Source organism: Scomber japonicus, chromosome 15, assembly GCF_027409825.1.
Source record: "Scomber japonicus isolate fScoJap1 chromosome 15, fScoJap1.pri, whole genome shotgun sequence".
Taxonomy (NCBI): domain Eukaryota; kingdom Metazoa; phylum Chordata; class Actinopteri; order Scombriformes; family Scombridae; genus Scomber; species Scomber japonicus.
In genome coordinates this window covers 18,901,415-19,189,772 of record NC_070592.1, presented here as the reverse complement: position 1 = coordinate 19,189,772, position 288,358 = coordinate 18,901,415, and the positions used below count along the sequence as shown (strand labels likewise).

Below are 288,358 nucleotides of genomic sequence, written 5' to 3'. Positions count from 1 at the left end.
TAGGCTATTTATCAGTGAATAAATGCGACAACTCCTCAAGACCCAAGTCAGGTTCCAGTGTCTTGGTTGAATTGAATTGAATTGACTTTATTGTCCACCTTAGTAAACATTTGTCTTTGGCTTCCTACAATACATTAAAAAATATAAACACAGCATATCATGAAGACATTAAAAACATACACCAACACTACACAACATTTCAAAAGAAAACAACTGACAATTGTGCAAAGGAACAGGCAGCAACCATTGTAATAAGTTAAAACCTGTTAAAAGGTGTCTTTAAAATAAATTTAAAAAAAGAAAATACATGAGTTTGTAGGCCATCTGATGATTAAATTGAAAGGGATTAGCCCTGAAGTTAGCAACAATGGGTTAGCCTAACCTGACCAGTCTCACTTAAAGTGGAGTGACCTTTAAGGTGGACCAGCTAGTCTCATTTTAGTGACAATCTCAGCTGCTTCTAACGGAAAAATGTCTGGCTGCTGAGTTTGTCCCAAGTTTTGCTCTCCACTGCATGCTCGCTGCATTTAGTTTTTGCAAACAGACATGATGTACATATTTATTTGCATAAAGAGCAGGAATGAGCGATCCAATCACAAGTGGTCACTTGAGATGCATGTGGAGACACATTCCAATGCCACGTGTGAACTGACGTACTTAAAGCTGTCCACTTATGATCAGATCACACAAGACGAATGTTAAGGCTAGGTGTGAACAAGACCTATGTCTGTCTTCACCCCTCTTCAGCTCAGTCTTCTGTTCCTTCTCTGTTCTTTAACTCTTAGTCCTTCACAGTTAATTGCTTTCTCAGTCTCCCCTGTCTTTTCCCTCATCTTCTCCAGCCAATGTTTGGTTAGAAAACACTTTCTGGGGGTTTTCTTTGCCTCAGTGTTACCCCTGATAGCTCTGTGTCACTTGTGGAGACACACAGTCAGAACACACATTATTTGGGATCACTGACACAAATAGTGGACCTTAGCTTGAAAAGATCGGTTTAAACAGTTAAAATTGGCTCTCTTTTTTCAGTGTTTAAAGTGGCTGGAAATTGGAGGTGCTATAGTCTAGTGCAGGACAGACAAGACAATCTTCATTACAATAAGCTTCCCTGCTTTTTTGTCTGTGTTCACCTCAGATTTTTCTTGCCGTTTTCAGCTGGGTGTCCTGATTATCACTCCAGATATGCTTGTCCTTTTTTCATAAATGCTGACATTTAGAGTGACGCAGTGGAATATTTTTGGCTCCAGTTCTCCGGATCTCACGTACACCATTCATGCATCTGTCTACATATGTACCTGCAGTCTATCGAGACATGACATAGATAAAGATCTTTTTATTGATGAGAATTTGTACTTTGTATCACAGAGAAGCCTTTGCATGTTGAGGAAAACACAAAAAGGTAATTCAAGGAATAATTCAACATTTTGGGAAATTATTTTTGAGATGACAAGACCGATACCATGCTTATAGGCTTCGTTAAATATATTGTTTAGCTTAGCACAAAGACTGGTAAAGGGGGAAACAGGTACCATGGATTTTTCCATAACAAAATCTTCAGACTAGCATCTCTAAAGCTATTTCTTGGCTAGGAGCAATTCCCAGGCAAGCAGCAGAAACTCCAGGAAGTTATTACTCCAACCAAGAAGTAGTCTAGCACATAACCCCTTTTTAAATAGCAAACTGCTGGTTTACAAGTGTTAATAAATGAACTTGAGAGGGGCTGGTAGGTGGATTTTGTTACCTTTGGATAGAGCCAGGTTAGCCATTTCCCGATGTTTCCAGTTTCTGTGCTAAGCTAAGCTAACCGGCTTCTGGCTGCATGAGACTACTTATTTAGCGTACAGACATGAAAGCAGTATTGATCTTCAAACACATTTTGAAGCCCAAAGGTATTGCAGAAAAAGTATTACTGAGACACTGAGCTGCTCTAAAGGTCCCCTGCTGTTCAACATCGAAGGCTCACTCTCAGGAGGCCCGAAAGCAAAACCTTGTGTGGTTGGCTGTAATTAATGTAGCTTACTTTTTCCCTCCAAGGGCAGCTCTGTGTGCCGTGAGACAGTGGTAATTCTAACTTATTACAATATCCCTAGACTACCAGACTGCTCATTGATTTCCTTTGCCATTCAACTCTTTTTCATCCTCATTTTAGCTCGAGCTTCAAGTCCCTCTATGAATCATGGGGTCGGCAGTAATGCCAGGTGTAATCACTCTCTATTAAGGTTTTTGTAATTGATTGGTGGCACACAGGGAAAGCAGTTGCGTTGACTTTTGAGGTTGTGGCCAATGATTTTCTCCTCTTTCTAACACATTCAGTTGTTTTTTTGTCAGTTGGTCTCTGTGTAAGGCAATTTTCTCTGGAAATTTGGATGTGACCCTGACGCTTTTCATAAAGCTGTGTGATGTTACTGTTTATTTCCATCAAAAAGTGGGAAAGTCACACACTTGTAACTCCAATGCATTTATTTCAACAAATGAAAAATGGCCTTATGCCGAATCGTTTATTTTCATTTGTTCAAATAATTACATCACAGTTAAGAGTGTGCTGCTTTTCCATTATTTGATGTCTGTCTGAAAGCAACTTACTAGAATAGGTGCATTTTTGATATATTTTTTAAATTTCAATGCAAAGTTGTATTTGGACAAACATACTCTTAATATCTGTGCAACCTTTAACCAACCCTTAGCCATGATGGCAATGATGTTGGTTCAAAGAACATCTGTTGCATGGTAAACACTTCCTTGTCTCATACAGTAGCAGCAGGAGCAGTCAAGAGTTCTGGGATGAGCCTTTTTGAGGGTCTAAGAGGGCTTCAGAGGCTTCAGAATGAGGCTTCAGGGGCTTGTTGTGCAAAGAGAGTGATTTGCAGCATGACCGCATATTCTTCAAAAGCTCTCTGCTCTCATTTACTGCTTTACTCCTTCTTCTTTCTCCTCTTTTCCTATTGTCTGTTCTCAGTTTGCCTCTTGTCACGGCATTAAAGGACCAGTGTGTAGGACTTAGTGGCATCTAGTGTTGCGGCTGCATATTGCAACCAACTGAATACCCCTCCCCCCTCCTCTTCCAAATGTATAAGAGAAGCCGTGGCAGCAAAACTCAAATCACAAAAAACGTGAAAATCCCTCTCTAGAGGCAGTGGTGGGTTTGCCCATTCTGGGCTACTGTAGAAACATGGTGGCACAAGATGGTGGCCTCTGTGGAAGAGGACCCACTTCCGATGTAGATTTAAAAGGCTTGTTCCAAGGTAATGGAAAACGGTTGTTATTTTATTGTACTTATAAATATTATATTCCATTTCTGCCAAGTACTAGCTGCCACTAATTTCTACATACTGCATCTTTAAAGGATTGTAAGAGTGCTTCTATTTTAGTTACTGTTGGCTAACGTGCATACTCGTGATAACAGCACACATCTCTCAAACTCGACATGTCCCTCTGTCTGTTTACAGCTTGAAGCACCCAGACACAGCCCACTGCCTGACCTAACAGAGTGTAATAGGATCACTCTGCCCAGAAGGGAATTAGTAGTTAATGCAACAAATCCTCTAAATTAAACAACCACATTGGCTGTTACACTCCAGAACAATGCATAGGAGTGTTTTCTAATATGTCACCTCTATCAACAGTAACTGGCAGGACATCATAATTTGTCTGGGCTTTCCAAAACTGTTTTTTAAAAAAAAGATGCATTATGATGTGACAACGCCGTGGTCTGATTTGGTTGAGGCACAAAAAACACTTGGTTAGGGTTAGTAAAAGATCATAGTTTGGTTAAAATGATCACTTGGAGTGGGTTAAAGTTACTTACTAAAGTTATTTCCTAAAGTTACTACTAAGGCAACCGTCGTCATCATGGAAACAGTAAACACCACAACAATCGAGTCGTAGATATGGTTTTTAGAAAATTGTCTTAACACGTGTTTGGAAACGGGAAGCGAACAGCAGTTTCCTGCAAAAAGTCCACTTTGCAAGTAAAGATCTATCCATCCACCCAACTCACCACCTCCTAATATGGAAATTTGTCACCTTAGAAAGAAGTCATTAGAAGCCACTTCTCTGGGTCATAATTACTATGGCCACTAGATGGCGTCTGTCACTCAAGAGTAACTATAAGTCGTCTATGGCGACTGAATTTACGACCTGTCCTCCCAAGGACAGGTTCAGTTAAAGCCTTTCGGCTGAAGTCCAGTGACAAAATACTTCTTTAATTGCTTTCCCATAGCCCTGCAGCAAGCAGTGCTTCCTGCCCAAATGCACATCGATTAAAGTGGGAGTAAACGATAGGACAAAAGTCGTATCCTAATTTGATCTGTATTGCATGTAGATATGTATGTTTGTTAAAAACAAACAAACAAACAAAATGAAAGCTATACAGTAAATGGCTACTGATCCATTTTAGCCTGTTCTGTGTCTCTATGTAAGGAATCAAAAATGATAACTTTAATAGGTAAGGATCTTAGTGATTTTGTCTTGCTTTTTCTTGAAAGCAATATTTAAACTTTTAGATTTAAGCAGGTGGTGGGGAAAAGAAAACCTAAAATGCAAAACTCTGCAGCTTTTATCATTATAAAGGCTGCTGTGGCTCATTTGCCTGCATGATGATGGATATGTCGACGCCGGTTGCCGTCTTTTCTCTCATTATTTCTGCCAGTGACTGACAGAAGCAAAATTCTTTCGAAAAACGTAATGTGGAACGGAGAGATGGAGGAATGGAGAGCAAAGGTTGAGAGAGGAGGCCTCTGGAGAAAGGGTCCTCCCTCACAGTGATAATTGAGAGCATACTGCGGAAGAATGTGCACATGATTTTTTTTCTGGGATTGAAAAGTGAGGTTATCTTTAAGATGTGAATTATGATCTGTAGATGGAATGGGGGAATGGAGAGTACTGCACAGTAAGTCACCTAGATGACAGCACAAGCCTGGGCTCAGCCCATCTGTCAATGTCTTTCTTTGCTCTGAACTGGATCTTCAGATCTTCAGAGGGATGTTGTTCTGTCTCCGTCTGTGTTTATAATTTTATTATGAGGTGACCAGAAAGTGACTCTTAAAAAAGGTTAATACAGTAATGTATCAGTAGTCAAACCTTATAAAACGTATCTCTTACTAACAGGAACATTAGAATTCACAAAATGCCTTATTGTTTAATGATATGTTTCAAATTAGGAATACAACATTTGTAGCATTGTCACATTAATAATTACTGGTAATTTCATTTATAATACTGTAATGGTAATCATACTGGCAGTCATTACTGGTATTCAGTCACATTCCATAAATGTACTTTGCTATATAACACACTTGGGACCATTTGTAGTGCATTCTTACCCTATAAAGTGTCTGATTACTGTAATCTCTAATAGATCTTTTATGGTATTTTGATAATGATACATTTATATATTTATATGAAACAACATAGTTTATAATAGTTTCAAGCATATAATAGAGGTTTTTTATGTTACGGCAAAAATATAGGATGGTCAATATAATTAACTATGTATTGGAAGAAGAAAGCAGTTAAATTTAAATTATAGTTAAAAGGAAAATTAATGACAATTGAAAATTAATATCATGAACTTAAAAATACCAAATAATATAAGTCAATTATTCATTATATTGTGGAAATATATTTTCCTAATAATAATACTTATTATCATTATGATTATTACATGATTACGCATGTTTTAAACTACTTTTGAATCACAGCAGGTGCTCATAGTTTGTGTCACAAGATGTTATTAAAATAAATATTATGCCTTAAAATGTTAAAAGTGTTACTTGTAAATGTGTTTTACCACTCATGTATGGCCAAAATGTGAGAAAAAGTGTTTTCATGTATTAAAAAACTCTAAGTCAGTCAATCAAATATGCCATTCCTCAATTGTAGGAGAAGTAGTTTAGCTTATGCCAAAGTATATTTTGTTTAAACAATATGTTGTATGACATTCAATAATATTCAGTGATAACCCTGTCAGTAAGCCTTGCCCCATTATGAGGAATATGGACACCACAAGTTTAATTTTTATCCGCCAAATGAAAATGAATTTGATATAAATTAAAATAACACAAATTGAAATAAAGAAATGCCATAGATACAACTGCATATAACTGTAAAAAGAATATAAAGATCCCCTCAGACATAAAAATAATTTTTGCTTTAATGATGATTTGTGTCTTATATGGCTTTTCTGCACAAAAAATAAACAAAATCAATTACCTTGTTAAAATCCTCAAAATCATCTACGCTCCTTCTCCATTGTATGTAAATCAGTATGAGCATGAGTATGTAAATATTTTTTTCTAAATTTTAACTGCTGGATGCAAATTGTCTTTTATTTCACTGAAAAGTCCGTTTTTGAGTGTATGTGCACTGAAGGCTTCAGGTTTCCACATCACACTTGTGTAAGTTGAATGCTGGCCCGCGATTGGCTTCAAACTAGGAGTGCGGTTCTTAGGTGCACATGTTAAACTCATATTTAAGGTGAGCACAGAGAAACTTTCCTCCTTCAGCAGATGAATGTGAAAACAGCCTTCAAGTGTCATACTCTGAACAGTGAAGCTGAAACATTCAACCGAAGCAACAAGAACTAATTACTGAATGGATTAATAGTCAATCACATTTTAAACAGTGAGATTTCAGGACATAAAACTGTGTGGTGGAAGCACTTCATGTGAGCACATCTTTATGCTGAAACTTAATTTTGACAGTGCTAATGGATCATTATGAGGCTCACTGTGATAGTAGTGGTGCTGGACATCAGGCACATCAGTGTACATCTATCCACTGATTAGTTAATAGTGGGGCAATTTGCAGTGTACTTTTCTGGCCAGACTCTAAATGGTTGCCGTGAGCATGGCACAGATAATGGTAATGGTATCAGACAGAGAGGAAATGGGAGACACAGAGACTCTCTTCACCTCAGTGAATATATGTGTGAGTTTGTGTGTGTCTGCATTTATCTGTGTGTGTTCATACAAGAGCATGTGGAGTGACGCCAGCACACATTTCCTCCCTTGCCAACCCACATGTGCAACAGAATACTTTCAGCAGCCGCTGATAAGGACGTGCGTCGTGATAAACCACTCTGAACTCATCGACCAAATGAACGCACAGGCAGATGAAGCATCCAGCGAAAGAAGGCGAGCTATTTAACAGATCTCCTGAGTCCTGTTTTATTCAAATGGTCTTGATAAGAAAATTCAAAGATGGACTGTGGAAACTGAGTCTGGAATATAGAGATTATCTAATTTGGAGTTATTTTTAGAGCAGGGATGTGAAGTTAGCCTATGAGCAGACGTTTTAGTTTAATTTCCTTTGCATGATACTGTTCATATGCTAACCTCCATTGTGTAATGAGTTTTGATTAAATACCTATGCTGCCATTTTCCAAATAGTGGTTATCTCTTTGAAGAAATTACTCTCTGACCTCACAGCTTTAAATCTTTGGTTGATACTTTGCAGAACAAGGAAAGCACACATTGGTTTTCTTTTTTTCATCACTATAGACATTTGAAAAATCAAAGCTTTTCATACACTGCAGGTAACATTGTCAAAATATCATATGTGTGTGTTTCTTAATGTTTGATTATTTAATGAATCAATTTTAAGTGTCTATGCCTTCAACAAAGACTTCAACAAATACTTCTGATAATAATGATGCTCTGATCAGACTTGCAGATCAGACCCAAGTGCAGACAAAGGCTGTGTCTGAAATCACTCCCTTATTCACTCATTTGCTGCTCCCTCTATAATAGACACTAAATAGTTCACTCAGTATTGAGCAGTAAATCAAGATTTCGGACACTAACTTCTTGTTGGCATCACCATCAGCTGAGTCGTGTGATGGTAGCTTTCATATCTTTAAAATGTGGCGCATTGCATTGTGGGATTGTTAGCAAAAAGTCACTTTTTTCATTCCACTGGGGAATATTTAAAGGTTGAATATGAAGAATATTTATTAAAAGCTATATATTTTTTTAAATAATACAGCCACGGGGCGTTTTGAGGGGTACAGAATGAAAGTACTGCCTTTCCATTAAAAAAAAAATTTAGTCTAAATTAATCATTTAAATTTTTTTTGATGGGTTCGACAATGACGTTCTGTCTGTGTACATTGTACCAGGGTTGTCTGTTGTTCCGGCGCAGCTACTGTAGGCTGGCACTGAGTGAAATGGAGTTGTAAACAAGCAGAGCCGTGTTGGACTTACTAAAACCAGCGTTTTTTGCTCTCAAGTACAACTTTTCATCACAAAACTTCGAAGGTAAGACAGCATATCTGTTAGTCGCTGTAAATAAGTGGTTGTTTACCTTTGTATTCTTTGGCTGCTGGTTCACTGAGTTTTAATAGTGGTACTGTTGAACTCGCCAGGGTCTTAGCTTTCATATGAGATGCTATTTGTTTGTGTACCATGAAGTATCAAAACGGTAGCAATGGAAATGTGGAGAGTGGGTTGACTTTCTGACGCTATTCGGATTTTGATATTTGATCATTAATATGCTTGGTGTTTGAGTTGTGTTTGGTGTGTGTAAAAATGACGTGCTTGTAGCGGAGTTTCTCCTATTTAATTTGATGTGCAGTATGACTGTATTGCTACATAATTAGGGGAGCCAGTTAGCTAAGTTATTCGCCGAGTTAGCAGATGAGTTAGCCGCCGAGCTAGCAGCTGAATTAGCAGCCGAGTTAGCCGCCGAGCTAGCAACCGAGTTAGCCGCGATCGGGGAACGTAGGACCCGGGAAACATAGGTACGCTCCCCAGGTTTAACTGCTACTCCCACTGGCGTTACAATGTAATGTACCTCGGTGGTTTCAAGTCAGTTACAGCGAGGGTATGTTCGCTTCCTGTTTTCAAAATAAAAGCACCAACTCTATCGTTATGGTTTTCTTAATAATAAAAGGCAATGGGTGTTTTATTTTGTGAAAATGACCGGAAGTGCGTTACTCGCTACGTCTAACTTGAGTGGCTCCGAATTCGCAGGAACAAAACTTTAAGCAGATGTTATTTGGACAAATTAGCGTCACATTGTGGATCTAAAGGGCTACTTTCTCGTCTAAAAGGGTTAGACATGTGGATAAAGTGGTATATTTACAGAGTTAGAGCTAAAATAAAATCCGGCACCGGACCTGGAAACCCGACTGCTGGAATTACTTTTTGGTTGTTGCGACTACGATCTCGAGACATTAGATGGCGTTGTTCTGCTCATTCTACATATTCTACCTTTAATGCTGTGTTTTTATAAGGCATATAATGAGCTGTGTTTTTCTTGATGGTTATGCTTATGGACATACTATGCAAGATATCTTTATTAAAAGCTATATTTTAAAAAAAAATAATACATGTTTTGAAGGGTAGCCTACAGACGTTAAAAAAAATAATACACGTTTTGAAGGGTACAGAATGAAAGTATTGCTTTTCCATAAAAAAAAAATTTAGTCTGAATTAATATTTTTAAAATTTTTTGACGGGTTCGACAATGACGTTCTGACACGTTCTGTGTACATTGTACCAGCCAATTAGCGGCCGGAATTGCGGGTTGCCAGGGTTGTCTGTTGTTCCAGCGTAGCTACTGTAGGCTGGCACTGGGTGAAATGGAGTTGTAAACAAACACGGCCGTGTTGGACTTACTAAAACCAGCGTTTTTTGCTCTCAAGTACAACTTTTCATCACAAAACTTCGCAGGTAAAACAGAATATCTGTTAGTCGCTGTAAATAAGTGGTTGTTTACCTTTGTATGCTGCTGGTTCACTGAGTTTTTAGCGCAATAATAGTGGTACTGTTGAACTCGCCAGGGTCTTAGCTTTCATATGAGATGCTATTTGTTTGTGTACCATGAAGTATCAAAACGGTAGCAATGGAAATATGGAGAGTGGGTTGACTTTCTGACGCTATTCGGATTTTGATATTTGATCATTAACCTCTTAACGCACGCTGTTCCGTTCACGGGACGGGACGGATGTTAGGAGGTAGCCACACGTTCTTCTGAATGTTTTAAACACCAACCCTTAAACATATATACTCATGCCGTACATTGTTGGAAAGCTTAGATTGTTCTGATTCATTCAAGACCACTCACGACTTATATGGTTGCTCACAGCCGTAATAGTATTAGCGATTAGCTTGGCTAGCCACTCAGCTAAGTGAGAAAAGCTATAATGCCTACATACCTTCAAAGTCTTCCCTTTATCCACAACGATCATCTTATGACACAGGACTTTATGTACAGCTCGCCAAGTATCCATTCTTGTGAAATATGAAATCCGTTTCCATAGAACCGGAATATTTTCCTCAATATGTCCATGTATTTAGTCCAACACGTAATGTAATAACACAAATAACAAACTATATTCGGTCCGTTTACGTCATTTCCTGACCTGCGCGTCCATCTCACAGTACACGTGACTAGATGTTTACGACCGTGAGCCTCTTCTGCTTCTGACGACACCACACACAAGCCAATCGGTGTTTAGGATTAGGCAGTACCTTTCTTATATACAGTCTATGGGCAGTACATGCAGAGACATTGCTGCTACTCCCACTGGCGTGTTACAATGTAATGTACCTCGGTGGTTTCAAGTCAGTTACAGCGAGGGTATGTTCGCTTCCTGTTTTCAAAATAAAAGCACCAACTCTATCGTTATGGTTTTCTTAATAATAAAAGGCAACGGGTGTTTTATTTTGTGAAAATGACCGGAAGTGCGTTACTCGCTACGGCTAACTTGAGTGGCTCCGAATTCGCAGGAACAAAACTTTAAGCAGATGTTATTTGGACAAATTAGCGTCACATTGTTGATCTAAAGGGCTACTTTCTCACCTAAAAAGGTTAGACATGTGGATAAAGTGGTATATTTACAGAGTTAGAGCTAAAATAAAATCCGGCACCGGACCTGGCAACCCGACTGCTGGAATTACTTTTTGGTTGTTGCGACTACGATCTCGAGACATTAGATGGCATTGTTCTGCTCATTCTACATATTCTACCTTGTAGCAAAATGTCAAACTTTTGCTTTGATACATGATATACGTGTCCAAAACATTTTGTGGGTTATAAAGCACGGTAGCATACCAATCCAATATCACAGCAGTTCTTGAAATAGTTAAGAAATTCAATATATACATGGACACGCACCACGTTTTTTAGGTTTAGGCACAAGTGCGCACACATAGTGTTGGTTGAACTTACTACTCCCTTAAAGTTAGGCAACTTTTGTCATCATGACAACAGTAAACACTATGACAACTGTAGTTATAGTTTTTTTTAAACACCTTTGATTAGAAATGTGACACTCACAGTTGGAAGTAGGAAGCGAACAGCAAAGTCAGCTAAGTCTACTTATTGCAGGTTAGAGACCCTAACCTGCAATAAGTAGACTTAGCTGACTTTGCTGCCACCTCTGAATATGAAAATTTGTCGCAAGGCTCTTTGAAAGTTGTGCTCAGTGTCAAAATATGGATAAATCATGTCTATATACACAAAACTACAGATTAAATGTTGTGACTATTTCATAAACTGCCGTGATACTAGGCTGGGCATACTAGGTAGAAACCCTCCATACACGATCATATCTTCCACTGAAAGTGATCTGTTAAGATGGGGAAGATAATTGTGGGAAGTTAAGAAGACCGCTACTTGCATATGAAATAGAGGAATTTAGTTATGGCTGCAGCTCTGAATCATAGTCAATAATCCATGCTCCACTAAAGCCAGCCTAATGTGGTTTTACCGTATGTGCCAGGGCATGACCAAAACCAGGGTACAAAGGAATGACTCCCCTATTTCACATTACATCTAGCGACAGCCAGCCGTGAGTTAAGATTGCAAATGGGATGTGAAAATATTGCTGTTGAAAGGGAGGCCTAATCCAGCAAAGGTAAAATCACTATCATAGAGCTAATGAACTTTACAACGGTCAAGTCATTCTGTGTGCTGTTATTGCATTATGTCGCTCAAAAAATAGGTCAGACAAAGGCCTGAAACAATATATTGACATTTAGATACACTAAACTGCACTCAACAGATGAAAATATGCTGTAGTGAAGAAAATGAAACAGATTTATTTTTGCAGCAAGGAAATGTGCGTCCTTGTGTGGGAGACTTGCATCCTTTCCATCCTCAATGATGTAATTAGATCCATTATTCAGGGACAATAAAAATTGGCTTGCGCATGTCTGTTAATGATTTGGGAACCTTATCAACACAGGCTTGGTTTCATTCTAGGCAATTCTGCTCAGGCAGTAGCATTCAAGCCTGTCATTATCTGCTACTTTCAATCAAGGTGATTTTTTTATCGTCTCTTTCATCATTGTTTTGGACTTTTTGAAGTATTTTTTCTCTCTACCTACCCGATGGCATTCTGACAAACACATTAAGTAGAAAATATGATATTGAAATGGTTGTAATTATAGGAGGCATTAATATCAAGTTGAACAGTTGGCTAAAGGCAGTGAAGTCATTAAAGTGTGTGTGTGTGTGTGTGTGTGTGTGTGTGTGTGTGTGTGTGCGCACGCAAATTTCGAGTGCTGCTCTGTCTGCACTGAACAGTTTGCAGAAGAATAGTCGATAGATCTGCTCTGATCTTCAATTTAATTATAATTCTTTTGCTAAAAATAACTCATGGTCTACTCGTGTGTGTGTGTGTGTGTGTATGTGTGTGTGTGTGTGCATTTGTGTGTGTGTGTGTGTGTGTGTGTGAACGTAATTAGGGATGTGTGAATGATTCCCTTCCTTACCTCCAGGGTTCCTAATGTTCCCAAACAGAACATCAAAGCAACCTGACGTTATTCAGCACTCAATGGTTTGCATCTGTTTGCTAGTGTTTCAGTGTACCATGCAGGATGTAATGTGCTTTCATAGACTAATTAATTATGTTAAACAGCAGTATATACTACGAGTAAAAACACTGCTAAATTATTAAATGATTTTCCACTGAATGAAAAATCTGTTTTCCATTACAATGGATCTTTTCTAGTTCGTGTATTTCTGAGTGCTTATTTCCTCCTCTTTGTGATCTATAACAAGATTTGACATTTCATAATGATACTTTCATAAGTGTGTTGTTTTTTCTGCATCAGTATTAGCAGGATGAAATTGGTCATTGACGTTGGTCACTCATTCAACCAGCACAGAAAGACAAGAAAAACAATTGAATTTGACAAAAACGTGTTTTACTAAGAAGCTCTAGCTGTCTGTGGTGGTGAAATCATTACCATATACATTTCTTATTTTTGTGGCAAGTGTTAATTTGCTATGCTGTAAAATAAGCTTCTCCTACAGCTTAAATGTGTTAATCCTTGAAATTTTGTTTTACAGTTAATCCACACAGTGTAAATCAAGCCAATTGAATGTATTTACATATGTAGAGCTCATTTAAAGACAACAAGTGCTCCCCAAAGGGCTTTACAGAGAAATGAATTTATATTTTATCTGGACGTAGAGTATGCCCTATGGAGTTAATACGACCCAGTAAAGTGTACGCAGTGCTTTAAAAACAAAATTTTACAAAACATTACTAGTTCCACTGGGAGTTGCTGCATTTTGAATGAACTGCAGGCAAGACAGGGATGAATGACTGAGTCCTACATGAAGAGAGACATGAAGAGATAAAAGCATGCAACTGTCTCCAAATCTCTTAAAGTGAAAAAAAGGTTTTATTTTTGTTATAGACCTCAAGTGGAAAAAGCTAATACTAATGGCAGAGTTTATTCATTTGTCAAATATTAAACTGGAATCAAAGGTGACACCTAGATTTTTTGCATATGTATGGACATTTGAAGACAGAGGCCCAAGAAACCTGCCAACATCTTGAGAAATATGCAAACCTGCCAACACAACAACATCTTTCTGCGTTTCTCACGCATTTTCACCTCCTCTCCTGCTGCGCTCCCCTTTTTGTTGCTTCTCCCAAGAAACTCCTGTAATTTGCATGGCCCTCAGCCTTTATTATGATTTATTGTCAAACACATGGATCCACAAGTTTTGTATGTTTATTCAGCAGTGGATGGGACACTGTGGCAAAGCAGTTGAAAATATTCCTTTTTTCTACATGTTTAATATGTTCTACTGTTTAACAAGCTTGTTGAACACGTGGTTTCATAAAGTATTTATTGGCTATTTGCTCTCGATGGTTTTGTTGAACCTACAGTAATGAGCATGGTTGTCAGTTGTCGGAGTAAAACGTTATCTTTCACTTCATCACTCCCCCTACCCATTGAAAAAACAGGTATTTTGAAACCCAAACGTTGGCAGGTATGAATATGTGACTCTTCTTGCCAAGAGTTAGATGAGAAGCTTGATAAGGTTGTGACTAAGTCCTGCCAAGAAATAGTCTGGCATATAACCCCCCAGAACCCCAACTTGTCCTTTTTACACCTTGGTTTTTGTACAGATTAAACAAACAAGTCAGGACTTCTTCGTTAATGACCGGCTGTGAAAATGCAGCTAGTTTTCTTTTAGCGGTCATGTTAACCGATTGGACTGCTCAAACCAGACGCACCACATCATGCATGGAGCACCATGGCCAGCTCGCAATCTGCAGCTGGCCTGCAGTGATAGTTTTGCCGTCTGTGTGATGCCAGCGAACACACAAACACCCTGATAATCATTATAAATGGTATATAGCTCTGGTAAAATGATGTGCCTAGTCTATTTTTTGACAGAAGCCAAAGCTGCATAGAACAGATCAAGCTGGGCAGGAAGTGAGACACAGGAACGGCATAGAGCATCCGCTAAATTTTCAATATGTAACACTCTGTGCCAATGAGGGACAGAAGTTCATCCATCTGTTCTGCACTCATCCAAAAATATTGATGATAGTGTTGGCTGTCTAGCCTCATGAATGTATACATTTGTCAGTTGGGTCTAAACAGAGCAAGAGACGAACACACACATACACTCACAGCAGACAGAGAGAGAGAGAGAGGTGAAGGTGAGGTGGTTAAAGGCTAGCCGAGGCTAATCAAATGTCAAATTGATGAGGTTATTACTTACCCGTGATAATAATTAGCGATTAGAAAAGAGCTGAGGAACAGAATCACACATTTCTAGTGTGTTCTGGTAAGAATTGATGGTTCGCAATGCTTTGCAAATCTTCCGTATTTGATCTGAACATACTGCATGTGGTAAACCCATGCTCTCATTCAAGCGAGATTGTACTTTGCTTAGAAAGTTAGCATGGCCACCAAGACATAGGGAATCAATCACAGAACATGCATGGCGGCCACGGAGGTGCAGCAACCATTCGAAGCAGCAATAGATTGTATGCTAAATAAATTGGAAGGCAAGTTCACTTTGAAAATAGAACAAGTAGTGGAGGCGTGTTGTTTGAGGTACCGGAAGTGGATGCATGAAGTTAATGCATTTAAGGACTCATTAGAAGCCAAAACACTACATATCAGTTTTTAAAACTCACAGACATAATATTCTACGATTCCACCACGATTGCGATTGGCCACTGCAGCATGATGTTGAGTTATGTTGCAAAAGTTTAGTCTGGTTCAACTTCTTGCTGCTGCTGCATTTGATTTGCTTAACCCTATGCAGTCCTAACTCCTGCAGCGTAAACATGCTGCTCCCATTTAAATGAATGGGAGGACTGCCGTTTTTCATGCATTAATGGATTTGATGTGAATGCAGCCTTATACGGGTGCTGGTAGGCAGATTTTGTTATCTTTGAATAGAACTAGGCCAGCTGTTTCCCCTTGTTTCTGGTGTTAATGCTAAATTGAATGAATGCTGGATATAGTATATTTCTATTTACTGTAGACATGAGATTATTGGTCTTCTCATTTAACTCTTTGCAAGAAAAAGCAAATATGTGTCAAACTATTCTTTTAAATGCTCTATAGATTTTTGCATTTGTTAATAATGTGCTATTTACTTACTTACTTAGTGTTGTGAAGCCACTTTTATTGATGCTATTTTAGTCCTCCATACTATGCAGCATAGTAAGTGATGACAGGTGCTTCCTGAGATATGATGAGATGAAAGCATGCAGTCACTCTGTATCTCTCTTGGGAGAAAAGACCATTTTCACTCTCGTTTTCAAACACATGCACACATACTGGCACGAGCAATGTGTTTATGTGAGTGTTAAGTAGGTTGTAACACTTTGTCACATAATCGCAGACGGTAATAAATTGAGCAGTGCATAATTATAGATACATGAATGTTGTGCCTTCACACACACACACATACACACACACACACACACACACACACACACACACACACACACACACACACACACACACACAGATATTTGATATATTTGAATGGCTATCTCCTCTGACGCCCATTATAAACATTTGTGCTTGGCAGGTACAAAGTCTCAAAAAGCTCATATTTACAGTACAGTGGCTGTTTTGTGTGGTTTGTTACTTATTCAAATAGTTGGAAATATAATTCCATATCTGCTAAAGATTTCCATATTATGGAAAAGAGGTTATATAGTGAACTATAGCAGTGCACAAGCATGTGTGTGTGTGTGTGTGTGTGTGTGTGTGTGTCTCTTTTGCTGTTTTATTTTGCATTGGATTATACAGGAATGATATGGCCTTTGTACTGGATTGAAATGCCTATGCTGTGTGTCCCTGATGTGGTTTAACTGTAACAGAGCTATTCCTGTCAACCTTTTTTTTTATTTCCTCCCACCTAGCCTGATTTATCACCGAGAATGTTTGTTCCATTCACCCAGTGTACATCCAGAGCTATTACTTGTTCCAATAGGTGCCTATCATTTTCCATCTGAATAAGCCTGTTCTTTCTTACTGCTTTTTGAACTGTCTTGTTTGAGTTCAAGATTGAGTAGAGGGATTAAGTTGGATCTCTGCCCTCGGGGCCTCTGATCTCATCCTCTGGGATCCATTTTCTGTTTGATTGCGATCCTTGATCCAGAGGAGCTTATCTTATATCTTTGATTTGTGGTACCTCCTCTCTGCTAATGTTTCTACAAGCTGGTCTATACAGCTACAGTACATACGCCTTCTAGCGCTTTACAATATCAGTTGCATTTTGATCCATTTTATCATTCAGTAATGCCTTCAGTGAGGTGTTTTAGAGTTAAAATATGACCTTTGATCAAATTTGAGTGAAGGACTTCTAGAGGGTTCAGCTTGCAAAGCCGAGCATGGTCTTACAATATAATGTGTGCATTATGAAGGTGAAACTATGGAAAAAACTAAATTCCTAAGAATATCCAGATGGATGTTGTTGTTTTTTTTTCTTGTATGGATGAGACTTTTTCAGAATTACAGCCAGTAGCCTTTTAGCTTAGCTTAGCATAAAGACTGAAAACAGGAGGAAACTGGTAACCTGACTTTCAAACTATTCCTTTAGTACTTAAGAGGATTACATTTGAGGGTGTTTTTATTTGGTGTTAATTTTGTCCACTCCGTACACTAAAGCCTAACCTGGCAGAGGTCACATGGCATTAATCTTCTGTCAACTGCTTTTGGGAAAATGAGACACACAAACGTCATTGGCCAGTTGACAGATGAGATGTACACTTAGTGGAAAGTCAAGAGGAAATGAGGAGGGCGGGAAGAGGAAAGGTTGCCAGATGAAAGGACTTTGATCCCCTGAAAATACCCTCCATTCAATGACAGATGTCTGTAAGCACCTGAAGCTGTCCACACTACATGTAAGAGGTTGAAAGTATTAAGTGACACTTAATTAGTTCAGGAAATAAACAGAAAACTCAGAGGAAAGATGTCAATGTCAGGGAGGGGGTTGCTCATGTGATAGAACAAAGCCTGTGTTCATTAACAGACTTCTTTGTTTACTGCTATCAGGAGGAGAAAATGGTATTATGGGGATTTTATAACAGGGTGGATGTATTCAATAAACCTGACATCATAGCTGAGTGGACTCTGTATGTATTGGAAATCATGTCATGTTTAGTGACAGTTTGAACAGGTATTGTAAATGAGGCTAATAAACTATGTAGCGTGAAATGTGTGGTAATGCGCTTAAAATGTGCAGTTTTATAGTGCTGCAGTCCCTGTTAGTATTGGCTGTATGTTCTAACCTCCTCAGATTCCCACATGGCAAGTATCAAAGTAATAAAACCTTGTTAATACAGTATTGCATTGTAATGAAACCAACATCCGTCCTCAAGGGTGCTTATTGTCTAATGGCGATGTGAATAATAATTAAAACTACAACACTTAAAGTCTTTTTTAAACTGTGCAGTGTTTCTGCAAGTTAAAGAGTTCCCCAATGCCCTTCAGCACAGCACAGTTCTGCTTGAGGTAGGGAGAGATCATATTGGCACGAAGCTACAGTAGGTCTTTAACCAAATGCCATCTCAGCAACCCTCGGGATGCTATGACATTAGCGTGAATTAATCACCTGTATGCAAATCAGCAGAACCTTTGAAAGCAGTAATCACACAAGTGTTCTCTTTTATTAAACCAGGCTTGTTGCATGATTGACACAGGTTAACAACCGACTGCTATATTCTGTGATGATGTTGTTCTGTTGATTGGCAGTTTTGCTGCTTCTCAACAAAGGCAGATGATTGTGTTGTTTTTTTTAAACCCTGAAATAATTGAGTGGAGGAACATATCATATGCTCAGTGGATGAATGTGACTAATCATATTTACTCAAGTACTGTACTTAAGAACACTTGAGATATTTGTCCTTCCATGTACGCTCAACCCATACTGGACTTTTGGGGCTGATGCTGATAGACATATCATGGGATAAAAAAGTTCTGATATCAGTGTATTGGGTTATAAACTTATATATACAAAATACATACATAAACACATGTATTTTGAAATGATCCTTCAAATGTGGTTATCAAACACTTGTGACAAAGATATGTAATGGATGCATGATATTTCACAGCTTAACAGTACACTTTATTGTATAAACTGACTTCAGTGCACTGAAACATTAAACTTTACTGAAAATTTTAAAATGATAAAAACACATAAAACAAAACATGTATGTATGTATTTAACTTGAATTCATAAAATGTTGCCTATATAACTTTAAATAATAAAGCGCATATTGGACAACATATACGCCGATACAGATATATCTGTGATAGGCCAATATCAGCCAATATCGGCGGACCGATATATTGGTCAGGCAATACTACTTCTTTTATAACTCTACAACTACATTTAACATTTGACAAGTTGCTGCCACCGTGGGTTCCCTCAGCAGAAATGACAGACAGAGTCAAAATATTTATCATCCAAAATTTGCACAGCTCCTGTGAACTGCTGCCACAATCTATAAACTCAAAGCTCTTCAGCTCTTTTCTGCTCCGACGCTCCTTCACTCTCCCCGTCCATCCCTCTCCCAGTCCAGCCATTACTGCAGAGAAACAGGAGAGCTTGATTAGACAACTCAGCCCAGCTGTGCCAATCAATTCAGCTGGCATTGCGCCTACTGAGCCAGCTCTGCCCAGCTTTTCTCTCCTACAGCTGCCTGCTCAAACCACGGCCACCTCCACGCCATTGTTAAAAATGAAATCGGCTGTTCCCACCCTTTTTGGCTTCTGATCACTTATTAAAAAAATGCTTCAGATTCAATGAGTTGTTAGCAGCTCCAACAAATTTCCTTTCTAAACTGCTCAGATGATTAAACTAGTTAAACTACAGTATTTAAGTCCCAAAGAGTTCAAATAACTCAGTATCTCACATAAGTAATATGTGAAATACCCCCAAAATGCGGTGTATGTATTGATGTATCAGTATTAACTGTATACTACTAATAAAATTGATACACTTTTACTTAACTTACTTAGTTTGAAAGGCAACACTTTTACATTACATTTTCACATTGTCATACTGGCAGTGTACATTTGAAATACTTACTTTCCCCACCACTAGATATCATTTATTTTTATGTGTACTTATACTGTATAATCGTGTTATTTCATAAGGCAAGGACGAAAGCTGGTCAGACAGGGTGGAGCAGGCAGTTGGTTGGTTCTGTTGTAAATTGGCGAGAGATTGATGGGGAATTCTCTGGATCTTTTGGCTTTAGAGCCCTGGTGGTCCCTCCGCAGACTAATACGAAGACCACCGTGACTGTAACCTTGAGAGACAGACAGAGAGAAAAGAGAGGTGGGAATATGGAGTGGTGGGACTGAAAAAAATGGACATAGGTGTGCCAGGATATATATATATGGGGCATGTAACTGAATGATTGGGGGAGTACACTTTTGGCAATCAAGTGTGGACCTGACTCCAGTTATTATCTTCTCATATCTAACTCCGTTTACAGGAGTTATATCGTGGGTTACTCATAGGGAAGAACCAGCAAATTACAACCAAACTCTGCAGTTTCCCTCAGCTCTACCAAACTGTACACTACCATTGTGTTAACTCTCACAGCAACAGCTGTTTTTAGGCAAAAAGCTCTAAAGACCCACTGTATGCTACTTGCCCAATAACAAATGGCAGAAAGATGAAGTTATGCTAGTCAACACTATGGAGCATGTGGCAGCTAAAAATCAAGATATTTCCTTCAGGAGTTGGTGAAGACCAACACAGAGCTAAAAGTTTAAAAGAGAGTGACGATTGGACACACAACTATAAATGTTGCCAAAAAATGAATTTATTGTAGGTTTAAGAAATATTTTTTAAATGGCTTATAATATTGTGCAATCATATTTCATGATTTCATGTTGCCAACCATTTTCTCATTTGAGGTGTCCAGAGCAAGCCAGACCTAGCTTCAAAGATGCTGCTCTTCTCCTGATCTCTGATCCACATTTTGAAACTCTGACATGTTCTGTATGTAAATAATTAGCTTCAGTTCATAAGTGCAGAACAGTGCAGAACCCTAGATATAGACCATATTTTACATTATATTTATTTATGTCAGGAAAAATACAGTATACATCATCAACTCTCCCAGATGGATTTCTAAAGCTTTGTAATGCCCCATTAAGGATAATTTAGGGATGTAACAAATGGAAAAACATGTTCACTTTGGGATGTTACCTCACACACACACACACACACATACACAAAGTTCTGCTCAAGATTCATGGGCACACCTAAGGCTGTTAACCACAGTTGAGTTATTAGCTGTTGGAGTTGAAGAGTGGCTCGGGAGGCTCCAACCTGTTCCATGCTGTCATACTTAAAGCGGAGAGAAGGAAATGGTAAGATGGCTCCCATCAGTCTGCCTGGCAAACACTGAATAACTCTAATTTACATTTGATGTATGTTTCTAATACTTGAAAGATGTCCATGCCAACCAGAAGAAAAATAAATTGGGGGTAGCATAGCTTAGAGCAGCATCATGGGCAGTGGATTTCTGGATGAAGCCTAGATTACTCGACGATATCCAACTACACCGCTATCCATGTTTCTCTCCTTAATCCCCTTTGCTATCCCTGTCTCTCCCCTGTCTACCCTTCAGTTTTCCTCTGGTTTCGGAGAGGAAGTGTGTGGGATGTCATGGCGTTAGAGATCAGGTCTAACTGTTTACTCAGAGCCAGGGAGACTCCTCTTATTACAAGAGGCTTGTTTTGAGCAGCTGGAACACTACAGCACACAATGCTCTCTTGCTTCATCGCCTCTAACCATATTCCTGCCACTTCGCCAGTGAATGACAGGCAGGATTTGAGAAAGGCGATTGAGCATAAATGCTGGAGGGCAATGTAGCTCCTTTAGAGTGAGTTACAGCATTAGATGTATCCTCAAGGGCAGACAACGGAGCTTTTAATAAATGGTTACCTCCATTGCAGTTTAAAATGAAAATCAATGTTAGGCACTTATTGGAGGAACATTTTTAAAAGGAAAAGATTGTAAATGCATAACATTTAACAAGGAAGATAGTGCCTGCAATTGAACACACTGACCTCCAGAAGATGAATCACATTATGCTGGAGGAGATAACAGACCAATCAATCCAGATTATGAAAGCTTTGTGAGTTCAGATGAATCTTAATTTGTTTACTCATCATGGTGATGAATTTCCCTGTCATAATTTGTTTGGTCACTGGTCAGCCATCCTCACATCCTTGGGCTGTTTGGGATATCAGATAATAAATCAGGCCTCAACAATCCTTGTCCTCACCAGGGCAATAACTTTAATGTCTGCTTGAGATCAATTCTCAAAATGAGTAAACAATCAGCAAAAGGAGTAAGTCTCCATCCAGAATAGGCAAATGTTGCAATTGTTTAATTTAAGAATATCTGAATAGATTTAATGGAATTCTATTTATTTTTTATTATATGTTATGCATTAGCCTGCTCTATGTGTAAAGTGCCTTGAGATGACTTGGCACTATACAAATAAAGATTGATTGATTGATTGACTGATTAGCTAAACACCAACACTGAGTAATGATATTTTTTTGTTTCACAGTTGAGTTGCTGACTAATTGATTGTTCAGTAAAGTAAAATGTGCATAATAAATTATCCAAATTGGTAAATTAGTTGAAAACAAATGTAGAACAAATTAATCATACGCCACACTCTTCATACTAAACTGCCAGCATGCACAAAAAAACAACTTTTTGGATCCTTAAAAGGGCCTTTAGGTGTGAATGGTTGACTGTCTCTAAACAATTATCTTGCCCTGTGGTTGTTTCAAACATTTATTTACTACTTGTATCTGTTTTGACTTCTCTGCTTACTTGCAAACTAGGCCTCAAGTCCTCTCATTAACCGCTCTAGGTGATATGATGTTACAACTTAACTCAGGGTGGTTTGAGGTGCATCCTGTACATTGGCATGTGATAACTGGTAATTTTTTGGTTATTGCTACACTAGCCTTTATTTTCCTCCAAACACAAAGATATTTTTTAATCATAATTTGACAAGCACCCCTCTTTTAGAGGGCCGTATTTATCCCCAGACATTAACAAGTTCAGATTTACAGCTGGGTAAAGTTTATTATTTCTCTTTATGTTTTCACCAGTACCAACATCTTTCCATCCTACTCTGGAAGCCTTTTAAACATCCAGATGGTTTGTTATTTTACAGTAAAATCCCCCAAGATCATTATAATTTATATAAACCATAAACAGTATGAAGCTAGTGCATTCCTGTCTTTGATGTTCTATTACGCTGCTTTTCTTCAAGTATTCTATCCATATTAGTCAATTTCTGTCTTGTCTGGTGGTGTTGTTACTTATACAGTGAGACATGGAATGGGACATAGACAGATTAGTTGAAAATATGATGTGTCACCATTACAGGAACCTGTTTAATCTTTAAAGGATGTGCTTGCTGGTGAATCTGTTGGATATGCCTTGAAAATGTAGCTGGACAAGGGAGAAAGAGGAGACTTGAGCAGGAAGGAGAGAAGAGCTTTTAAAAGGGGGGGGGGGGGGTCATGGACAAGTAAGGAGAGGGGGAACCGGAATGAAGACAGTAGAGAGCTGGATGAGGGAGAGATAGACAAACGAGTTGAGAGGGGAAATAGATTAAAGGAGCAGAAGATATATGGAAGTGAAAAAAGGCCAGAGAGGAAATGAGAATACAGAGAAAAGTGGGATTTGGGTGAGGTGGAGGTAAATGCATGGTGCAAGCTTGTTCTTTTTACCTTAATTGGAGAGACTAGCATTCAATATATTTTTAGATGGGTGATGAAGCCAAAAAATATGAACATGTCAAGCTGCAAAGCATTCACCGCTTTCACAATTTACCTGTTTCACCTCAACAGTAGCTTGACTCAAACACAGAAATATGCTTGCTGAAAAGAGACACAGAGCAGGGCGCTAAAATTGGACAGATCAGTCCACGTGAGCTCCGAATAGTAAGAATATTTATTTTACGGGATGACTTAGTCAGTGCTGGTCCACCAGTTTCAGACAGGAGGCTAGTATCTCTGCTGGACATGTTACTTGGCTCAGATTCAGATGAGCAGTGAGGAAGACAATGGATATGTTCAAGATGATGACACTAACAGTGAAAGGTGAGGAATGAGATACTGATATGCCTTGGAGAACTGTCTATCCCAAAGGATGAAAACTCACTCAAATGCTGGTAGGAAAATTAAATTTCCCACCTTGGCCATCTTGGGAATCACATCCCTGAAACATTAACCCCATCTGAACGCCTCTTCTCAGCTGCAGGGAACATTATGATTAAAGAAAGAGCAAGCCTGCACCCCTCCTCCTCCACTATAATGCTAATTGAACGCTTGTTGTCTCTTAAGTATTGAGAAAAGTTCAATATTGAGATTAATGCTGATCAACATTTTAAATGCTAATACATGCCCTAAAATCTTTTTTGCACTACTTGTGTTGGACTGATAGACATTTGTATTATTGATAGATTCCTTGTAAAATGTTTGAATGAAAGATTAATGGTAGAAATGACGGTTATTATATGCTGGTAAGTTAATCAATAATGAATCAATAGAAAATATGTTTTTAAATCATCAAAAAATAACCAATAGATGAATCAATGAAAAATAATTATTTGTTGCAGCCTTAAGCACATTACCTCCAAACTGCTTTTACTTTTCAGAAGCATCCCACAAATTTTGAGATTGATTACCAACTTTCCAGACAGCCACGGATTCGATTTATTAAAGTACTGTTTACTTGCAGATACTTGATCTGTCACAGATAAAATATGTTATAGTTGTATGGCAGTTGAGTACAGGAAATGTTTGCAAAACTCTCCTGGATAACACATCAGGTCACTCTGACCTCTCGAAACGTCTGCAGCAATTTAATAAGCAAGTCAAATAATAAAAATCTATCAAATAGTGTGTGTATTTAGTGTGCTTCTGTAGTTTTGTAGCTTATATTTGACTATTTTATGGTCTTGTTTCTTCAACAATTTTATTCTTGTGGAGCATTTTGTAAAGTGCTTTCTGCTCTGTGAAATGTTCAATAAACATAACTTACTTACAAATAAACATTTATTTACCCAATGTTGGATGCTTTAATATTTGAATGAATCATCAAGAAAGAGTTTTTAAAAACTGTACTTCACTGCTTGTGACTTTGCACAATGATTATCTATAATAAGTAATAAAAAAAACAGTAAAAAATAAATAGATAAATACAGATGACAAAAATATATAACAAAAAATAAGTTCAAAGTTTTGCAGTAAAGTAAATGCAACTTTAGGGATGGCTGTGACAATAAGCAGTACTATATTGCCCTGTTGGATGTATGTTGATTTACTAAATTAGGGAGTCTTGTTTTATTTCAGTTTACCATGATAAATATTGATACTGCAATTTAAAATGACATATACTGTGAGAGAATGTTATCCATATCACCCACTCCAATGAGATATTTGATAATTGATATTTGTTGACATATGTCTCCTGTATGTATAAATAGCTGCAAGTCTGTGTTTGGTGGAGCTGAGCCCTTTGGATGAATTCTCAGTGCAGTTACCTGTGATCCAGGAGACTGAGGATTGAGCCCCAGTGTAGGAACCCTCCTTTACTACAATACTTTATTGAAAAACACATAGTTTAACACTTTAATATCCTGCATTGTTTTTAATTGAATACAAATATAAATAATGTTGCTGCCTCAATAGATAGAAATAAACAAATACAATACAAATACTGGGCTCTCGACACATTCCTTGCTTGGAGATAAATGTAGCTTGTAGATCAGCAAAAATATTTAGCTGTTTAGACATGACTTATATGACAGCCTTCTGTAACGTCCGTGATCTGTCCATTCGTCAAACTAATCCGACCGAGCTTGCATTGTAATCCAGCTCATTTGTCAAGGCCCGAGAATGGAGCGCCAAATCACGTCCGTGTGGCTGCTCCTTTCAGACTGAGTGATGGGGTCTGAGATGGTGAAAGGTCAGGAAAGGCAAATCTAGCTGAAGGATCCTTAATCGTTGATGTGATGTCAGCTCAAATCTATGTTGTCAACGTGCCTGTGACCACTCATTCCAGGTAAAAATTACAAGAGATGGGTGGCCTCATTTGCTGCTGTCAGAGAAGAAGAGTGGGAGAGGAGAGAGAAAACATGAATATTGATAATAATAAAAATCAGGAAACTAAAGATTTTGGAAACAAAACACAAAAGTTTGACTAAGGCTGTTGGAACGAAAAAGAACAATTCCCCCAAAATTGCATCTTACATTTTATGCATGAAGTGTAAGGATTTATTTTGTTACTGATTTGAGTTTCAAAAGGATTTGTCATTGGGGTTGGCAGTCACAGAATGATAATAAAAGATAATAGAGATTGTGCAGGCAGATGACGGCTGGATTACATACAAAAAGATAAGATATAAGTTTGAAAGTCAGCCACACATTTATTATGTACTTTTTAAAAAGTTAAGAATAAACCAATGTCTGTTCAAGGGTAAAGAGAGCCTTTTTTTATAGTCACCACATAGGAATCAATTTGTGTCACAAGATTTTCAAAGTGGTGAAGAATTCAAAGTAGTAATTCATGTTACAGAAGCTGTTTCTTAGAAATTCCCCTTTTTTAACTGAATGACCTTTTACTTGGCTGACGGTAGCTTACCTTTAATGCTAAGCAACATTCCTGGAGAGGATCAAGTACTGTATTTATACAGGCACTCATCCTTTTTGGAGTGCTTTCTTTTGTCTTCTTTGTGGGGGTTCCTGTCTCTGTAATGAGCAACACATGCTTTGTGCCTTACTGTTCATATCACATTTGACTTAATGGCCCACAAAATGCTCTGGGGTCTATGTTTAGAGACGTATGTCAAGTTAATGGGTAAGGCAGGTAAAGACGTAAAGTTAGAAATAACTCCCAACTGCCCTCGCCGAAAGTCATATATGTAAAACGTGCGGTTGGAAAATTAATTATTGATGTACTGAGAGTGAGTTAAAATGTTGTAATGTTCCAGAGATGCTGTCTCAAATGATCCCAACCATTACTTAGAAATGGTGAGATATGTTCATTCATTCACTGTGAAACAGAGTAGTGATCACATAATGCATCCTGGCTCTTGACGGACAACTATGACTGGCAAGGAGAGGATCACATTAAAGGCGGAGACAGTTTTCGCTAGCCTTGTTAGCTTGTGTAGTCTTGTTCTGTCTTGTAATGTAACATGAGGTAATGCCATGAAGAACAACTGTCAGAAAAGAGAAAAACACACTGACGTATTTCTTTATTCTTTCACCCTTGCTTAGTTATGACAAATTGTCATTAGAATAATGCACAGCGTGAAAATCATAACACATCTGATACAGATGGGATGTTTGACTCTTTTTATTGACTCAAGTTTTTATTAGTCGCTCACTGAAAGGAGTCAGGTTTTTGAGTTGCATGTGTCATCCAGTGTCAGTCACCCAGGGTTGTCTACCACTGGTGAACGAACACTCATCTAGTGATTACAGCCTATTACTCAGTCCATGATTCCTACATATTAATAAAGCTCATTAAATAATTCTCTTGGAGAATGTTGGTTGGATTTGTTTAAAGATTAGATTTGAGTGGATGGTTCAATACTTGAATTGATACACTTATTTAATGCTGTAGTGTTCTAGTTCAGACATTAGTGTAAGCTTGCCTTGCTAATTAGCTAAATGGCTAGTTGGCTATTGCAACATTATATACACATACATATACACAAGTGAAGCAAGCTAGCAAATGGTGTGTTGGGCGGTGTGATGGAGGTTGATGCAGTGGGATACAGCGTCCTTAAGAAAATGAAACTTTGCATGTGCTTCTTGCTACTGTTGCCATTAATGTGTCACTACTGTTATTTGGCTTGTAAACTCTTTCAGATGGTCTTACACTTTTTTTCTACTCTCAAGCCTAATCAGACAAAGTCACATGCTTGTGCGCACCCAGAGGTGATAATTGACTGGTGTGAATCCTCTGCTCTGGCATGCTGATATTTTTATAGATTGTCTCTTCCTAGAGGCCATTTTGAAATCCATACTCCCCCTCTCCTGTCTTCTGTTATCCAGTTGTCTTTGATTGGTGTTTCTTTCTTGCCCCTTTTCCTTCCTTCCTTCCTTTTTCCCAAAGTAGATAAGGAACAATTTGTTGTTGTTACCTTGACTAAAATTTTCAGTTCTCTGGGTAGCTATGATGGGTAAATTATTTTCAGATGTTTTATAGATGTAAAAATGTATTGGTTCACTGAAACTCATCAAATAAAGTATGACTTGACACTGCCACCAATTTCCATAGTTCCATTCAACAAAGTACCACTATCTCTCTGAAGGCATTGTCACAACACATTTACATAAAGAGACTGCCAACATTTACAGTGACCAAACACTTTTTCAAAGTACATCTAGTTAAATAAATATATAGACAAATGATAATTAATGGAATTTTAACATTGAAATAAATGATAAACTATAAGCATGCAACTAAGTTTTCTCTCACACACCATTCACCACTTTTGCACTGAGTAACTCCATATTCCATATTTTGTTTGCATTATTGATTAATGTATGTAATTACTATGTACATTATAAATTGAATAATCAAATCATTCTGTATGCATGTTGACAGTATAGTGTATAATGTGTAAGGCTATTTCACAGTATATTTGGTATATTTCTCATGTGAATATCCGCTTATTAGACAGTTAGTATTACTAATTTTCAGTATGGATTCATCTACTGGTTATTCTCTCATTTAATCTTAAGTCTATAAAATATAATATATAAAATCATGAAAAGTCTTCAAATTAGTTGTTTTGTTGGACCATCTAACCAAAACCCAGACCCAGATAGATTCTCCCAGCTCAATCCAGGTAATAATAATCATTTTTTGCTTGAAAAATTACTTGTATAATAATTAATACTAATTAATTCATTTTCTGTAAATCAACTAATCCATTAATATACTAATCATTTACCTATGTTGTATGTGTGTAGGTCTGTCTCATTTACAGAGACAGGCATCTATGATTAGTTTGGGAAATCATGAATGATAAATTAGAAAATCTGGAGGAAATTTGGGGATCCTTGGTCAGAGATCAGCACTCCCAGTCTGGAACTCTTGGCAGAGGCCGCTCCAGGTTAATTTGTCATCTTAATGCTAAGTAGCCTACCATCAGTGTGCTTCTTAAAGCCAAAACAAATACTATCAATCCTGGTAACCTTTCACAATGACTTATAGGACTTGCATGAGCAAGTCCTATAAGTCTAGTCCAAGTCTGTCTGCTGAACAGCCTGCTCCCTGGGCTGTTGTGGGGTGTGGAGAACAACCAGTAGGTCGTCTTTGCAGTTCAAACACCAGAGTGATGGGCTTCCAACTGGGACTCTGTTAGCCAAAGCAAAGAAACCTGAAGTGAATTCTAATCTCACTTGTACTCAGTTACTAAACTGGCAAATGCTGCCGTTCTGTAGGAGTGGAGGCTCAGCACAAAGTGATGAACGACCACCAACTATTTTTGTCCGACGAGGTCTGTGTCTACACACTGTTTTTTCTACCTCCTATTGCTCAGAATATTATGTTACCCTCTTATGCTATTTTTTCGCATGTTGATGGATACACTTTCTCTCTAGCTCTAAGACACACACGCACACACATACATTCTGGTACTGCAAACAGAGTGCTATCATTCTACAGCAGCCAAGCGTGGACAGCTGTTTCTGGTCATTCTGAATGAATGACCAGAAACATGTATGGTTTTTTCATAGTATAACTGCATTTTTCACACAAACTGAATTGTGTCCTTCAAAATAACTTCTCCCCCATGACACAAATATTATCAACGTAATCTCAGCCACTTAATAAATTAATTTTTTACTTTTAAATCACTAGCTACTTGGCTGCATACTTTATTAAATGTGTCTAGGTTTTAATCATATATAAAAGCAGTTTTAAATGTTGTTAATGTTTAAAATAACTTGTCACAAATGTATAAAATAAGAGATTTGATATCAAAGCATTCAAAATTATCACCCTAGCTTTAAAAAAGTTGTATCCTAAGGCTTGAATCAAGAATGAGATGGGAGACAGACAGACAGACACGCACGTTTGAGATGTCACAAAGTGCAGTGCTTTTGCTCTAGTGTTTTGAATTTTAAATTAATGATTGCTGTAGTTGTTTGCTACTGGGGAGGATGTAATCCTGATTTCAAACAGCCATAAGATTTGTTCAGTCAGTCACTTTCACGGTAGACAACTTTTATCCTCTAACCTGTCCTTCTTCCCTCTCTCTAGAGATTTGCCTGTGAGAGGAAGATATGAAGTTTGCAGGCTCAATTTGGATCCTTTTGTTTCTCCTGGTGGTAAGCCCTCATTTCTTATTCAAGGAATGCTGTAGTAAAGTCGTTTAGGCATGCTGTACAATACGTGTGTGTTTCAAAGGGGACATATACTTTTTGTCATTTACTATTTCTTTATACTTATATTTTGTGCTTGTTTTCTGTGGTTTCTGTGTTGTACACTCACATATTTTAGATTCGGATTCGGGCTCGAACATGTGCAGATGTGTTAGTTTGCATTTCAAGTAAAGAATGAGAAAAAGTGAAATCCTACTACTACTGTTTGTTTATGTAGCCTCCTGAGCTGAGAGGATTCATCAGGAGGGTGACTGTGTTTCAGACATACTGAACTGAGGGAGCCAGGATAAGATAAATAATGAATTTTATGAATTGTAAATCATGCAAAGATATTCCAGTGAGATCCAGAATATAAATACGGGCCTGAAAAATATGCATGATATGTCCCCTTTACATAGAATTCGATTTTCATTAAAATAGACATGTAATATGTTGTGGTCTAATGATTTTCTTTTCTCAGCAAAAACTCATGATTAATTTTCATTCACCCTTTAAGTGATAATTATAGTTTATAATTGGCTTAGCTTGTTCATTACAAACTTGGATGATCCCAAAGAGTAATCCATGGCTGTGTGTACTGTATATGGATGTGCTTCTTTTTGGCTGCATATCCTAATTCCTTCAAGACAGATGATGTACAATCCAGGATGTCTTGCATTTTGCCTTTATTTAATCTTAGTGTGGCAATAGACACAAACTGTGATAAATCATTGTGCTTTGATGCTACAATATCCCACATATTTACTTTCAATGGCCTTCATAGCATGTTATGTTGCTTAGATGCCTGTTATGACCCAGTTCAAGTGGCTACAACAAAAAGAGAGGCACACCATGATTAAGAGTTAACAAAAGATACATTTAACAAACTAAACCAAATTCAGTAACTAAATATTCAAATTATGGAGTTTAGAAATTGGTGGTAAAGTAAAATAAAAGTTAAGGGAGCATACTAGACCAGCCCAGGACGGGTGCCTTAGGGATGAAGCGGAAAGCTGCAAACAGCAGGAAGCAGTCAGAGGAGGGAGAGAGGATGCCACAGCTGCGGCCCAGGCTTAAAAAACCTGGCAACCACGTGGGCCATCAGGTGTTGCCAATTGGCCTAACGAGCACCTGTTGAGGCAGAGCAGACAGGTAAATCACAAGGTCATCAGGATCTGAGGATTTAGCAGCCAGTGACGGGTCCCATCCAGCAGAGCTAAGTGAAACCGGCTCAGAGTGTGGACAGGTGTTGAGCATGGCACTGAACCAGCCAACAAAGTGCTCAGATTGCACAAAGACAACCGCATGTGACAGGAATCTCAGGATCTGAAAGTACAAAAGTCTGGAGCAAACACTTCAGAGCCCTGTGGACACACAATGGCACAGGTTGGAAAAAACCCTGGATCACTCTGACCTCTCTCAATCAGCTCCCATGAGGCTAGCCATAATGATCACAGGAGACTGCATCGCATTGGCCCACACAGCACTACAAGCCGGGCCATTGCCCAAAATCATACCCACATCATCAGTGGCAACACATGGCACACCCCAAAAGGAACAATGTCCTGTACCTACTCACAAACCAGCACATTATAATCGCATGACACAGGAATTAAGCCCAGTTCCATTACCTTCATCAGCATAAAATCCCCCATTTCTGTACTGGGCAAAAAAAGGCAAAAGTGATTCCACAATAAATGAGTGTCTAGCACCTGTATCACATAACATTGTGATCAGAACACACTTTTCACAACAAACCAATGACGCAAAAGCATTGGTGATGAATGGCTCCAAATAAAAAAAGGTTTTGGAAAGCAGGCCAGAACCAGTACTCATATCCTCATTCAGCGGTTTCTGTTCCAAAACTGTAAAGCATATGACAGCAAATGTCACAAAGACGAGGTGATGGTGAATGATGTTTAGCTTTCGGCTTCAACAGCAGACAGTTGTCTTTCCAATGACTCTCCATGGCAGTAATAACACACTCTGGCCCCTTCAGGCTGGCCCATAAATGTAGGTTTTTGCAAGGAACCGGACAGAAACTAGCACTGCTGTGGGACTTCTTCAATCAGCCCAAGAATGTATATCTGAAAAACTACGTTAATGCGTCACACAAAATGAGCTTATTCACTGGGCTTCTGCTCTTTTACATTAGTAGCAATGCATTTAGGGATAGCGTTTTTAAACTATTCTAACACCATCAGCTCACAGACTGTCAAGAGTAGTTAATTTAGCGGCTGAGCACTTATGGTGCAAATGGGAAAGTCCACATTTGTTTGCTTATTGCCCCTTTGCCCAGTTTCTGGTGATACACTTCAGGGACTAACTCATATGCTTTTAATTCAGCCTATTTCAACGGCTCATAATCCAAGCCATCCTCTCCTCGTACAGCTCGATTTGCCTCGTGGGCTCTCCCAGTGAGCGCCCACTGAGGCATATGCACTGTGTCTAAATCTGGTCGATGTTTTTGCATCTGTGACACACTCGAGTAAGTGAAAAAAGTATCCGAGTCACGCTCATTAAACTTCGGCACCGAACGCAAATTAGTCACATCATTAGTACCACACGGTGCAGAGCCAATGAAAGCAGAATCTTCCATACTAGACCCCTCCACCTCAGAGAAAACTTGTCCTCTCTGATGAACTGTAACTTGGTCTGCTTTAACTCCAATTCCATTTTCTCAGTGTTTTTCTGTTGCATCTCCAAGTCAGTCTTCTCTGGCTGCCGAAGTTTCTTCAACTTAAGCTTCTCCTGCCCGTCCATATGTCTCCGTAACTTCTCTTGCTCAAGCAGCAGCACTAACAGCTCCTTCTGTTCCTCAAATGTTAAAGCAGCACAGCTACTAGCTCAGACACCGGCACAGGCGCCGACTCCACTGTGGCTGGACAAAACTCACAAAACACACCTCATGCCAAAACCTAATTTTTAATCTCATCTTTAATTTTTTTTCACTGCAACAATGATGCCACAATTGTCTGCTATTTACACCACCTGCTCCTTACAGACATTTACAAAAAACACTGTAGGCACATCAACAAACTCTGAGAAGGAAGCCACAATTCCAATTCTGATATAGACACTTATGTGTTAACTGCCCGACACACTTGGGCAAATGACAATTTCCAAAAGAGAATTTCCGCTAAACAGAAATGTAACAACTCACCCTTAGTCTTCATGTGGCTTGTGACAGGTATTTACACACTGAAAACCAGTGGCCTGAAAGCAACTGAAACTGACATTTTTTCCACAATACACACAAAAAAAGTAACACAACCCAAAGGGGAAATGCTACTACAGCATAATGGGAAAAAACTCTGTATACCGTATATCAGGACAGAAACACCTTCAGCACTTGACAATCTGACACCAGCTCAGACACCTACACTTCCAAAGAACACATGGTGTATCTCCCAAAAATGAGAAACCAAAATCGTTAAACCAAAGCAAATCCAAAGACCAAATCAGCCCTGGCCACAAAACACATAGCCCAAAAGTCAAATCACTTTGTCAGCTGCGGAGTCGCACTGTGCAAACCCTAATTCATTATCACCTGGCTCAAGTGGCATCAGTAGTGTATATGATGCATGAGTGGAGGATGTGTGTGTTTGAGTGTTGGATGGCGCATGAAATGGAAGTAAATAACTAAGGCAGTATAGCTAAACCAAACTAGAACAGGTGCCTGAAGGGAAAAGCAGAAAGCTGCAAACTGCAGCAAGTAGTCAGAGGAGGAAGAGAGACTGCTGCAACTGCAGTCTGGACTCTAATAACCTTGCAACCCTGTGGGCCCTCAAGTGTCAACAGTTGCCTTTACAAGCACCTGTTGAGACACAGCAGACAGGTAAATCATCAGGGCAAACAAAGATGACACCAGGGGTCATCTCAATACCTTAAATATAGTATAAAGCATGTATATCTTTGTGTCTCCTGGATTTACTGTGAATGTCCGCCAAATGTCAAATCCTAATCTGAAAGACCTCTGGAAACTACTCTAATTTCAGTGAAGCTTAGAGAGTTGAGTCATAGTCACAACGTGTTCCAGCATTTTAGAAATTACATCAGTTAGCTTAATGAGAGTGCTGTAAGATAAGAAGATTTGAACACAGATTTGATCAGACAAATCATGTAGAGTAATACATTTGGCAGTGTGTTCTTTCATTTGAAAAATATACTGATTGGCCTGATGGACGTGTTAATTATTAAAGAAATCAAACTAGTGATGATTTAAGTGCCTTTGATAGATTTGCAGCTCTCGATCAACCTCAAATTACACCAACTGGCATAATAAGGACTCCATAATAAATGCTATTTTCAAAACCATATATATCAAATTTTGGAAAGCTCAGAGGCATTATTCGAGCTTTACACACTGAGGATACAGAATGTTCACTTTTGGATTTTTGAAAACTGTTATGCAGAAAAATACATGTCTTCTGTGAGTCATTGTTCCTTCTGAAAAAAACATTCGGCCCACTATACCTCAGTGTCAGTGTGAAATGAAAGTTTATCGTTCCAATTTCCTTTGCTGTTCAGCATCAAGTTTGACATTAAGGTCCTGGATAACATCCCTGCCAAATGTTGTATGCCTTATGTATCTATGCTGTTCTGCTTTATGTTGCTGTACTTTCCTTTTTGAGTGGTCTTGTCATGTTGATTTAGGAGAATTCATGAGTAGTAGGAAAGGAGAGGCATGAGGGGCTCTGAGGAGAACGGACGATTTTTTGATTTTTTTCTGAGTCAGCTCATCTGTTGATATTGGTGGTGGCCTGGTGGTCGTATGTATGACGTCATTTACTTCAATGTTTGGAGTGACATCATATGTACGGCTGCTAAACTGCTACACGGGACATCTACATTCTCACAGATTTTCGCAAAAGTCTTGCTTTTAACAAGCTTGTTGTATCAGAAAGGTAAGAATGATATGTCGGTCTAATGCAAATTCCTGTTTCCTCCAGAAAGAGATGGTGGTAGGAGGTTTGCATTTCAGATGTGATAAGGCATGGGGGGACAATCTCCTTGGCAAAGTATTAAAATCCCTTTTAATAATTCAGAAATTACAAGTGCATTTAACCTGGCACTGTGAGAAGCTTAATTTTCAGCAAAATTAGGCTCTTTATCCTTCAGTCAGCAGTGTTATCAAGATCAGCATTTCACATTGGAAATCAGATGCTCATTCGTTTGAAAGCTTGGAAACACATTTTAATGAGTTACATGAATGGCGAGTGACTTCAAAGGAGGGTGAAATCATCATCAGACATGCTTTGAAAATGCCTCAAAAACTTTGCAAGCTACCATGCTTCCATTTGATTAAAAAAAACTTACATAAGGATGTACATTTCTAAACATTACGTGACAAATTTAGCTAACATTATCATCAAAGATAATATTTAAGCTTTATCTTGCAGTCTGCAAAGTGGACGTAGATCAGAGCAGTAACCAAAAGGAAACACTCCTATCTATATTCCAACCTATAATCCACTATAAAGCATGTTTTCTTTCTTCTTCCATTCTCACACTACTTGTGTCGTGTTGTCTCTGCAGTGCAGGGTGGTGGCGGGTGCTGAGCCAATTCCAGACCCATCACTCAGGCCTGGACAGAGCCTAGTAGAGCAATGGGGCCAGGTGGTGAGCCAAGGTCAATACAAATGTCTTGAGATGTCCAACAAAGACCACCAACAAAACAGAACTGGTGAGAAGCTCAAATTTGATACCTGATGGCGATGATGTTGTAAAACAGGGGATTAGGATCACAACACTGTTATTGCTCTTGGTAAAAGGAATGGTAGTGTTGGTAGGGGTGGTTCAAGTGCAAGCGACCTCAAAAGGCTTATGGAGTTGTAGCTGTGGGGTTTTAATAAAAAATCAAAGGCTGTAGAGAAATTATGTTAGATACACTTAGATTACATTATTTACAGTTGAAAGCTCAGAAAATGCATCCTGGCAATTACCTGGAATAGTCATTACACTGTTTTTCCTTCCTCAAGGTACATTCTGCAGACATATGTGGGATGGCTTGCTGTGCTGGGAAGAGACACCACCGGGGACATCTGTAACACAAAACTGTCCAGATCACTTTGGCTTCGACCCCACTGGTAAGAGAGCTGTGAACTTCTCACACCAGTACACAACAGCAAGCTTGCTCAATTGAGAGAGGTGGGAACTGTTTTCTGCATGACTTTTCAATTACAGATCAGTAGACAACACAGAAAAAATCCAATCACTGTCTCATTCACAAGTTCTGTGGCTATCACTCTTACACCCTGATGCCAACGCTGTTTGCTTATACAAGCAGCTCCCTCCATCAACCCAAAAGCCTCCTTGTGTGCTATATTTTTGGAATTGTTTGGAACTAAGATTTAATGTTCATATATATTTATTGAGAGGGCGATTATTTCTTCCAGCATAGTCCTCCACACTGCTCAGATTCTTCGGATTCTTTCTTCTCCCTCAAAGAGCAGAGCCTTTTCCGCCAAATCTAACTATATAACCATTTGCTATAAATGGTCAGTTTCTTGATCTATGGTGTCTCTGACCAGAAATCAGACAGTGTAGACAGCACTGTGACATATGAGCTTTAATTTGTTTTTGCTTGTTGGCCTGTGGCTCTAGAGGTTCATACTCACAGTTCTTCTGCTTTTGTTATTGGTCAATGTTTTTTCTGACTGAAATATCTTAACAACTATTAAATAGGTATTTTTTAAAGACATTCATAGCCCCCTAAGGATAAATCCAAATGACTTTGATCTCCTGATTTTCCTTCCAGTGCCACCAACAGGTCAAAGTTTTCACTTATTCTGTGAAGTATCTTAATATCTACTTGATGGATTGGCACCACATTTTTTAGAGACATGTATTTTGGTGATCCCCTGAATTGTCCTTTCATGCCACCATTAGGTTTGCATTTTTGGTTTTGAGTGAATATCTCAACATGTATTGGATGGATTGCCCTGAAATGTTCATGTCCTTCCTGGGATATATTGTATAACTTTATTGACCCCTTAACTTTTCATCTTGCACCACCATTACAGTAGGTGACTGTATTCAATGCTGTGTTTTATGGCCAAGGACCTGTGAAAGTAGTGACTTCCCCATTAGCTTCAGCTTGGGTTCAGTGCTACTTAGTAAATGTTATCATGCTAACATGTCATAGTAAGATGCTTATTATTATTATTATTTATTTATTTTTATTGCTTATTATTGTTAGAAGTATGTCAGCAAGCTAACATAAGAATTTAGCTTATGGTGTCATGCCTATAAGTACACCTTTGCAAAGTCACTAATGTTGACTTTTTGTTAATCACAAAAAATATGCTACTGTGGAGAAAGACTTACATAAGAGCAACTGTAAAGGACGGCTGATATAAAATATTTACAAACTGGAAGCAGGTTAAATCATTAGCCTGTTGTGTTTTATCAATCAGACAGAATGAAAACAGACTTTTATTTATATAAAAATTGACAGTGGAAATTGATTATGTAAGTGCACTTAATATTTGGATGTGGTATAAACAGATACTACCGTATGTGTAGTTAACACACTGTGAGGAATGAAAAGCTTAATAGTGCCTAGTTGAAGAGATCCAGAATCGAGTCATCTTTGATTTAGGAGATGCAATATTATGGAGAAAGGGGAGGTGAAGGAGAGGACAGAAAGAAGAATTGAGTGTATATATATAGAGAAAAAGAGCAGCAAAGAAAACAGGGATTACAAAAAAGACAGGAAAGTTGAAATCTGAGAGATGGATAGGGAGAGAGGATATGAATGAGAGAACAGAGAAGGTGTTTTTATTAGAAGAGGCTCAGGATCTTCCCAATATGCCCGTGAAGTTAAGAGTCCCCTTATGGCTCCTTATTTGAAAGCCGATGCTGCTGATATGAGGCTTTGGGGGAGACGTACAGTTGGACGTGGTTGCTGAACAGTTGATGAGCTGTCGGAGAAGACTAGGCAGTCGTGCTATGTTGTCAGGAACAATGTGATCTCATTCTTAGCCCAGTCATGGATCGACAGTACATGTGGTTTTAAGTCTGACATTTGAGAATTTGCCAGAACATTGCTCAAAAGTAGGGATTTTCTTTTTGACATAACGTTTGATGATGTGTGCCAAGTTAAATTAATCTTCATTGTTCGGTTAATGCCAAGATTCAGGGTCCAATTTATGTGTTTGGATGATGCCAGTATACGACTGCTGAAAAACAAGGAGCCAAAGATGAGATTCCTTACTCAACATGAATCTCAGAGCAGTTTATGGTTTTTAGTCTGTCTGTTTGTTTAAGTAATTTGATGTGAATATGAAACTATCAGGATACTCTGTCATAAGTTATACTGATGTTGAGATGCCATTAAGTTACTTGGTTTTGTTTTGTGTCTTTTATTTGACAGAAAAAGTGACCAAATATTGTGACGAACGGGGTAATTGGGTCCAGACTGGGTCTACTTGTCAATCTTCAAAGGACATATTGGAGGTATTTATTGATTAGTTGTTTCCCTGAAACTGATAGAAGGAAATTTTGTAACTATTTCGTAACTTAGCAATTCTTTCTTTTTTTTTAACAGAGAGAACTCTCCCATTTTTTAAGGGATGCTGCAGAAGAGTCGACCACAGTGGCTGACTCAGAAATAACGACTCTTACTGAATATCTTATCCATCAGAGCAAAAATAAATGCTTAAAGAAAATGAACCAAGATCCACCTTATGATCAATCAGGTACTGATAGTGTATACTCAAACCTGTGATGTTTCATTTTTGACAAACTTATGAACAAGAGGCCTGTAAACATCTTTTGATGTGATAGGGCCATACTGCAGTCGTATCTGGGATGGCTGGCTGTGCTGGGACGATACTCCGGCAGAAACCAGTGCCACCCAAAACTGCCCCTCTTATTTTGCTGACTTTGACCCTACAGGTGAGCATTATTTCTAAGCTGATATTTTGTTACCCTCTCATTAAGAATGCATTAATGTATTTAAAGTTAAAATGTTTCTTCTTAGAAAAGGCAACTAAACACTGTGGAAAGGATGGAAAGTGGTTTCACCACCCGGAGAGCAACCAGATTTGGACTAACTACACACTCTGTTTCCCCACCGAAGAGTCCAAGGTAATTTATTGTTGATGTAAATTATCCTATGTGTATTTATTGTACAGATTATGCATACAAGTTCCTTGTAACTAAGCTTACTGATACGGTTGGTTCTGCAAGTTCCAGACAGATGGCTTCTTCACAAATATAAAATGTAGTTTCCACTACTTATACTCCATTACTCATACTCCATAATGGACTAGTTTAGTGTTCTGAAGCGGTCATCCATATGTGCGGTAGCGGTAATGTATTCTCAACAAAAGATGGTCAAGTAAAATTTTGTACTCAAAAGTGCACTTCACAGACACATAATGGGTGTTCATGAGGACAAATGCATATCTTTTGTAGCATTAAGTACAAAGTATTTTTGGGATTCAAATTTCCACCATATTATTCTGACTTGAATATACAGTTTGCTAAAGTAAGTTACATAAGGTAGCAGGTGGTGCAAATGGAAACAATCATCTACCCCTTGAGAGAACAGCAGTGCTCCTAACTTGACCTCTTTGGCTAGACTGACAATGTTGGTGGATGGGGAGCAGGGATGTCTTCGTTGAAGCACTAGCACCCAACCAGTTGGTCTGTCTACACAGTTTCCTCTTTTTACATCACAAGTACTCCACTGCTTCCCACAAGAGAATAATTTGCCTCAAGCAGTTGTTTGATTGGACATGTGATTGGAAACAACCATGGAATGGTCCTTGTTGAGCACCATTTCTAAGGAACTATTAATTTCCCCAAACATGGGAGTCTGAGTGAGAGCGCTGACTACAAAAAGATATTTGTTCATCAGTGTTGATCATGAGTTGAGCTACACTTTTGATTCATCTTCAGTTGATCTGTCCATAATTTTTTGATGCTGAAATATGTTGGGTTTTTTTTTCACAGAAAGCGAAACAAAAGCTTGAGAGTGAGTCTGAATGCCTCCAGAAAATAAACCGAGACCCACCTTTTGACAAATCAGGTATTGATACTCTCACCTGAAACTCACGGTGTGACACTCCCATCTGCCAACAAATAGTTTTATTGTGTATCCATGTGATTGTTGATTGGTTCTATGTTGCACAAAGGCCTGTAAATGATTTTTATCATGTTTTTGTGGCTTTGTTGGCGCTGCAGGGCAGTACTGCAGTCGTAACTGGGATGGCTGGTTGTGCTGGGACGATACTGCAGCAGGAACCTATGCCACCCAAAACTGCCCTGATTTTTTTTCTGACCTGGACCCCACAGGTGAGCAGTGAGCTTTTGCTCTGCTGATGTCTTGTTAACTTCTCATGATGAACTTATGTTTGATCCTCTGTTGTTTCAATAAGTTGAAGTAAAAAATGGACCAAAATAGTTTATTATTTACTAAAATCTCATTGGATTAAGGTGTGACATACTGTACTGTATCTTTAACACATAATTGTTCTTTTTAGAAAAGGCAACAAAGTATTGTGGAGAGGATGGACAATGGTTTCAGCATCCAGAAACCAACCAGACTTGGACTAATTATACACTCTGTGTTTTCAACACTAAGGATAAATTGAGGGTAATGTATCATAGATTTATTGTAAAGATCATGCATAAAGATTCTTGAAACTTTATGACAAAATAATACAAATGTAGCTTCCTTTTCTCAGACCACATATCAGTTATAGTTTCATAGCCTAATTAAATCACAAGGTTAGCTACACATAGGATCAAGGATGTCATTTTGACTTGGGGATGGAGGTGTATGTGTGTGTGCGTGAGTGCATTTTTAAAAATCTCTCGGGGATTGTTTCCTGTATAAATACTGACCTTGTCGGGACCAGTGGTCATAATGAAGCAAAACATCATTGCTGAGGTCAAGGTTAAGGTTAGGGGTAAGGTGTGAATTGAGGTTAGGGTTTGGGTTAGGCTGTCTAAAGTGAATGGAAGTCAATGGAATGTCCTAACAAGGATAGCTACACAAACCTGTTTGTCCCCCCCCACCCCCCCCCCCCCACCCCCGCCCCCCGAGTTGAACACTGATCAAAGATAACAGATACAAATACATTATTATCTATCATCAAGAATCTCGTCTCTGTGAAAGAAGCCTAATGTGATCTTAAATGGCTTTAGTGAAATAATAATCAAGTCTTTTGTTAGAATACCATCAGTGTAAGACTCAACACAGTAAGACTTTTAAGTGGATGCATATCTAAAAATGCAGGGAATAGGATTCAACTGGGTTTGTTTCTCTATATATTTTTTTTGGACTGAGGAATCCATTACTTCATTGTGTCATACTCCCTTCAGAAACCAAACCTACACCCTTGAGAACCCAAATATGTACTATCCGTTGTGCCTATTCCATAGCCTTTCATCTCATTGCACAATCCTGATTATTCACAACACTGTGTATGTATGTGTGTTTGTATGTGTGTGCACATATGTGATTTCACTCAAAAGAAGGCAGCCGCCCAGCTCTCAGGGGACACTGAGGCAGAACTTACCAATGAGGCCACAGTGAATCCTTTGACAAACCAAGAGGAGAAGAATATCGCGACAAAGAAAATCATCGACAACCAATTCAAATGCTTCGAGAAAATTAAACGAGATCCACCTTATAACAAGTCAGGTAGTGATAATATCTTCTGAGACTCATTGTGTGCTTCTGTAATTGGGCCTCTCCTCTGAAAAAGCTTAACTCTCTTTGTGGCTTTGTTGGCGTGACAGGTCCGTACTGCAGCCGTAACTTCGATGGGTGGCTGTGCTGGGATGATACTCCAGCAGGAACCTACACCTCCCAAAACTGCCCTGATTACTTTCCTGACTTCGATCCCACAGGTGAGTAGTGATATTCAACAGTGATGCCTGTGAGGATGAATTTCACTGAGGCAAACTGAAGCAAAACACCACAGTATGGTTTTTCAGACATTGTTGGAGAATGTGTATTTATTACTTAATTGTTACTTTCAGAAAAGGCTACCAAGTACTGTGGGGAGGATGGGCAGTGGTTTCGCCACCCAGATACCAATAGGACTTGGTCCAACTATACAGTCTGCAACGAAAATACTCCAGCAAAGTTAAAGGTAATATATTAAGATAAAGTAGCCTGCAATCATCGTTTTACTGCATGGTGACCACAGTGTGATGGGTCAGCATTATTTTTTCTTTTGTTGCCAGGAGTTCTTGGAGAGTGGGCAGATAGGAGCAAATGTAAAAACATGCTGAAACAGTCTTGACCCAACTATGCATAAATATTGTACTAAACCCAATAGGATTTCTTTTTTAAATATATTGTTAGTATGCATACAGTTAGATATTTTCTTGAACTGAATCAGATTAAAGTATAAAGACAAAGCTGGCATTTAATGCAGTGTATGAGTTGTTATATTACACACTAGTTTATAATAGTTTGAAACCATAGTTTGGTCAGAGATTACAAGATTTCGAAGTTAGCAAGACATCTAATTATTCCAAGCCCTCTATCACTCATGAGATACAGTTTAGTTACAACTACTACTAACAAACTATCTCATATTAAAAACCCAGTGAAACGGAAGTTAGAGTGTCTTCAGCTTCTGTACTGTGGGTTATTTCCCAGGAAAATTGAATATTTGAGCTGTACAGTTACAAGACTAGGGGTGGGGATCTCTCAGCATTTGATTAAAATCAGATTCAGAGCGCTACAAATCAAGGATGTGATGCATCGAGATGCATCACATCCTCATTTTTCTTTCTTACAGCACAGTTAATTTTTCATCAATTGATGCAAGAAGTCAGATAAATATGAACTATTTTTTTTATTTAGAAAAGTACTAAGAATTAATAAACATTCAACATACACATTAATGTCTTCACATTAAAATAAGTACACCAAAATAAGTCAACAGTATAGACCTAGTAGGGGTGAAGCTCACCTGTCTGTATGAGAGTAACAAACAGAGTGGAGTGCAGCTGTTGTTATTATATCTAGGGCTGAACAATTTGGGAAAATAATCTAATTGCGATTTTTCCCCCCGAATATTGCAATTGTGATTTAATATGTGATATTTTATTTTATCCTCTTTTTTTCCCAACAAAAGATAATGAATGATTGAAATATGACCAACACAATATTAGTGTAAATATTAGATACATTTAGTGTAAAATGCTGTTTCCCATAGGCTGAGCCTATTTGTTAGAATTAAATTAAAAGATGTATGACTTGAAATAAATGACAGTTTTATTTAACTGCTCATTACAGAAAAATGTGTGGCTTTGCCACTGTGCATTTAAGTAATTTAAATAAAGGCATGCACTTTGTAAACACTGTGTGCAAAATTTACAGTCTTAAAAATAATTATAATAATAAAAAATAATTTAAAATTATATGTATGTTACTGCTCCCAAGTCAGTAACATTTCACACAACTGAAACATAGAATTTGCCTCTACTACTTTGAAAATATTGTGCAAAATCAAAGTTAATAAAGTTATAAATAACACTGGAGCCTAGTCCATTCATTAAGCTGTGCAGCCAGCACCATATTTGATGCGTTGTCCGTCGTGATGCAGACGTGTTTCTCCTCGTGGAGATCCCAGCTGGCAAGCCCCTCTCTCAGGCCGGCTGCAATATTTTCCTGTGTGGTCATCTGGGAAGTAGGTAGTTTGTAAGCAGCAAGCTCTGAGGTTGAAATCTTCATCAATAAAATGGACTGTAAGACTCTGGTAAGGCTCAGCTGTGCGGCTTGTCCACATATCAATAGTGGTAGCAAAAAACTCCACTGTTTTAAGCTCCGCGGTGACTTTCTCTTTGCACTTTTTGTACAGTATGGCAGTCTGACTGAAGTATGTACGGGAGGGTATACTGTAGCCTACTGTTTATCAGTGCCATGAACCCAAGCTTGGTCACCGTGCTGAGAGGCATCATGTCTTTGGCTATGAACTCGGTTATTGGCCGAGTGATTTCCCCGTGCCGTTTTGAATTACGTTCATATGGAGTGACACTTTCAAACATTTCGGTCAGTGATCCGTGTCTTGAGGTATTTGGCTTGTCTAGCACACTGGTGCTCGGCATTTTGGCCATAAAACTGTCGTACATGGTTTTGTGGTATTTTTTTAAGTGTTGGAACAAGTTTGTAGTGTTACCTCGTGAAGTAGCAATGGTAGCACGGCATGCTCTGCACAACACCATCAAAAGTTGATGCAGCCGAGTTCTCCACTCTCTTACATTTGCGTCACGTGACCACCTTGTAATCACGCACGTTGCAGTTAGAAAATCGTGTTTTATCATATCGCGATATTATCACAAATGCAATTAATCGTTCAGATATGATTCATATCTCCAGCAGTGGAGAGCAGCCTCTTGGCTGCACTGTTCGCTCCGGGAAAAGACACAGACTGAGTTATTTTCTTCATCTCAGAGTTTACGTTGTTTCATGCTGCAGTGTGCTTTGTTCAGCTGCTCTCGTTAGCTGCACTGTTCTGCTTATGTTAGTGTTAGCTGGGTGACGGCGTGAAAGGTCACAGTAAACTTCACGATCGTCTCACAGAGGTAATTATTTTGTCATTCAATCAAAAAATGCTTCAGTCGCTTCTTTTTTTAAGACGAACTACAGATAGACTTGTGCGTGTGCGCGCTATAAGACTGTCTGTTTAAATAATCATTTTTTGACTTTTGTTAATCGATGCAGAGTCGTCCGCATCTCATAATCGAGAAATTTCCCCACCCCTATACAAGACTGATTTCAATTAAATTCTTTGCATTTGATTGGTTGCTGAAAAGTGGGTGGGGTTTAGGGTTTAGCATTACCCTGAGCTGCAGAGAAAAATGGAGCTACAGATGACTGTTGGCTCCATACACACCCAAACCTGCCGTTAGATCAGGAGGAGGATGAGGATGGGAGATTAATAAATTAGACCTCAGCCACATTGTTTTGGAGATGAGAAAGTTTTTTCCCACTGATAGCCAAACACACACATCTTTCTATATTTCTTTATTGTTCTGTTAGCTACTATGACTCACAAATGGTAGAGTGTGTTTTTATATGACCGGTGTGACTAGCTACTTGCCCAAAATCACATTTGATTGTGCCATTTTACAGAAAGAGATTTTGATATAAATAAATAGATATACATTTTTTGACATGTATTTGGCATATAACATGAGATTAATGAACACAGGGACACAAGATTACATTTTTCAAATTTTATTTTTCATTTCATTTCCTTTAACAACCTTCTTTTCACCAACAGCACTGATCTGGAATACTAAACCGGTAACAATGTTTCACACCTAAAAAGCTGACCTGGATACCAGAGAACTCATTCTAATATTTTTCCAGTTGGGACATCAGCAACACAGTCATGGGCTAAAAGAGATTTAATGGCATATGTGCTATTTGACATCTTTCATATTTTATTTTTGCTTCACAGTAATCAAACAATTAACTTTGTGTTTTTGTAGCTGTAATGCAGGTATAACAAATCATCAGTGGCCAAGGATTGCACATCTGAACTTTTGTGAATTGAACAGAATTTCTGATTTTGATCATGTTTTATAGAATAACCATTTTTTAATGGTCCATTTTGATGAAAGTAATTGATTAATTACATGAAAGTATGCAAACTTTTCATCAGTCCAGATTTAGCAGAAGATCAAATTTTTAAAGACATTCTTGCCCTTTGTGATTTTTTGCTAGCTCAATTTTTTTACCCCCCCCCCCCCCCCCCCCCCTTTCAATATTAAGCCAGCAAACAGTCAAATAAATCAGAAAACAACTCTAGTCTGTCTTTCCACCTGGAACAACTGCAAATACTTGTAAGTGTGAACACAAATTCTGCAAACAACTGCAAGAAATCCCAGCTTGCTACATCCAGTCATTGCACTAGGCAGTTGGAACAGCTGTCCTGGCAAGAGTGAGAGAAAGTCTGCTGATCGATCAGAACCAAGCCAGAGATTAGCCACCCCATCTGTTGCCACAGAAACCTGATCTCAGTGGCCCCAGCCTCCCAGCTTCAGGAAACCTCTGAGAACAAACAGCCTCAGCAGCAGCCAGAATGATCCCAAAGAAAAATAATGCTAAATAAACCTTCCCCGGTTTCCTGCAGCTGGGTTGATGACAACTTTAGTACAGTGTAGTTTCATCCGAAGATTCTACAACATTTCTGTGTTTTTTATTCTAAATGTTCATTACCCCACCTTACTGTTATCACCAGTTAAATATCAGTGTCATCCTTCATTCATTTATTCATCATTTGGTTGTTATAGTGTAAATCTATTTATTAATGTATTTAAATATGTATTTCATCCATATCATTTATCTTGCATGAAAAATATATGCACTCCTAAAAGCAAGATGTGGTTTGGTGTCTTTTCTGCAGACTAATGTATCTTTTTATTCTAGGTCTCATTTTCATACTAACATAACATTTTATCTACTAGATTGTGTTGGCATATGGCCAAAGAGGAACCACACAAGGATCTAACATTTCGATTGAAACAAAGGGGAAACATTAATGCAAATACAGAAATTGTTCATTATAAGGAACCATTGCTGAGCTACTTTGTGTTTCAACTTTGACCTGCTTTACTCACCAGTGTTATGTAAAAACATAGTGTCACAATTCAGTGGACAGTTATAATGGGCACTTAGTCAAATTTTCCATTTTTCTTCCAAATAAGTGGTTTTAAACTGGAGCTGGCCAATCACCAGTGATTCTAAAATTAAGCTGAAATGTAACACAACTAAACAAATAGTAGAAGACTCAGGCTGCAAACATTTCAAACTGTTTCTAATTCCCATGAGATATGCTTAAGAACAAAATGTAACCTTGATGTCACTTTATTAAGTGCTAAATGATATAAGCTGAATTTTGTGTGCAAAATGAATTTGGTACCATGAAAATGAATCATGAACTTTTGTCACAGTTTGCAATTTTGTGCCTTTTGGATCCTTGATTCTGATTTCCTGTACTGGATAATTCTGATTTTCCCAAGTAGTAATGCTACACGTTATCTCTATCCTGTCTGTGTTTTTTTTTTACAGTCAGCGTACATCCTGTTTTACATGGCAATTGTGGGTCATGCTTTATCTATAGCCTCCCTGCTCATCTCTCTGGCAATCTTCTTCTACTTCAGGTAACAGATTCAATGTGGTGTTCTTGTCCTGCACATAACATTTGAACCATATGAGAATTTAGCTGTAGGTACAGTTAGTGGTGTGATGATGAACATTATGCTGTTAGCAAATAGCAGAACGACTGTACTATGATGAAAATGGCTGTCATAACGCTGAGATGATTAATTGGTGGGAGCGTTGCCCTCACAGGCTCAATCATCTTCACTATCATCACTGGATCTGAAAGGCAGACACACAGATGGTGTTGGGCTTTGACTAAACCCTCCTCTGGCTATTTCATTACTCAGTCATCATGGGCAGTAATTTCGTGCCAATCTTATTTGCAGTCACCAAAATTTTCACTCTGACCACATCAGCAGCACTTGAGACAGTTTTAAACACTTGCCCCAGAGCCGTGCATTACATTTTTAATGTTGTGTAAATGAGTGTTGATGTTTCAGTAACATAATATATTAATATAATAAGAAGTGTAGATGTTGTGCTTAGTTATGCCGCTGCCTTGGCACAAGTCTTCAACATTTTCTCAAAGTTTTAAATAGAACTCTGCTGATATAAACACTGACATACTTATTTCTAACAATCAACCTGAAATAGTTCTGCTGCTTATTGATTGTTACTTATACAAGTTGGTTGACTAAATGATAAATGAACTGCATTCATACATACATATACACATATATATACATATATAGTATGTGTATACTTATGCATGTATAAAATGCTTTTCTAGTCTTGCAGGGATGGATTTCCGATAAATTTGGCTGCCAAAAGACCATATATGAGATCAGATCTCATATATTTTCAGATATGCAGATCCGATGAGAATTACAAAGGTATAATAATTATATACAATGTGCTACCCTACAATATTATCACAACAAACACACAGAGTGGACATGGGCAGCCCACGAGTCAATTTTCAAATATGGGTCTGCTGCACACGGAGGGTTCAGCTCCACCCCGCTGAGACAGAGAGGAGCAGCTAACGTTAGCCTTTGCTGCTGTTTGCTGTCATCGCGTTGCTCTCCTCCGCTCTCAGAGAGTCTGTTCATGGCAGGAATGCTGCTACTTTATTCCTCCTCACTGTTCTGTATAAAAGGTCCGGATACTGAATGGGGGGACAGAGTTGCTCCATCAGTAAGCGGCTACAGAGGTTGGCTACAGGACGCTGTTGTGTTAGCTGTGGTCGGGCGAGGTAGAGAGTGAATGAAGAGAGGGAGCACTGACAGTAAGAAAGCCGGTGAATCAGAACAATAACACGTTATTTTCTGATCGTTTCAAACCTCTGAATCTGAAACACCGGTGTTCCATCTTAAAGTACACAGTAGCGATATTATGCTGGTTTTGGTTGGTTCACTGTAAGAAAGCAAAGTCTTCTTTATGGCTATGATGATGATCTCTGTATTGAAGATGTTATTTCACCTCTGGTGGAGCTGAGCCCTCAATGTGTGCTGCTCACACAGACACAGTGAACCCTGTGAAAACTGGAGGTGACAACTATGCTCGTTTTGTCACTGTAAATGCAATAAAATCTACAGAGTAATTTAGTTTAATCCACCCAAAACACAAGTGGTTACTTGATTTTTGTTTAAAAATACCAACAATATAATTGAAATACAAGCTGTTTCTGTTTTTCCTGGTAAAATAGGGATGAGCAGAGACAAACAGAAACAAAAAATGACCCGTTTTCTCATATTCTCAGACTGGATGTCGTCATCAAGGCAAGAGCGCAATAAAGACCAATAAAAAATAAAAATCCTCTCCGTGTCACTGCAACGGTCTGACAGACCATTTGAGTTTTTATAATGCCCCTAACCCTAACCCCACTGAGGTTATACAGACCGTATGCCTTATTATTGCCTGTAAGCCTTTTCATTACATTTAGAAAAGAGCAGCAATGGTTAGTGGGTGAAATATAATCTTGTTCAGCAGGAGAACAATTTGCCGTTTCCTCAGCTGTTTCCACCTTGTTTTACCTTAAATCCTAGGAAGCGACCGCACAAGGGTTTCTATGAAAAGGTAGATGATGAACAGTTTATGACTTCGCCAGAAAAGAAATTTTAGTCAAAATATTATTTTTTTTGCTTCAATCCCTGGCCTCAGTCTTGTCGCCCACTCAAAGCACTTTACAATACATGCCAACATTCACACACCCATTCACACACATTCATATGCTTTGACATGCAGGCTGAGTGAGCCGTTGATCAAACTGACAGACGACCAGTCACAGTTGTCCCAAACTTAATTTTCACTGAATGCTTTACTAGTTTTGATATGTCCACCTAATTTCATGCCAACTTGGTTTTCATGGATATTTAGGAATTTAAACCGGAAAGCTGTGGTGCCCACTGAATATGTTGCTGTTGTGCTTTGCTCTTATTAGAAACGTGTGCAGAGGAGTGCATTGCTCATTCAGATTGTTCATCCCCATGTACAGCTTAATCCCAGTGAGATAATGCTTTTGAAATTCAATTAGATAAGTCTTCATAAAAAATAAAGTGGATGCATTGAAATCTATAAATGGCGAAGACTGAGAAAAAGCAGACTTTATCTTATGTTTATATCTGGGAGGATAGTGCTATTTTTAATGACATTTTAATGACATGGTAAGGTTGATAGTTTTACTCAGACCATGAAGATAAAGAACGCTGAGTAAGGAGCCTTGTGAGTAACCTTATGTTCTGTAACAATATTTGGAAGAGCTGCCTTTTTGGCCCTGTAGTTCTTGAACGATGCAGTTGTAAAACTTGATGTGTTGCATGAGCGGTGAAAGGTGTTGACCTCCTAAACGCAGCTGTTATCCAGAACCGATCTTGTAAAATACCCTCAATGTGCTGCAAACTTTTATACAACCTCATAAATCAAGCGGCCATGTTTAGGGCAGGTGCATTGTTGCAAATCCCATGACCCGCTGAAAGTCGAACTCCTAACTCAAGCACACAGAAATTCAGCCGGAGATTCACAATTCATAAAGATCAAAGTCCTAACAAATTAAGAACTCAATAAAAAAACGAAGTTATGGCTTGGAAAAAATTCCTTTTAACCATAACTTAACATATTTATAGCCGAATCACTTAAACTATCGAACGCCTAATATTGTATCATAAGATCCAGATGTGAGGCTTTACAATGGTATGTGATGGTGTACAGCTGCACTACTCCGTTATTTACAACGCTACATCATCACTGTCAGGATTCCCAGATAAAAATACTCCCGGTTGCTGTGGAAAAACAGGCAAGCAGTTGGTTGAAGTACATAGTTGATCTCAAGCCGTCAAGACCTATGACATAAGGATTCAGCCTGTGTTTTGACATCCCCTTTTAGATAAAACCCCTTGTATATAAGCGTTCAACTGCTCCTCCATTTCCTTTTATGTCTGAAGCTGAGGCTGTTTGTTTTTCCGTGAGAGGTAGCCATAGAGTCTGAATGAGACTCTGAAAATGTGCAGTTGTATATGTTGTTTGAAGGAAATGTAGTGCTCTTCCTGTTTTTACATGGGTCTCTTGGGTTTTTATGACTCATCAAAGATAAAAGTGGCCATGAGCAGTAAAAAAATATATAACTTCTTCAACTGTAGAGAATATTATATCTGGAGCAAGGTTTCATTCAGCCTTAAACACAAGCTGCAAAATGCAAAATAATTGAACCATTAATGATAATAAGGGTACTGGAAATGCCTTTGATTCTAATTGTTGTTTTCACTTTGACTGTCAAGCATTTCATAATGCTATTAATTCTGAGTGGCCAGCCAAGGTAACGAGGAAGCACCCTTGGGACCTATTATGCATTATTTAATAGGATTTCTAGCATGTGTAGTACAAAGCATTTAGAGGCAATACTCTCTACCTCTATTTCCTCTACATGATGACATCAAATTTTTTTGTTAAGGTTGTTACATGACTTGTTCACGTTACCCACTCGCATATTTCAGATTGGATTCAGGCTCAAACATGTACAGATGTATGTGAAAAGTTTAAATTTCCAGTAAAGAACAAGACAAAGTAGTGAAATTCTACTACTACTGTTGGTTAACATCGCCCCCAGAACTGCTGTTTCCAAGAGCCAACCATTCAGACCACCAGAATGGGCATAAAGAGTTAGTATGACAAAAATAAGGAGATTTTTTTAACTAAATATATACACCTGGAAATGTGCAAAAATATGTCCCCTTTAAATTTGTGGGGGTTTTTTGTCTGTGTGTATCTACAGAGCCACCCAGCGTACATCTTATTTTCTCCAGGTGTATGAACCTCATAAGTTCACTAACCCACTCAACATGTGTGGGAGGGGCCTCCTGTTTCCAAGTATGAGGTCTTGCAATCAAGGAAGTGAAAGCAACAGCATTCGAATAATGTTTGGGAAGGAGCATGTCCCCTGGTACTACTCCAAAAATAGCAATCAAATGAGATGGTGTAATTGTACCTCCAAAGACCTCTGAGAATGTATTAATTACAGATATGTCCAGTAGTCATTAAGGTTTGGGCATGTCCAAAAAGTATGAATGAGGGACCCTGTTGCTGATTTACATCTACTGCATAGGGGATCTGCCCCTGGATAGATCTTAGCTAGCTTTTCCTTGGCTAGATGCAGGCAGTGTGCGACCTTAAATTGCAGGAGCCCATGTCTAGCACACATTGAGGAAGACTGTACTCTTTGAAATATGAATTGCCAATCACAATCTGTTATGGCAGACACCAAATCATCTTCCCACTGGGACTTAATAATGGAGAACGTAAGGTTGATAACAGATTATATATCACTTATATACCACTCCTATATTGCGCACATTTATGCCAAGAATGCTGTCTAGAGTTGTTTCGTCTGGCAGGTTTGGGAATTCAGGGTCTCTGTTATACATTAAATGTCGTATTTGTAGATGGCGGAAGAAATGGGTCTGTGAGATATTGCATTTTACAGTAAGTTGAGTGAATGAGGCGAATTGACCGTAGAGGGTGGAAACATATGGTTAGAGTGAATTGGCGCATGAATTGACATTGATTGTAATCCAAACCTTTTCCTACTCTGTACCCAGATTCTGAGTGAATGATATACCAAAGGGTTACATTTGTAAATACACAATTCTAATGGAAGAGCTGAGGTAAGCAAAGCCGGTAATGAGGTTTTACTACAGTATGATGATTCAATCTGAAGCCATGCCGGTGTCTCTATAGACGAAGGACTGAGCCAATAAAGCATATTTCGTATGTTCGCCGCCCAATAGTATAGCTGAAAATTTGATAAGGCCAAACCTCCCGATTGTTTGTTTCTTTGTATATAATCCTTATGAACTCTAGGAGGTTTACCGTTCCAAATAAATGCAGAAATATGTTTGTCCAGAGTATTAAAATCTTTTTTTGGTATGCAGACTAAGATGCATTGAAATAAATATGGGTAAGGTAGTGATTTTAACTGCATTAGTGCATCCAATTAATAACAATGGATGACCTCTGAAAGTTTGTCTTAGTGCGTTCGAGGAGGGGAGTAAAACTTTGTATGTAAATATGTCACCTTGACACCCGAATAGGTTAGGTGGTCCTTTTTTTCTTTAAATTGATATGCTACTATCTCATAATAATGACTTAGTATCTCAAAATAATGAGAAACTAAGTCATTATTATGAGATACTAAGTCATTATTTTGAGATAGTTTCTCATTATGACTTACAGGATCTTAGTTTTTTTTCGTCACACTGGCAGAAATGGGCTTCCATAATAATCTGTATAATCAATCAAAAATTGAATTTACTGATGAAGAAAGTCAAAAAATGAAATTAAGACTCCCGTGGTGGAGCTACCTGTCGTTCAAGAGTCCTGCACTATTACTTAGACACCGCCAACCAGGCTGCCCGGGGGTAGAAGATGAGTGCGCTCCCTTAGAACTTGGCCGTGACCTCAGTTTGTTTTGGGTTCAGGTTAGGGTTAGTCTGCCGGGTTGTCTGCCGTGTAAAGATATTACCGGCACATTTACAGAGAACTTAACAAATAACTGCAGCAAATTATGGATTTTGTAAGATATTAAAAAGCTCTTGTAATCAGGGGGCACCACAGAACGAAGTCAATTGGAGACGATCAAATACCGTAATTCAATTTAATAGACTTGGATAAAGTCAAGTAATTACTGATCAGTCAAATATCTAAAGTTATGAATTCTTCGGCGTCAGGGATATTCACTCCAAATCAACACACACACGATCGACTATGATTATATGGGTTTTATTAACTAACAGTGATAAACATTCATTGTGAGTAATGGACAAAACAAAAGGAACAAATGAATATATGGTATATGTTCTAATGAATGAAAGATGATGACGAATCATCAGCTTTTCATGGTTCGGGATTTTGGCGGATCTCGTTGGACTCTGGGATTCTTGAACTCCGTCCAAGCTGCAGGAACCGGTCAGCTGGCCTGGGAGGCTGCTCTTTCCGGATGGTCTCTGGAGTCACTGTCTCTCACTCTGGGGTCCAGGTGATGAGCACCTGGGATAGTTTGGTGCTTTTGGTGGTGCAGAGCGTACTGATTTGACTTAATTCGTTGCTCAATAAAGCTTCAAAAGTCGGAGCTGGCTAAGCGTCTAACTCTCAAAGTCCATCAAACAGAACGAAACTTCGGCTATCAAAAATCAAAATACAAAGTATTAAATGTCTTTGGTTGACTTTAGCAAAAAGGCATCAAAAGAAGATAGTTGAGCTTTGGCTTGAAGATACAAAAACTTGCTGATTATATAAAAAAGTTTGACTGAGTTTTGAACTATTGACAAAAATTGACAAAAAGAGTTACTAAAGAATAAAAGTTTAGAAGAGTTCAAGAAATTAAGAGAAATTAAGAGAGAAGAAACAAAGACTAAAAGGTTAAGAGACTAGGATGTTAAGAGAGTTGAAATTGCATCTCCGGTGGTTTTTGTGCGAAGGGGTTTAGTCTCGTGTTCGGGGTTGGCCCTACCCCTAACCAATCAATTGCTCCTTCTCCTAAAATAAATTACTTTAAGAAGGGAATAATTAGTTAACGGATTAATCAATTCTTTAGTCAGTTGACGCAATCCATTCAACATCATTGTTCACATTTGAGTACTTCATCCTGTATAGCGTATCATTCATTTTAATACAAACACAAACAGAGAATATTCAATGGTATGTTTGAGTTATATTAGTATTACTTGTGGATCAGATAAAAAGAAACAACACGAGTCAACAATGAACCAACTTGTTGAAAGAATGTAAAAAGGCTGTTAAAGTTAACTAAAGTAATAACAGTATCAATGTTTATCTCATGTACTCATGTATTTCGTGTAGTATATAGTTATACATGTTATACTCTATTTAATTCATATTTGGTGAGTTAATGCATCTACTTCTTAACAGTAGGTATTTTGACATTGGTAATATTTAAAGGTCTGTTCCTTGAGACTTTATTCTTATAACATCATTATCAACCTGAGAATTGTTTTAAACACACTTTTAATCAGAAAGTCAGAAAAACACTTTTGTTGTGTGGAATGGCAGACAGAAAGAGGGGGTGTTAAGAAATTCAAAGTTATTGGGGACTTCTGCCATTCGTCAACAAAGCAGGGGTTGAGGTGAGAGTTCAGTCAAAAGTGAATATATGGTAAATTATTTAAAAAACAACTAGATTGTTATTCTGAGACAACAGTAAGTAGGGTCTTCTTTGATGTCTCGATGATTTCACAACCCCAGTATCAGTCTTTTATGGAGGGGGTGTGTGAAGTTTTAATCTTCTGACTTGGGTCTGCGGACGGGTTACCAGGTGTTAACTCAGTCCTGTGGTCAGAAAGTCCTTTGTTCTGCTGTGAACCAACAGATATGGGTCTTACTCTGAAAAACAGACCCCCATGTCCAGCTACATAACACTTTAATGTTAACCAGAACTGCCTTCATGAACGTGAACAAAATAAAAGGCATATATCATTTATAACCATTAATGCTAGCAGACTTCCCCCCGTAGTTAAGTCCGGTTAGACGAGCTGTTGTTTCATTCACAAAATACCCTAGTGTAGCCAACGTTACCCTGTGATGATAGTTTTATGACTGTAAAAGTAAATAGGATGAAGCGTGTAAACTCACCACATTGTTGGCTAACTTCAGTCCCTGTCGGGTTCAAACAAACGTCTTTTGGTGGTTTTGGTCAGCTTGTTACGCAGTAATCTTTTTTCATCCGGGTTTTTAACTGAAGCTGACTGGACCTTGGTCTCGATAAAGTCTTCACTCCCTGTGGTGTTTCGAATATCTGCGTCTTGCCCAGGGTGGGTAAAGAAGACCATATCGGACCCCCTCTACTTTTCATAGGAGTCCTTGTTGAATGCCGCTCTGCGTCTGGTTAGCTCAGCGCTGTAATCTGGGAAGATGAGGATCTACTTTCCTTGGAACTCCAACTGCCCCTTCTGCCTGACCAGACATTGGATCCACTCCTTCTCCTGGAAGTAATGAACTTGAAGGATGAATCGCCGTGGTTGAGCCATATCCAGGACTCGGGCTGTTCCAGACCATTTGGACCTCCAAGCACATCGTACAAGAGTCCGGCGATGAATTTCGTGGGATTTCCCTTCTCCAGGCCCTATTATGATACGTAGGTTGCATCGTCTTCCCCCTACTGAGTATACTCCATAGCATCTAAACGGGCGTCCAAATTGTTCAACCCTTCTTCATGTTCAAGTAACTTTACATTACATTACATTCATCTAGGGCTAATTTATATGGAGAGATGGCTCTTTTAATCTCTTTTCATAGACCGTCGTTTTCTTCTTGAATAACTTCTTTCACTATCTCTCTGAATGCCAGCATGCCCATGTCTACCATGTTCTTGCTAGCAGCCTCCAAATTGTTAGCTTGCACGGATTTAGAGGGTTTGGGAGCCATTTTTGTCCAAAAATCTGCGCCAAAAATTTTAATATTTTGCCAACTCTCAAAATTTCCAAACAAAAATAACTTTTTCGACATGTTTTAGCAAATTACAGCTTATTTTGTTATGAAAATTGGGACCTCATGGTTTACAAGTCTACTCCATGACGTGCCCCCTTGTGGCCTCTTCCTGAATTTATGTTTTTATGTGTCAGAAGAGATTTTTGTTGCAGGCTTGCTGATTGTATTTCATTAATGATGTTCTGTGCTTGTATGTCAGCGTGCCGTGACAATTGATCATCTTCCTTCACACAGGAGTCTGAGCTGCCAAAGAATCACCCTGCACAAGAACCTCTTCTGCTCCTACGTTCTCAATTCTGCCCTCACCATCTCCTACCTGGTAGGCGTGGTCAGTAAACCTGAAATGGTGAGAAGAAACCCGGTGAGTTCAACCGCTGTGGAATATTTAATGCCACTACAAATCTTACTCTTTGCATAGTCATATATCCAGAAAGGGGATGGGCACTCTTTCTTATGAGACAACATATTTGTTTTGGGAGACATTTTTTTTTTAGGAAGATTAGTCTTGAAATGAGATATAAATGCATTAAGTATTTATGCTAAATTAAAAGAAAATGACACAGGAAAAAATTCAAGGAACGTTTTAAAATTAATCTCATATGCAAGGCCAGGAAAGTTAAGGAAACTACATTTAAATTGGGTTGTATAGTATACACTAATTAGTAATTAATCTTGACTGTGCCATACATGGTCAACTGACATCTTCAGGTCTGTCTTCCACGTTCTCCTGTCAGAGTTTTGGAGACCCACCGAATGCCTTATATTAATTCTTTGAATCTTCGACGTCTGCTTTGGTAGAGATGATAAATCTGTCTTGTAGGAATGCCTTGCTATCAGGACTGAACATAAATCCATGTGTGACTTTTAAAAAAACACTTCTTTTTGGATTTTTTTTTTTTAAATAACCTGTTAACATATTATTGCTCCTTCTCAAAAGTAGTTTTTATTGAATTTTCCCAACACCAAAAATGATCACATTTCCTTTCCTTTTATGTAGATCTGAATTACATAAAATACATTCAGCCTCTTGAAGTTCAAGTTTATTTAAAAACTCACTAAAAGTTAACAAACCAAAAACCTTCATCCTTCCAATGTGCAAATGCGTGAAAATGAGCTAAATTTAAAAAAAAAAAAACTTCTTCAGATGATCAAAGTGCCATAAACAAACAAAAATGACAGATAGGATTGTAGAAGTTGGCGCACGGTGCATGCAATCCCATTAGCCCCAGCCTGCTTTCAGCTGGAGAAACTCTGGGCAAACAAAGTACTAGAAACATCCAGCAGACAGCAGAGGCTTCGGCTGGGTTTGATTCTGAGTCCTGCTGCTGCTGCTGCTCCTTTTCATGCAGTCACATTCCTCACATCTGTCTGGCTCATTCTGACTGCTGTCTTTATTCACATCCCATCTCCGAATGAATCCAAGAAGCAGCCAGGATCACATCATCAATGTGAGGAAATATATATATATGTTTGCATAATGGCTCCCTTTCAAATGCCTCCTCTTCGCCATTTGTCAAAACGTTTGTGTTGAATCTGTTACTTTCCGACATGGGACTGTCAACTTGTGCTAACTTGCTGCAACAAATTGGTCACCGTGGCCCTTGGTTTTCGAGAGGAAGCAGAAAAAGAAATCACACGCACCATTGGTTGGGATTCACGCGTGTCTACTGGGAAACATTCTGAAATTTAGTGCTGCCAAAGCGAGACTTACGAGCCTGTTTTCTGTGCTGGTGATTTAGGAACGGTGGATTGCGGTGGAGATTTGCTCTCACAGAGAAAACAAGCTCTTTTTATTCTCTCTGGTGTGGTGATACAGAGTCTGGCTTTTGCCTGCCAGCAGTGTGGGGGAGTGAATCCCCAAAGCCTATGTCAAACCAGGGAGGAGGCTGAAAACATGAGAAACATCTACATGATCTATAGCTGCCTGATTTGTAAACCAGAACATTGTCTGTAACTTTAGACAGACCTCAGTTAGCTAAGATGAAAAGAGTTCTGAATTGGTGAAAACTGTCTGTGTATTGATATGAGTCCATGTCTGTTATATTAGAGATTCCTTGAGTGGAAAGGGACAAAGTGAACGAGAGACATATGGCTAAAAAGTTAAAAATGAATGATTGTTGTGCATTTTGAGCTAAGAAGACCCCTGAGAGAAGCACTTCATAGCATTGCCAGCATTTTTTGAATTATACTGTGGTCATACGGATGCTCCTTAACTCTGTGAACCAGAAACCACAATGAAAATATTTCAAAATCTCAGACAGTACAAAGGCTTCATCCTTTTATGTTTGCAATACTGTAATAATGTGTTTCAAGATGAATTCATTTTTCAGAAAAAGGAGTTAGTTGGTGGAGCTTTAAAGAGATCATGAGACTACCTGTTTAAATAAAGTGTTGAATAAATAAACTTAAAGAAGTATTCTCTCTGCAATCAAGACAAATCACATAAGATCACAACAGATCACGCAAATTAAACCTCCCAGAAGTATTTTTTAAAATACTAGTAAGTAACTAAAAAAAGGAATGGAAACTTAAGCTTATATTTCTGTTCATTCTAGTAGTAAGATACATAGCTCTGAAAACCAACAGTCAAAATTAGTTAATGCTAACTGATTCTGAGACCTTGTTATTCACTTTGAACTCAACTAGGGATGTTAAATATTTCAGGATCTTAGAAAGCAAGGCCTTATAAATGAAAACACAGGTATGCTGATGCCTCCTACGTATGAATGATGACCATCTGACCTTTTCCTATAACTCTCAGAGGTGAGTGCGATAGCTATCAAGAGTAATAAATCGAACAGCAGCGTGGTTAATAGTTTCCACTGGTGCCGGCAGCAGGAGATTTCAGGATATCTCAATAATCCAGCGTAGATATATTGGATTGTATGATGATGGTCCAGGTTTGTCTGGAGAAGCAAGCTCTGTTCCAGGATAAAAATGAAATTATATAGATCGTTGTGGGACTGTTATCATCTATTAGGGGACTTCATTCAAAGTTGTTAGCAACATTCTGAACTCTATAAGAAGAATAGTATTTGGACCACTTGAAAAAGTTTCAATCGAGGGCATAGAAAGACCATGTTGAGATTTCTTTTTGTAATAATATACAGCATGGTACTGTGCCAAAGTATGAAGAGACACTGGTTTTGATTCATTGCATGCAGCCATTATGACAGTTACGGGAGTCAGGAAATCCAAATTTCCACTTAAAAATGTGTTTTTCTTCTCGTTACTTCAGTTGGATGTTTGAGCTTCACTGTGCAGAATGATGTATGTGCAGAGTTTGACACTAGAAGGCTGTTTTCATATTCATCTTCTGGAGAAGTAAAGTGTTTCTGTGCTCGTTGAAAATCTGACTATAAGGTGTGTAACTAATGAGCAGGATTTGTGATATAACGTTTGGAGCCAACCCTGGTCCAGCATGCAACTTACACAAGTGTGATGTGGACATTTCGAGCCTCCAGTGCAAAAACACTGAGAATAGACTTTTCATAGAAGAAGACATCTTAGATCCAACAGTTAAACTGTTAAAGTGCCCAATATTTGCATATTCATAGTTTCTGGAGGGTCAAGGAGTAGATTTTAATGAGGTAAGTGATTTTTTTGTGAAAAAAAATATTTAAAAAAATAAATATATATATATATACATATATATATATTCATATTTAAATCTTAAACATGTCTGAACCCCTCCAGACATGTTTCAAGTCAGATTTAAGGTGAGTACAGAGAAACCTTTCCCCTTCAAGCAAACAATCAATGTGAAAACACCTTTCAAGTGTTAAACTCTGCACATACATCATTCTGCACAATGAAGTTCAAACATCCAACTGAAGGAACAAAAAAAGGAACAAAAAGTTTTTTTGAGTTATTTATTTATTTATTAATTTTTTTGAAGAGAGTTCATAACCGTTCGATTGACAGAAACTAGGATCTAGCAGCCATTAGAGGAATAATTACAGCATTAGTAAGCTGTCGTGAGATAAGATTCACATAATAATATGTCATGAAAGCCATCATGTCTTTGAAGAAATTATAATAATGATTCAATCAGGAAAAGAAAAACAGAAACAGAAAACATAATAATACATGTTGCTGTAGCACAGTGCTGGATGCATGAATAGAAATCTGCGTAGTCCTCTATAAAGTACAAAATAAAACTAAAAACACATTTACAAGACATTTATTGGTGCAAAGTCGGAAAAACACAATTAAACATACAAAGAGAAATGATCATTTCCATCTTGAGCTCACCTCCTGAGGGGGTAAATGAATAAACATCTTTGCCTGGAAAGGATAATACTGCCTAATGATTTCATGGGTCCCCTTAGATTTTTTTGTCTCCTACTGAGCTGTCAAGATGTATTTAAATTGAAGCATCTTTATAGATATATTTTAAACTGAGAGTGAAAAACAAAGCAAATAAGAAATCTCCCTGTTTTGAATTGCTCTGCAGGTCTGGTGTAAGGTGTTACACTTCTTCCACATGTACATGCTGGGCTGCAATTATTTCTGGATGCTCTGTGAAGGAATCTACCTGCACACTCTCATCGTAGTGGCTGTTTTTGCAGAGGAGCAGCATCTGCACTGGTACTACCTCCTGGGCTGGGGTGAGTCTGTCTGCATTTGATCAAAACAACATTTCCTGTGTTGTTCCTACTTCTGGTTATAATTATACTCAAACCTCCTGTTGTGTTTGTTTCATCTTAATTAATTCTATGTTCCTGGTCCAATATGACCACTCCATTATAGCTCCACATATCCATGATAATGCATATATTATCACCTAATGTTGTGTTAGATCTTTTTAGAAGTTTGTCCTGTTTCCCAATGTGCCTCATTGACTTTAACTCATACAGCTCGCATTAAAGCAAAACCATATTAATGCCTGAACACATTAAAGAACAACAGTAATATTATACTGCATAAGAGTACATGTTCTGTATTCTTAAGCTTCTGATGCTTCCTCCTATAATGCATCTTTACTGTCAGTATCCTGGCCTCTCTCCTCTTGACCAGCATCATGATGAAAGATAAGATCAAGAGCCTGACATAGAGTATTGGTCATTGTGCTGCCACTGAATGAATTGTGAGCAAAGCCTCATAAAAGCTATATATACCAGAGCTGTGAGAAAAGTGTTTCATATTAGTGAAACAATGTCGCGATTGTTTGTGAGAATTACCAACAGGTGTTGTTCCCATGGTGGAAAGAGTCTATGGGGTAAAACATGGAAGCCAAGTGTGTGTCTGTGTCTGTCATAGGCTGCTTTCAGGGACAAATTTCAGACCAGTATAAGACCAGTTAAATTGGGAACGGCTTGTTCAATTGGGGACAAAACCTGTGACAAAGCAGTTTTTTTGGATCAGGGGTCAAGGCTGGGGCCAGGGCAAGCAACGGTGATGGTTAGAGTAAGGGTGAATTTCATGGGCCTGAAGCCTAAATTTCTGTTATGTACCAAAAAGTGACCTATAACAACATTTGTATTTGTGGTGGAAATGTGTCCTCTATAGTCTCAATCATTCATTCATTCATTCTCAATCATTTTTATTTGTCCAAAATTGAATGAAAATGATCAAAATGTATTTTGTGTGTTCAGATGCCCTGTGTGGCCCTGTGACAACCTTATGACAATCAGAATTATTGAACTACAATTTTCAGAGAGAAATCTTGTAAATTGGTCCAATTCAACCACAGTGATGACTTATTTTTATCCCCACTAGACTCAATCATGCACTTGAAAACTCACTAAAATTCAATTCAATGAGACACAATCTAGCAGCTAGAATTTACTTGTAACCATCCCATCCTTGAACAGTATGTCAATCTGGACATGCTGACAGCTTTATTAGCCCTCCTGTCATTTAGTGCCACTCCTGTCCTGTTTTTCACCTTGTTCAAAGCAGGAATAACGGGTACAGTCTGTCAGACAAGAAGGCAATGGACCTAAATGGATGGTTATCATTAAAAATGGGAGGATAACCTTGAGGCCTGTGTTTGCTCTCTGTGTGTGTGTGTGTGTGTGTGTGGATGGAGGATGGCCAGTTAGTTAGTCAGGTCCAGCTGTGACCGATATGCTGCAGGGACTCATTGGCATCTAAAAATGGGCCGTACATGAATTCATATGTTTATGTCCATCTGAAAAGTTAAAAGCTAATCTGAGCCACAGCCTCTTGGGGGATTTTTCTAGAGATTATGTTAATTCAGACGACATTTTTATAGGAAATTAACCATGTGGTGTTATTATTAGGTTTGGAAAAATAAAACAAGAACAGGAAATAATTGCTCTGTCAAAGTTGATCCACTATATTTAAACATTTGCTGAATTTCACATCATGCACCACAACATGCTGACACAATCATATTTGAAAAGCACTAATTTATTTGATGAAGAAGTCTGAGACCGACAAAACAACTGGCAAAGCTAACCATGCTTTTACTGTTGCATAAAATGACAAATGGTTTTCAGTAAATTCACTCAAGACCTCATATGGCCGCCATCTTTCTCTCTGTCCAAGGCTTTCCTCTAGTGCCTGCATCCATCCACGCCGTGGCAAGGAAAAAGTTTTTTGATGACAAGTGAGTAATGTTCCTGAAACGTCTGAAAATAAACAGGAGATGTTTACATACGCTCTCGTCACGGTGCGGCAGAGGGTGAGAGTATGCGGATCCATACACGTGCTTGTGTGTATGCTTGTTTTTGTACGTGTGTGTCCGTGTGTATTTTGGGCGGCAGACAGTACTGACTGATATGTTTTTCCTTCTGTAGCTGTTGGATGAGTGTGGAGACCCATCTGCTCTATTCGGTCCATGGTCCTATAATGGCAGCTCTGCTTGTAAGTCTGCTATATCCTATTTACAATCTGCTGTGTCTGCATGATGTAAAAGAAAAACATGATCTCATAGTGAACAATATAATTATTACTATTTCTGACAGCAATTTTAGTTCCTAAAAACAGAAAAAAAAACATTTGGTGTTGGCTTTTTTTGTTTGTTTGTTTGTGTGTTTATATGTTTCATCCTTGCAGTTCATTTTGGATGTTCTCTTACATTTCTGCAGGTGAACCTCTTCTTCTTACTGAATATTATAAGAGTTTTGGTAACCAAATTGAGAGACACGCACCGTGCTGAGTCCCACATGTACATGAAGGCAGTGAGAGCCACCCTGATCCTGGTGCCCCTGCTGGGAATACAGTTTGTCATTATTCCTTGGAGGCCAGAGAACCGGCTGGCTGGAGAAGTCTACGAGTATATCATGCACATACTCATGCACTACCAGGTAGGTACGGAGCTGACATCTGGGCATTTCCAAGTACTGCAACAGGGAGTTCAAAGGTAATTCAGCAATGTCTCTCCTAAAGCAGAAAAGTGTTGCTTCATTCCTCTCTGTGGATTAAAGTATTTTCCAAATCTAGCCGCACCCCAATCCTTGGTGGGGAGAGGGAAATATGTCTGCTATCATCAGTAATACTGTAATTTTTGACCCAAATCAATGCAAAAATGATCCTCAGCCCAGCTCAAATTTGTCAATACATTCTGGTCCTTTTTGGCTCAAGGTTTAGATGTTTGGCACACTTACACTCGTGTTTCTGCCATGTTATTGCTGTGTCTGATTGATGTGATTCCCTGCTGAATTACCCTCTAAAGAACCAGTAAGGCACTCCATTAACTTTATTTTACTACCACTTAGTCACGGATGCAGCCCATGAAATCAGGTAGACAGTCTGCTAAATTTACTCAGATAGGGATTTATTTACATTGCTCCAGCAGATAATCAGTGTGTTATACTCTTTTTTTTCTTTTCAAAAAGCACTCTGTATACCTGTGAAGTTGTATTACCCCATTGTTAGAAAGTGATCTGTTTTATTCAATTCCATTAATTTTGTAAAAATCCAACATATGATCAACAGTTAATTGTGTCTGCTTGTTTTACTTTTTTCAAAGGGTGTTCTCGTGGCAACAATATTCTGCTTCTTCAATGGAGAGGTGAGCACCATTCATGTATGTACTGTATATTCTCTACGCTGCTGCTGCCGCTCAAAGTTAAAGAGATTTAGAGCTGCAACAATTACTCAATAGTTGATTGAAATAAATAAATGAGTAGCAACTATTTTAAAAATTATTTTCATTAATCGTAACCTGAATCTTTGGATTGTTGGCTGTTGGCTTGGACAAAACAAGACAATTTATAGTCCGAATGACCAGCAAATATTCAACAAATTAATTGATAATGGCAATAATCGTTAGTTGCAGCCCTAAAGGAATTGTTTGACATTTTGTGGATTCTTCGGCAGTTATTTTTGTTATTACTCAAATATTTCCAAAAAGTTAGATGAGCAGATTTATATCACTTAAATGACTGTTGGCTAAATATGGATCCAGAGCCACTCTACAGTTAGCTTAGAACAGCAGCTAAGATTAGAAACAGAGGGAAACAGCTGGCCTGGCTATTGAAGGTAGAAATATCACCACCACTAGATCTCATTAATTGTTATGAGTCATTTGTTTAATAAGTGAGCTTTAGAAATGCTGTTGAGAAGATTATGTTACCTCTGGACAGAGGCATGCCAGCTGTTTCCCCCTGTTTCCAGTCTTTATACCGTCTCCTGGCACCATCCTCAAATGTGAGTGTAGTATCAATCTTCTCATATAATTCTTAGCAGTAAAGAAAATAAGTGCATAAATTCTTGAAATGTCAAACTATGCCTTTAAGAATATTGTATCCTGGAAAAGTTTCATTTTCGGTGTCATGTGTGACCAAATAATATTACAATCTTGATATGGCAATTGCCCTTTTATAAAGGTCAACCTGCACATGTTACTCTGGGAGCTGTTCAGTCATTGAGCAATAAAACTGCTCATTGCTTGTGACATTAAGTATGAGACATCAGGCTCCATCAGGCAAAACATTTTCAGATTTTGTTTTCCAGGTCAGATATCTGTCATCTTACCACTGTACCTGATAGCATATCAAGCAGTCACCCATGAATGTCAAAGACAGACTCAAAGTTGGGTTGAAATACTTGAATAAAACAGTTGTAACTTTATTGGAGATACTATATCTGTCATTAGGTCCTATTGTATGAGGTTATAAAGTGCTATGCTGCATGTCTCTTCTGAGACCAATCTAGAGCTGTAGCAGTAAAAGCTGAAGGGTCATGTCAGGTGAAGAGCAAGTCACAGTTTATAAATGACTGTGTAGTTTCCAAGCTCAGCTGGAAATGGGACTCTCCTTTCAAGTCCTCCTGTCAGTTTTTCTAAGTCTGTCTGCAGCTGTCTGACTGCGAGCATCTTTAACTCAGTTCAAACACTTCTGCAAACCAATGACTCTTTCCACTAAAGCCCAAATCTGGGGTTAATGGGGTTGTGGAGACCTTTCAGCTTTGCAGACTAATTGTGTGACAGATGCTTTCAGGCTCAAGGTCTCCCCGAAAAAACAGAGCGAATACAATATGTGTTGCGAGGTTGAATTAGAAATGTTTTGTTGTTCATTAGACTCCATGGTGGCGTGATTAGTATAGACAGATTAAGCAATAATGGGCAAGTCTGTCAGCGTGCGTTTGAAACTAATACATGTTTGTAATATTTCTGGAGTAGAAATAAGTAAAAAAATGTGCTGCAAAATGTTGAGTTATCCACAGAGACAATGGGGTTGTGAGTTATTTTCTTTGTATGAGGAGAAAACAGAGATGGATAAACTGAAAGAGAAGCAGATTTAAATACTCAGCATGAGGCGTCTGGCAGAGAGGAACTGGAAACCTACCATTCAGTTATGTTTTATGCATTCATCCCTGAAAATAGGTCAGGTATTAGCTTATCCGTGAGCAACCAGGACAACAAACACATCTTCACAAATGATGCAGACACTTTGCAGGGGGATATACAATTAGTAAATCATACTGTGTGTCTTTAGGTCAAGCACACTTTCTGGATGATACTGGGTGAACAAACACACTAACTGACACAAGGGAATGGGAGGGTTTGTTTGCTTCACCCGCATAATGACCAATTCAGTTCCCTTAATCAGGACACCGGTTTCTGGGGCTGGGTTCAATTCTGTTTTCTGATTACAAGGCCAAACTGCACAGACCTGTCTTGTTTGTTCAATGGCTCCATTGTGAAGATAGGTCAGTGAGACAAACAGCTTTCCTGCTGTATTTGTGATATCAAGCAAGACCTTCAACAGGGAAGCTGTAAGCCCTGGTCGCCCTTTTGTCTCATTATAACAATTAGTGTCATCATTTATATCATTAGATCATTTTGTGTTAATGTAGCCCCAGTAATTACAGCGGTATTAGGGTGTTACAGAATAAAGTAATTAACATTGTACTGCCAGAGTTGTTCTGTTTTTAGGATTTCAATTCATGCTCCAATTCATGTTCAATCGTTCACTTGTCAGTCATAAGTAAACTGAATTGATGCATTGGTCAAAATAATATATTGTTGATAATTAATGACTAAGGAAAAATGTCAAACATCACTGGTTTCATCTTCTCAAATCAGAGTATTCCTATGCTGTTACTGTTCTGTTATTATATCATTATAAAGTTAATCTCTGGGTTTCAAACTGTTGATTTGGTAAAATAAGCAATTCCAAGATGTCGTCGTTTGCTCTGGGAAACTGTGATGCTGACCTTTGTGACTCTAACTAAATAATAGATTCAATGCAAACCCAATCAACAAATTAATAGAAATAAAAAACAAAACAAACCTGCAGACGTACATCCATTCAATGGCTGCAACAACACAGTGGTTTCTATTGGCAGATTGACCTGCTGGGGTCCTCAGTGCAAAACACACATTTTGCACCAAACAGTATTTCTATGTCGTATAGGTGCCATAAAGCATAGTATAAACTAAAATATAAAATGTATTGAAAGGTCCCATTACATAAAAGAGACTGGGCAAAACAAAAAAAGCCACCTCAGTCTTTCATTGTTCTTAATAATTCATGATACCTTATTACTAAACCACCTCTGGGGCCTTTGGGGCCCCTGAGAGTCCAAGGCTAGAGCTTCAGGGCAGTTGCCTTCTTTGTCCAGTTGGTGCTGTAATGCAGCCTTCCTGTAAGAGGGAAAAATTACTTTAAAAACGACATTCAAATTATGAAGTATTTCTTTGTTGGTATTAATGCGCCTGAATCTCCTTTGTAATGAGAAGGATGGAGCTTAAAACATGTCTTTACTAAAAAGATAATGCTTGTTTCTAATTTCCACTTCAACCATTTTACCTTTTCAGAAACTTGTATGTCAGATTGAATGAGTAGAGTTGCAAATTATTTTATTTCCTGCAATCCCACTGTGTGCTGTGATATTTTTTTATAGATTTGGCTAAAATTGGTATGTCGATAATGGCGTATGGGCACTTGTTTGATTTTGAGTTATTTATTGTTGTTATTCCAGAGTTGTCTGAATTTCAGAAAGGTAGCAATAAGAAGTAGAGGTTGAGCTCTTGAAAACATTAGGCGTTTATAATGTTCTGATTTTGGAAAATCCTTCATCGTATCATTTTTGTAATACATCTAACGTATTTCACTATTTGACTGGTCTATTTGAGTAAATAAATCCCCAGGATCTTGTCACTGTGTCTCCTATTGAATTTGGGATATGGGAGATTAATTCCATTTCAAAATACAACACCATAACTGCTGATCGCATTAGAAACTAAATTGAGGGATTATGAAGGGTTACATAGAGTAAATCATCATTATAATAATGGATTTTGTGATAGTATGATATAGATTTGGTTGGCTTACTTAAACATATATTTACACAATATATATTTACAAATGGAAGCACCATAATAATGATTGTGAATATCCCTGCTGATATCCTCTTTGACATGAAAATAGTTTTGACATCTGTTTCATGTGTAATTACACATAGTGTACTGGGTAGCTTTACTGGTTCGATCTTGCTCTGTATTGGAAGTTTACATAAGTTTGCCAAACAGTTAGTCCTCATCCAAAAATGTAATACATCTCATGTAACCTAATGTTGTAAGTGAAAAATACAGTCTGTCTTCAACGTGGATCATCAGTTGGAGATGCTGACATTTTCCTGGCACTTAAGCTTCAGTCTTTTAGCACAATATCATGTACAGTATGCAGCCATCAAGTACATATTTAAGATCCTTTTACACTGTTCTCTTTTTTAAATGAGTCAGCTGGAAACACTCAAAAGCTCAGCCAGAAACCAGCTTTCAACTAACTCATGGAGTTAATGATAGCTTAATTAGCTAGCTAATTAATAGCTAGTTAGTTAATTGTACACTGCATATGTGGCATGTGAGAATGGAAATCTTGACAGACATAGCAAGAGTACATCCAGGAGGTGGGGACTTAGTGAACAGATGAACAGAAATGAGTTACACATAGGCACAAAATTGCAATAAAAAAAGTGCCATTCATATATCGTGCATAATGATAGTGCCAGTTGTGCAAATGTACCCAAAAGGAATGCCTGTGCATCCATAACTGTGCACCACATCCCTCAAATTATACACTGAAGAGAGAAAGTATATTTCTATTGATGCCCTTAGAGGGCTGTGAGTGTTTACTCAGCTGAGGGGAAGATGGTTATACACCATATGAGCATCCGTGAATGACAGATATAGGCGAGAATTTGTATGCAATTATGGTAAAATCTTTAACACATATAGCATCTTTCCCCCACATAACACGTTGATTTGGCCCCATGCACATCTTGGCTGCTTTTCAAGAAATGTGACTTTGGTGTTAACATTTCCTCACTGGCATCTTTGAAATTGGAGTGATGCTGCAGCTATTATGTTTGCATCAGTTACAGTGAGATCAATGTTGAATTAATAATATCAAAAGGTGGTATTTACATGGGCTCTGCCTTACTCACATTTGGACTCACTCAAATTTGGATGTCTGGTGGAATGATTTAGTGGTCAAAGTTGAACAGAGGAACAAGGTTTTTGGGAAATGTTTGTGATGAGCACTAACTAAAACCCCTGAAACCCCATCACTGAAACTGTGTAAAATGTCAACCAACTCTTCTTCTGTCTAGGTGCAGGCAGCTCTGAAGAGACAGTGGATGCAGTACAAGACTCAGTGGGGGCAGAGACGAAAGGACCACTGCTCAATGCGCTCCACCTCCTACACAGCCACCTCCATCACAGAGGTACCAGCCTTCAGTTACCACCATGACTGTAACAGCGAACACTTGAACGGACGCCAAACAGAGGACTCTGAGCTAGTGGCACTAAAATCAGGAGAGGCATACGCCTGAGCCCCTGACTCACAACAAGGATCATGAGTGTAGCGGTGGGAACAAACTAAAAAGAGCAACAGAGCAACGAGATGTACAGTAAGAAAAGAAAACCCATCTGCTTTTCCCGCCACATCTCAGTGATTAAATCTCAGAGGCTAAAGCTGGTTTGTTTAGCCCAGGACGATAATACGGGTCTGGAAATTGAAAACTCATTGAGACGGAGATGGATTAGCTACAAGGCTGACAGTTCATATTACTTTACATTGCTGCTGCGGCTGCTTTTTGAGAACTTTTGATGCTGAGAACTTGTGGCATGAGACAAGAGCTGCTTTTGACATGTGTCACTTTCTAAAGCTGCTAAACTGTGGAAGTGTGTTCACAGCGCCGAAGCCTCGTGATGGTGCGGAGACGGAAATAACTGTGAGGGTGGTGATGTTTTCTGGACGAGAAGATGCGATGGTGATTGATGGTGATGATGCCGTCACCACTGATATGATGTAGACATGACAGATAATTATGATGGAGTGATGATGATGATCTTTAAGGTGAAGTAGAAGAATCAATTCTTCCGAACCTCACCGATACCAAAAGGTACTATACTGTATGTTGGTCACAGCTGGTAAGGGTTGGCCAGCTGAGAACATATGCGGTGCCATGAAGCAACACACACACATACACATTCACACACACACACATTCACCAACATCACAAACCTGATCGTATGTGCCATGAGAGAGGTCAAATTTTAGAAGACCCTCTGTGCTTGAAGCTCTGGAATTGTGTATATAATGTTTGTCCACCATGTTTCATTTGAAAAGAAAAGTTGTTAAAGATTTTTAAAGGATTTTATTTTTGTTTTCTATTAATATTTTATTCTTGCCAATTCCTAAATATGTGCTAAGTGTCTGTCCTGTGATGCTGCACTCCTGACTGCTTTGTTGTTTTGCAGTTGCTCTATTTGTGCCAATGCCGAACATCACGGGGCTGAGAAGCAAAAAGAAGCTAAATGCACACACACACACACACACACACACACACACACACACATACATAACAGAAAAACAAAAACATTTGAATAAAAAAAACCTTTATTTTAACTTGGAACAGCCACAGTTATTTCACTGTGTATGAGTTTAATGTGCTATCAGTTGTGCCAATGACTCTATCAAAGAAGCAGGTTCTCTATAAGCTGCACTTTCTGATTTTATTTACAGTCATCCTTTGTCATGCTCATGACACCTTTAATATCATATTCTGCGCTCCATGCATATTTATTCATTAATTTTGTAGTCTTTGGTACAAATGAGCATCTATATGGCAAAGGACTTGCTACAGATGACATGACGGTACGATCACATCCATACTGTATGCACATATGTAGATTCATATCAAGGCTTTCTTCACATCTTGGATAGAAATGCAAATAATTGATTGTCTGTCCAAAACATAAACACATTCATATTACTCTACTGCCTTTTTTCTGTTGCTTCATTATAATTTTGCCATAGGAATTTGCATTAACAGTCTCCAAGTTCAAGTTCTACATAAACAATGCAGCAGACTGAATTTACAGAGGAACAGGTCAACTCTTTATAACTTGGATGAGTAATGTATCTTGCATTTACCTATCAAAGTTACTTGAAAGCTCAGTAAGCTTTAGGAATTGGTCAAAAAGTAAACAACTCTGAATAGCCAATAGCCAAAAGAGCCTCAAGCAGGCTCAAACAGCAGTGATTTATTTATGTACCACTTCAATAAAAATTCCCACAAAAAAGTTTAACTCAATTTTGATGAAAGAGCTTCTTAAAATGACTCTCAAAGTTGCTGCTAAATTTAATTTGGCTATTTGTGATTGTGTTTTGACCTTTCCTTACAGACTCACTTAACATTTTTCTGTCTACATAGGTGCGACTGTTTCATTATGTGTAGTCACCGTAGGGCTGGGCGATTATGGCAAAAATCAAAATCACGATGAACGATTATCTCCACCCTTGATGAACAATTATGTATTTTCACAGTTTCTTTTGTTTTGTATTTTACACTATTTTGTGGGAGTGAATTTTAGGGAGTGAAAATAATGATGTTTTAAGGTGTGACACTGTGGTTAATGTTTAGTTTACTTGATTAGAACTATGAAAAGATCATGGTTTGGGTTAAAATGATCACTGGAGACAAGTTTTCAAATTCCTTAAAGATATGCAACCTTTACTGTCATGACAACAGTGAACACCACCATTAATTGACATGAGCAAGATTAAGTCGATTAGAGTTCCTAAATGTCGATTTTAGATTATTTTTTCGATGAATTGCCCAGCCCTAAGTCACCGTACAGTATGTGTGATGATTATTTAGGTTTTCTCGTCATTGTCAACTGGAATAACTGTTTGGATTTGTGTGAGATTCATGTGATACCAGATGGTTATGATACAGAACAGTTGAAAATGCACATTTCCATGGACCTATGGAGTGGAAGACAAGATGCCACCTGCACATTTAGCCACACAGAATAACGCTCTTAAGTTGGTCTTTGCAGTAATGATGCATGTTGTAATAATTGGCTTATTAATACTACTAATATAACATCAAATTTAAATAATTAGTATAACTAAAGATACGTTGGGAACATGTGCTTTCTGTTATATAACCAAATAAATAAGATCACACTCAAAAATCACTTTCAAATATATAATGGGGGTTTATCTAGGAAGAAATTTGAACACTCTGCACTGCAAATCAATTTGTTTAATAAGATGATTAATCTCATCACCAAAATGAAGTCATGTCAATCAAGTCATCAAACACTGTTACAGATGCAACACTTGGTCTGTATCTTTACTAGCTGTAAAGTTGCAGTTTAGCCAACAGGAAACACATCAGCCACATAAGCTGAAAGCTGGTTTTGTAGCTTCACTAATGACGTCATTAAAATATGATTTATCTATTTGCAATACTCTATTTCAGTGACTACTTTGTTGTTTTTGCAAGCTGTAGGAAAGAAACTGAGAGTGACAATCAATGTGAGAGAATGACATCATCATCCTACAATGGTAAAGTAGGTTACTGCAACACATGTTCTCATGTGTAATCCTAAAGTATATTATTTATTTTAGTATGAAATTACATCTTTTAAAATGGTGTTTGTCTTGGATGTGGTGCACACTGTAAGTCATATTATTGATATTTTGGTTTGGGGAAGACAGATTCTGTATATTTTGTATGTTCATGCCCATGTAAATACAAGCAAACACTGTGTATATGATAGATTTTTGCACTGTGAAATACTCTGACAGCTATTTTTGTTACATTCCTGTCATTCATGTTTTGGCTCGTGTTTGTCTTTTTTTCCTCTCTCTCTCAGCTCGGACTGGCATCATCTCAAAGCTGATAAAAAAATGCATTTTGTAAAAGCCATATTGCTTGTTGTTTTTCTTTTCCTATTAAAGAAAAGTACTTCACACAAGATTATAGACATTAAAGGTGATTTGGTGTTGCTTTTATTTCCTGAGTAATCAGAAAAACAAGTTGCAACATGTTTTTGGAAAGGAGGAAAATAGATTAAAGTAGTCCAATAAAAATGGCCAATTCGCAGCAATTACGATTTGATGATGAGGTATTTTTCATTGTGTAGTTTATAAATGATTTAATGAGATTATCTACTCTAAATGAAAGGAATCAGAGCTATTTTTACAACAAAAACAGCACAAACATTTTTTTAAGCATTTCTGCAACACTCTGATGATTCAGCAGCACTTTCCCTACCGACACCATTCTTGTCAATGTTTTAGGGTTGAGAGATTTTGTATAATGAGTGTGCAGGGAAAAACAAAGGGAGTCTTACTCCATTTAGTTATAGCTTTGTCATCCCTTGGGTTTGGCAGTGCCATGCAGCCCCTTTTATTCTAAAGGTTCAGCTCAAATCACATACTGTACCAGTGCCTGATGTGTGTAGCAAGAATGACTCAATTGACACACTTCGCCTCAAAGATGGACGGCTGCACACACCCTACAACTAATTAAGGTTGTTATCGCACTAACAAGGCTGAGTTCTCCCTTTTATATGAATATTTTTAGCCTTGCTAACTGAGCTACTATATAATATGCAATTTCAGGCTCTGCTGCATCCTAATGGTACAGCCAAGTGAAGATGTTCTGTCCTTCATATTCACAGGCCGTCTGAGGCTGAGATCATAATAAAAGTATGAAGTCAGATGTGTATAGATCCATTTCGTTATTCTTTAGATAAATGTCATCCCTTTCCATCAGCATAACACCAAATGGAGACTTAAAATGAAAATTTCAATGCAAAATCTACGATCATATGCAAACTGTATTGTGTTTGCAAGCAGAGATGGAGGAGTTATGTGATAATCAGGACACAATGAGGATGGAATCTCCATAATTGTCATTGCCCCCCCCCTGTCATCTTTTCTTCTGTATATTGAATGGAACAATACTGCAGAAAGTTTGAGGAAGACAGCATGAAGTGCTTTGAACAGCTTCCATCCTGGGAGCAAGTTGGCCTGTGAAACTTCAGGACAATGTCATCGGCTGGCTATTTCTGGCATTTGAGAACGTTCCCTGCCAAGCGACAATCTCACAGTACACTGGACCAATCCAAAAATGTGTCATGTGCTGTGACATCGGCAGTAAAAACGATCTTGTGTGTGGTTTCACTCAGCGGTGTTAAAACAAAATATGACAGTGGTTCATTTCTACTTCTTCCTCTTTGTGGTAAAAATAGTTCAAGGGCACCTTCCCTTAAAAATGCTCCAGAACCCATTTTGGCCCTTTTTCTCACAGTCTTCCTTCCCACCTCCACTTTCTGGACGAATAACTGCAAGTTATATAAAAGTATGATCACAACTGTATAAAAAAGAATGACATGGGGACAAGACCAAATATAATTAATGGCATAATAACCTATAGATATTAATATGAAGGAAATGAATAAGTACTTATAGACACCTTAATACAAAAAGAAATACCATAGGAAATGAATGATGGACACCTTCAGTAGGTCTTCACTGACTTCTGTTTCTACTACCGTGGCCTATACATGATACTACATTTTATGCAAGACTTTAAAAAATACATATAAATAGCAGCTTTGCAAATAAAGACATTAAGAGCAACCACACTGGCAGGTCTGTGGGTTTTTTAGTTTAATTCTAAAGCCAGCAAACATGGCTCATAATGACAGTGCTTCTCTTCAGCAGGAATAATGTTTACAATGTTCACTGTCTTTAATTAGCATGTTAATATGTCAACAGTTGTGAAAATGTATCTGTTTATTTAATAGCTGTGACATTTTACTCACAATCACAAATGTCTGCTGTGCTAGAGGAAAAGTCAGGTGATCACCAAGGGAGTGCACGTGCACACGACTGCAACACAAAATATGAATGTGTCTTTCAGCTGTTGTTGTTCCCGTTTCTCTGTGTCTCAACAGACATATGCCATAAGACCCAGCTGCTGGATCAAACTGGTTTGTATGTGGGTATGTGCAATATAGTTTCATGCTGTGTATGAATGTGTGCTTGTATACTGTATGCCTGCATCTTGGTGTGATTAAAGTGATGCGCTTTATAGAAAAGAAATCATCAAAATCTCTTCTCATTCAGTGACTAATCTGCAGCATCGTCTCTATCTGCTCATGAGAGATAGGACGTCTGAGCTGAGATGGGATTTAGCAGTAGTGGCTGCTATCAAACATTATAAATGGCATGCTTTTGTGGAGCATTTCATGGAGGAATATAAAAGGAAAAAGTTTTCATGATCATTTCACAGGAGGAGAAAAATCTGCTTTTACACTCATTAGTTCATGATTGGCACATCATCCCCAGAAATATTAACTCACTAATTTCATGGAAACCTTAGTGTCATCTGTGCTCTGTTCTCAACATGATGCGCTTACAGCACTATTCCACATTTTAAAGGCTAAGTCAATTTATTCACAAAGCCCAGAACAATCAAAAATGTTATTGGATTTTTAAATTGCACTTGATGGTGTTTGCCTCTTCAGGAAATTAGCATCCCCCAGAAGTCTACAGTGAGAGGAGTAGAGATTACCTAATGAAATAACTCCTCCTTCAGGATTACAATGCAACAATCATAAATTATAATCTTAAATGAGTTCTGTGTTTTCAAGCCCTTTGATGTATTATTGGTAGACAATGCTCTCTGCATGATAATTATCTAAGCCCTCTTGATTTAAACCCCTTTGATATTACGCTTGAAGTGCCACAGCAATGCCCTACAGCAGATCAGACTGAACTACTCGTGCAACAATAGTAACTGCCGTATTCATTATTTTGCGGTGAAGCAGAGGAATGAGAAACATGAGGTGTTCTGGTGGCCATCACTCATACGGTTGTAAAATGAAAAAGAGGGCAAGGGAGAGAGAGACAGACAGAGAGAGAGAGAGAGAGAGAGAGAGAGAGAGAGAGAGAGAGAGCTGGAAATTATATTTTTCTAACCTGCCAGGGATGAGAACAGCAAAGACTAATCTGTAAGTGATGAACACTGCTGCACAGTGCGTACCGCCACTCAACTTCAGAGGCATGGCACAGCTTCTCACCTCGCTAAACAACTGAGTCATGCTGCTTCCAAAGAAACCCTGAAAGGCACCAGTGGATATCTGTTAAATCTTAGTAGAAGCACAACAAGACCTGATGGAGTGAAGTTGAAATCACCTCCTGGGTGCATTAAACAACATCACAAAAAGACTTCCCTTAACGTCTTGTTTGTCATAGAAGCAGAAGCTGGGGTGAGCCCTGGGCTTATAATACGTCTTACAAGATAACCGCCTCAGTCATGTTTTTCTAATAGCACTTGTTCCCTCATTATACACTAATGAGATTTGTGAGGAGAATTATTAATTATCAGGGTCCTTGATAGAGTACATGCTGTGACAGTGGAGAAGCTTTCCATGAAACAGCAATTTGTTGCTTCCGCTCTCTTCATTTTGTGCTCAAGTTCATATCTTGTTTGAAAGCACAGCTGTTTATGCTAAATATTTTTGCACCTTCGACAGCAAAATTGCAATTATTCACAGTGTCAAAACAATAATGCAGACACAAACAATGCCATTTCATACATCCTTGGGTGGCAGAACACACTTCAGTGTGCTTTTACTTGTTTGTCTGCTTGTATAATGGCAGAGTGTTGAACAACTTAACACATGTATTCCTTGGTAAAAGTCTGATTCATCAACATAGCTATTTTGCTCTATCCACAAATGGTCAGTCTTAATATGCAGGAGGTATTACTCAGTGATGTGGAATGCTTGAAACACCCAGTGTACATTTACACAAACCAGGAGCACATATTATTTTTTTTTACTGGAGTGAGGAGTACACAAAGAGCAGTCAAGGATTGAGAACAATTTGATGTAGATTCAAACTGAAGGACATTGTTAAATTTAATCAGACCTCCTGTTGACTTTATCAAATACCAAAAAGGTCATTTTCCCCTTGAGATCAAGTCGTCAACCAGATTCTATCACAAGTACGGCTGATTGTGGCTACATTATACAACAGGGTGTAACATTCTAACTTGAATGTCCTGCTGGAACTGTTAAGGGAAAAGTTCACTAGGCTGTTGTTTCAGTCAGCGTATACAAACTTCTGATCCCTCGCGGCTAGCATCCATTACCCCTGAGCCGCAAATTTCAACATGTACTTTGCAGATATGCGGATATGCATCAGTGTTGTAATTCTCTGACACACAGAGATTACGGTGACACGGCCGAAAAACCAAAAGTGTTTAAAGTTAAGGGACCACAGAGCCTCGTTAAACGCTGGGTTAACAGCCAACGTTTCCCTCCCTTCCAATGGCTGCGAGTTCGGATTTTTCACGGTACTCAAGGCATTTTATGAGGGGTCCCGGCACAGCAGGAGAAGCACTAACTTATTTCTGTTTTATTATCCCTGCAGTGTGAATTTATTTAACTGTGGTTTGAAGAGATACAGCTTTGAGAGGAGTCTGCAAGAGACAGGCAGCTGATGTTCTTACAAATATTTTATCTTTTTGTTCACATGCATGTAAAACCGAGTAAACGTCAAAATGGATTCACTTAGCACTTTTCAAAACCTGGATTACATTTCCGCAGATCCAAATGAAAGAATATAAGTGTAGACTAGTTGCTTCCACATCACTTTCCACTTTAGAGAGCAACCTCAAGGGGGTGGGTTTGGATTATTGATTATCACGTCTATTTTACAGTGAAACAGAGGTTAGCACAAGTTTAGAGGTCTGTTTACTTCGTCAGAACTGTTTGTCGGGCAGTCAGATGGCTTCTGAAACCACTTTTCTGAGGTCAGATTTGGGGTGGGGAGGGGCTGTGTAGACCCATTTCTGTAACTTTCTAAAATTACCGTTTTGACAGTCACACCAACGTCACACTGTGCGTAGGTGATAAAGGAGCCAACCTCTTTCTCATTCTAGCTCCCTTTTTTCAATCTTGATACCACTATTTGTTCTTTTTCATGTGAGTGCAACACTACTCCTGCTCCATCCTATATTTACAAGAGATCAGCCACCCACTCTTTATGTTAACTAAAGATATTTTCACTTCACATTGCAGCAAACATATGGGCATGATGAATTTTTTTTTTTACTAACAAGCTATGGCCAGTGAGCAAACACACACTGTACAACTGAATGCAGCCATCATTAAGGTTACTGATTCCACCTGTGTTGTTTCTGACATGGCTGTGGTGAAAATCACGTGGTTATCTTTGTCCTTAAAGTTGCGTGTCAGTTTATTGCTGGTGTTTTGTCCCAGTCACATACCCGCATGCCACTGAAGGTATTCTCCACAATGAATCATTAAGGAAACTATCTGCGGAAATGCAAGAAGTGAACTTCATACTAAGTAGACCAAAACTTTAGAAGATACTCCCCGGATTTAACTATCGTACACTGCTAAAGACTCAGCCTTTGACAGGACTAATTTATTTAATTTATATTTGACAGAACAAGGAGTCTGTACATGTATCAGCGCACACGAGCTAGGAAGTCACTTGATCATCAGCAAACAATGTGACAATCATCATTGTTAACAATCTACAGCAATTTCAGGCCTTATGTTTCTTTGATCTTCTCCCCCACATACATTTATCTGCAGGAGGTAAAGGCTAAATATCATGTCCCACCACTGCATCACTTTTTAATTGTCTTTTTCAGCCAATCACTGAGTAGCCACCAGGCAAATTGTGACCTAATTTGCATGAAGTTAAATATTGCCCTTTCTTTTTTAGCATCGCTGATCCTTCCTTTGTCCCCTAGAATCCAACAATGTCTTTCACAGTGATTTGCTTACATTCTGTAGAAAAAGAACACAGGTGAACATCCTTGTGTCATGGGCCTTCAAAACAAAGAAATGAAAAACTGGAGAAACAATTTCAGCAGCCAAGAAAAATCTTAAAAGAACATCTCATCCCATCTCATCTTAGACATGCTCACCTCCCATATTTAAAAAATGCCTAAACCATTGTTCCACTGCTAATAAATCATGTGTGATTTGTGTGTGTGTTTATATAGGAGTAAGGTAGTTTTACACAAATGGATCATTTAATTGCTTCAACTTACACAGCCCACACACACTCTCATACTTCAAGGCACTTCATGTCCGCAGGCTCCAAGTCACACACTTAAGAAGAAGTGTGTGTTTCGCCCTCAGGGGATAATATACACCAGAGCAGGTTAGGAGGGGACAGCCAGCCACTTTCCACCCACTGATAAGGTATTGTTTACTGTCATTCAAACTTGCCTGTGGCACCCTATAGCCAGCACACACTTCTATATCACCTATCAAGGTTAAATCAAACCCGGATAGCACCAATCTGTCTCCCTCCAAAGGTTTTAGGATGTCTACTGAAGTGGAAGATAAAGATCAGAGAGCGCCATAAACGCAAACAGCAGCAACACACGCAACCATGAAAAATTAACCTGCAACAAGATAGACCAGAGCATCCTCGAGCATTAGCACAGATGTTAGAGACAGGGCTCTCTTGCAGGGAGGCAAACATAGACAAAGTTGATCAGCATCAGATTTGCCTTGTTTTGTAAAATCATTTTCTTGTGTTTTGCCTAAATTGTGTGACTGGTTGAGTATATGCAAGCAATTTGCTCACAGAGACTCTGACAGGATAATAAATTATAATTCTGATGATGAATGAGAAGAGGAAGATGATGAGAGAAACAAACATAGAGGAGGAGGTTAAGTATTTTTTTAAAGCAGAAAGTAAACAGTTGCTTTTCACTTTTTGATGGCTGCCACCAGTGCAAATATTTAATAATTGGGGAAAATTCAAGCACATGCACAAGACAGATGCATAATGCATCCGCTTTAGCAAGTCCACGATGGAAACCTCAAGTTAATCCTGCGGTTAATTTGAATATGTAAATAACACTGGCTGAAGCCCAAGCGGGATTGGCAGGGATGAATTATCCGAAGCAGGTCTACGAGCCCTCTGTCTGCAGTTTCTATCATCCTAGTGGTATCCAGGGGGAGATCCACACAAAAACCTGTCAGCGCTCAGTTAACCAGCACTGAGCTCTGCCAACAGTCTGCATATAAGCCTCACTCCCTGGGCACACACCTAAAACCCTTAGGATTACCAACATCAAGATCAAAAATGGTAAATCCTGAAGGCCACATGAAACAGGCAATCACAAGGGCTGATGGTCATCTTGTTCAGACTGTCTCAAGGCAAGTGTTAGTGTGAGAAAACAGATGACAGGAGGCTAAAAGGGCAAATCTGTCATGAAGCTGGGGTTTGCCAATAGCAATGTCAACAGACTGTAGACGTTTGTAAGATGGTCTGTGTGTTTCTGCAACACTGCTGCTGGATTGGTGTTTTGTACAGAACTGCTTCCCTATAGACTCTATTATTAATCTATTATTGTTAGGCTTTATAATAGTTATGGTTTAAAGTAAATTTTAAGACCTTCTGAAACAGCATGCAACAATGTAAACTTCAAAGTCAACATGGATCACAATTTCATTTCTAGAGCTGCTGACAATCATGGAACTATGCAGCTCCTTTTACTATTTAGTAAACTCAGACTGTCGAGTGATACAGTAATCTTGAGAACAGCTTCTAAATGGACCTTGGTACGAGATTATTTTCACAGCTTTTATCATATTTGGTCATTATTCCTAACATTGTAATTGCTGAAATCTGGGAATGTGACTACATGGCTTAAAGGTTGTCTGACCCCACTGTGCAAAATACACCTGTGGTCAATCTATCACATAGCTTATCCAAAAGTATGTGGGAGAGAAAACAAAAGTGAGTTTACAGACCAACATCATTGTTCAAATCTGATAGTTTCAGGAAGACAATTATCATTCTCTTTGGTCATGACTTCAGCTCTTCAGGTATTATCCAAAGATTTCACTGAGATTTGTTTGGAAGCTTTCCCACCATCCAATGATCATTTTAACTAAAGCATATTTAAACCACCATAGCAGTTTAGTCCCTCTGCTGTCATTGAAGTGTCGCTTTGCAGCCTCGTTATTTCACCACCCCAGTGTCACCAGTGTCAAGACCCCGTCTATGACTCCCTAGGGCGGGATCTCTGATTGGCTGCTGTTGCTATGGGGCTATATCCGTTCTCTTTCACTTAAATTTTCTTTCCTTATTGACCTGTACTTACCATAGGAGGGTTCATTTCAACTACCTCTAAAGTAAATGGTGTGGTGTTTTTGACTTTTGAATGTTGTGATCTGACTTTTCTGTAAGTATGTAAAGTTAATTCATATGGCACTTTTCACAGATACCAAGTGTTTCACAGGCACACACACACAAAACAAAAACCAATTAATAAAGAGGGACAAAAAAACAAGCAAAAGCCAAGTTAAAATCATGAAATAACATGCTACAGTACTTGAACTCTTGTCTGAGCAGATGGTTCATAACTGATTTTAAAAAGATTCTCAAGGCCAGAGAACTCAGACTTGTAGTGAGATTATATCATTATATCAATGTCACCTTGTTCCCAGATTTCAGCAGTAACTTTGGTGAGAACAATTTTATTCATCTCATGGCCAGAGTACAAAGTAAAACATAATTACCTTACTGCAGAAGAACAGTGGTTTGACATATTAAAGCATTAGCATTAAATGTGGTGTGTGCACTACATGTATTATTATGTTACACACTACTTTAATATAATATATTGCTAGTACGTCATATGTGTGTGTCTCTCTCTCTCCCTCTCTGGATCTCTTCAACACAAACACACTTCATACTATCCGTGTGGCAGTGGAGCAAAGATGTGCAATTACTTTAGAAAGAAAAGCTGTCATGGTTTGAGGTTAGCTCAGGTCCTGTTAAACCTTTCATTTGCCATCATCTTCATTCTGATTTCTTTAAAACTCCCTGATCTGTAGGCCACAGCTCTCCACTGAGTAATGAGAAGCAGGGAAAGTGATGGGTAGCCTGCTGAGCCTTATGATAACCCAGTGATTGAAATGGAGGGTAAAGTACACACACTACGTTACTAGGTACCTTGACTAATCGGTGTGTGAAATATTGGTTGAGATGGTAATTCTGGTTGATACACACATTTTCCACAGAAGAGAGAGAATGTGAGCAGGTTTACAGTACTTTCCTTTGAGTGATGAAATGTTCTCATTATTTTGCCATCCAGTAAAAATGAAAATACAATGTAATAATTTCTAGGTCACTCTTTGGGGTTATAGATATTCTTTGAGACCTATTTCAGTCATTTGTGTTATATTTTCACTGCACTACACACAGTTCACTTCCACTATAACAAAAGTGACCTTTTACAGTGACATTATGCTGTATTCCGTCAGTATTAGTGTTATCTGAAGGGCAAAATGTCATAACTGTATGTAGATCAAAAAGCTTGTTTTATCTTTGAGCTCTTGAGATCAATAGACACAATGTTAATATAATTGAAACGTGAAGTAATGGTGAGTCTGTTTCAAGCCCAAGGTCAAACATGTTTCTTAATCAAACACAGCAGATTGTTTGCCTGCATTATGATATATACATGCAATCCTACTGATAGATAATAAATATTGACCCTTATTGTATGCTAAAGTCTCCTCATAGTACAAACAAGTGAGGCAATCTGAGGGCCTTGGTTACTCGTAAGTAAACAGCAAGCTGAAAGATAACACTGCCCTTTGATTGTACTCTAAGTCAACAATAAATCTGATTGGACACATATCATCAGAAATATTTGCACACTGTGAGATCATAAATAAGCCAGAGACTCAATTAGATTTGTAACTAATCATATACGGAGACACTCTCATTTGTTACTCATCTATCTCAGTACTGAAAAGGCATCAATGTTTGCACTGATGCTAAAGGCAGACACAAGAGGCCAAGACCCATGAAATTATGTGGAATAATATTTTACAAAGATTTTGTTTTGTTCACCAGAATACATATTCAGCTTATTAGTGTGATTCACACTCTCCTGCTACAGTATATAGTACTCATTTATAGCTCACTTATTAGGCGTGGTGGATATGAGTCATTTGTTATCAGGATGTGAAATTATTCCTATGCAAGGATATTAAAATCCAATGAATATTCTGTTTTGCAAAGCAGCCGGAGGGCAGTGTTGTTTTTGGTTCCCTCAAACAGGGAGGCCATTAAACAAATACATAATAAAGGAAAAAGGGGAGACGCAGTGTCACTGATGCAAAGCAACTGTAACCATTATACAACTGCAGAGCTGCAGTATGAGTGGTCTCATACCTGCAACTTTGAACCTGCAGTGTTAGTGCCACCAGCGCCAGCTACAGAGAGGACAAGTAACAGCAGCAGTTCAAGCTTGCAAATGCAGACATCTTCCAAGTAGATCTATCTGTGGACTCGCAGTATCCACATGGCACATCCACTAGAGTTAGGGGTCAGGTGGGTGTGTTGTGTAGTAAAGTGGGCATGTCATGTAGGTCAGCAACACTACAGATAGACCCTCTTCCCATCTACTCCCATCTACAGTTCCTGCAATTTTGACATTGATGCCAGCTGCAGGCAGTGAGTGTACTGCAGTTTCTAGACATTTTGGCCATTGCAATGATCATGTTGGTCAATCTACAACTATGGTAGAACTGAAATATCTCAGCATCTATTGGATGGATTACCATGGAATTTCGTTTAGACATTCATGGTCCTAAGATGTTGTTACTTATGGACTTCGATGATTCCTTGACTTTTCCTCTGGCACCAACATGAGGTTGATATATTAGTTTTTTAGTGAATTTTCTTCTTAAATGTTGAATGGCTAACAGTGAAATTCAGTTCAGATATTCATGGCAAGAATCCTGAATCACTTCTCAACAATATCTCAACATCTAGATGGATTGGTGCAAAATGTTGTACGGTCCCCAGAGGATGATTACTTATAACTTTTTTGGTCCCCTGAGTTTTCCTACAGCCCTATTATGAGACTGACTTGTGGTTATGAGTGAAATGACTCAAAGATTTGGGCTGGATTGCCACGGACTTTTGTACACAAATCCATTCACCTCAGGATGAATTGTATTGACTTTGGTGATTCTTTTTCATCTAGCACTGTCATAATGGTCAAAATTAAAATTACTTACTTTGATTTATGACCAAATACCTGCAAAACTATAATGACATTTGTGTTCAGTGATTTATTAAGAAAAGTCATCACTCTAAACTAAGATGGAGAACATGGTAAACATTACATGCTAAACAGCCTGTCAGCATTTTCATTGTGATGTTTAGTATTTAGCTTAAAATAGCATTGTTGTTTTTTTGTGTACAAGCTTCACATTAGATTTGAAACACACAAAATGTTAAGCATAATTCAAGCATATTTTCAGCTGAATAATAGAAGTACAGACTGCAGCAACATCATATATCTTCTGCCCTCTAGCAATGTTACGTTGGAGAGAAATGGAGAATCAATAAACATATTTTATTTATCTAAAGGTAGAGCAAAACGCTAAGATGGTAGAACACAGAGGCCAAGTGTGACATAGGTTGACACACTTATGAGCGGTAAAGTGAAACGCTAAGGCAGCATCAATTAAGATCACCTTAGCATGAGTTGCACGGTGGAGAAATAAACCTTCACCATTGCTAGATACCCATAAACTGTGTGAAAACCGGTAATTTAAACCCAAATATAAATCCAGAGGGGGAAAAAAATCAATACCCATTCCTCAAAGACAGGAGTATTGACTTTGTGTTTTGTGTGGAGGCAATTCCAAGAGGACCTGAGAGTGCTGCTGATGAGATGCATATTATTACATCATGTGGACTGGAAGAAAAAGATTAATTCTATGTGTATGGATAGAGGTGCACAAGTACACATTCATCTTGTTTCACATAAAAGAGATCCGCTTCTGTCGAAAATGAGGGAGGAAATACCTTCACTCAAAACAGAGTCAATAATTCTGTTTTTTGAGGAAAGAGCTTTATTTTTATTTCTACCATGAAATGTTAGACCACCCAATTAAACATCCCTATTTACTGCTACTCTTGCCTTTATTCTAAATCACTTTGGCTTCAAGTTGGACTTTGAATAGATCGCGTTTGCAGGGTAACAGCTGTTACCTCGTTCTGTCTGCCTTAAGTGGAGCATAAAGTTTGAGAGGCCTTCCTGCCCTGCTCATGTTTACGACCACGCACATTTGTTTTGCCGAAGCACAGCTAGTCAAGCAACAAATTAGCAGCAACTGATCGAACAAGATTCTCAGAGGGCTGTCATGAAAGTTTATGCAGCAGAGTCGAGATCCAATTAGCTGCTCCAATCCATAATGCCAGTCAATGAGACAGGAAAAAGCTGGTGTACATTAAATACTGCTAAACAGCTATGTTTATTAAGTTACTGAGGTGTTTCTCTTAATAAAATGTTTCCCTTTTAGGCATTACATTGAACTATTCCAGAGCACTAAAAAGCTAATATTTGATTTGGCTTGAAGTAATTTGGTGTCTGCAGTTTTTATTGTTTGGTTTCTACAGCAAGTTCAACTATTTTGTTAGCATTGCCAATTTGCACAATGTAACTACAAGCAGCATGCTCATTTTCATTCAGATGCCATGAGCATTTACCCTCTTTATCTGCACAGTAATAGACATGTCTGCTATTTCTTTAGGGAAAATACATCCCTGTTCCCTTGCAGGTTTGTTTGGTGATAGGACTGAATCAATAATACTGCTCCATTGAAAAGCTCTGTGAATACACTTGGCTGTCATAGTGAGAGGGGGAGTAGGTTTGGGCACAAATTCCCTTGTTGGAGTTTTCGATTTTTTTGCACTTTGCAGAGTGAGACACAAAGATTACAACGTCTTTATGTCTGCATGTGGGCTCTGCTTTTCCTGACACAGGTTGTTATGATTCCTGCCTTGGTCCTATTTATGTTTCCCTTGTCCTTTCTACCACTGTCCCTGCCTTTAGCCCCTCACTCTCATCTCTGCTTTGCCATTCTCCACCTATCCACCAGATGCCCCTGGACTTTTCTGCCTGGTTCTCACACCCACCTGCTCACCTGTTACCACTCCCCAGTTGTCTTCATCTGCTGCCCATTATTATTAGCCCAAGTACAGCACATTCACCTATGTTGTTTTGGTGCACACTTGCAGTCCAATGATTCTGTATTCTGTTCCTACCTTGACCTGTGGTTTAGACCTTCCTTCTGCCTGTTTGTGACCTGCCTGCCTTCCCTTTGGACTTGTTTGCTTCACTTGACCGCCTCCTTGCTCCTAACCTATAAACCTGTGTTTTGGATTTTGATCATTAAAGCCCCTTCTCTCCCTGTTGGTGTCCGTACCCATTTGCTCCATAAGCCCTGTTTCCATTAAGGAAGTTCTGGGTAAAATTTAGAAGGTGGGAACTTTACAGGAATGTCCTCTAACTCCGTCCTCTCAGCAGTTGTAGCCCCATTGCAGACTGGGACCTTTAAAGGACTCACCAGACTCTGGAGGTGACGTAATCATTCTGCAACAGTTTTGATGATCGCATATTTGTTGTCCGTGACCGTGACGTCACTGAGGCGACGCAAGTATACCCAATCAGCACCGAGTCAACCTCAAGCCCCACCCAGGAATTTTTCAGGGCTGCATGGAGTACATACCCTGAGGCAGAGACTTGTTCCACCCCGGTTAAAAGCTCTGGGAGATTATCCGTCAGGGGCGGTTCCTGCTATGGAGACGAACCCGTAAAATTCCCCCGACATTCCTGCAGTGGAAACGGCCCTTTATACACCCTGTGGCCCCAGGGCCTGTGTCAGGCCCAAATACATTTTCCACTGCTATATCTCTTGAGATGAACCTCCTGTCAGATAAGTGAGAAGTGATCTGATGGGGAAGAGAAGCTATTCTTTCCTCCCAGTAGGGTCATCAAAGATCTTATTTCTACTCCTCTTACAATTTAAAACAGTTGAGCAAAGTGAACATACAGCTATTTAAATAATATAAGGTCTGGATTTATAGGGCTGTAAACAAGATGATGGATTGGATCAGGATTTTGTATAAATGGAGTTAGCAAATTCACAACATGCTAACACAGCTTTTCCCATTTTCAACCCAATGACAGAGGCATCTGAGCTTCCAGTGGAGCACTGAGAAAAATTATATTTTAGCAGTAAAGATGTAAAGTTTAGCATCAGTAAGTTTGGGAGTTCTTTAATCACTATATCAAAGGTCAGGATGCCTGCGAAAATATATCACTTTTAATGAATAGGTGAGAATTAATGATCTAAATACTGACTGTTTCATCTCCTACTTAAGTAAAAACGTTCTGTTTCATGTACAATTAGCAAAGCCCATCAGAATCTCCCCTGGTTGCCCCACTAACTTTTACACTTATTCACTGTCACATCTTATCAATCATCAGTAAACATTACTAATGGGCTCTTCCAGCAATAGTTCTCAGTTGAATAAACATGAATGAAGTCTGTCTATGCATATGAACAGACCAGTGAGAGAACTGAGGCCATTTAGGTCAGTGATAGGGATTTCTATGGGCTGAAAATTGACAAAGGGGCAGACAAGCAGGAGCAAAGAACGTCTGGTCTTTTATCTGAAAAGGGAACTGGGCCATGCCATCGTAGGAGGGGTACGATCCAGCCGGGTACCCAAGCGTGTTGTACAAGGACAGTGGGAACACTGGTGTCAGGAGGGTCATGAATCAGAGATAAAGAGAGAGAGAGATAAAAGGCTGTTTTAAGTTTCAGTGCTAAATACTGTCAAAGTGTAAATGTTGCAAGCTGTAAAAACACAGAAACCGGAGGACAGAGGTTTAAAGTGTGTGTCTAAGAAAACATTATTTGAAATACATACACATTAAAATTTTATTTTTGTTTCTTGTTATATTGTGTGCCAGTCCCCTGAGGCAACTGCAGGAGGGTTGATACAGTATGAAGGACTATAGCCCACAAGTAGATGATGGGTGAAGGGGAATCTGCATGATGCTTATAGTGGCAGCATGAGACCAATATCATATGATCCAGAACGCAGCGTGACTCGACCTCTGATCATCTGAACAGTATCCCAACTTTATCAGCAAAACATTTCAGGTGCTTTCTTGCTTTAATATGGTTTGCAAAGTGCTTCAAGAATCAATTAAGGAGACTTCACCAACATAGTTAACAGCACTTTGATATCCCATAAAAGCAGGTCTTTAAAAGAAGATTTAACAAGTCTCGTTACCCCTCTTTTTGAACATTAAAGTGTTTAACAAGTCAATATGTTCACTTCTAGCATCATCCCTCAGGGGTTTCATTATAATTAAACCAGTGGCGTCTTTGATATCAAACCAACCAGCACTTAATAACAAGAAAAACTAACAATTATAAGTAGTGTATAATTTTTAAAAAGTGAGTTGTCAAAGTTATAATGAGTCCTTCACAGCTTTTTCCAGTTTAGGCTGATCAGTAGGAACCTCCCAAACAGGAACGCTGATGGCTTGTAACCACACAGGAAGCCAGATTAATTAGTCTGACAGCGTCCTGCTCCTGGCTGAGAAAAGCATCATTAGAATGGACAGCAGCACTGTTGAAAGGTAATGCTCATATATTCTGATGAACAGCATCACCGCCTCTACTGCTGCTGTAGCGTGGATTTTTTTAAAGGTTGGATATGATTTATGGAAGTAAGGATAAAAGACAAAAATGAATAACAGACAATACATGTAGTTAGTGTGTTTATTATGTTAGAATCATTTTGGTTCATCCTACAATTCCAACACTGATTACTGATTTTCACTATAGTGCACTTGACCCTTAACATCATTTTGACAATGTTTAAATATTTGCATTTGCCTCGGTTGATAAGTTACACGATACTGAGAGGTGATAAATGACAGCACACTTCCAGTAATAATTATATAAAAACCCAAACAAGACACAAAGCAAGAAATAAATATAGACATTGTTCAAAACATTCACATTTACAGTATTCTTCTTGGAATAGTTACACACAAAATATGAAGCAGTATTTAAAACTGTAACTTCATTTTTTTCTCCTTTTGACGTTAATCCAATCTGCCTTCTTGACAGAATTAGTCAAGTTAAATCAATGGAGATGACTGGGGTATAGGGGTGGGGGTGGGTGGGCTCTTATAGTCGACACAGTTCAACTATTAACTCATGAGAAATCACATAATCAGTGCCTGACTGCACTAACCTGCAAAACTGACAAACAAAAAAATAAGCCAATGTTTCACTGTTCAACAAGAAGGCCTGAAACTCACCCCAGGATAGAAAAGTAATTTCATCCTCAGATATGACAGATGGCAAACAAACAAGTGCAGCTGGTGCAGATACAATCTAAATAGCTAACTATAGCAATTTATATTATTTTCAGAATCATCATTATATTATATATTTATGTCATTCGTGGAAAAAAAAAACTAACAAAACAAAACAAAGAAGCACAGAATCCAGTCAGGCACAACAAATACCCTGAAGTGAAACAATAAACAGCAAATACATCAGCTGGGATAATGGATAATCAATGATTAAAGTGAACAATAACCCAGATCTACCCTATCCCCATCAGGAGAACACATTCAATCATGAGATCAAGGCTTTACATTAGATAATAAACACTACACTGTTAGATGTATTTCTAGTAGTTTATCTGAAAAACAAACCGAATTTCTGTTTCTTGTCACCGAAGTGCTTTATGATATAGTACATACAGACAGTTTGCAGAAAAACTTTGTAAGCTGCATGTTTGTAGCATGGAAATATGAAGGCATGCATTATGGTATATCAATGAACAGAGTAACTGCAGCATGCTTGAGTGTGAAATACAGCTTTAGTATGATGTCCATCATTATGTCATGAGGTGCATTCAACAAGTGAGTTTTGGCCAGAAAAGGACTGTAGATTGACGGTAAATTAGCAATAAGCTAACATTTGAGCTTTAAATGGTTGTATACAGTAGCTCTACTACTGTACTGTATGTACTGTGTGCAGCTCGTTGAACGCACCTCAACTCCTGTATGTATTTTCTAAACTGAAAGTGAAGACATTCTAGGCTGAGCTCCACCTCGAGTGTAGCTATGGGAGTTTCTCTGTTGGAGTGTCCGTCTCTGTGGGCTGGTTTATACTGTTTGGTGGTCTGTCCATCAGCCTATCTCTTGGGTCTGTCAATGTCATCAATGGCTGCCAGAAGTTTCTGGCGGGCCTTCTTGTTTATATGTGAACCCAGGCAAACGTTCACCAAGTTGGCTAGCTGCTTCATGGAGTACTCCTGCAGAAAAATGCAAGAGTCAGTCAGAAAAACACACATGGTGACATTCAATACGAGGCTTTCAGAGAAATGCAGATGTTCACATTCTGGAATTAAAAAAAAGAAACTTTATATTTAGTACCCTGTGATTCTTGATGAACTGCTCCATGTCGTTCTCGGTCAGGTAGTAGGCCTTGATGTAGGTCTCAACAAACTCCTTATCGGGGATTGGCCGCAGGTCGGTCAGCTTCTCCAGCTTCATCAGGAACTGTTGAAAGTCCAGCTGCATCAGGGCCCGGCCCTCATTGCTGCATTTCTTCACATTAGCATAGCTACAAAATAGAAGAGAGCAGCAGAAAAGGAAAAAGGAGCTCAGTATTTCCTGAGGTATTTGAATTGTATCATTTTTCATTTTTTGAGTTATGAAACTTAAGACAGGTGTTGGTCATATGTGTCTTGCCTGAGGGGAATTTTTCACATTGTACGTATTCCACCCTCGAGTGACTCAGTTTGAGCTAACCAGCCAAATTGTGCAGTTCTCACACTGACAGATGGTACTGTACACAACTACCTAATATAACTAAATCATTTAAATAAAAAAGGAGCATTGAAACGGTGGACAGGTCAATCACCGTCACCCTTGTGCACTTGACACAAGCAGGCTGCAGTTTGGATTGGTCTTGACAAACCTGAAAGGACCATTGTGTATTGCATATCATCACAACAAAGACAACGAAGTACACAAGGCAGCCAGATGGTTTCTAGCAATGTGAAAATGTCTCAGACTTCATTCAGCTTTCAGGACAATTTGTACTCAACATTTCAGTAAACGTGCTTTTATTTATATAATGAGTCATCCTATAATCATTCAATCTACATCTCACAACTTTGATTTAAGTCTATGATGTAGCAGATGGACATGTTATAATTTAATGAGGGCCAGAAACACTATGGAAATAAGTTGCATTAAATGTTTTTTTGGTTTTTTTTATCCAGTGCAATTCATCAATTAAATGTTTTTGTTTTGTTTTTGCCTTTGTTATTTCTATCTTGTTTTGTGAATATTTGGACAAATTTGTTATGTGTATATTATTCATGACATTTGCTAAATTATTCATTAAATGATTAGACATGTACTGCACTGTTTATGTATTAATATGACATTCATGCATGTTTGTGTGTGTGTGTGTGTGTGTGTGTCATGTATATGGGTCTCATATTCAATATTAAGGTCGGCTGGTGTGCACAGCTGCCTGCCAGAGTGCACATGTATTACAGTGTGTGTGTTCCTGTTTTGTGTTTTATGTGTTTGCCAGTGAGGGCTGTTGTCCACTGGCAGGTCATTCTCTGTGACATTTACAGTACATTAGCACGCCACACAGACAGGTACACTCTCTGTAAACTCTCTCTGTCTCACACTTCAACGTTCTCCTCTCCTTTCCTTTCTTCTCTTCCCATTTTCTGCCTCACCCTCATTCACTCTTTCGTCACCTCTCTCATCCTGCCTCTGTTTTGCTTGTCAGGCCTGCCAGACTTCGGTGCTGAGTGTTTGAGCTTTGGATCAGAATGCTAACGGAGTCATTTCTGAGTCTCTAAGGGGAGACGAGTGCTGGACAGAGAAAATGAATAACAGACTGAGCGAGCTGGAGTACAAACAAACAAATTGGACCACTCCGTCTTCATGTGCCAGAGGGGTAGGAGTATGTGTGAGTTTATGTGTGTGGAGGGAATAAGCCGGGAGAACCAGGCAGACAGTACAAGACTGCCACAGCAGCTTAAATTTGCCTAGTGCTGCAATTGAGGTGGGACGTTTGCTCATTGGAAAGGGTTCAAAAGTTCTCTTACGCAACGGGAAGAGCTCAGTGAATGTGTAGAAAGATAAACATGTTCCCTTTTCTCAGTGGGTGAGGGCATCAGTGCTTAATGTCCGCTGTTCTCTCTCCTTCTTAAAAACATTTGGCAAGCACTAAACCACTTCAGCATTTGTTTTTAACTTCAACCATTTTCTGTGCCTGCCATCACAGAACCACCAACACTTTCACCGTAACCTGTACAAATTAGCAACTCAGGAGCACTTCCCAATAACATTTGTGCAACCTCATGATTTCACTCACTGTGTCATCATACAGCTGGTCAGATTCACTGCCACTCCAAGCCTGCCTGGCGTTCATCACACCTCCGATCTAAAAACCTACTTCACACGTACACCCGACATGCAGACTCTGAGTAAGGAGACATGAGGGACGCAGGTGCTGAGAAAACCCACTCTATCACCTATGACAGCCTATATCTCTCGCTTACAAAGCAGAACGTGGTGAAAGCCATTACAAGGGATGTGTCAAGTATGTTTTACGCGTGATTGGCTTGTGTCATGCAATCCTCTTGGTGAAGCTGAAAAGATGTGAGTGGCACAGAGGGTGCTAGAATGAAGAGGAGATGGCAAGAATTTAGAGGTGGTTCTCTCGAAGGATTTTTAGTCCAAAAAGGAACCTGGCAACAAAGTGAGTCTCAAGGTTTCTTATGTACTGCAGGTAATTCCCCCTTGGTCTTCATGGTGTCTGACAACATGCTTTGGAAAGAAATTTGCTAATTTATGTTGTGCAGATGTTAAAACTGAGCAATAAACACAGAAAGGAAAGAAAAACAGCATTTTATCTTTTATTCAGCATCTCCACAGACTTTCTTGAGGAGACGCAAATGGATGAGAATGGGGTGGGGGGGGGGGCGCCCAAATCACTGCGATGCCATAACTCAAAAAAGTCTGTTTGGTCACCATACATGACATAAGCTTTGGGATGCCATTTACAACTTTAACCTGAAAATAAAGAAACCTTTTCCAGCTGTCAAAACAAGACCAGACACTTCCAGGAATCTTCCAAAGCCTTCACGGTTTCTAAGAAATAAAGCCACTATTCTGCAGGTCTGCAATGCATTTAGTGTCTCAGCTGAGTTACACTGCTCTATAGAAAAATCCATAATGATAAGATGTGAATTGAGCAATCTTAGTACTTGCAAATTTCTTTCCTCCCTGCCACAATTTGGCATTCAGTACTCAGTACAGTTGCTGACACATCCTGAATAAATATTTCATACATAGAACCTGACCGCTGACTGGGGCATAATGACAAACTATCAATAAAAGCTATATTCAATAATTTTAAAATGCAGATTTTCTTTTTTTTTCCCTTTTCTTTTTTATTTATTCGACATTTATGAATAAATGCATTTAATAAGGTAGGAACCACTATCCAATTTGTATTATTTCCACACGACAACACAGTTAAAAAACAAAAATTGAGTAGAATTGTACAAAATGTGCATTTGCACCAAGATGTTTATAGTACATTTTGACCTTCAGAGCTTTTACAACTTTAAATTCAATTTGTTTGGGTGGATAATAGCTTTGACTCAAATTTGGATATGCTCATGCTTTTGTACACATAGAGAGATGGATGTTACTTGCGTGGGGAAGAGTAGCGTGATTAAATGAATCAAGGGCAACTTGCAGTCTAGACTCTCTTACGTGCTCTTAGCCACAGTAAATAGAAATCCACAAAGTGTACAGAGTGTCCACAATGCTGAGCTAAAGTTATATGAGCAGAAATCAGATTTATCTTGACTCCTGCTGCCACTAAAGTCTATTAAAATCTGGTAATGGGTAATTTGACAGCACCCTCCTTCTTCCAAACGATATTTTCCGACTGAAATTTATAAAAAAAAATGAATAGTGATGACAAAGAGCTCTGTCTACAACTTCTGCACAGTTGTTTTATGACTTTCTTACCCCTCTACAAGAGTCCTGTTGGCCAAGCGAATGCAGTGCTCCCACAAGACGTTAGACACGGGCAGTGGGATGCGCACATGTCTGGAAACATCACCAAGACGCTTGTTAAACTGCTCGAATTCCTGGGAAGGTGGAGGAGAAAACAAAGACAACAACTTTCATGAGTTAATAACAGTGACTATCAATGTACCGACAATACCTGATGCTTAAGTGCTCTCAGAGAAGATGGTGAGATCTCTATTCTGAATGCTGTAAATTATATGTTATATTATAAAGAAGAAAGGTATAACTGGCTATAAACTACTCTAAGACCTATTTAACAAACATAAACCTACATGCAATATAAGTCACTTATAGACATAACCGCAGCCAAAAAAGGGAAACACTGGGGGTAAGGTTTGGTTTGGTTTCCCGACTAAAAGTCATAAACAATGACAAAGTCTTTATGAGCAACAATAAATTTCCTTTGACTCCTTCACGGCTCCCCTGTGTTACTGGATGACGCCCAACACCAGCTCCCCAAATCTTAACTTGGAGAAGCTGAGGAGTGTTATACAACTACCTCATGCTGTGAATTGCACAACGTAATTATTTACAGTCCGTGAAGATTAAACTGAAGAAGGGGCGTGTATCTACTAACCTGACGCACCAGATGGTTTGTTACATGGAACCAATCGAAGAAGTTGCTTTTAAAAACTGTTTTGGTAAAAAACTTTGCAGGTGATTGGAAGAACCATCTGTCAGTCATTGTCTATCACACTTTTACCGATTTCACCGATTGGTTCGAATTACCCGTGGTTCAGACAGCATAACTTGAAGCCTGACTGATTCTTATGTAATCTTGTAAATGTTGTGATCCTGCAAATCCAGCTGCCTCGTAAGATAAAGTATCAACCTCTTTTTGTAAATACTTTGGTCATTACATACTGTCAAAACTGCACATATTGGTGAAAACAAGTAAAAACAAGTAAAAGAAAAGTAAAGAGATGAAGCAGTAAAAGGCAAATTATTTTTTCCCTTGAGGAAGCAGCTTACAGTGTGTCAGTGTGATATTTTACTCTGCTTTAACTAAGCTAGTTTAATGATATAGCAGTCTGGAGTGATGGACATATAAAGTCCTGATGCACCGTCACAGACGGGACGTAGGAAATATGAATCCAAGCAGCAACTCATGCGTTAAACGCTCATCATCTGTGCACTGCTGAATGCTGTATTCAGGTTTGAAACCATTCCTACTGGAAACATTTACACACTTTTTGACATGCATGCCAGCTCTTACACTATATTCATAATCTGCAAATCCATTTGGGCTATTTGAAAGTTGTAACTTCCCATACATATTTAAGGTGACCTTTGAACATCTGCGGTAACATCTCACCATTGCAGACATCCCATCATTCCATGATGTCACAAATAATAAAAAAATTTAAAAAAGGACACCAGTCATGAGGGTGTTTTTACAGCTTGTGTCTAAAGGTAAGAAAAAGAGGAAATATCCCACAGGAAGATTAAAAGAAAAATAGAGAAATGACCTACGCTGACAATCTTAAGTGTTTCAGAGAAAGAAAAAGCCGTGGAAACATTGCAGCTATTCCAACCTATGTGTTGAACTCACTGCTCTCTCTGATGTGTTAAATTATGGATGAAAAATATGATTAGGATATAATGTTGCTGCTTATAAGAGTAATGAATTGCAGTATGTAATGACAGTATACACATGTGATGGATTTGTCCCAAGTGTGTGTGCTCCATTGTTAGCAAACATACATCTGATGACTACAATTCAAATTGCATTTGAATATAAGGTGTACACAACTTCCATTAATTTTGCACCCAAGACGTGAAATGTTATCCATTCATAAACAGTCCCATAATACTTTCTGACTTAAGCATTTTGTCAATGAAGTCATTCTGGGGGCTCCAGCATTTCTTTGCCACTTTATATGCAAATTATTGCCATTGTTGAATGCAAGTGATCAACCTGAATTCATGAATAAAATATTCTCCAGTGTGCATTACAATAAAAAAAAATGTTGCACACTCTTTTCAATCAATGCACATAACACAATCCATATGCATTATGTGTGTCTGACAAGTTGTCAGAGCAGGCTATTAGCACCTGATGAGGAAAAGTACATGCTAGCTGCAATATGTGCCACATCAGTCCATCAGGAGGACCGTTTTGACATAGCAAGGCATTAAAACCAGGCTAGTGAGTCGGATTTGTCCCTCAGGCAATTTAGCTCATGAGCTAAATTAGTGAGGCTTAAGTGCAGAGCTGCCAGAGCCAGACAAAGATCTATGAGCCATTCGAAAATCACAAGGTGAGTTTCAGTTCTTTTTTCATAAGCCGATAACTTTTTGCTGTGATTGGATGCTTGTATTTAGTTATGTATTTATTTAGTAGGATTTCTATAACCATAATTTAACATTTCATCAATGGCATCTAAAGACATGGTGATGCATATTATACAGTATATGGGGATTTGTACCAGCTTGGTCTGTTCATGATCTCCCCTCTTGGAGTGAGCAATTAAGACCTTTTTGTCTCTGAATGGCAGAGGTGACAAAACTAGTGCTTCCCCCTTCATGCAAAATGCATGCTGGAATAAAAAGGCAGCATGCATAAAGACACACATTAAGTGTTAAACTTCCAATTCCAAAAATACTTCTGGCGCCTGCAAGCTCAAATGTCTTTAAGAAAACTGAAAACTTCAGGAGAGATCAGCACTCTCAACAGCTCACACATGTACTGAATTATTCACCCCGTCCCAAATAATTGATATTAAAGGTCCCCAAATGAATTTTAACAAGAAAGTCCAGAGCTCTAGAATTTAAGTGGAATAACGAGTTCTACTTTATGTAAATGACACAGATGTTAAAAGTATAACCCAGATTGTATTTCACAAGTACAACAAAATCACTACGTGAGGAAAAATCCCTGCTAGATAGAAGAAAAACCTATAACAGTTGCCTTTTCTGTGTTCTACTTTCTGCATAATGTAGATATTGCATGACACTAACAGGATGCAGTGGACAATTATTTGTTTGGGAAAAATAATAAAAACTGGGACAATTCTGAACTGTTCCAAAATGCTAAATATACAAAAACAGGAAGAGGATTTAAATAGGGACACTAGCAGACACTGGATCATCATTTATATTCAACTGACAAAGAGTCTCAGTGGCATAAATGATGCAACAAGCTTAATGGGAAGATGTTTGCATATTATCTCTATAAAATGACTGCAGCAATGATGTTTTGTCTTTGAACATAAGATTAAGTTCCACAAATTAGGATAAAACCATTTTGTTTCTGTGGGAAATTTACATTTACTTCTGAAAACTTTATCACATGCAAAAAGTTTGTGATTTTTAATTAATAATATATCGGATTAGAAATATCAATGTGAAAGTGGTGGCTTATATCTCCCAATTCTGCAGTTCAGTTCAGCTTTAGAGTGTTTTAGCATCTTTTAGCTCACTGTTTTGGTTTTCTGGCCTGTAACTTTACTGCTCAGCCACAGCAGTGAAAAGGCTTTGATAAACCTAATGTATGCAGTCAGCGACTCGCTGGTGAACATGGTAAAGCATTTAGAAGAGCAAATATTTCCCTCGTGGAGTTGGTGGGGACCAAACAAAGAGGTAAAAGGAGACTGAACACTTGACTGGCAATTGCTGAATGAAAGCTAATGTTATCTGTGTCTGCAGATGTCTAAATAAGCAACTGCTGCTAACATGTTAGCCTTATCAACTATACAAGGTGATAGATAATGTATCACTGTTACTGTATGTTTACAGCTTGTTTTGCTGTGTCTATATCAATTAATGCTGCTGAATTAATTCCACTTCATTTTAAGAACAAAATCCTAGAATCAATTAATAATTTGTGACGCTGATTCATAAACCAATCATTAACCAAAAGCACATTGTTAAGTCTCAGATGTTGACATGTATGTGCCTGTTGTGGTATATCCTGTTTGGTAACAGCCTGGAATATATGTTATGTATTAGGGAGAAGCGTAAGGTGCTTTTATTGTGAAGGTCCTGGAAGAGATGTTCGGGGATGGAGCTGAGCACTATGGTAATTGATGTTATTGTTGTTAAGAATGGCAGCCATTAGTAAAGTTGTTGTTGGCTACCCACAAAAAGTTGTTCTCTTTTCGTATAACACACATCACTTCACATGTTACATCAACACTCACCTACACACCTCTTATGCAACATTACCTTTAACAGGACGTCCACATATACATTGTGCTGTGACATTATCTCCCTAATGTCCCATTTAACTCCAGCCATCATCAGCAACATTTGTTCATAGTCAATGGCCTTGGCTGCCACAATCCAGTATATTGGTTTCCGCAGTTCACTGGCTGTGGACACCGTCTGAATGGAGGAAAGGAGAATAGATGTACATGCATTATGTTCAATATGTTCTTGAACGTCACATGTGATGAGGCAGACATGAAGTCAAGGTTTCTTCTGAGATGAATATGCTGCTCAGGCAACATAACATCATTGATTGCACAATGCAAAATTGTAACATTTCTGAGAGTGAAATCATAGGACATGACATTCATTTGATGTTTGGGGAAAATGGACCTGTGTGTGCACCTGAACATTTCAAATGTCAAGTGGCCCAAAAAAAAAAGAAAAAATGAAAAGCCTGTATAAAAGAGCGACGGGCTTTGGTTACGAGTGACAGACAATTTTCTCCTTTGTTGATCAGGAACATGATTGAATGCTGGGCTGCAGAAACAGTCATTTGTCTGGCGAAGGAGAAATTGGCTTTTAAAGGAAAACCAAAAGCCAGAATGATGGCTGCAAATAAGTGAATGTCACTGAAATATTTTTATAGGAAGTACATCAAAGACACTGTCAATATGTCACACTAAATCTTAGTTAGAAGATGTGTGTCCTTTTATAATTGAGCTGAACTTTAGAAGCAGGCTTACAGTTTGGCATGCTTACAGAGAAATCCACTTCTTCATACAGACTGGTAATTGTACTTGTTGTAATTTTTCATACAAGCAAAAGGCTAATAACAGACACTGTTTAAGAGCTGTTGTATGATTACAATAAATCATGATGACAGATTTGGCACTGATGTAGTTAGATGTTTTGTACAACCCTACCTGTAGCTCACAACATGATTAACAGTTACTGCAATCATGACTATTAAGTTTATAATACCTGGGAATAAAACTGTTGCAGGAAGGGCTTCTTGGCTGCAGGCATCATTGTGTCCAGGTGGGATTGAAGGGACTCAAATTGTTCGGCCAAAAACACACTGCGAAAAAATTAAGACACTTATTTAATTCACAGTAGCAGCATGATGAGGTCTACAAAATGTTTGGCACATAAAATCACATTTCCTATGTGTTGTTTTTCTATTACTGAGGAGTGGCACTTCTATTTAGAAGAGCTGGTATTATTTTTGAATGAATTCTTATTTTGCTCAGTGCAATGACATCGAAAAAAACAACATTGTTTATATATAAACACAATATTATTATTAATGTGTTTCCTCTAAATTATTGATTTCGGTTTAATGACCTGAATTGGAATGATTGTAGTTGGGCTTTTTTTAATGATGTTTTTCTTGTTTGCCACATCAGCTAAACATTTGAAAGAGAAAGAAAAATCTTTGGATACTCAGGTTTTTCACATTCAGATCTGTTCATTTAAAAATATAAAAAGACAAAAAAATGTTCATTTGTAAAAGCTAGACAAATGGTCACTTACATTAATGCTTCCCTGTAACCTCTGAGCAAATTCTGTAAATTGTAATCTAATATCTCTCATGTGATCATAACAGATTAAACTCAGGCTTTGTCACAACATGTTATGTTGTCCCTATTATCCTCTGATCCCTTGACTCTGTGGTCTTTTTGCACCTTCTGAAAACTCCTCCTGATTCCCACCTCATAAGACAAAGTCTCATTTATGTCCAATGTTTTCAGGCAGCACTTTTTTACAACGAATGGATTTCAATTATCCTTGAAAAGTAACTACTCCAGGTCTAAGCATGCACAGCCATGTGAATGGACACACGACTATGGCTATTGCCTTGCAGCACATATTGCTAGGATACATTGTTAACAATCTCCCGCTGTCCTGCTAATTTGTAGTTAATCATTTCTAATTTGCGGCGACATTATGGAGGACTAAAGAAGAAAAAAGGCAATTTGATTGTCTCTAAAATTCAGATGATGATATAAAAGGAAATAAAAAGCTGAATGGATTAAAGTCCTAAAATTGGCGACTACCTTGGTCAGCTCTGCTTTGTGTGGTGATCTGCCCTGATCAATGTTTCAGCACCATGGATAGCGACATGTGCCAAAGGGGGAGAGGGAGACAAAAAATGACTATCTATGGTGCTGAAACATTGATCAGGACAGATCACATTATAAAGTAGAGCTGACAAGATGGGCGCCAGTTTTAGGACTTTAACCCACTCACTTTTTCTTTCTTTCATATCATCACCTCGGGTCATTTCTAAATATAAAAGAGACAATCAAATTGCCTTTTCTTTAAGACTTTTTTTTGTGTTCATTTGTAACGTTCTTTTTCACTTGATCGAATGATCTTTATTTTTTTTTCAAATTGATTTATCTTTATCCTGCATTTTCCAGGTTTGGTTCAGTTTTTGCATATACAGTTTTTTTGCATATACAGTTTGCAGACAATTTTAGGCAGGAAATGAATAATTCACTATAAATACAGCATACAGACAATTATTGAAGTTTAATTGGGAGTAATGGAAGAAACAGACTAATTATAGTTACTGTGCAAGATACATTTTTTGTTAGAAGCTGCAATGCAGGTGACAATAACTGCAGACGAAGACAAACGTTGTGGTCCCACATAAACTGCGAGTCCAGTGACAGCTTCAATAAGCTCTTCAAACAGATTTCTGCTACAGGATCAAAGCCTTACAATCAGCTCCTCATTGTTATATGTCCCATGATTTGCTTCTGTCCCTAATAACTCTCTGCCATCTATTGCTGTACACTTGATGTATGAGATGTGCTATTGTCCCTACAATGTTGATCAGTATTATAATCTGTGTGGTTTAAGTCGTTACTATAGAAACATCCTAGATTTTGACTTCACACTTGCTCCTGACTAGGCATAAGATGTATTCCCAATCTTAGAGAGAAGAAGGCTTAAGTCTAAATGGTGCAATTGGGTTGGACTGAGAATGCCAAGCTACGACCGACTTAGCTTCAGACTAGGTATTAATTAAGGAAAAGAAAACTAGTGAATAAGCCAGAAAAACTGCAGTATTCTCCAGCAGAACTGCATCAAAAACCCATTATCCCAGCACATTTCTGATGATGGAATTGCTGGGGCTAACTCCAAAAAAACCAACAATCAGAGTAAGCAGTATGTTTCTGAAAACCTTTAAGGTGAGAACTAGGCAATGCAGCAACAGAATATTGATTCATATTTGATCAGCACTGCCTAGTTGACAGTTTGATCTGAGTTTTCGAGCCGGTTGTGTTGAACTGGATGGATCTCATTTGCATTAAATTGAGGTGGAGTCGTGATTATGCAAATTCAGATGCGGTGGTTGGTCTGTCAACTTCTTGTGCCGTATCTATCATGCACCACGAAGCCGGATCTCCTGCTTTCCATAAAAAATGAATGGGATCTGTTGAGTTGCTATCTGTCAACAGATTTGTGGTGTTTACACCATGACTCAGCAACTGAGCAACCAATGTTGTATAATACACTCTCTCTCCATCGGGGCTGAAAACTGTCCCTGTCCCTTTGAATATCTATCATCATGCTCCTTAATCAGCTGATAAACAATCTAGGTCCAGCTGAAACCAACTGGGTGGGCTGGAGCAGAATGTACAGCACAGTAAGTTGGCAGGTAGTATTTGCACAAGGGTTTAACTGATGAATGGACACTAAAAATATGAGAGCAGGGGTTTAAGTGTATTTATAAAATCTTATCAGACACCAACTATGAGAAATCTGAAAAACTCCAATATCATACATTGGCCAATAGACATTTGTTTTATATACTGTATATACACAATTAAACATTTTGATAATACTCCCTTTATTTACTTTTTAAAAGAATTGTGATCCCAATATATAATGAGCAGAACATTTTATACTTGGTAGGAATGGACCAGCAGTTATTTCTCTTTCCACTTTCAACTAATCACAAACCTTTTCTGAGCTGTTATCGACACAGGAAGACTCTAAACTCTAAACTGAGCATTAATATCTTTTTGCGGCTGGAAATGTTTCTATGCATGTGGATATAACAACTCTCAGTTGCCTAAAAAAATAAAATAAAAAAGATACCCTTTGGATTTGTAGCATGCAATTTGTTGTGGATGCTGAGAACCTAATAGAAATCCTTGTATTGACAGCAAGAATTAATATGTGCTGTGTGATTACCACTAAATCTGAGAGTGCACTGCATAAATAAACCACATTAGTTCTTTCCACAGAGCTAAGATAATCTAATTAAGGTTAGCTTGAACAGTGAGTGTTTAGCTCTGCAACATGGTGTGGTTGTGGAAAAAAGCACACCCTGCAGTTCATACTTATCTGATCATGCTTGTTTAAATATGACACTGCTGAACAGCTAAAAGGATGAACAACAGCAAGAGTGTCACTTCACAGCACTCATATTTTGTGCTCGGAGGTCTTGCATGCTTTGCTGTTTTGTCCACTCAAGCGCTGAACAACTCCCAGCAGCTTTTTATTTTTATTTTTATAAAGATGATGTTTAAAATTGAATAAGCTGTAGATGGCAGAGGTGGTCAGAGTACACACTGAGGTTAGCTGGTGCGGAACCTTTTCTAATAACACCTTTCTTAGACAGAGAGAAATGTCTCATGCCGTCCTACCCAGAACAAGTCTGTCTCCTTTCTCTCCCAGGAGACTCATTTCCTTCCAAACTTTACCAAAGTAACATATTCACCTCTGTACTTTAGCTCTTCTACTTTCATTCACTTTCTTCCCAGCTTGTTTGCTGCCTCCAATACTTAAAAAACTTTATGGGAGCGTAAGTCGATTCAGCATTTTTGCAGCAGTGTCATCTGGGCGCTCAGACTTTCATTATAAAGATTTCATTATGAAGTCTTTTCAGGGTCCAGGAGGTGAGGCACTGATTATGTTTTGACCTAATTATGTATGATGGCGCTATGAGTAGTGTATTTACATCCACTAGACAGAAAGAGAGGAAGAATAACTACACAGACACAGCAAGTAGAGTTAAACACAAGTAACAAATTAAAGGGATCTCAATGTAATTTGTTTTTTTCTTTTCAGTTAAACAGGCTTCATGTTGAAAACAATAATGCCACACACTGCAGTTTGATCCTTGAAGGCTAGGCTGTATAACGCTGCCTAATGAAATAAGGACCACCTTGAGGTGAGGCAGCGAGCGGTGAAACGGCCTCTTCACTTGATCAGAGAAAACGCTTTGTTGAACAACAAAGTGATGTAACTGACACGTTACATCACAGGACACACAAATGATGACATGGGACAAGCAATGCTATCATATTCACTAAGTTAAGTAGCAGCGGCAGCAGAGGAATAATCACTGATACTGCTTTGTGCTGTCTTAAGGTGTAGTTACTCTACATTGTGTTTACTTATTTAGGTTATTATGCACACTGATTATTTGTGGTTGTACTTGGGTATTGTAGAGAGTACTTACAGAGACTCGGTGGCCACCACTCTCTGTGCCAGCCCATAAAGAGTCCCACTGTTAGTAAGGACCACTAGTTGGCTCAGATGGGGGCTGGGAACTTTCTCCTTCTTGTCCTCTGAGGGGCCATGCACTCCTGCATTTTCCCCCACTGCCTCCTGGAATACACACAGATGAATGAGCCAGTTAGCATGCAGCGGAAAACCGATGGTTATTGTATTTTTGCATTTTCCATTTTGAGAAAACTAAAACAGAGACACAAAATAATTGATCCTGGCAGTGTGTCATGCAGGCAACTGACTGCACAAACATTCAGGCAAATGTATATTTAACTAAATGTTTAAGGCTTTCCCAATCACTTGAGGTTAATTAACCTCTGGTTTCAAATTGCACGGGGTGTTTGGACCCCTATATACTTGCCTGGGAAGTCTAGTCATTATTATTATTATCAATATTATGGTTATTAGAAATAAATGACTTAATTCATTTGTTACGATCAGTGTTAATTATGAACCTCAGTCTGGGTTTCTTAGGCAGAGCTGTTATGCGAGTTCACTGTCCAACAGTTAAATTCAGAGTTAACCTGACCTAAATGTTTCTCTTGCAAAATGAAGACAAACTACAGATATCTCGTATGTAAGCACAATCTGAAATTCAATCGACCTTGTGGAACTCAGTCACATCCAGAGCATGCACACTCTGAAATTTTGCTGACCATACACTCAACAGCCAGCATTTATCTTCCTTTTGATGTATTCTGCTATACCTCTCCATCCAGCAATGCTTTTATCCTTTCATTTGAAAAAAAATTGAAAAAAGAAAGACAAAGATTTGAAACTAAATCCTTTCCCATCAATCATAATAATCGGTATCTACATGCAAAGCCACTGAGATTCCATACAGCAGGACGGATTATTTTCTATAAAATCTTCCTAGGTGATGTAACATGTTGGCATTAGCCCTCTAAAACAGCCTGTGGCAGATCAATAGCAATCACACAGGTAATGAACAACTGAGGGCTATTAACGCTGTGCCATATCTCCCACTTACGAACCACACTCTTGTGCAATCTGGGTCTAATTTTGTATACGAGCACCATTATAACAGACAACCAGGGGAAAGCTTTTGTTACTGAGACTGCACTAACTACCCAGAGTAGAGATAAGCTGTTATAGAATAAGGAAATGTGCAAAACAAAACATAATGTAAAAATAAATGGTTAAATCACTTCTAATTCATCTGAAACACATAAGAAGACTTCATGTCATTGGTTTATCATCACTGAAAACTAGAAAGAAAGTTAATACATGGAAAATAGGAAAAATGTCTGTGCTTTGTTGTAAAACAGGCAGTGAAATGTACAGTTTTAAGAAGATGACATCTTAAGTCCCTCTAACAGCCATCTATCCACTACAGATATATGAGCAGCTCAGCACACAGTACAAAAATGCACAGTATGCAGCTCCTTAAACAATTTATGGTTAAGACCTGTTGGAACTATACTGTCTCCTCTTATATGAAAAATGCAACCTTTCCAGAACCTCTACGTTATCTCTCTGCACTCAATCACACCTTCAGTGTTGCAGAGACCATTATCAGTCTGAAAGAAAATTTTATCACATTCAGAAGAAACTCATTAATTATATTACTTTTACGGCACAGGGAATCAAATGGTTTCCCTATGGATGGTGCAATATATCTCTCCTAAGTGCAACTCTCTGCAAATATAAACCATGTCAGACAGTGTTAGAACTCAGAACCATGAATAAAACAAGACATGAAATGGTATGACACACTCCTTGGCGCAGATGGTTAAATTAAATGTAACATGCCTTTAAGAGCAAGTTCATTATGGTTAAGTGAATAATACTAATAATGACATTAAATAAGGATATGTCTTACATTTTAAACCACATGCAACATCTGTTTACTCATAAAAAACATGATTAGTGCATCGTTACTGTCTGATTCACCAGCAGCAAATTTCCCTGTTCTGCCATACACACAACAGAGATGAAAGGAGAGGATAAAGATAAAAACCCTGATCTTTCATACACTGCAGACTTTCACTTCTATGTCAAGAAGCTGCAGTGTATCCACACTGAACTGTAGCATCTCTCATCTACACCAAAGCACCCAAACTCTGGCTTGTACACAAGCTGAGACAGAGAGTATTTATTCTAAACTCAGTGCAAAGAAAGTACAACTGTAGCTCCAAATTGAAGAGACACTTCTAACTTATTACTTTAATCACTGAACTGTGTTGATGCTTTATTCAGTACACTTGTGTTTTCAAGAAAAAAGTTTGCACTGGTACATGCGGAGGAGCATGTTGAGGAAATGAGTCTAACAGGCAGGGCGACCTCATATCACAAATTGAAACACTTAGTCTGGATTGTTGTTAAGAGCTTCATGCTGCAATTTAAACCATTTCAGGCTAGGAAAACTTTCCTCAACAATACTGGAAACTTGATCATTTCCCGTATTCCAAAAACTTTTTTAGTCTGCCAAAGCTAATATGAATGTATCCTACAGTCATTCTCGCCCATTGCTTTACGAACGACAGCACTGTGTGTAATTAAATCCACTCGAAGCTACAACCTTCAGTAATGTCAGGTCACCAATCACTGTGAATGGTCAAAGCCACTCAAAGAACACTTCACAGCGCAGCATAAACATGACAAACTGACAGCAGTTATGGAGTTAATCCAGAAAGGCCATTAGGGCCTGATTCAAACTGTGATAAATGATTGAAGATGTAGAACATGATGAAAACTGTTGCAAACCAGCTGATGGTGGTAAACAATAGCTGATGAGTAAATAATGAAACAAAATACCCTTTTTTCTTTTAGTAGGTATTAAATCCTTTTTTTCTTCTTCTCTCAAATTCAAATACTCAACAAATCATGAGAGTGATACCATAATCTGGTCGAAATATAAAACTGGTTACATCTGGACAGCAAAACCACTAATAACTTCTTTTTTTTATTCTCTCCTGTTGTGGACACAAGGTAGAGGTTACAAAAGTTAAACCCAGAGGATTTTCAATGTGAGAAATACCTCATTACTTGAAAGCCAGCCTCCAAATACACCCCTAGGAGGAAATTGAAGACTTTTAATATACTCTATGACATCTAAAATTACGTGTATGTGAACACAAATGAGGTCAAAAATAAATATTGCCCCCAATACAGTGTTCCCTTTAATTCTGCTATATCACGTTGACTTCAATCACTGAGTTACAATATGAAAGTCACACTGGTAGTCGTACATCCTCCTTAGCATGAATCCCATCAATTAGACTTGTGTTGCATTGCAGCAAAGTCTGGTTGGTTCTATTTTTAATCACATCACATGAGGCTTGACCTTTCATTGACTGTACCCCTGCAGCATAAACACTTTAAACAAAAAAAAAAAGGAAAAAGCAGGGTCCTGATAGACAGTCAGGAGAAAGTTGTGTTTCTGTTCTGATCGTGTATAACGCAAAAGGTGTAAAAAATACAAAACAAAACAAATAAAAAATAAAAAATAAAAAACCAAGCACCATCCATGACATCTAAAATTTGACGTATCTATTTTCTTCAATTCTGAGGCAAGAAAATGCTTTTAGACGTGCTCCAACCAAGCTTTAGTAGCAACCTCAGCAGGGTTTTAAGGTGACACACATGCAGCATACCCCCTGATTTGCTGCCTCATGTTTATTAGTTCATTAGATGCTTGATCTACAATCATTATGTGCTCATGGTGGCAAACATGATTTGGTAGAAAAGCATTAACATAATTTCCTGCTGTTGCAGCCCTTTGGAACCCCTGAGTATTTTAAATGATTTTGGAGAATAAATATGCAAATCATGGCTGATATGTCGGTTGACATCTAGCATGTTAATGTAATGGATAAAATAAATAAATAAATAAATTCAAATGCTTCTGCCTGTTATGATTTAGAAATAAATTCAATATAGGCTATAATCAGGAGCTCATTTCTCTGCATACATTAATTCCAACAAATGAGAGATTAAGTATATTTTTGTCTTCATAATCCTGTGGAAATTATGACTCAAGAACACTAATCTTAGTGGTTGTTGGCAAACATGCGCCGAACTATAACTGTGTGATTCATCAGATTAATCACAAAACACAGGTACAATTTAACTTCATTCATCTGAAACATCTCAAAATAGCTTCACATATACAGTAAAAATGGCGGCAACTCTTCAGTCATCACCATGGAGACGAACCAATTGCAGTTTAAACTCTGTTATTTGATATCCTGAAAGATACGACTGTAAAAAGCATTTATGAGTTCACTTTGATTGTGATGAAACTCGATCGAAATGACAAATGATTTCAGCGAGATTAAAGCAAACTAACTCCATGTGCCTGCTGCACTGCCAAGTACTAGTACGTGCAAAAGAACTCCACATTGTACAAATTAAGCCTCACTGATAAATATTTCAAAGTCATACAAGGGGCTGAAGAATGGGGGACGAAGCAGACCTTTCCATATAGCATGACTTATAGTGGAGAGGTTTTACTTCATTTGATTTAAATCCTGCAGCTGCTCAAGTTATTTAGGAGTTATTTAGATTTTAAACCTCAAGTTTCTCTGCTCTACTTTTGGTAACATTTCTAGCATGCTGATGATGTAAGAAATGCATATATGTCTCTATGTATGTGGCTATATATAGTTTATACACATATTCTAAGAAATCATAGAATATACAATTCACAGAATACATAATTGCCCTAAAAGACAGTCATTTAACTTTCAATTTGCTACCTGCAATCATGCTCCATCAGTTTAAGGTTGACAAGTTGAGTTTTGGTCATTAGCAAGTCCCTTAGTAAGTTAATTTATTGTTAGTAGTTTCCTGTTAGCAAGAAGGAAAAGAAATCAAAATTTGACAAACGCAAAATGACCATGAATCTGGAATTATGTCATGTGCATCCAAGCCTGGTAAAACAGTTCTACAATAAAATGCTCTCAAATTGCATCTGTTGCATTTGCCAGAGCGATCTCAAAGTCCGAGCCAAGTGCTGAGCACACACACTCAGCAGATCCTCACAAATCACACAACTTTTCAGAGGACTTTTACAAAATACCCTAAGGCTGCTTACTCTTTATACTGCACAGCTGACATCAATTTGCTATTTTATGGGAAGATAAATATGATTGTTTTTCGTTCACACCATGAGAACATTCACCCTAGTGTTATAAGTTCAATGGTCATCAACCTCTGACTGAGTAAAAATAATCATTTATAAGCAGTGAAGCCAACCATGGCAAACAATAACAGAAAATATCACTCTGCCATTCCTGTATAAAGCCTCACTCAACTATTTTGTCACAATAACTAACATATGCATTTCCTCTTCAAGTAACCTGACCCCACATCATAGACAACTGATGAGCTATTTCTCTTTATAGCTCACACACCGTCCCACATCACAATCACTGTTGACTGCACATGGCTTTGTCAGTATGAATAATGTACAAGGTACAACTTTTGATCCAAATGTAAAGGTGTAACCCCAAATTTAAATCAGTCTGGGGCAGTGGTGGCCTAAAGCGTGCTTTTGACTGCTCCAATGGAGCTGTTCAGTAGCCAGCAGATCAGACTGAAGTTGTACTGGGCAGCTTCCAGGTATAAATGTGTGATTGAAACACACCAAACCTGAAAAAGAGAGCATTACTCTGGGAGAAACTCCTCTAAAAAAATAAAGGTTAAAAACAGATTAGAACTTGTTATCCTCCTTCATAATGTTTCCAGATTTCAGCAACATTCATAAAAACCTGGCATAGAATTTAATCAAAGTCTGTAATTTGAAATATGATCAGCACAGACACATAAAATGCAACAGCTGGATAGCGTCTCTTCATTCTGTGGTTTCAGTAGTAAAAAATAAAATGTTATTTAGTCACAAATTTAGTGTTTTATGTGTAGGTGGTAAAATACAAAATAAAAAATCATTTACAAATCATATAATGTAATCCATTCATATTCTATAATACAAATATGGTTAGAAAAGCTGATTCAATTACAGAAGTATTAGATTCAGTTTCTTTAATTATTATATTTGTGTTTTAGTACATTTTAAAAGGCTGGCAATTCTACAGACCAATAGCCACATTAGCAAGTAAGGCCAAAAGTGGATTTCAAGCCCGGCAGGCAATAAACAGGTTTGGCATTCTCCAAGGAGGATGCACTGCAGGGTATAATTTGTTCAACACTAGTGCAGAGGAACAGAAGGCAGTCAACTGATAAAAGACGCTGAATCAAGTTACTGATACACAAAAACAAGCTGCGAGGCCCACTGAAGCCTGTTACTTTGAAGTTGTGCTTGGAAAATGTTCACTGGTGACCTCAATGACAGAAACTGGAGTAGATCCTTTAGAAAATGTGTTTTGCAATTCCATCCACAGTCTCCTCTGCTTACTTATTTAAAACACTTTCTTTAAAGAAGCCCTATTAAATGAGCCAACTGTACAGGAGCAGACTGAATGTTAATGAATGAATGCTAAGTATTTCCATCTATCAGTTTGGGTGTAATCTATACAATTATGTTAATTAATCAGGGCAGTGGTAGAAGGAGGTCTTTACTCATAAAACAATAATTAAGATTTCACTTTAACTTGCACTCGAGGCAAATCTGCCCTCATTTAAACAGTTTGTTTGAGACAAAAGGAATCACACAAAATATTAAAGAGTAGAGAGAGTGGAATATAAAGAACACTGTGAATACACCACTACCATCAGCAATATTTCATAGTGGGGTACTTGCACAACCATGGTAGACTTCCTTTGTAGATCAATACATTTAGTGGCTTCACATAGCATATGTCATATTTACATCCAGATGTCGTGACTGTCATCGCAAACAACTTAGCTGTCTAGTTACAAAGAAGCAGGGAACAATTAGATATCCCAATTAGTCAACCTTCTGTACAGATTATTAAATCACAGCTACATGACCTTGGACAAATGCAACCTTTGTGGCCATTTATAGGTCATACTTCTATTTAGGTATGCAATATATATTGCCTTTGTATGGTCATTTTTCAAATTCTCTTTTAATGTTAATATTCTGAACTGTCAGAGTCACCCAAAATACACTTTTAGTTAATGCTTAATTGGTTAATTAGTTATCTGATGAAGCCAGTTAACCTTAAAAATGTAAATGGAACCAGTAGTGGACATTAAAAAAACAACAACACTGGAATTGTTGGATTTAAACCATTGATTACTTTTATAATAAAATATAGAGTTAATTCTGATGATGAACCTGGTAACCGAACAAAAATACTTGAACTTAACATGAGAGACAATATGCAGGCCACCGCTCTTTATACATCTTGTGTCTACATATACATGCTATTAGAGCTAATCACACCAACATTAAATGTGGTCTTTTAGCCTGTGCTAGTAGTTCATTGCAATCATGGCTAACAAGCCTCACATTAAATTGCACAGGACTGGGTAAGCATCACGGAAAGTTACAACCACGTCCAAATCAAAGGATCTTTTTCATCTCACCTGCCCATAGCCATAGCCTATATAATCAATTTTATTACACTTAATGAACACTTACTTTGAAACATAATCAAAGTTCATCAGTGAGTTTTGAATGAAAGAATGTATTTCTGCCCATTGTGTTAGAGGAAAGGAAATCTCTGTGTGGGTGTGTGAATGCTCAGTATAATCTGAGTTGAAGTGACAAAACGGGGGCGAAATAGCAGGATTGGAGCTCTTCTTTGTGAGCTCAGTGTTTTAATTATCTGTCTGGCACTGGAGCTTAGATAGAAGTGCTTCTTCAGTTAATGAACCATTTTAAAGACCTTTTTGCTTGTTGATGAGTAAAAAGGGGCCTAAAGCCTCCCTGTGACAGGCAGATAGCCTCAGTCTTTTGTTAGTTTTTTTTCTTTTCAACTAACCACTCTGCTCCTGGATGACACCTAACACGTAAATCCCCCAAGCATTGAAGTAATGCAAACCTTTGATTTACATGATCTTGACATACTGTGCATGTGTTACAGATATAACTGAAGGCTTAAGTTACCAACAAACTAACTCTAACCCACAGCCCAATTTGATGTCTTCAAATAGCTTATTTTATAAAACCATTAAAAACCCAAATACATTAACTTTAGGAAATCCTTACATTTGGAAAAATTGGAACAAGTGAACTTCTGACACAATCACAATTATTAATGCAATATTGTAATTTTGACTCCTATGATCATAAATGAACTCTCCTAATGTAGGCGGCAGCAGACATTAAACTGTTACAGCCACCAAGAAAGAAAAGCTAGAATTCCCATCATGTTTCATAACGTGAAACAAAACAGCAATATAACAGGCCAAGACAATTATATATTTATAGAAAATGAGCGAATAAATGGAAAATATGTGAATTGCATAAACAGATTGCATACATTTTTGTTCTATCTCTCTTCTGGACTTATGCTCATATTTGCTCTTAACACACTTGACAAAACTTTGGCTGACAATGTTATTAAAACTGGCCAGCAGCCATCATTCAAACCAAATACATCTGTCTTAATAGCTAAACATATCTGACAAGTTTATTCATGCGTATGGTCTTCTGTTTAATTTCTGACCTAAAATGTCTTCTTTTCTGTCTGCAGTCACACAAGTTGCAGTTAAGGACAAGCTGTTCTCTAGCTGTCTTTGTGTCTTTGTTCAAGCCTGTAATGTAAATACAGTTGTGTGTGTCTTCACTGTCAGGGTGATAAGACTTCATCAGTGATCAATAATTAATGTGAATGTTACAAAACAGAATAAAGTGAGCCAGAAATCGGAGGGAAGGGGTGTTAGATATAAATATATAAAGTTATTTCTGGCTGTTGCAAAGAATAAACACACATGCCAAGACAAAAACAGCACAGAGCATACAAAAAAGGATGGAAAGGATTATCAGTGTTTCAAGAGACATTTCACCGCAACTGCATTACAGTTTATAAAATGTTTTCGGAGCCAAGCCATAATTTGATTGGGAATTTTGGAGAGCAGCATCACCCCAAAAGCCTTTGGGAAGAATTTTTTACTTGATTCTGTCAGCTTTTGGTAACATCCAGTAGTGGAAGAAGAACAGCTTGCCTTAAGATCGACTTCAGCGTCCTTGAGGACCTTCTGTGGACAGGCAAAAGGGAGTACAAATTTTGTTTCTGGCTGCAAGGTATTAATGCCAAAAACGGTTTTCCCCCATGAGGACCGACAGCGTGGTTAAGTATGAAGACATCAAACATCAAAGCCAAGGAGCTTATCTACCCTGGTGTAATGATTAGAAATTAAGCCCTGGAATTCCCATTGAAAAGAAAACTTATAAAAATGAACGTCCAGGGAGGAATTTAAAACCAGATAAGAGCAAAGCTTTGAATAAGAATGGAAAATGGGGAGTCATCAGTAGCATGACAACTGTGTATCCCTACTGTTTTTCCCTCAGTTAGATCAAAAGACAAGAGAATGAGATATTTACCCAGTTGTATATGTACATCATGTACTATGTGTGTAAAGTATGACTGCTTTGTGCTCTGCTTTATGGTATTCAGCTCAGCATGGATCAGGAAGAACAGTGCAGGACTGCAGGTCCACAGTCTCATCGCTCTGCATACAATAAGTCTGATTTTTGTAAAGGCCAACTTAACATAACTTACTTGGTGTTTTATCAAATACAAAACACCCAAAACGCTTATTTCTGTGCACTGGTGGCTCTTATTACACTTAAATAGCCACAATCTGCACTTTGGGGCTGTGACTTTCACTTGGCTCGAACAAATTCTCTGTTTTTCTAGGACTGCTGAGTCAGACCACCTTTGCTGGAGCCACTATTTTGTTATTGGGCTTTCCCTTCACGTCCACCGAGTGATATATTGTGAGCGGCTCAATTTTGAGTTACAGCCTGAGGTAGTTTTGTGGTGTGTATGGGAGGCTCTATCTGTCAGCAGCAGCACCCAAGGAGTGACAGGAACTCCCTTCCTGTATCAAGTCTGCCTGATGCTTCAAGGAAATGTGTCAAGTAACGTTTTATTCCCCTCAGGAGGATGGATAAGACATCGTCCTCAATTTAAAGGGCTACTATAAGAAGAAATATCAAAATACAGTTAAATACAAGACAACAGATATCCTGATCTAGCAAATTAACATCTGACAATGTAATAAAACTGATGATTTCTTTAACTTAGCCTCATTCAAGCATAACTATAACTTAAGCAGCAACTGTTTTGATAATCTATTTTTAAATTGAAGCCATTCTGTGAGCAAAAATGCCAACACTGGTTCCAAACTCTCAAATGTTTGCTGGTTTTCATAGTCTTATGTAATAGTAAACTGAGTGCCTTTGGGTTTTGGGCTGTTGGTGTTGTTTTATTGGGCTCTGGACATTTTAGAGACTAAATGATTGATAGATTAATCCAGAAAATAATTATTTGCAGATCTATACTGATTGAGTCTTATTTTGAAACAAAGTTTGAGTGGGAAACATCTACATCCAAACTACCAAAGAAAAGGACTGCAGAGTCCTGGAAACTGACAAAGCAAAGTTTTGACATTAGAATTACAGTATGACCTTTCTGAAACCACCGTTTGCAGGTAAAAAGAAGCTCAAAATGTTATTCCTCAGGAAAATAAGGAGTAAAGATCCCTGATACCAGATTTGAAAAGTTCAGTTAAAGTTCAGTAAACTCTTAACAGCTTTACAATTCTGTAATCATCCTTATCATGAAGGAAGCTTTCAGCTGAGAGTTGAAAAGTCATCGCTCAGGTGAGTGTTTCAATCTGTCGTGATTGACTGCTTACTCCTCTCCGATCCATTCCATAGAGATTTATGGCCAAGCCGAGTGGACTGGCTGCTAGGCAATTACTGTCAAGTGGATCGTATTGCACCTCTTTGTCACTCTGATACTAGAAATTTGGTTCTCATTAGATTAATGTCAAATGGAATTAGAGCCTTCATTTATTTTGTGTGACACGCACCGCCCTTCTAAACCTATCTCTTGAAACCTCGTTTCCCAGAACTGCTGGTCTGGTCACCTGCTCTGGGATGATGAAAAAGCCGAGACACAGGAAGAAAAAAAATGCTTCTCTTCCTGTATCGATGTACTTGGGTTATGAAAGCTCAACATGAATGAAATACATCAAAGTATAAGGAGCTTGGGAAAAAAAAAGAAAAAAGATTTAAATTGAAGTGCTTAATTCTTCTCATCACCGTGGCTGTCCCACTGGGCAATGTGATGAGTCATTAGCAGAAGTTTAGGAGAAGCTGTAGACAGGAAGCTGTATCCAAGGGGATCAACTGTCTCCTCCACATGGCTGAGAAGCGTGACCTGCAGCTGGGCCTGTCAATATGAGGGCTGTGCGTGTGTTCCACTGAAACCCCCCAACAAAATGTCGATACTTGTGATGCTCTGACATCTACAGTATAAACACACCATGGAGCTTAATTATGACCTATAATCCCTGTCAAATGGCAATCCCCTCTGGCTTGTTGCACTACTCACAGAGCGAGACAGCAGGCGGCAACAAAGAGACCAGTCTGGACAGTGATGTGCCCCTGCGAGGAGTGCAGAACTAATGACTGGGTTCAGTGTGTGCAGCGTGTGCTTGTGTGACAGAAAAATGTCTTCTGTGTGTACGTGTGTGTGTGTGTGTGTGTGTGTGTGACATTAGCCAGTGGCTCTCATGAGAAGCAGCGTGCCAGTGTGTTAGTTTTGCCAAGCCAGTGTAGCTGACCACAACCGCAACACATGCTTAGGGATTATCACCCAGCTACTGGAGGACAGATAGGAAGAGAATGTGAAAACTGTGTTGGACAGGAAGTGTTCAATGTAGAAGGTGATGTATAGCATGACTAAAAACCTATATATGTGGGTTAATATGTCTGTTAAACTTCATATTGATTTGTGGGTTTTCTTGTCTGTCAGTGTGTGTTTCTGTGTACATTTCCGCAGGAACGCTCGCTGCCAGATTACTGATGCCAACAGAGAAATTACCCGGCTTCTCATTCCTGTTTCAGTGCCAGCTCTGAAAAATCCTGAGCCCCACTCCCCACTAAAGCTGAGTACCCATAAGTAAACACATCAACACACACACACACACACACCCTACTCAACTCATCTCACAATAGTGAGTTGACTTCAGCAACAGCGAGACCCAAACAGGGAAAAAAAGGAAGTCAAACATCATTTCCAGCCCTGTGATCTTATCTTCATGCATGGGCTGATGGCCAACACTGAAATAAACACACATTGAAACACATCATTGTACATTCAGTCAAACGAACCGATAAAGTGTGTGGAACCATATAAGCGCTTATTTGTGTTGAGAGTTGAGAAGACATGTAATCACCGGCACACAGCTGCAAAAGAGAATGAGGCGATAAGACTAACAGATAAGACTGAAGGAGGAAAAGTAAAGGAAGACGCGAGGGGAATGAGAAAGGAAAAAGTTCCAAAAATAAGTATGAAAAATGGGTTGACTCCTTGAAAGAGTAAATGCTTTTTTTGAATTTAAATGAAAGTAGAGAGAAGTAATAAGATGGTGTACCAGAGGTGGCGATCATTGGAAATTCTTGCCTGCAGCAACACCTCTCAACAGCTGTCACAGCTGAACTTTTCTTGCCAGTGACAATATGGCTACAGATGGGGTTCATGGCATTACTCTGACATGGCAGTGTCATCAAACATGCCCCAAGCCATATCACCAAAGGAATGAAATCATCATTTCACAGAATAGAGATAACAACTGATTCCTTCCAAATAATGCCAGCAAGAGCTTCACATTCGGGTAAAGATGACAGCACATGTGATTAAACATTGAGTAACGAGTGTTTTGTGGAAAACAATGAATATTTCAGCAAGGCAATTAAGTCTTTGCCACTCTTAGAAGTTCCTCCCTAACTTTGCAACCTTCTAAACACTTCACATTAAATATTCAGAATCATAAGTGAGTGAACCTGAAATGAAAACCATCAAACCCAGACATCCGACAAGGTTTCAGAAAGGTAATCAAGAATAAGAGAGGCAAGGAAATAGAACATAAACTAGGGGATGATCTTTTACTTTTCCCTGCGGGGCTCCCAATCTAAGCTGAAGCCACGTTGTCTCTGAGACAAGATGAGATGGAATCTCGCCGCTGTTCATATGGGACCATGAGTCATTATCAGCACATTGGTTTTGGAATCAAACAGTTGCGACGGCAAAGCAGGGGAACAAAACCGCAAGGATTCGGCAGCTCGATTGAAATGCAGTATGCAATTAACTTTATAATCTGTTTACAAATGAGGTCTACCCTGCTAAAATCTCTGGAGTGAAAGTGTGTGGATGTGTGTATTAGTATGCAGGTGTGGATGTACATTTGTGTACTCTACATGAATATATTTCCACTTAGGGGTGAAAATCACATATATTCAAAAAAATTCAAGACTTTTAATAGACTTCAAATAAAACCATGGAAACTGGAAATAAGCTGCAATAAATATAACAACAATGTACATGAGCTCTGGAAATGAGAGCCCTATACAAACACCACACGTATACACAATATGCACTGATACTTTTAATGGAACAGCGTGCGTCCGTCAGATTTATGTGTGCGGGTCATGATGTGAAATACAGAAAAGCAGAAGGAGAGCAAAAGGGAGATGAAAAAGAAAAAAATAATAAATAAGAGAGTGCTGTGTTAGTTTGGAAAACAGAGCATTTTCCAAAACTGAATGATTTATCGAGATGAGCTAAAATAGTTTTACATATGAGACAGGAGAGACTAAAAACATTTGCCAATATATTAGAGGGAGGATGGATGTAGTTACAAAGCCGGACTTGCTCTCTGTGTCCTCCCCTCTATGAGTTGGTTTTAAATAGCTCCTAATCAGGCAGCCTTAGATGGCGGCAAAGCGATATGATTATGCTCATTTGAACTGCGTGTGTGTGCATGCAAGTGTTAAAGATTTAGCACAATTTTGTCTCCAGAGAGAGCTCACTCACAGAATTCCCACACGGCATTAAGGTCCTGTCTCTCTATCTCTCTCTCTCTCTCTCGCCTCTCGGTCTGTACATTTGTCCATCTGATCAGTTAAACAGTTCAGAGGATAAACACATTCTCCACAGAAGGCAGCTGAACACCGAGAGCATGTCAGACGCAGCCTGTCTGACATTTAAAAACAGCTTCCAATTTAGCCAGAAAATTACTGAGTTGCTATAGTGCCACCTCAGGGGAGAAAACATGTTGCTGCATTGCACAGCTTAACACAATTTAAAGATTTGATAGTTTGTCATTCTATTTTGTGTTTTTTTTTTTACTATTATCGGTTTTCTTCATTTCGTTTTCTTTTTTTTATTGTTCTTTTGTTCCCTCCTTCTCCTCAGGCCCACCTTCAAACTGTTAAACTACAAACATCACAGCAAAGTAGCCAGCACTGCTATCACAGCAAAATGACATTATGCTGCGCTGTTGATTTGGATTCTGTGTGTTCCCAACTGTGGAAAACTGCTGATTATACCCCCATGCAAAGGCATGTTTGGGGGAAAAAAAAAAACAACATTCTTTGTACTGGCCTTACTTTACATTCTGGTGTGATGTCTATTAAAGGTCAGTCTGGCCTTGATGGTTGCCATGCCAGCTTGTCATTAGTTTGTTACTTCCAGCGACAGCCAGTTGACACTTTAAATTATACACACTGTATGCTCAGAACTTTATAGATTACCACCAAGCAGGTGTTACCAGGGCCACAGACACTTGGTGGCTCACCTTGACAACAGAGACAACAGCAGATTTTACTTCTTGAGAAAATTTAGGTCCTTAAATGTGAGCAGCAAGATGTTTCATATCTTCTACTTGTCTAATGTGGCACGTGAAGTTTTCTTTACAGTCATCTGTTGGGGCAGCAGCATCAGAGCCGGCGACTCTATGAAACTCAACAAACTGATGAAGAAGGTGAACTCTTTGCTGAGGACTGTGCTCTGGAGGCTTAGTTGTGAAGAAGAGAATCATGCACACGTTACTAAACATAATGGACAACATGACACAACTGTACACAACCTGCTAGTCAGACAACAGAGTGTCTTTATCTCCGCTTCAATAATTACATGATGGCCATTACAGGAGGTCAGTCCTACCCACTGCATCCACCTGACTCCCCTATGTGCTGGGAGGGGAGACCTCCACCGAGTGGCAATGTACAATAAACATTTTACATTTAATATACACATTAATGGCAATATTAATGTTTTCAATTCTATTTTTATTTTACATTTTATATTTATTTTTGCATATATACGTATTATATATTTTAAGTCATTCACACACACCTCATTGAGTGTTTTTATTTAAGTTGCCTGTGTTTTTTGTCATTTATGCTACTGTAATAGAAATTTCCCTTTGGTGATAAATAAAGTTCTCTCTCTCTTTGTATCTATCTCTCTGCCTCTCTCTCTATCAATGTATCTCTCCACATCTCTCTCTCTCTCTCCCTCCATCTATCCACTCTTTTCTTAAAGCGGCAAAAAATAATTCAACCCCAAAGAGAAAAACACTAAATGTCACATTTTAATACTTTGTCCTGCGGCCTGGTCTGTGGTGTTTTTTGTGAACGTACAGCTCCATACGGATAACGTTGGAGAGAATATTTGAGAAGACACAGAAAGCCCCATAGGTTCTCGGAAAATGAAAGTTAAAATAAAATTATTCAGGATTTCACCATGGGAAAAGAATACATTTTCTTTTTCATTTTCAGAGATGATAGAATATTGCAAGTCAAAATTTGTGGCATATGATTAAAATCTAATTTAACTATTCATAAGTAATAATGGCTTTTTTATTTTTCCCCGTACAGCAGCTCTGGGCTTTAGATTTGTCTGATTTAAAGCTGAGTCAATGTTGTAAATAATGTCCACGACTGACAACACACATCAATAACATCTTGATCCTGTGTGTTCACATTTAAATTCAAGGCAGAAAGACTAAAAATAAGAGTTCAGCGAGCCATTCACTTACATTTCTACCCTAATTAGACTCAAGGGACACAACTTTGCCATGCTAAAAACAGAAAGACAAGCCAAAATATCAACAGAATTTCATTTACTCCCAGGGGAGCCACATTGCAGTGGCATTGCAGATTAAGGGCAAATTAAAAACAGGCCAAGAAGGCTGTTTAATATGGAGAAAAGCGAGAGATGACACTCACATCATCATGTAACAGAGGAGGCAGACTGCGGAGAGATCCAGTATCAGAGGAAAATAGAGGAGAGTGTGAACGCCACCAGACTAATTGTTGCTATGTAGTAAAGGGATGGTGATTGAGAGCCCTAATGGAATAACACACACACACATCCATCCTGGTATGGTCACTTAAACACAGGGAGTCGTGTGTGTGTGTGTGTGTATGTGACCACTGGCCACCAGATAATCACGACCCATAATGCATTTTGTGGCAACGCATGCTGTGGGCTCTCTCAAAAATAAGACCACATGCATGGTTGGGGTGGCTGAAGTAGATGGACAGAAAAAAAAAACATAAAGAGGAGAGATGCACATAAGTATAGTCAGGGATAGAGTGGAGAGTGCGTGTTTATGTCACAAAATGAGGCAGGTGATGAGGTAATGAGTGCTGATAAAAGGGAAAGAGAGAGTAGAAGAGAAAGTGAGAAGGAGAGTGGAGAAAAAGAGAGAGGGTTACAGTCTTACCATGTCAATAAGGCTCTCCTGGATCCGGTTCAGTGTGGTTCTCAGTCTGCTGCTGATAAGGCCCAGACCCGATGACTCATACTGTGGGATACACACACACACATATGCAAGGTAAATGTCTGCAAAAGGCACAAACTCCTTCCTCTATAAGAACACACACTTGAGCAGAATGTGAAGGCACGCCACACACACACACACACACACACACACACACACACGCGCACACGCACACACACACACACACACACACACACACACACACAGCAACATCTGCTCTCATCTCACGTAGTCCGAGACAAGAGAATTTCTACTTTGTGCTTTCAAAAGGGAGGAACAGACATCCAAATCACACATTCACGCCGACTACAGTAAATGACAGACGAAAGGTAAAAGGAGGAAGGTCAAGATGGTGAAAGCACGGGCAAACTCAACATCCAATGCCTCTGAAATCACTTTCAGATGCACTTGATGTGACTTGAGAAAGCAGGTCAGGCACACCTAAAGGGCTTCAAATCACCACAGCAAAAGTGTTGACTAGCATTTGAACTCACAAGGTGGGCATGGCCTTGTGCACTAGTCATAATACTTCATCTACTACATCTACTCTTACCAAGCATGCAGGGCCCACCACCCTGGCAGGGCCAGCCTCTCTGCCACCATGAACTGGCAAAGACGGGCTTGGGACAGGCTACGGATGACGGATGGACAGCAGAAAGGAAAAACAAGAAGCAAAATCAAATCTCAAATTAAAAAGAAATAACACAAAGGAGGAAGTATTAGAGACTTGGGGGGGGGGGGTCATTAGGAAAGAAGGGAATTAATAGAATTAGATATTCAATAGCTGATCAACCTCATTAACAGGGCACATGGTAGTTTCTTTGACAGTGTCTTGTTGTTTAGTTTCATCTACCCATAATTGAACATGAAATTGTTCTGAAACTGAGGAGGCACTGTTTGTGTCTGTGCTGTGGTAACTGACTGATACACTTCCTCCAGCGCAACAATGTCCCAGTTACATCTCATATGTGACAAAAAAAAAATCATGAAGGCTGAGAATGAAGTTTCACTTGTGTGTTTGTCCTTATTGTCTGTGTTACTAAGACTCAATGAGCAAGGAGCAATGAGTTCAAAGAGCTCATCGATAGTCAACGTCAAACATGTTAAAAAGCTTTCAAGTTGGATTGAATATTTTTAGGAACTTCCAAATTAGATTTCCAAAGCTTTGATATACTTTGGCAAGCCCTACATGTGGGCCTCTCTTGCCATCTCAATGGAATTTTAGTTGCATCAAGGGAACTCTGCTAATTATTAATTTCACAAAGTGACCAACCGCTGTCCTGTAGGGCATCCAAAATCATTTATGCAGTATGATCCATTCAAAACAAACTTTTATCTTAACATCTATTTAAAAAAGAGGAGAGAATGCACCAGCTTGCTTAGCCCACAACAAGACTACAGGAAGCATTTGTGTATCTACTTTCCACGGCATTCTACTGATTTTACATATGAAGTTTGGTTTACTCATTACGAGTACAATTTGTGTAGCGTCTTCTGTGGCTGGAACAAGCAGCAACTAACCTACCTGTAATCCTAACTCGTTACAATAAGTCATTATGGTCTCAATTGCACTCAAATAGGTGTGCTGGTGGTCATTTTAAGATTATTTTTTTTTGTCAAACACTACTTCCTAATGAAGAATGAGTAAGATGTAATAACTTTCTATGATATTATATATTGATGTATATGCACATCACAGAAATAGCTGGAAAAAATGTTGTTCCCAGCTTCTTTTTGTTATTTTTTAAACTCATAAATATGACAGAGCTTTACAAAGTGGTCTGTGACTGCAATACAGTCTACATTTTCCATGACAAAATAAGTGCTTTAAATGCCTTTTATGTAATTATACTGTAATTGAACACATTCTGTATGGATAAAATGTGCAATGTCTTTGAAACATTTCCTATAAACCCTATCAATTACTGTTTTGTAGTTTTTTTATGGTCAACCAGCATGGGATTTGCTTGATGGGAGAGCTTTGCTGACTGTAAATGTGGAGTTATTCTTATTTTGAAAGGCTTACTTTGTGCCATGATGCCTTCAGCACAGCTCCTGATGGATTTGTTGCAAAAGTCTTTCATTCTTATCGCAAGGTATGGAAATCAAAATGTGCAAAAATTTAGGGAATTTTGCAAAATTGCATTGGTTGAATTTGCATTTACCATTATGATCGTAACTTCCTGGAAGAACTAATTAGAGGAGGAATTTGTAAATCCACCTACGAGTTAACATGGATACCATTAAAAGACTCAGATTATAGTCTTAGGAGCTATTTAACGATGACTTGAAAGAAGACAGAATGGAATAGCAAGAGCTGTTCCTTGTTGTTCAAAATTGACTCTGTTGGTATAAACACTCTGGCTTGCACATGTGCGTGCAAGATGAATAACATTCACCGTGAAGAACGGTCTGCGGGTGTCTGGAGTTGAGAATGAAAAAGAATTATTTCTTGCGTTACTGCACATTTTTCAGAGAAGCCATCTATTCAAACGTCCAGATCTGCTCAATCTTTTTCTGTGCAACTCTGTTTCACCTCTTTTCTTATTCATTGTTTTGGTAGCCGGCCTCTTTCCTCCCCTAATTCTGCCATCATACTGCCAAACAGAGTGATACAGTGCTCTCTCTCCCATCTTCATCTTCCCTTCACATATCTCCATCTCTCTCTCTCTCTGCCTTGCTCTTTGTTCCCCACTATATCCTTCTTATTTTTATTTCCCAAAGTAGGCATTTATGTGAAAGGTCCAAGTCCATCCCAGGGGACACAGTATTCCTTAGTTTTAAAACATCAATCACTTTCCCAAAAGGATTTTTATGAATGTCCCTCTGAGTCCAAAAGTTGAAAGCCTGATTATTAATGGTGATGGAGAATCTATGAGCATAGCACATAATGCATCTTTAGCATATGTGTGACAGTCAATAGTGCAGCTTGACTTGACAGGGCCAATATACACACATAATGGGGTATTTACCCTTTTGAATATTAATGTCACCCATTACTCTTCAAGACAAGTCAAGCAGCTCCATCTTGATTCCAGCAGTGTAAAGAGAGCACTGCCTAGGTCAAAATACCAGCATATTTGCATAGCAATTTCCAGGAGCTTTTAAAAGATTCATGGAGACATTAGCATTTTACTCTAGGTGCTTGCAATGGTTAATAAAATGGCACTTAATGAGGAACAGAGGCTCAGTAGAAAAAAGTTACAAAGTGAGAATTACAAAGAGATGCAGAGGGATAGAGAGTGGCATGGGAATAATGAGGGAAAAAAGAGGAGGAATGACAGAAAATCTATGCTAATGTGAAGGGAGCAGAACATGGGAAGATTAAAGACATGGCACACAAGATGAAAAAGACAGAAGGAGCAGCCTTGACTGAGAAAAATATTACCCATTTATGTAAAAAAGAAATTTTAAGACAAGAGACACAGTGATGCAGGGGATGGCTTATATGAATTAAGGTGTGAAAATGTCATAAAAACACACTCGTATACTGCAGATGGAGCCACACTGGTCAGATTGAGACACATGAGAAAAGAGACCCCGCTGACAAGTTGTCAGCTCGCAACCGGTGTGTCATCTTCTCTCATCTCCCCATGACACACTCACACAGACACATATACACACATACACACCAATAATATCTGTGCTGGAGCTGCCCCCACGGACCATTCATCCTCTTTATCTCTTCCACCTCCATGGGACACAAGTCATTTTGTTGCTATCATTACCACCTCCCTCAGAGTGATGCTGACACAAAAAAGCTGTTTTCTTTCTTAGCGAGGCAAGGTATAAATGACACAATACTCTTAAGATGGAGTGGGGGGCTTGGCTTGCAGACATAACCCATCATTCAGCTGGGATTTTTACTGGGACGGACAGCAATCACAAAAAGATGAAAGCTGTGGCTATTCCCACTTCACTGTATACTTCCAATAAACATACAAACATGAAAAAATCTTCGGTGGAAATACATTTAAAAAAAAACAAATATCTACACAACAACCCCAAAACTACATTTACTATAATGGGGAAAAAGAATCGAAAAAGAACAAAAACTGAAGATTACTCGTCTAGTCTAGCTAATCATTATATTTCTATTTTACTTTATTTTTCGTGGCTCAGGAGGTAGCACAGTTGTCCACCAATTGGAAAGATTGGCAGTTCGATTCCCAAATTGCTCCCGTTGCTATGCCAGTAGTGTGTGAATGTGTATGAATGGTTATTTTCCTCCTGATGAGCAGGTTGGCATCCTGCATGGTAGCCCCTGCCATCAGTGTATGAATGTAGTGTAAAAGCGCTTTGAGTGTTCATAACAACAAGGAAAGCGTTATGAACACGTTATATAAGTACAGTCCATTTGCCATTTACCATTTATTTTTGACCACGATGTAAAGAACAACACACTTCGAATATGATGTGCATGAATACACCAATGTCTTTTGTTGTCAGCCGTGTAAGCCGTCACACAGGCAGCATCCTGAAGAATACCAATGCTTCTGGATATGTCATTGTCCTGATGGTGTCAATGCACGTCAGTTCATTTAAAAATCACATTTCCCTCCCAAATTGGCAAATAACATATTATAGTTTGACAATTTCATCATGCATCAAATAATGTGACACTACGAATGTGGCCGGTGTGTGTTGCACTCAAAGCTATAACTTCTGTCTAATTTACAGTATGATGACTGTTACATTTATAAAAATCAACAAAGTTGCAGTCACACCAAAATTATCAAAATGGATTCAGTTTTGCTGCAAATCCCTCTTCAATTTACCAAGTGTGTTTATCCTGCCAGTGTGTAATCAAACAGAAGAGTGACTCAGAAATACTGTACCATGTCATTGCGTCCAAAGAAGGTGTATACAGCATACAGGTAGTAGTCAAAGAGCTGGGACACACAGTGGATGACATCAAAGGCGATCGGCTTCAGAATATTCATCATCTGCATGTACTTCCCTGTGTGGAGATGACACCAAAAACATCAACAGTTACCAAAAGGTTTGTTGGACATACTTTTCAAATTCCTGATTAAACATAGTATCTAGGTATGACACAGAGAGCACTAGGAGGAGCATTTTTCAAACCAGTGTCAGTCTACAATGAATGAAATGATTCTGCTCTTAAGTAAATCTTGCAAGAGATTAATAGTTTAACTACAATAAGTTAATCATGGTGGAAACACGTCCTTTAGGGAGGAACTTTAGCTGGAGCACATTGCATTAGTCTACACTCGAGGGCAAGGATTTCATTTACCAAGAAGGTAATAAAAGCAATAAGTACAGGAGCACAGGGGTGTAACAAGGTTACCATTGACTCAGAACTGATGAATGGAGGAGAAAAAAAAAGAAATACGCTCAATCGAGCTGGCTTTGCCACTGAGACAGCACTATTTCTGTCACACTAATTTTTCACGCCATTTCTTTTGAACACTGCACCACAAACTCAGGGAAGAGCTTCAGAGACTGAATTAGAAGTGATTGCCTGAAATCAAACTTTGGGTTTTCACTCAGTTTCCCCACTTATAGTTTTTCCAGACGGCAGTAAATCAATATTACCTATCATGTGAAAAGAAAAGAAAATAGTATTATTTTGTTTTGTACTGCATGTGCAGGAACGTTTTGATGAACAGAGCAGGGGCAAACAGTTTAACTGAAAACACCCAGTAATAACCAGAAATGATTAGTTTTAAATGTGAAGAAAACAGCAGATCTGTATCAGAGATATAAATTAATTCATATAGAAAAAGATTTATCCAATGTATGACCCACACAGGAAAGATAACTGCAAAGTCTAATTCCTTCTCACACTTGGAAATCACTTCATGACGTCACAAAGAGATGTAAGCACCTCTTTGGAAACAGAGGGTCAGAGCTCAGGGTGAAGGCTAACCATTATTATTGCAGCTCAGTCACACAGGTAGCAGCAGAGACCTGAGTGCACCCATTTGGAATGAGCTGCCAGCTTAATTGGTGAATAATTAGAAATCTGAGTAGGCCAGGGAGGTCACACACTGTGGTCATACCTGCGCTGCTCTCAGGGAAAGGTAAGTGGTCAAATGTGTGAGTGTGTGGGACTTACCAACAAGTCGGATGACGTTCAGGGTGGTGTTGGTGAGGATTGGTGCATTGGTCTTATTAAGGTTGTAGTCTGACTTTTTCTTGCTTCTCATAGTCTCTCGGGATACACTGATGCGTGCAGGAAGTAGGAGTGAAAGAGAAAGTAGGGCAAAGTCAGTAGAGGTAGGGAGATTATGTAAAGTAATAAGTGTTAACATCACTAATCCTCTGCAATGATCGGGCAGGTTCAAAACCTCAGTGGAGGTCAAAGTTGTGTAATTGATCAATCAGAACCCATTACACGATGCAGGAGACAAGGAAGGACCCCAATGGTAAAGTCTCTGAACTGGTGATCTGGAGAACCAGACCCCTGACACTGATCACTAAACTATATTAGCCAGCAATTGCTACACAGGCTGTCTAATTTCTGGATGTGACTACGTGACCCATTTAATAATTAACCATTAGTGATCCCTGCTTATAAGAATAGGAAATTTGCATTTTAGTGGCTTTAGGCTAATGTCAGGTTAATACACATGGTGGGGAAATGACTCGGAAATAAGGCAAAATATCAGCCATGTCAGACCTGTGAAATAATGAGACTCAACACTGAGCACAAGCATCATGATAGCATTAATAGGTCATTGTTCATTACATGGCAGGAAACGTTCATTATAACAATGCCTCAGTAATGAGGAGCTGTTAAATAAGTAATAGCATTGTATGTTTTGTTTCTCGTGAAAATCCACTGAACAATCTGATGTCAGCTTTCTGATACATAGACACACACATACACATTTTCTCAGTTATTCAGTCCACCACATACACATCCAATTTGACAAACAAGAACACTCCGAACTGAACAAGAAGGGTTATAAAGTTCCATCAAAACCATCTAATTTTATGTGGTTTTCCATGAGATAAATTATAGCAGTAATAATAATAATCACAGCTAAGACATGTACAGTAATAATGGTTCCTATATACATTAAATGAACCTTAAAAATCATGTACTGTATGTTTCCTGGGCCTAGGGATTTTAATGATGTTTCTATACACCCTGATGATAAAACAAACAAACAAAAAAACTCAATTCCATTTAAATTTCTCTTTTAAGTGAAAATAAATCATTTTGCACAAAGAGCAGAGAATTGCATGATTGCATTCCTATTTATTAAACAGCGCCTAATCGTTTCGCTAGTCACCAATTATCTAGGCAGAAGTGGGAAGAAAGAGAATTTTTCATGGTTAGACAAAACGTTTTCTACAAGCTTTCTGCCTACTTAGCAGGGTTACGGAGAGGTGAGCTAAAATTATAGCCTCTGTATGCATAGAAATCGCATAATGCAGAACTTCACATCGTTTCTGAGCTTCCTGAAAATAAAGATTCAGAGTGATGATTTGATTTGGTCTTAATGTAGGTTGCTCTTGGCTGTCTTAGATTTCAAATAGCTGGGAGTAGAAATGACGGACACCTGGGCTGACCATGTCGCTTCACTTGTCACACCCTAAGCTTTTTGTCATCGGAGCGGCACGACACAAAACTATTTGAATTGGAACTGACCTCTTGAGGGGGGCATCACCCGTCTGTTCATCCACATAGTCCTGCTTGAGCTCTTCGGGGACATCACTGTCACTGTCGTAATCCTGGTACACGCTCTTCTCCAGCTCATCGGATTCATACTTGAAAAATGATTGTGTTGGAAAAAGAGAAAGATCAGGAATGAGGATCGTGTAAAATAACAAACTGATGTACCGTGCAAATGAGAGAGGCAGTAAATATGAAGTGAACAAGAAGGATACAAACAAGTCAAATACAGTTGGAACACGATGAAACTTTGTTGAAACATCAATAGTTGCAGTGGGAGAAATTTAACGCCATGGGGGAATTTTGTCGCTGCTGTTTATCAGATAACATGGTTAATTAAAACATGCTTCAGGCTTTTTGACAATAACATGAAATACATACCGGCAACTCAAAGAGAAAAAGGTGTAAAATCAAATTGTGTTAAAGGGCTAAAGAAAGGGTTAATTGAAAACAAAGTGTCACAACGTTCAGAATATATAACGTTCCAGAAAACGAGGAGGAGACACACCTAAGAGACAAACAATTGAACTTGATAATGAGAGAGCACATATTGCACTAGCCCCAAAACACACAGCTACTGGCAAACACAGATCAATCGTAATTGCATTCCACTGGTACCAAACAAAGGAAGAAGTCCTACATAAAGTTTGGGAATGGAAGTACATTCTCCTAACCAACCAGAAAATCTATTTTGCTAATGATTAAATAGCTACAGTACTGAGCAAGCAGAAAAAATACAATGAAGTGAAACGAGTGTTCCCGCTACAAAAAAATAAGATGAACAACTCAAATGATAGCCCACACATATGGTCACATATACAATCTGAAAAATCTACAGGTTTGATTACTCTTAATGAAACACACCTTTAGACAGGGGAAAGAAACTATAAAGTGCAAGACAAACTTGATTAAGATGTCTGGTATTATTTCCCTCTCTTCCACCAATGTCTTTGATAGTCAGAGGCCAAAAATACACAATATTTCTTGTGATGGACATTTACATTTTACAGACTCAGTTGCTTTACTCTTTAAATGTAAGTCGTCAAAGACCCTTGACAGTGAAGCAGGCACAGTGCCTACATGGTGTCTTCAATGACCCGCCAGACTTGTTGCAGTACTAGACAGCATGTGCAGACCTAGTGTGTGTCTTTACTCAAGATTTTGTTAATGAAGCCGCCGAGTTCCATTTTTTATCACTTGCCTCATGAAGGCATATCATGATAATGGTAATCCTTAGTATTGGAGAAATTGTGGCTGTCAAGCCGCAAAGCACTACCATGTGTCTTTGAGAATGCCAAAACCTACAGAATTACTGGAGGGAAATACATAAGTCTATACAGACCATCTTTAATACACATATATACTGTTATTTTTCAAAGACATATTTAGACTATGTCTGCCCAGAAGCATAAGGTATTGATAAATATTTAATGAGTGCACCGCTGACAGCAGGGGAAAAGGCTCTGACCAAAAGATGAATGATGCATACTACCATAAATAACTGGATGGAGTTACATGACAGAAAAGTTTACTTTCTCTTTAAACTTAAAGATGGACACCTGGATAGTTATGTGTCTTTTTTCATAACTAACCCTTAAAAATTAAAAGAAATAGACTGAGTCAGTCTAAAAGAAAATGGCTGAGACTACATATTCGATACTTTCTTACTCCTTTTTTAAATTCTTGACTTTGAAAATGTACATACATTGTTTTCTCATTGCTTGTACATCCATTCGTATTGTCTATGGATGTAATAACAATGCACTATGAAATTAAAAAACAAAAATAAAGTATATGTATATAAAGTGTATGTAAATGCAAGAGTCTTCATATTTCAACCCTGAACCATGAAACAACAGCAGAAAATTCATTCATCTCCCAGAGGAGAGTTCAGTGAAAGCATCCCTGAAGTAACAATATTTTCTCAGTCCTTAGCAGCAGGCTCAGGAAACATAACAGCCATATAGAAAGGATTACACGCCAAAGAACGAAGCAAGATAGGGCTTCTGTAAGCCTGATTTGTTAGATAGTGCAATAACACTTTTGATGTTGAGCCTGAAAGGAAAATATATCAATATAAAAACTGGGTGATGTGTCAGGTCACCTGTGTAATGTCTGATTCTGAGGAGAAATCCTGTCTTGTTCACAAATAAGAAGGAATTGAAGGAACAACTAGTTTTCTACGTCATACCATACAAAAGGTGGAGCACATATACAGTATGTAAAATCCACAATACTAGTAGGCAATATTTTCTGGATCACTGTGATAATCATATAGATATCTGGTAGAATAGAAAGTTGTTTTTTTGCTACCACTTATCAAAACCAGAGATTACTTGAGTGCTTTACAAGGACAAAATGAAAACGTTTTTTTGTCTGTCTTTCTTGTGGAGTCACTTCACTTCAGTCTGCTATCACAGCTGTGAACCTTTGGACAACAATTTTATACTATCAGTTTGTATGCACAGATGTTATCATGACTTATTTCACATGTTCAAACATGTTGTCCACTGCTGACAATGAAAATGAAGACAGAGAAGCAGAGTTTGCCTGCAGCAGTCCCATTTAGCATGTAGCAAAGCTGTCCAGCTAGCAGCAACCGTGGTACTACAGGATTTTAGTCAGCCGTGAATTTCGGTCACCCATGCGTGAGTGATCTGCCATCTTTGTCAGCTAGGTAAGGCAACACCGATTGTTCTCACCGCATGTTGTCACTATACGAGTGTCAACTGTGGACTTTATATGCATTTTTTACAGCATATAGACAGTCAAATCATGTAGTAACAGACTCAAGTCCTGTAGTGACAACATGTGGTTTGTCCAAGTGGTGTTGACAGATGGAGGATCCATTAGTGCTACAGCAGCAGCACAGCTAACCAAGACCATGATCACTAGTAAAGGCCTGTCTTGTTTGTACTCCAGTTGTACCCCCCAGTGATATCCAAAGCTATTTCTATGCTGCAATGAGAACTTGCATGTGTGTATTAACAGACAACACTTGAAATTCACCTCATGGAAAAAGAAGGCTTCTGACTAAAACTAGCTAGCTGCTAAACAGCACCTTGCTACTGCATATACTGTAGTGTTAGGGTTAGGGTTTCCCGCTGATTCCCAACCACACACCAATAGCTGTTATTTAATATAATGGTACAATGCCTATTGTGTTTTCATATTTGTCATAGCATACAGTAACTTTCAGTTTCATACTATAGACTGCCAGCAAAACCTAACACTGTTATCTGTAAAATGTTTATTTCGAGGAAGAGTGCTTCCTATTTATATTTAACACACAACACAGAGTAGAAAATGTCTTTCTACGATAAGAAAAGGTTCCTAATATTACAGAACTGGTTACTAAATACTACACAAAAAATAGCATACAAGGCATTACTGCACTGCTGAAGAACAGGCTACTGAATTCTGATTATGAGGACATGGATATTAACAAAAACATTACTTAAAGATACTGTGATTTAACTTGATCCAGCTGTGGAGCACAAGCTCAGGCCTAACACAAAATGCAAGCGACCCTCATACATACTGTACATTATTTTATTTACCCTGCCGCTGGATGCACCGCTGGACCCACAGATTTAATTAGCTATTTAACAGCTTATATTACAGGCCAGGCAATGCATCAAAGTGATATAATAATCATGGCAGGTTCTGCACTGCTGGCCCTACATATTATTAAAAGTTAGTTATAATCCACGTGATGACAGCTTGAGGGCTGATATAAACCATTTAATGGCTCACAGTGATTATGCCAAAATTCATCACCCTGTTTCTTTATTAACTTGTTTGGTGCTGTACCTCACATAGCTTTGTACATTTACAGCAAAGCTTAAGCCTGAATCAGTGGATATGATCTGTTGCTACACTAATACTGTCTTTCATGTGTAACTAAAATTCAACATAACCATGTCATCATTTTGTAATCTTTTTACTGACTGGGCAGTACATTTTCACAATGACACTGAAATTGACATCCCTTGGCGCTTACCCCGTTAGATGCGAGCACATCCTCCGTCTCCTCCTCTTTGTTCTCGATGTGCATCTCAAAGGGGTTTCCCTCCTGAAGATACTGCTGGAAGAGAGACAGCTCCTCCTGGGCATGGCTGGTGGACGACACAGCCTGTCTGCTCGGGGAAACAGACGGGGAGCGGCACTGCCCCATGAACTTAAACTCCTGGATAGAGAAGATGGGATAATTTAGACACTTTTAGAGGCACAACAGATGTAGACTAGCATTTGATAAAGATGAGACAAAGGTAAGTAAATAATGGAAAGAAGTTTTACATTTAATATATCATAATTCAATAATAAGCTTTTTGGAAATTGACTGTTCTAGTGATCATAGTATCAAACAGAAAAAACAGCAAACAATGCACCTTTTGGCATTCAAAAAAGCAAGCTTTCATTTTTTAGTAAGGTTGGCCAGAATTGGCTGTACGCTACACTGTAATATACACACACAACATTCTCATATCAGCAGGTTCATTCTGAATATTCTCTGACTTGTATTTTTTTAAAGAAGTGCCCAAGCAAGACAAAGACGAAGGGAAAAACAAGATGTGTGAAAATGAGAAAACAGACTTTGAATGAACCCCATTTATCTTTTTGACATTTTTTTCTTTCCATTTATCATTTCTGCTTCCATGTGAAGTGAAGTGAACATGTTGTAGCTTTTTTTGGAGTTGATTATAGTATATATTCCTGAGATAACAGCTTTGGTGTGGTGTTGTTGTGCATGAACTACATTGGGCTCTGATGTTCGAGGTTTATTTAACTGCTGCTCATGAGTGTGGGAAATAAGATGATCTCACATGCACGCCACAAGGGACAACAGCCTTTTTATCTTCATCTGTGTTATATAATGTGCAGTGAACTTTACTGCTCCTATGTTGAAACACAAGCTGGCACACACACACACATATAAACACGCCCACATGCACATAGACAGTACACACACACACACACAGCGTTGAGTTGTATCCCCTGTGTTTCATAACACTATGCAAATTTCACAGCGCTGGGGGTGTGTGATGAGTGACAATGTAGAATAAATGTGCTTCACTTTCTCGCCTCACTGATGTGATTTTTACTCACATGGAGCTGAGCGATGTTAAAGTTGGACTTGACTGGACAAAGTTCCCACGTCTCATTTTCCAGAAACATTCTCAGCTCTTCCAGTCGTGCCCTGAGGGATTGTGAAGGGAAAAAAAGGAATGGAGATGTAGTAGAAAAAGATTTTGAAAAAGAGACAAAGAAGAAGAAGAAGGAGTCAACAACTGTCCATTAGTGACCTCATGCCATTTCATAGAGTCCAGCAGCTCCCTGGTTCTGATGATTCAGATCAAACGTGCTGATACAGACACAGCCCGCAAAGGTCACTGATGTACTGTGAAAAGGAAGTGGTGTGTGTGTGTGTGTGTGTGTGTGTGTGTGTGTGTGTGTGTGTGTGTGTGAATGGGTGTGTGTAACGTGTTTCCATGTTAACTGTGATCACAACTGAAGACAGCCACCCTGCTGTTCACCTGCTACTGTAGGTCAACATCAGGTCTCTGTGTGAAATGTCAGTGCAGTGTTGACTTCAAACACTTCAGCATCCCTTGCCGCTTGTCTTAAAAGTTGTTTGAAGTATGAGCAGGTAATAGAACATGGAGGTGAGAGACAGCGAAGTAGTAATGAAGCGGCATCAGTCGCATTTTAACTCTTTTCGACTTTTTTGCTCAGTGAACTTAATTCAACAAGTACATTTTGTAAACACTGACTCCTTTCCCCTACAGTTATATTTCTCAAATCTAATGCATCCAGCATTAAATGACATTAAAACATTTCAATCATGCTGAGAAAATGAGTTTCGGGAAGAAAAAAAAGCAGAGATTACCAACGGTGGATATTTATCATATGCGAACCCTGAAAATGTCATCCTGTCCGTTACACCCGCAGGCCACCGATACACCCTTCCTGATGACTGAGTGTGTTACTGCAGGCAACTGACAGACAAATTCAGGCATCAGGCAGTCAAAGTTCACTGATGGGTAATCTCTTTTGGAATGACACCCAGCTGGAAAATGAATCAACGCTAATGTAAAGATGATGCACACTGGATGCCTCCCGGGCCAACGGAGGATATGTGTGCGCGTGTGTGTCTGCACAGAGGTAATGCGCCTTCACATTGCTGTCGGGTGTGTTAAGATGTGCTGGGATAGGTAAAGATTTGATCACAGATGGTCTGGTGAGCAAGACAGTCTCTTCTTCTCTCTCTGTGCAGGTCTGTCACCTCTTACTCTCTTTATTTAAAGCTCTCTCATCACAGCTAATCCAAGCATGTATCCCATTATGCCTGTATGTCTCCCTCCTTTGCCTTTTGTCTGTCATAGTAATAGAGTTTGTTAGCATTCTAATATTTGAACATCCTTTCAATGACTCTTGACAGGTAATCACAAGACAGATAAATGCAAATCACCTCTGATGATGTGGTGCTGTCTGTGTGAAAGCATACATATTGATGTGGTTGGGGATTATGTAATCGAGATGTAAATGGCCTTACAGCTAGAACGGTCGGTTAGTTGCAGAAAAAAAGAAAAGAAAAATCTAGGTCAAAGCCTAGAATATGGCTGGACTGGGTATGAAATGCTAAGGGGCTTATAATTTATCAGACACAGGAAGTTCCAACACCCAACCTCAAACTCCATTCTGGACGCGTCTTGTCGTTAAAAAGTTAGTAGACTATGTCAGATGGGGAAAACATCCAAAGTGTCAGATAATTTGAAGCGATAAGGACGACCCCAAGAAGCTCATATGTAAACTCTGCATGCAAAGACTCATACATATACTTCATAGAGTGTTACTGGAATAAAGTGTGTTTGAGGCAGCTAATGGGTATGACAGCAACACATCTCACCTGTGATAGTTCTTAAAGTAATTGACACTCTGGCGTTTGATAGACTCTTGCAGGACCTCCGACTTACTGCCACAGAACTCCTCGCCCACCTGCATCAACCTAGAAGAAAGGATGAAGGCAGAGACAACAATTAAGAAAGTACAAGGACAGATGATGGAAAGGAGTGAGTGGGAAGTTGTTAAGATAAATGGGTTAACAAAGAGGAGAGAATAAAATATGAATATATCCAGTTAGCTCACACTGTAAAGATTAATCCCCCGGTGCAAGACACCAGGCTTAAGAACCCAATGAGGTATTACAGTGAATACAGCCTTGAAAACTCTGGTAACCAAAACTCCTTTGTCACTGACAGCAGGATTGAATCACTTGGGCAGTTATCTGATTGCATGTGTAGTGAGTAGACCGAGTGCAAGGAGAACAAGCGGACTCAGAGATAGCTGCCAATTTTACTTTTAAGGCCACCTCTTGGTGACGGTGCTTGATAATGACTTCATTTACAGTGTACAAAGTGATGACTTAAGCGATTATGTAATTATTTTAAGGTTTTATTTCATAAATAAATATATATTTCACTCTGTACATATGTAGTGTATGCTTTTCAAATAAATATATATACCATCTTTAAAATGTATATTTTTCTGAGACAAAAAATGTGTGATTGTGAAGTGAACAATGTAAAAGTGTTTTTTAAGATTTGTAATATTATTTTATCACCGAATGAGCCAAAAAATAATAATCTTATATATCTTATTTCTCAAAAAGACCTTCAGAGTGCCTTCAGCTCTCTGGAGGGACAGACATTGAGTGTGTGGGTGTATGCTGGGCTGACAGCTGAGCCAGCAGGGGAACAAAGACACAATGTACATGGACGTGCTCTGGTAACAGGAACTTCCCTTCAAGGGGCAGTGCAGTGTTAGAGGTGGTGTTGAGCAAAAAAGAACCCGAAAATGATGTGTCTCATCTGAAGTGACTGACCATCACAATAGATTTTAAACTGGTCAACTTGCTACTGCTGCCAAGCCAATCAACAATTTCCTATTTCCTACAAAATACATTTTCTGTCTTCAGTGTGTACATGGGTAACTGCTGTCATCTAGACTGGTATTTGGCTTACAAGACCAAACAAAATACATTAAATCAATTCATCTCCTTTTTGGAGAATTTATTTGGAAAATCGAGGGACAAGTTTACGGAAAATAAATTTGTTCTGTAAACTTGAGGCACAAATACTTTTACCGAGCACAAACACTTTATTACAAACACCATAATAATACTGGGTAGGGCTTCCCTTTGCTCCCAAAACAGCCTCTATTCTTGTGGATTCCACAAGATGCTGGCAACAATCTCCCATTCTATCACATCCCAAAGATGTTCATATCTGATGACTGTCTGGGGAACCATTGTGGTACACTGAACTTATTGTCATGTTCATGAAACCAGTTTGAAATGACTTTTGCTTTTTGGCATGGTGTATTATCACGCTGGAAGTAGCCATTAGAAGATGGTTAAATTGTGGCCGTAAAGGGATTCACATGGTCAGAAACAATACTCAGATAGGCTGTGGCATTCAAACAATGATTGATTGGTATTATGGGGCCAGCAGTTTGCCATGAAAGCATTCCACACACCATTAAAAACCCACGAGCAGTCTGGACTGTTGACACAAGGCAGGTTGGGTCCATGGATTTATGTTGTTGATGCCAAATTCTGACCCTGCCATCTGCATGCCTAAGCAGAAATCAATATTCATCAGACCAGGATATGTTCCAGTCTTTAACTATCCAGTTTTAGGAAGCCTATGCCCACTGCAGCCTCAGATTTCTGTTCTTGGCTGGCAGGGGAGAAATCCACCACGGTCTTCTGCTGTGGTAGCCCATCTGCCTCAAGTGGTTATGTGGTTATGTAAATTACCATAGCCTTTCTGTCACTTTGAACCAGCCTGGCTTCTCTCATCAACAAGGCACTTCCATCCCCAATAATGCATCTCTCTGGTTGTTTGTAGTTTTTCGCATCATTCTGAGTAAACTGTAGACACTGCTGTATTCCCAGGAGATCAGCAGATTCAGAAATACTCTTACCAGCCCATTTGGCACCAACAACCATGAACAGTCAAAGTCACTGAGATGCCAATTTTCGCTCCCATTTTGACATTTGATGTAAACATTGACTGAAGGTCCTGACCTGAACCTGCATGATTTTTTTTGATTGGCTGACTGATTAATTGCAAGAATAAGCAGGTTTACAGGTGTTCCTAAAAAAGAGCACAATGACTGTATATGATATACTGTATCTAAAATATGATGTCTGATAAATATGCATTAATTTCAGTTGGATTTGAAAACACATTTACAACCTTGTCTCTTTGAAACTCATAAAAGCTGACTCCTTCCACCCACAAGCTTGTTCTAGCCAAGTACAGACTAGAGTTATTTTAATGAGCTCAGCACAACATGACCACATTTCAAGGAATGTTATTGAAGTGTGTATACTTCTATTTGCTGTCAATTAAGTCAAATTAAACACATTATCATTCAGTTAATATAATCAGAATGTGTTGTTTAAATGGGTGCATACTGGCATTATAATTTCAGTTTAAATATGCATGTAAACTAAGTCAATGAGAGCAGTGAGTCAGTTACTGAGTAAGTCACAAATGAGTGCTGCGTGAAACGGGAGAGCAAAAAAAGAGAGGCTGCATGTGAAAGCAGATCAATCTGAAAAAGAGACAAAACGACAAGGAGGAGACAGAGACAGCCAGATAATGAAGACCAATTAGTGGGAACAAGGATGAGCTGGCTGCTATGGCCCTGCGGCATACCTGCTGATGACATCCAGCACCACTATGAAATCGTCGTACTTGAAGTTAGACATGTCTGTCCCCAGGATGTAGGCCTTCACTTTCAACTGGACATCCTGAGGGGAGTAATGAGAGGGAGAGGGTGATTCGTAGGAGGAGAATTTATGATTGAGCAACTGTGAGTTGAGCAGAAACATTAGGGAGAAGAGAAGAGAAGAGAAGAGAAGAGAAGAGAAGAGAAGAGAAGAGAAGAGAAGAGAAGAGAAGAGAAGAGAAGAGAAGAGAAGAGAAGAGAAGAGAAGAGAAGAGAAGAGAAGAGAAGAGAAGAGAAGAGAAGAGAAGAGAAGAAAAGAAAAGAAAAGAAAAGAAAAGAAAAGAAAAGAAAAGAAAAGAAAAGAAAAGAAAAGAAAAGAAAAGAGTGGAAATAGTTTCACATCATGCAAAGAGAGAAAAATGGAGAAAAAGCAAAGTAGACTCTTCATCCCAACCTGCCAGATCCGGGTCAGTCCATGCTCCAGCTTCTTCTTCACATAGCTGCGGTCCACCACCAACTCGTCAGATTCTGCTGCTGCCGCACCATCTGTGGGTATTCAACCAAGACATGGAGGCAAATTAAAAAACGAACAAAGAAACTGATGAAATTCTTTTGTGTTGTTTGATCATGTGCTTTCCACACAACTGGAGAGAATTCATTTACCTATTTCAATGGGCACAAAATGGAGGCAAGAGCAGATGCAGATTAGAATCCACACAAATGTTTAAAGAAAAAACCCTTCTTACAGCTGATGAAGAAGCAGATGAATAATATTCCTTTTTATAATAGTAAAACATATTTCTTCTTGTGTATTCTAATATTAACAAGGACATGTGCTGTCATTGACCTGCAGATCTGACATGTTTAGCATAAGTCTTTCATTGGAAGTTTGACCATGGATAGAGACAGCCGAGCTGTGAGACCTTCGGTCCAGAAGTGGTTGTCACTCAGCATGTGACAAGAGCGAAGGACACATAGTCAATCCAAGACTGACAGCAACCTGGAGCCCAGTAAGACAATACTGGATGACAGCTGAATAAGGTGTTGGTGTCCTGTTTGCTGTCAGGAGTCAAAACAATGAAACCCTTTTCTTCAGTGGCCTTCATTTCTCCTCTATCACTTGTGTTTTTTGTTTCAAGATGCTCAGATAGAATACCATGTGGTGCAGACACTAAACAGGCTACAATATCATAGTTGCTGCAGTTCTTCCCTGGCAGCACTGAGCCTGTGAGCTATCAGGCAGGTAGATGACAAACCCACATTAAATTGAATGTATTGGAGAGACAGGAGAATGAATCTAAAATCTATCTGGATTTATTATATTAATAATCTTGTTCATTCTCCAATCATCTTACCTTTTGAATTACTGACAGGGACAAAAAAAAACTGGACTCTTGTACACCACGTTGCTTACTTTATAGGTCTTGTTAATGGAATTCTTTTGTTAGGTTTCTCCACTCAATAGTGAGGCCAGCTTCCAGGGTCAGCTGCAGATATGCTCCTTCTAGGGATTTAGTGTCTCAAAGATGCTTTGGCAGGATGGATTCTTGTAGACACAGGAGCTTAAATGCTGGTTACAGGAAGGAAGGTCTCCCTACCCACTGCACTACCCTGATAACCAGCTCATTCCCAACACAGGAGAGAAACAAATAACTGGTTATAGTCCTAGAGACAAAAGCTGAAAACACAAGAAATCCATCTCCATAACTATGCTCCAAACACTAGCAGGGGAACAGATTAATGATGTGAGTTTCAAGAGGACAATTTACAAGTCACCAGAATTCAGTATACAATAGCCGCTGTAAGTAAACACAGATGTGTCACTGACAGGTTATGTGTGGAGCTCATTGTGTTTTGAGACCACACACACACACACTGTCCATTAACTAGTAAAACACACAGTGGTTTGATACAACTTTAAGATGAGAAAGGCATGAATCATGGGTAGAAGTTGGCCTTTCGAATGGTTGAAACGTTCACATACAAACACATAATTTCACTCCATTTCACTCGACATCTTCAAACTGTAATCAAAACAGAGCCCTGAACCTGCTGAACCTGAGCAAGGGAACAGAAAACAGGTAAAGTCTACATATTTTTCACATGCTTTCAAAAGTAAAAAAAGAATATCATAATGAAACTACATATTTAAAAAATCCTCCCTGTTATTGTGTTGGTGTTTTTCATAATGACACATTACACAGATACAAGGAGGGATTAGTAGAAGAAAACCTTCACAAGCAAGATGTTGTGAGTACAGATAGCTAGAGTCAGAGTCAGAGTCTGGTCAGAACAAGTGTAAAAGACTTCCGACATTGTACTCAGTGCGGATCAGTGAACCTGGATTAATCAAAGCTCCTGAGAAACCTCTGAGTCTGTGAGGGTATTCCTTCACAGTGATATAGAAAGAAAATTACAATAAAAGAAAACATTGATCAGTAAGATGTCCTTGACAGCTAATAAACCACTCAGGCTGCACAAATGTCTAATTTTGTACTCCACTTCACATTTACTGTATCTTTTTCCATCAGTTTGACCTGTACTTTCCACCATAGGACCTGTGTCACTCAAACCTTGAGGCACACAATTAAGAGCAGAAAGGATCTGTTCAGCTTTACTGTGGATTCTGACAAAAGGCTCAACTCACCAAAAGAAAGACAAAAATGCACAGGGGGAATTCGTGTCAAGTTTTATCTGTTGCAATAGCTGGCTCGGAACAATACATTGCCCTTTATAGTCATTACTGGGTAAGCCCATGTCTCATTTCTCAACTGCTGAAATGTCCCAGTTATCAAACCTGCTACCCTGTTATCAAATTATACCCAATCATTTTTTTTTCTTCAAACATTGTGCAAGATTAATTCATCCAATTCCAATTAAAAAAAATAGCTTGTATTAGAAATTCTCCAGAATTATACCTAATTTTCTTTCATTTTCCTTCATTATCTACATCTTTCACTGACACTCATCCAGTCGTTTTGCTGTTAAAAAAAAACTTGAAGGCTGGATAGAAGCTAACATGTTTGTTGCAGTTTCCAACAGTTATGTCAGTGCATTGAACCGTAAACTCTGTGTGACGTATACTCTCATGAGCTAACTGCACTGTTAAACCCTCAATGAGATGTAGTAAAAATCATTTAGTCATGTCGCTTCAAATGTCAAGTATGTCTTATCCCCAGGGAGAGAGAGAGGGGAAAAAGCCTTTGCTGCTACCAAGAATGGGAAATGGCTGTCTTGGGAACCAAACCGGCAAGAATGTTTGGCAGACAAGAAGATATCACTTTCATAACAGCAGATCAAATTTAAATTCTGTCTAGCAAGACGACTTTTGCACCTGGCTATCAGGAACGCTCATCTCCTCCTCCCACCAGCTGATTGGAATCAGAAGTAGATGTGACAGTGAGTGACACCTCTCACACTTTTCCTGCGTTTGGATTGATATGAAGTGTACAGTTCTTATGCATCTCAGATTCATACTTTCAATGACAGCGCAACTATTATGCTTTTTAAATTCAAGCCATCACCATCTCTTCATACTACCAGCACAGCTACTCGTGTTGAGTTATAGATATTACTACAGTGGCCATGATTTTTTAATTATGGCACTGTGGGAGTGTATGCGAAATTTCAATGAATGGATTTTTTTAAAACCCTGTCATTGGGACCCCTGTTAACCCTGTTTGTAATAGTCCTTAGTAAGAACAGAGCAATTTAAAATGAATGCATCACTCACTAAAGGACAAAACAGCAGAGGCCTTGGAAAACAACATGACACTGCAACTTGATATATCTGGGTTTCATTTAATGAGGACAAGGACAACAGTGAGAGTGAGGGGGTATGAGCAAGGGAGAGCAAAACATTTAGAGAAGAGAAAGTGAATCTGAGTTGTAAAAGCTGAGAGCTCTGTCACAGGTGAGAGAGAGAGCAGACACCGTGACTGATTTTCTGATGACTGAAAAAGTTGAGAAGAATGGGTGTACCAGATAGAGTGAGGTTATATCAACAGAAAAAGAAAGACAAGCAGGAATTAATCGCAATAAAGGATGACACATCTGTTTAATGCTGTCTTGGGGAGGATACTGAACCCCAAATGACTCCCAATGGCAGCACCCTGCATTGTAGCTTGCCACCATCATTGTGGGAGTGTGGGTGTGAATGGGGGAATGTGGCTTGTGATGTAAAAGCGCTTTGAGTGGTCAGACAGCACTATACAAGTGCAGTCCATTTCCCATTTATCATGTATAGTATTTGAACACTGCCTAGTTGCTGTATCTTCATAGTTATTATACAGTGTGGTAAAAAACATCCCAGATATCACTGCGATTGATACTTTTGAAGTCCTTATTTATACAGTATGCTCTTTTAAATTTTCTACCTACTCTCACCCCTGATCAAGCTTTTCAACTCGGAATCATTTTCCACTTTATACTATCTGGCAATGGGTGACATCTTTATCTTAATAGTCCCAGCAGATAGTATTGGGTTCAAGCTTAATTGATCTTTAATACACATTTTTCTAGACTACAATCTCATAGTGATAAAATGAACTTTGCCATTAGGAGTGTTCTACTGAGGGCATTCTTTCAGGTCTACACATTTATATTCTGGGGCTCTACTGGAATATCTTTGCATGATTTACAGTTCAAAAAATTCCTTATTTATATTATACTGGTTCTTTATGCAGGCCCCTCAGTACAGCTTCTGTCTGAAACAAGCTGTGTCAGCTCCTGTCTTTAAAAGGTCCTCCTCTAAGCCCACTCTTTTCTGATTGGTTTCTCGGCCAACGTCCAGAAGCTCCGTAGGCTACACCAACAATCTGCAGTAGTAGGATTTCATTTATTTTTCTTGTTCTTAACTCAAAATGGAAGCTTCTCAAATACATCTGTACATGTTCGATTGTGAATCTGATCCAAAATATGCAAATAGACAACGTGAACAACTCATGGAACAACCTTATCAAAAACCTTAACAACTAAGGCTATGGGACAGCAGCCATTGTGTGAGCATGTACCCACAACGTACTCTATAGGGAAGTGGAGGTAACTTTGCAGGCAGAGCATTCAGCTCAGGCTGTTGCCCTCGCTTTTGACTTGACGGCAGCATTTTTTACACAAGTTCACCTCTGGTTTTGGAACTTTGATTGTTTAACATAGACATTATAACAGTATATATATGACAGAAGATTACAAAAAGCATGTTGTGTCCCCTTTAAAGAACAACCTTTGGGGATTTTACATTGAATCTCTTAATATATAACTTTTCCATCCTATTTAAAATCCTCTGCAGTTGTTGAAACAGTCAATTTCTAATGCATCACAGTAGTCAGTGCAGGTCTTATCACCACCGACTCTCCCTGTTGACCTGGTGAGGGTGTAGATATGCTCTCTTATGGGAAAGCCCTAATGATAGATATTAAAGAAGTGTTATTAGAGAGATGGAGGAAAAGATAAATGATAGGGAAACCCACCTTTAGCCCATCTGTGGGTGGTAGGTCTCAGTGTTTGACCTTATTCTGGCATTATGGGTAACAGAGTTATTGGTGACTCACAGGATGAACAGTCACAGGGGCCCTGTAGCTCCCCAGCGGTTTTAGACTATGACTCATAAAAAAGCAGCATGTGCCTGACTTTGTAGAAATCTGTAAAAGTTGAGCATGAAAAGAATCAAAACATGGCTCTGTTAACAGAAATTGGAGAGGAATCTGAAGAGTGAGTAATGACAGCCAGTAATATACCGGCTTTCAACGCACTGCTTTGACATGGATAATTAGACGGAAAATCATCATTATACTGTACATGGAATTTCAATTATAATCTGAACTTTCCTACAGATGATGCAGAGTGAAGGGAAGCCAAATTTTTTTTTAAAAACTCCCCCACAAAACAAGAAAAAATAAAACTAGTTTTGCACAGCAAGGCAGTATTGGCTTGTGGCACACTATACAATATGCTATTAAATCCAACTTAATTTAAATGGATCACATTCCATCACATTCTGTACCATACACATTTTTAATATACTTCTTCAGTGATGTTTTGGTGGTCTTAGCCTTAAAAAAATTTATTTTATTGACATATACACTTTTATGTGTTGAAAAGCTTGATCGTACTGTATGTTGTCCAACCTGAACACCCTTGGAAGGTGATCCAGTTGAAGGGCTTGAAGGGCAAATCCGCTTACTGCATGCACAGTATAATCTATAAGGCAGTTCTATAAGCTTATTTAGCTGTATAAAAATAAATAAATGAATAAAACTATTGGCCAAATGAAATTATATTGGCGTTATGTTGACATAAGGGAAGAGAGGTATGCAATCCAATGCAAAAACATAGTTGAAATAGTTAAATGAAAAGAAATACAAATTTGCAATTGGATCAGTACTGGGAGAAGTCAGTCACCCATAGGTTATTTAACATAGCTTGTTCCCTATACGTTATGTTACCACTGAAAACTAACGAGGTGCGAAGGCCAATTCTCACCCTGAGTGATGAAAACTGATGGCTTTCTTTATCACAGCAGAGCAGACACCCTCTATACATTTCAATATTAGCCTCATGGCTCATGCCCGTGCTCTGTATGCACAAACTGGCCATGGTTATTTACTTTCACACCCTCAAGTGCTCTCACACGTATTGAGCTGACGTCCATCAGCGCTGATCAAACATGATGGGGTATGTGGCACAGCAGCAAATCTGTTTTGTCAGGCTGGGAGACGACCCTGGTCAATGCTGCTTCCTGAAACAACCTTTCTTTTCCTTTGTCATCAAGTGGCGACATTGATTATTAAAACGCTATACAGACCAGCTCCATATATTGAGTGGCCATAGTGCTAAATTCAACAGGATGCACTTTTTACTTTCTCACTGAAGGGAGAACCGTGACTGTGAGTGAGTTTGTGTCAGAAAGAGGGGGGAAGAGAGTGATCTTTAGAGGGTCTGACCATTTCAACTCTGATGGCCGCTAGTATAAGATGGAGGTCACTCTCACCTCAAAGTACTCTTCAACAAATGAGATAACCCACGTATTGTAAATCACTAATCTGATGGAGAGAGAGAAAGGTGAAAGCCAGGACAATGCCAGGGTCGGGGACACCTTTACACAAAGGACAGAGGTGACAGCCAATCAGGTAGTGAGATGACAGATGGGTGAAGATGGAATGAGGTGTGTGTCCTTTGCCTTTGCGAGGAAGATGGCATCTAATGAAGGATCCTGAGGACTTAGCATGTCAGCAACCATTCAGAGGCTGTAGGACATCCTCATGTCCTCATCCATTCACCTAATGAGTTCTGTACAGTACAGTGAATGGTAATACAGTAAGCCATCTTTCAATACACAGTAAGCAGGTACCAGTTAATTTGACATTTCTGCATTAGCAGCCAGTACCAGACAACGTCTTCACCGAGATAAATTATATAAACAATAAAACAGTGAAAAGTGTCATAAACTAAATCCAGTATGGTTTCTTTTCTCATCTTGGAAAGAAATTCAACTTTTAGTGGAGCTTAGCACTAAACCGCAAAGCATGTATTGCCTTGACAACTGAGCTTCTCAAGGCTGATGTTTTTACATCTAGTTGAGTGACAGCAGGATGGATAGAAGTAGCAAAACAACCAATACTTTTCTTGTTGATCCAGACATAAGCTTTGGGTTTGGACAGACACAGTGTACAGCCATATTGCTGTTCTCAATGGGCCGTAACTTGAGTGCAGTTATACTCAGTTTCCAGTGGAGAGTCAGTGCACTTTAAACTGTTATGGTCATAAAATGTAGAAAAATGACAAGGGGAGGTTATTTATTTTCTAAAATGACAATAGCATGTAGAAAATGATGGAAAGTCACTGAAGACACCATAAAATGCATATGATGAGGGGAAAAAGTCAGAAATCTGTAATCAGCATCGACAAGAACTGCCAACACTGGATCTGAAAGTCCTGTTTGTATTAGCATGGAAAAGGAGCTAATTCAAAGTCATACGACACATTTCCATAAGAAAAAAATTCATCATTCATGGTTCATCAGCTGCACATTTATTTATCCTTGAAAGTATACGACACGACTAGGTCAAATCATTTTCACTATGTAAATTCAACAATGTGTTCCTATAATTTATATTCATGTAATTAGGTCAGACCGTCAACCCAATTTAAATTTGATAATGCTGCAAAAATCAATACATACAAAACACTGTATTATCAACAGAGCAACAGAGCTACAACTGCAAAACCATATTGCATGTCTTGGTACTGTTGCACAGAGGATGAGTGTCATCAGAAGTGATTATTTCTGCTACTGGCACATTAAATGACCTCTACACTGTGAAAGGGAACTTGGAAAATATAAGCCACTTCAGAACTCATACTACTTTGCTGTGAGCCACACTGAATAACTAGTACACATTGAACGCTCTCTTCTCTTTTCATACACTGAGGTTGAGTAATTCCTCTCTGTAAGTTCAACAAAGCCAGTAAACCTACTCTACACTATGTTGATATCAAACAGTCAGGTGGGACTGGCACTAGAGAATATCTAGAAAGGTTTATTCCATTTACAGTATAGTAGTAGTTGATTCTGTGAGTTTCCTCCTCGGCTTAGTGTACAGGGTGCAGATTTACTGTTTTATGAGTCTAAATGAAAAATGTGAGCAAGAAATCAGGTGACAAAAGGAGCGAAAATGAAAAAATGTGACAACTGTGAAGAATATGGTAGTCTCTTGTGTCCTCTGGGTCATCGGGTTTTATTTCTGAATCTGTAATTGTGCAGAGATGGGTTGCTGTGCACCTTTTGCCTTCTCCTGGCATGGAGGTGTATCAGAACAGTGTTGCCTAGTAGAAACTAATTTTACAAAATGATAAAGGTCACTGAGTTAAATAAATCTCTTACCTGGGGTGGGTGTGGTCTCCAATTTGTCATGCTCTTCGTGCCACTGCATGGTGCGGTGGTAGCTCAGCATCACCTCCCACAATGCCTTGCATAGGTCTGTCAGGCAGGGAATGTAGCTGTCTGGGGTGATATGCTGCAAATAGAGAGGTAATGAAGACAAGGTTACTGATGATCATTTCTGTATGAATTCCTTGTGATAGTTTTTATAATTCTACTTGTGTCATGTCAATCTTTCTGTGTGCTTTGACCTGTATTGTATTTAGCTGAAAGAAACAGAGGATAATTATAGTTGTGGAATGTACATTGCTGGACTATAAAAAAAATTACAAGATTCAGCAGAGACAAAAAAATAAAAAGCTGCTCCTCTGTCCTCGACATTATATCTAATTAATGCCTGCTTGCACTCATCATTCAAGGACAGTGTTGAAAAACATCTAGTCTGTGTCACAAAAAACCCTTTCATGTTACTGTATGTAAGAGCTGATTTATGTAAAACTGATTAAAATGAAGATGTTATTAAAATTACACAATGCTAATACGCAGATAATAGATTTAAAAATATCTCTGACAGGAGCATTAGATGATAGTATTAAACTATATTGCCTCCAACAACTTTGTTAATGAGTTCCAAATTAGCAAAGAGTGATCATTTTCAATTGTTATAATTGGATTAAACTGAAGACCTGTACGAAGTTTAAAATTGAACAGCCGCCAAGCACCAAATGCAGGTACATTTTGGGTTTGTTGGAAAAATAAATTGGGGTCATAGAATAAATGTTGTACATCCAATGCTATCTATTCATAATTACTTTGTTAAAGTGACGCTAAATATGAGTTTACATACTGAAAACTCAAGGTAATTAGTCTTAGTCAATTAATGTATGATGCAGTTTTATGGCCTTTAAAAAAACGGTTTTAAGGTGGTAAGTCTTCCCAGTTCACCTACCATTGACAGTTAATTCTAGACCCTACTTCCAGTCAATAATGTAATGGTTGTCTTGATTCATAAGCATAATTTTTGACGGTTTAATACTATCCAACTGTGAGTACCCGTATAATACACTCTGTACTGTATAATACGTCTATAAAGACAGGTAATCAATCAATGTCTGTGCGTCAGCTGTTACATAATTTTCATATGTCAAAGGCGTGAAGTCAGTTATTGCTTTCATAAAATGGCAACTTTATTATTTCTACATATTATGAGACTGTAATTATAGACCTGAGTAAAAATTAATGATAATGCTCCCTGTAAAATGTCAAAAGTGTTATCTACTAAGCTATCTGACAATATCAGCAATACCGGGCATAGAGCTTTGTTAATAATCACAATGGTCCTAATCAAAAAATCCTTCCTTTTCCTGCACACATCTATGAACACAATTGCATACATGTGTGAAAATTGAAACTGGCACAGCAGTGGTCACTGACAGTTCAAGGCTCTGCAGAATAACTCACCAATCGAGCCTTGAGACTGTGCTGTCGACAGTAAACCCACTTCACTTTGTTTAAACCACAATTATGAATGAGTGTTTTCTAGACCCCCGCTACTTCTCACAAAAGCGTTGTAAATTGCATGCCAGAAGCCTCACACACGCTGAGAGAGAAAACAGTGCAGATCTATACAGACCCCAACTGTGCAAAGACTAACATGAGTGAGGTCCCACACCTTTTCCTGGCTTTTTCTTCTGGCATGTCCGAGTCTCTGAGTGACAGACCACTGCTTGCCAGGACAATCTCTCAACAAAACATTTCTAAGTGAGACATCTGAGGTAGATTTAGTTCCATAAACCATCGGTAAGTACGTTTCATCTCAAAAGATGATGGGGCTGTTGCCTTGAGACAGATAAACTACATAACAGGATCCACCGCTGTCAAGTACTATTGTTAGAGATGACTTGGTGTTGAAAGGATGAAACGCTATTAGCTCAACAGCCACGTCTCGGGAATCAATGTAAAAGTGGGAAAACTCAGTTAGTTATGTAGGCTGGTGTATAATACAAAGAATACTAGAGTTAATGTGATGATTTCATACACATTTTCCTTTTTATAGGCATTTGATTTTTAACAATCCATTCACAACAGCACATTAAAACAACAAAATTTGAGAGGTTTTAATACCTTTGCTGCAATGGACATTAATCTGCATTTTTTTGTTGGGGTTTTTTTTCCAGAGGGTGTTTTTGTAACCATGAAATGTGGCAAACTCATCCGCAAAAGCAACATTTTAATAATACAAATAAATGTGTACAACTCTGCATCCACAGAAAAATATTCACAGAAATGACTAATAATATGGCTTCAATGGCAACTGCAGTGTATCTACTGAGAGAGATCTTTGTAACCACACAGTCTGGGTATCATTTATGAGTTGTGTCGACTACAAGAACATTGCATTACTCCTCCTGTTTGCACAAGCTCCATCGGGGCTATGAAAACCATAAACCACAATCATCCAGCATCTTCAACTTCTTTAACATCTTTAGCCAGCAACTAAAATATTCATAATTTTACTGAAGTAAAATATTAAAAGGAGACATTATAAAATCAGTATGAAAAAGTGCGATTCAAAGATCACGAGGGCTAATAATAATGTTGATTAACTATAATCACATTGTTATATAGAACATATAAAGGATTGTCTTTTGAGTTATATCTGGGAAGCCAAAGTTCAGTGATTTTATGAGGTATTATAAGTAGTTTTGTCACTTATAATTACAGCTTCCTTGTTCCAGTCTTAGTAAAATTCCCCATATTTGATTAAATGATTAATAGAGCTGAATATTGGCTAAAGTACTACATCTCAGTCAAGTTATCCTTGCTCCTTTATTGCCTTAACTGATATTATCAATTTGAATACATTACTTAAGGATACTTTCAACATATTACTATGCTTTCTGCTATGACTACAACAAATAATTTTACACCATGATTAGCATTATTAGAGTGTGTATGATCAATCAAAGGGAACCAACCTAAAATAAATAAATACAGATAAAGTTACAAACAAGCTCCAGCAGCTCTGGTCAGATAGGTAAGCTAATGAACCAGATCTGACAAAACCAGTCTTACGTTTGACACTCTATGTTCTCCACCAGCCAACCGTATCACAGCAGTATGTTGCCAAGCAACTGGGGTGAGGGAAGAGGATGTGGGGGTAAGAGCTTTGAGTATGTGAGGAAAATGTAATTTCAGTTGCGCCTACACACAACTTCTACCTTGTTTGTGTGTGTGTGTGTGTGTGTGTGTGTGTGTGTGTGTGTGGTCTGTCATAGGCTACTTTTATGGGCAAATTTCAGACTTAGGACTTAACTGAGGACAAAAGTTATTTACTCAAGTGGGAACAGGCTGTTTTTTGGGTCCGTTGTTAAGTTTAGGGTTAGTTTAGGGCAAGAAATGAAAGTAAATTTATGGAATGTCCCCAAAAGTGACCATGATCTAATATGTATGTGTGTGCACAATATGTGATTTTTTAATAAACATAACATATGTCAGGCTGTGTAAGGGAGGTTTTAAGAAGAAAAACTCTGAGTGCATCTGTCGAAGTTTGTGTGTTGGCGAGTGGAGGAATAAAAATGAAAGAAATGTCCATTCAACAGAAAAATTATGAAGGTACCCTTAATTTAGCAGATTAATTTCACTTCATGACAACCCACCCCCAACTTGCAAGAGATCAAAATCGTACTATGGATATAAAAAGTCTACACAGTTTTATTTAAATTGCAGGTTTTTTAAATGTTAGGACAGAAATAACAATGTGAATGCCGCACTTATTCTATCATTAATGTGATCCTCCAACAAACAAAAATCATTGTTAATTATTAGGGATTGCACACCCCAACTAATAGTATGTGGAAGCACCTTTTGACTTTATTACAGCAGCAAATCTTTGTACAGCAGCAAATCTTTGTGTATAAATCTCTATTAACTTTGCACATCTAGATTGTGGAACTTTATCCCATTCCTCTTTTCAAAAAAGTTCAAGTTCTGTCAAACTTGGGGATCTCCTGTGTACACTTCTCTTTAGCTTCTGCATATTTTTGATGGGATTGAGGCCTGGGCTCTGACTGGGCCATTCCTAGACTTTGAATTTCCTTTTATGAAGCCATCTCTTGGTCGACTTTAATGTGTGCTTTGGGTCACTGTCATGTTGGAATGTGAAGTTCCTCTTCATCGTCAGAAAATATGCTGATAGTTATTGGTATTTATTATCACGTAAATCTTGACAAGAGCTCTTGACTTGGGCTGAAACACAAAAAAATCAAACTTTGTGTTGTGAGACTATAACTCAATTTCCCACATGGTTTGGGGTGACTGAATGTATTTTTGAGCATGGGTATTCCTTTCCACCCTACCCCATATCCCAGACTTGCACAGAATACAAAAGTTGGTGGTCACATGCAAGGATAGCCTGCCAGAAATTCCTGTTGCTGTTGGCCTCTTGGTAGTGTCCCTGATAGGTTTTTTCTTGACATCCTTTGAATAACTTTGGAGGGTGATCCTGATCTTTGCAATGTCTCTGTGATGCCATATTTTCAACCTTATAGATCAGTGGTGTCAAACATGCAGCACGCGTCCCGCTGGATAACTTCGCAAAGTAGGAAAATTGCAGAAAAGTTATTTCCAGTTGTTCAATAAAATGCAGTTATTCCTTTTTACCAATGGGGGTCACACTGTCCTGATAAGAGTAGCAGGCTCTCTTATGCTCCTGCTTGCTTGCCGTGCAGTCTACATTATACAACAGTGTCAAGCTTAGCAGGCTACTGTCCATCCACAAGCTGCCGGTGTATCGGTTTAACTGGTGACTTTTTAATCACTTTTAAATACAAACTCATTTGTGTGTAATATTTAAGTTTTGCTAACCATTTTGTAAGTTAAATTGTGTTCATTCACCTCTCGTAATGTGAGATAGTCACCAGTTAACACGGTCACCAGTTAAACCAAAACACCGGTGATGGAAAATGTCATTATCGAAGAGGAGAAAAGTGGAAACATGGTGTCCAGTTTTCCGAGAAAAATTTACCAGTTTTTATCTCTTCACAGAGATAAATGGAAAGCCAGTGGGCTTGGTGTGTTCACAGCACCTCTCAGTGCTCAAGAAATATAACATTCGGCATCACTGTCAGACTTATCATGGCGAAAAATACAAGAACTCGCAAGCACAACTGAGAACAGACAAGATAAATGAATTGTTGGTGGGTTTGAGGAAACAACAGTCTCTTTTTAGCCGTAGCCGAGACATTAGCGAGGGTGAGAGGGTGAGTTTGTGAAGACATGTACGCTGAAGGCTGCAGTGTCTCCCGACAAACGACAGGCTTTTACCAACATCAGACTGACAAGTAAATCTGTCGCAGACAAGATTTAAGGATAAAGTCAAGTCATTTGTTGTATTTTCAGTTGCAATTGGTGAGAGCAAGGACATTACAGATGTTACTCAACTGGCCATATTCATTCATGGTGTCGATGAGACTTTGAATATTACTGAGGATTTCCTTGAGTTGGTGCAGATGACAGACAACACAACAGCGAATTATATTTTCAACTCGCCTGTTGGCACGCTGGACAGGGTCGGGGTGGACTGGGCCTGTGCTGTCAGTCTGGCTACAGATGCTGTTTACCTAGAGGTATGATTTTGAATGTGATTGGTATACTTCGAACAAGCTAGAACCCCCAATGGGTGTACAGACTAATCCAATCAGGTCAGTATTGTTTTTTTAATTTAAATTGTTCCTTATAATGAACTATTTGTTTTTTTGTTTTTTTGTTTATTTAAGACCACATAAAACATCAGGTGGAACAAGTCCGAGATTTGAATTGGTGTTATTTCTGTCTTTACATTTCAAAAACCTGCAATTTCATAATGGTGTGTAGACTTTTTATATCCACTGTGTCAGCGATCTGTAGACCTGCTGTGCCAGCAAGAAAGAAAGTACACTCTCCTAAAGATGAATCTGTCTTTCTCACACACACACACACACACACACACACACACACACACACACTTAAACACAACTTGGTGTAGGCCTGCAGTGTCTGTCTGGATTAACTCTGAGCCAACATGCTGTATGCCCTCAAAAAAACATCTAGGCAATTAGTTACAGTGCTATGAGATTTGTAATTAATTATACATTTAATTTCAACTTAAAGAGACCCACATAGATTCCCATGGTAACTTTCAACAACTGTGTGAGATAGTAAATGTCCACTTTACTGTGGGGGGTGGTGGGGCATGACAGTGACAAATGTACTGTATATACTGACTTGTGTGGAGCCAGAATAGAAAAAATTTCACACATCTTGACAAACATAAGGTGGCTTTTTATTGTAACATTAATATTCAAATTTTGCAGACTTGGAAAGAGAATGGTTATTCCATTGGAGGGAAAAAAGTCTTTTAAAGTTCCTCTTTCTTTGACATTTTTGATTGAAAGTTCATATAAGGTGCCACTTGACTCTGAATAACTACACTTTTCAATGTAAAAATTGTAATACCACCCTGCAACTCCTAATTAATCTAAGAGTGGTAGAAACAATGTCACTTAAGTTTTAATCTGTGGCATTTTGGATGGCATAAGTTCAGTCTGCAATTTAATAATTGCCTCCAACATATAATATGCTGTACAATTTATGTAAAGGTATCATCAGCATAAAATAGAACACACTTATTTTATATATAATGTAAAGTGCAGGACTTAGTATGGAATTTACCACTACTGCTTGAGTTCTATTCCTCAGGTAAGAATGAAACCACTTATCAATACCGTTGTCGAAGCCATTACCTATTAAGCCTATCAAAAGAAAGCAAACGTTCACCATGCAAAAAGCTTTTGATAAGTGAATAAATAGCTAATGTCTTTGACCAGGCCCAAAACCAAATTGGAGATTTGACACAGGAACATGTTTTGGATGATCCACTCCATGTTTCATGTTGTATTACCTTAAATGTGCATCATCACAAAAAACCTGCCACACGCCAAAACAAGATTAATCTCATATGGAAAATTTGTCACAGGCACTGACAAAGTTTCCATGGAATTCTAGAGGATTTTTTGTTTCTTTTAAACCATTGACTCACCAGAAAAACACAACAATCTCCCAAGTAACAAAAAAGTAAAAGATCAATCAGGCTTCCTGTCCTGAGGGTCATTCATCAAACAAAACATTCCTCTTCATGAGTAACAGCTGCAGTCCTAATATGTCTATCATTACTCTGGCAGAGTAATAAAAATGCCAAAAATAGATGCTGGTTATGGCAACAGTGTATATCAAAAAAAAAGATTACTTAAGGGAAGTGCCAATGGTTTTATTATATAACCGATGTTCCATCCACATTTAGTCCTTCTCAAGACAAGTTCAATACAAGTGTCACATACAGCTTTGGATATACAGTACACATCTCACACCTGGTACTAATCTATAATCAGTGACGTCAAAAGCTTACAATAATACACCTGAAATCATCGTAATCTCTGAAAACAAGAAAAAATGCATCAAAGAGAAGTTTTCTTTTACCATAGGGATTGAAAACTACATGAGACCAATTTCCATCAAGCTGGGGTGATACATTGGACAGTGATTAGTTTCATCCTGTAATGAAGCTATCTGCAGCCACGGTTGACTAAACACAAAAAGCTGGCCTTGGATCATGGCACTGCTTAATAAGAAAAAGCATCCACTCAAACCACAGCCTCGCAAAATGGTCCATCCTTCCCATATACAATGCAGCTAAAGGTCAGCCTCTGTCAAAATATGGCACTGCACAATAGAGAGTGGAATGAATCACTTTGGGTAACAGATGAGCAGCTGTTTGATATCATTGTTGGTTATTTCTCTGTCATTAGTAAAACTAATGGCTTTAATCAACACAGGTAAAAATAATGCGGGCAGGCTTAAGCTCGAAGCTCTAAAAGATTCTAGAGGCCCCAAAGGTACCCCACACAATATGACATCATGAGCTGGGGGAACAAAAAACAAAATAGTGAATCTCTTATTCTTAGCAAAAATGTTTGCAGCTATTTTTTATTCTGGCTAACCACCAGTTGTCTGGATGAATAGTATAATTATAAATAATGTATATAGTCCAGCTTTTACAGTCATCTCCTCTGGGATGAGAACTTCCTATGATTCTGGGAGTGAATTGTCCTATTTCAGTCAGGAGAGAAGTCAGACAGACCAGGGGATTGATAGGGAGTGAGGCTAGCCAATAATGATGAGATGTTGATGTAAAATTAATAAGACCCTTTCACAATCAGAGCTGACCTTTCAGAGTGTTCCCTTTTCCCTTGAATTTTAAGTTGCATAAGTAAGAGGGTCATAAGTTGCATAAGTTCAGAGGGTCTAATGTGGGTTCTGACATTTTTAAACTTTATTTACCAGGAGAATAGCAACTAAATAAGTTTGCTCTTCGGAACAAACAACCCCATTAATACAATACTACAAAACTGATACATCAACACATTCTCTACTGAGCAAGTGACTGTTCAACACCTTGCAAGAGCAAATCAAAACAAAGCTGGTTAAAAGCACAAAGCATTGTTTTCAACCACATTTTCTACAGCCAGTCTATTGATTTGAACTGGAAACAATTTGTCACTAGGATTGCAATTAACCATGATTTTCATTATTGATTAGTCTGCTGATTATTTTCTCGAACGATTGATTACATGCTTGGTCTTTAAATGGTGAAAAATGTCAATCAATGTTTCTAGAAGCCCAAGATGCAACCTCAAATGTCTTGGTTTTGTTGCAACCAACAGTCACAATCCAAGTTGAAACATCACAAAAATGTTTTTCTTAAGTGTGAAGGGCATTTCACACTCAAAAAGGTAAAAAAAATATGTATTTTTTTTTGCCAATCTTCCTATTTCTACCATCTCTATAACTATCTCATTCCAGTGTCTCTAGACCATATAAACTACATAGACATTTATTTCACAAAGGTATTTCAGTTAGTCCTCCTTTGGACATTTTTACAGCAGGTAGATAATTGCCCACTTTAGGAATATAATGTGCTAAAATAGAAACCAGCCTCATAAAATTATCCGCCAAAAATGAATAAGCTCAATACTTGATCTTTCCATAAAAGTCACTGTAGACAGGCTGAAAATACAGTCAGCGACACAGATGACCTGTGTGTGGATGTACACATATCTCTTCATTTAGGCATGTGCCTGCCTATACGTTTGTGTATGTGTTGCCCTATCAATCATGATCACACAGCCAAGAATGCAATAACACATCCCATCAATCGTAAGTCGATGAGAGCAGTTGTAAAGTATATGTGTGTTTGTAGTTTCAGTGGGATCATCCAGGCAACACGACATGTTGACAGGGTATCTATCAACACAAGTAAACCTTAGGACATGTCTTTAACTAGCATATAGTTCCATGCAAGCAGTATTTTAAGGGGATCCATGACACAGATTTCCAGTAAGCTTAATAAGTGTTAGCTACACAGATAAAACAAAAAAGGAGTCCAGAACAACAGGGTATGGACCAGGATATTCAAGTAAGTAATTTCAGCTAAAAGGTGCAGTGTGTAGGATTTAGTGACATCTAGTGGTGAGGTTGAAGATGGCAACCAAATGAAAACCCCTCCCCCTCCCCTTTATGTCATGAAACTTGTGAAAAATTCTCTGGAGCCAGTGTTTGGTTTGTTCGTTCTGGGCTACTGGAAACATGGCGGTGCAACATGGCGAGCTCTGTGGAAGAGGGTCTGCTCCTTAGGTAGATATAAAGGGCTCATTCTAAGGTAACGAAAACACAACAATTCTTATACACAATTTATTCAAACATCCTTGTGTCTTGTTATCTGTCAACATTAATTTACATAAAACAGTGACTATCTGGTGAAGATAAATTATTCTGAGCTGATCTCCAAAGAAATAGTCTAGCATAACTTATTTTACTTTATTCAATGTTAAAAGTTGTTATTCTCAGAGACATTTTCCAAAAGGCACATACTCCACTTTAAAAACAAGTGCAATATAAATGAGGTGGATTATACAGCACTCGCACTGATAGCTTGACATATCATGCACTTAGAACATGTGTCAATAAATCCAAACTGGATTGCAGGAGAACTGGAAATACTGTCAGTGTGCCTGTCAGTACATATATAGTGTTACTGTTTTGATGCTTTCAAGTGGTCTCTGGCAGGCAGAGGCAGAGCCGTATGCATAATTGTATAATTCATAACTGCACCCACATGTGTCGAGCTAACAAGCTATACTTCCTTACCAGCAAGCTTTGACCCCATAACAGTAAGAAAAACTTTCCCTCAGACCACAACTGAGAGTCTAGTAATACTTAAATAGTATCACTTTATCATCATCATTATCATCATCGCCCAAAGTTTTGTTCTGTTTAAAAATGTTCTGTTTAATGGATGGATGGATGGATGCTATGAGTGAATAATCAATGTATTATAAGAGCAAAATGACCAAAAATTATACCTATTCAGTCCTATAAGAATTGCTCAGCTGGCACATATGGCAAAAAAACTTTCTAGCTTCTGGTTTTGTTTCTGCTAAAGGCAGCCCACTAAATATGCGCAGTTGTGTTTCCCCCGCTGGTCCCAACTGCCAGTTCCCGCCCAGCCCATAGACTTGACATTGTGATGATGTCACAGATTTTTAACACAGATTACTTTTCTCAGCTCAAAGAAAGTTTTATGAACATAAAACTTCCATAGATCAAAAATTAATTACAGACCGAGTCATAATCGGTCTTGTTTGCAGTTCTAAGTGTCCTTTCAACAGTTTTACAGATGTTTCTTTTACAATGGTGGTCTATGAAGAAAATGCTTCTTGGGCAGCAGGGGGACTTTTCAATGCAATACCATGAGTGGCAACTAGGAAAAAGTGGCAGCACTGTAGCCAGCTCTTATAATACATCCATGGAGTGAAACCATTCAGTCACCTAAAAGGCAAATAAAGTCAAGAAAGTAGATAGTAGTCACTTCGGCCCACGTAAATTCAGGCTACCACTGACGCCCCTGGATCTACACCCAGGTCCAACCAAAAGATGCCTTGACCTGGAACCCCCTGCCTTTATGAAAAGAATGTTGCTTTTTCCAGGCCACTGACCAACTGGGGTAGGAAAACATGTATAAACAGAAAGAAATAAAGAGCATGAAGCGAGTAGGAGAGGCAGCGCAAAAGTAAGAGGTAAAGGGCAGGTTATTGTAGATATGAACACAGCAGGCAATGCCCCTGGTAAAAGCACTGCGGTAAAACAGCTAGGCCAAACATGGAGCTAAAAGATGGTAAAGTAACAAACTGTACCATCCAATCAGGCAGGGGTAACCTTTACTAATACCTCTACATACCCCTGTGCAGGACTTAGTACTATAGGTCAGACTGTAACATTGTTCCTGGGGGACAACAACCTAATCCCAGCCAGTTCAAACTGAATTGTTCAAGTTATGACTTGCTGGCTATGCAAATGTGATTTATTTTTAACTGGGAGGGAGAGACAAAAAGACAGACATCGGAGACAGAAAGCGAAAAAGAATGAGGGAAGGAAAAGGAAAGCTAAGAGCCAATATGGAAAGCCCAGTCAAAAAGTGCTGCAGTGCATGAGCAAGATTAATTATCTCATGAGGCAACGATATAGCAAGCATCTCACAACAGCAGCAGGACCTTTTTTTTTTTTTTTTTATTTCTCTCAATCACTTTCTCCACACTCTCCTCCTTCATTTCACTCCATTATGAAGAATCTGTAGAATCCCTTGTCATGAAATAGGGCATTTTTCGCTTGACTGCAAGGCAATAAGTCAGCTAGAGGAGGGTTGTGTGTGTGCGTGTGTGTGTGTGTGTGTGTGTGCGTGCGTGTGTGTACACATGCCACAATACTATACAGGTGGTATTTTTTATTCAAGCTTTCACTAAGTAAAAAAGCAGTTAGTCATATGCCAGTGTGAAGAAGTGGTTAGTCTTCACATTGGCATCCAACCACAACTCCATACAGAATGTATGAATATTAGTGGAATAGATTAAACACACACACACACACACACACACACACACACACACACACACACACACACACACACACACACACACACTTCTCACCGTGCACAGGTCCTTGTACTGCATTTTCTGGAACTTGGTATCAGCGTTGCCGGCACACAACTCCACATATCCCAACACCACTTGGAACACAGTGTTGTGGATGGCCTGGGTGAAGTGCATGTGTAGCTGGTCCATGGCGGTCTGTAGAGAGAACCAAAGAGACACACTATTATGAAAAACTATTATGTCAAGATGTCACTGTCATCTGCTAGTGTGGATTTGTGAAAAGGGCGAACAGCAGGGATGCTGCAAATCAAACTTCACATACGCTATACTTGATATTAGGAATCATTTTCAGACGTATTATGTTAGTTACATAAGGTGGCATAAGGGGAAATGAGGATAGCTGTCTACCCTGGAAACTGAAATATTCAGGTCCAAGTGAAAATGGGCAAACAGTTTCCATGATTCACATCTCTGAAACCTCCCCAGTTGCGAAAGATGTCATTAATGAGGCACTAAGGGCAAAGAAGGAACAAACGGAGAACACTATGACAGAGACATACTAATGACATGTATGGTATGGTAGCACAGCTAACTGCCTCCAGCTCTGTTCACTCATAGCATCTTTTATTTCATGTGAAACACCTCAAGGAATTTCATCAATATAATGATCCCTTATCAAAGCACTCTGACTCAAAGGAGAATCCATATTACATGTCCTCTATGAAAATAGATTTTGGCTTATCCATGTTTCCCAACAAGTCTTTTCCATTATGACTTTGGATTTCTTATATTTTCAAAAGTTTATTGTTTTCTGTTTCTGACAACCAGAGACAGTTCATGAAATTGCTGAAAGCATTTTTTAAAAGAGAAACTGAATACAAATACCCCTCCAGTCTGTTCCTACAGTTGAATGTTTGCGCCTCACTGTGCAGAATTATGTATGTGCATTACACTAGAAAGCTTCACATCCATCTCCTGAAGTAAGATTCTCATTGAAAATGGCTGGACCTTTGAACAGGATTTGCGACATCACAACTAGTCCGGAGCTAATTGTTGTCTAATATTCAATATTATATATTCAATTTACAGTGTGATGTGGAAACTTGAAGCCTCCGGTGCACACACACTGCAAATTAACTTCACAGTTAAGTAGAAGACATCTCCATGTCCAGCAGTTAAACTTTAGAACTGAAAAACATTTTACATATTTATAGAGTCTGGAACTTTTAATGAGGCAGAATGAGTTGATGTCATTTTAGGGATTTCAACAAGATTATTGGACTTGGCTAATCAACTTTTTTTGTGGAAAACCCATATCAGATGAAAATTATTATTCAAAGTAGAGTCCTAAATACATCTTATACCATGTCAGGAGGGGATCATTAAACTGCTCAGTGAATGTAGGTGATGCAGAAGTGTGCTCCACGGAATGTCAGATCACCGTGACATAATTGTCGACTGTGGTTACAGGCGCAAGAAATAAGAAACTTTCAACCAGAGAATGCATTGAAAAATGATTTTCAATCTCATATTTAGTCCTCGACTTCCATTGTTACCCAAAGTCTATTAAAAACACATCAGCAAGCCACATCCTTTTACAGTGTGGCATGCTTCTTCATTATGATGAACGTGAGCACTGTAGTTTTAGTCAGTCAATCTCTCATCCACTGTCCTGCTGCTGTATACAATTATTACAGCACTAAATCTACAGCTGAAAATACAGTGCAGAGACTCTATTTACTCATGTTTAATAATGTTTTCTAAAAACTATGGTGCCAACCTGTTTCAGGAAATCATTTTGCCTTATTTAAAAATTAAAGTATATTTGTGTGACCCATTTTAAACATTTATGTTTTCAATAGGGAAAAATGAGTTATGGGCTGAGTTTCAAAAACACGGTGGAGAAGTCAGAAAGACAGATTCACACACTATTCAGTCTTTAAATGGGACTTATGGAGAAAAACAAAAGTATGTGCTCTTTCCTTTAATAATATTATATAAAACTTAATAGCAAAAATAGGATTTTTCAGTTATGTAACCTTAAATGACTATAACTGCTGTCATTTTTTCATCATTAGGCTAACCCAAAAATTGCTCTTACTGTAACCATGATTACACAAAACACATCTGCAGTACAATCTTAGTCTATCGCACTGTTGTCTTTCTGCGCCTTCATAGCTAAGTGTCTTCCCCCTTATTCTCTTTTAAGGTTGAGTTACATTAACCATCATTTTCTGTTTTCCGGCTCCCACCCGCAGTCTTGCAGTGGCTCCCGAGTGAATTGAGGACAACAGAGTCGTGAGAAACATTAGCACATTGAGCAAAGCCCTATAGGCAATGGGTGCTGCAGTGCAATTGACCACGAAATGTTGCCCCCATCCATTCTGACTGCCCAGCTGCCAGAAAAGTAATTTAAACATTTCTTTCCTCTTTGCAGAGTGAAATTCACTTCATCTGTCCTAAAAACACTAGATCAAATCGCTGGCTGTACAAACCAGGGTTTATAGAAAAGGGAAAGGAGACGACTGTGGTACTTCTCATAATAATAAGTAGAATGGCCAGGACCAAGTTTTAGACAAAATTACTAATCAATTGCACAAGCAGATAAACTTATTTTTCTATAGCTAACTGTATTAAACACAAAGACTTTTCATTCAGACAAATGGTGGACAAGCAAACTGGGTTTCAGGTTCATTAGGCTAAGGGCAACCAGTGCATCTGAACCAGGTAATGAGACAAGAGACCACTGTAAGGAGAAAGACAATACAAATGGTCTGAGATTATATGTTATTGTATGTCAAAGGTCTTGCGATGCTGACTAACACTTGGATGACTCAGTTTGTGTTTTTTTCCAAGTGATGAGTCAAATCAAGTGAATTGAAACAACAACAAGCACTTAGGGAAGATGGCAAGAGGCAGTCAAAAGCAGCTCTCTCGTTAGCTTGAGTCTGAAAATGCTCGTCATCACAGTAATGAGAAAAACATTACGCTTTCTCAACCATTCTTGACGATGCGGTCCCCAACTCAAGGATGGCTATTAATGTCAAGTGGCGTACAGCGCATTTATTAACGTCAACATCGGCTCAAGTGTGATAACAATGATGCTCTGTCCATTGTTCTAAGTTAACAAGTACACTATGATTTCCAGTTTCTACTCTAACTAGTCAAATACCCAAGTGTAATGTGGAGAAGGTGATATAACTTTTATGTTTTTGTTTATGATGTTTCATAATGGCCCTCCCATTAATTAACAGAAATCACACTGATGCTATAATAGTTAACAGCTGTACAGTACGAAATTTTGAAAGAAATGTACAAAAACTGTTTGTTCTTAATATAGCAGCTTCAAATGAACCGCTGTGCCGGCAAAAAAAACTAAAGAAAAAGGGAAAAAAAGGTATACTGTATAATTTGTTATTTGTGACACTTTCATTTCTGTCTTTTTGATGTTTTGACAGTAAGTTCATATTATCCTACGGATTATCTTGGAGAAATGTGTTTCTTTTTGTGGGTGTTTTCTGTGGGTATGAGTTGATTGACAGTAAGAAGAGTGTACCTTAATCACAAAAGACGACATGCATGCCCTGTGGCCTCACTCATTCAATCAACGAGCCTAAAATATTCTCTACTCCAATAAGAAGATCCTAATTTCACTCACTGGAGTACAAAAACGTATAACAATAACAAAAAGAAACTTGAATAAACCTAATTACACTTTAATCTTTTCTGTGATGTTTAACCCATCTGACAGTTTTTTATACTATTGCAGTCAAAATGGTGGCCAAAGATACTGAAAGTAAGGAAATAAGCAAAATGACACATGCAGTACATGAAAACAACACGTGGACATCACAGTCAAGTTTTTTTTCCATTCCCACTGACTTTGTAGAAGAGTCAAACCACTGACCTGTGTCTTGCCCAGGAGTGTATAGGCCAGCTGGACCTTGGTGTAGTGCGCAACATCAAAGTGCTTGCAAGTCTTCGACAGGGCGACATCAAGCTGCTCCTGGAGCCAGAAATAGATGGACGACAAAGGGAAAAAGGGGGGAAATTGAGGGGAAGAAAAAAAAGAGAGGGATTATCAACGTTAAGACAGGGATTAAGATATAGATGTGCAGATGTATAGCTACTACTCCAGGCCAAAAGCAGGTAATTGGACTGTGTGTGTCTGTATAAGTCTTTAACAAAGAGATAAAAAGAGGGTTGAGGAAGTAAGACAAGGATAGTGGGAAGTTAGGAAGTACGTGGATGTGGAATGACCCTGACACACTAAGCCGACCTCAAAGAAAATGGCGCTGACAAAAGCTAATTTATCAGACATTTTGCATCGCCCCGCATCTTCTCACGCCTAAATCTAAGCTGAACGTGTGCATGATGCAAAGGCTACAGCTGAACATTCAACGTATTTCACAGTGTGGAAGAACAAACTATAAACTGATTTCACATGATCACAATACACACTAAAATACATATGATGATGTATTTTTCTTGTAGAAAAAGAAAATAAATGGAAAGATAAAATATTAGGAGTAACTGTAGTGAATTGATTAATTATTTGCTTGAGTGACCACCCAGATATCTCTATCTCACCAAATGCTTCTAACTTGTATAACAGCACGAAATTTTTAAGATTACTAATTTAAAGATTAAAGCCATTATGTGTAGAACTTGTGAATTAGCATCTCTTCTCTTTGGTGCCCCCTAGTGGTAGTACCAATAAAGACACTGTGGCAAAAAGCAATGCAGGTGCCCGAGGACACAGTTTAAATGAGCTGAAGGCAACAAATAGATTGTGCCAATTTTTCCAACAAGATTGTTCCATTTTTCGTTTTCCACTTAAAAAATCCACATGTAGGGGCTTTAAGTACAATATTTACAATAGGAAAATAGCTGGCAAATGATAAGTTACTAAATACACTAACAAAGTGATTTTTATTCAGTGTGAATTTAAGCTTTATTCAGTGAAAACTCTGCCCTCTTGGTGTGACGCCCAATGTCAAATACACCAAACAACAGAACTTTCAGAACATAAATTCACTGGTGACATGTTCTGTCTATTCCTGCTGTGCATGGTCACGTCTAGAGAGGAGACAGTGATGCTTCATTGTGTTTTTATTTATTGAGAAATTGCTCAATACAGTTGACTGGTTGGTTGCTTTTCTATAGAGTGCATGGACAGAGATGGTTAGTACGCTGCAAAGAGTAATATATATATGTGTGTGTGTGTGTGTGTGTGTGTGTGGTGTTGCCTGTACACAAATATTAGACACTACACTGACCACAAACAAATGACATCTCTGTTGTGTGAAGCATGTTTGGATTGAAAAGTCTCTTCACTCTGCAGGGCTTGTATGTGCATGTTAATGTATGTACACTGCAGAGCATGTTCGTGTGTACATACAGCTTTTATATACTTAAATGTGTTATAGAACTCTTAGCACACAAGCTTAGCACTTGAGATAGTGGCAATATGGCTGTGAACTATGCAGACCAAAACCGTGCTCTTGATGTATACTTTGTGTGAGTGTTTACCTATACGATTTTGCATAACGTATTGAAAACTCAAGCTGACAGATAAACAAATGAGCACCTTGGAACATGTCTGCGCACATGCACGCCCTGCTTCTTGTGTACAGACAAAACCATAAGTAATTAATCTACTCAAGCGCAGCAATAGCAGCGGTGCAGAGAAAATTGCTTTGCATACCATTTATCACACACAAGTATCACAGCACAGCTAGAGATGAAACAGATATAATTTACATGCTTGCGCACTAACAATAATGACTTTCTGAATGAGTCAATATTTGGGAGACCCAGAGTGAGAGTCAAACTATCAAAATGTCAAAATGAAGCATAAATTGCTTCTTTCAGATGAGGGCCCCTAGAAAATTACAGGGTTACAGCAGAATATTATAAACCACTAAAGGTCTCTTTATGGATATCGCTCTCAAATAATGGAATTAGAGATAAAGCAGAGAGGCACATACCTCTATTTGCTCCAAAGTGTCTTGTAGTTTGGAATTCAATTCGCTGTGGGGGAAAAACAGAGATTATTGAGGGTATATTACTAAATCCTGAAGCAGACCATGGAAGCAAATGACTTTTAATAAAAAGTATTAGTGTGATTGACCACCAGTCAAAAGTTGAAAAATACTGAACTTCAGATTATATGAAACAAGAACAAGGAAATCATGACATTCAAAAAACTGTAACCATCAAAAGTTATATTTGTTTTAACCAATAAATGGAGTAAATTCTAATATTTTTATTTTAAAAATTACAATTAATTGGTTGTATGACACATTTAATACCAAAGCAAGCACTTCACAAACGCACAAACACTTAATTAACAAGCCGTAGCCTTGTGTCCCACAAATCTGTTCTTCCATCTGATGCATTTATTTCCAACAAATATTGTAGGAGGAGGAGACCTTTCTGAATTTCTACAGTGGAATCCACTCTAGAAGTTATATTAGTGTGAGTATGTGCATGTACCAGTTTATCACGACTACAAAACACCTACACATCCGTGGAGTATCCTCCGATTTTGCCTCATCCTGGAAAACACTTTCAACTCAAAAGATGAGAAGTAGCAGCACAAATGGTGACTATTTTACCCATCCCAAGATGCCACTTCATTTCCCTTGTGACCCCCCCCCCCCCCCTTTCCCTCCTCCCTCCACCCATTCATAATCATCCTCTGTTCCTCCACCGTCTCCCTGCCTCTGTCCCTGCATTGCTCGGGGTCTTTTTCAGGTCAGCTTGCTCTTATGTTGTGCCTTGTGAGACCACAGTCGCCCAGGGGAAAGAATGTCCTTAGCAAATTGCTAATTAAGCATCTTGGCTTCAGCTGGGGATCGAGAGTGAGGAGGAGGGAACAGAAAAAGTGAGAAGAGACTGCAGATTGAGTCCTGCGTCATTTGCAAACAGGTAAGAAAATGAGCATACCATTTCAAATTGTGATGCTCTGTGACCCCCCTTATGTATCCCTTTGTGTGTGTGTGTGTGTATGTGTGTGTGTGTGTGTGTGTGTGTGTGTGTGTGTGTGTGTGTGTGTGTATGAGTCTGAAAAACTCTCTATGGAGGGGTAACAGATGGGAACATTGAATCTAAATGTTCAAATATAGTCACGAGAACAACAGGAGGCTGATGCAGTGTGAAGGAAATATCACTACAAGGAGGATACTTCTCATAAACTAGAAAAAAAGCACGGAAGGATGACCAACACCAACGCCAAAATGCTGACTTTACTATCAACCTATGAGCAAAAAAAGCTGATACCACCAGATCACCTACATTCTCCATTACTACAATGTAAAAATGACTGAGTTGCTTCAGAAATAGTAATACCAGAAACTGTACGCTGTGAGATCATTGAGGAAAAGTCATAGACGGTATTCTCAGTGGAAACAAAAATTGGAGGTCAAGATAAAGGAAGCATACAAAGTAACTCGGCTCAGCTACAGAAGGGTGCAATGATCAATGAGAGATCCTGACTTCTGGAGAAATACATGGATTGTCCATATGCGAGACCCCAGGAGAATGCTAAACAAAGGCTAGCAGTTCTGGCAGCTAGACTAGGAGATGCACTAGCGGGCCAGAGGTCAACAGGATAAACGCTCGCTTCATCTTTAGAACATTCTTGTGCACTCCCACGCCATAGTGTGGTAATGAGAGCTAACCTGCAAACTGAACAGTACTAAAAAAGCATACTAAAGGAAAAAAAGAGGCTTAAGGCGTTAGTTACCCTGCAAACACTTCGGTTGCAGGGTACTAATGCACATGAAGTCAACTCCAAGTCATCCAGGTGCATATCATCCCATCCTCCTGTTATTTTATCCTTGTTATGAAATGGTACTGTCCAGTGATTGCGCATTTGTGTACACATGCAGATCCTCCCATACTGGCATCCTTCCATGATCACACAGAATACATAAATAACAGATGAGAAGAACAACCTAATTAACAATCTGTTCCCGAGGCGCCCTGATAGCTGAATGGTTACAACGCATCCCACAGAACCGCAATGTCCCTGGTTTGAGTCCAGCTGGGGGCCCCTGCTGCATGTCATGCCCCAATCTCCTCCCTTCTTCCCTTTTTTCCTGTCTGTTTACCCAATAAAGGCGAAAAATACCAAAAAACATATCTTTCCTTTAAAAAAAAAACACAAAATCGGATTGAAGTAGAGGTCTGTGGAAAGTGTGTGTGTGGGGGGGGGGGGGGGTGAGGGGGGTTCAGCTGGTTTTCAATTATCACTGGCAATAGGTGTCCATGGGGCCTTGAGGCAAGTCCCTCCACAGTGGCTCACTGACTCGATAAATAGGCAATGTGTGGCTTCGAGGGTCCGGCCGGATGCTCAGATTTTGTGCGAATGCTGTTTTTGCCAGAGTCATGAAACCCGCTGTTACAAGGCAGGCGGAGAGGCAACAGAGTGGCAGGGGAAAGGCTTTGAAGAGCGAAACACAGCAAGGAGGGACAACGGCAGCTATAATTATGCAGGTTGGAAAGCAGAGTTAAAAAAAGGGACAGGGCACTAAGAGAGATATTCAAAGAAGAAAGTCTGGAGAGGATGCTGTGGGAATGTTGGATTATTTTCTTGTTTTCTTGAAGTGCCAGATTTTGTGTGACATTTAGACTTTTAGTTCTGGCATCTCTAGGGGTGTTGTGGTTATTTCTTTATGTATACAACTCTCATTTACAGGCCCCGGTTTTACGAGCTGTAAAACTGACATCTCTCGACGGACACTTAAAGATCCATTCTGTAAGGTTCCCATCACTCCATCTGTTTTTGTTTGCTTGATTGTAATTCACAAGACAACTGGCGTCTGTTGCCGGCTTTGTGCCAGTTCCATCAAAAACAGTAGTCCAATCAACATTAGCCAAATAGAATATTTCATGTAATTTCTTATTATAGAAATACACTCTGTTCAATACTGTTATGTATAATATATGCTGGTCTACTAATAGAATAGCGTGCGGGTCTGCTGTTACAGTGACTTTCTAATCTATTTGTTGATGTGAATGTCCAATTAGTTTGAATTTTGAAATTAATTGCAATTTAATGAAGAAATTAACTCCAAGAAGATAACATGTCTGACTAAAGCGGCATACCTGGAGAAATGATTGCAATCCAGCATGACTCAGAGCTCATCATGAGAAAAAAAAGTGTGGCGGCAATTAAAAACAAATACATATAAAGTGTCTGCTTTCTGCCAAGCATGACTGAAAAAAAACTAATTGGTGACAAACAAATGCACACTGGTTCACCTGATTTGTATTTATGAAAGCAATCTGCCAGAGTGAAAAAAAAAGAACACCCCCAATACAGCATGTAGTTGACTTTGAATAAATCCTAAGATCCGGCTGATAAATATGGAGATCTGCAGTGGTACACAATCACCCACACCTCCTCCAAAAGAAAGAATATACTACAATTACAAAGTGGAGAAGGATGGTGCCATGGTTCAGAATAACTTTGTTAACTGCTGCAGCTCTAACAGTGTCATGTTAGGGATGCCTGCCCAAAATTGTTTGTGTGTTTGAGATGGTGACACAGAAATTAATGGAGCAGCCCTGTGCCCTGCTTTCTGCACTTTGCTCCTCTTGAGCCACACTACCCTTTGCATAAATTAAAATGATCTAGAGGAGTTTCACCTAGAATAACCCATGAACAGTTTGTATGACAACTGTATGAAATAACTAGTGTATATATATATACATAAATAGCTATACTACTTTACTTGTACATCAGGATTAAATCCTAGAAACATGGATTTTCCTCACACAGAAATTAGATTATCATTATAATTTAAGAAAACTTCTGTATAAAAGCTACATGTAGCATATTTATTTATAAGGATTGACAGTAAATTCAAATGATTACATAGATAGAAAATTACAGCACATAACATACAAACAGGCACCCATATTGCATCTTCATATCCAAAATCATTGCAAAGAATAAACCTCTCATTTATTATTACTATAGTGAAAATGAGGAACAAGAGTTGGTGGTAGATGTAGAGCTGTAACAATGAGTCGAATCATCGATTAGTCGATTCTAATTCAGATAACAAGACATCTGAAGATGTCACCTTGACAGCTTCAAGTAATTGAAACATGCTTCTTTTTTTTCTAACCCTAAACCTTTTCCTGGTGAGGGGTCTTAATCAGCTACCCATGTGGACTGCCTGATGAAAATGCAGTGAGACAGGGCATGATGCTGTGTAACTGCCTTCTTGGGAAAATGTTATTGACTTTTAAGAGGTTAGTGACAGTAAGACAGAAAGGGCAGGAATAAAACAAAGCCTCCATGTCGGAAATTCAGCAGTGCGTGGAAAAATATTGCTACAAGATTAAATCAGAGTGCATCAGACCGTCAACTAGCTGCTTACAAGGCAGCAATGCTGCAGTCAAGGTCCTAGCAATTTTTGGGAGAGCTGGAGCGCAGTGTGCATGCTAATACAAGGCGTGACAGAGGCGTGATCAATGCACTGATGTTAAAAACTACTGCAAAATTCAGCAATTAGTATTAGCATAATGCAAAGGAAAGCATAGGTGAGGAGGGCAATTGAATTTCTATCCAGCTGCCACCGACACAGGTTTGATTACACATCTGGATCGCATGTGGATAGGAGCCACACTGATGGCTATAACATTTTATGACCGTCGCATTTCCTTGCTGATTGGCTCGTCACAGTGGGAGGTTCCATTGGTGGGAAAACTAAACTGGTCTATTCTGCACGCAGCCACCCTCTGCTGTCATTCAGCTGCAACATTAATGATAAATGAAGACAAGTGATATCCACACAAATAAACAGCAGCTGCAAGTGGGAGTGAGAAATGGGAGGAATTTTCCTTACTGATCAGCATTTCACAGCAGTCAATCTGTCACTCAAACAGCATCGTAACAGCCAGAGTCCCATTGTTTTTCTTTGCTCTGTTAATATTCTGCGGTAAGCGAGTGGTTAGTGTTACTGGTGATACTAACTCCCTTTTTTGGAGCTTTTTTCCAATATTCAATAGCATGGCCTTTCAATTTGAGAACATTATTCAGATTGATTGATTGATTGATTGATTGATTAATTGATTAATTGAGTGATTGAGTGATTTCATGCTCAGATTCTGTAATTATCTCCCTCAAAGTCTTGCTCATCACACTTAAATAAAAAAGGTGATGTCTTTTTCCCCTCTAGCACACCCATACAGGTACTATTATCTGTAGCTATTAAAGTGAAAGGTATGAGCACTGGTGTATAAAGTAACTGTCCCTCCAGGACTTGAGAGAATGTGGATGAACCCGATTAAAGAGTAACCTCCTTTACAAGGATGATCAAGAAGTAAAGCGAACCACTGAGGAAGATAAGATCATTTCATTGGTCAACATTACACCTTGCATTCTATGATTAGGATTTTGACAAGGTTGTGGCATAAAAAAAATAACAGAGAGCAGAGCAGAAAACTGAGAGCAGAGGTTTCACATATGCATAGAAGCAGCCAGGATACAAGGAGAAGAACCGAAGCTGGAGCAGGAAATCTGTGCAAGCGACGATATATCTGAGTGTAAGCAAACAGTTTGATCGGCAGCAGAGCAAACCTAAGTGCAAGCAGCAGAGGTTTGAGGGGGAGAATGTGGAATTAATAAATCATATTCTCAAACTGAAAGACAGCGTACTTGAATAAAGACAGGAAAAAAGCCCCATATACTTCTTGCACGTACTTCACTATAAATGTGCTTTAGAATGACGGCTAGTGTTCTAGCTTTTACTGTGAGACCACTGCAGGAAATGTTGACAATGTTGACAATGTTGACAATGTTGGCAAGGTCAGGCGTTTACAGGGCGCTCTGTTTGCATGGATAAACACATTGTTTTGCGATGCCAGTGCCTGCTCCACAAACAGACAAACACCCTGCCGTGCTTAAAAACAACACAGCAAAGCATTTTTAAGTGATTTTGACTGCCTGTTGTCCACTTGTTTTTCTGCCTAACCGTGTGCATGGCATGACTCGCCAGCTGCCTGCATGTCTCTCGTTATCTTGTGACTGGATACCTTTTCATCCATCAGCTACTTTAAAACTAAAGGCCTTTGCGATAGGAGATAAGCAATAAAATGCTTCAAGCTGGCAGGTGCATTCAAACATATTCCAATCCCTCCAAACTTCTGAAATACAAGAGTGTTCGCTTGCTCACACTGAGACTTTTCTAAAGCAAAAAGCCCATTGACAATATCAGCAGATGGTAAAAACTACTTTGACATCATAGCCAGTGTAATGGCACTGCACAAGGAAATGTCTCAACTAAATCAGAGGCAACTAAAAGCCTCTTAATAAGACTTCTCAGAACAAAACAATTCAGCTCCAACCTTGAGAGAAAACATGGAGAAAACAAACGCTGATGGCATCCTTCTATCTACATTTAGAGGACAAGATAGCTTCAACACTTTAAAGGAGACTAATTTTCTAGCTCCTGTACTGAAGAGTTGACAGATGATTTCAGACCAGTCCTACTGATTATATCTAAATCATACTTTAATCTATGAAGATTAAAATATCTTCCACCTGTACAAAATGCAGACCATGTTTTCTCCCATTTGCATATGTCTAAATATCACCCGATCAGTCTGTTCATGCTCTACCTGATGCAGCTGTAGTGTTTGAAGGTACTGGCAGCCTTCTGGCATTCCAGACAGAGCTGGATAGCACCTGGATAGTCTTCCTCCTGTAGAAACACAGAGGTGACATCATTTAATAGCATGTAAAAAAAACCCAGCACATTCACTGGCATTTCATGAATAGCTTTCAATGTTGAATTCATACTGAAGTTTGACCTTTGAAGTCAATTATAAATATATTGCTGTGAGTGAGTGAGTGTGTGTGTGTGTGTGTGTGTGTGTGTGTGTGTGTGTAGGGGAGATTACCTCAAGCATCTCGCTCAGTCTTACATCTGTTCTTTGCTGCAAGAGGAAGAATGACAAGAGTGAGACATGAACATGGAATATAATTACAAACAAGTCAAAATATTGAGTGATAATTAGCTCACCACTAGTTATTCGCTCTTAAATGTATTTTTTGTATCATAATAATTGCAATAATTGCTAATTGCATTACGTATTGCATACTTACTTACATTATGTAAGTTAGTTTTTGTGTGTTAACTTTACCAGCGTCTTGATGGTCCTCAGCGACTTGAGCAGGCTTGTCAGCAATTGTCGTCTTCTCTGATTGGCCAATAGGCCCAGGCTGGCCTCTGTGAATCCTTCCTTTGACACGCTCAGTTGCCTTTACAAAAGAAGTCAGAGAGTACATTGCGCTCAATACAGGTTGATTATACTATGGTTAACAAGCATTTAGAAGCCCGATACATTGTGGTGAAGAATACACCTCTGTGTTAAGTACAGAATGGGTCCAGAACTGATGTAACTATATCTATATTACTAAACAAAATTTTAACATTGTAGCACTGTTTTTCATTAGAGTCATTGTTGCAATTAATGTACCAGAAACCTATTTTTTACCACCCAAAGGCAAAACCTAGTTGCATTATGAATATTTTAATCTTTCAATATGCCAGCTCCACCTACAGGGGAAGGTCATGCTGTCTGTAATTATAAAGATGTAAGTAATTGGGCTAAAGAAATGGAACTGCAATATATAGTTTAGTGTTACTATGCAAAGTTTCCTGTCATATTGCCCACAACAATCCTTATACAAGAGAAATAACGTGTTATCAGGGTTAGGACAGATCCTATCATGTGTAGCAGTAAGTTCATTTCACAGGCAAACAAAACAATACAATTTGTCATTTGTGACATCTCTGACAGACTGTAAATATATGATGGGAAGAAACTGTTATCTCAGGTCTGAGAAAAACACTTTGTATGCAGATGCAATGTGAATAGCCTGTTTCTATTGCTGTTTCATTTAAACAAAGTGTAGAATAGAACACTATTACCTCCTCGCATTAGTGCAAATGACAGCTGCCAGCTGCAGGTTTGTCTGCAACGCCGTCACTCTCTCCAGTTCCTGTGAACAAGGAACAAGTTAGCAGTAAAAATGACTGTAAAAGACAGCACAGGATATGTATAAATACCAAGACATTTTAAAAGTATTTTTTCCCAGGAATTTTGTACTAAGAAACCATATCCAGTTCTTGTAATATCTGTAGGACACAAAGACATTGTTCAGTTGGTTCAATGCTGTCAGTGAGAAATGTCTCTAATGATGCCATTTACCAAGCAAATCGCTTTCCCCTCTGAGCACTCCATACACACATTAACAGCTCATGCACACACATACTGTATATGAGGGCACTCCTCTGAGAGGTGCATCCTGCTGTGAACATTTAATGAAGTTAGATATCAGAGATGGTGTTATTAGGGTATGGCATGAATCATCAGTGCCAAAAGGCAATGAACTGTAGTTCAAAAGAACAAAAACACTCAAACATACTTAGAAAAAAACCTTCATTTCTTCAGAGCTTTGACATTTATAAAAGGATCAATGAGCACTTAGCTCCCAGAGTTCAGTTATTAAGCCACTCCAATGACCTCCACAGAGAACAAATACACCTTCATCCATCGCAGATCCGAGGGACAAATAGCACTGCTGTTATATTTACAACTTTTCCTCTTTTAGTTTGTTTTTTTTGATCTGCCAGATGTCATGCCTGAGGTGGGACAGGCTTGTTCCAGCATTCACAAATATGACCTCATAACACTATCAGATATAAAACAACCATTTACCAACAGAATATGGTCTGAGGAAATTAATTTTCAACGGTAATAAAAAAAACAACAACAACTTCAAAGTGGCACTTCAGCTGTGGGTACGAGTTCAATGATCCCATTCAAACCAATCTCCCCTCATGATGTTGAATGTTGTCGAAGGCCTTGACAAGTCCTCAGAACAGCTTTTGTCTTGAAGGTTTATTCAAGAGAAAAGGTTTTCTCTGAGGGGACATTTACCATGAGACTCTGATGCGTTTCTGCTCAGCAACTATGAAATTGGATCTGTTAGACAACATTACCATGCTTATCCAGAGAAATTATTCCATGAAGACTTTTACAGATGTTTTATCCAAGCAAACAGGTTAATAGAGGCAGAAAGAAACTCCTTACACCTGAAAGTACTTTAAAATCAGTAATTGTTTTTCTGACCTGAATCTATCATTAATGGTAATCTTCAGCATTTTTCAACCTGGACCCTATTCTTTTTTGTGAGTAAGTGACTAATGGGGACAATGATTTTTGAAACTGGTCCAGTATTGAGCGAGAGCGCTTCAGCCTGCAGACTTGTAACAGGATGCAATGTAATCCTTTGGGGCAATAGCTTCCCGTCTATGTACGTTCACTAAAAATGCTACATCAGTTGTTCTTTGTTGCATTTCTGTCAAATATGTTTGCTGTAGTATTATATCATACTTGCTATCACCGCGGTAACCACAGATATTGCCAAATCGTCCGGGACTGAAATCTTAAGGATGGCAAATTTTAATGTCCATATAGTTTTTGTTAACCAAATCTGTATGTTCTGTTAATATGACGCTGGTATTGGTGCCACTTGTTAGTAGAGCCAATACTTTGAACATCTTCATCAGTAGTTTGATTTTACATGGTCAAGGTACACATGAACTTGATAAAACACTCACATTGATGCTTTTTCCACTCATTTTTTACTAGTCGAGACAGTTTATTAATGCATAAAAGTGACACAGTGGCCTCTGTGCATTCAGACGTGCATTAAAATGTGTCATTAGAGTATGCCCTTGTCCACTAAACAGCAGGAACTGGCTGAGACTGGGCTGACTCATGGGGTTCAGCTGAGGAATAATTTAGACACTAAATCCACCAGACTGATTTACACTTTGAGAACAGTGCAGCATCTTTAGCATCTACACTGTTAACAACTGTAGACCACTACTATGTCTAGACTTCGTAATAGAGCAACATTCATTGAAGCCAGACTCATCAGCAAGTCCAAAGGGATTCAAGCTGTTTTATTCACCGGCATCAGTCTCACAGCAAAATCCAAAACTCCTGACCTCACCAATACCTCAGCTCATGAAACTGATGGAAAGTCTACATTGTAAAATGAATGAATTGATCGTATAGCTGGATTAATTGAGTTTTTAAAAGTCAGTAACAGTCAATAATATTCAGTGTCATTACAAAAAAAAAAAACACGCACTCAGGAGCAATCCCAGTCGAGGAAGGAGCCTTTTCTACACTGCATCCAACAGAAAGCAATACACTTTGGCCTTAATACACACATGCAGCTTCAAACAGAATCACATGCTCACCATGCTGAGCGCTCAATATGTAGCCTGAGGCTCCAATTTGTTGTTATACCACAGCTATGAGTTGTCTAACCTGTCTGTAAGTTACAGTTAACCTGACAGACGGATGGCTCAATCAGTTTGTGTAATAGGAAATACCCAAACTGTTGAACACTTGGTCAATTGGGTTCCGGTGGAAAAAAGAGGTTAAACAGTTAGCATGCAAAACGCTACATCGAGCAAGACTTCAAGTAAACAGAGGCTCTAGTCCACAATGAAAACACAAATGCATATATAGGTGAGTATGTTCTGTACACATACAGAAAAGGTGAACCTTCTGTAGTGCAATTAAACAATACAACCCAACTCCTACAATGCCCAAAAAACACAAGCCCTGGTGTGGGAAGTGAAGGTCAAAGAGGAAGAGATGTTTAGTGGCAAAGGAGACTTTTTTATTCATATATTCATAAAAGGTCTTCCATGCGACCCCCCAAGCACATTGACTATGCACTGGGATGTTCCACATCCCGCCTACACACTCTAATGGTTTGAACCCTGCCCGAATCACTTTGTACAGTAAGGGGAATGGGAAAAAAGTTGGATAGTATTTAGGAATGCATGGACACATGCCTGGAATTTACATTGTTTCATGAATGGTACTTTTGTGCCTCCACATTCACACACAATTACCTAAAGCATCTGTGAGCTTATCCGCACATCTCTACACATATTAGCCTCCCTGCCACATCCGTTTCCTGTCAATTTATAGTCTCCCCAATGAAACAGCCTCAAGACCTCCTTGTAATTGGTGGCTATGACCACCAAGGTTGGACAAATTTCCAATCTCTTTTAAAAGGAACTAGGGAACACAAACAAAGGTGCGAGCAGTGACTGTGATGAATAAGTGTTTCCAGTGGAAAATAATTGAATACCAGTCCAAGTCCATTCCTTTACAATGGTATTAAGTGGCCTAGTCAGGGCTACCTGCTACAAATTCATTACAGCTTGGACTAGCCCAGGGTGATCTCTCTTTCCTGACAAGTTGAAGGGCCATGCAGTTTGGCCACTCAATTCTAAACTGCCTCTTTTAAACTGGGGAGATAAGAGAGGGCACTTATTTTTAAATCACCCCACTACCTGTTTTATTGCATCATTCCAGCAAGTCATGGAATATAATGTTACATCTATGAACTTAAAAATAACAAACTCAAACACAGAGCTTGACAAATAAAAGACAAGACCAGCGAAATGGGGGCACCAGAAAAAAAATACATTTAATAACCAACCATTGTAAATGAATCAAAAGATAATAATGACTCTGGCCTCTGTGTAACCTTCCACGAGGTATCCTGATCACACTTTCTACCCTTTCTGAGTGCAAGGGGAGGCCATGAGTCACTAGAGGGCAACAACAGTGATCAGACACAGGCCCCAACAGAAGAGAGGTTAGTCACTACATAGCTATGAATCACATCAGATGCTTCGCAGGCTCTAAGCCAGCAGGAGCATATGCGTCTACACAATTTATGTGTCCAATGATGTGTTACACACAACGCCCGAGCACTGCAGAAAGGCAGCATTGGGCCCTGCGACTGCGCATTTCTGAGGCAGTTTGTGTTTCATGTTTGATGAAATATCACAAAGAGAAGATAAGGGGAGTTTGGGAAGAAAAATAGTGGAGAAAGTTATAGGTATAAAAGCAATGAAACTCATATAGAAGCAGATATATTGCAGACCATAAGAACCTTGTAGATGTTTGTCCCCATTTCCCATGAAGTATATTTGCTAAAGGCCATACAGTAAACACTAAATAAATCTGCCAATTAAGAGACATGCATAAAGTGCGTCATTAATTTGGGTTTCCTTTACTCGCTTAGTCCTGATTGCTATGAAATCATTCATGTCAAATTTGTTAAAGCTGTCAATCGCCTGCTCCATGTCACTGGGATCAAAGCTTCACTGACTTAGCGTGAAGATTATATCTGATGGGACCAGTTATGTTTAATTCCTTTATCAAAAAAGTCAGAAGACCAACTCCTTTATATAAAATAAAAAAATAAAAGCATACACACTTACTCACACACATAGACATTTTGGCATATACGCAACTGTTTGGTGCTGTCATTCCAAAGTGATTTTGAACTTCACATGCCTCCAAATGACGTACAGCACACCAACACACAGACATGTTTACCTAGTCCTGGCAGACACTAACACTGCACTGCATTTCTTGCCTTTTCTGTGTGGCGTTGGGTTTAGAAAACTACCCACGACCTTAATGTTTTGAAAGGTCAACAAAATTGCTTTTGCTGTGAGATTTATTTCTATTTCATTACTTACTTAGATTAATAAAATCAGATCAAAGAAACATTCTGATTGATCACTACAGCAAATATGGTCTCCTGTAATCTCTAGTCTCTATACTTGATCTGACCCAAATGGACTGAATAAGAGCGTACTTGATAAAAAAAGACAGTCACACACACACTTGTTCATTTCAGTTCATTGCAACATCACTACAAAATCAAAGAACAGATTTTATGGACTTTAATTCACAATCGCCCTATCTTCCTTCTTTTCCTATTGCATTGGTTATGAAAATTCTACCTTGTCTGGATGGCCGTCAAAGCATCAAAATAACTTGATTCCCAAAAACAACATATCATAATTTGAGATGCCAAAAAAAAGAAAACACAAAATGACATACATAACTGATGTGTTTTGCAATGGAATTTCAGTAAGATGACTGTGTGGGACAAGCAAAGACAAAAAACATTTGTTTGATGTTGCCTTCAGTTGACACTGGAAACTTACCTTGACATAAGCAGGCTGTTTCTCCAGAATGAGATCGGCGACCTTTTTAGAAACCTACAGAGAGACGGAGAGAGAGCAAAGATGAGAAATGGGATAGAAAAAAGTGAAAAGACATTTTTGATGCTCTTCCCACAAAACAGCTTCAGCAGTATAATTTTGCTTTGGAAAATGGAACGAAGAGAACAATCACATACAGTATGTCAGTATCTAAAACACAATATAGCCAAAGCCTTTTAAGAATGTCTCCCTTTCTCAGTTTCATTTCATTCAACGTCTTTCCCAATACCACTCTCGTTTATTTCAGACGATCTCTATTCTCTCTGCTCCTATTGTATTGTGTTCTGCCCACTCCTTTGTACCTTTTTACCAATTTTACTCATAGCTGAGGTGAAATTGCAATTATTTGAAGAGTATGTGCCCTACTTATGGCATTAGGCACTATATTGAGTAGGGCAATGACATCAGTGTGGCACTCTGTCATGAGTGTTGCCCACTGCTGCTTTTAGTGAAGAGGGAAAAAGCTCAAGAACGCTGAGGGTCATTGGGAATTAAGTGCATCATTGCCACACAAGGTGAAAGACCACACACACACACACAAGGTGAAACAGAATGGAAGGGATGCCATGTTTTTTTCCTCTACTCCATCCTATACGATTATTCCTTTATGTGTATGGAAATGTACATTGAACAGTGAGTTAGTGATCGCTTTCCAGTTCACATTCTAATCTGGAAATGAATATTAAGTGGTGGCAATAATCTTAATGTACAGAATCTTTCGAGTCTGTCTAAAAGTCAGGTGCCCATATGAACACCATAATAGGTTTTTAAAAAGGGGTAAAAAACATGAGAACGTTGCAATAAGAAAGAAAACCTGCCACAACTGGGGGGGGGGGCAAGGTCATGTTCTCTTTACATTCTCATTTTAAAGTATATTTGCATCTGCCTCAAAACTAATTCTAAAAGCCAGTATGGGGTAAGACAACCCTATATAAAATAATACATAAAAAATGCAGGAGCTGAATACATCAACAAGACAAAAACAAGATTTTAATTTTAAAGTATGCTGAAAGTCTGCTTATAGCTTCTTTATTAACACTCTTCCACTATCAGGCATGCAAATGGGTAATATTCATTAAAAAATGTACATTTAGTCTATATGTATAATTACATGTGGCATGTAACATACATGCAAACATGAATTCCAACATTTGTCTTTGTTTACTATAATAATACTACAATAAAACTATGAAAAAAAGAATGCTATTGCCAAGGAGGAAACAATAAAAATGAAGCTGTTTCTCATTTTGTTTGTTTGTTGTTTTGCTGTTGTCATGGTCACAATACACCCTTCACAAGTGTCATTTCTATGCTCCAAACCAAAGATTTGTTTTGCTAAGGTTTAACTTAACCAATTCTCCTCAAATCTACATGAATCTCATAGCTGACCTACTGTGATCTCAAAACGGCAAATTTCATATTCTGACATTCTATACACATCATTTCCCTCGGGATCAATAAAGCTGTTATCTATCTAAAGGAAAAGAGATTCACATAATAGTCTCTAGCATGAGTCAAAAAGGCTGTATTTCCCATACTACAGCTCAAACAGGCATCTTTCATCAGAACCTTTCCTGCCTGTTAAACGCCCACATCTTTCAAACTTCACACCCACGGTTTGTAATGCAGACTTTCTAACCCAAATTGAGATAATCCTGGTGACATCATGATGGCATCATCCACCCAGGTTAATCTCAGAGTTGACAAAGCACCTCCAGAGCCACAGAGGATAACACCATAACTTTCACAGGCTGAATGGTATTAACGATGAGGAGTAAACTAAGTTGTGTGAGAGTGCCTCTTTGAAAACAGGATCCCCAGTGTAACATGAAGGGGTACTTCTGTTTTCTTTTTTTTTTATAAAAAAATTTACATCCTAATGGTTGTTCAGTAAGAGCTCTTTTCAAGCACTCATGGGCAAGACAAAAAAAATCAATTTCAGTTTCAATGTCAAGCATGAGCCTTTCAAATTTTACAGCCAATACATGAGATGAAAATCAATATGCTGCTCAATATAATGACACTACACTCAAGAGCACTATCATAAAAGTGAAGGATAAGCCTCCAGCAGCTACAGTAAGAACAAATCCATGAGATCAACCCTCTTCTTTCTTCCACTGTCACTGAGCGGTCTCATTACTGTGTAACTATACACACACACACACCACACATACACCACACCACACCACACACACACACACACACACACACACACACACGTTTTAAGTATATTCAGAGCAGTGAGGAGTTCATATCTGCTTGTATGCAGTAGACGAGGCTAGAGGGCGGGGATGACATTTCAGCATGTGTTAAGTATGCACGGTGGCCAACTGGAGACCTGAACAGATGGTGAATGCAGGTCAGCTGAAATCGTTCATTCCACAGGGTCTGTGTGAATAATAAACATGAATAAGATGGTCAAAGAGACAAACGTATTCTGCACTTGGGGCGGGGGCAATGGGGATTCGGAAATGGAATGGTGGAGAAACAGAAAATAGGGTGGAATCACATTAAAGACGACCTCATAGACACTCAACTAGTCACCAAACTGCCCCAAAATGCGGTCATAACGCCACCTATTGGCAACCTACTGAATATAACACATAACTTTTTTTTTTTAAAAGGTGAGAGAGCAATCAAATCCTCTTACCTGAGCCACAAGGCCAAAGTCATTAGTTCTCAGCTCACCTTCACACACACACACACGGGCACACACACACACACAAAAATGGAGGCTGATTTTGCAGTGACATTGTTGCAAAGTGAGCATAGTTCATGTAAAACTTAGCAGATAGAGTAAATGTTGTCCAAAATTAATAACCCGCGATAAACAATAATTAGCTGAGACACACAGCAGGAAAATGAATGCATGTTTATTCATGGGGATGCTGACAAGTGCCATGAATAGAGAATAAAAAAAGAGAAAAATTAGGGAAGGAATTATTGTCACAGGAGAAGACAGATAGCACTCTGCAGCTCACACATATTATCAAGAAAAAATGAAAAATATACTCACAGAATGTGAACATATATAGTGTTTAGATTAGTCTAGCCTTTGCTCATTAGCAAAAGGGCTGAATGCTACAGATAAATTAGGCTTATAATACATGTGTCTGAAAAAGAGCATATTTGAGACTCCTTGAGGATATTTATTAAGATGAATGAGTCAATTAGGGCTAAATTAGCTCATGTTAATTAAGGTCGGTAGCAGTAAAAAGTATTGAGTAGCTAACTAATCGTAAGGGTCAGTCCTTCTGATTAACAGAGCTCAGCAGGGAGACACAATGAACTCAACAGCGAAGGTTTCCACTACTAAAACAGAGCAATGTAACCCATATTTACTGTGAAGCAGTGGTGTAATGTGCTAGTTCTTCACGTCGAAGGAGAGGTCATTTTGTTTGTGATGCTGCCGAAAAGGATCCAAATTTCCCAATGAAAACGTTTGGAAAAAATGCATTTCAAAAGGTCAAGTGGTTCGTATGTTGTGTAATATGCCGTCGGACTGAATTCTAAATCGGGTATTGAGGCATTTCCCTTCTTTTCAAAACACCACTGCACCCCCGCTTTGAAGCTATTTGTGCGTGTCTGTGTTCATGAGATGATATGCTACTCCATTTTTACACTCAGACACATACACACACACACACAGACACACACACACTTTCTACCTGAAACTCCCCGTGCACAGCGTGACATCCTTTCAGCCTGATTTAAACACAGGCAGAGACTGAGCAGCCAGGCAAGGTTTAGGCAAAAGGTTGCATAAGCAAACTAAGAGAGGGCAGAGAATTCATTACGGCTCCAGGAGGGATAGTCGTCCTGAGCTTTCAAGTTTCATTAAAAATTAAATATGTTCAATCGCATTATTAACATCGCATCTTCCAACATCTCTGCAGCCTGTGTTTGAAAGTCACCTTCAGATAGATGAGCTGTAATGCAAAATGTTGTAATACCTGCTGCTGGCTTGTACTTGAAAAAAAAAAAAAGGCGTGAAGCAATGTGAGGATGATCACTTTGTTAACAACACAAAATGTGAATATAGGGTTGATTTATTGTAAGTTCTTTAAAACTAGAACTAGGATTAGGTTTAGGCTGGGTGTGTTAATCAAGATAGAAGTCTAGATTTTAGAACAGGTGACGAATAATACCAATGATGTAGGCACATGTGTCCACATTAATTAAGACTTTCTAGCATTTGTGAGGTTACGTGGGTACTATGGCAACAGCACATAGCCAAACTGTGCTTCTCGGTCCTGACGTTTTTCATGAGCCGAACTCTAACAGCACGAAAAGGCAATTGTCATGAGATGAGCCTCAGCCAGGCGTGTGTCAGGGATGCCAATTAAGCTCGGATACTGTGGCAGAGAGACGGTGTAATTGTTTTCCTTTGTGATACCACAGAAAAAAGTATTGTACTAATACGGATGATCCAGGTGAGTAGGGGAGAAAGAGAGCAAAATAAAGAAATAGAGGGGATATTTTTATGTCGACACACCAGATCACACACACACGCACAGAAGGAGTGAAAAAAGGATGGAAAAGAGACAGCACACAATATAGCATCTTCTTCGCTTTCATCTCATGTACGTACACCCTGACTACGGCACACGCACACGCACACACTCACATTCACACTCTCACACACACACACACACACACACACACACACACACACACACACACACACACACACACGCACACGCACACGCACACACAAACTAAAGTCAAACTAATTTCTTTAACTAATGGCATCACAGATAAAGTGTGTGGAGACCCCTCCGCATCATCTGAGCAGAGGAAACGGCTGTCACAGGACTGCCCCATGGTGAGAAAGTGAAAATACTATTATCGCTTCTTCGAAGGGCTATGCTCTATTTCACACACGGGTAACTGCGTGTCTCAGTAGGCGCTGATATGCGGGTGTGTGGGAGGTATGTGTACAGTGAAGATACACAGGAATAAATTGCCCACCTGTGGAGATGGTCTTTCTATCAGTGACAGCAGGAGATGAACATAACATCACGTACACGTCATTCAACATCTAGGACTTCCCCCCTATAGTCAAAGCATCTCACATGATGTTTACTTCACTGTGTATGAGATGTACTGACATTTTTTTCCAGCAAATTAATTCTGAAAAATGTTTTTTAGTCAGCCGCCCCTTTGAACCGTGCTCTACTAGCATATTTCAAACATCCTCCTGTATTTCGTTTGTAATGTGTTAGAAAACACTGATTCTACTGGATATCAAGCTTCAGAACTCCACACATTGAACCAAATCAAAGCATGAAATCAATTAAGGCAACAATCTTATGTCATCATTTAAAAAATCTTCTTTTAACCAGGTAACGTATATAAAGGTGCCAAATAGAAGTCTGTTGTATCTGGCCTGAACGGGAGTCATGGTTACTGGTCAGAAATTATGAAATTTTCATGAATGCTTACCAAGTGTAATGCATGCCTCCATTTAATTAGACTGGAAATATCTCACTCTACAGCAGGATGTCTTGGGAGAAACTGGAATAACACAAATTTAGAATATCTGCTTTGTTTTGTGGTTTTTGGCTTCTCCCATATCATATGTACAAATAAGTACAGCTGTTTAATGTGTGCTATTTGTGTGCTATACACAGTATATTTGTAAACCCATGGAAAGGATACTGTAAACGTGGCGTGTGTACTAATTAGTGTTAGTATTTCTTTTGATCTTATCTTTACATTTCACTTCATTAATATGTTCCTGTCTCAGCTCTCTTGTTAATGGATGATGGTGTGCGATTTGATATGTACAACTGCAACAACAGCAGACCACAGGTCACATAACAAGGATACGAGACTTGCAAAAAAGCAATTATTCGTTGAAAAAATAAATATAAACAAATCAAAGATGAGCCCATTGAACTTCCAAAAGCCATGGGGCAATAAGTTAGACAAACAGGTAGAGAGTGCGTTCATATAGGCTCAGGCTTACAGGTTTGCATTGATAAGCTTGCTGAGAAACATAGCTGCAGATTTTCTGCCTGACAGCACACTAGAGCAATTACCATGACTATTCCCACGAGATGCCTGCAGGCTCACAGCCAGAGAAAGAAAGAGAGAGAGAGAGAGAGAGAGAGAGAGAGAGGGGGATAGGGGGAGTACATATGTGTACTCGTAGGCTTTACAAACTAATAGATCTCACCACATACCACGCCAAGTCTAGAACATCTTCTCAACTTAACAGACAGCTCTGTGGGCAACTTCATAACTTTCAGAGGGAGGGACGTTGGGAAAGAAGGACATGTATGAAAAAAGAAGGCTAAAAGGAGGTCGTGGGGGGAATTGATGTGGAAAAGTATAAAAAAACGTCAAGCTGAGGGAGCTATGGACACAAACAGATGTGTGAAAGTACAGAAGCATGTCAGGAAGGAGGGTAAATGGGTGAAATCTGCAGGGGACTGTGGGGACTGAGGGAGCAAAGAGCTGCTTTCTCTCCATCTTTCTATAAATAGAATTTGTTGACAGGCCAGCTCTCTGGTCTGGAACCGCCAGTACCTGGCTGACCTCTGAATGACTGCCACTGTGGAAATGCACCTCCTGTGGTCAGAGGAGCAAAACACTCGCTGATGTCACAAGAGCCTGCTGTCCTGTCACAGGTAGTGCACAAAAAAACTCCGGATATGTGGAGACCAGACTTAAATTCGGCGTAAATTTACCCCTAACAAAAAATATTTAAGCATGAAGAAGAAATATAAAAAGTTTTTATCTACATAAAAAACAGATCCATCTCAATGATAATGGAGCAAACTCCGGGGAGATGAGGACCATGTGATACGGTTGAATGCTGGCGAGTTGATTTTTCCATCAAACATCTGTTTTCATGGTCACATTAACTTTCAAATAAATACGTTTGAAAGGCTTCTTTTGACAACTTAGTTTTTCAATACATGAAATGAGATTAAAATACATTGGCACGGTCTAACACCAGTGTGTCTGTGTGTGTGTGTGTGTGTGTGTGTGTGTGTGTGTGTGTGTGTGTGACATATACTTACAGCTGCCTGCTGTTTCTTCAGCTTGTCTCTGTACTCCTCCAGCTCCTGCAGGTTCAGCTCAGGTGGGAGTTTCTATAATCACACACACAGATGCAGATGCAGACATGCAACCTTAATGTTTGTTTACAACAAATCCTCCTACGCAGGTGAGAGTGCCTGAGACTTTTGCAGGCACATCTGCAAACACACAGTCTTTAAGACCTCCCTATTTTATACAGCTGCATGCTGCTTCCCCAACAATAGTAAAAGTACCTGCTGGGTGTGTGTCAGAAAGATTAGTATTTGAAGTACAACTATGGAAGTTCTGGCACTCAGGGCTATGAGAGGGATTTCATTTATCTTGAGAGAGCTAATCTTCACTTCTCAGTAGGGCCGTTTGAATTCAACAGTGCAGAAAACACAGACAGAATTGTGGAATTTGATAATAAAAATGGAACCCACTGTAAAATTAGAATTTGCCAAAATGTGGATGCATTTTATAAAAATCTGAGTTTTCCCTAAGTGTTTTTTCACAGCGCCTCATCCAAATAAACAGAAAAAAACCATGCTGAGATTCTTGTTTTGCTGTCATTCATGGGCGCGCTGCTTCTGTTCTCTGCTCTCTGTTGGTGTTTCATCGATGGCATGCTCAGATCCTCTCTCACACACACACACACACACACACACACACACAACCGCAGTGGATCCAGTGAACTAGGTGAAGTGATGACAACTGTGTTCATTACTCAAAATGAAATAAAAGCTTCATGAGTAAAAGTAATAGGGGTCATTTATCAAAACACCTGTTCAACAAGCATAAACATGTAGAGAAGCCACATTTTCAGCTGCTTCGTCCGTAGCGAATTGTTATGAACAAGCTAAAACAAAAGCTGTCTGTATGTAGCCGAACTGTTTAGCTTAGCTTGCCACGAATCTTAGAATGTGTCAAATTCTTGTAAACTTAAGCGCTGGCTGAGACGGCAGTCCCCCCATCTGAACCAGCCCCACCTCCCTCCAACAGGAGAAGAGGGAGGAGGACAGAGGACAGGAGGAAGCATTGACACTGACTGATGATGTCTGCGTTCTTCACTCTTTCTAAACTCGCTAGATTGATGTCAGGATGGAATGTTATTTATTTCATTGATATTTTAGATGTGTTTAGATATTATTGACTATATATGGTGTCTTTGCTGTAGTAAACTTAACTGTTACTGGTCTAGAGACAGTATTTAGTTAAATTTAAAATATAAATCAACTCTAATCTTGCTCAGAATTTATTTATTTTCTAAAATAATGATTCAAAACTCAATTTCTTTAGTAATGAAAAAGAACTAGTAGAAGTATGAACCAGACTGATAAGATAAAGATAAATCCTATTCCTAATATTCATCTCTACAGCTGGTTAGTGGCTTCACTTCGACTTTGAGAGGATGATCAAATCACTGTTCAAATCTCTTCACCATAAGCCTAATTTTTGTTATTATTTGCTCACAGTGCCATCACTCACTTCAGGCTGTAGCCTTTACATGTATCTGTTTCACTTCTTTATGTAGGTGTATAAAAATAAATTTAAAAAGTGCAATGTTCTGCTGTATCATGACATTCATTGATATATATTAATTTAATTCAATGTATAATTCCATTATACATTACTCCATAATACTTCCTCACTGAATTGTTGAAATTCATCCACGGTATGACTGAGACACTATTTGTGATGACAAAATGTGCTTAAATGGCAAAGCGCGGAATTCTGACACATTTAAATGGAAAACATGGAATTTGGGTGGGGAAAAAAAATGGAATCCGGAAAAACAGATTTCATAGGGTTCTACCTGAGCATCTTCGTTTTTTAAACATATCAGATTAAACCGGTGTGACTGAAGATAGCTAACTCTTCCTCCATTCAAAAAAACAAACAAATGAAAAAGAGAATTGGCTCGATAAATACACATCGCCAGATCATAAGTCAGATAGGTGAAGAAGGTGAGGACGTTATTTAGTAAACAGCAAACAAACTCTGCAAAGGAAAGAAGATATTACAAATCCATGGCCCAAAGGATTATAGGTAATTACTTTCTCCTTGACTGAGAGTCTCATTTAAGATGGTGTAGCAAAACCAAGATAAATCTAATGAGATTTCACACCCTTCTCCTGTCGAGCGCATGCAATCCATCAATCTGGACGTCAGTGGTGTGCGTGCGGCTCAGCAGGAGCGTCAGAGACAGCTGCTCAGGTGAGAAAAAGCTTTAACTCTGCCAGTCAGATGAGCTTCAAAGAGCAGGAAACCATATTTATTCGCACAAGGAATTCAATATTGCTGTTATCAGAAATACTCCAAACGCGATGGGTTTGATGGAATTATTATTATATCAGGAGAGGGGGCGTGGGAACTCGGAATTGAGGCTCTTGTCATTATTTTACAGGTGAGTGGTGCTCGTTCAGTCGACGACGCAAGCATTGGCTCATTTAAACAGAGAGTATCTGACCTCCAGTTCATGCTGCACCATGTCGAAGGAGTCGTTGGAGAAGTAGACTTCCTCGATGCTGTCGATAATCTCCTGCTCCGCCTGAGGGTCAATGGGCTGCTCCCTCATCTCCCGCAGCTCCTCCTGAAATGATGGTGAGACAGAGACAGATAGCGACAAACAGAGATTGAGAGACATTTAAAAATGTTCTTCAAGTAAGCGATTCAGAAAGTTCCTGGGACATAAACAGCAAAAAGTCCAAAACACCAAATTTCATCACTTCCAAAGTCATGAAAACAACAAACAAACAAAAAAACATCATATAAATGTCTGTATAAATACATCAGACTGAAGAGACGGAGAGAAAAATAAAAAGGATAGATGACAGGGGGAGGAACAACAAAGGGAGGAGAGATAAGATTAGAGGAACAAGAAGTAAAGAGAAGTTTCAACACAAGGGCAAGGGTGAAGGACAAAGTGAGGAGAGGACAGAATAAAAATGAGATAAAGGACGAGGGGCAAAAAGAGTGGAAGTGGGGGGCGGGGGAGTGGGGGGTTGAAGAGTGGGAACGAAAAGAGGAGGCGAAAAACATTAATCGCAGAGTTTGGGAGAGGATTGCAGCTTGTTTCGTCGGAGGGCTGTCATGAGGGATGGCAGGGAGTCTTAAGAGGAAAGAAGAGAAGAAATGAATGACCGAAAGGAAAAAAAAAAGAAATACAACAGAGATTCCCCTTCAGAGCATCTCTGAGAAACATCAGAGCTGTATTGATTAACGTGTGCTGCGTCCTTCGAGGCTTATTGCTGCAATGAGTCTTTTAGATGAAGAGTTTTAAGCCCACATCCCATCTGACCACCTTAATGAGCCGAGATGTAGTCACAGGTCAATAAAAGAGTGTGATGTCATGACTCTATTAGTGGTTTACAACTCGGAAAAGTTGGTGAGCAATAAATTATAAGTATAACAGGACTAGAACTGTGTCCATATGCCTTCCTATTTAGTTTAGGGTGCACCATATTTACCCTCCGCTGTTTTATTTGGGTGTCAGAATTTGAGAGTTAAAATTTATGCTGACAAATTTATGGAGCAAAAAAAAAACTACTTCTGCTTTCTACAAACAATCCTATAGCTAGAGTTGTGTGACACCAGCCCGCATTGATGCAAAATAACAATAAAGAGAGTAAACAGCATAGACCACTGCTCTGATAAAGTACTGGGCAAATTCAAATTGTGGTCTGATGAATGCACTAGATGAAAAGTCAGGGGATCCTATATCATTCTCATGGGAGCATGAATGTGTGCACCAGCTTTTAAAACAATAGATCAAATTTTTGGTAGCGCTACACTGAAGTCAAAGTTTTTATGAAGCATAATCTGAGAACTATGAATATCAACCAAAGTTTGTGCCAAACCATTAAGTATATGTTGAGATATATACCTATATGCTAGATGGAAGGTCAAAATTATTAGGATTCCTCCTTTGGGCACTAGGAATATTTGTACCAATTATTATGGCAAATCATGGCTAAAGGTAAAGTCAGAGGATCATCAAAGTCAGAGCGATGTATCCTCTGGGGACCATGAATGTCTGCATGCAATTACAAAGCAATCCATCCAATAGCTGATGAGATATTTTAATAAAAGATGATGGACAGATGTGACATTTCCATCCCTAGAGCTAAAAATCCTATTCTACTCTTTAAAATTCTTCCTATCAAAATCCTATCTTATATACCAAAATTACATCCAGTAAAAAGGAAACTTCATATGTCGAGGGGCTTCACTTTATAGATGTCATGAGTCAAAGTCCTTTTAAAAGTTAATGCTGACTGTGTCCAACTTTTTGCTTGTGTGGGATCAATACATTGAGGCATCAGCACATTCAAGTATAATGGTGCTAAAAATAGACCGAATGCATGGCTAGGAGGATGGATGAGGAATTATGAGATAAATGCAATCCATAGACCCCTACCACCCCACCCCACCCATCTTACCCCATTCATCCATATCCTATTAAAAAATGTGTAGAAATCTCCACACACATCATCTCATACAGACTTCATTAGATAGCAGACGCTGATCAAGAAAACCTTGTTACACACCTGTCTGGCCACAGATTTTCTCCCATCTACCATCAGCAAGAAAAGTGCAGGAAGGCAACAAAGTGTGCCAGCCCTGTAACTAAATCTGCATCTGTGGGGTGCGAGCGTGTCTTGCTGAGTGGCATTTATGAGGCGACGCTGCTGTGAGTTCTGGGTAAAATATAGCCTCGTTTAATTCAATTACACCAGCAGAATCCCCTTTATACTCTATATAACATTCATAAAAATGCAATTGGCTGGATGTAAATAAAGCATTAAAATGTGTCTGAATGCATGCGTCTTCTGAGCACAGATCCTTCAGGCGCATGTTGCCATGTTTGAATCAGGTAAGGGAGTGACTGGTACCCCCCCCCCCCCCACCCACCCACCCACCCACCATAAGGGAAAGGTGTGGGTGGGTGCGTGAGATTGAAAAGGAGGGCTGAATGTAGGAGATCACGCTCTGCCATCAAAAAAGGGTGGGTGGGAAATCAGCTCAAATGAAAGGGAAAGCGAAAGAAGGAGAGGAGAAGGGGGGGGGGGTGAGGTGGATGACTCATTGGTATAGGAAAAGTTAGAGGAGAACAGAAAAAGACGGAGGAAAGAGCGAAGCGGAAGAGAACGATGCGTCTCTCCTCTCTCCTGTAGAGCCACTCCGGCATGGTTGGAGCAATTCACCTCCCCGTGACGCTCCCTCAGTCTCCCCACCTGCAGTGGACACGCAAAACTCTCAAACGTCTTCAAGTGAAATGAATCATTGAGAGGCTACTTGCTAGGTTAAATAATTCCCTCCTCTGCCTGCTTGCCGCTGCGCAGGCACAAAAACAAAAACAGACGCCCCCTGCGCCCTACGTGTGAAACCCAATATCAACCGCTGTGAGGGCTTTGATCAAATTTCACTTTGAAGGATGAGGGACAAACAAACAACCCCTTCATCCGCTGTGCAAATTAATGAATTTCTCATCTCGATGCGGGAAATTAGAGATCTATTTGCATCCAAAGTGAACGTTGAACGAGCCTTATCAGACAATCAAAGTGGATATCGGTCTGTAGTGCTCATTGAATGTGGAAAATCAAGCACAGGAGAGGAGGGGGGGGGGAAAGGTGCTCGACAGCAAGGGGGCCCTGGTAAAACAAAAGGCTGAATAAACAACAGGAGGTTTGTGGAAAAAATCCTGCACGACAGAGAGAGAGAGAGAGAGAGAGAGAAACAGAGAAAGACGGTGTTGTGAGGAGACTGAGACGAAGTGCCCAATTATTTCCACTGTGGGATCATTCATTAGAAGAACGAATGAAAACCTTCTCATTGTAATCAAGTGTTGAATATTTATGCAAGCCTCACTGCTCCTAAACACGGGTTTAACGCTGCTGTTTTCTGGGACATTTGGACGCAATCGCATCCAACAGCAATAACCAGGCTGCAACACTGTCAGCTGCTGAGTTGAATTTCAAGCTTTTTAGTATGCGATTATTGTTACAACTTAATGGAAAGTGTACAGGCTCTCTGCGGCTGTGATGCCATGTGGTTGTTGTGATCTATAGTGACGACAATCTTGTAAAATACTATATATTGCTCAGATTATCATCATATGAGGAAAAAAAACCTGCCATCTTAGGTCATAACACATGACCTAATGGATGGCAGCTTTGACCTCAGTCTCTATCTTCAATGAACATATATTACTAGAGATAGTCAAATCTATGTGATGGGTAAAGTGAGGGTGACCCCTGCTGGTGGGAAAAGGTAACTGCATGTGTATTATAGACTGTGAGCCTCGGGGAAAGAGTAGCCTCCAGGAAAAAACACAACCTGATGTGCCCAACATTTCCCCAAAGAGTTTAAGTTAAATAAGACATTTTTCTTCACTGTCTCTCTCTCTCTCTCACACACACACACTCACACACACTCACACACACACTATGTACCGGCTTGTTCCGAAGCATCACTAAACCTGTACCACTGTTAGATTTAGTTACATCTAGTGCTGACACTAACAATTATTCTCATTATCAATTATTAATTTAATGGTTATTTTTTTAGATTCATCAATTATTTGTATAGATGATCAAAATTAATAAATCATGCGGTTTCTCAGAAGCCAAGGTGCCATCTTCAAATGTCTTGTTTTGTCTGACCAAAAGTCCAAAATGCAAAGATATTTAGTTGAACTAAAATATGACATGAAGTAAAGCAGCACTTCTTCACATTTGATGGCTCAAAACCTGCAGATTTCTGTTTTCAAAAATGATTGGCCATCAAAATTGTTTGTATATTTAAAATAAATATTCAGGTCAGGTTCATTTTTGTGCCTCAATCAGTTTATATACTATTCACTGGAAGTCAGTGTGACATATTCCACATCCAGAAAAAGATAAAGTCGTGTATATTCGAGCAATTCTTTGCCAGACATTTGACAATAAGGATGGAAACCATCAAAAGCTCTGTGTAGTGTTGACAGGTTTAGTGAGATAACCGCACCAACACACCTACAGAGGAAATCCTTGAAACTGACTCACAGAGAGACAACAGCTCTGAACAAAAACTGGAAGGGGGAAAAAGGGATGTCTGTTTGTTTGTTTATAGTGAGGAACCCACAAAGTAGCTTATACCATCTCAGGAACCCGGAGAGATTAACAAAAGGAACAAAAACATCAAAAAATAGCCTGAAGCCATTTGGAGCCATTTGAATGAAAATAAATAAATAAATCTGCCAATATTGTAGTGTATTAAAAGCTTTGGTGCAAATTAGTTTAATATTTCATAATTAGGTTTGTCATGAAACAATATAAACAGTTTCTATATATTTCCATCAATGTCCAAAGTTTGAATGATGCCAACCTCGTTTTTTATCAGAATATTTTACATGAAATCACTTTGACATCTTGAAGGTCAAACTTACATTCAATTTAGGACCTGGCTCATTGCAGCACAGATTTACATTTTAATGTCTAGAGGTACACAGCAGCAGGTTTTTATGGTTTCTCCTGAGGGGTAAACTGCTGCCTCAGCCAAGAGTCTGATCTCTGGATGCACACATAACCAGCCTGACATCTGTGGGAGGAGTGAAATCAAATGTTCCACCTGAGCAGCTATATAGAGTAGCGCTACTGCACATTTTACTCCGGTCATTTAAATGTCAATCACATGGCCAGGGAAAGCAGGTAGATCTACCGAAGCTGCCTCTATAAAGCACAAGGTTGCTGGTGTAAAATTAGACAACAGCCTGATTGTGAAAACCAGCAGAAACAGGTGTAAACTTGTTCTGTTGAAAGTCAGAGCATGGTAGCATGCCAAACAGTAAATAGAGTCTGGGTGTTTTATGGCTGAGCTGTATTGTAGACTAATGAAGGAGGGCTGGACAATATACAGTATGGAGTCATCAATTTTTCAATTAATACTTTCATTGTTCAGCCTATAAAGTATAGGAAAAAACAAGTTTCCAGAGCCCAATGTGACATTATGAAATGGGAATTGGGACGTTTGAACGAGCAAAAATTCCTTCAAAAAGTCCACTCCACTATGATTTTTACCACAGCAAGTTCAATTTACTGGTTAGACATTGTTCAAATGGTCTGCTCCTTCTCCCTGATTAAAAAAATCCAGAATCTATAAATGTCCAAATATTTATTATTATAACGATGTTTTTCACTTCACTGAAAAGACTTTCAGTGTTTGTGAACTGGTGTAATTTTATACACCGGGCCACGATCGGCTCCTAGCTCTATGTGATGTCACGAATCATGCTGGCAGGTACGATTTAAGGCGAGCACAGAAAAACATTCCCCTTTCAACAGATGTGAAAACAGCTTTATAGTGTCAAACTCTGTGTAGTGAAAGTCAAACATCGAAATGAAGAAACAAAAAGCAAAACACTTTTTTTGTGTAGGTGGACTTTAATAATAATTACTTCAATACTCCATTATCAAAATGATTGCTGATTAACTTCAGGTCAATCAGCTAATTGATTTACTGCCTCAGCACTACATTGAGATTTGATGTTAACTGAACCTACTGTGATTCTGCTGTCCTTCTCACACACTCACAAACCTACAAAAGCTCATCTTTCCTGGGTTATTACTCAAACACTATCAAACCCTCAAGTCATGTCTATGTGTTGACACAACAGCATCATTTGTCAATCAGCCCTCCCCCTTGCAGTGAGCCAGATGTTACTGACAGCTTCTGGAGGATGATAAATGGTTCGAATCACACCTAATGCAGTTGCTAACACATGAAGCAGTAAGTATTTAAAATAATACGCACGAACAGTCGAGCACATCGGTCTCACTCTCTTACAAGGAGCGGCATGTTAAAGTCACACAGTGTTCCCTCACAGTGGCACTGGGCATGGCATATGGAGAGGATTATTCACATTTAATCAACATGGACTGTAGGTTTCAGTGTATATAACGCCTGGCCTGTGTGGGTTTCCTGAAAACTGAAAGCACCCAAGCAGCAAAGTAGATAAAGTCAAAGCACAATATCATCAAATAATAAGCCCCGTGTTTTGATTGAACACATAATAGGCAGGTGTTTGCAGTACACACACACACACACACACACACACACACACACACACAGGAGACTCAATTCATGAGTGATGTGTAGATAATGTAGACACTTTAAATCCATACCCTCTTAAAACTTTTCCAACTTTCTAAACTATAGTGCCTCATGAGCCATGTGCCAAAAACAACAGATGTGACAGGATTCACAGTAATGATCAGGGGGTAAAACTCCAGCATGGACAAAGGTTGGGTGTTTGATTACTGCATATCCAGTTTGGCCACATCGACTGATACCAATCTGAAAGCTGGTGCTGGAGGGAGACCTTCATCCAGTGAAAAGAGACTAATCTTTCTTTCACGGTCCAACTGCACCAGGAGAATACATGCCTCCTTATCATATCTAAGCCTGATTTTCTGCAATAACAGCTCTGACAACAACCGTACGATAACCAATATGATACAATGACTGACCTCAAATTATTAAGGTTGTTATATAATCTCACTGTTATGGTTATTATGAGGCTGTATTTAGTGTATATTATTACACAAATTTCAAGCGCTGGCTCTGATTTTGAGAGAAAGAGCCAGTGTTCATTAGACGCTGCTGCCTGTTTTGTTTTGTTTTTGGGGGGAGGGTTACCTTTTGAAATAAACAGCAGATTGAAAGATATTATTTAAAAATTCTGTCAGGTTCATGTTTCACAGATGTCACAACTGTCAGAAAAAGCACTTCTGTTTTCAGTCTTATCTTTGACTGTATTTTTCAACCTGCCTGGCAAATACATAATATAAGAAAATGAGCAAAGCAAACCACAACAGTAAAGTCCACTCAGTGTTCAGGCCAAACTAGGGTGACAATCAAAAAGAACGTGAATCGTGAAAGCCAAGACTTAAGAAAGAGAGAAATTAAAATGCCTGGTTGTATCAAACTGGCTGATATCACGGTGAATAAATAGAGTTGGCCGCCTTCCAAATTGTACTCAGACATATTAGTAGAAGGTCACCACTACGAGGCAAAGTCACAGCAAAGCCAGCAACTAGCAGAGCATTGCGGTGTGAGTAAGTGACTATACGTTATATAGAGATACTCTGCTGAGCTGCTCCATCCGCTATTGTCAAATTGAAGTTGTACAAGCTGAGAACGACAACTGTTTCCCTGTGACTAAGCATGACTGAGCATTGTATTTCCAAACACGGCAATGCCAAAATGCTAAGATACCATTACAGCAGAGTGTATTTCACAGTTGGGGTGTTAGGATTGATGTGAAGTGAGTCCTTAAGTCAGTGGTTCTCAAAGTGGGGTCCTTAAATAATTGGTCATGGGGATTTTTTTTTTTTTTTACTGTAATTCAATCTTTAAGACAAGACAAGATAAGATAAGATAAGATAAGATACACTTTAATGTTCTGAGGGAAATTTGTCTTGGGCAGAAGTGCTATGAGAGCTGCAGTCAAACAATACATGACAATACAATACATAGTCGAAATGATACGTAACTGACAAGACAGTGGCGCACCAACGCAAAAAGTGCTGTACACAGTTGAGAACAAAAAAGCCATATGCCATTTAAGTAACACAATAACACAATGTATGACTATTTTGATCATGTGTTTCATACACTGCCTTAAGTGATAATAAATGGCAGCCTTCAGTCATCCCTGTAGGTGTGATGCAATTAATGCTATTTAAGTGAACAGGAGGGGGTTAAAAAATGTAATATAATGACCGGTGGATGACACAATGACCCAGAAATTATGCGATAAGTTTGGTTCGATTCTAAAACCATCCTGACATAATTCAACCCTGCTGTGTCACTTCTATTACAAAGAAGATAACACTTCAAAAAATAGTTTGTTGTTTTTTTCATTTAAATAGCTTGCATGGAATAGCTACTAACTACACACACCTTGCAACAAAATCAAAACAGACAAACTTACTGTCATCACCTACAGTATTTGAACTACTTGTGTCTGATGACGTTTTATTACAGTGAAACCTTTTTTTACAGTACAAACAGCCCAAATGCATAGTAAAATAAACAGCTTCATGGAGTTTACCTTGCTCGGGATCCTCAGGTTCTCCACAGGACTGAGGTCTGCCATGCTCTCTTGGGGGCTTTTCAGACCCTGTCAAGATAAGACCCACTGTTAGACTTCAATATAGCCCAAAACTCATGTAAAAAGGGGGCCAAGTTGCAACCTGTCCCCTATAAACTCCTGCGTACAACAAAAAGTGGAAATGACAGAGATGTGTGACAGCGATAGTCTTTGTAGTGTTCATTGAGGAACCACTCAGTCTAACATTACTGCTGTTCAAACTCACAACTTCCCTAAACGCCCACTTTCCACTGTTGAGCCTTGTTGTTGTGGTTGTTGAATAGTAAACTCTTTCTACAGCTGACCATACCATTGTGTTTTCATTTCATGAGGTAAAAACAAAGGTTTTAGCTAAGACGTAGCCTTTAAAAACCAGCCGCAACATCTGCTAAATGAGCCCTTTGATGAGCTAACTCCACGATGAGCTGTCAAATTAGCCAGTTAGCTTAGCTAGCTGTCAGATACAAGAGAGATACAAGAGCAGTTTCTGTGGAGCCGCTTCGCTCACCTGCCGGGCCATCAGAGACTTGATCTTCTGCATCGTTAGTTCAAAATATGTCCAATGGGCAAATGAATGACTTTAAACTACAGCTGTGTTTTGATGACAACGACGCGGCTCCATCACTACGAGAGGGACGCCATAGTTGATCGTCACGTGACTGGTAAACCAGGCGACGAAGAATCCCAAAGTATCCTGGGAAATGAAGTTGTTGTTTTGTTTTTTTTATCATTATGCTCTTTATTTATTTGTGGGACTCTCTCATTTTTAAAAACTTAAAATATAACATGAAAGTAGGCTATATGTTGTTCTGACTATACAGTATATTATACTCAGATATTCTATGATTGCATGTTTTTTTAAAAAGGGCAAAAACTTTTCAATTCAGAAAGACTTTTTCATCTTAACACCATCTAATTGTCTTAGTGTTGTGTTTTATAATTTTTAATTCTCTAATATTATTATTATTATTATTATTATTACTATCATACACACATAATGGTGTGTGTGTGTGTGTGTGTGTGTGTGTGTGTGTGTGTGTGTGTGTGTGTGTGTGTGTGTGCGTGTGTGTGTGTGTGCGTGCGTGTGTGCGTGTGTGTGTGTGTGCGTGTGTGCATGTGTTTTAAAGTAGTGTAAAGCATGAACAATGTGATCCGTGTATTGCTATCATACGCCACTGGATGGTAGTGTTAACATCACTGAATAGCAGTGGTTGTTATGACTTCATAAGAAGATGTAATTTGATCTGTATTTGTTGTGTCACTAGGTGTCAGGTGAGACATTAGTTCAACACACAGTAGGGGAACCACAGGTGTGTGTCATTAATGAATGTAGCTACTTTCATTTCAGTTCATTTCAGTGACAAGTTATCATGATAAGTCAAAATGTTTTTTGTGAAAAGTAGTAGCAAATACACCATATATGTCCTGCCTAACAACCCACCTCCAATCAGGATATACTGCAGTTACCTTGATTCACCCCATTACATAGCTGTGTCTTTATAGTGGTGCAATAAAACAGTACATTGACTCAATAGTGTACTCTCATATACTTACACGATTATACTTTTAATGCTACTCCTTACTCATACCCACCATATTTTAGAGGGACATATTGTACTTTTTACTCCACTACATTTATCTGAAAGCTATTTATGAGTTTGTTTGTTTTTAATAATCCAATAAATATAATATGATACATGTAATAATATATCATGCATATCACTGATAATAAAGCTAAATTAAGATTTTCAATTAATTGTCACATGGAGTATTTCCACATTGTATTGCAACTTTCACTAAAATAAACGATATGAGTTCACTTCCACCACTGACAGCTCCCTGTTTATATGATATTTTGTTGTTTTTAGACTTGTTAGTATGTCATCTGGTTTGTCAACAAGTTATGACCTTATTATTATTCTTTATGTGGCTCTATTAGTAAAACACATTTGTTTTCATGAGCCAGAGTGATCATGTTATCATGTCACGCCGTGCATGACTCACTGCCATGTAGCTTTATCTCTGCCAAGCAATTACAACTGGCTTAACACTGTAAACTGCTCCAAATCATTACAAAAATGGTGCACGCAGACCCACCGTGCCTGCTTTGTAATTGCTCCCTTAGGTGTTATTTTGGGCAGCACTTGGTAAAATGCAGGCAGTATGCAGCAGACAGGAGGTACTGTGAGCTCTAGTTCCTGGTTAATGGTGCTTCAGGCTATTTCCCAGTCAAATGAAGGTGAGGTTGCTCTCCTTAGGTGAATTTTCTTTACTGTTGTTTGTTAGGCATTCATCCACAGTGTGGAGCCTCCCTTAAAGCATACACTGAGACGGAACAGATGGCAGCCCCTACCCGGAGATGCCACCACAAAGACACAGCACACTCACCTGGTCAGTTCATAAGCTATAATTAGAGCTCTATTCAATAAACTGCTTGTTGTTATGCAGGTGGGCACCTTGATAAGCAGCACTTCATAGCTTTGACCAAGGGTAGGAATTCAGTGCTAATAGTACTGTAAAATTAAGATAATCACTATAACAGTAGTTTCATCATAATGTGTTTTTTATTTGTGAATATCCTCCAAATTTGAATATTCTCTTTGGAAACACTCAAATGAAACAAACCTATTTGCTTGTTTCAACCTGAAAACCTTTTTTCTCGATCAGCATCATAATATACAGTAATCCATGCTCTCCTACTTGATCACACAGGTGCTGTCAGTGGTTTGAAGTGGGTCAGTTGTAAAAAGGTGATGTCAGAGACATCCATGCACCAATCAGGATTCAACATTTGATTAAGAATCAGATGACCAGTTATTTGATCAGTGTTAGTCAAACCAACCACATCCATACAGACATGATTAGTCAGAATGCAAATCATAATATGTAAATATAAGTTGTTTTACTTTAATTACTGAATGTATAATGTGGCAAATAAATACTGATATATAACATATATACAGTGATACAAAGTTTTCAGGAGCTTTAATATAAAATCCTTAAACTAGCTTGAACTAGCTAGAACATTTTTTGTGCAGCAGCCTTTGTCATGGATTTAAATGGAAGCACTCAGCATAAAAGCTGAATCACATCAGAAAGCTTTTTCAGCAATACAGAGTTCAAGGTGCGGGAAAAATATATTTAACCACTTTTGCAAATTGCGGATAAAGTTTGACCTCTATTTTCTTAACAAAACGTCTTTGTGTCTGCTTCTCTCCACGCCTGTTTAGGAGCAAGCGCACAGGTTTTTATCTACCAGTGACAAGGTCCCAGCAGGAGCAGGTGGAGGGCACTCTGCCACATGCTGAACCATCCGTCTGTTGCTGCCTGTCTCAGTATCACACCAGGTACACCGCATGCCAGTACAACAAGGCTGAGGGGGAACAAGCACTCTGCAGCAATTTTCCAACAGCTCATACACTTGTGAGAGATTAAATGATGTGGCATAACAACTGCCATCTTTGCTGGCTTTAGGCTTTGTGCTATTGGCATTCTATGAAGAAGAATAAAGCTATTACCAACACCTGAAATATAAAGAGATTTCTAGCAGGACCCAATAAATTGTACAAACAAGTATTCAGAAATGGCCCAAAATAGTAAACAGTTATATATTTAATAAAGTACAAAAAAACATCTGAATGCAAACCGTACAATAATTTAAGAATCATTAATCATTTTCTTTGTTTCATGATATCCCTGTCAAGCAGAAAAATGCTACATTTCAGGAAACAGGGTTAAGTGTCTGTATAGGAATAAATAGATTTGAGTAAAACATAGAAATCGAATAATATGTATAAAGAATCTGCAATATAATTCATGTATAATATTTACACTTGATGTTCATCAAAACCTTAAACTAAACACAGTATATTTCATAAAGGATAATGCATTCATCATAACACTTGTCTCTTCACAAAACAGGCATTCTTTTTTTGGAGGAGGGGGAGGAGGTTCTTAAATTCCAATTATATTATATAGATCAATCTACATGGAGATGGCAACTAAGACCTTAATATTTAAATTCAACTTTTTAAGATGTGGGAATGGGAGTTTGTCTTGCATGTAACTTGTAGATATGCTCTAAGACAAAAAGATCTTCAAATACATGTGAGTAAAGCTACTACCATTTTGCTTGGTTTCATATCATCCAACTTCATTTTTGAACAGAAAAAAACAACACAGCCATACATAAACTTTCATTTCAAAAACATCTGTCCTGAACTCTTGACAATAACAGTGCATGACCAGGTCTCTGCCATCCCATGTGCAAAAAAGTCAGGGCTTTGACAATTGAGACTGAAGAGAATAAAGCTACACATAAGTCTTCAAGTGAAACAGCTGCAAGTTAACATCTCAAACCTCCAGTTTGAAGTTACTTGAGCAAACTGTGGCTGGGGGTTTCAGGAACATGTCTGATCACATCGTAGATGGTGGTGTGCATATCCTGAACTGACTCAAAGCGAGCCAGAGATCTGCACGATGCCTGCAGGGACAGTCGTAAAAAAGAAAATGAAAACAATACGCTAAACTGCTCAACGGTGAACAAAAGTTTCAAAATCTTTTTCCACTGAATTTATGTCAGAAAAATACCTGTGTTGATTCCATTTTCCCAGGTATGGAGACAAACTCATAGATGCCAAAGTCTTCTGAAGCATCCTCGTGACCTGTTGATGCAGAGGTGTTAGTATCAGACCAACACTTACATAAGGTAACCATGAGTGCATTAGTATACTCTCTGCTAGATTTTATTGTAACACGATGAATGTAATGACACCATAAACCCAAGACCTGCTTTTCAGCTGTAGAACATGGAAATACACTGACTTTGTTTACCTTTCTACTTTAGGCTGCAGCGTTTGATAGCATAATCAGGTAGAAATATCTGTGAACAAGCAGCAGCCTACCTGAGCGATGTGGTCGTTTCTGCTCTGCAAGCGGTCTGCCGAAGAAAAAAAAACAAAAACAAAAAACAGGCAAATAAAGCTTGTTAGTTAAAGCTTATGTGTTTTAATAGTGTGGTTATAAGTGTTTTAATTTCATAATCAAGGCTCTTACCTGTTGTAAATGCTCATCAGCACTGTTGATAATGAAAAGAAAGAGACATAAGGAAATAATGATTCACTGATGCAGAAATGGACAATATTCATTAGCCTAACTTCCTCATATGTGCTCTTTGCACTGGTTACCATCAACATGACTGACATTTGCAAGTGATTTACATTTATGATTACCTTCAACATGTGAGAGCTTGGTGCAGCAAGCCGTTGGTGTTATCTTATACCAGAAAAGGTTGATCATTTAACAGCCATGATATTCAGATGTTGGCTATTCAAACATCCAGATTTAAACTAAAGAGCATATTACAGTAAACTGGTTGCAGGACTGACTTTGCGCTCAAAGCAGCAGAAAGAACAGATCATCTAACCTCTCTTTGGATGACAGGTTCTCTTGAGGAAGAAGAGCAGCATGCAGCCGATGACGAACAAAGAGCACACAGTAATGGCTGCCAGGGGGGATACAGAGCTGCCCTCCTGCATGTGCTTCTCTTTCCCTGTAAACAAACACAGGAGGAACATTGATATTTATAGTCATTTTTAAAAGGTTAGTCGTCAAGTTTGAATTGAGTTTTTGATGTCAAAGGAAAATTAATGCTGTCACGACTTTCTGTTCACTCAATAAACAGCATCTTAAATCATAACCACTATCAGCAGCTTTCTCAGTTTCACCAAGACAACATATCAATGTCCCGTTCGTCACACAGAAACCGAACATGCTATAAAACTTAGTCAACAAATACAACAGCTGTTATCCTCTGTTTACTTTCCCAGCCACTGATATTTAATACTGTCATCAGGTGCTGGAACCTAGCAACAGAGATAAAACGTGAGTTTCATAGTAGTCATGTATATTTCATGCTATGTCCATAATCTGGTTTTCACTTCTCGCCTGCTGTGCACACACTGCTGCATCTACTCTGCTAAAAGCTGGCCACTTTCAAGCAATATCTGACTTAGGTCATTCTGCTTTTGGCATGACACATTGTTTACACAGTGTTTATCTCATAGGATTCCCAAAATCTACCCACGCTCTGCTCCTTGTTGCCACGATCCACCCTCTACCCACCTGTTCCTAAGCTGGCCACCACCAGAGTGAACTGGGCCTCGTCTTGCTTCTGTGTCACGTTGTTGAAGGCTCGGCAAATGTACTCCTCAGCTTGGGCCAGTCTGTAGAAGCGCACCTCAAGCCGTGGGCCCTCATTGATGACCTGGGTCGTGTTGTGGCTCTTGGAGATCCAGACGTAACTGTTCGGTGGGTTGGAATCAGCCTGGCACTCAAAGAAGACCAGTTCTCCAGGGTTGATGGTGAACACCTCCCCTGTCCGCAGGCCTTGGCCCGAGTTCACCTCCAGGTTGTAGGGGCCATCTGCAGAGGCCAACAGTGGGTCAGGGAAACATGACAGTTTGCTGGTAATAGAGTGCTTTATTATAGAGCATGGTTAGTTTACTTGGAGTTGTCTCATATTTATGCATCATGGGTTTAAAGTTCAGAGGTTCAAACCACAGTCTAGCAGAATAAGTCATTATATAGAAACAGCAGTGTTTGCTCCTCCTGAATTAGAGTTTGGATGCCCTTGAACAAGACATTTAACCAACCAAACAGCTCCAATGGATATATGCTGTGGTCAGGAGTTTAGAAAGCTAGCAGTAGCACTGAATAACTTTAGCAATGACAGTTAGGGTAGCTGTGAGTGTGAAATGGGGAAGTGCTGAATGGGTGCTCATGTTCAGCACACATATTATTTGTCATTAAAGTAAACTGAAAATTAACTGGTAAATGAACTGGTTTTAATAATACCAGTTCAGGATGTTAGCACATTCCATTTAAATAAGTTCTTTGTTTGCTTTACAACCATAGACTGTGTGCTTCAATGTGAGATTAAGACCTCTATCAGCATAACCCAGCCCGGAGGATCAATGAGAAAAAAATGTACTTTTAAGATGTTCGCTGGAAACTTGTTATGAAAAGACAAAAACTTAACTGTATTCACAAGATTTTCCCCTTGAGATGATTGTTTTCGTGGTGGCAGGAATATGCTACCATACCTAATATTTCCTACCAATGTGGTAACACAAATATTTCAGTTTTTATGGAACACTTTGCTCCTAAAATTAGTCTCTCCATGAGGATGCTTAGTGCTGTGAGTGGCATCAATATTTTTTTATGTGTTCATGTGACTTGTTTTATACTGGAAACATGACAATGAGAAAATGTATGCATCATTGTCAGTCATACATTCAACAGAATTAGAAACTGAGCAGGACATATTTTAACTGTTGATCTGGAGGATCCCACTAAGTGCCAATACAAACATGCTCTGTCTGTGCAAACACACATTATGACAATGTTAAATTTACAAGAGGTGTAGGTTTAACACACCAACTCTTTTAACACTCTTTTCTAAGTGATCGAAAAAATTAAGTAAGTTACACACATGTACCTTCAAATGACCCACACCCGTACATTCAAATTAATTCATGGAAAGATTATAGGTACGTTCTAAGTGTAACTTCCAGCTTACAACGTCAGGTCGATTTATCAGTATATCTACACCCTTTATGGTAGAACAGAGGCGCTCTGTCAGATAAGTCTCCTCCCATGCAAATACCTCCCCATAGCACCCAAGTGTGTTTTCAGTTGTCAGTATGTAGTCTGATCTCGTGAATTTACATATGACCTAATCTTTCTAGTGTGAAAGAGAAAATTAAAAAAACATGAATTCTATGTATTGTTATTAGCGGAGGACCTCTTTGACTAATTTGATTAAAAAGTTACACCCTGCCTCTGCATTATTTGGGGGGATGGTGGGTAGGGGGCAGGAGGTATTCTAAATGAACTTCACGGGCAGGAAAAGTCTAACCTTGTTATGGTATCTTGTTCCAATGTGTGCCATATGAAGAATCCTGTATTAGAGCAATCATACCAGCAGTTGACTTTCCTAAATTGTGTTTTTGATTTTATGGCATTTCTGTATTTGGTTGACAGTAACTTGTGAATAAAGGTAACATAGACTCAAAAGCACTGTACCTCATACTCTTTGTTGTCCAGATCCTTGCATGTAAAGACTGTGAAACAAACCAGTGAGCATTTTCTTTTTTAATCTAGTCCAGTCCCAATTTGTGCTCTGTGTTTTAGATTAGTATTTGCTGTTTTTTATCATCTCTGGTGTCCACAGTGGCTACTTAAAACTTTAGTGGTAAATTCTGCATACATTTGTTATGCCAGACATTCTTATATCCAGGAGCTGCTGGCTCTGAGAAATGCTTTTTCAGGTGGTGTTGGTGGTGTAGTTATATAGTGCCACCTCAGTCAAATGGCATGATAAATGTATGGTCTGAATGTGTCCTAAGTTTACATACATTTTCCATATGGTTTATGTATCTTATTGGTAAGATGGACGAGAGGAAGAATGAGAACACAGATATCAACTCACAGTAGACGTTGAGCTCCATGGCCCTACTTGACTGGGCTCGGCTGATTCGGTTGCTGACCACACACCGATAAGTTCCCTTGTCCTCTTTTCTCACAGGACTGATAAACAACATGGAGTTGTTGTGGGAGAATCGGTATCTTTCACGGGGACCCAGAGGGACATTGTCCCTCAGCCACTGAAACACAACTCGTGTTCCTCTTTCAACAGAACAAGTCAAGGTAACGTTCGCCTTGTCCTCAACAACTGCATACGATGGGTACTTCTCAATGACCGGAGTGGACACTGGAACTAAGGAGAAAAAAGGGATTGGTAAGTTTAGGATTTTGTCATATAAATGTCATCGACAGGTCAGTATGGACACATGAGGAAAGACTTTTTAAAACACTCACCATCCACCATTACTTGCACTGTTCTTTTCTCTTTGATAACCGGTTCTTTCTTGTTATGAAACTGTATGTTGAGGTTTAGGTGATAATTGCCTTCATCATCCTGGTTTAATTTCCGAATTAGCAAAGAAACATTGGGTTCCCTGAAGAGGATATGGTTGCGATACATCATGTCAGTGATCGTGGCATTTTTGGTGAATGTCACCAGTGTGGTCCTGGTGCCGCTCGTCGTGGTGTGAGACCATGTTCCTTGGATCTCCACATCATCCAACTGGAAATGAGTCTCAACAGGCAGGAGCAGGGGCTTCCCTTCAGTACCGTGGTGGATTAATGAGGGGATGTGGATGTACTCGGAGCTGACCTCTGTGTTGGTAAGAGATGACAAGAGATTAAGATAAAGAGATTAATTGAAGGAGGTAAAGAAAAGTATTTATTTGGAACCAGGATCATTTTAGGGATTAACACTGAAGTGTGACTGTTTAGTGCCTAAGTAACAGTTTCAGATGGGGTGACCCGACTGTAATTTCAGTGGAAACTATCTAATAAAATGCACAAAAAAAAAAAATCATTGCAGCCTGTTATTGTGAGACCCAATTTCAGATTTTCAAAGCTGCAATAATTGCTTTTTTTACCCATTTGGGGTCAGCACATCAAGTTCAAAAAACAATATTTACATATTATCACCATATAAAGTTTTCCTATTTATAGGCTACATCCAACAGATATGGAACAACATTAGCTTTCATTTGGAGTTGTTTTTCAGGTTAATTAAGGGATGTAATATGAGTAGTTTTAGTTTCCACTGACTCCTGAGGGAAACAGCTCACTCTTTAGCTAATACATACTCCACTGTCTATTTGGTGGTTAGCAGGTAGTGTACAGTCAGATTTTAGATTAGATAGACAACTACCCACTGACACTGAGACTGATCCAAAACGGTTAAGCCCCAGGACAGAAAACCAAAACAAAGAGCAAAAAGATACTAAAATGCTACATTCTACCATATTTCTAGGAAACTGTAGACTCAGATAACTCCTGCTGGTTTATCATCATTGTGAAAGACCCACTGTTAATATAAGAATATTGATCACAGCAGCTTTAATAAGAGAAAAATGGTACATAAAACATGCAAACTAATATATTGATCGGTTGATATCAGCAATACTAGCAGCCCAACTGTGTATTCAAACAACAAGATGGAGTGAGGGTGATGATATGCAGGCTAAACAAGGCTATTATCATTTAAAGATGAACTCAGGTCTGTTTTGACCCTCTGATCTTATAATCCATATCCTAGTATTCAAATTGTTTAGGTCCTGAAACTGTAGTGAGTTAATATTGACCCAGCTCATGATAGCACGTCCTTGTTGTAAGACAAGGACAAGGCCTGTCTCTTTCATCCCGCAAAACAAACACTCGGGCTGTCTGAAGTAACTAGATAACTGCTGATCTATTGCACCTTGCTGTCTGTTTGAACATTGGATGGTTGCCGGGGAAAGTTGGTTCGCTGGTTACAGACTGAAAACAGAAAGTTTGGAAGAAAAAGACAATTCAAAGAGCAGTAATTGTTTTTTAAGCACATAATATCGTTTCAGCTGGACGTTTTAATCAAATGTGTGACAATGGTTTAAGCTCTAAACTCATTGTGAAAATGAAACTATTCAGTCTAACATGTTTCCTTATCTATATTACACTCAAAGACCCTTAATGCTTCATTTGAGCCATAACCCAGTGGTGCTATTTGCCAGAAATTATTCAACAGCTTCCAACTGTCTTCTTCGGGTGCTTTTAACAGTTTTGAGCTTTAAAAACAAGGTGAATTTGTAGACTATTTGGATGCCAGGTTGAGCTGAGCATGAACAGCATGTGAGTAGGCAGTGATACTGTGATAGAAACTCGCTAGAAACCTCTCACTTTTTGTTCACATTAATTTTTTTTTAACTCCCACCTTTCTCTGACTTTGCATATTTTACTCAGAATTACGGTAATGGCTTGTCGAAAACTACTTACGAAATACTATTTGTTTGTTATATATTTTCTAATGATTTAATCTTTAGATGTTGAGAGATAAACTCTCACTGAGCCAATTTAAGTGCAACAACTCATGATGATATAGAAAAGGAGAAAATTATGTTTCATGAATTGATTAATAAAAACATTTTCATCAACTTTTCCCACTCACATCTCTACCTCTAATCTCTTTTTGTCTTTATCACCCTCTTCTGTGCCCTCCTCCCTGCTGACCAGTCCATACTTCCTACTTAGGGGACATCCAGCTGGTGTCATTCAGGTCGCTGTTGACTGCTGCCCATGTTTCTCATCACAATAGATTCACTGTCTGCCTGGTGTTATGTCCTAAATAATACATGCAGCACCGACGCCCACACGGCACGTTTCACTCTTACAGGCCTTTAGGCCAGTTTCTGTGTGAGTGTGCTTGTGTGTGTGTGTGTGTGTGTGTGTGTGTGTGTGTGTGTGTGTGTGCATGCGTGTGTGTGTGTTGTCAGTAGCAGGAGTGTGCCGGTGTTTACAACAGCTGAGACCCAGTGAAAAGGCAGAATGAGGAGAAGTGTGCCGAGCCCGCTCCTTCATTGTTGTCCCCAAACACCACGGGGATTGTTGTGGTGATAAGGTCCAGTGGTGGAGGAGATTACAGCGACAATGGGGTTTTGGGTGAGAGGATATCTTCATTATTGGTCATGCACACACACAGGTAACAAGGTGCACACACACATTCAAACAGCTACATGTAGAGACCAACAAGCACCTGCCGCTTATCACCCTCACACACATCCAACTTGTTTGGATACTAAATAAAGTCACTCAGTGCATGTCCAAACGCCGGTGCACCACCATTCTCTGTCCTCTTTCAGATAAGATAAATACAGGTCCTCAAGGCGGGTTGATGATACAAACACCAAAGCAGGGGAGAATCCGTGTTTGAGGTCCATGTTTCTGTCATGTGAGAGATGCTGGTAATGTCTGTTATCACTGAGTCACAGAGCTGTGGCCTATGTCACTTCTTCTTTCCACTGACCCCTTCCTATTGTCTCAAACGAACAGCCAACAATAATAGGGAAGCTAATTTAGTAAAGTCACATGGTGTGGACTATAGGAGGACATGTAAAATAAACCAAAATAGATATCACAAAGAATCAAACGTAAAATACATGTAACAAAGGTGAAGAGGGTGAAAAATGTTCCGATGTCAGGATATAAAGTTCAGTTTTTTAAAAGTAAAGAAAAAAATCATACAGTAATGTCCCTAAATTTTTTGTATTTTTAAATTTTGAAGCCCAGTTTTATTACTCTAATGGGAAACAAAACAATTAAGAAACAACTGGGAGTAGGATGATTTCACAAGTTTTCAGTGAACATTTTGTTACTGCGCAGCACAACAAAACTTCCTCAACTCACCCCTCAGTTTTACCTTGCCAACCAAACAAACACAGCAACCACAGTAACTGCTACAGCCTCACAAGACTGACAGCTTAAGCACATTATGCATGCCACCGCGACAACCTAACACTCACCTGTTAAGATGAACAGAAATGACCAGAGACAAAGCGCCGTTCTTCCCGTGGCCTCCATGGCATCTTATCCTCTAGGGATATGTGGGACTTGTGACAGGCAGACAGGGAGTGAGGGATGTAGGGAGGAGGAGAGGAGTGGAGGAGAGAGAGAGGAGGAGAAGGAGGAGGAGAGAAATGTGACTGGTGGTGACAATATTTGCCAGGGAAATAAGAGGAGCTAGCTCCAGCCTGCGTGCAGCCACCCAGGCCCCTCCCAGGTGACACCGAGAGGAAGAGGTCCACCTGGCAGAGGGACAGCACAGTATGGTCCTCACAAACACACATACACACACACACAGTGGCCCTAAGGCGGAAGGTTTCACTCTGTCAAAGAGAAAATGAGACATAAAACTGTAAAAGGATAGCCGAGAACAGAATGGAAGCCGCTTCTTTACATTATAATACACCAGCTGCCTGCTTCAGTTCCTCAGGCTGTGAAAAAAAAGGAAAGAGCAAACAGATGGAGACCTGGACTGCTAAAATTTGGTTAAATTACAAAGCTTTCAGTGGTCAGAAATCAGTTATTCTTTCTGTAATGATTTTGTAGTGGAGAATTAGGAAGACAAAACAGAGAAACAGATACTGGGGTAAAACTAAGGGATGACCTGTCAGATGCCTTCAGGATACGGACTCTCAAGATCAGAGAGATATACATTGACAGTTTCATAAAGGATTTCAGCCTTCAGGGAGACACTGATGAAATATTACACTAAGACATAAAGATGAAAGACATTGTGCCCCTAACTTTGTCTCTCAACTTGTTTGCAACCTACAAACAATCTGACTTGTTGGTGCCATACCCAGTGTGTTTTACTTATAAGCCTATAGAAGACTAAAGAAGACAATAGTCCATGAAACAACATGAAAAATATATTCACTTTATATGTATCAAATCATTATTTAATGTATATACATGACTGCAATGTGCGGTATATGTTTAGAGACAAGTGCTTTACAGAAAACACAAAATAGTCACATGTTGGATACTGAAACGCTTACTATGTTCACTCAGTGACTTGTGCAAAGAAGGGTTTTTTTGCATGGTCATTCTCTGAAAGGATGTGGTGAAACTTAGGACTGCACTGCACAGTGAATGAATTAGGCCATTGTGGGCAGTGTAAATGAGTGCCTAGTTTGGTGATGGCACCATTAAAGAAGCTGATTATTTTCTCTACTCTCAAGCACTCCAGCGTGGGATGCCCATCTACTGAAAAAACAAACGATTAATAGTCAAAACTGAGGATTTTTTATCACATCAATAAGGTTTTTGTTTGTGAGAACGCATGATGTGGTATATTTGGCTCAATCATTTATTCATGTTTGATATACATTTTTGATATACATTCAGCAAATTAAACTTAGATGAGACCATCAGCACCATCTAAATAATACCTGTTAAATGTTCTTAAAAATAGATAGTCAAAACATGTTATGTTTAATGGTAGTATCATAGTATTTGAAAAATGAACACTTTTGCAACACTCTCTGGGTTCCTCACTTCACACTGGGAAGCCACAAGAACCTGCAAGTTTCCTCTTCACCTTTAGATGGGGTCAGTGTACCATTCACGAGACAAAGTCTGCCAGTGGATTTACAAGCTGTATAGCACGTCACAATGGGCTTCAGGGTTGATGTGTGTATGATCAAAGCTAATTATCTGTATGCCACCCACTGGTATTGCACGGCTCGGTGATAGTGTTTCCCAACCTTTTTGCCTTGTGACGCTGTAAACTGAAGCAATGTCTTCTCACTTAGAGCCTTGCTGGTGTACAACTAAAGAAGAAAGTAATTAAAAGTGAAGAACAAAGAAATAAACATTTTGTGACATTTTATGTTATTATGTTATTTTCCCCCCCATGATATGATCTTTTTTAAAAAAAGATCATATCATGATTCACACCCCCTTGATTGCGCCACTGCTCTATTGCGCAGACCCTGTTATTCACTTTATTTGACTTGTCCAGTTCATACATTTATATTTGTCTCGTACATATACAGTAATCATACTACAGGGAATACATCAGCACTGTCCAATGATTTTGAATTGTTCAGATAAATTGTATAAATACGTGTTTCTTGAGAAAGTATTATAAGCCATCAGTTTATATGAAAAAATGCTTTGCTGCTGAAAGCTGTCTTGCATGAAAAGGTGATACATGGCATTTTTTGATAGCAGCAATATGATGTATCACTATGTAATGCCCTTTCTTGTGATTGTTTGGATTGTTGATGATTTAGAGATTTCATATTATTCCTTCATGTTATGTCGCTCCAGTTAAGAGCAAGGACTAACAGAACAGAAGCATTACAGTATATCATGTGAAGTCTTATTTTGTGTTTTCATTCAAAAGGGAACAACATATTGTCATAAGACATAAGGGGGATGTTGAGTAACACAAACGGAGCTTAGCTAATGGTTGGGTTATGATGTTATGGCTTACACTGTGACCTTTTGACTTGACACACTCTGCCTGTTGAGTGATGAGTTTGAAAAGTTGATTCATTCTTGTTCACGGGATCAACATTTTTTCCTTACAGCAATTTTATTAAATCCCTTCAATGTTCCTTACAGTGGTTTGCATGTTCAATTATAACAAACTGGCAGACTGAATAATTTGCATGTCTGCTCAGTGCGTGGTCCTGATACCTGTTCATAAGCATGCTCTTACATGATTATGAGTGGAACAATCAGCGGGTGCTATCTTACATTTATCAAGTGGATTTCATGATCCACGCCCACATCTGATCACTAAACACGTGAAACTGAGGAACACAAGCAAACCGAAGCTAGTCTAGTCTGGCTCTGCACAGTTTATCTGATAAGGAGCAGAACAGTATGGTATGGCCTGGTATGACCGCCCTCCATAAACCAGGACACAAGAGCTGAGTGACACACCCACACCCACACCCACACCCATGCGCATACAACCTCAAATGGGGGCCCTCTTGCTGTGCTAAAACATGTCACATTTTCCATTTTCAGCCTTCCAGCCCGTGTCTGTGACTGTTGCCATGTTCACCACAACTCTAGACTGCTGGACTGCCAGCCTCCTGCAGCCTCCTCCTCTTCTTCCTCCTCATCCTCATTATATTATCTTGCCTTCTTTATTTTTCAGGTACTCTTTTCTTTTATATCAGATTTGTTAAATTGCACACACGTAAACTCCTCCTCACTCTTGTTTTTTCGTCTTTGTCTTTGATCACTTTTTTTAATCCTTTTCAAAAACCTGCATCCATATTCTACCAGTGTCTCCCTCTCCTTCTTCTCTTTTGGATCTTTCCTCTCCTCCTCTCTCATTCCTCCTATACTCTCCTTAGCAGCCTTGGCTTCCAGCTGCAGGCACTCAGAGCAGACACAGCACACCAGCCCACATCAAGGCCGCACTATTGGCACACGTGCGTGCATGTGTGTGTATGTGTGTGTGTGTGTGTGTGTGTGTGTGTGTGTGTGTGTGTGTGTGTGTGTGTGTGTGTGTGTCTGGAGCAGTCGTTACAGTGGGGCCACATAGGGTGTCATTGGCCTACTGTGATATAGCCTCACATAAGTATGCCTCTGTTAATCTGCAATGTGGCATAAAAGATAAATGTGACTGTGTCATTATATTAAAGGGACCATCAAGGATATGAAAGTGTAGGATGAGCACATTTATGACACCACAAACATTCACCTATACATCACACCTTTTCAAGTCATATTAAAGAATATCTAACAGGAAAAGACAGCATTCACACACACGCAATCAATTACTGTGTGACCAAAAGGAGAAGCGGGCATGTACAGTTGTGCCTCTGAGGTTGTCGATAAGAGGATGTCACACCTCGGATGACAACTTAAAATACTTTTTGGCTTCATGTATAGAAATGTAACTGAAAGAGAAAACAGAGAAGACAGAGCAAGAGAGTTGGGTTAAGTAAACCAGAGAGGGACCAAAGAAAAGGGGCGGGGATGCATTCAAGGCCTGTGAGTGATTTGATTGGATGACAAAGTTTCATTCACATACAAAGATTTACAACAGTGGGAAACATCTAATGTTGGACACACACGCTGCGCAGTGTGCATGCGTGCATGTGTGTGGGTGTATGTTTTTCCCTTATGCTCGCATGTGAATGACACTTTACTGCTGTACCGTTGAACCCTTGTATCTCTTTCTGGATCTCACTGTTCTTGCCTAAGTGGCACCTTGACTTCGTGAACCGAGTTCCTGGCCCGCAGTGCGTTTGGCTCAGTGTGTGTGTGTGTGTGTGTGTGTGTGTGTGTGTGTGTGTGTGTGTGTGTGTGTGTGTGTTTCTACTGCATTATGCATGCCTGAACTCTATCTATATGTGTCCAAGTCCAAATGTAGATATGTTACATATTTGTATGTATGTCTTCTTCTGGTACAACATGTATCCAGCTGCAACTGCTGTGTGTGTGTGTGTGTGTGTGTGTGTGTGTGTGTGTGTGTGTGTGTGTGTGTGTGTGTCTGTGTGTCTGTGTGTGTGTGTCTGTGTGTGTCTGTGTGTCTGTGTGTGTGTGTCTGTGTGTCTGTGTGTCTGTGTGTGTGTACGTCTGGTGGAAAGAGCCTCACCCCTTTAACGCATTCCACTATCTTGCGCCCACGCACTCGCCATGTGACCCGCAGTCAATGACAGGAAATAAGCCGATGTCAAATCCTGCTGCCTGCAACCCAGATCCTCTTCTGCTTCCAGTCAAAGACTCAGCTTTGTGTGTTCAAAACTTAACACGCCCACAACACACAGCTCAGTGTCAATCTATAAGAACAGGCTACTATTTTCATCCAATCCATGTGCACTTTTTCCCCTCACTGTCATTGCTGTGCCTCTCTTGAATAATTGCTCTCTGAATTCAAAAGGCACACAAATACTTTATTTAAATGTCTGCCTTACGCACTCATAATACAAAGTGTGCATTCACTGCAGCCCATGTGACATGGTATCTGTTAATGGCAGGTGTAGCGCTGATAAAAAAAAAAAGAACTTTCCTCAACAGTTGTGTTGACATAGTTGACACCCATATACACACACACATTATCTTGTTTCCTGTTCTCTGTCTTCTTAGACATTAAAAATCAAAGATTCCTACTGAGAACATACACTTTTCAATGTCTTTCTTTTCAGACGTACAGTATGTTATACTGTGGTGCAAAGAAAAATACATAGACAGATGTTACACATGAAAGGTTACAACTCCAGACATGACTGAGTAAAATGTCTCTGCACTGCAAAGTGTATATTTACTAAAGCAGAGAAATGAAAGTGAACATTTATTCCATTGCAGCTATGACTCTTCAATTAATTTCCCAGCAGACCGAGAAATGCAAAATGCATTTCTTCCAACACACACATCTATGAAAAATAGATGTTTACTTCGCACACGCTGCAAACCAAACTGGTCTGTGTGTGTGTGTGTGTGTGTGTGTGTGTGTGTGTGTGTGTGTGGGTGGGTGGGTTGCACGTGCATGCATACAGAGTTGAATGAACACAGCCGCTTCTATGTTCTCTGCAGCAGTAAACTGTTGGCTGTTAAGACAGACCATGATCCCAGGCTGAAAGTCAGTACTCCCTTTGCTCAGGTCTGTGCTTGTCCTCTTTGCTTCACACGGCCATAAAGCGCAGGATAAGGGAAAACAACACCATGCTTGCACCAATCTCAGGTAAAAGGGTAGCCTATATATTAACCTTATTTGACCAGCTTCAATGGCTCAGCTACAGCCTCAAGTAACCTGAGAGGAATAGGTGACATTCTGCAGTATAATGTCAAACACAAGCACCCAGTATGGTTTACATTTCCTGAAAGCAGTTTTGTATTTTGGCATTGCTATGGGAAGTAGGAGTCAAAACACCCACCTCCCAACACACACACACAGACACACACACAAACACACACACACCTTTGGCACTCACAGAGACCACCCCACTCCCCTTCTTTCCTGTCATGGAGGGTGCTAATGCTTATCGTCACTCGACGCAAACTAGCTGGTGGCTGCTCATGTGTACCAGCGCACAAGGCTCAACCATTTATCAAAATATTCAACATAATGCTCTGTACATTGCAACCCTGCTGCGAAGCCCAACATCTGGTGGTCTCTCCCTCCTTCCCCAGAGGTGTCACGGTGAAATGTTTCCCACCGGCACATTGTAGAGGTATGAGATTACATAGTTCCTGTCAAAAAAGAGAGATGTATGGATAAAGCTGGTTGGACAGCTGGTTGGGGGCCTATCACACTGCAGTATCTTAAATAGAGGCATTCTTTTGTTTGAATGTATTTAGCTGTGTTACCCACCCACAGTGGTGATGTAATCTGTAAGAGGTGTGAAGTAAAACAAGCCATGGTGACCTGTGTTTACTCAAGTGCCTGTTGGTTAGAAAAAGCTGGGAAGAAAAATAGATGGTAGGGGGTTTTAAATTCATAAAGAGAGCATTTAAAAGTCACCTGTGTCCATAATTTAAGAAGGTATAAGAGAGATTACATGTGCAATTACAAACTCATTAACACTCATGAATGCAGTGTGGACAGATGCAAAAATACCTTATATAACACACGTCTATTTTCACATCGAGCATACTGTGAATACAAGAAGACACAAATAATGTAATCTCGTTCCGGCATGTCAGATATAACAACAGAGTTTAATAATAAAACAAGTGAAGCATACTTCCCAAAATATCAAACTATTCCTTTAATTATATTGATTAAAAAATGACAGATTTATATGGGTTTTGAGTTGTTGATTGGTCATTTCTGAGGCCATAGTCTGTTCATCTGTAGTGATTCAATTTAGTGGTAAGCGTGGAGTCGTGAGAACGGTTTCTCTTTGTTAAAGAAGTTTCACTGCATTACCTAACATAGTTCCAAACTGACCCAGCAGCAATTCACACAGCACTTAGTGTAAAATGCAAAAGCAAATACACAAATGAGTTGTATCATGCTGAACCAGTGAGCAGTAGGTTCTACAGTTTTGACTGAGGTCTGACATTCACCAGTGAGTTTTTAAGAGAACAGAAGCCCAGTCACAGCCAGAGCATCAGTCACACAAAAATGTGTAATGTGGCAAGAGGAAAAGTCTTCAAAATTCATGTCGACATAGATGAATACAGCATGAGCAAAGAGGAACACTGCGCACAAGTAGACCCTAATTCACAATAGTTGAGCCTGCAAGGAAGAGACAACATTTCTTACTACTGTCTCAAAGATGACTATTGAGTTTAATCAACAACTCAACAGTCATGTTTAACAAAAACAGATTATCATAAGCCTCATCCTTTTGATATTGACTCCAGGGCTACTGTAAGGTGTTTCTGCTGCTTTGTCCCCCGCCCTGTTTACACACAAGAACACAACTGGAATGTAAAGTATGTGTTTACATGTGCAAAGACCATAAACAAAGACAGAAAGAGGCCTGCGAGACCCTCTAATTGAAAGGGTTTGGTGGAAAACAACCATCACGTTAGTAGTAATTAGATCCCACCTGTCTCCAAGGACTGTTGGTACAAATATAAGGAAACAAGACAGTAAGACCATAATGCCCTCCACAGACACAGTCCAACTCCCACAGCAGGCTCATAACACTATCTGTGACTACTCTACTGATTACAGGCGAGATGGCATACTGTAATTGTTCCCAGGTGAAACAATAGCAATTCTTCACCATACAAAGAGCCGCAGATGCTAGTGAAACTCCAGCGGTGCCTTTCAAGGGCCAATTAAATTCCTCTTCCCGGAAAGATAAAACAACTTTGATTTCTTTACGACGCATGTTACAAAACAAGACAGCACAATGGCAGATTGATAGAGGTTTGGACTGCTGATATAGTTTTTCTGGTGTTTCTTTTCCAAAAGAGGGTTTTAGTGTTGCAGCATGTTGTCAGAAACAAGTTGCATCATAGATAACTCACATATGTTGAATTGAACTGCATTCTTGTTTCTCTTATCAAGACAGGTTGTGCTTCTTGTATGTGGTAATGCAGTAAAGCACAGATTTCTTAATTAAGACAAATTATACATTCAGATGAGAACAGTCATGTCCACTACAGTAACTGTTGAGCCACGTGCTCTTCATTTTCCAATTCCACTTAAGGTTTAATATAAAATAGAGCTCGGAAGAAATCCTAATCATTTTGGCATTAACGGTATCCTTCAGGGGCCAAAATCCCTTTTAGGTAAAAATACAGCAACCTTAATTTCTAGATTACAGTCAGATAAAATGATCTGCCACTCATCCATAGAAAAATTTTAGTGGGTGGCAAAATGTCTTTACCCTGGGCAGAGTGTTGCTCATCATTACTGAGTCTTCAAACATTGACCTCAACACTGACTCTACATGTTATACCTTAAATGTATCACATACTGTATAATGACAAATGTATGATGGGCATAATTTTTCTCAACAAAGTTGCTAAGTCCATTTGCAGCAGTCCCCAGAGTGACTAAACCCCAGCACAGCAAACATTATCTGTACTATCTCAATCTTCCGCTTCTTTAATTATTACGGCACAAGCTTGAAATAATCCTTCCGATCCACTCCTTAATCACCAATCCATCCCTTTAATAAAACAACAAAAGAAATCTGTCAAATATTATTCATTTGCTCCCAGCTTGTTTTTCCGGCGTCTGCAGTTAATTTTCTGCGGAATGTGAGGAGCAGCTGTCACTTTAGCACATGAATGGAGCCAGTTTAGTGGCCCAGAGGCATCGGAGTGGATCAACGGTGGAGGAGGGACAGCTGGGCCCAGGGGGACAATAGCACTCTCAGTTAATCATTAATACTCTTAATGAACAGCAGCCAGGCACCAGAGGTTCACTTGCCAGTCTCTCCAGAATATCCCGCCTGCAACAGGAGGACACAGGCAGCCTGGACTTGCTGGCTGACCCCAAACTGACACTTGTTGATTGGGGCCTTTAAAGGGGCTGTCTGTTTGATGACATTTCATCCATCGCCCTTGAAAAATGACAAGTGAATGACATAAGCATGATTCATTATATTGGTGAAACAAGTTATTTTGCAGTTAAACTACATTGTGCTTGTCAACAAACTGACGTGTTATTTACCCAAAGGTCATGCTGAAACTGCCTTTTTGCCATGAAAACTAATTAGTGGATTAAAATCAAGATGGTGCCGACATAAGCTGTTTATAATAAGACGTCATAAGATTTCATGCAAACTAAGCCCATTAAACAAATTAATATCCAGGTTATTGGACACTGGTGGCTGAGAATTTCTCTACTACAAAAGCTTAAAGGAAAAATTTGTTTGGGAAATATGCTTACACGCTTTCTGAGAAGGTGTCTATATAAAACTAGGGCTACGGTAGCTTAGCTTAGCATTAAGGCTGGAAACAGCTAGCTTGGTTCTGTCGAAGCTCAATAATTGAAACATTACATCTTTCGTATTGCACTATAATTCTTAAAACCATCATAAAATCATCTTCTGATGAACAATGTGTTATTACCATGAAACAATAACACAACTCCATGAAGTTACTGCTCCAGGTAAATAAATAGTATGACGCCACAAAACCAAAATAAGTGTTTACATATAAATATTTCTGTGCTTTAGGGGTTGTGGTAGGCTAGCTGTTCTCCCCTGTTTTCACTCTTTATGTTAAATTAAGCTAACTGGTTGCTGGCTTCAGCTACATACCTAACAGACAGATCAATCTTCCCATCAAACTTTTGGCAAGAAAGTGAATAAGCATGTTTCCCAAAATGTCAAACTATTCATTTGAGATACTTTCCTCTGTAATCAAGGAGTGTCTCATGTGTAGGTGAGGTTAACTAACAGTTAGCAAGTAAGACTCTCTCACCTAATGACCTTACAAGTACAGCGGGTGTTGTGTGGCTAAGCTAGCAAATCAGCAGCATTCATTAAATATTAAAATAACTTCATATGATTAAAATGCGGATGAATTTGTGTCGTAAACCTAATCGATAATTTATTATTTTTTTCGATAAAGTGATTCCCTTGGTTTTTGCCACAACAACACGTTTAGAAAGCCACCAAACAATCTGAGATGTTAGTGGAAGATAAATGAGGTTCTAAATGGGAGCAGATGTTAGCTAGAGGTCTCATTTGAATGTTACACTGATCCTCTGTTTATGTTTGTGTGTGTGTGTGTGTGTGTGTGTGTGTGTGTGTGTGTGTGTGTGTGTGTGTGTGTGTGTGTGTCTGCATTTGTGACCACATGAATTTGTATGTAAGTGTGTGTCTGCACGTGGCCATGCGTCCAGCCCAGCCCTCCCCATCGGCGGAGGTGGCAGGTGTTCCTGTGTCCCCTAAAAGAGCAGGTTTTTATGTCGCCTCCTCAAGTTAGTGGCTTGGTTGCCATGGTGATGCCCCAACAGAAAGAGGCTTGTGTCTGGGGGCCGGTGCCGGGGAGAAGAGAAGAGGACAAGGGAAGAGGAGAGAAGGGGCTTTACTTGCACCACACACTCTGGACTTCAGTCTGGCTTGACAAGAAAGAGGAAGAGAGGAAATCAAGTCAGAGACACAAAACAGGCCTGGATTGTCTGCTGGCATCATGTCAGGCTCTGTCTTTATACTCAAGACGTCACTTAAATATTAAACTGCTGATGGGTGGATAACAAGTGACTCACATTAAACACTGCGGACTAAGTGATGCTTGTAAATCCTGACAATGGGATTGAGAACTTAAAAAGGAATCCAATATCACACATCATATCCGATTCCTCCCCAGGTGTGACAGCTGTCTGCCTAAAGACTTCATGTTATTATCACTGCACTCTATGCCTTGTGGCATGGACATCCCCTCTATTTAGGTGGGACGTGGTAGACAGGCCCACAATCAATCTCTCCCTCTCTCTCTGTATGTACGTGTGTGTGTGTGTGTGTGTGTGTATGTGTGTGTGTGTGTGTGTGTGTGTGTGTGTGTGTGTGTGTGTGTGTGTCCGGATCCTCTGCTGTGTGTTGGTGGGTGTAAGGAGATCTGGGAGCGACTGTGAGTCACCTGTCCCTTGTTGGCCTCTCTCGTCCCCCATGGGAGGGCCGTAATTCTCTTTTGGCTGGGCTGATCAGCAGCTGCCACGTGCACACACAAGAACACAAGCACACACACACACACACACACACACAGGGATAAAGGCAAACACATACATAATGCATTTTCTCTCTCTCGCCTTTTTGAATAGCTCAAAATCAGCAGAACGTTATGATTCAAATAATCTGTTTTTTTAATAATCAGCGTTATTACTGCATTGTTGTCAAATTGATGAGCATTGTGTGTTCAGATAGGTGGTTCCAGGTATCTAAAATACCTGTGACAAGTAAACTGAGCCTCTTATTGTATCCTTAATTTCAACTACATAGAAATGGTACACATCATCTGAAAGGTGGCAATTTGAAGATTAATTTGATCAGCAGCTTAGAACTTTGTCAAGTTTTTCCTCACAAATACTTATAAATCTGTAATAAACATTGTGTTTCAGTTAGGTGCCTATTCAAGTTTGAAAAGTTTAGAGAATATAAAGGCTTAGAGCATCATGATGGCCATTCCTATGCGTCAATTATCTCTCATAAGTTGTTGCAACAATTTTTGGGATTTTGTTCAAATTTTAAACATTTTTTACTATTTGTGAATTGATCAAAATGGTCCAAAATCCCACATTAAGACTCCATGATCCTGTGGAATACCATAGTATTTATGCTGTGATTTGAATCAAAAACTTATGACATTTGGAGATTTCCAGAAGAATTACATTTTTTTGCCAAATTGGATGATGAGCACTTCTGTTCCTCCAAATTTGAAAGTTAGGCATCTCTCTTTTCTCCAGTGATTTGATTCCTTTTCTGGTTTTACTTTATCCTTACTGAGCAGTTCCACCCAAAACACATTGCACTGTCTTGTCACAGCAACATTCAGGCATCCAGAAGGAGCTGCCAGCTAATTAAGTCAAGTCAATTCAAATTTATTCATACAGCACATTTAAAAACAACCCATGCTGATCAAAGTGCTGTACAAACCAAAGCAGGTAGCTAAAGTCACCAATTTAAACAACAAGGCACACAGCTCATAGACATAAACAGACAACACATGGGCATAGGCAAAAGTTTAAAAAAACAGCCACATCAGGAGGATTCAAATATGAGTGAATACAAGTAAGTTTTTAGCTTGGACTTCAAAGAGTCGATTGAGGATGAATTAAGTGACTCGGCCATACCTGAAGACATTTATTTTGCCACACTATGAACAGAGTTGGGAAGGTTACATTGGAATTGTAATAGGTTATAGATTACTAGTTACCCTGCATGTAATAAGTCATGTAACTATTTCAATTACTTAATCAAAGTAATGTAACTTATTACATTTGATTATTCTTCTAATTTTCTGATGAATGTGTTCAGCTGTCAGGGTAGATGTACCCATTAAGACCACCAAAATCTGAGTTGAGGTGTTTTTCATGGATACAGACATGACTTATAAGGGAGATCATTTCTTATAAAGCAAGATTTATCTCTCATTAGGAAATGTATTTGTTAGTTCATGTCGATTTTGGGTTAAATTGGTATTGTGACGCCATTTAAGCCCATTTGTGTTCCAAATAAGCTCACATCATGATTTATTTACAACATTTTTTTGTTACAAAAGTTTCAAAGAATTAAAACAGCATTATATGTATTTAGTTAAATATATAAATGAGGAAAAAACCCTCCTCATGAGAAAAATTTTAAAGGTTTGACTTTAGATGTAACCAACTTTGTAACCATCAAAATTTTCATAAGTAACTGAAATTTGATTACACATTTTTTCTCAGTAACTATAACGGATTACTGTTACATTTATTTTGTAATTGAATTACGTAATGTAACTAGCTACTTCCCAACACTGACTATGTATGAGGTTAAACACTGAATGAGTAAAAATCAGTAAAGCCACCTATTTAAGTAACATTATGTAGTAAAACCTAAAGGAGTGGCTCTGTCAAACAGCATTCCTGCACACTATAGATGCCAGTGGCAGCTCCTTGGGAATACTGAGCTGAAATGCCAGTTGGGGCGTTTGGCTTTGCAGCAACTTGTTATATTTCTTAACTGTAGATGGGGGTGTTTAAAGTTTTGAGAAGCAGTGCCCATAAACCGTGCTTTCATCTTCACTGGTTTGGAGTTATATTCAGGGAGACACCTTGAATGTTATTATAAAGAATTGATTGACACACCATGCATGTCTGTATCAACAACTAGTGACGAATAGAGGGAGTATGAAGGTTAGAGATGTCCTGAGCAAACAAAGGTACTGTTAATCATTTAATCCACATCTTAGGTACATTTCTTATTCAAATAATTAATCATTTTCAACGCCTGCTTTGATTCATTTGAGTATGAAAATCAAGTTAAGCAGGTTTTTGTATAAACCGTTTCACCTTCAAGGAGGTGTTCATAATCCAATCCACTTTATTTATATAGCACGATTTTAACAAAAACAAGGTTTTCCAAAGTGCTGCACAACAAGATAAACACAATAAATAGATAACACAATAGAAGCACAATTTAAAAAAAACAAAATAAAATAAAATAAAAGTGATGGAAACCAAAAATCCACAATCCTCTTCCACAGTCCTCTTCTGTGCAAAAATGAATTCAGAAGTTTAGCTGAAGCGAATATGAACCTTCATCCTTCAAAATGAGTCAAATGATGTAGATGTCTTTGAAAGTTACAGTCACCAAAGTCCTTCCTTTTGTTACTATACTTCCACTCCAGCTCCACCAGGAAACACTGTCCCAGAAACACAAAGAGGGAATGTTATGCTAAAAGACTGTAAATGTGGAAAATATCCACTTGATATGACTAACTCAGACTGCTGAAACATCATTTAAACTTTAAAAAAAAGGTATCTGTACAAAATGAGTGTGTGGACACAGTGTGGATTTTGGTGGCTATCACTTAACATGACTGCTGTTTTAAAACAGACTTGAAATATTGTGAAACTTTCCTTTAAATTTTTGCCAAAGTCACAAAATAAGGTATTATTTCTAGGAACTTATGCACCACTACCAAGTAATTAAATTAAGTGTAACCAGGTATACAATGTTTTGCCAGTTAAATGTTGTGGAGTGGAATAAGTACTTTAAGTCCACTAAAATGATACTATAAACACAACTTTTTCATCATGTCCATATTGACTTGAACAGATTGCTTATGTTCAAAGTGCAATTGCTACCCAAACAGAAAACTCAAGAAAGGTATATGATTAAATTAAATTATGTTCTGCTCATATTGATACCAGAACAGCATCATTTTGTTCCTGTATCTTTTCTAAAAGTGTTCCCCTGCATGGGATGAATATAAACATGTGACAAACACAGAAACTTGTCAATAGCTGTCTCTGGAGATTATATAAGAAAACGGTTTCAAAATGTGTGTGTGAATGTCTGAGGTGTGTACCTCTCTCATCTCTATACCGCACACAATGAATCTAATTGGTTTGTTCTTCATCTAAATAAGAAGTATGCATGCAAATGTATTCAATCCGGGCAATGGCTCTCAGAGCTGATTTCACATGAACAATGATGATGAAAAAATGTAAATGCACACATAATTGGTCTGGGACTCATTGTCTGCATTGTGTGTTTTGTGATGCAAATGGTTTAAATTTGGGGTAGCCTATAAAGTTGGGCAGGGCAGACTACCATACATACTACAGTACTTCAATGTCATTATCCCAAACAATTTACCTTTTTCAATAGTAATCAGTGGATTCTACCAGCAGCATGCAAGACAGGTTTTCATGTAAATCACAGCACCGGGGGAATGTCCTTCCTCTGATCTCCTGTGCATAGCTAATACTCGCCTCCCAATGAAGTTATGATAATGGAGTTTGGTTACACGCTTGTAATTGGCCATTCATTGGGATAATCTGACATCAAGTCTTGTCATGTCTAAACCGTGTCCAGTAAAAAAGAAAAAACTTAAAGAACTTTTCATACAGAATATATTGATTTAAATATATACACCTGATATAAGAGGTTATAATGTTAAAATTCATCACCTAAAATGGTTTATTAAACTGAAACTAAACTAAGCTAATAAATAAAATAAAAAATGAAATAATACAGCAAGCTCTAATTTTATTCTAATTTTAGGTTACCTCTGTAACCGGAACCTCTGCAAAAGGAACAAAGATGGTTTCTATTGATTAATGAGCATTGTCTAATAAATCAAATAAAAAGAAAGAATTATTAAACATTTAAAAAATCAATTGATTAAAGCCTACAATTAAAGCATTCATAACATGTATTTTTTCGAGTTTTAAGAAATGACAATTACATTTATTAAATGTTACAATTATTGATAGTAAATTACTTAATAACATAATAACTTGAAATATAAATAGTAACATTTGTTTATAAATAATCAAAAAATTGAAATGAAATTAAACACTTAATATTTCTTTCTGTTGTTACTATTATTATTATTATTATTATTGTTGTTGTTGTTGTTGTTGTTATTGTGTAGCTGTAGCATGAGGTTGTTAACATTTTTGGATTGTTTCGAAGCAATTCAAAAATTCCCCATCCTTTGCTCTGCAGCTAACCCACATGGCCAACAGGCCTGTTGCGGGGCATGAAGCCATACAAACGACCACCCGAGCAGAGGAGCCCTCTCCTGTCACAGATCAAGCCACCGGGCCTTGAACCTGACCCCTCAAGACCATCTCGGGTGAGCTCGTCACATCGCATCTCCCGCTGGCGCATTGTTGCTTCAGGAGTCCCCTCAATGCTTTTTTTGGGGTTGCTTTTTTGCAGGAGATAGATAGTGTGGCCGTCCATCCAATAAACCTCCTCTCCCCCCACCCCCGATCCCCGCGGTGCTCCCGGTTTTGACACGGGAGACAAAACCCGCGGAGAGGACTATGAATGGTAGGCCGAGGGAGAGCAAAAAGGAGGCGGTGTGCCTTTGTAGTCGGGGAGGAATGCGGAAATGTCCCCGCTCCGTGTCAAACCTCTCTGAAGGGGGTCAGGCCACATTCAGCCGGCGTGGGAAAGCCAGGCAGAGACGGAGCTCACACAGGCGAGCGGGGCTGCAGTTGCATAGGCCTATCCGGGGATATATGGAAGAGAGAAAAAAAAGGAAAAAAAAAAAGCAAAAGAAGAAAGAAGGGAGAAAATCCAAAGAAGAGCGTGTTTTTTGGAGGGCTATATCACGCATTTGCCTTTGTCCTATGACCCCCACCACCCTTCCACACACACACACACACACACACACACACACCCACCCCTCCCCAAAGTTTCAGTGAGAGTGTGTGCGCGAGTTTTCATACTGCGCTCCTCCACAACGTCCTCCTCCTCCTCCTCCTCCCCTATGCGAGTCTCTCTACCCGGGCTGGTGTAGTTTGAGGGGATGGGGGGTTAAAGCGTGCACCGTCCAACTACCTGTGTGGCCCCCGCATGGAGGACAGCGGACAGGGGATGCGTTAGATGCTAGGAGCCTGAGCATATTTTTTTTTATCCGACACACCAATGCCTCCTCAGCAGTTTATCGGACATGCCGACGTCACGACATATTAGCCTATTGACAACATGAAACAAGGTAAACACGCAAAAAAGTTGCGTTATTTTCTACTAAATGTGACCTCAAAAATATCTTAAACGGGTTTGCATTGCTCCTTTACGCTCCAATGACATTTTAAACACCAAAACGAGCAATTCATTGGCTTGTTAGAATTGATTTTAATTGTTTGAGGCAATTAAATTAGAAAAAATTAGATGACGCTCTCCAAGTTGATGAAAACACATTTAAAACGTTGCCACTGTCTTGTTTTACATATTTATAAAGAAATCGGGGTTAAAATGTAAAGTTAAAAGTGTGTTTAGTGGACTGTTGCTGTAGGAAGTTTAAACAATGCAATCAGTAGACAGCCACGTGCTCGGCAAGTTTGTTTCGCGTCAAACAGAAAGTGATAAAAACAGGACAGGGACAAAGCAGGCTGCAGGTTATTTAACTTACTTTAAAAGAATGCTTTGTATGTAAAGGTTGTGCTTTCTTTTTTGCGTGTTCTCTTTAAATGTCCTTGTTTTATTTCCTTTAACAGGGGTAAGACAGCCCACATGAACTTCACTTGAGCAACATTTTGCATGTGGGGTGTTCTTGTGAATGCGCGAGACAGTTTAATGTTTAATGCAAAGCCAACTTTTAAGGAAGGGGAAAAAAACGTGCTTAATGTAGTTTATTTTTGCATGCCTTTTTTCACTTTGTGTTGGAGGTAGGATGACATGAGTTGCTGTGCGTAATAAGAGGAGGAGGAGTGGAAGTTGGGACGCAGCGGGGCTCTTGTGTTGATAGTCGGAATAAAACATGATGACAGTCCTGTTGTTGCCTACCTGGAGCACAATTTGAGCAAATGTAAGCAAGATTGTGACTTCCAACATCTGTCTCTCCCTGTCACCCAGGCATTGCATGTGCCGACCTTTTTTCAGTGAATATGCCTTTGTGAGAGAACTCTGGCTCGTCACCCTCGGCCGGGATTCCCCGCAATATTTTCAACAAGAGACGAGAGAGAGAGAGAGAGAGAGAGAGAGCAAGAAAGAAAAAATCAGCAAAAATGGACAAAGAAAGTATTGGTGCTCAGTATGAGGCTGTGGCCGAGATTGGAGAAGGCGCTTACGGGAAAGTGTACAAGGCGAGAGATTTGAAGAACGGGGGACGCTTTGTAGCCCTGAAAAGAGTTCGTGTCCAGACGGAGGAAGAGGGGATGCCTCTCTCCACCATCCGGGAGGTGGCGGTACTGAGGCAGCTTGAAGCCTTTGAGCACCCCAATGTTGTCAGGTAAGTGAGGGGGCGAGGAGGTGGGCAGCCTTGTGTTATGTTTGTGTGTGTTTGTGTGTGTGTGTCTGTGTGTGTGCGTGACTTTAAAGTTTAGGTTTGTAAGTTTGAGGCAGAGACACACACTACTTCCTTTTTGATGGTGTCTGGTGGCAACCATGCTGCCTCAAATGACCTTTAGTGGAGGCCTGCTCCTCTGAAGTGTCCACTTTTTGCAGCAGCAGAAGTTCTTTTCTTTGACTCTTTCTTGCTGACAATATGAAAATGTGTGTTGCACAACAATTAGCTGCATGGTTGCTGCTGCTGTCCGCAGGCAGTAGGTGCACACCTGTCAGGTCTTCACATTTGTCCATTTTCTTTCCTGGTATACACAGTTATTTTCCCATCAAGTGTGAAATCCAGCCTCTTATTCCTTGTTACTGATCAGCTCTGATCACATTGACCCAGGTCATGCACTTTCCCTAATAAAAACTCTGATTTAAAAAGTCTGACAGAGACACAACGTCCTCCAAACCTAAATGTTTTCCCCCTTTTTGACCCCAGGAAAGGGTACTGGCTTACAGAATAAAGATTTTGCATCTTTTGAAAAGAGATGCAAACACAAATAATGTACAATAATGTTATGGGCCTAAACATAAGGGCAAGCACTTTAATCCACTCATATAGAAGCTTGAAGTACGTCAAACCTGTGACAGATTTCTAGTAATGAAGCTTTCAATTTTCTGCAATATTGTCATAGCTTGCAGTTGCTGTCAATTGGATTTGAATGTATTTGATACTATATTCAAAGTATATGTGATCATATATTATAAACTCATTTATTATTTTCCCCCAAAGCTTTTGACTCATGCCCATCTTCAGTGGATGGGACTTGTTCTAGTGTCATCATGTGACCTAATAAAAAAAGCTAGTAAGCGAACTAGGCCTCCAACCAATGATTATTTTCCATCACTTATTAATCTGTTGGTTGTTATGTTTAGTAATAATTAGTTTGTTTTTTAAAAGGCATCTCAATTTCAAACCGCAAATACTTATATATGAAAAGCTGAAGTTTCAAATGTCTCCATAACCATTTCAAGCAGGTCACAGAGTTGCATGCCAGGCCAGTGTGTGCCCATCAATACTATCAAAGTGCCCTTTGATCAAACAGTAATTGCATCTAATTCACTGTAAAACCTGCTGAATACACTGTATAAAGCCATTTAAAATAAAGACATGTTACATATAGCAAAGTTCTATAGCTGTCCTCTTCTCTGCTTTGCACACAGAGGCCATTTTCTTTCACTGTTCTAATGAATTGTTCACTCAGAGGTCAGTAGTCAGATACTGCGTCATTTGTTGGCACCAGCCAAGGTCTGACCTTGGTACTGGTTTTATTATGGAATATTTGGTGCTTTGGGATTGAAGGGGAAGTTTTAAATGGATGTTTTAGAAGCATGGCCAGTACACTTGTGCTTCTAACAATAATTCCCCAGTGTATCAATGAATAATGCAGGATAATGGTTATAGTTTTGTCATAATGGGATCACAATGGATTTTGTTCTCGCTGTGAGACACATGGGGGGATTAAAATTGTCTTATGTCAGTTTAGTTTGGTTATATGCAACAGCGTTTGTTGCAATAAATGGTTTTAGGAGTGCAAACTTTTAGCTCCTTGAACCATTGGAGGAACCTCACTTTCCTCCAGTTTGACCAAACGACGTAGCCAAGCAGCTCAGGCCAGGAAAGGATGCATTGTGGGCCTTCTGTCTGACTCCAGGCAACCCCTGGATGTTTGTAATAAGGCCCATTATTCATTCCATATGTTCAGTGTCTGCTGAGAGCCCCCATTGTAGCCCAACAATCGAGCCGTGAGGGGCGTTTAACCCCAACCGCTTCAAGAGGAGGGCGTCGTCTTTTCTGTGACATCATGCACAGTACTAATACCTTGAACGAATCGCCTCTCACTCACTGCATCAACTCCCAAGCCCACTGATTACAAGGGTGTTGGCACGGACACATGATGCCTCGTTGGATAGGAATGAAAGAGTTTCCGGAGAGATTTAGTCATTTCTTTCCATGCTTCGATTTGAAACGGCTTATGTAGATCAGCTAGTTTGAGTTATAATAGCACATGCATTGAAAGTTGTTAAATATACAGGAGTGACACTGAGGATCAGCATGCATAGAATATTTGAAGCAATAATAATATTAGGACTCTTAGGTGTATTTCCCCAAATTTTACATCTATCTTTGCATTTTGAGATTTAAAGCTGACACTGAGTGGTACTCTCAATCAGTCAAGGCTCCACTAATTTAAACCCTCAAGGGTCTGTGCTAGGTGTATCCTTTCAACCATTCATTATTGTAGAAGTTATGCCTAAATCTAAAATTTAAAGATTTTGGAGACTTCAAACTGAATTTCCCAAGTCACATTTGTGCCAATAATTACCATAGATGTGACATGGCTTGGGTATACTAATGCTGTACTTTTATGTGAGTACAGTAACTCATGTACTCATTACCCCCAAAACAGCATCTGTCAGATTGAGAGCCATCATGGCTCCCTTGGTCTCCTGTGTTACAGTGATGAAAGATGCTGCCTCTGCAGCAGCTCCACTCAACTTCCCAAAGAGCATCAGGAGTTGTCATAGTGCCGGTTGAGGAATGCTGCTTGTGGTCCCCAGCTCTTTGAAGAGGACATACTGGATAGCTTTTTTTCAGCTTTTCACCAAAGCCTGCCTTGGCAGGTCTGCCGACATAATCTGGATTCTTGGCCTTAGTTTGTTGCCTAGTGAAACACAACCATAAACACTGGTGTTTGGAGCTTGATGGTCTTAAAAGTTTCAAAAGCTTTGCATTAAGTAGTGGATTTTTTTTTCTTCAGGGTAACCTGAGGCAGTGTTATCAGGATTTCCTGCAGTAGATGGATAAGTCTGATCTTGTGTGTCCGTTTTCTGCTGTTTTTTGTAATATTAAAAGCCACAGATATCACTAATCAAATATAATATGTAAAAAAAACTCTGGTTGTTACAAATGTGCAGAATATTTTACACTTGGTTGTTTTCTGATGTGATTGAATTATTGGTCCAACCTCTTCTTCTTTTAATTGCTATGAAGTGTTTTTACTAGTTTTTTACTAGTGTAGTGAACTAGTAGTTTTAAATAAAACCAGTTTTTAAAGACTTGATTACAAGCTTATATGTTAGTTATGACATTGGCCATAGCTGTTTAAAATGGTGGACAAAAGGGTTGAAAATGACAGATTATCAATCACAATACATTGTTACTTTGAATGTGATCAGAAGACGTTTACTCAGGCAGGTGTAACAAATAACAGTAACAATAGCTCCATCATATTGAGGTGTTCCAGTAAGTCATGCCAGTCCTACTATTATTGGTTCCACCTGTGTAAGATGTCTGTTGTGTTTAAAGTCATTCTGTGTGCACTGTACTTACTTTCCTCCATTATATCGGAGGAAATAATATCAATTTATAAGTGTCTTACATTTTAGAAATATCCAGTGTTTGTATTGTCTATTATGAGAAACAAATAATGGGTAAATAAAAGAGTGAATTCAGACAAAGCCTACTTCAGCAGTAAAATAAAGAACATAATAATGTTGATATTCCTTGTTAGAAAAGAGATGCAGTCTTATTGTATTAGTTGTTGAAGCATGCTAAGCACAGTAGAACCCATGAAATCCATTGTATTGATCTCTTCCTCCTCTTCCCCACATTCCAGATTGTTTGATGTGTGTACGGTCTCTCGGACTGACCGTGAAACCAAACTCACTCTGGTCTTTGAGCATGTGGATCAAGACCTAACCACGTACCTGGAGAAGGCCCCTGATCCTGGAGTACCGCCAGAAACCATCAAGGTAACCAATCAATGTTATCCTCAAATACTGGATATCACAACTGCAGTCAACGAGGAATATATAAACTGTATTCTTTAACAACTTAATTTGAAGTATTGCTTTAAACTTAAAGTGTGAGGGAAATCTGTTTGCTAATCCTCTGTGGCTTGGACATTGCATGACCGCAGCTGTGTCTGGATGGTACTGAGTGCCAGAGACATGGAGGACAGAGTGCAGCTTCCTCCAACATCAGAGGTACCGCGGTGTTTTGAAGGGCAGCACATGTGGCAAATGGGCTCCAAATTAGAGGCTCCCTGTCTTCTCTATTTTCACTCTGCCCTCTCGCTCCAAGTTTACACTGTGTCATACATGGGGACTTAGAATAAGTGTGTGAGCATTGTGAAATTGTGAAAGTAAATTTTAAAGGTTTGTTTCAAAACCCAAGTACATTTGATGGGGACGATTGTACGTCATAGTATATCTGCTGAAGCTACAGCCACAAATCACTTCTACTATCAGTTTCTCTTATACATCTAATAAATCCAGTGATCCCTTACAGTTTGCCAAAAGGTCGGAAGTGGACGCGTCGACAGCTCCTCTATTCTGTAACTGCTCCTTTTATTTTATCCTTTCCCACAAACATTTCTTTTCCAAAAATCTCTGTATTTTGTTTCACCCCCCGGTTGGTAGAAACAGTATATATTATACAATAATGGAGAGTTATAGCTCCATTTTTGGACAGGGGCCTCAGAGTTTAAGTGTCAAATTTGAAACAGAGAGGTTCTGGAAGCTAGAGTAACCGTTGGTTTTCACCCCAGGGCTGGGTTTACATGTGAGAGTTTTGTGTTGATGGGATGCTGTGCAAGCGTAGACGAGTCAGGTAGATCACACCTGAGGCTTTCCCAGGGTTTTTGCTGAAGCTGATACAGTATGTGGTGCCCAGTTTCTTGGGATAGCTCTGTGATTGTTGTGATCATGTTGTGAGGTTTTAAATATTTTACTACTGCAGCAATATGGAAGCACCCACTTACATGACAACCCATACTTTCAAATGTAAGAGATAATTCATCATTTGCTTTTTGACTAATGAACATTTATGCACTACCATTATATACTTAGTTGAAGAAGATCAATCCAAAACCAACTGATAAATTGACTTTCTAATTTTCTTGTTGTCTTATAATATAATATAATAATAATGTAATATAATTGTAAACTGAATATATGTAGGTGATCGACAAAACAGTCAACGTGGATACGTCACCTTTGGTTCTAAATGTTTCACTGTTTTCTAACAAATAATCAATATTGGAATAATCATTAGTTGAAGCCCATGTACTTCTAGAATTTCATTGTTCATAAGGATCTGGATTTAAAACTCATCCATAGTTCATTGTGGGTCCTAATTAGTAACAACTAGCTGATTAGTTATTTAATTAGTTTTAAATAAGTTTCATAGTTGGTTAATGTGTAAAAGGCTGGTTTAGTGGTTCCAGTTCATCTGATGCTTTTCTTCTTATTTTACAATACTATAAATCAAATATCTTTTGGTTTTTTGACTTTTTGCTGAACAAAACGATCATGTTGGACTCTGGTCACTGCTGGTAATGATTCTCACTTTTAGTTTTTTGCCTTTTTTAAAGACCAATTAAATGAAAACATCATCAACAAATGAATCAATAATAACATTAATCATCAGGTACAGCCCTAATTCATAGCACAAGATCTGTGGAGGTTCAGCCACCTGTTTGGCTGGTTTTAGACTCCCCTTCTCCCTCCCTGTGCTTTCTCCTAACATTCATACAGCTGGAGCTACTGGAGGACAAAAGGACAATGACGGAGTGACAAGATGACACAAGCACCATACCCTGTTATTTCTGGAACAGTGGACACTGCACAGTAAACCCCAAAGTGACCCCCTCTCCCCAACAACTTCATTTGCCCACAGCTATACCAGATGGCACCAGATTGTGGATTTAGTTAAGAAATCCTCAATTTAGCACACCTGTGCTCATCCAGTGCTCACTTGTGTGTCACCCTACAATATATTAAATCCACATTCACAGCCAATGACCCTAAACCAAAAAGACCAGGCATCATTTTCCACAAACCAATCTACCCAGACACCCCACCCTGGGCCGGCCTGTCCACTTCAGCCCCCCGCCCTCCACCACCCACTCAGTCTTACTCAGACTCAAGACCCACCACATGGTCATTGATGAAAGAGGCCCTCCTCCAGGAATCAAATGAGCTGGAAGGACATCAAGCAGCCAGGGTGCCCCAGCCTCAGTGCTCCTCAGCCGGGCCAGCGCTTGGGTCTCACCCACCCTCCTCCACCACCATCGTCCAAGCCTCCACAACTCCATTCTCTGGGCCCATAAAGGGGGAGGTTAATGAAGCATGGGGAGGGAATTACACTAACGCTAACCGGCAGATGTCCCATATTGTGCCTAGCTACAATAAACAATATGGCTGCCTCTGGGACATTTGCATTAGAAAAGGAGGCGCACTCAGAAAGCCATGTTTTGACTGCATTTTTCAGTGGGCTGACTACTTTTTTCCTGGTCCGCCTGCTTTTTTCAGGGTCAGATCTGTTGCCTTTTTGTGTGATTTTGTTTCCTCCTAGCCAAGTTGTTTGTGGGGTTTTTGGTTGATGTGTTGCCAGTTGAAGACAGTTGTGTCTTGTGCAACTTTTCTGAGTTTCGTCGCTGCTGGATTCAACTGTGTGTGAGGCTACAAGGTGGCTCACTCTTGCACTCTGTGCTACATGTATTCTTAAACTTTGTTGCAGTATTAGATTAACTATTTTAATTTCCAAGCTAAGTGCTTTCCTGCAGGAAAGGCTATGAGTCATGCTGTTGAACATAGTTGGAATATTTTTCATTACTCAGTTGTAGTCGTAATTGATACAGCAGAGAAGGTGGCGCTCAGGCCGAGGGGGCCAAGATTGTTTGTGTGTTTGTCCAAGAGTCACACTTCTGAGATAATTAGTGTTTACTAGGAAATGCTGCTGAAAGGAAGCACGGTGAAATGGCTATTTAAAGCAGAGAGGAACTGATTGGGGGGGGTTTGCTATTGTGTCAGCCCCCCTACACACACACACACACACACACACACACACACACACACACACACACACACACACACACACACACACACACACACACACACACACACAAAATAACCAACTGCCTGCCTCTGTCCTATGGCCCTGTCTGTCTGCTGCCCTCCTCGCTAGGTCATGGCTGGATGGAGATGTAGAAAGGAAGGTCTGTTTATGCATCCTGCCTGCCCTTGGTCAGAGGGCACACACACATGCATGTGCTTGCACACCCACACACATCCACACACATTGATACAGGTTTACATACACACAAATAGATATGTAGACACACATAATGTCAACACAGAGCCAGGAGGTAATACAGTTTACACACACACGCACACGCATTACTCCCCATCTCCACAGTATGCTGTGGGGCGCCCTGTCTCCTCTGTGGCCAGCACAGCAGCCAGCCCCGCGCCGTTTGCTAATGTTTTCTGCTTGAGTGTGCAGACTCCTTTGACTCACTCACCAGCTGGTCGGCCAGTGAATAGAGCTGTGGGCTCAGGTCCATGTCACTTGTGAGGTCTTGGCGGAGGGTTTTGGGGGTATGTGTAGGGGGCATGTGTGTGTGTGCTTAGAGGGGGGCAACACACCAACCCCAGCATCAAGACATTTCACTTTATAAATGTCTTTTGCACACAAATATACTCACTTGGTTGCTGTTCTATCAGGTTAAATGGTCATTCACTTTAAATTTAACTCACTGAAGCTTCTTCATTTCGTATATTTGCATTTTAATCTGTCAGTAGCCCTTAAACTTAAATAATCAAACTATCCTACCTTTGGTATGTTTTTATTTTTTTTGAGCCAAAAGCACCTGGCTACGAGCCCTTCACGATTACTTATTTGTTTACAGGTGCAGGACCTGTTTGAGAGTATTTCAGTTTGAAAAGAACATGTCTAAGCTGGTTTGACATAGTTCATTCGTGTTCACACCAGCTTTACTTTAGCTTGTGTGTCACGTATGCAGCGTCTACGGCGATTTCTGAGGTCAGTTTTTGGGCATAAAATGAGAACGAGTGCCAATTAACTCAAGCAGGACAGCTGCTGAGAAACAGAGAGCTATGCTTGTACAGAGCGGGGCCTCTCCCTGCCTCTGTCATTTGTGTGTGTGTGTGTGTGTGTCTGTGTGTGTGTGTGTGTGTGTGTCAGTTATCAAACATCTGCCACAGTCGACAAGAAAAGACACAGGCCTCCCTGAACTCCCTCTATACCACAATGTATCCGCCTTTTTATAGTTACCTTCTCTCTACAGGGTCCTTTCATTCAGGCCTTTTGTTGGAGATCTGATTCAAATGGCGAGGTTTGAGTTGTGTGTGTGTGTGTGTGTGTGTGGTGTGGTGGGGTGGGGGGGGGGCTTGGGATGATATTTTTGCTAGCACAATTAAGGCTGAACTGTGCATGTGATCAAATGCATCAATTCAATAACAGTAATTCTAAGCCACGTATTGACAATGAAAACAAATCTCAAACATCTGGTCTGTGCTGTTACATTGTTCGCTCAATCATCTCACACCCTACATCACCACTTTTAACCTGACCTTGTATCTACTATCGCGACTACCATATCCTGAAGCTTAGCTCATCTCTGTATTAACTTTTTGGCCTTGTCATGTTTCCAAAAAAAATCCACCCCACTCTCTCTCTTTGTTCTTTCCGTTTTGTTATCTGACAGGATATGATGTACCAGCTGCTCCAGGGGTTGGACTTCCTGCACTCCCACCGCGTGGTTCACCGTGACCTGAAGCCCCAGAACATCCTGGTCACCAGTGGAGGACAGATCAAACTGGCCGACTTCGGCTTAGCCCGCATCTACAGCTTCCAGATGGCGCTCACCTCCGTGGTGAGTTGCGTGTTCATAGGTCTGATTCGATATTCCAAAGAAAGCTTCTTAAACGCTACGAGCTCACAGTTTCACAGCTTTGCAGACACAGACCGACTCAGATGGGGGGTGTATGACATGAGCTAATACACTGCATCATGGCGTTATGGAAAGTTTTGAACCCCTTTGCATCCGTCTACTGTAGTAAAAATTAAGTATTACACCTGCATCCGTAACATCTAGTGTTTAAAATCTCAGCCAGTCTGTTCTTTTTTATACAAGTTGTCACTATTAACAAATCTATTATTTTTGTAGGTGTTTTTTTAAGCAATTATTGAGAGAATGTATAACATTTAGATCTCAATTGCATATAAGCAGTTTTTATTTCAAAGTGAACATATGCATAAGTGAAAGAATACGCCTTATCTATGTACTCTAGACATGCAAAGAAAATGGATACACTTATCACCCCTGGGTTTTCCTTTGCTCTCTGAAACCACTCTTTTCAACTCCATTATCACTACTATGACATCTGCTGTTTCTTTTTACATAAGTAGACTGTATAACTGATCTAGAAAATAGAAAATGCACTCAATAGCAGTATCTGTAGACCCAGAAGTAGATGTGTGCGTGACAGTGCTGTTGTTATTGCAAGTTTATATTTTAAAGCTGAACAAACTCACTCGCTGTCGTTCACATTAATGCTTTTTTGATAAAGATACACTCGCATACACAGACACAGACACGCCGCCACTGCCTTGAACTACCCTCCCGTCTCCTGAGAGTTGGATGAAAAGCGTCTAATGTGATGTAGCGGGCACTTAAAGGGCATCAGCGGGTAGCTCGGCAGCACTGGGCCAAATGATATAGGATTTCTCTGTGTAAATTGAGAGCCAAAGGCCCCCGTGGCCTGTCTCAGGAATCCCTCAGTGGCCGTCGTAGACAGGGATGGAACAGACGAGGAGAGACAGACACCCCTCCCTTCCCGCCGTCGGTACTTTGATGTCCAACTGTTGAGCTCTGGGCTCTGATGACCAGATAAAATAGAGAGACTGAAAGGAGTCTTTGGAAGCGCTTGAAAATAGGGAGAGATGAGACTTTTAAAATGAAGGTAGCCAGCAACAGTAGCCCACTAACTTTTTTTAATGTGCTTTTTATTTATGTAGGAATGGTTTTCTGACCTGCTTCAAATTCACACATACAGTCATGCATTTTATTTCCTTCACTGATCAACATCACCAGAACCAAACCTTCATTAGCATAAATCATTACATTTGGGTTTGGATATGTTTAAGTACAGTATATTTAATCTCTGGTAAGGTTTGAATTTTGTATTATTGTATTTAAGTTTTATGTTTCATGTTTTTAATTTAATGTATGAGTTGTTCTGTTGGTCTGTTCAGAGTTGTCATGTGGTGCTTGTAGAGAGGGAGATTGACTCAATCTAGTAAAAGTATAAGCGACAGAAAGTCACAGACGTGAATGACGGACAGACGACAGAAACTTCTTTGCAGTAAGATGCTCGGTTTTGACCAGTGGGAATACAAAATATTTTGTAAAATGTACTATAAGTTACAATTGTTCATCCCACCTGCTGATGAGTATCAGGAGGATTTGAGGAGATGTAGGGATGGAACTGAAGGCCAGGCAGCTCATATTATGCAGAGTTAGCAACACTCATAGTTCATCCAGTAGCACAACATCTGCCCGTCCAATGTAAATATAAACATCCTTTTGGAAAGAATGTAAACTTAATTTCTGCTCTCAGCATCCAAATAGACTGCCATATGTCTGTGCCACCGTCACAGGAAAACAAGAGACGAGCAGCAGGGCTGGTGGACACTAAGCAGGTGCTCCAAACTTCATATCAGACATAACACAGACTCTTTGTCCTCTGTGACCAATCTCTTAAAGACGGCAAACATGGTCTTTGTGTAAACCATTTCATAATGCAACTGAAAACATTACATACCATTTGTTGTAAGTAAAATACCAAAATCCATGACTCCGCTTTCCGCACACGGTAGCAGCTTCACACTGATGTGCTGGTGACATCATGAAATCTAGCAGCAAGAAATTATTATAGCCCATCACACACAAGGAGAGGGCGGGTCATTTACACAGAGAACTAATTAAAATCAAGTGAACTTCATGTTACACTAGATTGCTTTAACTATTATAGCTTCTCCTTCTCCTGAAATGTACTGTCATTTGAGTTTTATATGTTTTATTGAATTAGGTGCAATAACTAAGTTGGCTTGTTGAGCATTTGACAGCTTTATTTTTCTTGGCACACCAGCAAAAGTAGTCATTGCAAGCCATTTTCAAATATTTTGCCATGGATTTATACCTGTTTTATTGTATTTCATTATACGTATATTATCCTTATTATATTATACTCATTATATGGACAATAAACCACTCTTGTAGATCTCAAGAAGATGAGCCAAAACGACACATCACAGTAAACAGCTAAAGTAGAATATTGTCAGTTGTCTGTGTAGGTTAACAGGTGCTATCATTATCAAGACAGCTTTTGTAAGGAAGTACTAATAAATATCTGTTAGAAATATCAGTACCGATTCATTCGAATTTTGTCAAATTATTTTCTCTGTATGAGTAGCATCTGCTTATAATTCTGTATCAAGGGTAACTCTGATGATTCAGATAAAACTTTTCAGTATTTCCGAAATTAATTTCTGTAATCTATCACTCAGATCTATAATACCAGCTAACTCTCAAAGGAAGACATACCTAAACCTAAATCAAATTTACATAGTGTTTCACAATATTGAGTGTATATGTGTGTGTGGTTTCAGAGAAGCCTTTATCTTTTGAGAAAATGTTACACTTCTTTATGACTAAGAGGGGACACTTTTCGTTAGGGGGTTGAAATCTCACCCGGGAATCCACCTTCAGATAAGGATGACAGATGTCGAGTCCCCGAAATTACTTGCGCACACACACATACATACACACACACACACACACACACACACACACACACACACACACACACACACACACACACACACACACACACACAGTTTGCACACACATTCATTTCCTTCCTTGGTTATACAGATTGGGACACAAAAATGAAATGGTTTGTGTGTGTGTGTGCGTGTGTATGTGCATGTGCATGCATGCACTGGAGCAGAGCGCTGCAACGTGAGCACAGGATCTTCGGTTCCAGATGAATGTTCCTGTGTCTGGAATCCCCCTATCAGTCCCTGCAACACACACACGCGCACGCACGCGCATAAACACACACACACACACACACACACACACACACACGTACACACACACGTACACACAATCTCCATTCATCCATTCAGTGTTTCCTCTTGCTAATAAAAGCAGATAATCTACATTGTATGCAGTGCACATACACAAATACACACACTATTTAAGAGGATCTTCCCCTTTGCCCAACAGACCAGCAGTTACTTATTTAGTCACCTAATGCCACCGTTACTGGCAGACAGATGGGCTTTGGAGAACTGCTGTTGCTTAAGTGAACAAGATACTTCTCTCTCTCACTTTCAAAGTGATTCATTTAGCACTTCTAGAACGAGAAGATGGCTGGAGTGAGCATTTGCATAAAGTTGTCAAAAACAGTCCCTCTCTCCTCTCTCCTTTTTTTCCATCATTGTTAACTGAAACTTGCACTCATTCTGCTAATGATTTACCAGAATTGTGTGAACTTCTGTTTTTGTGATGAATTTGCTTTCTCACCTAGCAACATGTTGCGTTGTTAATGTCATTGACAAAACTAGCAGTCTGTGCATGCGTGTGTTTAAAAAGTGTGTGACGGTGCATTAGCACATGCATGGTTGCATGTGACTGATGGCCCCATCGGCATCACCCACCTACCATGTCACACATATTTCACCCTCCCTGAGAGAGGGAAAGAGAGCGAGGGAGACCACCCATTGGGTTGGTACAGAGGTCCAGATTAGGCTGCCCCTGGCAGTCCCTGGGGGTCCGTTGCTTTGTTGATGTTTTTTTAATGACCCCAGTCTGGCTACAGCCACATTGTGCTGCCTTGATTGACAGGCAGATGGGTCAAGCTGATGGGTTAATCTGACATACCAGAAAAGAGTAGAGTAGGGTCTGTTTTTTGTCCATCCCATTGAGATCCCATTTCTGCCAAAGTGCTTTTGAGGAAAAGGTTTCCTTTGATGGAGCTAATTTGGAAGAAAAGAGTCTGCAGTGTTACAGAATTGTGTAATGCAGCATATCTTATTAACATCCGAATACTGGTACAAATTTGGGCATGTTTGATCAAAGACACTGCTATACATTAGTATTCTTAACAAGTATGAAGGAAACTGATCCAGTCAAAGTCAAGGGACATTCCTAAAACATCCTGTGACCAAAGGTACTTTTACTCTGAACTGGCCAAACTTCAGGAATCCTAAGGTTTTGGTCTAAGAGTAATGACTAACTCTTAAGCTTGTGAGTCAAAAGTAGTCCAAAAGACTGATAAGTCACTAAGAATGAATAATAAATTGGATTTTTTTTGGTCAACTAATCACTGCAGAAGTACGTGACTCATGATACATAATGTGATCCATAACAATGGGGTCAACCCCACCTCCTCTCTCAGCTTAGGACTTCACTCATTTCCTTTGTAAAAGTCACTCTCAGCAGCTCTGTGAACAGGTCTAGTGAAAGAACTTTAAGTGCCATTTAGGAGGGCTCCTAGTGGTAAGATAATGTGGCTTTGTGAATGTGGCTCCTGATCTGGAGGTGACAGAGGGACAAGAGGTTACCTCAGGTGTTGTTTTCAAAGGATAACCTCCAGTAACCTGACAGTGGTTGTCTTCCCATCTTCACCTTTCACAAATTGCTAACTGTTGTAATACAAGGCTGACTGGATAGTCCCATGAAACCCATTAGCTTTCACTCTCATGCATATCATGCGCATGTTGTTGCCTGACAAATTGGATTTGGTAAACTCAAGGGGAATGCCACCAGACTTTTATGTTAGCACTTGTCGTCGGTACAAAAATAAACTTGAGGGGTTTCCATAATTTACAGGAGATGGCAAAATAAGCTTATTGGTGGCAAACATGCTTCTGTCTTGCCTCTGAGCTTATCTTAAGTCTAAATAACAGGCTGTTATTGAGTTACACAATAGCTAAATGGAATTTTATGAGTGCTTGTCCTTTCAAGTCTTTTTCAGCGAATAAATGGCTTATAAATTTCCTTTTTATATGATCAAATGAAGAAATTATTTTTAGCACTTTGAGTAGTTATCTTCTGAGACAATCTGTGAAGTCACTGTCATAGTTTCCTGTAAACTCTTTTATAGATGACAGGCAGAGGAGTAAAATGGTTACCTGATCAAAGGTATCTGCCCAATTCTTCCCCTCATCCCCTCTGCTTATAGCCCTCCCACTACGCTTACCAGAATAAGACACCCATATCTCAGACGACATTAAACAAATCGAAACCAGATTTCCTGCCCGCACTCAGACAGCAGACTGGCTCTTACAATATAAAGCTTTCAAGAGCAGTCAGACTCTATTCAGTCTGAACTTCTATTTTCACTATGTATGTGTTTCCCATTTTGGGCCCTTGCTCGACTGTGTTAAAATCTGTGAGTTAGCGGAAAGTTTAGATTGGTAATGTCTCACTTGTGGCACATGATGATAATCTTCCAAGATAGAAATGATAATGAAGATTAGATTTCTTTAAGTTGGCAAACTGCATGTTTGCAGATGATAACTTTTTCTCTCTTTTGTGTCTCATAGTTTATGATTAAGCTTTGTTTATTGTATCACACAGTTTCAAGAAGTGTCAGGGCTACAAGCATCAGTAGCGCACCATCTCCAGTAGTGCAACAGAATTCAAGAACAGAGCCTAATGAAAGTGAAATTTCTCAGTGATGAGCAACAATGAACTGGACAGTTGTGTCTGTGAATCTGCTTCTTTGCCAGACAATGTGTTTCTACTCTCGACAGACAGACAGACAGAAAGAGAAAGAGAGAAGCAGGCAGCAGCAGGGAGAGGGAGGGGGGAAAAACCCTTGCACTGCACGCAGGAGAGCACGTGCAGCGCACTCTGGGAATGTTTAGATATCTCCTCAAACGGCTCCGCATGGGAAAAAAAGGAAAAGTCATCCTCTATGCTTTGACTGCAGCCGGCTGGAGCAAAGGGGCTGGCCCCAATTTGACATAAGCAAACACACACACAGCTCAGTACATGCACACATACAGTATATGAACGGGGATATGCGCGCATACACACATTTTAACACAGACAATTGCATTGTTATCAATGATTGTTCCCACACACCGATACACTGACATGCACAGTGCAATATGCAGGTCTTATTTGATTTTTGTGTTTGTGTGTGTGTGTGTGTGTGTGTGTGTGTGCGTGTGTACCCCCTTTAAGTATGTCAGACAGAGCCGCGGTAGCACCCCCCTACACACACTCCTCTTACACTTCACTGTATTGATCAGTCTCTTGGCAACGGTCCAGGTGGAGAAAAGGGGGTACTGACCCGGTGGTTGCGGTGCATGTGCGCACACACACACGCACACAGCAGCATCTGGATATTAAAGCCTTGTCTGTACCAGCAACGGCCAGAGGAAGAGGAGGAAAAAAAGAGAAAAAATTACAGCATATATCAGGAATTTTCCAGCTAATGATGTGCGGATGTGGTAGCACTGGGGAGAGAGAGCCACTGACTGTGCTGTCTTTGTTTCGCTCGCCGAGGGCCCCATGCTGCATTCCTGTATGCTGTGCATACTTTGGCAACAGTTGTAGTCCCAGTTTTTTTTTTCTGTTTTACTGTATACAGTTTGTGTGCTGCTCTTGCACTTTTCTTTCTGTAGCTCTGTCTCTCCCTCCTTCAGTGTCTGTGCCTCCATCTACCTTTCCCCCTCATCTCTCTTTTGGATCTTCCTCCTTCTTCCCTTTCTTGGCCTGGTGCAGCAGCATTGTTGGGACGTTAAATTGTTCTTTTTGCAGAACAAGAGAAAGAAAGAGGGAAAGTTAGGGAGGAGTGAAATAATGGTGTTTACAGCATGGCTGACTGCTGGAGCTTCGAATGAGGCCTCTCTGGAGACACAACATCACAGCCTCAGCCCCACTGTACTCTCAGGATGCATAGTTTTGCTCATATTATTATTATTATAACATCCGCTCTCCCTCTCCCATATGTGGCTTGCCTATACACTCTGAAGCCTTTATCCCTTTTCCCTCAGAGATTCACTTAGGAAGACTTTAATTTGTGGTGGATTACTTTCAGGAATGTAATCAAATTCTAGCTTAAGACTCAAAGCATGAAGCAGTTGAGTCATTTACCTGAGAGACTTATCTGCACTGCACAGTTATTCCACTTTATTCAGTAATTGCTGAATGAGTTAAAGCTTCCAATCATGCCCTTATTGATTCAATTACAATAGTTATTTGGCCTCTGGTGTTTCCAAAGTGCTGGTCTGTGCAGTGTGCAGTGTGTGTAGATGGTATGTGTCTGTGTGTGCAGTGGTGCTCTTTCATCCTGGGCTTCCTCAGTGAGAGGGAATGTAAACACAGGTCCCGGCCAAGCTCCATCAGCCCCAGTGCCTCCGGCGCTGCAGCCCTAAGCCCCAGCTTCAGTCATCCTTATGGCATCAGGTCACTGCAAAGGTCCACACATAGTGTGACATGAAAACGTCTGTGTCATGGTAGTGGCGGCAGGGGTCGAACAGGATAGGGGGTGTGTGTGGTTTCCAACAGTTCCATGATTTGAGGATTTCATTTAGTACTTTTTGCCATCATTGCTATGGGTTACTTTTAAACAGTACTAAATATTATCATGAAAGTCATCGCTGAGATCATGGACAGGGCATGAAACACAAGCGGTCAGACTTTTAAACAATTACTTAACAGAAGGTTACATGAGGAGGGTCATGTTAAATATGAAGCTACAGATATCAGCCGGTTGGCTTAGCGTAGCATAAAGACTTGAAGAAGGGGGGTCATTGTCCAAAGTTTAAAAATCCGCCCACCAGCGCCCCTAAACATTAACATGTTGTAATACATGTTGTAATAAAGCAGATTTATCCCTTAAACCTCAAACACATGCTGCAGATAACTTTCATACATTTGCAGAACACATACACTCAAAAGCCCCTGGCACTGAAGCACATTCATCCAGGCAAAAGCAGGTGCTCAGTAAGTCACGTGCAACCACTCACACATACACAAACCAAACGCCCCCGCGCTCACATGCGTATTGTCATTATCCTCGGCTGTGCATGCACAGTGCACTGGTGGCATAGGTCCGGTCCGGATGTTGCAAGTCAGACATGCTTGGAGGTCCAGACCAGGAGGTCTGGAGGTCCTCTGGGGCAGGAGAAGCCATTTCCTCCCTGAAGCGGAGCGGGGAGGAGAGAGCAGCAGTGAGAGTTGAGAAGGATGGTGTTGGTGGTGGTGAGGGGGAGGATGTTCTCAGCAGAAAGGAATTCCCAGAATGTTGTCCTTTAATCTGGAGTCAGCCTCACACACTCTCTATGTCTCTCAGTCTATTTCTCGCTCTCTTTTTTTTCTCCTCCCTCAGCTTTATCTGACCTCTTCTGGCTTTTCTGTTACCATGCAGAAGGGAAGAAGGGTGTCAGATAGGAAGCAAGACAGATTGAAAATGTAAAGCAGCTGACCTAAGTCACTGAACACTGGATTATACAGTTTAGGACTGACTCACGTTTGCTCTGAGTGTCCTGTATCCTGTATGCTTGTGTCTTCATGTAGCCTGCATAGATAAAGGAGAGCAGGAGAGGGTAATGAAGGGATATGTGAAGCAGAACAGAGAATGAGATGAGAGGGTGAGAAATGGAGACTAAGGAAGAAGGAATGCAAACGTGGTCGGAAGAAGAGGAAGGGAAAGGACAGAAAAAAAGCTCAGAGAACAACATTGAAGTTGGGGAATGTCCTCTTTTTTTTTAGAACAGCCAATGAGAAAACTGTTATTAAGTTTAAGTTTGGAGATATTTAGTATAACTTGCAGATGAAAACAGGAGTATTTTATGGAGCGTTTAAAAGTGTGTGTGTGTGTGTGATCAAAGTGCATCCATGGATATTACAGGCTCTCCAATGATTCTGTGTTGGCTTCACTGTGTTTCAGACATGCGTTTTACAGACTCGTCAGCTTACAGAAACGGAGAGAGAAGAATTTTATAGAGGAGTAAGAGCTTGCAGGAGAGAGGGAGGTTAAAAGGTGAGGAGGATTGCTGACGGGAAAGCTGTGCTGACTGACTATAATACATAATATTCTCAAACTTCAGATTGAGAGTTTCAGGCACTCTTTTCCCAAACAATTAATGATAGCGGACTAGGTATTCTCATAAGGGTTTCATTCACAATTAGTCAACGCGTCATGTGTTCATAAGTGACAGTTGCTGTGATTTAAAGGAAGGTGGGCGAATGCTAAAAATAAACCAGTTTCTTCTCTGGTAAATGTCATTTACAGGTTTGGGCAACCCCAATTCTGACGTTGGAAAAGTGTGGAGGAGTGTGTTTCACACGCTATTGAATATAAGGGTGGATGTTATTACATAAGACTCTTAATGTCAACAATTGAAACAATTAAATGATCAACAGCAGCAACAAAAAAAGCAGAAGTGAATATTCAGAGGTGTTAAAGAGTGCTAAATTATTTTACCCAATCACTGTTTTTATGGTTCAATTGAACTATAGTAAAATTACTTTTGTAAAAATCCCCTGAAATAAAAGTAAAAAGTAACTTATTTGAAATTTACTTTGAGTATAAATTACCTAGTTTTTTTGAACTGTGCGGTTATTGAGGTGCAGATACAGTCCTCGAGGCTTGAGGACCTTTCCAAGGAAATGCAGACTGGAGCATGTGCTATATATAAGATGTTTTTAATTTCAAATCACCTTTATTGAATAAAGTGCATTAACAAATTAAATTGAAACATGAAGTGATCATTGCAGAAATACTTTTAAATAGAATTTTAAAAAAAATAAGACAAAAAATACACTAATAAAAACTGAAATAAATAAACTTGAAATACAGTTGAACCAAAATTAAAAATGAACATAATATCAAACAAAGTATACTATTCAAGTCACATGTGTAAATGTGAGATGACATTGCAACGAAAGGCTTGGGGTAAAAGGGGAATTGAATAAAAAACAATTTAAACATTTCCTTTCTTAGTATGAGTCAGAGCATAGAAAGAGGAAAACACTGGTGACTAATATAAATGAGAAGTACAACTGCTACAATACGTAAACTTGATACATGCATGTTATACTACACACACATATATATATTACTGCATGTGAGGACTGAGTTACTTGAAGAAGAAAAACATCTAGAAGGGTTACATCAGAATATCTGCTTATATATAAAATAATAGTGACAGTGGAAACTTTGTACATTATTACTCAGTGAATTTGCTGTTCACTTTAAGCAGGCTGCTTAAGAGCTGCTTTCTTAAAGTTCAGTCTTGCTGGCTGCAGCGAACACCAGTCCAGCACATCGGAACAGTTTCTCACAGGCAGCAGAAGCTGGCAGGCTGGTGTTGAGATTTTAGGGACAGTTTTTTGATGTAGGGAAATAAGTTTAGTAAGTCCATATTTGTCTGAGACACTAGCAAGATACCTGTCCGGCTTCCCTTTACTCTGTGGGCTCATGGATTTCATTGATGAGAAGAAATCATCTTCATCTGATCAATGCTGCCCAACTTGTTCCAAGTCATCCTGTGTTATTTTTCCAAGGAGAGTTTTAATTAAGGCTCTAAATCTGTACAAATAAATAACAAAAACACAAAACATCTACATATTGTAGTGCACAGCTTTGACACATACAGTGACTTATGTTGCAACATGATTCTTTATGGACACAAAACAAAAAAAAGATCTCATAGTACTGATCTTAAGGTGAGATGCAAGGTGTAGAGCACAAATGATGAAACTTGGGATTGATAACTGTGGGTTTGTGACACACTAAAGCTAATTAGACACTTAAGCTTACATAATCTTTCCAATTGGATTTTTTATTATATTATTATGTATTATGTTTGTATTACAATTACAGCAAAATCTACTTGCAACTATTTACTTTAGTAGTTTAATGTCCTGAACACAAGGATGCAACTTAATCGCCTGCACAGACACATTGATGTCCATTCTTGCATGTCTACTCCTAATATGCACACCAGCTTTCTCAGTCCAAGTGGTCTTGAACTTTAGCAGTATTGCTGCAGCTATTAGTTAAGGGTCTTCCATCATCCCACCGAAGCGCTTTTGGACACCACCTTGAATGGCTCTGATGAGTGGCAGACACATCTTGGCGGAAACTTTCAGTCTTGTAGCTAGAAGATTGACAGAAGTAGCCATCCCATGTGTGTGTTTGTCTCAGGCTGTCTGATGTTTAAAGCCTACACCTCAGGCTTTATGGTAATACATTACTCATTTAAGAAAGCGATTCAGTGAGACTCAATCTGTACAAAACAATATATGTCAAAAGCAGGTCATTTTGTGCAGAGGCCAGTCAATTAGTTCATTACCATATTTAGCATTTGGCTACGAAGCTTCCAAAAAACCTGAAAGGCCCTCTCTATAGTCAGTGTTTGGTTTGTCCATTTTGGGCTACTGTAGAAACATGGAGGAGCAACATGGCGGCCTCAGTATGAGAGGACCTGCTCCCCATGTTGATTTAAAGGGCTCATTCCAAATAAACGAAAAAACCTATTCTTATTTTCAGGCAATTATACACTAATTAAAACATACCAATAGATATCATATTCCATTCCTGCCAAGTCAGATGCCACTAAATTCTACATACTGCACCTTTAAGTAAAAGTAAGATGACTGTTTTTTTTTAAATATTTAAGTAAAAGAACACAGAAAATCCACATTGTTACAGTATGGAGAGTAATTGTAATTTATTACTTCCATCCCTGTTCACATTTAGTAAATGTGGTGTGTTTATTAATAATGGCAAATTGTTGACAATTTCTGTTTTTTATATTTAAGACATTTGTCTGCCTTTTTTTCTTAAAACAAAACAACTGTATATATTTGAACTGTTTGTAAGACAGTTGAGTCTTCAGTAGGAACAAAAGAGCTTGCATCTGAGTGCTACATACAGAGTAGGGAAGTCGGAAAGTATTTAGAGACGGACTAACGCACTGTTGGTTTTGGTTTCATTCGATTAGCTGATAGCAAGAACAATACAGAATAATGTCAGCCTTATCATTCAGTGAAGGAGCAGAATGAAAAGATCACCTTTCCATAGTTACACTGTTACAACAACAGTATACTGCAATCAAAGTAGTCAGTGGCACTCGTTGCATCTATCTTCCGGTGTGTCTATGAGTGCATGTGTCTGCATGAGTGATACATATGCCTGTGTCTGCACTTGTGGCCAGGTTTTCGAATAACTCTGTATTGCACTGAGGCGGATATACCCTGAGCTCTAGGTCTGTGGTTCTTCCTAGAAGGCTCTATGTGTGTATGTACACGTACGAGCCCCAACCTTTGACTCTGCAGAGCTACAAACTCTATGCACTTGATTAAAGTCATATACATTTGAGCCTGCAGCTGCAAGACAAACAAGAAGATGTTGATTAGGTCACTTGTGCATCCATCCAGATTTTAGAACTATATTATACTGTGTATTTCAGAAAAAGTTGAGTGTTTGATGGCTTTAGTGATGCCACTTCTTGGTTGGTAGGAGGGAAATAGAGACACCATCTAACAAGATATTAATATGAACACTTGCAAAGAACTCAAAATTTCTTTTAACAATATTTTAAAATCTCAAAAAATTAGGGCAATGTAGTCTGGAATTTTCTAATGTAAAAAACCTGTCAATAATGTTCAGTTTTCTGACATTATCAACAACCGTGCAACTTCCATTCATGCTTTTGTTTGAGGTTTCACTGTTCTCGAAATCTTCAATGACCCTCACAGTCAGTCTGTTCATTTTCAGTGTATGTCTAATTATATGTCACGTGGCTCAGCCACCACTTCTCAGCCAACTAGCCTCAACTTCCTCCCTATTTCCACTGAAGCAGGAAGCAGGAGATGAGAAAGTATCACACATCTGCAAAATGCAGCCCCCAGCTCTATTAATAGTGTCATTCAGTTTAGAAGAAAAAATGTGACCTAACTTTTTATTCCTCTTATCGGTCTCTGTTGACTGCCTCACTTAAGAATTCCAGCTCGGGGTAATGTTAAGTCAGTTAGAAAGTTTGCCTCATCAGTCAAGGACTCCCCCTCATGCTGCAGTTACCAAAAAAAAAACTTTGGATTGTGGTTAAAAAATATTTGCCCTGTAACTAAATTACTGGCTCTTGGCAGCATTTTAGCTATTGCCTTTACAGGATATGGTTCTATAATTAGATAGAGATATTGAGCATGGAACGCCTTATCATATTTTACTATTATTTCTTTTACATTGTATAAACTCTTAATATTACTTAATAATATAACTTGTTTACTGTTAAATTATTAGGACAGAAATGACTGCAAACTACTTTCTGAATTGACAGTTTACAATGAGAAAAGGACCAATCAAACACAGCATTTTTTTTATCCTAAAAGCCATGCCAGTGACTCTGTCATGCTATACTGAGACACAACAGTGCTTTAAGTTAAATGCTAATATCAGCATGCTAACATTTAATAGGTGCACCATTTTAGTTCAGCCTGTTATCATAACATTTGCCAATTAGCATTAAACAGCTGCCGTACAGCTAAGCTTGATTGACATTTCATTAGTTTTGAATATATTTGGTAATAAACCAAAGTATTGGATTCATTAAAATGTTGGTGTGGTAATTGTGAAAAGTCAGCATCACCAAAGTCATTAGAATGTCTCTGTGAACCATGAATATTTGTTTTTCACCAAGCCATCCAATAGTTAAAATTGTATTCTTTATTATTGACCACAATGATCAACAGCATCATGGTGGGACTACAGTGAAATGAGGGAATCATTCAATAGGATTCATCCTTTGGGCACCCAGAGTGGAACTCTTATAAACCTTTATAGCAATCCACAGAAAAGTTTCTTGATTAAGGCAGCGTACTGACCAAACAGGCTCACAAACATTGTCATCCTAAAACCACAAACACTAGTTGCGTGATAGGATTTAAATGATGGAAGGTGCGTATTGAAGTACTGGGAGGAAAAGATCATTGCATCTAGCACTGAAACCATCCAACATCCCCTTGCAGAATAAATCCTGTCTGAAAATCTATAAATCATAAAGTTGAGCAACTACTGTTTTGAGAGTACACTCGGCAACCACCTGATCCACTCTGTAATAGTCTGTATTTGACTGTCAGCATCCTTTCAAGATCATGGCTCTCATAATACCCATATAGGTACGTGGATCTAAAACCCCACAAATATCATGTCCTTTCACTCCCACAGGAAGTCCAAGCCAGCTAATAAAGATATCTAGGTGACACTGCACTCTTTTTGCTTACAAACATTCACCTCAGACTCTTAAGATCCCGATAAGCACTTTGCAGTGCCTGAGGGGGGAACTGCAGCCAAAAGCTGTTGGAAAAATCTGGAGTTTAGGAAAGCACCTGGAACCATTCCACTCTCTTGCTAGGGGTCACTGAGTTTTGTCTGGAGGCCTTCCCTACTGTAGCTGTTAACAATGCTGCTGCTTTCCTGCAGGCTATGGCTGCACACACACTCAGAGCTCCCAATAGAGTAGCAGGGACAAATTTGGAAACCATGTTTAGTATAAAGTGGCACAGAATGGCTGCTGTTATATGTCAGGTGGGTGCAGGGTTACTTGATGCAAGAGGGGAAGTGTTTTTTTTTTTCTTTCTATACTTTTCGCGGGAGGATGACAGTTGTCTGTGTGTGGTTAATATCAGTTAAAGTCAACCCGTTATCACTTCACACATACAAGACATCTGCTTGTTTCAATCCTGTGAAACATTTTTTTCATTGTTAAGGGTACCACTGCATGAACACACACACACACACACACACACACACACACACACACACACACACACACATACATACACACACACACACACAGACACACACACAGACACACACACAGACACAGACGTATATATACAGTATTGTGTGTCCCTGGTGGATTATCGTGGAAAGATTGTGTGATGTGGGTACACCAAAACGGGAGCAGGGAGACGTGTCCTGCCAGATATGATTTCATGTCTTATGTAAGCCTAAGATGGGGGCAGAGAAGTATTAACCCTGTATGTGTATGTGTATGTGTATGTGTGTGTGTGTGTGTGTGTGTGTGTGGCTATGTATGGCCCCTTAGATGGTGACTTGCAGCAGGTGAAACTACACTTTATAATTTGGAGGAAATGTGTGTCTTTGTATGTACATTTTGACCATGTAGTCTTAATAGACTTTTTGCTGTGTGTGCTGTAGGTGGTGACGCTGTGGTACCGAGCCCCAGAAGTGCTGCTCCAGTCCAGTTACGCCACACCGGTGGACCTGTGGAGTGTTGGCTGCATCTTTGCTGAGATGTTTAGGAGAAGGTGAGAGCTGGAGAGAACACAGATCCTGCTGAATATATATCTCATACTGTGTAAATAAGTAGTAGATGACTATCAGTATTATTTAGTGCTGATTACTTGGAAAGCAGGAGAGGAGGAAGGAGAAATAACAGGACAACAGGTGGGAAAAAACTGTCACAAAAAAATTTGAGGGAGTTAAAAATCTGGACCAGGTATCTTACATCACCAACTCTTGCCACACTTCTCCAGATATAAAACTCTTGTTCTAAAACACTACTATTCTTGCTATTTTGTTTGATATCATTCATGACTTGATGACTTTACTCATCTCTATAAACAGATATCTGCATATGAATGTAGAATCTTTCGTACCGGACGTGCTCTGGTTTCCGTAGGTAATCCATTTGTAGTCCGATCAGTATTGACTGGTCACATTTGAGCAGGCTTTGGTTCCATGCAGGAAAACAGTCCATGTGGAGAGTAAAAGAGACAAACGCACTGACCAAAATGCAATCTCAGAACACATCGCTTAGAATACAGCTTTGTCAAAATTTAAAATGTGTATCTGCATTCATATGCATAAATCTGCTCATAGAGATGAGCTGAAATGTTGCCTGGACCGTCTCAAGCTGCTAATTGGACTGTAAACAAAGACCGACACACAGACAGCCTGGATTATTTGGATTGATGTTAGCCCTTTTCTGTTTGGGGCTTGTTATTTTGACCTAACTAATAAATGTAATTTAATTTGTAATTGGAAGCTTAAGCAGTTGATGCTTTTCACATTGATTGAAAAACAAAACAAAAATAATTGGGGATTTAATTAGTTCGTTTTCCCTCTTGCTTTTTTCCTGGCTGTGGGCACAGGACAATGGCGTCGCTATTTGTAATCACGCCTGAAAAGTTCTTCTAGTATGGTGTCAGTTGGTTTCCCAGACCTGTTTGAGTTGTATGAAAAAATATCTTAGATGTGGGCAGCAACTCAGAGGAGTGGAGCCAAATTACCAGTATTCACATTCACCATTTTATCATCGTCTTCCTCCTCTATGCTGTTTTCACATCAGAAACGCACAAATAATGCAATTTACACCTCAACAATTAACAACTGACTTGGTAAGAAAAAGCTAGGGTGGTGGACCATGTTACACTAATATTGTCACACACTCACTGACCTGTGTCAGTACATTATCTTTGCTACAAGATGCCAAAATGAATTTTTCCTTATTGTTATGTGTCAATTATGTTGTCAACTCAGTTTGAACTGTAGCATGAACGTGCAGTATGTTGCATTGTGTGTACCATAACCATTCATTCAAAAGCGAACTAAAGTAGAAAATGAAATACAAGAATTAAAGAAGTGAAACTGTAGTGTACATCATAGTAATAGTATCAAACAACGGTCAGAAATGTGAGTTAGTTTAACCTTCTGATTTACCAATTTACTCCCCATTATGTCACTGGAGTCACAAGTAAGGCTCCTGTACAGATGGATTTACCATATCTACTGTTATAAAAACTGATTATGACCATTGACCTACAGGGATGTGAACATAAATTCACATGCTCATATTCTTGTGACCAGTTCTCAACATGGAGATAGTATCACTACAAGTCATCACACACTTCTTTCCCATGAAGTTGAGTTTTACTGGTTCGCATGGATGCTGATAGAGTATTTCAATGTGAAAAGATGTACAAGATCAATGGCTGATAAAGTCTTGTTTACCCAGTTTTCTTCTTAATGTTGAGCTGCAGCCTTGGGGTCCAAGATTGTTAGTGATGCATCTCACTTTTGGATCTCATGGCAATACTCCAAGAATTACTCAAAGTTTCACAAAAAAAAATTCACAGCCAGCGCTTACAGAATCAGTTATTTGGGTGTTTCTTAAACTTGCCATCTTTTTCCTCAAATGACACCTGTCAGATGCGTTGTGAGCAATGAGCAATCACATTTCAGTTGGCTTATCAAACCATTACAGTAATGAGAGGTCGCTTGCTGTGGTTGCAGCATGCGAGTCAAGATTCTACTTCTTGGTATAGGTATTTGTCAGTTTGTGGTCTAACGAACTTCACACACTGGAGAGCAAAGTTAATGACAGACCGTTTTCTCTTAAGGTGTTCAACTGCATGCTTATGGAAGTGGAAAAAAAATGTTTCCAGGCCATGTGGATAAAGTTGTACATCCTTAACATCAATCAACTGTTAATATTTATGTGTCAATGTGTGTACAATTACTTCTTATAATCAACAGAGAACTGGGGACTATAGTGGCGTGCTCTGGGGTAGATAAGAACAGTCTTTCTGAAGTGAGGCTGACTGCCAGGAGGAGCAGCCCTGCCTGTAATTTATGCTTCCTTCCCCAACCGTCCTCACTCCCCACCATACGCTCATACACACCACACACAACGGTCCACAGTCTGCACATGCAACTCACTGAGAAAGTATAGGCTCTAGAGTAGTGGCAAAGGGTGACACAGGGTGAGGACGTTTTGTAGAAGTGTGGTATGAAGATGGGTGACAAATTGAACAGCGTAAACCCAGGGGGAGAAACATGATGAATACAGTTGTTACAGGGCAGAAGTGGTCTATTAATGGGTTTTCTATGCACAACCCCTTTGGTAACCTCAGTTTTTTGGTGAGATGACAAAACATGTTCTGCTGTGCATTATCCATCATTATTGCATCTCTCTGTTAGTGCAGCTTGTATGTGCTCCATCCAGTCATGTGTTCAAGCTTTATCTGCTGGCCTGCTTTAAAAAAAATGATGACATGTGACAGTTTGTCATCATGCAAGACCAGATCTATAATTTAAATATCTGTACATACATTAGGACAGAAGATTGAAGGACAGAGAACATTTTTTCATATTCATGGTTTCCCTGCTTTTAAAAAGAGGACCATGGATAACGCATTAATGAGATACAGTATAGTATGTGACGCAGGTATGTAAAAAAACAAACACTTGAGCTGTCATTTCGCCGTATGTTTCACATTTTGTAATCTCCATTATAGATTACTCAGAATTTGATGAATTGATATATCTTATCTCTTGCTGAAATGAAAAGTTGATTAATCATTCTAACAAAAATACTGACAACCATTTAGTCTTTTAATCATTTAATGACAACGCTCAAGATAAATTGCTATAATTCTCAAATTCCAGCTTCTCTTTTTGGAGATTTTTCCTTTGGTGATGGTAAACTGAATATCTATATCAACACAAGCAATTTGGTGCCATTTCCTGGGATTTTAGAAAATTCTGATGAGCATTTTTCACCGTTTTATCAAATAATAAATCGATGACATAATAATTAGAAAATGAATTGAAAATTATGTTGGATGTAAAGGCGGGATCTGAAATCTACCATAATACACAGTTTCCGTACTTGGCTCTAAATTGTGGCTTTGATATATGTATATGAAGCTAGGTATAAAAAGATGTATACGATTGTCATTATGAACTGGAAAACCCCATTTAATTCAAATTAGCAGTTGTGAAAAAAGCCCTATTTTATCTTTGTTTATGTATCCACAGTTGGGTTGCACATAACAGCTCAGTCAAGCCCTTGCTTCATTGAGTTGAATGACTGTTGTAATGTGCTTTCTGCCATACATCTGGCAAGGTCAAGGTGGAAAACTTTAATGTTATTCAGAAGGCATACATTTGTTAAGACATTACAGACAGCACAAAGCTGAAGTGTGTAACTGTTTTAATGCTGCAGAAAAGAATTGAACATGTAAGTAAACATCTTACAAACATCTGTAAACATCTGCCAAATGACGAGAATCTGTACAAAGCAACAGTAACATTTATGTATTGTGCACATTAGAGGTTGGTCTTTGTTCTGTAGTGTTCCTTTGAGCCCACACAATCTGAAGTTAACAATCCTATCGTCCCTGAAAGCATCGGAGGGAGGGGGTTATATGTGTGTGTGTGTGTGTGTGTGTGTGTGTGTGTGTGTGTGTGTGTGTGTGTGTTGTCTAGGTTAGGGTACGTCTTCTCTCATCCTGACACAATAAGCTTTAAAAAGCTTTGGTGTGTATATGTGTCTTTTCACAATCTGGCACCTGTCCAACCATGCCTGAGAGTGGAAGGCTAGGCACTTTGATGGCCATGAACAGTACACACACACACACACACACACACACAGAGACTTTCTCTCTCTCTCTCTCTCTCTCTCTCGCTCTCTCTCTCGCTCTCTCTCTCGCTCTCTCTCTCTCTCTCTCTCTCTCTCTCTCTCCCTGAAGGTGATTAAGATGGCTTTTTAAAAGGCCACCTGTTAGAGATTAAAGGGCACCTGGGAGGAGCAGTGAAAGAAAGCAAAAGAACGAATGATTGAGAGGGAGTGCAGAACAAGAGAGGATGAGAACACACTGTTTATTGGTTTGCAGGTCTGTTGAATTGAAGATTATAATCATTGACAGCTCAGGTACAACGAAGGAGACATCCCCACCAGAGCATTAATTGGTCATCACCATAGTTGGTACCTAAAATAAATGCACTTTTTTAATGTTTTTACATATGTAAATCATTTTGGGGATAGCTGTAGCTCAGTAAGTAGATCCTTGACTCTTCCTTCATCTACCTTCCTTGGGAAAGATACTGAACCCCAAATCGCTGTATGGTAACCATCGGTGTGTATATGTGTATGTGAATGGGTGAGTAAGCGGCAGAAATATTAATATATTCTAGAAATATAATCTATAATAAATAAATAATAAAATATAATAATTTTCTACATTTTTCTGGTCATTGTCAAAGTAACAAGACAATTAATTATTGTAGTGTATATTGGCAGGAATTGAATTGCCAACAACGTTAATATTTAGTAATTGGTTGAGTCATTTATCAAGTGATGGCTCCAGCTACTCGAGTGTGAGAATTTGCTGCTTTTCTCTGTTATAACTAATAGTTTAACTATTGCATAAGTTTTGGTTTTTTGGTAGTGGTTTGTTCTGACATTTTAAGACGTGAGGCCTGCTGAGTGAGGACAACTTTTTCTTATGACTCATGAAACCTGAAAGGTTTTCCCCTCCGAGTACCTTCCCCTCTGCTTTCTACTTTCATAGTCAAACATGAAATTGTAAAAAAAAAAAAAACTCCTGTAATGACTATGTACTGTAGCAAGTGTAGTTGAGAACTTGTTGTTCAGAGGAATTTGAGCAAATATCTTACAAGTCTGCATCTGCATGGCTGGGATAGTGTCAGGGTGAGTCATGGATCAAGTGAATGGGAAAGAGAGAGCTTGTTGAAATTCCTCCAATCGAAAAAGGTTGAACGTGTTTTGTTAATGGTCCGGGAGGGGCCCCACATCCGTGTTGACTTTCTCACAGTTTGGAACTCAATTGATAAATCCCCAACGACGCAACCTTGCATGCACGTGTGAATGTGCTTTACACAAACACACATGCACACTCATAGAGAGTACATCCAATGTAGACTTACATGTCCACACTGATACAGACTGAAATATAAAGAAGTCATACTCTCTGTTTCTCTGTCTCACTTTCCCACCCAGACAGATTGACACTCTCACGTGCACACACACACACACACACACACACACACACACACACACACACACACACACACACACACACACACACACACACACACACACACACACACACACGCATTCCAGAGGTTGTCTCAGTGGAATGTGGGACAGAGCAGGGTTGGCACTAAAGGAAGCGTGACTCAGCTGCTTGTCCCAACCCAGTCTCAGTCCTTTCACTGCTACCCATGTATTTGTGTGCATATGTACAGTATGTGCACTTTAAAGTCTCACAATGGAGAAAAAATACCTATGTGTATGTGTTTGTGTGTTTGAACACCCCTTTTGTGTGTACTTGTTTGAGTATCTACGAATGCGCATTTGCACTCAACTGTTGACTGTGTGTGCATGGCAGTGGCCAGCTCTATGTGAATCCAGTCATCCCCTTCCAACAAACCACTCCAGGTTTAAAAATGGACCTCTTGGAATTATCAGCCCTACTTGTTTTGGCACGATGACTTTGCTGTAGGTGAATTTTTTTCTTCTTTTGCAACAGTCAGAACTGGTTTGGTCTGATCTCAAATGGCTTTAAAACCTCAGCGCAGTACTTTTCCTTTAAAGACTTGCATGTGGTCCTCTTTCATAGTCAGATGTTTCAAGAAGAGATGCAAGAGTAAAGAAATACTGAGACATCCATTGGTTAAGGGAGCCAGTTGTGAACAACTGAAACAAACTCTGTATCTCATTTCCACTTCCGAACTGAAGCATGTGACAGAGCATTTGCTGTCACTGTAAAAAATGTGCAAAATATCCCTGTGTGACTAATTTCCTAATACCTAAGTCTGTAGGAAAGTGTGGGTGTTCAGCTATGCAAAACTTCCTGCAAGTGGGAAAAGACAAGGAGCACATGGTAGCTGGCCAGTCTCTGTTGACTTCATTTAAGTGGGGTGCACTTGAACTGTATTAAGGCCTAGACACAGAATGCATACAAGCACACCTACAGCATGTTACAATATCCTGCATTACATTGACATCTGCTGGTGACTGATCAGCTTAAACAAATAGAACATAATAAAAAAGTAGCTGTTTCCTGTTTACCCTGCTGTATTTCTCAGCATAATTTAAAGTAGTAACTCATTTTACAAAGTAATCTGGTTTAGCCCAGAAGGCTTGGCATTGTTAGTGTTAGAAGAAGGTCCTGTCTTTGACAACAACACGTCCTTATTTCCTTTGATGAACTTCAGCAGGAAGATCTAGTTCCCATCCTTCTTTCTCTGTTAGAATAATCCAACTTTTCTTTCACACGCCTCTCCCTCCCACTTTCCTACACACATTCAGACAGACAGACAGACAGACACACACACACATACACACACACACACACACACACACACAAAGGATAAATAGGCTTTTTCTGTCCCGTGCGGCAGCCGGTAGGCTTGTGCTGATGATGACTACTGGAATTTGTGCGGGTGCCAGGGCAGGCATGGCCGCCCACGGGCATCCAAAGACAGCCCAAAGCCACAGGAACCACCAGCAGCCCTGCTGCCGCTCTCCTCCCTGCTTTTCGCCTCTCTTCCCTCCCTCCCTCCTCTCTTCAGTGGTACTACCAACCCTGCTTCACAATCCTGACTACATGAGATGGAGCCGCGAGTGTGTGGCTACTTCAAACGTTCACATCAGAGTCACACATTCCTCTCCGTCTTGAGCCAAAAGCTTATATCTTAGGGTTGTTTGTCCACAGCTTACAGCGCTCATATCCTAAGTAGGTCAATAATGACAGAATTAATACTTTACACTTTAAACCAAAAGGCATTACATACACATCCTATATTTATGTGTGGTTTTCATGCTGCATTATATGACAATTATGGCATTGACTCATGTAAATGTTGAGGCAGCAGAAAGTCACACTCAACTGTATTTCTCTTTTCCAGACCTCTGTTTCGAGGAAACTCAGATGTTGATCAACTGGGAAAAATTTTTGAGTGAGTATCACATCTTATATACAATATTTTCATAAAAATGAATGCACAGCGTCCCTGCGTAAGTTATACTGCCCTTCCAGGTGAATAACATCACCACCATTTTTCATCCCAAGTGTGAAAAGGGCATGCACAAAACAGGATCATTTTTAGGTCAGATTTGAACCCTGGTGATGAAGCAGCACTAGTAGCTGATGACTGTTGATGACTATGAAGACACTGATGACAATTATCACCCCACAGTGTTGTTGGGGTACCTTCAGCAGAGGACTGGCCCCAGGAGGTGGCCCTACCACAGAGTGCCTTCACCCCGCGGCCCCCTAAGCCGATAGAAGACTTGGTTCCAGATATGGACGAGCAAGGACGGGCCCTCTTATTGGTGGGTAGTATGAGCCTTTGTCCCTATTTTTGTGTTTCTTCAGTTTAAATCACACACTAACCAATCATTCTCTCGCCCCCTCTTCTCCATACAGCTATTCCTTGCATTCAACCCCTCCAGGAGGATATCTGCCTTCGCTGCGCTGAGCCACCCCTATTTTCAAAGTGTGGACAGCCTCAGTAGAAGCGTGTACGCGGCCCAACCTATCCCCAGCAACAAGCCCACTATGGAGGAGAGGACTGCCTGACTGTCCTCCTTCACCCTCAATCATCCTGTACACTGTCTATAAAAAGTACTCATCTATGTTTTTGTTTAATTGTTGTCACAGCATTAAATCAAAGTGCATTAAGCTTTTTAAACTTTGTTGATATTAGATCAAATTTCAAGTTTCACAGTGAAAACACATCTATATAAATTGATTGGTTAATTTAGTCACATCAGACCAAGGAACCTTCTTGTAGAGTCTCCCACATTCCTTCAGGCAAATGCAAGCCGAAATGTCATGTGAGATTTTTCAATAGTGGCTTTCTCTTTGGCAATCTAACATAAAGCTACAAGCAGGAACACACACAGGCAACTGTTGCTGGAGGCTCAGAATCTCCCATCTCTGTTTGTTGTCGTCCTACAGTATCCACTGGCGCCATGGCGCCCCCCTCACTTTTCGCACAGACATTCAGTTTTTGCATGACATGCTATTGACAGACTCAGCTGAACTGTACCATCTTTTTTTTTTAATGGTGATTGCAGCACAGTTGGCTGCATCATTGAAATTGAAGTGAGTCATAGTAAAGGAGGTGAATACCTATGACATCAATCAATTTGTGTTTCATGTTTGTGATGCATGTCAATCAGTTTGTAGAGGATTGTTCTCACTTGGACATTATACAGAGTTTCTGATCATCCAAAAAGCTTAATCCACTGTGACTCAATGTTGTACATGAAAACGGAACATGAAAAAGGTCAAGGTGGGACTACTTTTTACAGTCAGTGTACAAAGGCCAAGCAAAGTACTCAGAAAGAGAGGGTAAAAGTTGTGCCAGGAAAGAGGACACCGACACACTCGCCCCCACCCCTCCCAACCCCCATCCCTGCAAAATGCACAAAAGCTATTCTCCTTCCATGAACTGATGGATTGTAATTGCTGCTTTTAGGTTGTGAAATGTTGATGATTGACTATGTTAACAATGCAAAGAGACTTCCACTGACTGGTGTACAGACTGTTGAGGCCATGGAGCAGAGAGGCCACTTTATGCCCAGTGTTTAGCCCTACGACAGCCTCCTTAACTGGGGGACCGGACCATTCGGGAGCCTGGGTGGCCAACGTGGATCTCACCTGCCTTTTTTTTTTTTTTTTTTTTTTGCTTAAAGTAGGTGTGTGCACTGTGGCAGATACACAATACAAGCACGATCATGTAATGTGCACACTGCCATTGACATAAGCACGCTCATGTACATACCTACCTAATGAAACATTATTAGACATCACTAGCCAGCCACTCACTGCCATGTCTGACTTATCATTCCAGTTTTACACATATTATATTACTGCCACCTTGAGGATGTCCTGAGTAACTGCAGACCAGTAGCGGGATTCTAATGGCTTCTGCAACCCTAAGTACTTAGGGGTGAGCACTCTTCAAGGGACTTATCATACTGGGCTGATAACGGTGCTGAGACGATGATGAAAGAGCCTTATAGAAATGTTCCTGCCACTCACTTGGTGTTTATAACATACTCTGCCATCATTCTTTTATCATTATGAATACAATTATTTACTATCCGAATGATACAGTAATGCACAGGCTTGCAATAGGTGGAGAAAGTCCCACCAGCACTATTCAAGAATACATTTGGCACAGGATTGTGTCGCCAATATTCTGTATTTAATTTTAATTTTATTGATTTATATGCTTGTTTTTTGATCAAGTTGTTACTTGATTTTTAAGATGCTGGGGCATACAATATTCACCAATTACACCAACTCTTTAGATGATTATAGAAACAGTGTAATTGATGGTATGACAATGTAAGGAATGTATAAAGGATAGGCATTGGTTCTGTACAGTATATAGTGCTAAGTACAAGCTGTAATGATAGAAAAATGTTGATACGTGCATCGTCAGCCCATAGATATGTCGTAAAAAAGGATAGACGTAGAGTAGTGAGGGTCAGTGGAATGTTGTATGGCAAGAGTATTTTGTCTATTGAATATCTCGGGTGGGTTCTGTGGGTGCTTGTCGAATTTCATTTTCTTTGGAATAAGAATGACTACGAATTTTAGTGGTTTTTAAATGAAATGCACAGATATTTTGTGTACAGTTTTCGCTTCATGCTACAGTCTTGTCCCGTTGTTCAAGTTTGTTTTTGTTTTTTACCAGCGAAGAAAAAAGCAAGTTATGCAGAGTTGTATTTTTGTATTAAGTAGTTCTTGCAGAACAGTAAACATTCTTAACACTGGTTTACTTTTTTTTAACAGGTAGTGCTGCTAGCACACACACACACAAACACTCTTTGACTTTCTCAGGTTCTTGGTATGGACGTCCGAACCTTTCGGACACAGTTTGCACATCTCTGGGCTACTAACTGACCACATCACAACTCCTTCAGGTTTTCTTTCAAGCTGTTCCGTGATCATGTCATTGATCATAGTCTACTGTCATTCCTATTTATCAGATATATGTTACTGTAGTCATTACTGTCTGAAGATAACTGCCTGTAACTGTTTTTTTGCCATGTAAGCAACTTTTAATTGCTAGATGGCGAATGCAACATAGATCCATGTATAAATGTCAGCTTGACTAAGCACTGTGTGAAAAATCTGTTAAACGACTCATATCTGGTGTCAGTGGTGAATACAATGCAATGAAAGCTCAAAATACTTTAGGTATAGAGGTTTACAATTATAATAATGACTGCCTTAGTCTCATTAAACTTGATACAATCACTGTACGTTTTTTTTTTTTTAACCAGTTCGTACAATACATTTCATTCTAAGTCCACTGTTGAGCTTTTAGAAGTTTCACTGTTTTGAAACCAACTTAGCTTGGTCCATCATATAACTCAAATTACACACATGTTCCTGTGTCGCATTTGTTTTTTAGCATATGTAATGGAGACTAGGAACAACACAATCATGGCATTATACTTATGTATGAATGCAGGCATTGGTGTCTTATTACTGTGTTGCACCATTTTAATAAAAAGCAGCTTTTTATGAATGTTGTGTTGGGCTCATTTCAACAATTGAACTTAGAAATGTGTTTTGCACCCCACTTTTCAATATGCTTCTATTTCACAGCAGCAAATGGATCAATTAAATGCATTTTTAAATACAAAAGAATTGTCATTGAATTTGTGTTATCAGTAAATAAACTAATGAAAGAGACTGTGCACATGCATTGTAATGAACTCTGAAATGAGACAAGCATCTGGTTAGAAGGCTTTATTATGGCACACATTTTGTGACTTTTTGTGTGGTGTCAAGACCAAAGTAACAGCATAAAATGGGAGAATATTGACTATTCTCCATGTTTGCAAAATTAGTCCATACTCAAGTCTCCAAAGATTATCTAGAGGGCCCAAGTTCAGGTGCAGGAGCTTACTGATGGCGCATGTTTAATTATCCTGGCGTGTGAGCCACACTTAAGAAAGATAATGCTCCACACAGTGCTGACAAGTACACCTGAGAGACAGTGCTGCTGAAAAAAAAGAGAGCCGGATGAGATGGTGATACTCCAGAGGATGACAATAATGCAAGATGATGAAGGACAACATCAGAAGAAAAGTGCCAGGCTGATGATGATGTTTGGCTCACACCATACATGATGTGCCATTGAAATTACATCTTCAAAGCACAAGCATCATGTAATAGCACAGTGCAAACTGAAAAAGTAAGAACAAGTGGGAAAATGTCACATGCAGATAGTAAATGAAACAGTGGAATCTACAAGGCCTATGCTTATATTAATAAATTACTCTTTCACTGTCTGTAAACAATCATACAAGACAAGTCATAGGAAAACAGTAATTTCTTGCAGGTGTATTGTGGGCATAACAAAACTAAATTAGAATATCAGATATTATTAAAGTTGTGTTGTTAAGTCAGTTGAAAGGACAAGCAAATCATACATTACAGATAAAACATTAAGCATTAATGCTCAAGTCTTTTCCAAAGAGGTATTGTTCTACTTTAAATAGAAAGTGAAAATCTCCCCACACAAAAACGTTTCAGACTTCTGAAATTTCTCAAGATGTTTCAAAACAATGTCATTTCTGTCATGAGTTAATTTCTATCTGCGGGAGTATTTTCACCTTCTACTTGAAGATAATTTATGAGCCTTACACCCAGCAGCAGAGCGGGTTTTGGAGAGTGTCTTTTATTTGCTGTTCTGATAGAAGTCCAGTTTGTGACATATCTAAAATAAACCAGTGGCAGGAATGCAATCTAACCCTGATCTGTGGAGGGCAGCATTTCATCCTAATACGTCTGCCGGAAATCCAAAGAAGAAGAAGGAGAGGAAGCCGAAGAAGAGCAAAAAGCAGCATAGCAACCAGGTTCAATGTTAGCAAGGTAACACTAATGATTGTTCATTCTGTTGGACATATTCCCCATAGTTAATTCGACATGGGCAAGAGAGACAATCGGGTGGTGAGTAATTTTACATATGTTTAGTTAAATCCGAGGAAACAGCCAGCTAAGTTGCGTTAGACATAAATAGAGGCTGATGATATCGCAGCAACCAGTGTTAGCATCGCTGTGCTAGCTAATGCTAGGCCCTGACAGACGCGATAGCGCAGCAACTAGCGTCAGTATAAACACACTAGTTGAAGCCAGTAGGTCTTATCAGTCAAGTCATTCGTTAACATCTCCCTTTTAGAGATGCATAAGAATGGTTTTCAGTCAATGTAAGATTGTCAATGATATAATTTATGTTGCAGTTAACGTTAAAAGCTTGAGGCCAGCACTAGCAGAAAATGCTACCTCTAGCTCATGATACTTAGCAGTGTTTTGACGTGGAGATGCTGCGCAGTGGTTTTTCGTTGCTGCAGTCTGTACCTGTTAATCTAAATACAGCCCTGAAACTGCAGAAACCTGTACGGCCACTAACAAGCGTTTTATATACTATCAGCGTTAGGCCATTGCCATTGGTAAACATTAGCGCTTTGCTAATGCTAAGTGAACCATGTCGTTGTTGTTTTTCTTCTATATTTAGTGCGTTTATATGGCTAGCGGCATTACTTGCTGTCAGACTGAGCTGTATCATGTTTGGTATTCTCTCAGTCTTATCAAGCACACCTAACTAAAACAACAACCCTGTAATTACTGCTTTTTCTCTTAAGTTATTAAGGTTAGTAGTAAGTACATGTTGCAACTGTTTTGTTAGCAGCATTTTATGATTATTTTGTAGGTGTGGTAATTAATTGTTCATTCCATCATCAATGTTGTAATTATACCTATTCTAAGACTTAAAAAGCAGCAAAACGTGGATTTTTCAATAATGTGAGTGTGTAAAATGAAATATTTTATATCTCACTGGCACAACTTTAGCTTGCTCACTATTCATTAAATGAAAAACAGTACCACCTAATTTAATTAAAAAAAAAAAAACAAGTGTAAAGTGTCTATTCTGGATGATATTTCAGGCTTACATCAACCCCATTGCTGCTGCACGAGCCAGGGGACCGTCGCAGAATGCCGGACCAAGCATACAGGATTATTTAAGCAGACCTCGACCAACATGGTGGGTACAGGACAGACATTGTCAGAGACACAAAACATTTTTTCTTGGTAATACATTTAAAAAATCTGACATGACACGTTCTCAAAGCTGCAGTTCTGTTACTTCCATGTTCCAGTCTTTGTGGACGTAGCATGTAAAGATGATGCTATTGCAAGGATTTACATTTTGTTTAGTCAGTGGCTTGCAAAAATGTGAGTTTTCACCCAGCTTCTGATTGTCTTGCAGAAAGTGAAATTCTCATAGATGAATTGATTTAGAAAGATATGAATAGATGCTTCTTCAGTACTCTAATTTTGGCCACAAGGGGGCACAATTACTTCATTATCGCAATATTTTGTAAAGAGTAATGTGTTGTCAATGTCCCCTTTCTGGCACAGCAGTATTAGTTAAAGGGCTTAATTGAAGTCGAATTGTAGTTCATATGTATTTCGATATGATGATTTTACATCAGAATCTGTCTCACAAGAGTTTTTTGTGTCTTGATCAGGGAAGAGTTAAAGGAGCAGTTGGAGAAGAAGAAGAAAGGGTCTCGAGCCCTGGCTGACTTTGAGGACAAAATGAACGTGGTGTGTAGACTGGCGTATTTACCTTTACTGATCACCATTTTACCTGCCCACGGACTGCAGATGGAAATGAGCTGGTAGCTAAATTTGGTGCAAATCTTCAACATCTTTTCTCTTTTTTGAGATTATTGTATTTTGTATTATTTTGTCCCTGATATAATTTTTTTTTTTAAATCAATGGGATTTGGCATGGTAAATTCTATACAGTCCCTAATAGAAATGTGGCCAAAATAATCTGTAACCTTGCATTTTATTACAATTATGCACCAGCCATCCTGAACAGTGTTGAAATTAAAATACTTTTTTTGTTATCAATTAGGGTTGGGGTGATGGCAACAGTCATCAACCACTAAGCCTTTTCCATCATAATATTGTGATTTGAAAGTGCCTACTCACCTGCCTCCGTCATCTTTCCATCACAAAAAAGCCAGACTGGACTCTTCCAAAATGCATATTGACAAGCCACAGTCCCTTTGGAAGAATGTACTTTGGACAAATGAAAGAAATGTTTTGGTAAATCACACCAACCCTATATTTACAGAAGTAAAATAAAGCCTTTATATGTTTTGGGGCTGCTTTGCTGCCTCAGACACTGAGATCCTTGAATCTGTGCAGGACACAATGAAGTCAGAAGTCTATCAAAGCATTTTGGAGCAAAACATACTGCCTGGTGTCATAAAGCAGTGTCTTAGTCACAGGCCATGGGTCTTCCAGGAGGATAATGACTACAAACAAACATCACAAAAGCACCCATGAGTGGATGAGAAGAAAAATCATTCAACGGCCTGCAATGAGTCCCGATCTGAATGCCATTGAAAGTCTGTGTAAAGAAGTGAAACTCAAACTTGCAGCTAGGACATCTATATAATACTTGTGTTTAGTTGAAGGTGTAGCTGTATGTGGCGAACAATAAGCAATACAGTAGATGGGCTCAAATACTCAAATTGTAAAACTATTTTTCTGTTGTTTTCAGAAATGGAGGAAAGAACTGGCCAAAAACCGAGAAAGGTTGTTAGGTGGAGGTGACAAGGACAAAGAGAAAGACAAAAAGGCAACTGACAAAGAGAAAGAAAAAGAGGAGAAGAAAGAGAAAAAAGAGGTACGGTATTCCTCACTTACCAGACTTCTGAAATATGGCTATTTTAAAATTCATCATTTCTAACTTTGACCAATTCATTTGTCTTTTAGAAAAAGAAGAAAGAGAAGAAGAAATCCAACAGGGTGAGGAGAGACCTCCAGTATTCTGATGGCCATCTGTGCCACAGTACTTCCTTACATAAGCACACACACACACACACTGCGTGTTCCCTGGGCGAGTCTCTTATTGAGTCCTTTTTAATATAGTGTTCCACTTTTCTAACAAGTAAATAACCTCAAGTCTAATGAACCCTGCTTTCATTGTGTTTTGGTCAAGCATTCTTCATCTTCCTCCCCCTCCTCATCGAGTTCTGATTCCTCCAGCAGCTCCTCCTCAGAATCTGAAGACGAGGTAAGTCTGTGCAGAATCAAATAGTAAAATTAATTTCCAAGTTTCTAAACGATACAAACATTTTGTGACTCCACACCCCTCACCCCAACCCTGAAAGACTAAATGTATATTCTCAGTTAGACCATTATTGTGTATACCGATGTAATATAGCTCCACAGTCTCTGCCTAGCTTGCATTAAGACTGAATATAAATGAATGTAAACAGTTTGACAGCTGATAAGGCCTGTGTTAAGAAAACATTAACTGCATCATAGCTTTCCTTTTTTGGATTTGCTAAGTATTTTGCTATAGTTAGTAGATTACATGTAGTGTTTGATAAAGGTCAGTGACAGTTGGAATCTGAAGAAAAATGGTTGACAATTACCGTAAAAAACGGTGTATAAGTCGCAGTCTATTTTGGGAGATGCCATGCAGGGAAAAACACTTATTAAAGACTGGTTTATTTGAATATACCAGTAGTTATTCATTTATAAACACACGTTTGTACTCCAACATTTTTTCAATTTAATTTTATTTGAAACACAATCAGAACAGAATCAAATAGTAAAAATACCTGAAACTTTGTGTCGGGTTAATTATGAGGGGCCGTTACAGACATATTTCAGAATTACCATTCACATACACATGGGTTAGGGTTTCCTCTCACATACACATGAAACCAAAAATACTCACATACTATACTGAAATTCACACACGCGTACAAGTGAAATGCTTTCACATACACAACTGAAACACTCTCACACACACTACTGAAACCCTCTCACACACACTACTGAAACCCTCTCACACACACTACTGAAACCCTCTCACACACACTACTGAAGCACTCTCACACACACACTACTGAAGCACTCTCACACACACACTACTGAAACCCTCTCTCACACACTACGGAAGCCCTCTCTCACACACACTACTGAAACCCTCTCACACACACTACTGAAACCCTCTGACACACACACTACTGAAGCCCTCTCACACACACTACTGAAACCCTCTCACACACACTACTGAAACCCTCTCACACACACACTACTGAAACCCTCTCACACACACTACTGAAGCCCTCTCACACACACACTACTGAAACCCTCTCACACACACTACTGAAGCCCTCTCACACACACTACTGAAACCCTCTCACACACACTACTGAAACCCTCTCACACACACTACTGAAACCCTCTCACACACACACTACTGAAACCCTCTCTCACACACACTACTGAAACCCTCACACACACACACTACTGAAGCCCTCTCACACACACTACTGAAACCCTCACACACACACACACTACTGAAGCCCTCTCACACACACTACTGAAACCCTCTCACACACTACTGAAACCCTCTCACACACACACTACTGAAGCGCTGTCACACACACTACTGAAATGCTCTCACACACACTACTGAAACCCTCTCACACACACTACTGAAGCGCTCTCACACACACTACTGAAGCGCTCTCACACACACTACTGAAGCGCTCTCACACACACTACTGAAACCCTCTCACACACACACTACTGAAACCCTCTCACACACACTACTGAAGCGCTCTCACACACACTACTGAAGCACTCTCACACACACTACTGAAACCCTCTCACACGCACACTACTGAAACCCTCTCTCACACACTACTGAAACCCTCTCACACACACTACTGAAGCCCTCTCACACACACTACTGAAGCCCTCTCTCACACACACTACTGAAACCCTCTCTCACACACTACTGAAACCCTCTCACACACACTACTGAAGCCCTCTCTCACACACACTACTGAAACCCTCTCACACACACTACTGAAACCCTCTCACACGCACACTACTGAAACCCTCTCTCACACACTACTGAAACCCTCTCTCACACACTACTGAAACCCACTCTCACACACACTACTGAAGCACTCTCACACACACTACTGAAACCCTCTCACACACACTACTGAAACCCTCTCACACACACTACTGAAGCCCTCTCTCACACACACTACTGAAACCCTCTCACACACACTACTGAAACCCTCTCACACGCACACTACTGAAACCCTCTCTCACACACTACTGAAACCCTCTCTCACACACTACTGAAACCCTCTCACACACACTACTGAAACCCTCTCACACGCACACTACTGAAACCCTCTCTCACACACTACTGAAACCCACTCTCACACACACTACTGAAACCCTCTCACACACACTACTGAAACCCTCTCACACACACTACTGAAGCCCTCTCACACACACTACTGAAACCCTCTCACACACACTACTGAAACCCTCTCTCACACACACTACTGAAACCCTCTCTCACACACACTACTGAAGCGCTCTCACACACACTACTGAAATGCTCTCACACACACACACTACTGAAACCCTCTCACATACACTACTGAAGCCCTCTCACACACACTACTGAAGCGCTCTCACACACACTACTGAAACCCTCTGACACACACTACTGAAGCCCTCTGACACACACTACTGAAGCCCTCTCACACACACTACTGAAGCGCTCTCACACACACTACTGAAACCCTCTCTCACACACACTACTGAAACCCTCTCTCACACACACTACTGAAGCACTCTCACACACACTACTGAAACCCTCTCACACACACACTACTGAAACCCTCTCACACACACTACTGAAGCCCTCTCTCACACACACTACTGAAGCGCTCTCACACACACTACTGAAACCCTCTCTCACACACACTACTGAAACCCTCTCTCACACACACTACTGAAGCACTCTCACACACACTACTGAAGCCCTCTCTCACACACACTACTGAAACCCTCTCACACACACTACTGAAGCCCTCTCTCACACACACTACTGAAACCCTCTCTCACACACACACTACTGAAACCCTCTCACACACACTACTGAAGCGCTCTCACACACACTACTGAAACCCTCTCTCACACACACTACTGAAACCCTCTCACACACACTACTGAAGCGCTCTCACACACACTACTGAAACCCTCTCTCACACACACTACTGAAACCCTCTCTCACACACACTACTGAAGCACTCTCACACACACTACTGAAGCCCTCTCTCACACACACTACTGAAACCCTATCACACACACTACTGAAACCCTCTCACACACACTACTGAAGCACTCTCACACACACTACTGAAACCCTCTCACACACACACTACTGAAACCCTCTCACACACACTACTGAAGCCCTCTCACACACACACTACTGAAACCCTCTCACACACACTACTGAAACCCTCTCACACACACTACTGAAGCACTTTCACACACACTACTGAAACCCTCTCACACACACACTACTGAAACCCTCTCTCACACACACTACTGAAACCCTCTCACACACACACTACTGAAACCCTCTCTCACACACACTACTGAAACCCTCTCTCACACACACTACTGAAGCCATCACACACACTACTGAAATGCTCTCACACACACCCTACTGAAACCCTCTCACATACACTACTGAAGCCCTCTCACACATACTACTGAAGCCATCTCACACACACATGACTGAAACCCTCTCACACACACACTACTGAAACCCTCACACACACACTACTGAAACCCTCTCACACACGCTACTGAAACGCTCTCACCCTCTCACACACGCTACTGAAACCCTCTCACACACACTACTGAAACCCTCTCACACACACTACTGAAACCCTCTCTCACACACTACTGAAACCCTCTCTCACACACTACTGAAACCCTCTCTCACACACACTACTGAAACCCTCTCTCACACACACTACTTGAAGCACTCTCACACACACTACTGAAACCCTCTCACACACACTACTGAAACCCTCTCACACACACTACTGAAACCCTCTCACACACACTACTGAAACCCTCTCACACACACTACTGATACACTCATAATATTGTGAAATATAACAATTCCATAGTGAATATGACAATAGTGTGTGTGAGAGTGTTTCAGTAGTGTGTATGAGAGCGTTTCAGTTGTGTATGTGAAAGCACTGGTATGTGTGTGTGTGTGTGTGTGTGTGTGTGTGAATTTTAGTATAGTATGTGAGTATGTTTGGTTTCATATGTGTATGTGAGAGGAAAAGTATGTGTATGCGAATGGTAATTCTGAATTATGTCCCTAACGGTTCCTCATAGTATCATCACAGCAACTAGTGTCCCGAAATACATCTGACCAACACACAATTATTGTTCCGTTCTGTTTTTTACCAGTGAATAGGATACACCAGTGTATAAGACACACCTCACTTTTAAATGAGAAAATATTCATTAACAGTGCGTCTTGTACACCGTGTTTTACGGTAACTGGTCAAAAAACTGGACTCTATATAGCTTGAACTAATGTGTTATGAAACGGTTTTGATCTGTATTCCTGAAAATCATCTTGATAACTCCTTAAATTGTTGTACATATCACACCGCATAACACTCTTTGATTGCATTTCTATTTGTGTGTGCAGGATGAAAAGAAGAGTGTTAAGAAAAAGCGGAAGAGAAAGAAGTCATCGGCCAGGAGAGCATCAGACAGTTCAGACGCAGAATCCGATGGAGAAATGAAGGTTTTTCCGTCTGTTTTTGACAGCGTAGTGGGCTTCTCTTTTTCAGTATACTTAATTACAAATGTACTCTGGCAGTAAAAATGTGTTGTAAAACAATATTGCTATGAAATTACTTCTGCTTATTATGTTCTTGTTTATCTTCCAAGAAGAAGAAGAAAAGAATCAAGGAAGAAGGAGATAAAGATAAGGTAATTTACTCTATACTATATAAATCATTATGTTATCAGTTAGGCTAGCCCTGCCGATATATAGCCCTGTATATCTTGTTTTTCTCAGGAGGAAAAGAGCCGTCGAAGAAAAAGGAAGGCTGAGCGGAGTTATAAAGACTCATCTACAGAGTCTTCTGCTGAGTCTGCTGAGGGGGAAGAGGTAGAAAATATTATTATGTTGTTTCAGCTTTTAAGTTAACCCATAACATTTGACTTATTACAAGTTATTCAATTTGATATGAATAAATTAGTCAATGAATACCCCTCCTGTATATGAATAGACTGTTAATAATTAACTTATCACCTGGTTTCTCCATCTTTGTTCCTCTTTTTCTTCTTTGTTCCTCTTTTACTTCTTTGTTCCTCTATTATTTAAATCTTAGAGGGCAAAAATTAATTATCACAGCAGTTCTTGCTTTCTGCCGAGATAAAAATATACTAACATTTTTTTAGTGGCTGCGTCAGTCCTTTTAGCCCTTTCTGGTTGACCAGTAGCCGATCAAGCATGCTGACTTGGTTGTAAAGAAAGCTCTTCAGCTGTCAGCATATCACTGAGTTCTACCGTGTACTGCAGCATGTCCTTATGTTTTTGTCTGTGGAAAGAAAAGAAAGACAAAACATTATCATCTATATTCTCAAATTGTAAAACAGAACATATATGCTTGTCTGTTAACATCTCCACTCACACTTCAAACACTGTAGGTGCACCTCAAAACCTTAAGTGATAGGAGAAAGCTTCCCACAGCAACTTACAGTAAATTTGGAGGGTTAACCAGCTTAGAGAAAATTCCAGAAGTTGGCAAATTTAGTTTGCTGTATAGTCCGTTGACTCTGTTGTGAACAGCTGCTGTCACAGTTGAAGATACTTGAAGAAACTCCATTATTGTGAAACAGTGTTGTTACATGGAATGGGTTTTTAGGCAGGAGTGTGGCTCAAGACTTCCCCTTTTCTGTAGTTTCATTTATTTTTATTTTTCCTGTCACAGGCTGAAGCCAAGAAGAAGAAAAGAAGTAGTGAAGAAAAGGAGAAAATCACAGTGAGCATTTTACTTAAATGACTGTCCAACTTACTGTGCACAAAGGACATTTCACTCAATTCATTTTAATTCAAAATGTGTTAGTATAGAGGTGTCAAGTACTGTTTTAAGTGAAAAAAACGCATAATTTGGAAAAGCTTGCAGTGCTTAAGATGAATGTTTTATGCACACAGGACAAATCCAAGAAGAAGAGGAAAAAGAAACACAAGAAACACGGCAGAAAAAAGAAAAAGAAGGCAGCATCTCAGTCCGACTCAGAGCTCGACTAAAAAACGTGGCTTTGCGGTTCTCTCATGACAGTTCACAAGTAGTGTTATTTTTGCCTTTGACTACCAAAAACTTCTCCCATCCAGCTTTGGTCATCACACGTGAACAAGGAGACCTACAGACTTGTAACGCTGGGGTTCTGTGATTGAAGTAAAAATGAGGGAGGCACCCATCCCTGTTAAGTGGCAACTACCGGTACATATCGTTTGGGGGTTTTTTTGGTTTTGTTTATCACCATGCTTTTTGTAGATAATTTTGTTCTTTTGAATTACACTCAAGGACAGGACTGAAGTGAATTCCACACCTTTTTTCCCCTCTTCATCTCAGAGATTTCAGTGTGACTGGCACTCACTGCCTCCTTCAGTATGCTGGCCCTCTAGGAGTTCCTATTTCTGCTTCATACCTGACATCTTGCATTTCTAGTTGCTGGATGAGGCTGTTACGCTAGTGCCTGTGTGATGCATGTAGACCTGATAACCTGATGTCTCGCCAGCCTCATATTGAAGTTGGATTTGTGATAAGAAATGTGAGGTACACAGTCAACATTTATACAAGGGATAATTGTTCCGTTGGACAAATTGTTACACAGCAGTGTAAATGTATAATCAATGGGAATTCATTAATAAAGTATTGTTTTAGCCTTTATTGTGGTTATTTGGGTACAGCCTTTTACTGTTTTGGGGTGTATGTGTATATAGAAATCAAACAAAGGAGATATTGATATGACTCAACTACCACTGGATTCACATTTACTGTTTGTTGCCCTGCCCACTTTTTATATCAAGCAAGCAGGCTGCACAGTCCTGCTTCCACCAAACTTGGGTTCAGCTGTTCTAATAAACACAATATCTATTAAACAAGCCTCATGTTCCACTTCAGCTAATGCAACTAGGTTCAATAGTTTCAGAGTACAATCTTATCATTAAGCTGGTGTGTATCACACAAAGGGTGCTACTGAGCCACACAATAATAATGTGAGATTATTTGATCGCCTCTTTAGTAGGTGAAGGTTACAGACACAGTTTCCTTGTGCAATTGAGTTTAACTAGTTCATAACAAACCAGCCAGAATATCACGTTTTGTGTGTAGCTGTTATGACTCAAATGTTTTTGACATTCAAAGGGAATTTATCTTGATACTGTGATGTCTAGTGTGACAAGAGATGCATCTTAAACTACACTAACCAGTAATTCAACTCTTCAATGTGTTTTAGTTGGTTTTAAAAGTCATGAACATAACATTTGAAACTTTCACCCTACTATGTCTTTCTTAAAAGACAGTACTTCTGAATGAAGCTTTACAGGTGTCTTCTGTCTCAAACAATGGAATGGTATCAAAGGTTAATGTGAGCTTGCAAACTCATGTTAAATCTGTTAATCATTATGTGTTTACAGTGCTGTGGGGAAGTCCAGCTTTTTTCATATTAGACAGCTGGCAAAAGTGAAGCCTTTCCTCACACTACAGCACTTTGAAACAGTAATCCATGCCTTCATCACATCCTGGCTGGATTACTGCAATGCACTCTATATTGGAGTCAGTCAGTCCTCCATCACACGTCTCCAGTTGGTGCAAAATGCAGCCACTCGCCTCTTAACTCCCATCCTGGCCTCCCTCTACTGGCTACATGTGCACTTCAGAGTCCATTTTAAGATTCTTTTATTTGTTTTTAAATCTTTAAATGGACTGGCCCTGCTCTACCTCTCTGAGCTCCTTCACCCCCACGCTCCTGCTTGGTGCCTCAGGTCAGCTGATTTGCTGCTCCTGGAGGTACCGAGGTCAAAGCGGAAGCTCAGAGGGGATAGAGCTTTTTCTGTTGCTGCTCCTAAATTATGGAACGAGCTTCCTTTAAATATTAGACAATGTCCATTTTTTAAAACTCGTCTTAAAACCCATTTTTATTCCTTGGCTTTCAACCGTGCATGAGACTCTGCTCCTGTTTTAGTGTTTTATGGTTTGTTTGTTTGTTTTTTAATTATTGTTTTATTGTTTTTAATTTGTTTTAAAAACAATAAACAATTATTTTAGTATTTATTTCCTGTTAATTGTTTTATGTTCCTGTGTTGTTTTATCTATTTATGTACAGCACTTTCTTTCAGCTGTGGTTGTTTTAAAGTGCTATAAATGAAGTTGAAGAAGTTGAAGTTTACAGCATCATACAGTGATTACCAAACCCTCCTTTTTAAAATCCAAGTATGGATGAATGGGGCTGTACTTTTCAGAAGTCCCTTCATTAATGTGATAGTCACAGGACAAGAGTGTGACATCTAGTTCAGCAACTATAATCTTTAGTGGGCGGGCCTAGCCTGCCATTTAAAGAGTGCTGCTGTGTGATTCAGTGCAGAGGAGGTGTGAGTTGGATGTCAGGAAGCTGTTGAATCTCTTACAGACAAAAGGTAAGAACAAATCTATGAATCCTTATCAAAACCTCAGCGTAACAGCCACCATTATTGTGTTTTAAACTGTCAAAGCTGCTATTTATGACTCACTTAACAGTGGGATGAAATGATAGAAAAGTACTTGTAACACATGTTAAATACACGCTAAAAAGAAACTGAAACTTACCAGCAATACTTCCAACAAAATGACGGTCAGTACAATGACAGTTTCAGATGTACTTAAAGTCACAACTTGATTAAGGAACTGAAAGTGATGTGCCGTTCTGAAACTGCCCATGGTGCATCACATGTAGATACATCAAATACACTTCATGTTCATTATTGCTTGTCCAGATGTTGAGGACCACTATATGCCTGTTGGTGGGAGTGTGTGGGTTTGTGTCTTGCATCACATGTCCTGATGGGAACACCTGCCCTGATGTCACCACCTGCTGTAAGACTTCACATGGATATAGCTGTTGTCCGTATCCCAATGTAAGTCAAATGTGTTCATACATTTCATAACTTGACCTGTACTTGTGCAGAGTCAACATTTTGTTCTAGAAAACTGTACTGAAAATGGTCAGTATTTCATCTGTGTCTGTACTGGTGTGTCTCCAGGCTGTGTGCTGTGACGACTTGAGACACTGCTGCCCCTCAGGCTATCGGTGTAACTTGGTTACCCAGATGTGTGAGAAACTAAACCAGCCATGGTTGACCATACCCATGGTGAAGAAAGAAGCTGCAGAGAAACCAAGCACCCCTGTTATACCCATCTCTCCCCTTCAGGAGCTCAAAAGCAACCCAGACCAAACAAAGGCTTCAGTTGTCCACTGTGACAACTATTACGCCTGTCCTGATGGCACAAGCTGCTGCAGACACCCAACAGGGGCCTGGTTCTGTTGCCCCTACTCCCCTGTGAGTAGACCCAGTAAATTCTGCAATAAGATACACACAACAGCAATGTAATACTTTTTATTCTCTATTTTCATGGCTTCAATTAAAAGCTTGTAACAACAATGTTTCACTTGTGATCAAATTCATAATTCAGTGTTGTCAACTGGAGGAGTATTAATGCTCTTTTAAATTGATTGTTGTATTCAATGTCTACCTTATAGGCCAGGTGTTGTCTGGATGGCTACCACTGTTGTCCATATGGGTACGACTGTGACCTTACTTACACGCACTGTGTGAGGCAAGGCCTGAGATATCCTTTCACCCCTAAAAAAACTCTATCTTCAATCTCTGCATCTCTCATTTCTACCCCAGAGGACCAAGACCGCCTGCAGGAGGTAGGACATATCATACTGTATTTATGTTGCTATTTGAACTACTGAACAACGATCCAGATAAAGTTAAAGTCCCTGAAAATGTATTTTCTCAAAAGACTTCTTCTTCTTATTATTAATAAGTGTAGATGAGTACACAGTCCTCTGCCAAGGAATTTTGGTTATTTCTCAATAGAGATTGCTTCATTTCAGTTTCTGTCCTTGTTTTTTCCCCCATTGATTTAAAATAATGTATTTCTGTGCACCAGTCAGGATTGAGCAACATTTTAAGTAAAATGTGCTAAGAATAGGTGGGTTGTTTACACCATCAATCAAATATGATAAAACCAGATCCATACAGCCCTATTTAAAGATGATTAGCTGAGTTTTTGAGTGTCAAACCTGCAATGATCAATATTTTTCTATTATCCATCAATACATTTTTGTATGTGAAAGGTTTCACCTGTGAAAGGACTCCACTCTTGTTTCCGGTCATGTCAGACAATTGCTTTCAGTGAAAAGGTTACAGCTACTGCACACTATTTGTCCAGTAGTAAACAGCACACACACACACACACACACACAAAGTTAGAAAGTAGCTGGTAAGCAGAGTGAAGCACTTATCAGCTAAATATTTCATTCAGAAGTTGGTATAATACAAAAGAGAATTTAAACCCCAAAAACTGTTTTTGCAGGTTTGATTGTTGCTTAATTAGTCATGGATATTTAATGTTATAGAGAAATACAGAGCATTAGAAACCAGGATTTTAGGGGCTTAAACAAAGCAAAGATGTCTTGTTAACTTATATATGAATACATGTGTGTTAATAATTACATATTTAGATAATAACCAGAGGGTAATGGTCAGTTTGTTTTTACTGTTTTGCAGACACCCCTGACAGCTCTAACAGAGGCTAATGACAGCGCCTTTGAGACTGGAGTCATTCGCTGTGATTCCAAGTTCTTCTGCTCACCAGGAAAAACTTGCTGCAAGGGACCAACAGGCCAGTGGAACTGCTGTCCCTACCCACTGGTATGGATTAATAAAAGAAGGGCACATTCATTCTATAGTAAAAGTTTTAGAAGAAACAGTAATATAGAAGGTTTCAAGCACAGATCAGCATCTTTTAACATTGTGTCTATCCACCAAATTATAAACATCACAAACTGATATACTGTAGGTTTGAATCTTATTGCACTGACCATTAACATAGAAATTGCATGCTTGTAAGTCTTCACCTATCACTACAGTGATTTATGAGGCAGTATGTTGTTTTAACACTGATATTGATTTCAGGGTCAGTGTTGTACAGATGGTCAGCACTGCTGTGAATATGGATATACCTGCGACCCCAGCTCCATGACATGCAGAGGATTGTACTCTCGGATCCCCTCAGGAACACAAGAAGAGGCCAAACTATACTGAGGACATGTTGTTCATGTTCTTGCACTATGACAGCTTTGTCATCACTGGTACAGATATAACCATGCATTATAGCTTCAGCAGATAAAAATGATTACAAACTGATACAATTTTTTTATTTTTTTTTCACAGACTTATAATACAGTGTAATGAGTAAATAATATGTTTACAACATCATATGATTGTTTCTCTTATCTTTGATATATTTCATTTTTAGATGAATTGTACTATATATCTGGTTACTGTAAGGGAAGAAATGTCAACATTCATTTTCAGACCTAATCTAGCATGATTTACTACAGCTTTGTATCCACTGCACTGTTACTGTACATATGATGAATATGATGAATGTTTAATCTGAGGAAGTTTTTTTTTGGAAAGATCCAAATCATTAATTTGTTAAATAAAAAATTTGAAAAGTTCTCCATCTGTTTTGCTGTCTTATGTCAACTGAACTTGATGTGTCACTGGCCACATACGACTCACCTGACTTTCCAAGAATTTGATACAGTTATAACTGATGTAGTGATGACATAAATGCATAGCTCAGTCTCTAGCTATTCAGTGAACTAAAACAACAGCTGCGTAATTACTGTTGTTCCTCTTAAGGTATTAAGGTTATTATTAAGTACATGTTGCACCTGTTTTGTTAGCAGCATTGTATGATTATTTTGGGGGTGTGGTAACTGATTATCGTTAATTGTGTGTGTAAAATGAAATATATTTTACACCTCACTGGCACAACTTTTGTTTGGTCTCTAATTACTAAATGAAAAACAGTAAAACCCAAGTCAATAAAAAAAAAACAAGTGTAAAGTGTCTATTCTGGATGATATTTCAGGCTTACATCAACCCCATTGCTGCTGCACGAGCCAGGGGACCGTCGCAGAATGCCGGACCAAGCATACAGGATTATTTAAGCAGACCTCAACCAACATGGTGGGTACAGGACAGACATTGTCAGAGACACAGAAAATTTTTTCTTGGTAATACATTTAAAAAATCTGACATGACACGTTCTCAAAGCTGCAGTTCTGTTACTTCCATGCTCCAGTCTTTGTGGACGTAGCATGTAAAGATGATGCTATTGCAAGGATTTACATTTTGTTTAGTCAGTGGCTTGCAAAAATGTGAGTTTTCACCCAGCTTCTGATTGTCTTGCAGAAAGTGAAATTCTTGTGTGCTAGATGAATTGATTTAGAAAGATATGGATAGATGCTTCTTCAATGAAATGCGCTCTGATTTTGGCCACAAGGGGGCACAATTACTTCATTATCGTAAGTGTCAAATGGGATTTGGCAAGGCATGACATTCTATACAGTGTCTAATAGAGATATTCGAGATATTATCTGTAATTTTTATTATCAATTAGGGTTGGGCTGATGGCAGACACTGACTACTAAGCCAGAACATTATGATTTAAAAGTGCCTATTCACCCCGCCTCCGTCATCTTTCCATCACAAAAAAGCCAGACTGGACTCTTCCAAAATGCATATTGACAAGCCACAGTCCCTCTGGGAGAATGAACTGTGGACAAATGAAAGAAATGTTTTGGTAAATCACACCAACCCTATATTTACAGAAGTAAAATAACGATTTTAGAGAAAAGAACACCCTGTCTACCATGAAACATGGAGGAGGCTCAGAGATATTTTGGGGCTCCTTTGCTGCTTCAGACACTGGGATCCTTGAATCTGTGCAGGACACAATGAAATCAGAAGTTCCAGAAGTACCGAGTCTCCCGCATATTGATAGCGGCTCCCTGACGACCGCAAATAAAATACAATCCTCCAGAATCTGGAGCGAGCGAGCAAAAGCGCGCGGGGGAGAGATTGCCTGTGTGTGATTGATCATGTAGTGCGCGCACGTGTGTGTGTGTGTGTGTGTGTATGTGTATGTGTGTGTGTGTGTGTGTGTCTATCAATGCAGCGTGTGTGCAGAAAGAGAAAGCGTCCTGATTGTTCTGTGTTACTTTGTAGACCAGTTGCCAAAAAAAAGTCCGCACACTGCAGCTCCCAAATGCAGGTGGATTGAATAGGATACCACAAGTCACGTTTCGAGGTCAATGCTCTCTTCAAACTAAATCAACTGAATAGTCATGACTATTCAGTCTGAATCTTAAATCCACAAGGGCCCACTTGACGGTAACATGATGTACCACTGTAATAAAACCACCAGTAGCCTACGTGTAGAAACCTACGGAAGTGTAGGCCTATTGCTGCCACGCCAGAAAAATAAAAAATATTCAGTATCACATTATGACATGAAACTTATCACGTTATAGCACGAAAGCCAGTTGGCCTCAAGCAGAGGTGGACTCCCAGTAGCCTACTAGCTCCCACTTTCTCCGTCACGAAGCGGTCGACTACTGGTGTGTGGAGAGGGCATAGACTGTGTATAAGAAAGAGGGGGCAAACATGATTCTCTCTATCTGATGTGATTATTTTCCTTCAGATATTGTGATCACTAGTCGGTAGTTAAAACATGCTGCGGCCATTTCATCCTATAAAGAAGGATATACAGAGAGATCTATGTCCACCATTAAGGAGTCAGAAAACCACAACCTGTTCGCCCCTTGTGTGTTAGTTCTTGTGGACTGTGGCTCATCTTACGTCAGATCAATGAATGGATTCGGACTCTAAGCAGGGTGAATGGGTCAGACCCTCCGTATACAACCCCATGCATTTCAAAATCCTTCTCAATAAGCATATTTATCACAGTACCACTGTGCTCAATAACAGTCCTAGTATCTCGTCATGTCTCACTCAACCCAAACAGTACTTAAATTGTGTAAATGAGTCACATTCATTTCCGTTCTCCACATTTCCTCATTCAAATATCGTTAGGACGTGATAAATGTCATGCTATAATGTGATTGTTTCACATTTTAAGGAGATAACGTGATAGCTTTCACGTCAATTTTTTCATGTTTTACAGTTTTTTCTGAATGCTTAAGCACATTTTTTGCAACATTGGCTATTTTTTGCTAAACTCTACACACAAATGAGAAAACCTTTCACCAAATTATCAAAACGTTATAGTTCTCTTGCAAAAGCGAACACAGCTTGATTAACTCTTCACACCTTAGTAAAAATGGTGTTTTCGTATCAAACAGTAAACACATGCCATCATTTACTAAGCACATAATGTGCCAACTACACACTGATGGTATGAATACAAAACACATCTGGCTTTTGCTTTCTCTGTGCACAAGGTAGGCTAGGTCAGTTTGAGGTCATACTTTTGTCATAGTTCTGTGAACACACAGGGATCCAAACTTCAAGTATTGGTGTTTATTCACACTCGTCAAAACAAAGACACAGCACAGAACACAAAATAATAAATTCACAAAAAAAAGACAATCAGCCTACATCATGCCGTCTCTCTGGGTCCGGCCACAAAATCTCATCTACATCGCATGCAATGTCCTCCAGTCCAAGGCACCGGGGAAAATACCTCCTTGCATGCCGTATCCAGGCCTGACATGATGCCTGCTCAATATCTCCACATGCCTCCTCCATTGCCTGTAAAAGGGCTGCGTGTTGATGGGGATGGCGGTCGTGGACTTTCCAGCGCCAGGCAGAAAAGAACTCTTCAATCGGATTTAAGAATGGAGAGTATGGGGGGAGGTTGAGTGCCATGAAGAGTGGGTGATCGGTAAACCAGTTGCGGACCAAAGCAGCCCTATGGAAACTAACATTGTCCCATATGATGACATATCGGGTCTGCTCTGGTCTCTGAACAGTGAGAATGTCGTGTAAGGTGTCCAGGAATGCAATCATGTGTGCAGAGTTATATGGGCCAATGGTTGCATGATGGTGAACAACACCATTTTGGCTGATAGCTGCACACATGGTGATGTTACCACCACGTTGTCCTGGGACATTGATTATTGCACGGTGTCCTACCACGCCTCCTTGTTTTACTGAGGTTAAAACCTGCCTCATCGACAAAGAGCAGCTCGTGTCCCATGGCATCTGCCTCCAGCTCCATTACTCTCTGGACAAGACAAAACAAATGCAACACATCAGGCCCATACACAGCACTACAGTAGCCTATGCACTTCGAAATTCAGAACCAATGACACTATAGCTTACCTGCACATACTCATATCGCAGTTGCTTCACACGTTCACTATTTCTTTCGAAAGGAACTCTGTAAATTTGTTTCATCCTTATTCTGTTGCGGGCAAGTACACGACTTAGTACTGACATGCTCACACTGCGTATATTTTGGAAGATGGTGTCATTATACGTGTCATCAATTATACACTGCTGTATTTCGCGTAGTCTTATTGCGTTATTGGCAATCACCATATTCACTATATGGGGCTCTTGCTCTGGAGTGAACATTCTTCCCCTGCCCCCAACATCTGGACGTCTAGCAATTCTGTAAAGTAACAATTTCAGAATTTTTGCATGTATGGTATTGTTGTGTTTCTCATTAGAGTAGGGCAGTGCTACAAATCTTAGTGCAATGTGACTGTATTTACCGATTTTCATTTCGAAATGTCCTAATGATGCTCGCTACAGTGTAGCGGCTCAAATTAGGCTGAACCCGTTGGCCAGCTTCCCTCAGGGTCATTCCATGGTTTATGACATGGTCCACTATTGTTGCTCTGATGTCATCAGTTCTATTTCTTCTTCTTACCCTTCCTCTTCCCCCTCCTCGTCCTCCTCTTGCTCCTCCTTGTTCTCTTCCTCTAACTTCCTCTAACCCTCTCGCTTCTTCACCTCCACGTCCTCTTCCTCCAACTCCTTCACCTCCACGTCCTCTCCCTCTTGCTTCTTCACCTCCACATCCTCTTCCTCCAACTCCTTCACCTCCACGTCCTCTTCCTCGGCCTCCTCTGATTCTTAGGGCGTATTCACACCAGGAAAGTCCTTTGGTCCGCTTATTTAGTCCGGACCAAAATACAATGTTTCTTTTTTGGTTTGGTGCGGTTCCTGTTCACATTGCGCTTTTCGCAAGTGGACCAGAATTTGTCAACAAACCCACATGTGTGCAAAGATCGTTCAATCATTGGACAAAAAGCTAAGTGAGAGCGAACCGTTCCAGGGTCCGTTTGGAAGCGAACCGAGACCACCTCTCCGACTGGGTCTCGGTCCGACTGTTTGGTCCGCTTCAGAGTTCGATGGTTTGTGTTCACACCAGCCCAAAAGGTCCGCACCAGCGATTTTTTTGGTTTGGTCCGAACCAAACAAGGCAGGTGTGAATACGCCCTTACTCTTCTTGCTCCTTCCATTGTACTCCACACAGACAGCTTACCTGTGGCTTATTTATAGTGCTTAGGCTGATTGCAAAGTGAACTAATTCTCTAAAATTGTTTTCACATGTGAAAGTGTGCCAGACAGTTGGAAAAATAGTGTAAATAATAGCCATACATGTGTATAATTTTGCTAGGAGTGTTTTGGAAATTTGCCAATTGAGTGTAAGCAGCGAGTTGTGTTTAAAGTTCTGCAAAAAGAGTGCTGTGCAGTGAATTGTGCCTACAGTTTTGCAAAGTGTGTGTTACAAAATTACAAACTGAGTGCAAAGCAGTATTTGTGCTTTTAGTTTGGCTAACTCAGTAAGTGGTTTTGCTATATGTATTAATAGTTTTAGAAATTGTGCTACAAGAACATGATTAGTGCTTAAGCATTCAGAAAAAACTGTAACATGATGTTGATGCTTTTTTATTTTTCTGGCTTGGCAGCAGTTCTCCACACACCGTTTCCTCATTTATATATGAGTTTCACGTTACATGTCACGTTATAACAAGATACATTTCACGTTTTAACGTGATACTGAAACTTCGCGTTTCAACGTTTTTCTTTTTCTGGCGTGCCAGCAATACGCTTCCGTGGGTACCAGTATTTTTAACCACATCTAACTTAACTGTTTTGTGTTTAGTTGGAGGTGTAGCTGCATGTGGCGAACAATAACCAATAGCTACAGTAGATAGGCTCAAATACTCAAATTGTATAACTATTTACTATTGTTTTCAGAAATGGAGGAAATAACTGGGAGAAGAGTTGATAGGTGGAAGTGGTGGAAATGACAAGGACAAAGAGAAAGACAAGAAGGCAACTGACAAAGAGTAAGAAAAGAACACACACACACACACACACCAGAGGTGGCAAAAGTAACACATTCTGTAATTAAGTAGATGTACAGGTATTAAAAAAATATTGAGACTGACTAAATATTGACTAAGCCGAACCCACCACAGATGAACTGGTCTGTTCCTTTACCCACTCTGCTCCTTGGTTTACACCAGCACTACGCCGGATCAAAACTAAAATCCATCATTTGGAGAGCATTTATGTAAAAACCGGCTTATCAGTTCACAAAGAAATGTATCATAATCACATACATCAATACAAGGATGCTCTTTCTTCGGCCAAAACCACATACCTCAAGAAACCTGGTGCGGATCTGAATGATTTGAACGACTTTCATCCTATCTCTAACCTGCCATTTCTCTACAAAGTACTTGAAAGAACTATTGCAGCTCAGGTCCACACCCATCTGTCAGACAACAACCTCTATGAACAATGTCAGTCTGGTTTCCATTCCCTCCACAGCACTGAGACAGCCCTTGTGAAAATCACCAATGACCTCCTGATGGCATCTGACTCTGGGCTACTTTCCATACTTGTTCTCCTTGACCTGAGCGCAGCCTTTGACATTATCTCTCATGTCATCCTCCTGGACAGGTTAGCCTCCATTGGAATCACTGACATCCCTCTGGCTTGGTTCAGATCATATCTCCGGTCGCAAACAGTTTGTTCAACTTAAAAACCTGAGATCCAGCTCCTCTCTAGTCTCCAGTGGTGTTCCCCAGGGCTCTGTCCTTGGCCCCATGCTGTTCATTATTTATTTTTTGCCTCTTGGTCACACTCTTAGAAAATTTCATATTCAATGCCACTGTTATACAGACAACACCCAGCTCTATATCTTCACTAAGCCTACGTCCACTCTGCCACCCACAGCTCCATCCAACTGCTTAATAGAAATTAAATCATGATTCTCACTCAAATTTTTCAAACTCAACAGTGACAAGACTGAGGTCACCCAACTCTTTCTCCATGACCATCAACAATTACATTGTTCCTCAAGTTTGATTTATTACAAGTTAGTCAATTTGATATGAATGAATCAGTCTATAGAACACCCATCCTATAAATATACTGTTAATAATTAACTTAACTCCTCTTTTATTTAAATCTTTGAGGGTAAACATTCATCATCACAGCAGTTATTGCTTGCTGCTGACATGTTTTTTTTAGTCGCTGCATCAGTCCTTTCAGCCCTTTCTGGTTGACCTGTAGATCAAGCACGTTGACTTAGTTGTAAAGAAAGCTCTTCAGCTGTCAGCATATCACTGAGTTCTACCGTGTACTGCAGCATGTCCTTATGTTTTTGTCTGTGGAAAGAAAAGAAAGGCAAAACATTCATCTATCATCTATATATCATCTATATTCTCAAATTGTAAAACAGAACATATATGCTTGTCTGTTATCATCTCCACTCACACTTCAAACACTGTAGGTGCACCACAAAACCTTAAGTGATAGAAGAAAGCTTCCCACAGCAACTTACAGTACATTTGGAGGATTAACCAGCTTGGAGAAAAGAGTTTATTCCAGAAGTTGGCAAATTTAGTTTGCTGTATAGTCCGTTGACTCTGTTGTGAACAGCTGCTGTCACAGTTGAACGTTTTTGAAGAAACTCCATTATTGTGAAACAATGCTGCTACATGGAACGTGTTTTTAGCAGTGGATGTTACCCAGGACTATCATCTTTTGTGGTTTCATTTTTTGTCATTTCCCTGTCAAAGACTGAAGCCAAGAAGAGAAGCTGTGAAGAAAAGGAGAAAATCACAGTGAGCGTTTTACTTAAATGACCAACTTACTGTGCACAAATTAAAATTTGGTTAATTAATATCAATTAAAAATGTAATTGCCTAGTAATTAATTGTAATTGTAGTCAAGTACAATATAAAAAAACAACAGCAAACAAACATATGTACAACTACACATTCTAACAAACCAGTACTGTTAATTCTGCTGTGGAATTACCGTTTTAAAGTGAAAAAATAAATAATTTGGAAAAGCTTGCAGTGCTTAAGATGCACACAGGACAAATCCTAGAAGAAGAGGAAAAAGAAGCACAAGAAACACGGCAGAAAAAAGAAAAAGAAGGCAGCATCTCAGTCCAACTCAGAGCTCGACTAAAAAACGTGGCTTTGCGGTTCTCTCATGACAGTTCACAAGTAGTGTTATTTTTGCCTTTGACTACCAAAAACTTCTCCCATCCAGCTTTGGTCATCACACGTGAACAAGGAGACCTACAGACTTGTAACGCTGGGGTTCTGTGATTGAAGTAAAAATGAGGGAGGCACCCATCCCTGTTAAGTGGCAACTACCGGTACATATCGTTTGGGTTTGTCTTTTTTTGCTTTTTGTCAATTTTTTTTCTTTTGAATTACACTCAAGGACAGGGCTGAAGTGAAGGTGAAGGTTACAGACACAGTTCCCTTGTGCAGTTTACCTCAACTAGTTCATAACCAACCAACCTACCAGAATATCACGTTTTCTTCTTAGCTGTGATGACACAAGTGTTCTTCACTTTCAAGGGGAACTTACAGGACACGAGTGTGATATCAAGCTCAGCAACCAGATCGTTAGTGGGAGGACCTAACCTGCTATATAAAGAGTGCTGGTGCGTGGCTCAGTGCAGAGGAGAGGTGTGAGTTGGATGTCAGGAAGGTGTTTATTGACTTCACAGACAAAAGGTAAGTAAAATAACTTGACTGGAAGTAAAAAATAATGTGCGGATGCTGTTCTGAAACTGCCAACAATGCTTCACATGTAGATAAATCAAATACACTTCATGTTAATTATCACTTGTCCAGATGTTGAGGACCACTATATGGCTGTTGGTGGGAGTGTGTGGGTTTGTGTCTTGCATCAGATGTCCTGATGGGGGCACCTGCCCGGATGACAAAACCTGCTGTAAGTCTTTAGATGGATATAAGTGCTGTCCGTATCCCAATGTAAGTCAAATGTGTTCCTACATTTCATAACTTGACTTGTACTTGTGCAGAGTCAACATTTTGTTCAAGAAAACTGTACTGAAAAGGTCAGTATTTCACTCTTATTTTCTGTGTCTTTACTTTACAGGCTATGTGCTGTGCCGACATGATCCACTGCTGCGCCTCAGGCTATCAGTGTAACCTGGTTACCTCCAAGTGTGAGAAACGGAACCAGCCATGGTTGACCATACCCATGGTGAAGAAAGAAGCTGCAGAGAAACCAACCACCTCTGTTATACCTGTCTCTCCCATTCAGGAGCTCAAAAGCGACCCCGACCAAACAAAGGCTTCAGTTGTCCCCTGTGACAACTATAACACCTGTCCTGATGGCACAAGCTGTTGCAGACACCCAGCAGGGCCCTGGTTCTGTTGCCCCTTACCCCTTGTGAGTAGTCCCAGTAAATTCTGCAATAAGACACATATAACAGTAAAGTTATATTATTTATGCTCAATTTTCATAACATCAATTAAAAGCTTGTAACAACAATGTTTCACTTGTGATCAAATTCATAATTCAGTGTTGTCAACTGGAGGAGTATTAATGCTCTTTTAAATTGATTGTTGTATTCAATGTCTGCCTTGCAGGCCAAGTGTTGTCTGGATGGCTACCACTGTTGTCCATATGGGTACGACTGTGACCTTACTTACAAGCACTGTGTGAGGCAAGGCCTGAGATATCCTTTCACCCCTGAAAAAACTCTATCTTCAATCTCTGCATCTCTCATTTCTACCCCAGAGGACCAAGACCGCCTGCAGGAGGTAGGACATATCATACTGTATTTATGTTGCTAGAACTACTGAACAACGATCCAGATAAAGTTAAAGTCCCTGAAAATGTATTTTCTCAAAGGACATCTTATTATTATTAGTAAGTGTAGATGAGTACACAGTCCTCCGTCAAAGAATTTTGGTTATTTCCCAATAGAGATTTCTTCATTTCGGTTTCTGTCGTGGTTTTCATTTTTCATTGGTTTGAAATCATGGGTGGGCTGTTAATGCCATCAATCAAATATGATAAAACCAGATCCATACAGCCCTACTTAAAGATTATTAGCTGAGTTTTTGAGTGTCAATGAATATTTTTATATTATCAATCAATACATTTTTGTACGTGAAAGGTTATAATTGTGAAAATTATGCACCTCAACTCAATTTTATCGGAATAAAACAACCACAACTTTCTATTCATTCTTACCACTCTTTTCGGTCATGTCAGACAATTGTTTCCAGTAAAAGAGCTACTGTAGACTACATGTCCAGCAGCAAACAGCACACACACACAAAGTTAGAAACTAGCTGGTAAGCAGAGTGAAGCACTTATCAGCTAAATATTTAATTCAGAAGTTGGTATAATACAAAAGAGAACTTGAAACAAACCCTGCTTTGCAGTTTTGATTGTTGCTTAATCAGTCATGGATATTTAATGTTATAGAGAAATACAGAGCATTAGAAACCATGATTTTAGGGGCTTAAAAAAAGCAAAAATGACTAGTTAACTTGAATACATGTGTGTTAATAATGAGATATTTAGATAATAACCAGAGGGTAATGGTCAACTTGTTTTTACTGTTTTGCAGACACCCCTGACAGCGCTAACAGAGGCTAATGACAGCGCCATTGAGACTGGAGTTATTCGCTGATCTATTAGGCTATAGCTTCAGTAGAGAAAATTAACACAAACTGATCCAAAATGATTTTGATTATTCACATACATGAATAAATTAATAAATAATGAATACATAATGAATAAATAATCTGTTTGCAACCTCATATGATTGTTTCTCTTATTTATTGTATATTTCATTTTAATTTTTAAAATTGTTTTGTTCTGGGTATCGCATGAGATGGAATGACACCATTAATTTTCAGAGCATGATTTGCCACAGATTTTAGCAGTGTTATTGTAAATATGATGAGAATGAGAGGTATACTCCCGGTGATGT

The 288,358-nt window shown here is 39.2% G+C and overlaps 7 protein-coding genes across 11 annotated transcripts; 5 read left to right on the top strand and 2 right to left on the bottom strand.

Moving 5' to 3' along the window:
* Positions 1–35,815: 35,815 nt before the first annotated feature.
* Positions 35,816–69,501, top strand: calcr (calcitonin receptor). The gene is given in 20 exon segments (XM_053334761.1): positions 35,816–35,850; positions 36,146–36,253; positions 38,542–38,638; positions 38,739–38,866; positions 38,955–39,065; positions 39,151–39,257; positions 40,128–40,203; positions 40,359–40,469; positions 40,658–40,770; positions 41,658–41,823; positions 41,922–42,032; positions 42,165–42,277; positions 47,218–47,309; positions 56,482–56,608; positions 60,704–60,857; positions 62,764–62,824; positions 63,015–63,081; positions 63,306–63,524; positions 64,190–64,231; positions 69,280–69,501. Coding segments are annotated over 20 exon segments (2,259 nt in total). The 5' UTR covers position 35,816.
* A 19,166-nt stretch (positions 69,502–88,667) lies between these two features.
* On the bottom strand, positions 88,668–196,667 carry vps50 (VPS50 EARP/GARPII complex subunit). The gene is made up of 28 exons (XM_053334760.1): positions 196,527–196,667; positions 195,980–196,048; positions 187,355–187,477; positions 184,887–184,958; positions 177,799–177,852; positions 172,663–172,733; positions 171,872–171,989; positions 171,629–171,664; positions 171,347–171,429; positions 164,698–164,740; positions 162,615–162,713; positions 158,762–158,902; positions 146,688–146,820; positions 138,261–138,352; positions 137,794–137,888; positions 134,976–135,074; positions 133,175–133,265; positions 132,069–132,254; positions 128,042–128,160; positions 126,500–126,606; positions 125,256–125,377; positions 120,361–120,441; positions 103,670–103,818; positions 99,169–99,265; positions 98,203–98,361; positions 93,973–94,094; positions 90,331–90,520; positions 88,668–90,209 (listed from the first exon to the last, which is right to left on the bottom strand). The coding sequence occupies exons 1-28, from the start codon at positions 196,557–196,559 to the stop codon at positions 90,090–90,092; spliced, it is 2,904 nt and encodes a 967-aa protein (XP_053190735.1). The 5' UTR covers positions 196,560–196,667; the 3' UTR covers positions 88,668–90,089.
* Positions 196,668–200,334: 3,667 nt separating this feature from the next.
* On the bottom strand, positions 200,335–208,486 carry hepacam2 (HEPACAM family member 2). Its single transcript, XM_053334593.1, has 9 exons — positions 208,429–208,486; positions 204,899–205,258; positions 204,510–204,797; positions 202,142–202,441; positions 201,444–201,569; positions 201,074–201,095; positions 200,923–200,957; positions 200,609–200,682; positions 200,335–200,501 (listed from the first exon to the last, which is right to left on the bottom strand). Exons 1-9 carry the CDS (start codon positions 208,484–208,486, stop codon positions 200,391–200,393), a joined length of 1,374 nt encoding a protein of 457 aa, XP_053190568.1. The 3' UTR covers positions 200,335–200,390.
* A 16,456-nt stretch (positions 208,487–224,942) lies between these two features.
* On the top strand, positions 224,943–258,734 carry cdk6 (cyclin-dependent kinase 6). Its single transcript, XM_053334417.1, has 8 exons — positions 224,943–225,010; positions 225,871–226,246; positions 229,968–230,103; positions 234,864–235,031; positions 250,417–250,526; positions 257,938–257,988; positions 258,229–258,364; positions 258,459–258,734. The coding sequence occupies exons 2-8, from the start codon at positions 226,023–226,025 to the stop codon at positions 258,609–258,611; spliced, it is 978 nt and encodes a 325-aa protein (XP_053190392.1). The 5' UTR covers positions 224,943–225,010; positions 225,871–226,022; the 3' UTR covers positions 258,612–258,734.
* Positions 258,735–262,858: 4,124 nt separating this feature from the next.
* fam133b (family with sequence similarity 133 member B) lies at positions 262,859–272,914 on the top strand. Of its 5 annotated transcripts, none has more exons than XM_053334420.1 (11): positions 262,859–263,012; positions 264,008–264,105; positions 264,593–264,671; positions 265,642–265,767; positions 265,857–265,889; positions 266,083–266,157; positions 270,658–270,756; positions 270,906–270,944; positions 271,033–271,125; positions 271,952–272,002; positions 272,176–272,914. In XM_053334420.1, the coding sequence occupies exons 1-11, from the start codon at positions 262,989–262,991 to the stop codon at positions 272,269–272,271; spliced, it is 813 nt and encodes a 270-aa protein (XP_053190395.1). In that variant the 5' UTR covers positions 262,859–262,988; the 3' UTR covers positions 272,272–272,914. The 5 variants fall into 5 exon arrangements, with proteins under 5 accessions (XP_053190395.1, XP_053190394.1, XP_053190396.1 ...); XM_053334419.1 differs by having other exon boundaries at positions 270,903–270,944; XM_053334421.1 differs by lacking the exon at positions 262,859–263,012 and adding an exon at positions 264,988–265,181 and having other exon boundaries at positions 264,071–264,105; positions 270,903–270,944.
* A 1,638-nt stretch (positions 272,915–274,552) lies between these two features.
* On the top strand, positions 274,553–277,715 carry LOC128374152 (progranulin-like). The gene is made up of 6 exons (XM_053334418.1): positions 274,553–274,662; positions 274,999–275,139; positions 275,266–275,562; positions 275,763–275,936; positions 276,802–276,945; positions 277,210–277,715. The coding sequence occupies exons 2-6, from the start codon at positions 274,999–275,001 to the stop codon at positions 277,336–277,338; spliced, it is 885 nt and encodes a 294-aa protein (XP_053190393.1). The 5' UTR covers positions 274,553–274,662; the 3' UTR covers positions 277,339–277,715.
* Positions 277,716–286,235: 8,520 nt separating this feature from the next.
* LOC128374155 (progranulin-like) lies at positions 286,236–288,055 on the top strand. Its single transcript, XM_053334424.1, has 4 exons — positions 286,236–286,376; positions 286,504–286,800; positions 287,001–287,174; positions 287,993–288,055. Exons 1-4 carry the CDS (start codon positions 286,236–286,238, stop codon positions 288,053–288,055), a joined length of 675 nt encoding a protein of 224 aa, XP_053190399.1.
* Positions 288,056–288,358: the final 303 nt, after the last annotated feature.

What these genes read in the sequence shown, in the direction of transcription:
- cdk6 (XM_053334417.1), top strand. Translation starts at nt 226,023, where the DNA reads ATGGACAAAGAAAGTATTGGTGCTCAGTATGAGGCTGTGGCCGAGATT. An exon ending in GAGCACCCCAATGTTGTCAG is followed by an intron (nt 226,247 to 229,967) that starts GTAAGTGAGGGG and finishes CCCACATTCCAG; the next exon opens with ATTGTTTGATGTGTGTACGG. An exon ending in AAGGACGGGCCCTCTTATTG is followed by an intron (nt 258,365 to 258,458) that starts GTGGGTAGTATG and finishes TTCTCCATACAG; the next exon opens with CTATTCCTTGCATTCAACCC.
- LOC128374152 (XM_053334418.1), top strand. Translation starts at nt 274,999, where the DNA reads ATGTTGAGGACCACTATATGCCTGTTGGTGGGAGTGTGTGGGTTTGTG. An exon ending in ACCAAGACCGCCTGCAGGAG is followed by an intron (nt 275,937 to 276,801) that starts GTAGGACATATC and finishes ACTGTTTTGCAG; the next exon opens with ACACCCCTGACAGCTCTAAC. An exon ending in ACTGCTGTCCCTACCCACTG is followed by an intron (nt 276,946 to 277,209) that starts GTATGGATTAAT and finishes TATTGATTTCAG; the next exon opens with GGTCAGTGTTGTACAGATGG.
- LOC128374155 (XM_053334424.1), top strand. Translation starts at nt 286,236, where the DNA reads ATGTTGAGGACCACTATATGGCTGTTGGTGGGAGTGTGTGGGTTTGTG. An exon ending in TCTGTTGCCCCTTACCCCTT is followed by an intron (nt 286,801 to 287,000) that starts GTGAGTAGTCCC and finishes TCTGCCTTGCAG; the next exon opens with GCCAAGTGTTGTCTGGATGG. An exon ending in ACCAAGACCGCCTGCAGGAG is followed by an intron (nt 287,175 to 287,992) that starts GTAGGACATATC and finishes ACTGTTTTGCAG; the next exon opens with ACACCCCTGACAGCGCTAAC.
- hepacam2 (XM_053334593.1), bottom strand. Translation starts at nt 208,486, where the DNA reads ATGGAGGCCACGGGAAGAACGGCGCTTTGTCTCTGGTCATTTCTGTTC. An exon ending in CATGGAGCTCAACGTCTACT is followed by an intron (nt 202,442 to 204,509) that starts GTGAGTTGATAT and finishes TGGCCTCTGCAG; the next exon opens with ATGGCCCCTACAACCTGGAG. An exon ending in GGTGGCCAGCTTAGGAACAG is followed by an intron (nt 201,570 to 202,141) that starts GTGGGTAGAGGG and finishes GTTTGTTTACAG; the next exon opens with GGAAAGAGAAGCACATGCAG.
- fam133b (XM_053334419.1), top strand. Translation starts at nt 262,989, where the DNA reads ATGGGCAAGAGAGACAATCGGGTG. An exon ending in CCTCAGAATCTGAAGACGAG is followed by an intron (nt 266,158 to 270,657) that starts GTAAGTCTGTGC and finishes TTGTGTGTGCAG; the next exon opens with GATGAAAAGAAGAGTGTTAA. An exon ending in AATCCGATGGAGAAATGAAG is followed by an intron (nt 270,757 to 270,902) that starts GTTTTTCCGTCT and finishes TTATCTTCCAAG; the next exon opens with AAGAAGAAGAAAAGAATCAA.
- vps50 (XM_053334760.1), bottom strand. Translation starts at nt 196,559, where the DNA reads ATGCAGAAGATCAAGTCTCTGATGGCCCGGCAG. An exon ending in AACAGCCTGCTTATGTCAAG is followed by an intron (nt 172,734 to 177,798) that starts GTAAGTTTCCAG and finishes CCTTGTTCACAG; the next exon opens with GAACTGGAGAGAGTGACGGC. An exon ending in TACTTTAAGAACTATCACAG is followed by an intron (nt 133,266 to 134,975) that starts GTGAGATGTGTT and finishes ACAATCCCTCAG; the next exon opens with GGCACGACTGGAAGAGCTGA.